Genomic DNA, 288,358 nt, shown 5'->3' with positions numbered 1-288,358 from the left:
TCCGCTTACTCCCAGTGAAAGAAAAAAAAAAAAAAAAAATCAGTCCATGGTCATGTGATGAACATACAGGCACACCCGGAAAGTGGACAGCCCTTTTAAGTAATGAGATAGGACTGCATGCCCTACCCAGTCACTGTCATTTTAACCGTTTATGCTGTATTGTGTTATTCATGGTTTGTGGCGCTGTAGATTCTGACACACACCCTGCCAAATTAAAGTGTGTACAAATTATCAACAGACTTTGCACAAATCAACAATACAGTGGATATATATGGTAAGTAACATTATTTATGGCCATCATATGATGTTTATTCTGCATTTTAGTAGATTTCCCTACTGCAAATTTTTTATAGAATTTTCAGTGCCCCCTGTACTTTTGGGTGGAGAATAGGTGCTATTAAGTCTGCCATAGACAACACTCGGTCTTATGGAGCAGATTATCTTCTTCTATATCTCACACTTAAAAGCAGCACCAGAAACATATAGAAGTATAAAGAAGTTGTGTGGCCAGTATTGATGAGAATATAGCACTTGTGGGGAGATTTATTAACCCCTTCCCGCCGATGGCATTTTTTGATTTTCATTTTTGACTCCCCTCCTTCTAAACCCCATAACTTTTTTATTTCTCCACTCCCAGAGTCATATGAGGTCTTAATTTTTGCGGGACAATTTTTTCTTCATGATGCCACCATTAATTATTCTATATAATGTACTGGGAAGCAGGAAAAAAATTCAGAATGGGGTGGATTTGAAGAAAAAATGCATTTCTGCGACTTTCTTACGGGCTTTGGTTTTACGGCGTTCACTGTGCAGCCAAAATGACATGTCCCCTGTATTCTGTGTTTCGGTACGGTTCCAGGGATACCAAATTTATATGGTTTTATTCACATTTTGACCCCTAAAAAAATTCCAAAACGGTGTTAAAAAATTTTTTTTCTAAAAGTCGCCATATTCCGACGGCCGTAACTTTTTTATACATAGGTGTACGGGGATGCATAGGGCGTCTTTTTTTGCGGGGCCGGGTGTACTTTTTAGTTCTACCATTTTCGGGAAATGTTATTGCTTTGATCACTTTTTATTCAAATTTTTATCAGAATTAAAACAGTGAAAAAACGGCGGTTTGGCACTTTTGACTATTTTTCCTGCTACGGCGTTTACCGAACAGGAAAATTTTTTTATAGATTTGTAGAGCGGGCGATTTCGGACGCGGGGATACCTAACATGTATATGTTTCACAGTTTTTAACTACTTTTATATGTGTTCTAGGGAAAGGGGGGTGATTTGAACTTTTAATACTTTTTATATTTTTTTTTACTTTTTTTTTTATTTTTTTTTTGCATTTATTAGACCCCCTAGGGGTGTTGAACCCCAGGGGGTCTGATCACTAATGCAATGCATTACAATGCTAATGCATTGCAATGCATTGCAAAAAATCATCATCTCTTTTGCAGGCTGTATACACCAGCCTGCAAAAGAGAGAATTTGCAGACTGGCTGGGAGCCCTTAACAAGGCTCCCGGCTGTCATGGCAACGGCGATCCTTGCCAAAATGGCGGCGCCCATGCGCCGCCGGGAAGATGGCGCCTCCGGCGCCTTTGACAGCAGCGCCGGAGGGGTTAATGCCTCCGATCGGTCCGGGGACCGATCGGAGGCATTAGAGCCGGTTGTCTACTGCTTAAAGCAGTAGACACCCGGCGGCTATGACGGCCGCCCGGCTCCCGGGCGGTCGCCATGGTTACAGACCCGACACGCGCCGTACTATTACGGCGCATGTCGGGAAGGGGTTAAACAAAACAAAAAACATACAATTATCTGAGCAGTCTCCGTTTATTTCTCTCCTCTATCACTCAGCTCCTTCTCAATCCTCTGCCCAACGCACTCTCTAAAGATCTCTATTATAAGGGTTACTAGAATGCCTCTATGACCTACCGTCCTAGTTCTATCAAGGCAGAGTTCAGCAGATATTTCAGCGTGAATGTAGTTTATAGGAGGGGGGTGGCTGGAATATTTTACAAAGTTTAAAGGCAGAAGAGACGGGACCAGAGGGCGTCGCTCCAAGAAGAAAGAAGAGGTAGGCGTGCCTGAAGAGGACGCGGCATCGTGCATCACCGCCCCCAGTGCACGTTCGGTAAGATTTGCATATATGTTTTTATGCTTTTATTTAAAAACTGTAAATATAACAGTCCGTGGAGTCTCATCTTCCTCTTGTTTGGTGACAGCTGGACACGTATTGGGCAGCGATCTCCACAGTGGTCTCCTCCTCTCCCAGTAGAATGTAGAGTTTCCTCTTCTCGTCTGCAGATATGAAGTCTGGGATGTGGGCAGAGAGTCTTTGGTAGTAGACGGCCCTCACAGCTGAGTATTTGGTGCAGTGTAGCAGGAAGTGGGTCTCGTCTTCTAGGGCCCCCTGGTCACAGTGCTAGCACAGTCTGTTCTCCCATGGCTTGTACGTCTGCCTGTATCGCCCCGTCTCTATCTCTAGGTTGTGGGCGCTCAGTCTGTACCGGCTCAGGGTCTGTCTGTGATTGGGGTGGTGTATTCTCTCCAGGTAGGTGGCCATGGTGTAGTCCCTTTGTAGGGATTGGTACACGGTGAGTTTCTTGGAGTTATTTATTTCGTTTCTCCATTCTTCAATGTACTGCTCTTTGTTTGCCTCTGTGGTCGCCTTTATTTCAGCCTTGGTTATCATCTGTTGTTGTTTTTGGTTTGGTGGTTGTCTGTTTGGTTGGTGAGTGTCTGGTTTGCTCAGGTGGCTTAGCCATGCTTGGTGGTGGTAGGAGTCGATCCACTATTTTGTTCTCATGGAGAATATCCTGACAGAGGTGTCTGGCAGTGGCTTCCTCCCTGCCCCATTGAATATGCATATACCTTTTGCATGCAGGTGTATGGAGGAACAGAGCGAGATAACAGTCAGCCAATCAATTGCTCCACTAATAGCTATGTTAGGTGTACGGCCTACATAAATTTTCCCTTTCAATGCACTACATAATGATCTGGAGATAAAAGTCATTGATTAGTCTTTCCCTAATTAGCAGACAGTTTAGTAATTAGTGCAGTCATAGTCTTCAATGAGGCATCACATTAACTAGTATTACAAATGTTAGGGCTGTCAGAGGATTAGGATTTGCAAAGTAACATCTAGAAAGTGCATAGTCATTCTGAAACACAATAGATGGAGTAACATGCTTGAGAAGCTGCAGGTAACCGTCTTCCATCTCATTGAATTGGGACTTGAAAGTGCTGAAGCATTCGTCTCTAATGTGTAACAGGAAAATGGGTCAATGACATTGCAGAGGTTTTTCATGACTGCTATTCGATATCAAATGTCATTGCTATTAACAAGCTGTACAAAACAACTCTCCTGGGCATGCCAAGTGCCAGTCCACCCTAAGGGTGTTGTGACTGCTGCTGGACCTTGAGTCGGATTCCAAGAAAACCAACAAATCCAGTCACTGTACTAATTGACTTCATGCACAAAACTCAGAAATCTTTTTCTTATTTCTTGTAAAAGATTATTTAGCGATTGATAATGGATCAGTTTTATAGATTTGGGAAATCTGATATGTATAATTTATTTAATTTCTTAGCTAATTGTGCGAATATTTTAGATTTTATATGTTTAATTTATATGTTTGGAAAATAACCCATAGCAACATTAGTGCAAATGTGGACATAAGATTTGCTTATGCGGATGCTCAGCTATTCTTAATTGTTTCTTCCACGGTAGATACAGTGTGTACATGCTTGGACTTTTCTATAGAAATATCTGGATGGAGATGTGGTAAAAACATGTAGAGACTCACAGCTTAGCATGCAAATTTCAATAGCCTGTAACTTTTGTAGGCCCATATAATTAGATAATATCTCACTGTTTGTTAAGGAAAAACATAGAATTCGTAAAAGCTGGGGTGTACCAGTGCTCCTTACGTTTGTGGACCTTTTATGGTTGGGGCACAGGCAGTACTGTGCCCCAACCATAAAAGGTTTCAGCGCACTGTCGGCTTTCCCGTTCTGTGCCCCGGTGAAGAGCTAGCGGTCCCAGTACTGTAGCTTTTCACAGTCAGAAGGGCGTTTCTGACACTCTGTCAGGAACGTCCTTTTGTACAAGCAGTGCCAATAGCGCTGTGCTCTGAGACCGGGGAGGAACGCCCTCTCCCCTCCTGATAATACTTGTCTATGGACGAGTACTGTGAGCAGACGGAGGGGGCGTTCCTCCCCGGTCTCAGAGCACAGTGCTATTGGCGCTGCTTGTACAGTAGGACATTCCTGACAGAGTGTCAGAAACGCCCTTCTGACTGTGAAAAGCTACAGTACCGGGACCGCTAGCTCTTCACCCAGGGCACAGATCGGAAAAGCCGACAGTGCACTGAATTCATCATCAAGTCTGCTTTCAAGCAGTATATAAAACTGCCTGTGCCCCAAACCATGAAAGGTCCTCTTTAAGATCACTGGCTGCCTATTCACTTGGCAAATGCCTTTCATTCTAGTACAGGACAAGTCCTAAATATTTTATCTCAGACGGAAATTTCTGCACAGAGAGTACTGCCATATGACCTACACAATCCAATGATTGCAACGGTTCCTTATCTCTCCATTACAAGACTATAGTAGTCTATTCTGTAAGGCTTATGGGAATGAGCTACAGTGGGGCAAAAAAGTATTTAGTCAGTCACCAATAGTGCAAGTTCCACCACTTAAAAAGATGAGAGGCGTCTGTAATTTACATCATAGGTAGACATCAACTATGAGAGACAAAATGAGAAAACAAATCCAGAAAATCACATTGTCTGATTTTGTAAGAATTTATTTGCAAATTATGGTGGAAAATAAGTATTTGGTCACCTACAAACAATCAAGATTTCTGGCTCTCACAGACCTGTAACTTCTTCTTTAAGAGTCTCCTCTTTCCTCCACTCATTACCTGTAGTAATGGCACCTGTTTAAACTTGTTATCAGTATAAAAAGACACCTGTGCACACCCTCAAACAGTCAGACTCCAAACTCCACTATGTTGAAGACCAAAGAGCTGTCAAAGGACACCAGAAACAAAATTGTAGCCCTGCACCAGGCTGGGAAGACTGAATCTGCAATAGGCAACCAGCTCGGATTGAAGAAATCAACTGTGGGAGCAATAATTAGAAAATGGAAGACATACAAGACCACTGATAATCTCCCTCGATCTGGGGCTCCATGCAAAATCTCACCCCGTGGGGTCAAAATGATCACAAGAACGGTGAGCAAAAATCCCAGAACCACGTGGGGGGACCTAGTGAATGAACTGCAGAGAGCTGGGACCAATGTTACAAAGCCTACCATCAGTAACACACTACACCGCCAGGGACTCAGATCCTGCAGTGCCAGACGTGTCCCACTGCTTAAGCCAGTACATTTGGATGATCCAGAAGAGTATTGGGAGAATGTCCTATGGTCTGATGAAACCAAACTGGAACTGTTTGGTAGAAACACAACTTTTCGTGTTTGGAGGAAAAAGAATACTGAGTTGCATCCATCAAACACCTTACCTACTGTAAAGCATGGGGGTGGAAACATCATGCTTTGGGGCTGTTTCTCTGCAAAGGGGCCAGGACGACTGATCCGGGTACATGAAAGAATGAATGGGGCCATGTATCGTGAGATTTTGAGTGCAAACCTCCTTCCATCAGCAAGGGCATTGAAGATGAAACGTGGCTGGGTCTTTCAACATGACAATGATCCAAAGCACACCGCCAGGGCAACGAAGGAGTGGCTTTGTAAGAAGCATTTCAAGGTCCTGGAGTGGCCTAGCCAGTCTCCAGCTCTCAACCCTATAAAAAACCTTTGGAGGGAGTTGAAAGTCCGTGTTGCCAAGCGACAGCCCCAAAACATCACTGCTCTAGAAGAGATCTGCATGGAGGAATGGGCCAACATACCAACAACAGTGTGTGCCAACCTTGTGAAGACTTACAGAAAACGTTTGACCTCTGTCATTGCCAACAAAGGATATATAACAAAGTATTGAGATGAAATTTTGTTACTGACCAAATACTTATTTTCCACCATAATTTGCAAATTCTTACAAAATCAGACAATGTGATTTTCGGGATTTGTTTTCTCATTTTGTCTCTCATAGTTGAGGTCTACCTATGAGGTAAATTACAGACGCCTCTCATCTTTTTAAGTGGTAGAACTTGCACTATTGGTGACTGACTAAATACTTTTTTGCCCCACTGTATATTGGGCTTACAAAACAAACCAAAAAAAACCCCACTACATCATACAGAATGCAGTTCTGAAAACGCAATAGGAATTCTAGCAATAGTTAGAGCGAATTGTACTCACACTATGTTTAGTACTCTGAGTATCACCGTATTGAAGTCCAAATTAGCAGAATTGGCATATGAGCAGGCTCAGAAAACACACACACACACACACACACACACACACACACACCGCGAGTATAGTGGGTACTGTTTAATAGAGGGGGAAGTTAAGGTTTAAATACAATGTAGGTGTGGTTATACATTGTATAGACAAAAGAGAAGGTGTATATTATTAGGATAATTAACATAGCATGATTAGCTATAAAGTTGTACATAATTATGGCACATAACTATTGGATAAGACACAGAAGGAACCGCATCCTACAAGTTGCAAATCTGTGCTGCTAATTACACAGACCGGTTAACCCATTCAGTGCCAATAATCTGTTTTGTCTGTCTTTTGTGCAATTGAGAAGTTTCATCTAAGTTTCATCTAACAGCAAAGTGCTGATTCCACCTACACAAAGCTGAAAAAAATAACTCCCAATATACAGTCTAGCCTGCAGTAACGCTAAAATAAATAAATACTCTGATGCTGAAACAGTTGTAGTATAATACTCACTGGCTAGGTGACCCTTTTAGTGGCAGAATTTTTGCCTAATCACAAAGAAGTGTACAGGAAAATGACTGGGAAAAAAAAAAAAAAAAAAAAAAAGGGCACATACAAAGGGAGAAGGAGGAAAGAACACTTGTGCAACTACTACTGCTAAATAATATATTCATTTATTCATTTGATTATCTGTTTACACAAATTCTTATCTGTTTAGTCCTCTGACGTGGTTTGTGCTTAATGTTGGCTAATTAGATCTGCCCTGCTGAATGAACTTTTAATATTGTCTAATAAATATTATTCTATTTTATTACCCTGTGCTCATCTTTGTTTTGGCCATTTGTCTTTTTGGAAAGTTAAGCTGCAGTAGTTACACCTGGCATGCGGCCACAACATCCAAAACACTTAACTGGGGTAGATCTAAGACAAGCTCACGGGTGCCGGTGGAACCCATCTACCTCCTCCAGTTCCTACACACTGGACCATTTCCCACCACCCCAACTTCATCAGGGCATACCATGCATTAGTTTGAGCAGCAGCATATGATTACTGTATTCAGCCAATGACACAATGATCACTTTTGGAAGATAAAATTTCAACAGAAATTTGGGGCGCACTGTCAATTATCACTCTGCCATCACAATGTTGATGTGGCATTTGCTCCCATATAGGGATAACTAGAATCCTTTCCATTTCTGAAGATATCCGGGGGGTTTCAGCTGGTAGGGCAGATACGTCTCCATTTATCATCATCATCTTTCATCTACTATCCTGTTGCTGCTGGCTGCTACTCCTAAACAGCTACCACCACTCAGGCAGACCTTCCTGCAGTCTGGTCCCTCACATTTCAGTATACCACATGGTTAGTATTAAAAAAAAAAAAAAAAAAAGATTTCACTTTTCCCAAAGGATAATGTTTGGTAGTTTTTTTTTTTGTTTGTTTGTTTTTTTTAAAAGTTGAAATGCATACAAGCAAGTGTCAGTGCAGTGTATGCTTAAAGTCAGAGTTTTTGTATCCCCTGCTTACCATCCGGTTTTCCATAGACAATCATTTCACTTTGACATACAGTATCTTTGGCTGTTTGCTCCTCTGAGAGCTATAAATTTGATAGTGTACAAGACTTCGAGCTCTGAGGAACTTATGTTTAAGGCCAATTTAAGGTGTGGTTCGTACCAAACCTGTCCAACCCGAAACAAATCTTGGTCCCCGAGCCACCCAAAACAAAACAAATCTTGGAGAGATTCGCCCATCTCTAATCTCAACCATAATGGCAAGAAAAGCGTTGCAGTATTATTAAGGTCCACATACATAAGGAAACTAAATATGTGTAGCTGCTGTGGTGAATGGTTTCTGCATTGTTGAGGGCCTCTATATTGTACAGTACAAGCCATGTTGTAGGTAGAGACAACTTGAAGCTTCAACAAATTCTTTGGACGTGCAAGTACTATATATAACATTAGTGAATTGATGTATTTATTAGGGATGAAGCTTATAAGGGAGATACCTCTCTACAAATCACAGCTCTTACTTCACATTTATTAATATGCAATATTCACTGACATAACCAACTGATTGATCCAAGTTCCAGATGTGAAACATGAGCCAGCACCTCCACTGCTCTTCTCTAAATGGTCTTCAATGAAATACATTCTTTAAATCCTCAGCCGCACTTAGCAACCACTTGGCAACATTTACAGGAATGGTGATATAGCTTAATCACAGAAACACACAGTACTCAATTTCACAGAAGGAAGAAGAAAAAAAAAAAAAATCAGAATGTAGAGATCGCATGTTTTTCCATATACATTCAATTCACGTACACTATATGGACACAATACAACTACAGGAGCTGTTAGAATATCCCATTGTAAAACCAAGCACATCATCATCGAGATGGCCCCCCTTCAGTTTATCCAGAACAGCATTTGTGAGGTCAGATACTGATATTGGACAAGAGGGCTTAGTTCACAATCTCTCCGCTATTCATCTGTTCTACATGTTGTAGCCTCTCGGCCAAGGATCCATTGGAGAGTCTCTGATCATTGGCTAATGCACTCATGACAGGCAGAAGATAAGCGATCAATGGCCCAGTGAGTCCATTTGAACAGAGCGCTCAGTTGCAGGCCAAAGGTCAGGAAAACTGATCGGACATGTCAACAGATAGGGATTGTTATCTAATTACCAGGGAGCAAAATTCAATACAAAATATTGTTGTAAGCATTTAAAGAAGCATTTTGGGCCCCAGCCCATTTTTTTTTGTCAATAATCTTTCCTCATGATAGGAAAGCAGTATCTGATCCGTGCGAGTCAGACACCCAATCCCTCCACCATCAGCTGTTCCAGAAGCTATATGGAAGATGGTGTCAAAAGCAGAAGCCCCCCATTAGCAGTCATGCCAAGGTACTACCCAGCGGCACCCAGGCTGCTAACCCCTATGTAACTACTTGCAATGCTAGATGTTAAGAAGTGAAATGATAACGGTTTATTGGTTAATATTAGGGTTGAGCGATCGTGTTCGGAAAAGATCGGATTCCGAACGGCGATCGAGAAAATTTCACGATCGCCATCGGAATTCCGTACACGATCTTTTTATGTGGGATCGAGATCGGTGATTTTTCCCACAATGCATTGCTTAGCCTTCACACTGAGTATACGATGTATATTCAGTGTGAAGGCTCCGCTGCAGTTCCATAGGAATGAATGGAAACAGCCGACACACAGCCTTAACCCCCTGCGCGCCGGCTGCTTTCATTCATTCGACTGGAAGGCTAAACTAAATCTCTAGCAGCTACTTACCTCTAGAGATGGCTGCTCCGGTGCCTTCCTTCTTCTTGCCTCGCTGCCCCGCCTCCCAGGTTAGTGTTTAAAGCGCTAGGTAGGCGGGGCATGTGTCTTAGTGTGGGCGGGGGCGGGGAGATGTGACGTGTCCCCACCCAGTACCCGCCCACACTCTCCTAACCTGGCAGGGAGGGGGCAGAGAAGAGCAGCGTGGAGCAGCAGTGAGGCGAAGAATGAAGGCACGGGGCACAGGACCAGCCATCTCTGGAGGTAAGTGGACACCAGGGGGTAGGATTGCTTTTAAAATCCGATCTCCGATTAATAAAAAAATCCCATTGACTTGCATTGGGATCGAGATCTGGTTCGAATGAAAAATGATCGGAAATCGGATTTTAAAATCGATCCTGAAAAGTCAAGATCGGCTCAACCCTAGTTAATATCCAAGAGTGCCAGATCTACTTTTTTGCTGTACAAGGCACTGCAGTTTTGCTTCCATTCACTTCAACAAACTCAATCCCCTCAACATACTTGTGTTCTCAAAAGCAGCTGGGTTTTGGTTGGAACTGCAGCAGCGCCAGTAAAATGAGCAATATATAAAAGGCTTCCTCCTTCCAAACCTTGACTGTGCAGCAGCACCACTGGCTTTTCCCCCTACATCACTTGGAGTCACTAGTAGATTCTTAGTAGATTATAAAACCTTTCCAAAGTGAATAGTACACGTAGCTATAATAAACGTTGTAATACATCTTATTAAAGAAAAAAAAAGTTTCTGTCTCCATTTATCAGGGCGATTTCCTATGTCCTTCCTTAACTCAGTCTGTTATTGCTAACAAAGCCCATATCCACAGAACAGATACAATCGGTCAGCCTCAAATATAGAAGTCTATGGAGAAGAGAATTGCTGCTGAAGACTGGCAAAAATATTTGGTTGACAGAGATATAGTTCTGTACGGGTTCCATTTGCAGCGTTCTTTGCAGTGTGTGAAACCGGCTTTATACAATGTCAGAAACTGGAGTTGTTCAAGTAAATCTGTTTTCACAAAAAAAGGCAGATTCATTGTCATTTAGGAATTCTACAAAGAAGTTGTGAACCAAAAAAAGTACAAACCTGCAGAGCAACTTATGCGGTGACATCACTTTATACAAACAAGAAGAATGCAGTGTCACATCATAGTGAAACATATTCTAAGTACGGTTATGTGCTACTTTTATACTAGCAGGCATTATATATACGTGGTATAAAACTAACCAGGGACAAAAAGAAGAGCTGATGTTCCCCTTACGTCTGTAATACTTTTAATAAATGAGGTCCTGTAGTGTATTGTCCCTTATTGGATGTATCTACCAAAGTTGAGGTCATTATATGTCACAATGGGAATGAACATGTAAAAAGATACTATCACCAAGGTTACTGATTATTAGAATACAGGGGTTACCTGTTATGGATTTCAATGTTAAATCGAAAATGTGCTTGTAAGGGTGAATTCACATCCAACAGAGTTGTTGCAGAATTTTCTATTATTTTCCCATTCATCTTACTGGGGCTTGCAGAAATCCATGTGCTTGCCACCATAATAATCACAGTGGGGCCGACTTTCAAGCATAAACATTTTGGCAACAAATTTGATGGAAGAGACTATATCCGTGATGGCGAACCTATGGCATGGGTGCCAGAGGTGGCATTCAGAGTCCTCTCTGTGGGCACCCATCTGTGGAACAGATTATACTGTGTTGGGGCCACTGTAGAGCAAATTATACTGTGTGGGGGCCACTGTGAAGCAGAGTGGACGGTGCGGGGGACACTGTGGAGCAAATTGGACTGAGTAGAGGCCTCTTCACTATTTATATCACACAGTATCTGTTTAACGTGATATTATTACAGGTCATAGTAACATTGCACGGTCACTATAAAACAGATCAGTGCGATGTAAATAGTGAACATTAATTGTTCAAAATTATACCAAATGAGGTACAAAGTTGTTTGTATCACTGAAAGGTCTGTAAAGCCCCATTCACACGACCGTATTTTGCGGGTCAAATCAAATCAAATCGGCTTTATTGGCACATCTGAATAGATATTTGGCATTGCCAAAGCTAGTAAAGTGGTGGTGGTGGTGGGGGGAGTATGGGGGGTTGGAGTCGAGGCGGAGAGTAGGGGGGGGGGTGTGTGTGGCTGATTTGGGGTATAACAGTCCGTGGAGTCTTGTCTTCCTCTTAGTTGGTCCTCTAATTGTCCATATTTGTGGATCTGGGCAGTATTAAGGTTAAATTGTTGTTGCACTTTGTGATGAATGAGTGTGTTTTGGGTTGTAGTTTGGGCACTCTGTCTCTAAAAGGTTCACCATCATTGGACTATATCCTAAGGTGACATGCACACAAACAGGTCTGTGGAAAAACGGTATGACTGACCCACGGATGATATCCACATGCTGCCCGTAGTTCCACAGGCCCATATACAAAACAGACAGGTATAGGACCTGTCCTGTGTGCACAAGCCTGTGATAATACTCAGGTGTGTGTGGGGCCATAGAAAATCATGGGTCAGTGTGCTAGCTGTGAAAAATATAGCTAGGATGCAGAGCAAGCACACACAGTCGAGCTTAAGGCCGGGTTCACACGGAGTATTCTGGTTCGTCATTTGGTCAATTGGTAAATAAATTAATAACTCGGTAAAAGGGGCATAGATTTTCATGGATCCATAGAACTGCGTAATGCTTTACCCTGGTGACAGACTCCCTTGTCTTGATAGTTCACACGTGGAAAACAATCTTTCTCACTGTAGAATGATGGATTTGGAAATTGCCTTATAAATCTGCCTAGGCTGATGAGTAGCAACAATTGGTTCTCTAAAATTTTTGCTGAAGTCTTTCTTCCTTGGCATTGTATTAATATGACTGAAAGTTCCAGACCAGCACACTGCCAAAACTTCTGGTTTTCTGGATTTTACGATCTAACTCATGTTTTTTTAAGCTTTTTTTCAAAAATGTACACAATTGTAAAGTGGAACGAAATTTATTGGATATTTTAAACTTTAACAACTAGAAAACTGAAAAGTGGGGTGTACAAAATTATTCGGCCCCTTTACTTTCAGTGCAGCAAACTCACTCCGTTCAGTTCAGTGAGGATCTCTGAATGATCCAATGTTGTCCTAAATGACTGATGATGATAAATAGAATTCGCCTGTGTGTAACCAAGTCTCAAACATCCCAAGGAGCACTGTGCAAGCAATCATATTGAAATGGAAGGAGTATCAGACCACTGCAAATCTACCAAGACCCGGCCGTCCCTCTAAACTTTCATCTCAAACAAGGAGAAGACTGATCAGAGATGCAGCCAAGATGCCCATGATCACTCTGGATGAACTGCAGAGATCTACAGCGGAGGTGGGAGAGTCTGTCCATAGGACAACAATCAGTCGTACACTGCACAAATCTGGCCTGTATGGAAGAGTGGCAAGAAGAAAGCCATTTCTCAAAGATATCCATAAAAAGTCTCGTTTAAAGTTTGCCACAAGCCACCTGGGAGACACCAAACATAAGGAAGAAGGTGCTCTGGTCAGATGAAACCAAAATCCAACTTTTTGGCCACAATGCAAAACGATATGTTTGGCATAAAAGCAACACAACTCATCACCCTGAACACACCATCCCCACTGTCAGTCATGCTGGGGCCCTGCTTTTCTTCAACAGGAACAAGGAAGATGGTCAAAATTGATGGGAAGATGGATGGATGGAGCCAAATACAGGAGCATTCTGGAAAAAAATCTGTTGGAGTCTGCAAAAGACCTGAGACTGGGACACAGATTTATCTTCCAACAAGACAATGATCCAAAAGGAAGAATGGACAAGAATTTCAGTCTCTTGATGTGCAAAACTAATAGAGACAAACCCCAAGCGACGTGCAGCTGTAATCACAGCAAAAGGTGGCGCTACAAGGTATTAACACAAGGGGGGCAAATAATTTTGCACGCCCCACTTTTCAGTTTTTGTTAAAAAAAATTTTTAAATATCCAATAAATTTTGTTCCACTCCACATTGTGTCCCACTTGTTGTTGATTCTTCCCCCCAAAATAAAATTTGATATCTTTATGTTTGAAGCCTGAAACGTAGCAAGAGGTTGAAAAGCTCAAGGGGGCAAAATACTTTCACAGGGCATTGTATATACAACATTTATAGCTTACATCTTTGTTATTTCTGCAACATGGGAAACCCATTGATGAATAGAATATGGATCTTTGGGCTGGCTCTACATTTCCAAGCCACAGCGATGTGTACAGATCAGATAGCAGACTATGGAGAGTTGTGAGTCCCCTATTAACATGCACAGTCCACTTGTATTTGTAGGGCTTCTATAGTGATTGACGCTCAGTTCGGTAAAACTGCGTGGAGCAATCTGCACAAAGAAACACAAGACTAATATGATCCTAAGTATTTTAATAGGTGAATAATAGTGTATCTGTGATGGAAGGCACTGACATATCCCACTATATAAGGATACAATTCTATACATCACTGACAGGCTTCTATTAAAGAAACATACGCACTACTGTATATACAACCCGTGACAGTATCTAGTCCAGATGTGATCACAGCATTGTTCTTTGTAGAAGTGCATGCACAGAGACACCTAGCCTGTGTGTGTGTGTATATATATATATATATATATATATATATATATACACATACATACACACACAAATATACACACACAGCCTAGGACTATGACATGTCTCTGTGCATGTATATATATATATATATATATATATATATATATATATATATATATATATATATATAGTGTGTGTACCTAGAATACAGCTGTAGGTGCTGTACACAGGACTCAGACACTATGCCCCTTACCGTGTATACGTTCTGACATTAGACATATCTGGACAGTGAATGCTGGTGCCAGGGCTGCGGGCAGACAGCGGGTCTGGTGCTGGGATGCCCCTGTTGGCCGGGAGCCGCCATTGCAGCCTCCTCCGTTGTTTCCAGGCTCCGGCACCTCATCAGCACTTTTTTTTCCATGTGAAACAGAAAGGGAGAGGGAGCTGAGCCGGAAAGTCCTTAAATGGCGCAGGAAGGAACCCCGCCGGAACCGTGCCTTACATGGTCAGCGCCTTACATGGACTCGCCGGCCGGGATTTCCGGAAGGTGGCGGGGGAGGCGGGGAGGAGGTGGTGCCCGTGTACCCGCTGCAGGGTTCCGCTACCGGCTAACCGGGAGGCCCCATGCCCGTTCCCCTATAGCCTGTAGGGTGCTCTGAGCGGGGGTCTCCCCGGGACGGGATTGCCTATAGCTGCCAGCTATTCCATAGGAATACACGGAGTTCCATCCTCAGTCTTCCCCCTTCCTAGTCGACGTCACGGGTCCTCCAGCTTCCCTCCAAATAAGGGCTTCCTGCACTCCATATATGGCCATGTACGTCACGGAGTGGGCGGGCACAGGCAGCTACGAACCCTTTATATAGGAGCGGATCCCGGGGAGCCGCGAGAGATTCCAGCAGGCAGGACTGGGGGAGCCGTGCGGGGGCAGCGACTGCAGAACCGGCGACAACCCCAGCAGCAGCCGCCAGCAACTAAGAGCACAACAACAACAACAATACTCACTATTAGCAGCAGCAGCATTACACACAGTGCACACAGCCCCAGAGCCGGGGAGAGACAAGCTGTCCTCCCCCAGTGTGCATGCACAAGCAGCTTCTCTAGGGATCCCCGAGGACCTCATGGCAGCTGCCAAAGCAGAGATGCTCATCTCACCTCTGCAGATCTCTGACCCGTTCGGTTCATTCCCTCACTCTCCCACCATGGATAACTACCCTAAACTGGAAGAGATGATGCTGCTCAACTCAGGGGGATCCCAGTTCCTGGGCGCTACAGTCCCTGAGGGCAGCGGATTCAACTCCCCCGGGGACGGGGCCGAGAATTTCGATCACCTAGCAGCAGGTAAGCATGGCATGGCCACCTGTCAGAGCACATCTGCATAGAGCTGCACATCTGTATTCTGCGCACAGCCCTGGCTGCTGCCTCTGTGTAGTCTGTGCATGGATTATGGGTAGGGGTCGGGGGATGATGTCTTCTGCATGTGATGCTAGAGCAGGGAATGGCTCCGAATACTAAGCAAGGAGCAGGGAATTCTGTTTGCGTCAGATCATGCAGAGCTTTGTGCCCAGGGCCTTCCAGGAACATTGCAGTGTGGCTGTCAGTGATGAGCTATGCCTAGAACTGTCAGGCTTGTGCACAGTGTGAACAGCACACATCATGGCTGGTCAGATCTAATCAGTGCTCTTGTTTACTTGTCTATTACAGATGCCTTCTCTGAAATGTCTCTGAACGCTGAGAAATCTGCCATCGAGACCAGCTATGCCAACCAGACCACCAGGCTGCCATCTCTGACATACACTGGTCGCTTCTCTCTGGAGCCTGCTCCTAACAGCAGTAACACCTTATGGCCAGAGCCTCTCTTCAGCCTTGTCAGTGGACTGGTGGGGATGGCCAATCCACCCACCACCTCAACACCTTCATCTTCACCGTCCTCCTCAGCATCTTCTTCTTCTTCCCAGAGTCCTCCTCTCAGCTGCTCAGTACAGTCAAGTGACAGCAGCCCAATTTATTCTGCAGCACCAACATTTCCTAACTCAAGCACAGACATCTTCCCTGACCAGTCATCTCAGTCTTTTCAGAATGCTTCTACTTCTTCAATACAGTATCCACCTCCTGCATATCCTGTCACAAAGACCAGTTTCCAGGTGCCAATGATCCCAGACTACCTGTTTCCACAGCAACAGGGAGATGTCAGCCTGGTAACTCCAGAGCAGAAACCTTTCCAAGCAATTGAGAGCAGACCCCATCAGCCTTCTCTTACGCCCCTTTCTACCATCAAGGCCTTTGCTACCCAGACTGTTTCACAAGAACTCAAGAGTATCAGTAACAACAGTACTTATCAATCTCAGCTCATCAAGCCAAGCAGAATGAGGAAATACCCCAATCGCCCCAGTAAGACCCCTCCTCACGAGAGACCTTATGCTTGCCCTGTTGAGTCTTGTGACAGAAGGTTCTCCAGATCTGATGAACTGACAAGGCACATCCGAATTCACACTGGGCAAAAGCCCTTCCAGTGTCGTATCTGCATGCGGAATTTCAGCAGGAGTGACCATTTAACAACTCATATCCGTACACATACAGGGGAGAAGCCATTTGCCTGTGACATTTGTGGTAGGAAATTTGCAAGAAGTGATGAAAGAAAGAGGCACACTAAAATTCACTTGAGGCAAAAGGACAAAAAGACTGATAAAGCAACACCAGTATCTGTTGCTTCTCCCATTTCTTCCTTCTCCCCATCCGCTTCAACTTCTTACCCATCTCCAGTGCCAACATCTTACTCCTCCCCAGTGTCTTCTTCCTACCCATCACCAGTCCACAGTTCTTTCCCATCTCCTTCCACAGCAGTTACATACCCATCTGTTACCACAACCTTCCAGGTTCAAGGTATTACTAGCTTCCCGTCTTCAGTAGTCACCAATTCCTTCAGTTCACCTGTGTCCTCAGCACTTTCTGATATGTCAGTAACATATTCTCCCAGGACAATTGAAATCTGTTGAGAATATGATAGGACATGTGCAAAAGATGAATAGGCACAAACTGAAGACTTCCAAAGCTTGGTCTTGGAGTGGGAAGTTATTGATGACAGACTGTCTATTACAAAGAAAGGCCATCGTAAACCGATAAGCTTCAAATGCCTAAGAAACTGCCATTTTAATTTCCCATTGTTTTCAAAGACTTAATTTGCATGACTAATTGAAATTATTTCAACATGATCCTTTTAAAGATCAACTTTTATTTGCATAAAGGGATTTTTACTATATACATAATGTATATTGTATACGTGCAAAGTTTTTGTTTACGTTTTTTATGCTTTTAGTTTGTTTTTTTGGTACTCTTGATGTGATTTTTTTTCCCCCCTTTGCATATTCACGTGGTATTATTTGAAATGAATAGGGACGCCGTTTGTAAATGGTATCTTAGTGATAATGCTACCATGGCTTCAACTTATTTGAGGATCAGCACTTATGTATTCGAGCATGTGTAAAAGTAACGTTTTGTTTATCCTTATTACGTTCTTTTGTTTGGTTTTTGTAAATATCATCAGATGGTACTCTCACATATGTCAAAAAAAAAAGTTTTATCTAGTTTCCAGTAACTTGGTGCCTTTTTGTGAAGCCTTGCTGATGTCTTGACACGTGCATTTGCGTGTATTGATGCATTGCATCTAGCCTTAAGGTGAAAGGGAATTCTTAAAAGAATGTAAAAAAAAAAAAAAAAAAAAAGACCTGAAAAGGTACAGAGAGGAAACTGAAGCACAGCTTCATTTATGTAGAATGTAAGCAAAAACTCAAAGTCTATTTTTGTAATTCAAATGTAAATTTATAAATATATATTCAAGAGATGGAATGTTGTAGTTACCTACTGAGTAGGCATGGATTTTGTATGTTATAAACATGCAGTTCATTATTTTGTGGTTTTTATTTTTACTTTATATTTGTGTTTGTTTAAACAAAGTGACTGTTTGGCTTAAAACACATTGAATGCGCTTTACTGCCAATGGGATATTTGGTGTACAACATATCCTCAGAAAAAATAAAATATTGAAAATATTTTATTCCTTTAGTCAATGCGTTTTATTGTATTAAGTTTTTACTCCTGGTGGATCGGGGACTCTTAATGCCACCCGGTAACCTTTTCCCAGGCAAATGGGAGATGACAACATACAGGGGTTCATACAAAGTTAGCACGTGTATGTATGATGTGTGGTTATAACTAGCTTCCTAAGCAGAGGGATTGCACTGGTGGGGTCCATAGTCTGTATACTGGTGTTGTATTCTGATCAGATAGACTAAATCCTAGGCCTTAGGATGTTACTGCAGCTTGTCAATTCCAAGCTGTACTAACTTCACTGCAAATATTTCAAAAATATAGACATTGAATATGGACGGATTTTGCATTATATTTGATATTACCCACTATACTATATGACAAGCACTAACTTACACAACTATTACATATGCCACGCAAAATGAGCCAATTCACACATGTAAATGTGCCTTCCCTTTAAGTCTTTCCTACTCCTTTACAGTTTCCAAATAATGTGCCCCAGCCAGGTTATAATCTAAACTAGAGCACAAATATTACGTATTGGATGAGACTGGTCATCGCAAATATTTCACTACATAAAATTTTATTAGCTCTCCATTTATTGCAGCCTCCTAGCAGGAAGGAAAATAAGTCACCCCCTCAAGAAAGCGCAGCAACTACTTATTAGCTCTTACATTAACATATGTGTGCAATAAGTACAACAGACGACCGTGTCCCTCAAGCCATACGCTGCCACAAGTTCACTACTGACGATCGTCAGAACTGTATTAGTTTTTGTCTATTCCGATGCTTAGAGACCTTGCACTATGATGCTTTCTATCCTGCAATATAGTGCCGTATATTAATAATAATTCTATCCACTTGATAGGTAGCAAGTCAATCTTCTGCTCTCTGTTATCAGCCAAGTTAGTCTGCAGAGAGGATGATTCTTGTTTTATCACTTACAGCATCTCTAGCAGGGAGAGTCTCTAGAAACTTTTACATATATTGCATTTTATCTTGGTGGTCCTGCAAGCATTGTCACTAGTCATGGCAGCCTTTTGAGAACGCACACACGTACACATTTTATATCATTGTGAATTCTTCCTAATGCCTCATCAGAAGATTATAAAATAGACAATAATAACCATAATTATATGTTAAATTATGTAGACGCTTCCCTAAAGTGAAATAGTATGGAAGTGTGATTATCCAAAAATTAGAGGAGGGCTACAGGTATTAAAAGGGAGTCTGTCATCAATAAATTTATTACAAAGCTAATCCCAGTACCTTGTAGAGGGGATTCTACAGATTCCAACTAGGTCTCTGTTATTCAGCTTTGAGCTTTTTCATACAAATCCCTGTCTATATACAAATGCAGAGAAAGTGCTTTGGAGGTGTCCTAGTCTGATTCCTTGGGTATGCCACTCCCTCATCTGCGTATGAATAAAACAACAACTTGCATGAAAATAAGGCTCCTACTGTAGAATCACCTCTACATGGTACTGTGATGAGGCATGGAACCATTTTACTGCTGACAGACTCCTTTTTATATAGTGTTCAGTACATCAAAAACAGTACAAAACATAACATTGCAGTGGACTTTAACAGCCCTGGACCAAAAACAAAGCAAATTATGAAACTATTTAAAAAGTAATGAAGAATATATGATAAAATCATAGACCACTTCAAGTTTATCTGACACATTCACACATATTCATGATGTATAAGACAATATGGAAGATTTACTAAATATTAGGCAGCATGAACTTAGACCAGACAGTAGAAGTACCAAACTTATCACAATGGCACTGAGCAATAGATGGTTGGTGCACTGTGCGAGATCAGGGGTCAGCAACCTTTGGTACTCCAGCTGCTGTGAAACTATAACTCCCAACATGCTCCATTCACTTCCATGGGAGTTCCAAGAACAGCAGAGCAAGTATGCATGCTGGGAGTTGTAGTTTTACAACAGCTGGAGTGCCGAAGGTTGCCTATCCCTGTGCTAGATGTTAGACACATTTTTTTCCTGCCTTTTGCTTAATGCTGGCTTACTTTATAACACTAACTCCCAAAAAACTAGTGGATACCCTTATTGAATATTTTATGACATCAACTAACCGCTCTCATTTTGTTGAGGCACATCTAAAACCATTAATATACTGTATGAGGCAAATGAAATTCGTAATTTAGTAAATAATAGTAAATCTGCTCTAATATTTTCAATAAAAACTCAACATGTATAAAAAAAAAAATACTGCTGCTGGCTGCATAATGTAAAATAATACTTTTGCAATGTTTTCTATGTACTGGATCATTGGGTCTCTTGCCACATAGGAATTTTAGGCATCTCCTGTGCGCGAAGAGACATTGGACTGGCACCGGGATAGGTGAGAACACCCATTGTGAGCAACACTAAATATACCGTATTTTTCGGACTATAAGACGCACCTAGGTTTTAGAGGAGGAAAATAGGGAAAAAATTTTTTGAAGCAAAAACAAGTAAAATATTTAATATATGGGAGTTGTAGTTTTGCAACAGCTGCAAGGCCACATTGACAGGTGACCCTGCAGCTGTACGGGGATGCATAGAGTGTTTTTTTTTGCGGGGCCAGATGTACTTTTTAGTTATACCATTTTGGGGAATGTCTATTTCTTAGATCACCTTGTATTGAAAAAAAACAGGAGGTGATTTAGAACTTTTATTTATTTCATATTTTTAAAGCTTTTTTTTTTTTTTTTTTTTACTATTTTATTCCCCCCCGGGGGCTTGAACCTGCGGTCACTTGATTGCAAGTCCCATAGACGGCAATACAACTGTATTGCCGTCTATGGGACATTCTGTATATTAGTATTACGGCTGGTCATAGAGACCAGCGGCAATACTAATATATAGCAGTGACAGGCCTGGGAGCCTCATTAGGCTCCCGGCTCTCACCCGAACAGGTCGGCTCCTGCGATATCGCCGCGCAGGAGCCGGCCTGCAACTTCACAGGTACGGGGCCGGTGGGGACCGGCCCCGGGGGAGAAGGGGCCACTGATACTGACCCGGCATCCGCTGTACTAGAGAGGGATAGACGCTGGCACAGGTGCCGGGGCCTGAGACATCGCTGCGCTCCTCTGCCCTGCCTGAAGCCAGCGGCGGGGGGACGGAGGAGCGGAATAGCATCACTCCTGCTGCTGCTGGCTTCATGCAGGGCAGAGGAGCGCAGCGATGTCTCAGGCCCCGGCGTCTATCACTTGCCTCTCTATTACAGCGGATGCCAGGCGCCACATTCAGACTATAAGACGCACCCTTCTTTTCCCCCCAAATTTTATAGTCCGAAAAATACGGTATTTTAATTCCTTGGAAAACCCTTTTTTTTTTTTATTTCTCAATGTTTATATAATATATAAGTATAAAACACACACATACTTATACATATATATATATATATATATATATATATCTCATTATATCAAGTAGAAACATGTTTACAGCTCAGGGCTCGTTCACATCTGCGCCCGGTCTCCGTTCTGCAGGTTTCCGCTTCCTGCACAAAACAGGGTCAGAAGACAGAAACCTGCCGGCATGTTTCAAGCCCATTCAAATGAAAAGTCTCTGGCTGTGTGCGCCAGTAAGCGTTTTATGCTCTCCGCGGCGAAACCGTTTTTTTAAAATCAGACACAGAGTTGGACATGCAGTACTCTGTGTCTGGTTTAAAAATAAAAACAGTTTAGCCACACAGTGCATAAAACGCTTACCGGCGCTCACGGCCAGACTCTGCATGACAGGTTTCCGTCTTCTGCATGCAGAAGACGGAAACCTGAAAACGGAGATCGAACGCTGGTGTGAACCCAGCGTCAAGTTGTTTTTATGAACTGCAGCCCTACATAAAACAGATATAGAAGCAATATAGAAAAGAAAGCCTTTTTTTTTTTTCAAACAGTTGCCAATGGCTAGTGACTCCGTTACATTATAGATACTTTACCATTTAACCCCCCCCCCCCCAGTCTGGACCTTTTCTGTAGCTAAGAAACTAATGAGCAAATCACTTCTATTCTGCATCATCTGCCAGTACGTGTGCTTTAATGTAGTGTAATCTACAGTACAATTTGGGGTAGAACGGCTCTTTAGGTAATTCATGCCATTAATGAATCAAGCACAATTTATTTCATATTATCAAATGGTTTCATGGTTCCCGTTATACTAATAGCAATGTCATTATATATTAAAATCCTAATTAGATATCATTTTATAAGCAGTTATGCCAGGCAAATGATTTCCATACTCTATGACTCACCTGTGCTCAACACAGATGACCTTAACTCCTATCTAGATCTATCTGTACAAGGGTAAGATCACACAGTCGGGTTTTGTTTAGGCAATTTATGAAGCCAAAACCAGGGGTGGATTGAACAAAAACGAGAAGTACCATCAGACCTTTATGATCCGCACCTAGTCTCGGCTTCAAAATTTGCATGAACAAAACCTTTACCCTCAACCTCCCGCTCACCCTCTGTAGCCAGTAGCTGACAATGGCCATACGCTTGTAGTGCAACGTCCCCTACAACAGTATGCAGCGACTGCTCACCGCCATAGTGGTGGATGCAGAGATGGCCATGCCATGTTTGCTCTCATCAGAATGACTGGATGGTTGTTGTCTATTTATTAACAGCACAATTCAGACTAGTTTAAGCAAGACATCAATCCGTTTGGATGGAAATCTATAAAGCACTACAGGGCGGCTTACATGAGCTGAAGTGGATTCTGGAGTGTGTAATGTTTCTATAATGACACTTTGTTTTAGTTAATATTTTCCATTTATTTAGAATAAAAAGCTCCATTTTCCTTTACAAGATTGTTTTTGAAGTCTGTGTCCCATTTTAGTATTAATTTAACCAATTATAGGACTGGAGTGGTCCCAGAAATAAGGTTTCCTACGGTAACAATTGTAAATGGGAACACAGACCAAATGGGTTCATTTTTTGGGAATCACGGAGCTGAGTTCACACGGAGATTTTTGGACCGGATTTTGATGTGGAAGCCACCTCAGAATCCAGCTTCAAAAAATGCCTCCTGTGACTAGCCGCGACTGGATGCCGGTGCAGTGCACCAGTCGCGGCATTCCACTCCGGGTTAGGCCCAAATAAATAGTCCTAGTTGGGAGGGAGTCTCGCACCACGGACATCGTGGCAGGTTCAGCCGTGGAATCCGCGTCAAGATAGGACAGCTTGCTTCTGCGAGTGGGAAAAAAAATGCTGGAGGAAAAAAGAAGTGAATGGCTCCCACTGAAGTCAATGAGAGGCATTTTTGAGGCAGATTCCGGGTCAAAATCCGGTCCAAAAAGCTCCGTGTGAACTGACGTCTAAGTGTATGTTCATACTGAGGAAATTGGAGCTGATTTTGAGGCAGATGCAGTCTCAAAATTAGCTCCAAATTTTGCCTAAAATCACCTTTGTATTCATTTCAGATATTTTTTCAGCTAGCATAGAAAAAAAAATGAGCATACTGCTCGGTTCTGCCTGAAAATCCCATTGAAATGAGAGGGAGGCAGATTTGAGAGCATTTTCCAGAAACTGCATCAAAATCAGCTTCATATTGTTGAAGCAGATACTTTCAGCTTGACCAAATTTCTCCATGTGAACATACCTTTAAACATCCTAAACAAGATAACACACAATATTCTGTGTATTGGAGATAAAAATTCAGTGGCCTTTGACCTGACTGGACAGAAGAAAGCCCTGATAACTGAGAACTTACAGAGAACTCTATTGGGGGGGCTTTTTTTGGAGGCTGATTTTGAGGCGGATTCCGGTGTGAACTCAGCTTAAGCATAGAAAGAGAAAGTTTATACTCTATAAATATTTCCTCAATCTGTTCAGCTCCTCTTGCTCTATAACATGCCACCTGTAACTTAGAAGTTCATTGTAAAAAGTTTCCTCTGAAGTTAGGCAGGAAGATCAAAGCAAGTGTTATCTCTAGTGCAATGAGCACGAATTTCTGGAGTTAGAAGTAAATGCTTAGTGTTTCTCATTCACATGCTAGTGACTCATCTAAAATAAATAAAAAAAACAGATTTATGTTAACTAACGGCTTTAAAAGATTATGTATTTTTAAGCATTTTCGACATCTGCTATTTTCATTAGTGATGAGTAATTTGTGTTATTTCACAAAAAGAGTAGTGGATCTAAAGCATAGGGTTCCAGTAAAAGCCAAGAGAGAATTAAAAGTAATGTCTCTTTCTTAAAGGAAAACGTATCCTATGTCATATCTTAACCCCTTCCCAACACCTGTCATAACAGTTATGGTGGATGTCGGGTATTTAAAGGGGTGGTACAGGCAAAACTTTTAAAGTTTAAAATAAATATATACATACTCCGCTGTCCCTGTTGCTCCAGTGTTGTCCCACATCTCCTACTTCATCTGCTCTGCTGGCGTTGTGCTGAAGCCGCGGATTGGCCTCAGTGGACATGTGACTGCTGAGGCCAATCAGTGGCCTAAGGAAAAGGACCCGTGATGTCACATGTAGTGACATTCAGGCCCTTTGCTGATTGGTCTTAGCGGTCACGTGGCTTCAGCACAATGCTGGAAGATGCTGCTGGAGCAGATTAAGCGGGAGGCACAGAAGGGCACTGGAGCATCGGGGACAGGTATGTTTTTTTTTCCCTCACTGCCCCTCACTAGAGACCAATCTCATGATTGCAGGCCACCAAGATCTGATGAAGGGGTGCATCCTTTTTGTACGCTATCATACCCCAAAATGCCCACCTAATATTACAGAGCCAAAATAGCACATCAGGCACCAAAACTAACAGCACTTATTGCTCAGGAATGGTGGGATCAAGAGAAAAAAATAATATCACAACTGTGCTGGAATCGTCCAGCAGTGACTATTAACAGATGCTTAAAACTGGTGGAGGTGGTAAAAGGCCCTCTTTTATGTCCCTTCTGGGAACCATTATTCACCAGAGTCCAGTGGGCAGGGAAGTGTCAGGCTCTTGACTGACCACTGTATTGTGACACAGGGGACTGCTAGGGCCATCATTCAAAATGAGAGGAGAGGGCAGTCTGCATTACGGCGAGTGAGCAATTATAACTTCATTTTTTAGCCATGCATTGAGTATTTTTGGCAACATAGGAATCAATGTTCTCTAGATTTCATATCTATTGGTGTTAGTGCTTTGGGGTGTGGGTCGAAATCAGTTACATTTCATTTATGAATGACCTGAAGATAGATTGATCCAGGTGACCTTAACGCAATGGAGTTTTTCCTTGTGAACTGGCGCCTCCGTTTTCAAGATATTGTTGATTTTGTCATTCTGCGGATGAGCTCTTTGGAGCATTGAGGGCATTGTTGTTGCCCCAAGGAGGTAAGCAGCTATGTCGTCATTGCTCCAAAGACTTCATCTGCATGTTGACAAAACTCATCACTTTTCCCCCAAGGGTAGGTTCACATGTGACCAATGGGACTATACTATAGTCCTAATAAGCTATGGCAGGCTCCTAGGTACTTGACATGCTGGGACATTTAGTCCGAAAAGACAGGCTTCAGCCCACTGATATAGAAAAACCAAATATGATATTTTTTTTTCTGTTCAGACATTCTGTAATAATTACAGATGAAACAGATTTCATGAATAGTTGTGCCCATCATCTTTTATATGCTGGATACACCATTTGTATCATGGTGCCACGTTGGGTCTAGCTGTAACCTTGCCATGAAGATACTGTCAGTGTTGTCCTATTATGGAGAATGCAGATGTTCTACATTATTTTCTGTGAGCCAGATTGATGCGTCTCCCATAAAGAATGCATCTTTAGCCAATACTATGATCTGGATCCTAAACAGCACTGGCTGAACCCATCCTGGGAATCATATTTTAACATATTTAATTATATATCTTATCTCTTATTTATCCATGCAGTGGTTTTCCGGTTTTGCATTCGGGAAACTTTTTACAGTGCCATATGTTTGTTCTTGTAAGTAGATTGTGTGAAGGATTTTTTTTTTCGTTTCATAAACATACTCATCAAGTAAGCATTGTTAGAACAAACCCTTTCCATGCCGTGTTATTGTATGGGGTGGATTCATCACGCTGTGTTATTATAGACAAGTGATGAATCAGTCCCCTAGAGGAACATGTAAGTAAATCAAGGCTCTGCAAGTCAATACAAAAATAGACACATCTGCATCTCGGATTGCCCATCCAAAAAAATTTTCACAATTTACATATTCCAAAAGACAGACAAAAATAGAAAAATATATAGATTAAAATCTCTTCAAATCTGTGAAGATTTTCCATGCAAACTCCTGTTAATGCTAACGCCCCACATAGCGGGCCACAGGCAAAAAGCAATGAGGGATAAACCACAGTGGAAATGCATTGCGCTTTTTCCCACACCGCTTTTCACAGAGAGTCCACAGAGCTCTTCCTCTGCAGACATTCTGCTTCCATTACATCTATAGGGAAAACGCCAGCGTTTCCGTAGGTATAATTGACATGCTGGAATTTACAACGGTTTTTTGAAATCGCAACATTCCCGCTTCAGATATTTTTCTGCAGTGCGTGGAAGGGATTGGGCAGAATCCCATCCACTTTGTGGTTACTGTAAAATGCTGTGGTTTTTGTCGCAGTGTTTCCGCCGCTGCAAAATTGTGGCATTTACGCTATGTGGGGCCCCAGCATAAGGCTGCTTTCACACTGTGCTTTTTTTTTTTTATTGAATAAACTATACCAGAAAGGCTAAAGCCCCACGTGACGTTCAAGAGCAAAAACGCACTGTGAGAAAAACTGTGGAAGCAACAAAGTTCTTTCTGTTTCAAATATACCTATGGGGAAACCAAAGGCGTTTCCGTAGGTATAATGGACTATATATAATATAATAATGTATATATAACTGTTCCGGTTTTGGAAATTGCAGCGTGTGTGCAGAGTGGTTTTTACCACAAAGTGGGCATGGGATTCAATAGAACACCATCCATTTTCCTCTGATTGTAAAACGGTGCAATTTTTTCTGCAGTGTTTATGTCACGTGGGGCCCCAGCTTAAGGCCCCACGGGCCGGAAACTCGGCACTAGAGCGCTGTGGGAACAACCGTGGCGTGAACGCATTGTGGTTTTTCCCACATCGCTTAGAACAGAAAGTTCACTGAGTTTTCCTCCGTAGACTTTCTGTTACAATTCCATCAATGGAAAGTTGCTGGCATTTCTGTAGATATAATTGACATGCTGCGTTTTTCAAAACCGCAACGCTGCAATTTTTTCAGCAAAGTGGGCATAGGATTCCAATGAATCCTATCCACTTTGCAAGTACTGTAAAGCGTTGTGATTTTTCCCAACGCTGCAAATCACAGCGTTTCCGGCCCGTGGGGCCCCGGCCTAAAAGAGGTTTTCAATTGCCATTGAAATATAGATCAACATGCTAGGGATAATAAAATAAGCATATGGAAGGTGGACATAGCACAGTAATGTTCCTGACATTGCAATAAAAAACAAAAAAACATCAAAATTCTAAAATCAGGGCAATTGGCCCTTTTGAGTGGGTAAAATAGGAAAATAAATAAACATTGTGAATTTTTACTACTTTATCTTACCTGTGACCTGTCAGAGCTTCTAATTGTATTTTAAAATCCGCAGGTCTGAAAACTTTGGGGCATACTTCTGAAAAGCGGTGGAGTTTTCAACTTGTGACATAACCAGTTTCCTCCCTGTCAGAGGCAGGTTGGCTAAAATCAGCAATAAATTGTTAGGTCAAACCAAACCAATGTATCTCAACCCATAGGTCCGTTGTGTTTGTGATATGGTGAGGAAGAGGGATACTGGTGTTAACCACAGCCACACCCGGATTTTCAGGTTTTTAACCTGTAACCTCATTCTGATTGCACCATAAGTGGTTAATGAGAACAAGGAAAGCATCCTGCCAGGGAATCAAAGCATCCGGCTGGGTACATAATAGTGAGTGAGCACTTCAAAACAGAATCCCATTGAATTCAATGGGTTCCGTCTTAAGCGCGCTACACATTGAAATCAATGGGAGACTTTTTAACCCATTGATTTCAACGTGTTACGTGCTTTAAACAGAACCTATTGAAGTCAATGGGATTCTGTTTTGAAGCGCTCACTCTGACACATGTTTATGTGTAAGAATGAGCTCAGCAGGGGCCACACGGTGGCTCAGTGGTTAGCACTGCAGCGTTGTAGTCCTGGTGTTCAAATCCCGCCAAGGGCAGAAAAACCATCTGCAAGGAGTTTGTATGTTCTCCCCGTGTTTGCATAGATTTCCATCCCATATTCCAAATGGGCTCACAATCTACATAAAAAAAAAAAAAAAAAAAAAAAAAGTGAGCTCAGCGTTACTCCGTGGGAACGGGCCCTAATAGCCACTGTGTAAGGTCCTGTTCTGACGTTGGAAAATGAAGCGGTATTTGAGGCTATCCACCTTAGATTCTTCTTCATTTTCCACTTCTGCAGCAGAATGCTGACGCAGTGCTTTTTGCCACTTATATGGCTCAGACGAATGGTTCTGATTAGTGGGTTGTCTTGAGCCACAGATTCCACAGCAAGGTTGAGCAAGACACTTACTTTTTCACAGTCCTACTGTGATTTCTGTCTCCTATTGAAAACAAATGGAGGTAGAATCTGCTGCTGTTTTTGGGAAGGAATCCGATACAAAATCAGTGTCAGATTCCACAGTTTGAACAGGGCCTTATGCTTCATTTCCACTGTGGTATCACTGCTAGGAAACTGAGCACTTATAATAAAAATAATGCTAATTTCTATGAGTCTGTTGTTGAGGAATCCTTCTATTAAATATGAATTATTATATGAGTGGAAAACCCATTATGGCCAGGGATACACACTGCATACTTACAATCGGTTAGCCACTGCAAAATCCTATCCAAACCCACAGCACAGGTTTCAAACATGCACAATGTCAATTATTTCTGTGTGTTCACACATGGCTTTCAACATTTACAATGCAAAGGTTAAAAGCTGGGGCCTGCCGCCTGGGAATGGTGGCTGTCCCCATTGGGATGTGGGATGTGTTCTCTACTGATTTTCGGTTGCAGAAATATCAGCAGTGGATTTGGTTGAATTTTGGCACAGAAAAATAAATGCCCAAAATGAGGTAGAGTAGTCACTGTGTGTATGCCACTATTTAACCCTTTACATTGAAAAAGTGGAAAGCTGTTGTGAAAAACCTGCAGAATATACTGACTCTGCCTAATATTAGAAATGAGAATTCATGGATTTCCCCTCAGCACTTAAAGGGGTTGTGCAGTTACACAGAAGAAGAGATAAGTGTCACATTCCTGGGGATCTAACCACTGAGTCCCCAACGGTCAGGAGAATGGGGGACTACAAGTCCTCCTGCATAATTTCTGTGAATGATACACCAGTGCACTTGTGTGACCGGTGTTCTATTCACTTCATAGGAACTAAGGCCGGGTTCACATCTGCATTCGATATTCCATTTGGGGGTCCCCAAGCGGACTCCCCAAATGGAATACCGAACGCATTAAAAAGTGGTGAGCAATGAAAGAACATGGACCCCATAGACTATACTGAGGTCCATGTGTTTTCCGCATAAATCATATGGAGAGAAAAGTGCTGCTTGCAGTATTTTTCTCGCCACGTTTTGTGTGGAAACCACACGAATCCCATTATAGTCTATGGGCTCCATGTGGTTTCTTAATTAACCGCTTTTTAAAGGGATCCATTGCCTCCATCTTCGTCAGCAGCGTCCTTTTCATCTTCTTCTTCCGGCACAGGTTTCAGACTTCTAGGCCTTGGGCAGAGCAGACTGAGCATGTCCACAGGCCACAAGAAAATGGCCACTTACACAGTTGTAAGCGGCCATTTTTTTGTGGCCTGTGGGCATGCGCAGTCTGCTCTGCCCGAAGCCTAGAAGTCTGAAACCAGTGCCGAAAGAAGAGGATGCTGCTTACGAAGATGGAGGCGGCGCTGGAGAGAGTTCTCTTGCAGCATTGGGGACGCCCCCAGTGCTGTGAGAGAACTCATTTGCACACCGACAAACACCGGCATGCCTATGGAAAGGCGGCGCGGAGAAGACAACGAAAGGTAGGAGAAGAATAGCCTTTCTTAAGGTTACTCAGGAAAAAAAAAAGTGTTTGAAAGATAGGATCCCTTTAATGCAGTCGGTATTCCGCTCGGGGGGGGGGGGGGGGGTTCTCAAGCGGACTCCCTGAACGGAATACCGAACACAGAAGTGAATCGGCACTAAAGAGAATGAATGACAGCAAGCAGAGATCTAGCAAGGCCTGAGGAATGGATACAGAAAGTATATTGGAACGTGGTATCACTTTTTATTAAATAAGCAATTATATATGTCTCTTAAGATTGCTATTAAAATGGACAACCCCTTTAACGCTAGGTTCACACTAGCATTTGGGTCCATATGGGGACCCGAAAGATGGAGACTCTGCTTAAACAGCAGTTAATGGGGTCCACCAGTTTTATAGGGAAACCGGCAGAGGGAAACGTCCTCCTTGCAGGACTTTTCTCTCTGCTGATTTAAGGCAAAGTCTGTGGTGGGGTCTGCTACGGAGATGCACATGTGAATCCAACCTAAGACTGTAGAAAGTAGGCATGGGAAGAGTTGTAACCAAATTCCTGCATGAGCCAATCTAATTGCAATCAATCAGACAGTGTTTTACCTTCTTATAAGACCACAACAGTGCTGTGATTGGTCGCCCTGAGCCAATCTAATTGCAATCAATCAGTGTTTTACCTTCTTATAAGACTAGAGCAGTGCTGTGATTGGTCGCTGCCAGTGCCTGCACCAGTCTATAGGGCAGCAGGACACACAGACAGGCAGACACTGCTCCCCGAGCTGTCAGCACTGGCTCTATAGATATGCTGCAGCCTGCCAGTGTAAAAATAATTACTGTCATCTGATCCCGCTCACCCAGAGCCAAGAGCCAGCGGAAATGTCACTCCCTCATTCCAGACAGGAACCGCCAGCCCCGCTCCATATTGGGCGCTTCCTGGCCGCCATGGTCGGAACTTCCGCTGCCCATACATGGCGCTCGCTTCCCGCACACTTGGCTCTCAGTGCAGAGGTTACATACGGCGGCTCACACTCAGGACACGTCCCTGTACAGTGCTGAGCGGCAGCCAATTCCAGTGTGTGCAGTGTGAGGGAGCCGCACATTACAGCCCGTCATAATAATAATAATAGGAAACTTCCTCACAGCCCCGAGCTCAGGAGTCTCCTACTGGACTATACACAGGCGAGCTCCTATACATAGCCAGACATTTACCTATACACGGGCGAGCTCCTATACATAGCCAGACATATACCTGTACACAGGCGAGCTCCTATACATAGCCAGACATATACCTATACACGGGCGAGCTCCTATACATAGCCAGACATATACCTATACACGGGCGAGCTCCTATACATAGCCAGACATATACCTATACACGGGCGAGCTCCTATACATAGCCAGACATATACCTATACACGGGCGAGCTCCTATAGCTAACTAGACATATACCTATACACAGGCGAGCTCCTATACATAGCCAGACATTTACCTATACACGGGCGAGCTCCTATACATAGCCAGACATATACCTATACACAGGCGAGCTCCTATACATAGCCAGACATATACCTATACACAGGCGAGCTCCTATACATAGCCAGACATATACCTATACACAGGCGAGCTCCTATAGCTAACTAGACATATACCTATACACAGGCGAGCTCCTATACATAGCCAGACATTTACCTATACACGGGCGAGCTCCTATACATAGCCAGACATATACCTATACACAGGCGAGCTCCTATACATAGCCAGACATATACCTATACACGGGCGAGCTCCTATAGCTAACTAGAAATATACCTATACACGGGCGAGCTCCTATACATAGCCAGACATTTACCTATACACGGGCGAGCTCCTATACATAGCCAGACATATACCTATACACAGGCGAGCTCCTATACATAGCCAGACATATACCTATACACGGGCGAGCTCCTATACATAGCCAGACATTTACCTATACACGGGCGAGCTCCTATACATAGCCAGACATATACCTATACACAGGCGAGCTCCTATACATAGCCAGACATATACCTATACACAGGCGAGCTCCTATAGCTAACTAGACATATACCTATACACAGGCGAGCTCCTATACATAGCCAGACATTTACCTATACACGGGCGAGCTCCTATACATAGCCAGACATTTACCTATACACGGGCGAGCTCCTATACATAGCCAGACATATACCTATACACAGGCGAGCTCCTATAGCTAACTAGACATATACCTATACACAGGCGAGCTCCTATACATAGCCAGACATATACCTGTGCACAGGCGAGCTCCTATACATAGCCAGACATTTACCTATACACGGGCGAGCTCCTATACATAGCCAGACATATACCTATACACGGGCGAGCTCCTATACATAGCCAGACATATACCTATACACGGGCGAGCTCCTATACATAGCCAGACATATACCTATACACGGGCGAGCTCCTATACATAGCCAGACATATACCTATACACGGGCGAGCTCCTATACATAGCCAGACATATACCTATACACGGGCGAGCTCCTATACATAGCCAGACATATACCTATACACGGGCGAGCTCCTATACATAGCCAGACATATACCTATACACGGGCGAGCTCCTATACATAGCCAGACATTTACCTATACACGGGCGAGCTCCTATACATAGCCAGACATATACCTATACACGGGCGAGCTCCTATACATAGCCAGACATTTACCTATACACGGGCGAGCTCCTATACATAGCCAGACATATACCTATACACGGGCGAGCTCCTATACATAGCCAGACATATACCTATACACGGGCGAGCTCCTATACATAGCCAGACATATACCTATACACGGGCGAGCTCCTATACATAGCCAGACATTTACCTATACACGGGCGAGCTCCTATACATAGCCAGACATATACCTATACACGGGCGAGCTCCTATACATAGCCAGACATTTACCTATACACGGGCGAGCTCCTATACATAGCCAGACATATACCTATACACGGGCGAGCTCCTATACATAGCCAGACATATACCTATACACGGGCGAGCTCCTATACATAGCCAGACATATACCTATACACGGGCGAGCTCCTATACATAGCCAGACATATACCTGTACACAGGCGAGCTCCTATACATAGCTAGACATATACCTATACACGGGCAAGCTCCTATACATAGCCAGACATATACCTATACACGGGCGAGCTCCTATACATAGCCAGACATATACCTATACACGGGCGAGCTCCTATACATAGCCAGACATATACCTGTACATGGGCGAGCTCCTATACATAGCCAGACATATACCTATACACAGGGAGCTCCTATACATAGCCAGACATATACCTGTACATGTGCGAGCTCCTATACATAGCCAGACATATACCTATACACGGGCGAGCTCCTATACATAGCCAGACATATACCTGTACACAGGCGAGCTCCTATACATAGCCAGACATATACCTATACATGGGCGAGCTCCTATACATAGCCAGACATATACCTATACACGGGCGAGCTCCTATACATAGCCAGACATATACCTGTACACAGGCGAGCTCCTATACATAGCCAGACATATACCTATACACGGGCGAGCTCCTATACATAGCCAGACATATACCTGTACACGGGCGAGCTCCTATACATAGCCAGACATATACCTGTACACAGGCGAGCTCCTATACATAGCCAGACATATACCTATACACGGGCAAGCTCCTATACATAGCCAGACATATACCTATACACGGGCGAGCTCCTATACATAGCCAGACATATACCTATACACAGGCGAGCTCCTATACATAGCCAGACATATACCTATACACAGGCGAGCTCCTATACATAGCCAGACATTTACCTATACACGGGCGAGCTCCTATACATAGCCAGACATATACCTATACACGGGCGAGCTCCTATACATAGCCAGACATATACCTATACACGGGCGAGCTCCTATACATAGCCAGACATATACCTGTACACAGGCGAGCTCCTATACATAGCCAGACATATACCTGTACACGGGCGAGCTCCTATACATAGCCAGACATATACCTATACACGGGCGAGCTCCTATACATAGCCAGACATATACCTGTACACGGGCGAGCTCCTATACATAGCCAGACATACACTAAATGTGTACTGCGCTGTGGAATATGTTAGTGCTATATAAGAGAGCTGTGCACACCCTCATGTGAGAATAGGTTAATAATGCCAAGAATATGTTCACAGACAGAAAACTTGTTGCAGAATTTTTGCAACTGGCTAATTCATATGAATGAGATTTACAGAAACTGAAGCACATTATCCAGAAACCACCACATTAAGGCAATGTTCACATTTGTTTTGGGAGACTGTCACAGCGTCCGCCTTAATTGGTGGATGGAAAGATCACGAATGCAAGATTTTTTCGTCTGCCACTTTTATCTCGGTCGGGCTCTATATGTAACCATTATTTAGGAGGTCCACCTGTTGAGTTCAGCTGTGAACTATGCATGGAACACATTTTCAGCTGTAAAGGGTGAATTTAGCCCAAAAGCAGAGGTAGTGCAGCGGTCGGGCCCTAGAACTTCAGGGGGCCCAGAGGGCTATACAAAGTAACAAGGCAATAGACATACCTCCCAACTGTCCCAGATTGATTGGGACTGTCCTGGATTTCAGGTGCTGTCTTGCTGTCCCTGGTGCATGCCCTGACATTAAGGCAGGAAAAATTGCGGCGTTTTACAGTAAGTGCAAAGTGGAGGGGATTCATGCGACTCCCATGCCCACTTTGCATTTGAAACCACGGCACGGCCACGCTGCGATTTCCAAGGTTTTGGAAATCGCAGCATCTCAATTATATCTACGGAAACGCCAGTGGCTTCCCCGTAGATATAATTGTAATAAAAAGTCCATAGAAGAGAACTTTCTGTTCTGTGGTTTTTCCTGCAGCGCTTTAGCTCTGCGTATCCTCCCATGGGGTCTTAGCCTAACTCTGTCTTATACTTGCCAACGTTTGCCTGACAGCCCATGGGCATGACTAAATCCCCTTTCATGTGAGGTCTGTACCAAATGTGCAGGCCATGCCTCTTTAGCGCAGAAAATGTCCAAGTCACAAAGACTGCTACCCTGGTGGCCATGGAGATTTACCTGGTCTTATGGGAGGTCACCCGTTTTTTGGGTGGGAGAGCTTCCAGGAGAGCTGACAAGTATGTACATCTGTATCTTAAGGATTTAGATAGCGGTGAATACAATGGTGAAGTAGAGAGCACAGAAGTTGTGTGATGTAAATGTCAATGTATCTCTATGGTGTTGTATTGCTACATGCAATAACATGTGACCGCATTGCAACAGTTGCAGAATATCGAAACCTGTTGGATTTAATTTGCAGGATGGAAGTTCAATGAGACTTTTTAGCATAGACTTTAATGGAAGTTTCATGTGAGTCTGATGCGCCATGTCTGTAGGTTGACTGTTAGTCACATCACAGCTCTAAAAAAGTTGTGTGACTTTTTGTCACTGTGTAGCCCTATCCTTACTAGACAAATGGTGTATGGAATATTACATATATATGTATATCTGCTGGACAGATCATTTCATGGCAAATGATACAGTATATTATGTAAGACAACGGCATTACATGGGCTTGTAAATCTTCTGTTTGCATCAGGAAAGTCAAATATTAGTTCACCGTCATGTAACTGTATCCTGAAAACATGCACATTGGGGAGCATCTACCAAGTCTGGTGCACTAGTTAGTGTGAATGGTGTGCTAGTCTCTGAACATAGTGCAGGATGAGCCATACTCTGTAACATGGGGATCGCATCCGCCTGGCAATGTGTTAGGGCACTTCTCTAATGAGAAAAGTGACAGAAAAATGTAGTAAATCTGTTGTACAGAGCAGAGTCGCAAAGTTCTGTCCAGGTTTGTGGTTAGATGTCAGGATGTCGTATTTGGGATGATAACCATTTTTTCCACTGCATTTATACCAGAAAAAATGATAATGTGATCAATATATATATATATATATATATATATATATATATATATATTTCTGTCCAATCACCTCTCCACCACTATTTGTACCTTCACTACTATCTGTCCTCTAGCAAATAGTCCTTATCATAGTCCAATGTTCATTACATGATCCTTGAGATTATCTTGCATGGCTCCTTTTTCTGTATTTCTGCTCTTCTGCTTCCGTTTGGCTTCGCCCACAAAAAACAACTTGGATAGAGAATAAGACTCCTCGTGCAGGAACTGTGCTTTGTCAGCGTGGTAGCCATATATTTACTAGCCTTGTATTATCACGGGTCAGGGGGAAAACTTCAGGACAGGTGCTATTCCTGTCTGTTTTGCAGTTCAGGCTCACTACATGAAATAAATGGGTCAGTGAATGGTCTAGATCAGGGGTGCCCAAAACGTCGATCGCACAGGACGTATGGGTTGATTGCGTGACATTTTTTATTTATTTATTTTTTACTTTTTTTGTTTGAACCAGTGCAGGAAAGCTGCCGCTCTCCTTGCGCTGGTTCAGACGTCTATGTTTCAGCATAGGTGGCGTCATTACGCCGCCTATGCTGATACGCAGACATCTGCCAGGAGAAAAGGATGCAGCAGCGGGAGCAGCAGCAGCATCGAGGTCGGTAAGTATGAGAACTTTATGTTTGTTTGTTTTATAATAGGCTGCTACCTGCTGGAGTATTACTGTCCTATTTACCAACCTCCTCGGATCTGTTCACTGCCACTCCCGCTTCCCCTTGTATTATAGGCCGCAGTCCCACTACCGCTATTATTATATTCGGGGGTCTTTTCAGACCCCCGAGTATAATAATTGGAGCCCCAGGGGAGGTGAGGGAACATAATAAATAGAGATGAGCGAGTACTGTTCGGATCAGCCGATCCAAACAGCATGCTCCATAGAAATTAATGGATGCACCTGGTACTTCCGCTTTGACGGCGGCCGGCCGCTTAACCCCCAGCGTGCCGGCTACGTCCATTCATTTCTATGCGAGCGTGCTGTTCGGATCGGCTGATCCGAACAGTACTCGCTCATCTCTAATAATAAACAATGTTACTTACCTCTCCAGGATCCGATGTCAATCTGACAATGCTGCTGCCCAGGCCCCGCCCACAGGCCCCACCCACAAGAAGTGGGTAGTAGATCTTTTGACTTGGTCATTTTATAAGTAGCTCACATGCTGAAAAAGTGTGAGCACCGCTGATCTAGTTATAACACATGAATATTATCCATGTGCTGTCTGAGCCATGAGCTCTCGGAGCCGCAAATTCATATGTTTGTGTGCATGTAGCCGAAGTTTATAGGGAACAAGTTGCAGATTGGTGTGGTTCCAACCTCTGAGACTCTCACTGATCAAAAGGATAAATTGAAAAGCAGTTGCACAGGTATAGTGTCGTTCCTTTCTTTCTTCTTTGGAATGACTTTGTGTCCGGCTAAAAAAAAATGGTTTCACCGTGAACAGGCAGAAGACACAAAAGGGGCGGTCACTTTGCAAACCCATTCAAGTGAATGGGTTTGAAAACTGACCATCGGGTTTCCGTTCCCTGTCCTGTTTCTCGGGGCAGAAGATGGAAACCCACTGGATTGGCTAAAGTGGAGATCGGGCGCAGATGTGAACCCACCCTTACAGGGTCTTTGTACCTGGCATGGGCCCAGAATGGTTGTGTTATTATTCTTCAATTTTTCCCATCAACAAATTGAATGACAGCCCAGGCTCTGGCTCATCTAGCAGCCATGGAACAGCGCAATGACGCTCAGCTGTATTAAAGTGCAAGTTATGGAAGTTCACTTTTCACCTCTGCATAACACAGGGTATAAATTTGTACCCAGGGATTGTCAAAAACATGAATATAATGACTGTTTTCATAAGACACTTGACAGTGAACAACATTTCTGACTTTTTACAGTGGATAACGTAAAGCTTGTTGGATTCTGTATACCAGTGGTGAAGGATGCCAGTATATGTGCTATCACCTCACATCTTTAGATGGGTTTGTATCATTCAGACCTCCGCTGATCAGACATTTACGGCATATAAACCAATACTTCCAGTAATGTACCCAGAATTGCAGTTCTGGAGACATATACATTGTATTAGTGGTCCGTGAGACAAGGAAATGTGAGCAGTGCTTGAGCAGGAGAGCCCTGTCATCTTTCTTTTTATATGCAGAATGTGAGCCTTATATAGGGCTCACAATGTACATTTTTCCTGTCAGTATGTCTTTGGAGTATGGGAGCAAAGACACACAAATGTACAAATGGGAGAACATACAAACATTGTATTTGGCAGGATTTGAACCCAGGCTAAGCACTGAGCCTCCGTGTTGCCCCCAGTTGTATCAGAACTCTGTGTGGTCTTCCACGCTGTGAGAAGTGGGTACCCAGATATGTTCTCACAGCTGAGCATCTGCTTTTATCATTTGGGATTATAAAACTGGGTGTTTTAGGCTGGGTTCACATCTGCGCCCGTTTACTGTTCAGGGAGTCTGTTCCCCATTCTTCTTGAAAAATGCAGAAACACAAATCCTGCATGCAGGACTTTTCTCTCTACATTTTTGGCGGAAACCCGAATGCTAGTGTCAACCTATCTTAACATTTTAGATGCTGCAGTTAATTATGACCACACCATTTAACTGACTTTGGAGGGAGAAGGCTCCCTCCACTAGACATTGGCACCCCTGCAAATGTGATTGCACTGTAGGAATGTCTGCGCCTTCAGTAAATCCATGTTAGGCCAGGTTCACATGGGGTTTTTTGGACTGAAATCTGAAGCGGAGGCCGCCTCAGGCTCTGGTCCAAAATACGGGTAGCTGCAACTCTCCGCTCTGGATTAGGCCCAATGAATGGGCCTAGTTGGGAATGTCTTCAGGTGGAATCGCGAGGTGACTCCCCCTGAAGAATGAGCATGTCAGTTCTTTTTTCCGTGAGCCGGAACAAATCACTCCCAAAAAAGAAAACTGACCAGCTCCCATTGATTTCAAAGGGAGCCATCTTTTTGGTCAGGATTTTGAGGCGGATACGGCCTCAAAATCCTGACCAAAAAATTCTGTGTGAACTCAGCCTTAGGCAGTGCAAACTATATAATCCTTTGCACTTGATAGTACAATAGATCAGAGTTCAAGTGTTATAAAAAAAAACAAAAAAAACCCCACAAGATAAATCTTAGGGGGTGTTCACACTTGCACCTGTTTCCATCATCAGCTCCAGCGAAAATGGATAGGGGACGGCTTTCCAACGGCGGGCTTTAAAACCCATTCATTTGAGCAAACCACCAGTGTCCGCCTGCGTCCTCTCCGCGGGGAAACTGTATTTTTTGGCCACACACAAAGTCGGACATGCAGGACTTTGTGTCTGGCCAAGAAAAAACAGTTTCCCCGTGGACAGTCAGCAGGCGGACACTGGTGGTTTGCTCAAATGAATGGGGTTTTAAAGCCCACCGTCAGAATGCCGTCCCCTATCCAGTTTCGATGGGGCTGAGGACAGAAACCTAGTGGAATGACACAGGGCGGATATGGGCACAAGTGCGAATGCCCCCTTACTAAAACATTAAACCCCCCAACCTTAAATATTTAGTTATTAATATAAAAAAATAAATAAAATAAAATATATTTATAAAATAATATAATTAAAATAGAAAAAGGTGTTACCCAACAATACATCTGCATGGCTTCCTGCAAAAAAACAAGTTATAGGCCTTGGAAAGGGACAATACAAAAAAAAATAAAAATAAACAAAAAATAAATAAATATTGCTAAAAGAATTTTTACTTCGTAAAATCAGTAAAACTTAAAAACCCAACAAATATCAGTGTAATTGTATTAACCCAGTGAATAAATTTATCGGGTTATTTAAGCCACAAGGTGAATGTCGGAAAATTTATAGCATAAAACGGAAATGGCAAAATTGCAGTTTTTTTCCCCTATTTTCTCCCAGAAATAGTTAATCCAAGTTAATCAATGAGATACAATGGAGAGGAACGCTTCAGCTCTAGTAACTAATAAAATAAATGAATAAAATCTGTTGTCAGACAGAAATAGCTTGTCCTTCTAAGACATCTGTCATCCAATTTCAATCAAAAAATTTGGCATATATTTTTTTTCTTTCTTGGTAATTGATACAATTACCTTTCAATCTTTGTCACTATAGCGACAGGGAGCATTGGCGCCACCTACTGTTAAGCAGAAGTAATGCAAGGATTAATTAAGACAGGCTAAAATCACATAGGTAGAGCGTGTAAAGCCCGCAGAGGTTATTGGTCTCCGAAATGAACATTTGCCCCTAATACAGAGGTCACGGACATCATAATAGGAAGTGAATGGAAAAGGATCTGTCACTGAGATCACTGAACACGCACAAAGCTTTCTTCCCGGCATCAATGATGTTTAGTAGAAAAGTTTTCCAGGCTGCGTTCACAGCAATGCCAATGTAAGTCTCAGCACCAGGTAATGCCGTGCAAAGAGGCTTTTTATTTCGCTTTATTGCTTCTGCTGGTTGGGTGTAGTTACGTCCAACCAAGTACAGACCAAGTCCAACTCATAAGCCTGAAGTGACAATGTGTCATATTTGGCAGAATGACATTTACCTGCGGTTGTCATGTGGAGCTCTTTTATTATAAAATTCAGCTCGAATCAGCTTGCCATTTATTTATATTACTGATCTTTTGTGATTGCGGAGATTACATTTGTTGCCATGGCAACTTAACTCTAGTACTGTACATAAAGCCGTGGAAGAACTGACTCCCCCACCCTGCATGGAGCAACGAAATAACCTACATGGAACGTAATGTATATAAATAGGAGAGAAAATACAATGTAGCAAGAAAGTCGCAGGAGCGGGTCTTGTGCTGCATGGAGACAATATCGTGCCATTGATTCCAGTACATGTACTCCGTGTCCCACATTGGGCCACTATTCTGGCATTCTCTGCTGCAATATGTTGCACTTGGTTTCTGATAGATTTATAAACATATGTGTCTAGAGAAGCGGGTGCAGATTAGTGGGATAAAACACAACATTGTACACCACACTGCGAATAGGGGTGACAAAGATTAGGCACAAACTAAGCCAATCTACAGGTAGTGTAAAGTTATTAAAAAAAGTGTCCATCAGACATATTTTACAGCACAAGCAACTGTGATTATTTTGGTGCACGTCTGTTCTATCTTTAGAGCTGATACCATGAAAGCGATGTCGCGCTGACATAATGTATATCTACCTATTGGATCACTTCTAGCCATGTGTAAGGTCTGTCCTTTCTATCTTCTGATCTGTCCTGTACCTCTGCTTCCCTTGCATGACCAAGTAGTTTACATGTTTTACTGTCTACTTTAGTGTTCCATATTACAAAAACAGTATCCTGACATAAAGGAGGCCAATAAGACATCAGCTGAATGAACCCCTATGCATATATTTGGGGTTTAGAGCTTTTCCCAGTGTACAGTGAGGGAAAAAAAAGTATTTAGTCCGCCACCAATTCTGCAAGTTCTCCCACTTAAAAAGATGAGAGGCGTCTGTAATTTACATCATAGGTAGGCCTCAACTATGAGAAACAAAATGAGAAAACAAATCCAGAAAATCACATTGTCTGATTTGGAAAGAATTTATTTGCAAATTATGGTGGAAAATAAGTATTTGGTCACCTACAAACAAGCAAGATTTCTGGCTCTCACAGACCTGTAACTTCTTCTTTAAAGGGATCCTATCATTAAAATGCTATTTTTTCTGACTATCACGTAGGAATAGCCTTAAGAAAGGCTATTCTTCTACCTTTAGATGTCTTCTCCGCTGTTCGGTAGAAATCCCGGTTTTATTCGGTATGCAAATGAGTTCTCTTGCAGCACTGGGGGCGTCCCCAATGCTGCGAGAGAGATCTCCAGCGCCGCCTCCATCTTCACCTGGAATGGCCTCTCCCTGCGTCTTCTTCCGGTGATGGGGGTCAAACTTCTACACATGCGCAGTAGGCTCTGCCATCGGGCAGAGCCGACTCCATGTGCCAGCGGCCATTTTTTTTGTGGCTGCTTACGCTCTGTACTCTGTTGTACTACAGGAGTGTACTGGCTTGCGTAAGCGGCCACAAAAAAAATGGTCGTGGGCATGTACATTTGGCTCTGCCCAAGGCCCGATGGCAGAGCCGACTGCACATGTGTATAAGATTGACACCAACGTCGGAAGAAGACGCAGGGAGAGGCCGTTCCAGATGAAGATGGAGTTTTCTCTTGCAGCATTGGGGATGCCCCCAGTGCTGTGAGAGAACTAAATTTGCATACCAAAGAAAACCGGGATTTCTACCAAACGGCGGCGCGGAGACATCTAAAGGTAGGAGAATAATAGCCTTTGGCTATTCCGACGTCTTAGGCAGAAAAAATAGCATTTTAATGATAGGATCCGTTTAAGAGGCTCCTCTGTCCTCCACCTGTAGTAATGGCACCTATTTGAACTTGTTATCACTATAAGACACTTGTCCACAATCTCAACAGTCACACTCCAAACTCCACTATGGTGAAGACCAAAGAGCTGTTGAAGAACACCAGAAACAAAATTGTAGCTCTGCACCAGGCTGGGAAGACTGAATCTGCAATAGGTAAGCCGCTTACCAAGCTATAAGCTAACTATATGTGATATGAACAGAATAACCATGTTTTATACTGTCCAACCTTGTAAGACCAGGCTCACAAATTGAGCTTTGTGTTTTCTACGAAGCAGAGGTTTGACAGCAAGAACTAGGTTTGTATTTCTGGTGACCATTGTCACGTAATAACTTGCAGAACCACATTTACTTTCATTGGTTGTGCGTCCCTGTGTGGCTTAAATGCTCTAAATGTGTCATTTTTCTCTTCAATAACTTTCAATAACTGTTTGTGTTGTTGCAAATGGAGAAATGTATATAGCTATGTCTACGTTTCGTCATGCTATAAGCAGCCCTCTAATATAATGTAACTACTATACACATTGTGAACATATACACCGTTACACAAGAACTGACAGACAAAAAGGAAGATACACAAACACAATGATTTTTTTCTTACTAATATTTTATTTCAAAATTCATATTTTACAAAAGTATGTAAGATTTGCATAGAAAATGTTTCCCTTGCCAAATATTGAACTCTTATTAGAAATGGAAATAAAACATTCAGCATTATTAAGAGCACAGACCCATGGCATCTCAGAGAGATCACTAGCCATGTTGTGTATCAATACACGCACTGAAAACATTTCATTTAACAACATGAAGGTGCTTAACACATTGAGGGTCATGTATAAAAAGCTGTCAAATATGGGAAATAAAATAATGGCAGAGATCTGTTTCATGTGACACAAGGAACATTGTGGGCCAATGATCTTAATAGGCTTTTCCCACCAATAACACTTATTCCTTCCACTAGATAAGGATAAGGGTTTGAGCACTGGGAGTCTACTGGGGCCCCCACCGATCACAAGAATGGAGGTCTGTGAATACTCATGTGTATGAAGATTGCATCTATTAATACGGGACCAATAGAGATCGCATCAGTCAATAACATAGAAGCAAAAAAATGTTATTCTCCAGATGCAGGGCCATTCTTGTCCATGGGCTGAATCTAATAATTTCATTCACTGATATTCAGATAAAGGAATCTGCATCACAATGCCAAATACAGCCTAACACACAAAAGTGGTGCAGTAGCAGAGAACAAGAAATAAAAAGACTGGGGCAGATTCTACATTCACATCTGTGGTGTTATATCCATTCAGTCATAGAAACAGAAGGATGTCAATGTCAATTCCTCTAATCATAGCCACCAGGGGATCACAAGGGACCCCATTGATTACAATGGGTCCGTCAGGAAACTTAAAATCCAGCATATAGTTTGACTCAAATGCAGATATGAATGCAGCCTTATTAATACCTAAAGTACACTGTCGTATATTGCACCAGACTTATCACTCTGTGTAAGGCTGAATGATAAATCTGGAGTATGTTTAGACTAGGCTAAGGCGTCATTCACATCTGAGTTGGTATTATGTTCCACATGGGGACCCTCCCCGAACGGAAAACCAAACGCATTTGCAAGCGCTGTGCAGTAAAAGCACACAGACCCCATAGATTATAATGGGGTCCATGTGCTTGCTGCAAGATCTCTGCAGGGAACACGTGGAGAGGTAAGTGCTTCACAATCTACTTTCCTTTCTGCACGAGTCGCACAGAGATCTCGCTGCAAGCACACGGACCCCATTATAATCTATGGGGTCTGTGTGCTTTTACTGCACAGCCCTTGCAAATGCGTTTGGTAGTTCATTCAGGGTGTCCCCATGCAGACTGACTCCCTGAATAGATTACCAAACGCAGATGTGAACGAAGGGTAACTTTACATCATCTACTAGTTTGCTTAGATTTTGAAGAAAAAAAAAAGCTCCGAAATTGGTGCACTGTGTCACATTTTATTCCTTTGCAACAAGCCATGGCCACTTGTTGAGAAAGGTGCATAAACTTAATAAATGTGGTGAAAGCATGTATGCCAGTTTTATGTTGCCAACTACACCATAAATCTGGCACACTTTCATTAGCATGTCTGCCCTATTTTTTTTTAATTCCAAATACCTCTTTAAACCTGCCACCTTTGTGAAAAGGAGTCATCACAAATTCGTATTTCCTTCAATAAATGTACTAAATTTGTATTGTTCATTTACCCCTACACTTTTTATAAATGACCCCCAAATCATTTCATCCTATCTTAGCACCAGGCAGACTGCTGGAAGATTTACTTAAAGACATAAACATGTCTGAAATAAGGCAAATATCTGTAATTATATACAAAAAAACCCAAAACATACAAACGGAAGATTTCCAAGTCCTCGGAGACAGCGGGAAAAATGAACATATTGATGATGTCGGATTATTTGGTATTCAGCATGGCACCTTCCAATGTTATGCAATCATTTTCTGATTACATCCAGCCCTAAACAATGGCGACAAATCAAAGACTAAAAGCAGAATTGTCTGGCACAATTGGCAGCAGTACTGCATGTTGTGTATGCAGCCGCAAATCAATCACACAGCTCAAGTGATGTTTGCTGGAACGGAAGATGCTTATTAGCACCAAGCATGTATGTATAGAAAAATAAAGTCTGAACAAGTGCAGCTGGAAGGGTTAATACAGTGCAGGCATTTAGAAGAACACCACACATGGTTCTACAAATAACTAAGGCTCTGTTCACATCCGCATTGTTTTGTTCAGTTTCAGAAGTAGAACAATGACCGTCATGTTGTCCATCATTTTACTGGACAATAAGCAGGCCATGCTGCGCTATTTTCTCCCCTGTCCAATTTTTTACACATCTGCAATGGAGCTCAGCTCTGGACAAAGCCTAACCTGCCATTCTCATGACCAAGTTTCACCTGTGTGTATGGCAGATTTACTGACCTATAGATTATGTCGGGTCAGGGACTCCTAGTATAAAAGCAATCTACAATGCTAGGAGTCTCTGCCTCGCAGCGACATACTGTCCCGTAGTGATTACAGTATAGGACAGTATGACACTGGGAGACTCCTCACATCATAAATAATGATCATGATCTTCAGGCCAGTGAAATGCAGAACATGGGCATGTTTACATGGTGGAATCTGGTGCGGATTTTATAGTTGCTTTCACCACAAAATCAGCAGTAGATTCTGCCAGCCATTGCTATCAACAGGACACTGAAAAAATAAGCATCTTGCTGCAGAGTCCATGGCTGATTCAGTAGAAGAGTCCATGGCACAATACACTGCGCTGATCATAATCATTCACTAAACATAATGAGGAAAGGAATTGCCGCTACAGGGAGCCATAAAATGAAAATAAATTGATGTAGATTTCCACCTTAAATTCCTCTTCATTTTGGCCATGTGATCAGTCCCTAAAGTCAAGCATTGCCTTTCGCTGTAAACATTTTTTACCTTTATTACTCTTCCCAGTCAAACAAAAACACAAATAAAATGCAATCTCTGACCTTAGCTATATACAGCAGATAACCAGCACATCCTAGAACAACCTACACTACTTTACACATGTACTACTGGAACTTATCTTGTTCTACAGTCCAGATAACAAATACCTTGTATAGACTGACAGCCCTAGCACCGTAGACAGCATCATTCTCATTAACAGGAAAAGTCATTGGGATAAATACAGCTACAGGATATTAGAAACATTAAGAGCATTATTATATAAACCTGTACTTGGTAGCACTAGTCATATTACTACCTATCCTGTACAGTAACACTGCAAACACCTAGTCAGTGACTATAATGTACCTGTCATTGACAGAAAAACACACAATCACAGCCCAGATGTATGCGAGATGTCCAGCAGCCAAAATGTTTGGGTTTAAACATCGTATTTTAGTTCTTTCTCCATTGCTTTGGTATGAGTGCCTATGTGATTTTTCCTTGCATGCGTTTTGAGCAGGCAGTTTCTTTCTAGTATGATGCTTGCCCTTACTTTGTTGTAGTTTTCTACAACTTAAGGCTCGTTCACCTCTACGCCCGGGACTCCATTCTGTAGGTTTCCGTTTCCTGCACAAAACTGAGGCAGGAGACGGAAACCTGCAGGACTCTTTCATACCCATTCATTTGAATGGGTTTGAAAGATGTCCGGCCGTGAGCGCCGGTGAGCGTTTTATGCTCTCCGTCGCAAAACCGTTTTTAAAAATCGGACACAGAGTCGGACATGCAGTACTCTGTGTCCGGTTTAAAAAAAACGGTTTTGCGGCGGAGAGCATAAAACACTCACCGGCGCACACGGCCAGACAGGTCTGACAGCTTTCCGTCTTCTGCATGCAAAAGACGGAAAGCTCAGAACGGACTCCGGCTGCTAGTGAACCTAGCGTTATTCCGTGATGCCTCCACTATAATATCCAGGACACATGATCAGATTTTGTGATCTGATGATGTGCTTTAGAGCATGTTTAGAGCCTATGCTGAAGGTATATGTCAGGAGGATTCTTCTAATCCGCAATGAAAGGTTTCAACATATCCCACCATATAGGCATACAGTGGCAAAAAGTCACAGAAAGACAAACATTATACTTATCTTGTCCTGATATAATATGTCATAGGAATCAGTCATCTGTAGACAATAGTCAGATACAAAAGCATTAAATACTAGTAAATCCACTATCCATTTCTGTATGATGGAACCGATTAATTCAATTGCTGTTTTTTGTAAATGACAGACACATGGATATTCTTCAATATAACATTGTAAAGAATCTGAGCATCTCACAGAATCCGTCTGCGTGCCTCGTATATACTGCAGTTATACTGTAAACCTCCCCTTGTTCCGGATAATAGCTACATTCTGGAATGATATTTGGATTTATCCTCGAACTTAGCATTCAGTGCAAAAAAAGGCAAAATTATATATTGCTGCAGTCTTGTCCCCAGAGAATAATTCACAGTATAAGTAATAAATGTGTATCGAAAATATTCACATGCAAAGAAGAGAAGTATTAAGCAGTAAACATAGAGCAATGGCTACTTGTGAAGTTGTACGCTGCGTGTTGGCGCTGCTCTGCGGGCGCAGTCACTTTAAGATACCTTACAGTACAGTAGAGTGATGACAGCAGAAGGTAAAGAGTGTGATTAAAAGGCATTCACTTCAATGTTACTCTGCCCCTCCTACCGCCAAGTGGCAATTAAAAAAACACAGCGTGGCGTATTTGAGAGCGCTGCTAAGCTGAGATGTGTACAAGATCCCTGTTGGTTTGCTCTCAGTTTGCATCCTGTTCTACAAGGTAGATTATCAAAAGAGCCTAATGGAACAGCATATTTAACGCACGCAGTGTCATTGTCACTCTACCAGCTGAAGCACATACAGAATTCCAAGATTGTCAATGGTTACAAAAGTTCTAAAAGAAGAACATGGATATATTGACTTCAAGTTTGTGCCATTTGTGTAGAAAGTCTGTTTGCAGGTTCCAGTGTCCACATCCCACCACTGTGAAAAAAAAGACTTTATAAGTGAAAGCTTTCCAGCTGCTCTGTTGATACAATATTGCCTATTAAAGCAATACGAAGATACAATGCAACGAATATACGAGTCACACTGAGGTCTTTGCTAGCCATCATTATCTAGAAACCTCATTGCTGTGTCAACACCTTCATATATACTACTCTGATCCAGATATTACATGTATGACAATTTATGCTACTGCCTTTAACTGCACTTGGATAGACTAATGCATCTGTATGCAATTGAAGTAGTGGTCACAATTTTGTCCCTAAAGCATAAGGGGGCATTCACACGGAGTAAAGTGGTGCTGATTCTGGCATGATACCTCACAGCAGAATCAGCGTTGAAAAAAAGCCTCCCATTGATTTCAATGTGTTCTGCGCGGAAGATGGAACTCATTGAACTCAATGGGAGGCTTTTTATCAGTGTTGATTCTGCCGCGAGTTATCGTGCCAGAATTCGTGCGACTTTACTCCGTGTGAATGCCCCCTTAATACCAGCACAGTATGTCCCTATTACAGCCACAAAACCTGGCTTGACCAGGCTGGCAGTGTAAGTTCAGGTCTTAAGGCTTGTGATAGGCCCGGACTTCAGACTGCAATAATATAGGTGTACAAACGCATCTGTATTGTACGAATGTAAAACTACCGTCACAGTCTGATTTAACAAGTACAGAGAAAGAAGAGAAATCTCCCACCCCCTGGTTGTTAAAGTACTAAGAAAGTGTATTTCATATACTAGACGGAAGCAACAAAGGTTCATATTAAATGACAGCCAGCAGAGATGTTGAAAAGTGAGGAAATGATACAGAATATGTCAGAAAATTGTATAGAGTTTCAATATATAATGAATAAAACCATAACCCCCCTTAAATGCTAGGAAGGACTCACAGTCAGGAAGTCCATATATTACAGGTTATTGCTCAGCCCCCACAAGAGGCACTTTAGAAGGCTATTGAGAAGGTACAATTAGTCCAGAATTAATAGAATATCTATGATGTGCCATAATGTAAAGCTGGATGTTCTGCTGATAGATTTCCTATAAGGGTGAAAGAACTCAAGTGCTTTCTATACTAGCATTTTTTCGGCTCAAAAAGAGTCCAGCAGCTACAAAAAAGCTATATTTAAAGCACTTATTCTTATATTCCATCATTTCCTCTCAGTTTGGTATAGGTAGCTATACCCAAAGTACATAATCCCCTTTATATTATAGTAGATTTTCTGTACATGCCGGTGCATTATAAACAGGAAACATGAATCAATGGGCTCCAATTTCTAACAAGCTTACTTTGACATGGGCTCCGGAAGTTACTAATAGTTTACTGTCGGGCGCAAAGTGAATATCTGTCACCCAGCCGTCAATTTTATTCCCAGACGTCTCATGGCATTGTCTGAGAAGTTCTCCACTCTGCACATTCCAAATCTGCCACAGAAAGGAAAAGATCATTCTTAACAACACGCCTGGATATGACAATATACAAATACAAGTAGTCCAGTTTAGCCAGAAGGTTAGATTGAGTTTAATAGGGTGAAAGAAGAGACGCAAGTGTAGTGTACTCTACAAATGGATTTCCAGTCCCCGAGTCATTTTCAGGTTTCCACCCAGTCACCTTTCACCCAGGTTTTTTGTTTAGTTTTTTTTTTTTTTTTTTTTTTTTTTATAACCCAGATTCCCTACAGGTAAACAGGTGTATACAGTATAATGTACCTGCTCAGTGGCCTCTATCAGAACCACAGATCCCACGCTAACATACCATTATTTCACCGTTGTCATCTCCAGTTGCTAAATAGCGGTTATCAGATGAAAAGTTGCAGCATCGCACACAGCTCTGATGACCTCTCAGCTCATGTAGAAGCAACGAACCAGCAAAACTCCAGATCTATAGCACAAAACAACACATATTAACATCTATTCCTAAGAATTCTTCCAACATCTTTAGATACATACAGTTTGTTATTATTTTTGAGAAGTAGCAGACTTAAAGAAATGCTTGGAAGGAGTTACTAATACATTTTACATTACAATTTGTGATCTGCTAACAGAAATTCATCAGGTTATTTTGTAATTGTCATGGTCACGTCCCATTGTCTGCTATAATGTATCCACATTCACATGTCACAATGTAGCCCTCACCTAAGGTCTAAAGTAATAAAGGCATTACAGGAAAAATATATCTTTGTACCGTATTAGCCAGTGGCTATGAAATATAAAGATTGAGTCTTCAGTAGTTGATACCTTTTTAATGGCTAACAAAAATGATGATGTATTTAATAATATGTAACAAATGTACAGGGGGGTCTTTATGTAGGAAAGATGGGACAGACACTCAGGATGTGGATGAATTCACACCACCACACGATTACAGAGCAGAGAATGGACCTCCCTGTGCCAAAACATTTCTGCAATCAAAATCATAATATCATCAATGACATAAAGATTATGGGAAGAGTATGGGAGGATAAACTCATGATGACCTTTGACACATTCCAGAGGGGGTTAAATCTGTCCCATGGTTTTATGTCATTTTACAACAACTAGACATCACATCAATCAAAGGGACCATAAACGCAGAGTGCCGTCCTGTGAACTGATCATTTGTTTTTTATCTTATTTATTTGTGTGTATACTGGTTTCCAACAGCCCTTGCCCTTTTTGTGTATAGGTTTGCTTGCCTTATGAAATTGCGCCATACCATGCCTGATGAAGAGACCTAGTTGTCTTGAAAGCTTGTAATCTGTCATTATTTTTGTTATCCATTGAAAAGGTATCAACTACTGAAGACTCAGACATTACAGGGGTATAAATAAGGGATACCGATACAACACTAGCTTTGACATTACAGCTTCCCCTTCTTGGCTCTAGACCCGTGCCTGAACGCTACAAGAAAACATCTATTACTATTATCTACTTTCTTTGATTCAAAGTAAAGGATTTGCAATACTCACTTTTTCCACTAGTTTTATCTCTAGTAAAAACAAATTCCTGAGACAACTAAAAGAACATTGTTATCCATTATTATCTCTTCCATGAATACCCCATTAACACTGCATAGAGTGAAAACACAGCTCCATTGTAATACGGTAGTCATTGAGATGGAGAGCAGGAAGACTGTACACCAAGTCCAGATGGACAGTCCTTGGAATGGTTCAGCAATCCCTGGCCCTGTCTTATAGACCCTGCTTTATTTGATGTTCCTGATGTATAGCTAGAAAAAACAACTCCCAAAAATACTCCAAAAGGTGTCAAAGTCTATCCATTAAACAGGTTGTCCTGGCTAAAAATGTATTTATTTTTTTAAATTAAGCCGAGGAGGGTAAAAAAAATAAATATTCACCTGTCTGTGAGGATCTTCCATCAACTCCAACCCTTCCTGCCCTCCCCCCTGATATGCTGCTGTTTTTTTTTTTTATTTCCGTCGCAGTGTTTATTAATTTGGGGTTGGTCTCCCAGCTAACGCTACATGGACTTTTCATTGATTTAATGGAGATGAACTGATTTTTTATTGGCTTTATGGACATTGAACTAGTTTTACTATAATATGTATTATTATTAATAGTCATTTATTGGTTACCTTAATAAATACTGGGGCCAATTTCACCAATGTGTTTATTTATTGGTTTTAGTTAATGGTTGTCATTTATGGTTTTAATGGTCACTTGTGCTATTATGAGGAAATACAGTAAATCCATTACTAGCTTTCAGCGTCTCCCCCTCCTCTCTTTTCTCCCATATACTTGATATGGATAAGGCTGCTATTAATGGTAAGACCCTGAGTTAAGGGCAGGAGAAATAATAAGTGTAGAAGGAAACATTTTTTAATAAGATATGTTACAAAGTTTCTTATATTCACTTGTACTATTTATTTCTGAAATGATAAAGGAATGTCGTGATAGATTTTGTGACGACTTAAAGGAATATCCTGCACAAGCAGGATGTGGGAGGGGGTCTAAGTGGCAAGAACAGTGCTCACAGAGTTGAAGGCCCACCTTCAGTATTGAAAGCTCAAAGCCTTGTCTGGCATTAATTTGTACTGCAAGCCGCTCTATGCAGCCTGTAATACAAATGCCAGTAGTTTACAATGTGTAAAGGGGTGTACTAAATACAGAAAAATATATACTTTTATTTATTTTTTACTTAATTTAATTAAAAATTCAAATTCCCTCATTTCCCTAGAACACATATAAAAGTACTTAAATACTGTGAAACGCATACACATTAGGCAACCCTGTGTCCGAAAATCCCCAGTCTACAAACTTTTCAAAAGATTTTTCTCATACGGTAAACACCGTATTGGGATTAAAACTGAAAGAGCCGAACCTTCGTTTTTTAGCTGTTTTGCCTCCGATAAAAATTTTAATAAAACGACACCAAAGTGTTAGATACTACCCATAATGGTATAATTAAAATGTAGACCTGATCCCATAAAAGACACCTTCTGCTTCCTTGTACAGGGAAATATAAACAAGTTATGGGTGTCAGAATATGATGACTCCAATTAAATTTTTTTTTTTCAAAGTTTTAGATTTTTATTAAGGGGCTAAACGTCAATAAAAACAATATAAATTTGGTATCCTCAGAATTATAACGACCCATACAATACAAGTGACATGTCAATTTGGCTGCAAAGTGAACGCTGTAAAAACTAAGCCCATAAGAAAGTTGCAAAAGTTTTTCTTCAATTCCACCCTATTTAGAATATTCTTGCTGCTTCCCATTGCACTGTAGACCCATCTGTCACAGAAACCTGCTAATGATTTTGAACAAAATTTAAAGGGGTTGTCCCATAACAAGGATCCTATCTATACTGCTAGTTTATGTGGATATAAGACTTTTCCTAAATACATTGGTTTATCAAAACTGCTTTGTTTGGCCGCTATCTTAATTTATTCACTTCATTGTTGACACTGGCCCTTGGGATTATCTGCTGATTTGTCAATTGAGGTAGCTGCCTGCTCTCAGGGGGGGAGGGAGGGTCTGACAAGCAACAGAGCTCCTCATATAGGGGAGGGGGAGGTGAGAGCTCCGAGATTACTGTGCTGTCTATCTTCAGCTTTTCCACTTATCAGCCAGTTTAATTGAATTTGGCTGATAAGGGCTGACATATGGAGTCCGTTACCTCTGTATGTAATGCAAGCTGACTCAAATCCAGCTCTGCTACATCAGTTTCCACATCAACGTCATACTGTGGATCATAGCAGATAGAGCAAGTGAAACCCTGCCCACCAATGTGCGAGAAATCCAGGAAGTGAAGAGAGTACAGAGCCTTCAGGCTGCAGAACAAGAGTTATGGGAATACCCCTTTAACAGTTAAAGGAGTTGAGCATTTATGGACACTTATCCCCTATCCACAGGACATGATTATATGCCCTATTCTCAGTGCGAAGAATAAGTGTCCAATTGCTGGGGGCTACCAGGTACTGTACCCTCAGTCAGTGCCCACAGCCCCATAGAAGTGAATGGAATACCAGTCATTGAAAAGCACTGGAGCTCCATTAACAGAGTGGCTTTAGGGAAGTTTTGGTCCCACATCCTCCTGATCACTGGAGGACCTAACGTTCAGGCCCAAGCCAGTGGACACTTCTCCGCGTCCTGTGATAGGGCATATAATAATGGCATAACCCCTTTGAAATCTACACGAAATACTGAACGCCCTCGTAAATACTTCCATTTCTACTGGTATTGTCACTATGTCTATTAATGTCATTCATGTCTTAAGCCGATTCCTGTAACCAAGGAGCTGTGCATTATGGAAGCTCACAGTCAAAACTAAGCTGTTAGATCACAGCTGACAGCAGGGAAGAGGGAAGCAACTGTCTGTTTCCAAGGAAACCGGTGGAAATTTAACAGCAGATATTCAACTTTTTATATAAATGTAAACTGAGAAATGCTGTTGAAAGTGAAATTACATGTAAAGGTATACATCAGGCGTAATGTGTCGCCTTCCTGCGGAGGACTGACAACGGCCGCAGTACATACAATGTCAGCCTTCTGTAGTCAGGTTCTTTGTGTAATCATCTTGTACTCTGATACTTCGCAATCTGAATAGTATCTTAACTGTGTGCAGTACCAACGTCTGTGGAATTACCACATCCAATACTATGGACATTCTGCAACCAGGCTCAGTATTACACCATATCCTGAGGTGTAACTTGAGGCTCCTTGGCCCCGATTCCTGTAATGGGGCATCCATTTACCATGTGCTCTCTATAGCAGTGGTGTTGTCTCATGTTGTAGAGAGACTTCATGGCAGCCCTTACAACTAGGCCCTGCCTGACCCTCAGCACTGTGACGCACACACGCACACACATACCGTCTATTACTCCATACTGTACCTTTGCGGTCTTATCAACTGAAGTAGATGAAAATTTCAATAAATCAGATGAAACATCACAGGACAGAACACCATCATTGTGACACTGAAATTCAGTTACTTTGTGTCCATTCTGAAGGTCCCATACCTGAAAGATTTAATAACTATATTGTTGCATATAAATCCAGAGGAGATAGAACAAAACTTGAAGGAGCAAGACAGCATATGCCACCGGGTGATATAATCCTACAGCATGTGGCTAGAAAAACTATTACATAATGTTCTGAAGCAGTAGGATATGGAAGAACTGCTGACAGCCCCACAGAGATGGATAGTGCTGTGTTCACATCTCTGTCAGGATTGATGTTCCCGGTTCCATTATAAGAGGATCGTGATGGACCTTATTGACTATAATAAGGTCCATCAAGCTTTTTTAGCAATGACGTGAGAGAATCTGTGACTGAGACACCTAACAAAATTTTTGACACATATGGGAACATAGCCTACAGTGGTGCACGGTTGACTTGTTCCATTCATATGGGAGTCATGGAACTCTTTCTCCTAATTGGTGGGAGTCCCAATGGTCAGTCCACCACCGATCTGACACTTCTGACAACTTCATTAATAGAGGAAGAAGTGTTAAGCTATTTCCTACTGGCAACAATGCTGTAAATCTGCACTTGAGTGGCCAGGCAACTGGAAGGTGCATATTCTCTCATTATGGTGTGCTCTTGGAATGGTTTACTGTATGTAAAAAAGGCTAAATTAAGATCGATGGAGACCTCTGAGCAAAAGAATAGGTATGTCCCCTCCGCCTTTCAGGTTATATAAAATAAGGATAATAAGGACCTAACAACATTCCCATTATGCCCTGGTATCTGCTATGGAGTGAATAAAGCTTTGATGTGTTGGACTTTAACATGTTGATTCATTCTTCTGCTAGAAGACAATCATTGACTTGCGTGTCTTGCAGCGGTTTTACCTCCTCTCCCTATGGCACAGAACATGCACATGCCCCAAAAAAAGTCCAAACAACAACTTTTCAGGGCAATGGGGCCCTTTTTATTTGGACCTAATTGAATATACTAGCCAATTTGAACAAATCAGACCAACAATATAATGTAAGATGTTTTTCTATCCAATATAATGAAGCTGCCAAAACAAAAAAACAAAACAAAAAAAACCCACTCCTCCAGCTGCCCTTTAGTTCAATAATATAATGAAACACGTTTAAGACATACTGTAGGCAATATGGAAGGGGAAAAAGCCAGGAAGTGTCTGCATATTGTATCTCCTGATCAGTATGAAGAGTTAAACTTTTCTTACCCTTACAGTCCCATCAAATGACCAGGAAAGGAGCTTTAAATTCTCAAGAATCCTGAAGCACCTCACAGCTTCTTTGTGCCCTTGTAGTGAAAAGCTACTTCCAGACATCCAGTCCCAGACCTGATTTAAAGTACATTATTTGGTCATTCATAAAATGCACAGTACTTCCTACCTGTATATATAATATTCAGCTTAGCGGGATACATATTACTTATGTTACATATTACAACCATATCACTTAAAGTGTAACTAAAATGTCAAACTTGTGATTTTCTGGCAGTATTTGTATCATTAATATATTTTATAATATATTTTATTGAAGCGTAATTAAAAGAGGACCTTTCATAACCTCATGAAAATGCAGTTTTATATACTGCTAGAAAGCCAATAGTGCGCTGAATTCCGCGCACTGTTGGTTTCCCCAGTATGTGCCCCGGTGGTGGAAATATCGGTGCCGTTAGTTTCGGCACCAATATCTCCCCACTGTCAGAAGGATGTTCCTCATAGCTTAGCGTCATCAGTGGGCTGTAAGGAATGCTCTACCTGATTGTACTCTAACATAGCCTTGTACTGTCACCACCTAGCGATGACCCTGAGCTGTGAGGAATGCCCCTGAGTACAAGTCTATGGACAAGTACTGTCAAGGGGAGTTCCTTATAGCACAGAGATGACACCAGGCGGTAAGGAACTCCTTTCTGACAGTGGGGAAATATTGCTTCCAAAACTAATGGCACCGCTATCTCCACCCTCAGGGCACACAGCTACCAGTACGACACATGCTAGGAATGTAGTACTGTAGTACTACAGGAGTGTACTGTGCATGTACAGGATTTCAGCACTGCACTCACTGACATCAAGGCTGACAACGCTGTTCATACACTGCCCAATGGGAGCAAACAAGAGGCCTGGATGAGTTTATTGATGACATGGCTGTGCTCGGGGACTGAAGGCTATACCCCTGTACCCCCTGAATCTAATTTGCATATCAGTTAAAAGGGTTTTTAGGCTGGTCTTACATGACAATAAGTTTAGTCCGCAATTGTGGGTTCTCGATTGCGGACCATTTGCAGACACATTGTATTCAGTGCAGCCTCTTACACCACTGGGTATTTTATCCGTGGTGTGCCGTGACCGAGGTCCGCACTGAATACTGCAGGCCCGCCAAGCACTTCTGTCTAGCCCCGCAGACAACGCCGGCAGGCGTGCATTTATAATGAAGCTCCTGGGGAGCTCGGGCCAGGCCATGGAGCGCACTTCACTTTACCTATTGGAGGGCACCGCTCCAGATGTCTGTGCGACCTGCTCTGGCTCCGGCCCACTGTTTAAAAAGTTTGAGGACCCCTGCTTTAGCCCATTAGAAGCCGAACTTCAGCTTTCTGTTGTAGGTTTGCATGTATGATTAACCTCATATACAATGGGGCTGATCACACGTGAGGCCCTGCGCCGTGGTCTCTGCAATGATTTAGCTGCAGAAATCACAGCAACGGTCGAGCAGGATGCTTCTTTTAAACATGCTGGAAAAAATAACTTTTAAAAAAAGTAGCAAAAAGCACAAGGGCTTGAAAAAAATCCTTCAAAATCTCCTGCGTGGAAAATGCCCTAATAAATAATGTAATATTCACCTTTTACATTTCACAACATCTCTACTCAAACAGAAAGCATTATACTTTGCACATAATTTTACATGAAGCAAACAGATATAATCTGGGGATTACTATTTTCTGACACGATAGGGAATGTAACATGTTGAAATCTGTAATGATATGGTGCTATTGCAGGGAGAGAACATACAATAACCATGCCATTTCTAATGGGTTTCTGTTCTGCTGGGAGGCAAAATAAATGGATAATAACTTATCTGTGTTATATAAAATGTACAGTAGTGCTATGTAAAATGAGGAATAAAGTACTCACCCTGATTGTCGAGTCATCAGAACTTGATACAAGCCATTTCCCATCGGGCGTGAACTGGCAATGCTGGACAGTTTTACTGTGACCTTTTAAGTGCTTCAGAAATGTGCCATTGACCAAATCAAAGACCTAAACCCAAAAAATAATTTGCAATGGAAGGCTTTAATTGTGTTTTTGTCTCATTAAGGAACACCCTTTATGTTATATAGTGTGGCAAAGCTGACATTGCATTGAATTCAGTGAACTATAAGATTTGCATGTATATGTCACATTTTCAGAGATATCAAAGCCATTATTTCAGCGGTAGGAGCGCCCTGGATGGTAAAATTTCTATAGACGTACTATAGCCGGTCATTGATGAGGCTGAGCTGTGAGGCCTGCCCCTCTAACAGTGCACTGATTTCAGCAGCCAACACTAACAGTACCAATATCTGTGGAAGTGTGGCAAGTACTTGCAAAACTGAAAGTGCACTGAATATTGAGCACGGTCGGCTTTACAGTAATATATAACATGCCTCATCTTAGAGGACATGACTGGCTCTGTTTAAGATTATGGTTTATAGCTAAATCCAGCCAGAATTTACACTTATTAAAAATTACCTATAATCCCTAGATATTCCAGGAATAATGTTAAATTAGCACCACTTGCTGCTTTTATGAATATCCTTTACTGTATTCAATTCAGCAAACGCAGCAATATAAACATATATGCTCAGCTTTGCCTCTCTGTCTGATCCTACAGCTATGCAAGAGACCCCCTTTGTGTGGTGGGTGCCTCTTCCCTGCTTACCAGAGTAGATGCTGAGCAAGTACTGAGCATTACTGCCATTGGATTTGCTCAGCATCTCCTGTGACAAGCAGAGAAGATGCCGCAGCTTCTGAGGCAGCTAGCTTACTACGCCAGGATCCCTGGAGTAAAGTGAGAAGCAAGACTGAGCATGTGTGTCCACCTTGCCACATTTAGAGAGGGTGGACACAGTAAAAGCTATTTATAGAAACAGCAGGTGGTGCTATTCTAACATTTTACTGGAATATACTGGGCTATATACTGGGCTTTAAGGACTAAAACTAAAGTGAACCTGTCAGGTGGTTTGGGACAGTAAACCAACAGCATGCCATTACGTAGCTGGAGTCCCAAACCAATCGCCTGTCCAAGGACTGTGAAGAAAATGAAGTTAGAAATCAGAAGTAGATATGGCCATTAAATTGAGGCGAGTACACCTTGCTTTACGTCACATGCCCTGTGCTGTTGTTTGGAACCCTAAAGCGCAGCCATGTAACTGCATGTACGTGTTTTAGACATCCCAAACCACATGACCGATTCCCTTTAACTGTAAACAATATTCTTTTTCATCTTATTTAACCCTTTAAATACTTTAGGAGAAAGTGGTGCATGGGTCACATATTTTAGGAGAATGAGTTCTAAAGGTAATAAATGAACTACATTATACAGTCCAGTATTTACTACTAAGTGTTTAGCATAGAAAGCTAACGAGACCTATACAATTAACAAATATGTAAAAGTATTCAGTGAAGTAATATGGTGGTCAGGGGTTAATGAGATAAAACAGCATTAGAGGAAGGGCTTAAGAAAAAGAGTTTAATCTTCCCAAGATTGTGACATTCACATTCATCTACCTTGTTTTCCTGTTTCCTAGAAATAGCTCTGCACCTATTTCAGTAACATTATCCTTTAAATACACATTCTATTATTCAAGCAGAAAGAACAAATTGGTTATTGAAAATGGAAGATTATGGCAGGAGAAATGCCCCCATGCCGAGTTATAAAAACCAGGGCTTTAAAGGGAATTAAAACCACTGCAAGAAAAAGAGCGTTTATTTGCAATGCGGGGGCCTATTGTCCTGTCTCCAGTTTCCATTCCACTGACATTATTTAAATTTTACCAGATGTTTAGGAATAAAATGAAGCCGTGTGACTCTGTGACACCTGCTTGGTAGAGACAATGGATTCCAGCAGAATTGATTCTGTACAGTTGGAGAAAGTCTTTGTCTTCTAATTGGGATGAACATGGAACACAGCGGCGGGCAGGCAGCGGCAGACCTTTCCGCCAGCATGGCTCTGAAGTGGTGTCACCAATAAGCGTGCGCACAATTACACAAGCTTTACAACTACCAAGTGCTGGTCTGTAATGGTCCCAAGGTTATGTGTGATATAAGGACTATATACTGTACAGGAACCAAAATATATCTTTACATCAGTGTTTTATGTAGACATATGCCTATGTTCTGTCTTTTCCACTGGTTAAAGCAGCGGCCTTCATTCTGTAACCTGTATCTGAAGTTAAAACGTTATATCCATAGTCAGCTATTTTGGAAGCTTCTGTCACAGAACTACATACAAGTATATAGACACATCCCTGCTTATCCTCTGCATGCCTCTGAATCTTGTATACTGGTTTTCCCTTGACAACTTCCCTGTAATTTGCTTGCTGTTTGGTCTTCTTAAAGGGGTTTTCAAAGCTAAATAATTGATGGCCTATACCTATAATGGGCCATCAAAGATCGGCAGGGGTCTGACACTCTGGTCCTTGGATAATAAACTATGAAGAAGTTGCAATATTTTGGTAAGCGCCGCAGCCTCCTCAGTACTTACCAAGCCTGTCTGTGCTTGGTATCGCAGCTCAGCCCATTCACTTGAGTTTTATTAAGCTGCAATCCGGCCATGTGACCAATAGACATGACGTCACATGGCCTGTGAAGTGGAGGAGACACGTCAAACAGCTCCAAAGATCTTAAATGGATGACTTATTCTATGTAGGTCACCAATTTAAAAGTCCTGGAAAACCCAAAATTTTGTTTAAGACTGTCAGTGTCATCTACCCTATGACTGTGGGATAGGATGCTCACTATCAGCCCCAGGAAGCCCACTGCAAGCCCCCCTTTCACCACAGGGCCTGCTATACCACAGGTATAGCAGGCACATTGCTGGTTTGATGTATGAAAAGTGCATATATTGGCTATTGACATCCAAGTAGAACATCAGAATGATAATCTAGTCTAGTCATAACTGGATGCTATGGAGATCACTACCTAGTTGTACTAGCTTTAGTTCACCAGACTCAGAAAGTTCATGCTTTCCACTGCTGGTGCAAGGTACATACTGTATAGCTGGCATCATCTCTCAACCTTATGTGGTCACATTTTATTTGTAGGTTAATCTACATAGTGCATGTCAATGATCTGTTTGTAAAAGATCTGAAGCAGTTATATAGATGAGTCAGCGCTTGCTTATAAAGTTGACAGAAAGGACAATGTACTTATAAAACCAACAGGCCTATGTACTCAAATAGATGCCTCTGATTTCACATACTATAAATGTCTCCCCAAACCAGGCTACAGACATATTGTAAAAGTGAATCATGTGCTTGAGCACACTAAGAAATGCTTTTCCTTGTGGAAACTGCTCTTCCTTTCAACCATTCTACAAATAGCAGTCCTTTCATCTCTTACCTTTCTCATCAAGACTAAAATCATACCTCCATAAAAAGCGAAGTTGTAGGGAAAATATCCCTCCCCCCCAAAAAAAAAAAACCAAAAAAAAAAAAAACCCAACAACCCCAAGGCGGGAGACCGGTAGCCAGGCTTCTGTATAGAATTGAAAAGTTTTCCTATGTTTAGTGAGTTCTCAGCCGAGAAGGATTTTGTTTTGTTTATTTTGTGCCTCTAAAAAGGCAGTGTATGCGCTACAAGTGAATAAAGCCTGAACTTGTGTGCAATCCAGTGTCTGTGTCCCTGTTTCCTGCACTGCTACAAGCATCTACCTACTTTATAATAAGGGTTTCACTAATCCTTGCTGTATGGAACAGGAATAATACCCCTCCATCTTTCAATGGCTGTGCTACCCTGGCATCAGGTTGACCAATTTAGACTGATTTAGTTATCCCTATGTAAAACAGGGTCACAGCTACTTTTGATGTAAATGGTGGGAAAAACAGCAAAACATAAAACGGCAATAAAAATGATGCCACTATAATGCCTAGTGCAGATCTGCATACACGTACCTGGACACTTCCATCTTCTCCACCAACAGCCGCCAAGTGTTGATCAGGACGCAGGCAGCAGCATGTTAATGGAAAGTCCTGTCTGCTGCTCTGACAAATGGTATCTCCAGTCTTTCCATTAAGAAACTGACAAAAGAAGATAAGATGCAATTAGCAAAAAACTCATTATGGTATGTGATATATTTGTTAATCCATGTGACTAGTCACTTAAACCCATGGAGTTCACTGGCGAAGGATGAATGTGCTGCCACCAATCTAGTGTATGGATGACAACTTCATTGTTCTAAGGACTGGGGTCTCAGCCACCAGAACTGATCTGATGCTTATGTTATAATAGATGTTGTAAAGCATGTGTAAATGTCAAAAAACTTGTGGGGTCAAAGGCCTTTCATCCTTTTGACAGTTACAACCCACATTCAAATGACATAAGTGTTACAACACCAAGGGTCCGAACTCTTGGACTCCCAGTGTACATGAGAAGGGGTCCCTACATCCCCTGTGTGAATGGAATGGTAACGTACATCTATGAGAACAGAGTAGTGGTCAAAAAAGGAGACATTGGTCCCAATTCTCAAGAATGCTGGGGGTCTCAATGTTAACTCTAGAGATCAGAAACGTCTCACCTGTCCTGTGGAATTGGGTCACGTTATTAGTGGAAAAACACACAAATAAGGTCTTGTTCACATCTGCCTTGGTATTCCGTTCAGGGAGACCACATGGGGGCCCCCCCTGAACAGAATACCAAACGCATTTGCAAGTGGTGTGAGGACCCCAAAGATTATAATGGGGTCCGTGTGCTTGCCGCGAGATCTCCGCGGGGAATATACAGACAGGAAAGTACTTCACAATGTACTTTCCTGTCCGCATGACTCGTGCGGAGATTTTGTGGCAAGCACACAGAAACCATTATAGTCTATGTGGTGTGTGCGTTTTTAATGCACAGCACTTGCAAATGCATTTGGTAGTCCATTCAGGGGTCCCCATGCAGGCACATGACAGGTAAGCCCTCATGTGCCTACATAGACAGAAAAATAAAGTTATGAATTTTGGAAGGCATGGATGGAAAAGGTCACTGATCCTTATCAACCAAATTACCCCATACCCTTAAGGGGTTAAAGACATTTATACTGTAGTTTAGCTTTATATAGTTATTTATTCGAATTCCACATATTTTTTAACTCAATATACTGACAAAACATATACAGAACAACAAAATACAATAAAAGTATTTATATTACAAATGTATGCAACATCACCATACAGTGTAAGCAGATGAATCTTACTGCATGCAGGTTGATGGCATTACAAATCTGTAAAATTAAGACATCTCCTAAGAAACCCACAATAACATACTAGTGAGAAAGTCCTGGAGGGCGTGACTATCAAATAAGGTCAAAGGAGACATTCGCCAGGGCCCCCATAAAACTATAACAATTACTCGGGGCACAATTCCACAAACTTTAATGAAACTGCAATTGAATTCATGATAGACTAAAGAAGGAGTGTAGTGGTGTCCTAGACATGACCTGTAAAGGTGAAAAAAGGGCCAAGTGATATTTTTCTGTGTCCCTCTAAAGCCTTAGACGGCATATACTCTCCGCTATAATTGATATCATTTCTAGAACTCTCAGATTAATTAGGATAATTACACAGATGTATCCTGGACCACGTACATTAATATAATTACAAGCATCCAGGGAGAAAAAAAAAAAATCACATTTATTTTTCTCTTAGAAATAAATGCTCCTTCAGTGCTGAAAATATTATGCCAATAATAACAAACAAAACTACAATAATTAAAAGTAAATTATTTATTATTACATAATGAAATGGTACACAATTTTTTTACGGTTTAATTTCTGCTTGCTGTCAGATAATGAAAACAATCTGCATCTTCAAAGATTAAAGGCCTACACTTGGAAGAGGTCCCTCAGGGACATTAGATCATGTGGTTAAAGGGGTTATCTGGTTTCTAACATTGATGGCCTCTCCGTACATCGGATATGCCATCAATGTTAATATACAGATAACCCCTTTAAATCTACTACTTTCAAAAGGAATTATCTCTAGGATATTTATAATGGTGTCTTTCTAAAAATCTTGAGGAGCTCCTTGAATCAATTAGAGTGTGATGTAAGCAACATGTAAGTGCACTACCTATTGAAGAATAGTCAATGCCTCAGATACTGCAAGCAGTTATAAAAGCCAGAGGTGGTGCAACAAAGTCCTAGTGATGGTTTGGAGTGTTATTTTGTTTGTTTGTTTTTCATGATTCCATAATTTTTTCCTCAGAATTGAGTGAGTCCATAATTTATTCCCTGTGCTTGTTCTAAAAATCTAACTGTTACTTGTTACCACGATTATTTTTTTTAATTTCATTTAGTGTTTCTTAAAGCCAGAAAGTTGCCATATGAAATGCCTTTAGTTTTTTTCCTCATGACTGTGATCTGCTTTTATTCTACAAAATTAAACAACTCAAGGAACATCCTCAGGGACTGGTGATTCCATAATTTTTGCCAGGGGTTGTATATCCTTGCTACCTGTGGTCACGTGACCCCTGCTACCTGTTTGTTGATTCTTGATGCCGTTCTGCTTTTAATTTATATACCGGTCTGTTCCGTTTTTAGCCTTGTTCTGTTTCTGTGGTGCTACCTGGTCAGCTGCTACCAAACTGGGACAAACTCAGGAGGTGGCAGCCTGAGAGACTCCCTAAAGCAAAGACCTGATTCCTGTATGGGGCTCAAAAGGTGAAGACCAGCGAGTCTGCTGGGATAATGCCTTTAAAGGTGAACCCAACCCAAACCAGTTGGTAACACAAACGGAGTCACAATCCAGTGCCAACTGGGCTGAGAGGAGACACTAATTGACCCATATTTGCTGAAGATGCAGGACAACTCAAAAACATGCTCTGGTCTTGCAAATATATTTTTGGATTTTGCAGGGAGGCGGACAAATTAAGCAGTGTTATTAGTTATGCATATATCCTATCATGTTATATTTAGAAAATTTGTTCATTGTAAGACCTGGTTCACATCTGCATTCGGGGAGACCGCATGGGGACCCTCCGAACTAAATACCGCACACATTGGCAAGCGGTGAGCTTATGAAAGCACACGGACCCCATAGACTATAATGGGGGTCAGTGTGCTTTCTGCGTGGTGTCCACACGGAACATGCGGACAGAAAAGTACTTCATGATCTAATTTCCTGTCCCCATGATTTGTGCGGACACCGCGCAGAAAGCACATGGACCCCATTATAGTCTATGGGGTCCGTATGATTTCACTGCTCACCGCTTGCCAAATTGTTTGGTATTCCGTTTGGGGGGTCCCCAAGCGTATTCCTCAAACGCAGATGTGAACCGGGGCTAAGAAGTTGCCTTGTTGTAAGCATGACTATGTCTTATGTATGGGTTATTTCAGGTCCCACAATACATTCCAGGATGCAGGTAGCTAGTTGGGGCCAGGGTGTAAATTTAGTTGTTTACAAGCTAAGACTGGGTTCACTGATTCCAAAACTTTTGAAGAACCTTGTTGCATCGCACTGCCCCAACCTTTTCTAGATAGGTAGAATTCATTCTGTTAAGCTGTTCACCCTAACCTGCATTCTATATTATTTGTGCACCCTTTCAAACCCGGTGATCTCCGCTTCTTTAGCTACCCTACAGAAGAAGGTCTTTAATTTTATAAGGGCATATAAGCAATAGCGTGATTCGCAGGCACATCATATACCTCCATAAGAGATCTTAGACCTGGACTAGCTACAATGGGTTGCACTAGAATCCCTGTTGTGGACCCTCAAATTCTCACTTTCAGCAGATGCAAAAGTGACTGATGATATGTTACAACTGAGGCAGAGGGTCCGTATTTCCTACCGATTACAAAGTCCAATTTCACCAATAATACAGTTGTTCATCAGTCCGCTCTTTCCTCCGGGACTATCTCCAGAGGAGTTTGTCTGGTGGAGACACGTTTGGTTTCACTATATCGCTGATTTCCTCTGTGACCGGTGGTGTTCAACAGAGAATACTTTCTCAACATGTATAACTTATAGCTTATTGGACAGCACAGGTCTTTCACTTCCTCCGTTCCCTTGCCCCACTCAACCCGAAAATTTCCCCCTTTTTTGAAAGACTGCCTGTTCAGAGCGGCTAATAGAGTCTCCCTTGTTTATATATTGTGTACTGAACGCCCACCCCCATGACTCCAAACTATACTTCAAAGGGAACTTGATTCCCTTCTCACTCCATCTCAGTGGATTTACTGCTGCACAGCTACAGCTGTATTAGTAAAAGCAGTTGGCAGGTCACCCTTATGGAACCTTCTTTGAAAATTCTTCATAGGACATACTTGGTCCCTCATTGCCTTCATAGCTTTTATCCTATAGTCCCGTCACTCTGTTTTAGAGGTTGTGACACCCTGGGCACTGCACCCCATATCTGGTGGTCCTGCCTCCATACCCATCACCTTTGGGTGGCTATTCATAGAATGGCGCAACAACTTTTTGAACAGTCATTCCCTTTATCCTTTCTTCTTAGTCTTAAGCCCAATACATCCAGGAAAACGTCAAAAGCATATGTCATAATTCATGTTTTATAACAATCTGCGTACAGGAATAAAGTTAGGAACACAGGTGCTTCTCTGAGACTAAATGCCTGGACTGATAACCTTCAGAACCAGCTAAACTTACGTATTGACTGCAAGGATTGCCATTTCACATTTATTTAGCATCGCTTGACACGAATATCATTCCAATATGAAGTACCCATACAGAACTATGCCATATTATAAATATAAGTCATATCACTGTGGACTTGTTGCATCTAACTTAGTCACGAGTGGGAAGTAACTTTATTACCTTTGGTATGCCAGTGTACTGGCACAGTATACTGTGTGATAATAGAGGGCATAGGAGTAAATGGCCTTGGTACATTAGTGTCTCATCTACCGAAAGTGGCAGATGGTGACTGCTATTTGTATGGAGGTTGGGGGTGCCTCTCTCCTTTGTAGCCTAGTGTGATAAGTGAATATGGATGTGAGTATGGACAGAGAGTCCCCCTTTTTAAGATCACATCCAGGGTTATGTGATTGTGTAGTTCAGATCCCTGAAAATAAGGTATCAGGGATTTCAATGTCTAGCCTTTTATGTAGGAAATATACTGAGGGAAGGTATGGTGTGCATCGGGCATGTTCTGAAACCTATATTATGCTCAAAAGGTGGTTTGTAGATATTGGCTACAGGTAAATCTATCAGAAATTTCAAAGGTAATGAAATATCTCAACTATTTTGGTGGAAAAAGATTTTTTAAAGAAGCAAAATAAATTTGAGAAACGACAAGGAAAATAGGTTGTCCAGGATTGGCACCAGAGGCTGGTTACTGCCCCAGCGTCTAGATATAACAAGTATAGCAATAATAAAAATATGTCCAAGCTACCGGTTTTTAAAAATGGTTTACTTTGGTAAATGTAGCAGAATCTAATAGGATTGTGATGCAAATAAGTCCAATGCAGTGCAGGCATGGTTATGTAGAAGAAAAGGATTTATTTTTTCTTGGTTTTCAAAATTGTAATGTATGATACTTATCCAGGTATCCAGGTAATGTATAATACTTATCCAGGTATCATAGAATAAAAGAGGTCAGATTTAAGAGAAAGAAATTGAAAACTTGTCCAGATTATGGTTGTGGCTTTATCATTCACTGATAACAAAAGAGATCTTGAGAATAAAGAATGAAAGCAAAAGAACATTTAAGAATTTTGAGAATATTTAGGTATATTTCATTACACTGTAGAATCCCTTTAGTTGACTATAGTAGCTAAAAAGATATATATTGTAATGTATTATTAACACTCTACTCACCAATAACCGATCTTCCTTGTCGGGTGCTAACACAGTCACTTCATCTCCAGTGAACACCACATCAAATTCACGCTTCAGGATGGTGCCTGAGGGCTTGCACACTTTGCTTGTTTCCCAAAGCTATTTTTATAAGATAAAAAAATGAAATGTATTCTGGAGTATATTTCATAGACATGACCTAATTACAAGCCATTTACTTGCCAGCAGATTTTATACAAATGTATTTATTTTATTCAGAGCCTCATGAAAGCATTAAGGGCCTACAGAATTACCTTCAAGAAACTGGTAGTATTCTTATTATTGAAGACTATGCAATTCCTAATCCAGAGAATCCATTGATAGTCTTAATTTAACACAGTAAAAACTAGATCTTACCCCACAAGTAAAGCCAATAACATACTAAGAGAAATGCACCATGACATATTTTATTTATTTATTTTGCTTGCTTATATAGTGCCAACATATTCTGCAGCACTTTACAGATATTGTTATTAAAGAGGACCTTTCACCTCCTGGAGCACATGCGGTTTTATATACTGCTAGAAAGTCAGTCAGGAACGCCCTTCCTCACAGCAGTGTCTATTGCGCTTTACTGTGAGAGGGGACGTTCCTTACCGTCCAGTGATGACACTGAGCGGTGAGGAACACCCCCCCAGTACTTGTCTATGGATGTGCACTATCAGGAGGAGGGGGCATTCCTCACCGCTCTCACAGTACAGCGCTATAGGTGCTACTATGAGGAAGGGCGTTCCTAACTGACTGTCAGAAACACCCTTCTGACAGTGAAGAGCTACGGTACCGGCACCGATAGCTCTTCACTGGGGGCACAGAACATGAAAGCCAATGCTGAATTCAGCACACTGTTGGCTTTCTAGCAGTGTATTATACCGCATGTGCCCCAGGTGGTGAAAGATCATCTTTAATCACTGTCCTAAGGAGAGCTCATAATATTAATTCCCTATTAGTAAGTCCTCGAAGTGCAGGAGGAAACCAGAGTACCCGGAGGAAATCCATGCAAACACATGGAAAACATACTCATGCCATTCAGCTGGATTCGACCCAATGGTGCTAACCACTAAGCCACTACAGTTATACAAGTCTTTGCATTGGCTCTTCATTCACATTAATGGATGAGGGTTAGAAGTAAGGCCATATCACTGGACACCATGTGCTATAATAGAAGTTGGACAGGTACACTGACACAGGACATTGCTTACACAAGATATGTTTGGAACATTTATACAGTTTTTACAATAGTTGGGACAGAATCTACAGTTTTAGGGTGCATTCACACGGAGTAACGTGCCGCGTGACCTGGCACGTATACGCAGTGTGAGATTTTGAGCGCCGTATACGCTCCCATTGATTTCAATGGGAGTTAGTCTCGTATACGTCGCGTTATTTTGCGGCTGTGATTTTGCAGCCACAAAATCATGGCCGCAAGATAACGCGACGTATACGATCCAGGCTCCCATGGAAATCAATGGGAGCGTATACGACGCTCAAAATCTCACACGGCGTATACATGCCAGGTCACGCTGCACGTTACTCTGTGTGAATGCACCCTTATACTAGTTTTTATAATCCATATGAGGAGCAACTCTAGATGAATACAGGCAATAGAGAGCTAGTGTTGTGTTACCTCACCAACATTAGCAATAGAAAGAGATACAGAGAATACAACCAAAAACAGTTGTTAAACATCATTTTTAGAAAACATTCACACAATGTTTTTATCCACAGCCATTTGGTCTCCGCCTGGGACCTGTTTTCACGGATCCATCATAGACTATTGAGACAGTAGACTATTGCAGTCTATTGAGGCATCTGTAAAAATTGGACAAGATGGGACGTATTCTATTTCTGAGGAAACAGACCATCCAAAAAGGGACATGTGAATAGCCACATGGAAATAATTTTTGACCTGTGTGTGAATATAACCTAAAAGTAAATCACACTACGTCCTATTAGAAATAAATGTGTAATCAGATACAGATTTAGAGTTCTTATGGTCCCATGGTGGCATGTCTATAGGGAGCAATGTACAAACAGCAATTGTCCTGACCAACTCCAACACTAAAAAGGACAATGCAAGACAGACAAAATCTTAATTTACAGGCCTTTGAGAATAAGGAGTAGAGATGAGCGAACAGTGTTCTATCGAACACATGTTCGATCGGATATCAGGGTGTTCGCCATGTTCGAATCGAATCGAACAACACGTGGTAAAGTGCGCCAAAATTCGATTCCCCTCCCACCTTCCCTGGCGCCTTTTTTGCACCAATAACAGCGCAGGGGAGGTGGGACAGGAACTACGACACCGGGGGCATTGAAAAAAATTGGAAAAAGTAATTGGCTGCCGAAATCAGGTGACCTCCATTTTAGACGAATAGTGGATTTCAAATCCGGGTCATATGAGAATGTGAACTTTGTGACTATGAGACAGGGATAGCTGTACAGGCAGGGATAGCTAGGGATAACCTTTATTTAGGGGGGAATGTTATTAAAAATAACTTTTTGGGGCTCTATCGGGTGTGTAATTGTGATTTTTGTGAGATAAACTTTTTCCCATAGGGATGCATTGGCCAGTGCTGATTGGCCAGAGTACGGAACTCGACCAATCAGCGCTGGCTCTGCTGGAGGAGGCGGAGTCTAAGATCGCTCCACACCAGTCTCCATTCTGAGCCGAGGGTGCGCTTGAACCCTTGTGCACACTCTGCTTCATCAAGCTAATAGAATGCATTGGCCAGCGCTGATTGAAGCAGAGCTGAATCTGTGTGCTTAGCTCAACTACTCCACCGGTGTAGTTGAGCTAAACACACACATTCAGCACTGCTTCATCACGCCAATAGAATGCATTGGCCAGCACTGATTGGCCAGAGTACGGAATTCATCCAATCAGCGCTGGCTCTGCTGGAGGAGGCGGAGTCTAAGGTCGGACCAGAATGGAGACTGGTGTGGAGCGATCTTAGACTTCGCCTCCTCCAGCAGAGCCAGCGCTGATTGGTCGAGTTCCGTACTCTGGCCAATCAGCGCTGGCCAATGCATTCTATTAGCCCGATGAAGTAGAGCTGAATGTGTGTGCTTAGCACACACATTCAGCTCTACTTCATCGGGCTAATAGAATGCATTGGCCAATCAGCGCTGGCCAATGCATTCTATTAGCGTGAACTGAGTTTGCACAGGGGTTCTAGTGCACCCTCGGCTCTGCTACATCAGATTGCTACATCTGATGTAGCAGTGCCGAGTGTGCATCAGATGTGTAGTTGAGCAGAACTGGCTCAGCACTGCTAAGTCTCTGCATTCGCATAGGAATGCATTGGCCAGCCTTCGGCCAATCAGCGCTGGCTCTGCCGGAGGAGGCGGAGTCTAAGGTCGGACCTGAATGGAGACTGGTGTGGAGCGATCTTAGACTCCGCCTCCTCCAGCAGAGCCAGCGCTGATTGGTCGAGTTCCGTACTCTGGCCAATCAGCACTGGCCAATGCATTTCTATGGGGAAAAGTTAGCTTGCGAAAATCGCAAACTGACAGGGATTTCCATGAAATAAAGTGACTTTTATGCCCCCAGACATGCTTCCCCTGCTGTCCCAGTGTCATTCCAGGGTGTTGGTATCATTTCCTGGGGTGTCATAGTGGACTTGGTGACCCTCCAGACACGGATTTGGGTTTCCCCCTTAACGAGTATATGTTCCCCATAGACTATAATGGGGTTCGAAACCCGTTCGAACACTCGAACAGTGAGTGGCGAATTTCGAACCTCGAACATTTTAGTGTTCGCTCATCTCTAATAAGGAGGTATGTATGGATTCTGGCTGCAACAATCCAAATCCATATTCTTGGCATTTTCATATACATACTCAAAACTACTTACACTAAGAAAGAACCGGTATTTACAGACCGGACAAAGGTTCACATAATCTCATTTGTTGTATGTTTCCAATATTGCTATACACGACCTTGACTTCTAAGTTCCATGTTTATTTCTCATTTCCAATGGCTATTAACTTCATTGTGCTTTCACTACTCACTACAATCTCTCTGTTCTTGGCCTTCGGTAGTATTGCTGAAGTGTATGTGTTACATTTCTTTCTCAGTTAAAGTGTCCCTCCAGGCATACTCTCCCACCCGATCTGACACTGAACATAGATGTATGTTGGGTGGTAGAGTTATCAAGGCAACCCTATAACACCCAGTGAATATCATGTACAGGTCCTATTAGAATAGCCATGGACATCACACAGCTCCATAGTCATCTGTAAGGATCAGTGTCCTCAGACCTCGCACAAGAATATGAGAGGAGGGAGCACTTATTTACTTTCTGTGCAAGAGAAAACATTATAGGTCTTCAGTTTATGTTATATACATTGTTGATTTGTCCTGGGTCTCCTGTGACTCTACCCATTTTCCAGTATTGTATACTTTTTTAAAAAAAATCTGATAATTTTTATTAACAAATTTTTCTTTACATAAAATCAAACAATCGACAAAACAACAGCAACACAACAACAATTCAAAGTAAATATGGAGACACAATCCGACATATAAAGAGGGAGGGGGGGGGAGTCCATTAGGACCCCCCACTAAATCTCCCGAACCTCCTTTGATTTCCATGTAAAGAATAGCACTCAGGGGATCAAGGAAACAGAGAAATTTGAAGTGAGAGATCTGTTCCTAATCAGAGACGGGGAGGGAAGGCCAGGTGTGTCCAACCATGCTCCCCAAATTTTTTCAAATTTAGTTTGGTCCTTTCTCTGTATATATATATATGCCCCTCTCCAGCCTAATAGTATTATTAACTCTAGATATCAATTCCACTAGAGAAGGAGGACTCGGGTCCAACCAATGATAAGCAATCAATTTTCTTGCCTGGTATAATACCCTAGACAACCCTATAAAATCCGGGCTTTCCATGTCCACACCCTCCCCCAAATGATCTAGGAGGCAAACTAATGGTGAGCGCAGAAGTGCAATAGCAGTATTGTATACTTGTTATTGTACTGTAAAGGACTGTTCACACATCCGCCTCAGATTCCTCTTCATTTTCCGAGTCACTGACTTGCCCACATAGACAGGGGATATATGTTAGATCAGAGGGGTCACAGGGGTTAAGTGAGTAAGTGTTCTTGCATCTCTCATAGATACATGATAAAACATATAGAATAGCTTTTGTCCATGGCCATCCACAGGGTAATACATTTTTATTGATCGCTACAGATTTCCCCAATGTATTACTCTTTTAAGCTAAGGCCCCATGTTGCAGATTTGCAGATGTTGCAGCTTTTTGAGCCAAAGCCAAGAATAGCTACAAAAGGAATGGGAAATATATAGGAAGCTCTCATATTTCTACCTTCTGCTCAGTCCACTCCTGGCATTTGCTCAAAAAATCTCAACAAAATCTGCAACAAAAAAAACTGCATTTGTGCAAAGACCTTAACCTCAAACAACTTCTTACACATCCCAATAATACCATATTTGTTGCTAATTTTAAAGTGTGTTTATACGTAAAACTGTAGAAACACACATTGCCAACCATTTCAACGAGAACAGTTTCTCAAACATACCTTTACTGTCTGGTCATCTGAAGATGTCAAGAATGAAGACCCCTCTGGAGAGAATTTGACACAGTGCACCCAACTTAAATGTGCATTGAAGTCCGCTACTTTTGTACTGGAGTCTATATCCCATAGCTAGAAAACAATTGGCACACCAAAAAAAAGTGTTTTCAGCAGTAATGGATCTCTAAGAATGACATTCAAGGATAAGATAAGTGGAATATTGTTTTGGGTTACAAAACATTGTAGAAGATGAAGGCAGACAGTCATAAAATCTCTCGGATGCCCATATACATTTAATAGCTGTTACTGACAGAACAGATAAATGCCCAGAGAATCTAGACAAGAAGGTATCCCATCAATTTCACATAAAAAGTACACAAAGGCTATTAATATTGGTTTTAAGGTAACTTTGTATCACTGTTATTTACATGCAGTAAATCTATGGACAAACTACATGCAAACAAAACCTCACAGCAGCATGTGATCTCAGACTTGGGAGTGACTTATTACTTGTAATGTCATTGCAAGAGAGACTGGAGAAGGGAGTGGTACTTGGAGAGTGAGAGTAGGCAGAGGAATCATGGGAAATGTAGTTTGTCCACAGAGTAACTGCACGTAAATAACAGTGATACAAGGAGCAGCAAAGAAAATAAAGCCAAGCAAAGGGTGCTTAAGGAAACAGTGAGTATTTAGCACTGCTGTGGGTGTATTTTCAGATTCTTTGGAAGCTAGATAACCCCTTTAATGGTTAGCTGAATAAACTATTTCTGCAGATTTATAGTCTGATCACACAACTGAGAATCCCACTGCAGACAGAATGGCACCATCTGTACTCTTAAGATTTAGGCACAATGGGAAAAATTTAAGAAGAGTGGCAGTGAGGGTGCATCTACTTTATGACTAGGTGCATCCTCCGCCAGGCAGATTTCCAGTGCAAATAATAATAAATCTGCACCCCCTGCCATGACCTTTTTTGTGAAAGTGATGAGGGCAGTGCAGAAAACAGAAAGTTGTATACAAGGCATAATAAATCTGCCCCAATAGATTTATGTGCATAATGATGTCGTTTTAGCAAGTATAAACATTTAATGTCTTCTATGAACAAAGAGTTCTTAAAGGGATTCTATGATTAAAAAACTTTTTTCTGTGGCTAACACGTTGGAATAGCCTTTAGAAAGGCTATTCGTCTCTTACCTTTAGATGGGATCTCTGCCGCGCCGTTCCTTAGTAATACCGTTTTTTACCGGTATGTAAATTAGTTCTCTGGCAGCGATGGGGGCGTCCCCACCGCTGCCTGAGAACAGGATCCTGCGCCTCCTCTATCTTCTGCTGGATCCTCCCCTTCTTTCTTCGGCTTTCTACTGACACCTGCGCAGTTGGCTCTGCCACTGAGACACTAGTAGAGCCGACTGCGCATGTGCGCAATTCCGGCCTCGGAACTATGGCCGTGCATGCGTAGTCGGCTCTACTAGTGTCAGAGCTGACAGAGGTGAAGCCGCCAAAGAAAGCTGAAGAAAGAAGGGGAGGATGCAGCAGAAGATGGAGGCAGCGCAGGATCCTGTTCTCAGGCAGCGGTGGGGACGCCCTCATCCTATTTTCAGAGCTGGGGCCCGCCCCCATCACTGCCAAAGAACTAATTTACATACCGGTAAAAACCGGTATTACTAAGGAACGGTGCGGCAGAGATTCCATCTAAAGGTAGGAGACGAATAGCCTTTCTAAAGGCTATTCCGACGTGTTAGCCACAGAAAAAAGGGTTTTAATGGTAGAATCCCTTTAAGGCACATTTAATACTATGTAGAAAGATATTTGCAGAAATACTATACATGAATGAGCATATAAACAATGAGCTACATTACCTGGACAGCATAATGTGACAGCGCCATTGCTACAATCTGATTGGTCCTGCAGAAGTCGCAATACAATATAGTGCTCTGTTCATCTGCTTCAAGCTCAGACACCAGGTTGCTGCTTTCCATATCAAAAATCTGTGTTGAAAATACATTGGTTATTTAAGTATGATACATTTTTTTCATAAAAACATACCGGAGGTCATTTATCATCAGTGCAATTTTTCACCTTTTTTTGGGGTGTGCTTTTTTTTTTTTTTTTTTTTTTATCTCTTTGTATTCCACATGTCTACTTTACTAAAAAGGCATCATAAATTTTGTACAAAATTCACCTTGTGATTCAAATGCTGTCAGGTATGTTGTGGTTTTTTTTTTTTTTTTGCTCTACTCTTTTGAAAGAAGAAGCTTTACGTAACTTTTACTCCAGATAAACTACTTTCCTCAACAAAGAAGCAAACCTTGTGTTTTTGTGCATAAGACTTCAAAACAGACCCAAACACATGATAAACCATGCACACACAGCATAAAACTAGGAGGGAGTGTGTCAGCAAGAAAATCCCCATTAAACTTCTTTTCACAAAATTCAAGCCACCCTTCTTCAAACCAATTACAGATCGTGCTAATGGCACTGAGCACTACAAGGTACTATGGCTGGTTTAATGGGGATGTTACTCCTGACAGACTCCCTTTTTAAACATATAATAAAACAATAAATTAAAAATGAAAGGGCTGTCCTCCTTGGAAAATCAATTTTTGTTAGAAAGGTCAAAATATCCATCTGGTTTTGCTGCAATGTGTTGGAAAAGCTGCTAAGTGTTCAATTTCCCTGCAGCACCACCACAGGAAAAACAAACATTATATGCCTTCTGAAACTATCACATAAGAGGACAAGCAGAATAGATATAGGAATAAACAGGAGTGTTGTATTTTAAAAGTCACGTTCACACATTGCTGAATTTTTCCACATGCACATTTACCATTTATATTAATAGCAAAGTCTGCATTGATATCTTCCCCCGAATTAACACTTGTCACCTCTCCAAAAACAGGGAGTCCAACCAATGCGACACCCAATGATCACAGGAACTGGGTTGTTTCCTTTGAATGGAATGGTGGCTCAGCATATACACTGCCTCTCCGTTCATAGCCTATGGGTCAAATTGTGGTAGCTGTATTTGTCTTTTTTTTTAATTTATCCCAAGGACATTGAATGCATATCATAGTCATGCTCCATTCCATTCCCTATTCTTTGATCACAGGGTTCCCCACCACTGGAGCCCTACTGATCCCTACCCCTTTAAGATTTCAATTACCATAGTATGTGAATGAAGTATTGTAAAACTTGCTTTAAAGGTCTCATAACAACCATGTAAAATATAGGCTGCTGCATGTGAAGAAGGCCTCATAAACAATACTGTGATCGGTGTGGATCCATATAACCTGTCATACATTGTTTAACCGTGTGTCATTGACACTCACATAGAGGTGATTACGTGCAGTCACCATAATTCTGGAACAGTCATTGGACCAAGAACAGCATTTCAGCAGAAATTGGGATTCATCATTTTTTTGGAAGGAGACTGCAACATCAATGGTCTTGTACTCATTAGCAGACGATACATCCCAGAGCTATAAAGGGAGAAAGAACACCGGGAGAATTTGAGGTTTAGTTTTATCAATACAATCTTCAGCATTTCAAATGTCCTGCCATACATCAGGTCGAAGTATGGTCTGAATTACTATCTGCTTATTTAAAGCAGCCCTACACTTAGGTCTGAGAAATTATTACCTAAATGAAAATTGCAATTTAATGGGAATTTTACTTTGACTATTATTTTGGCTATTCCCCCTTTTCAAAGCCACACATTCAGCGGTCTTGTGACGTCCTTTTCAGGCCCTGACATCATTCAAAAAACTGGAAGAGGATGAAGACCCGTGACGGAGCCCAGGAGAGGCGAGTAACACTATTTTTATGTTTGCTCACATCCCCTAAGCCTCTGATCATTATTTTATGGGGTCTTAAGAGACCTCAGAGTATAATAATAGCAGTTCCAGTTCAGAGGTCTTTGGTCCAAACAAAACTGCAAGTAGAAGCTTGAAATACAGCAACCAAACCAAAATAACCGGTATGCACTAAATGACATTGGTTAACCAGATTGACAGTCAGTGATTTTTCAATTCATTACCCAGCCATATTTTCTGGCAGCATTTGTGACATTAATAATATTTGTAATATTCTTTATAAGCACTTTTATTTTTTTTGCTCATTTCCGTGACATCTTGTGCTGAAATCCACTTTCTGTCCCTTCTGTATTCTTTCCCTGTTCTCTGTTGCCAACTGAGATCTGTCAAAATGCTTTTCACTAGGAGTAAAAGTGAGCAGGATGCCGGGTGTTTAACTATGGCGGCCACCCGGGAGTCGGGCAGCCAACATAGCCGCCTGGTGTCTGCTGGTGTCAGCAGACATCCAGCGCTAATGCCTCCGGTCGGTGCCCACACATGCTCCCATAGAAATGAATGGAAGCGCCCGGCACGCCGATTAACCCCCCGCTTGCCGGCTACTTCCATTCATTTCTATTCACTACGTCTTACTTTCGGGGGAGCGCCTTATATTAGGCAAGGCAGCAAAATGTCTGCTATGCCTTACTTTCGGGGTACGTCCTATTTTCGGGGAAACACGGTATAATGCAGGAGGGAAGCTGAGGCTGGGGGAAGGAAAGGAAGGAGGAGGAGGAGGGGGGGGTTCACCTCAAACAGTTATATCTCAGCATTATAAAATCCACCCAATCCCAACTGTCTTTTATAATGTGCAAGAGATAGCTGAGTGCTAAACTTGGCTCCCATAAATAATGAATAGAGAGGTTCGGTCTGCGCTTCACTAGAACAAAAGAACAGGGGCTCCGTTCTTGGAATTACTAGGGGTGGTAGCTGTCTGACCCCCACCCAGCATAAAGTTATCCTCTATCTTATCAACAGGAGATAAAGTCAAAACTTTAACACTGACATTCGCTGTTTTTTTATTAATTGCAAAATGTTTCTGGTTGTCTATAGTCCCTATACTATAATATAGTAAGTAACAATAGACCATCAATGGCGGTGCAAAAATGTTTTTGAAGCCAAAACCAGGTGTGGATCATATATCGTGACAGCCTAAAAAGGACAGGTGGTACTCCTCTTTTTTTAAATCCACTCTTGGATTGTCTTCAAAAATGGTATAAAAAAACAGAATTTGTGTCCATAGACTCACAAGGTTACAGTATGTATCTTATATAAGTCTTGGAGTAGTGAACATAACATAGACAGCATAAAAGTGATAAAAAGCAACAGAATTAAGGAATGGCCCCAATAATCCCCAAATTAACAATGCAGCACGTCAACTGCAGTGCTAAGTAATAAGAATGCAAAGTAAGGACTTCATAAAACCAGCTAAGACTTACCTTTAGTGTGCCATCCATAGAACAGCTGGCCAAATACTTATCATCTGGCGAAAACCGGCAATGGTTGACATAGTCTTCATGACCAAAAAGAGTGTTCTTACAATGCTTCTTATCAATGTCCCACAGCTGCAGTAGGCATACAATGGAAGTGATGTATAAAATGTCATAAAATTAATATACCGTAAATAATACATTATATGACTGTGCACCTTCAGACAGTTTTAGCCTATTACTGCTCGAGTTCATAGAGGACGGCCACCAGAAATCTTGTCATCAATCATGTAGTACATATTTTTACTGTTTAATAGTTGTGTTAAAGCATAACCTTATTATAAAAACCCCTGATATACATGTACAACTATATTTTGTATATCCTTATAGGGATTTTTCCATGAAGGGCTGTTAAAGTGCATTAAACAGACCACTAATAAAATCCCAAGAATGGGAATTTCTGATCCCCAATAATAGTTCTAAAGTAACAGCAATAACACATTCAGGTGTTAAATCTGATCATGGGGCGGACATCTGGCCCCCACACCAACCAGCTGTCCAGGAATACTGTCGGACCCGATGCTATACAGTGTACAGAGCCAACAGTAAACTGCTCTGTATATTGTATAATTGCGCTATCACAGCTTAGTTCTCAGTCATTTTAATGGGTGCAGCACTGCAATAAAAGCTGACAGCCACTATGCAGTATATGCACCATCTGCTTCCAGGCCTGTATACTATAAAGTACCAGGCCTAAAAGCAGTCTTAAACAGCTGATTGTGTGGGTGCTAACTGTCTGTCCCCACTATTCACATGTTGGTGACCAATCCTAAGAAAAATCCCAGAAAATCCCTTTTTTTCTAAAGTCAATAGGAAATACAGCTTTAAAGGGGTGTTCAGTTTCAGGAAATAAATGCTATTGTTTGTATGATGAAAAGTCATACAATAAGTCATACAATTTTCCAATATACCGTACTTTCTGTATCAGTTCCTCACTTTTCTAGATCTCTGCTTGTTGTCATTTGTTGTTTGCTTGTAGTTGAGAAAAATCAGTCCATGGTCATATGATATACAGTCCATGGTCATGTGATGTACAGTCCATGGTCATGTGATTGACAAACAGGTGCACAGCTCACTATAGTCACTGTACAGTAATCAGACATCTGCCTGGTAACGAGCTGTGCACCTGTGTATCCGTCACATGACTATGGACTGTACATCACATGACCATGGACTAATATCTATCCACTGGTAGTAAACAATGAATGACAGAAAGCAGAGATCTAGAAAACCATGAATAATTTATACAGAATGTATAAACAATACCATTTATTTGTTGACAGTGGACAACCCCTTTAATAATCTATCTACAGAGCCCTGTTAAATATGCATATTTATAGAAGCAACACTGACTACGTGTTAGACTTTGTGTGACAGCGATTATATATGGTACATGAAAGAATAAATAACTTCATTGAAATGCCATAGCTTTGTGTAGATGACATTTGTACAGTCTTTGCTCTACTGTACAAGTTGCTCTTTTCTTACAGTTTAGGAATTTCTATTGCTCAGAATACATAAGCATTCCTAACACACTGTTATTGCTATGAATGGTCCTTTGCTTTGAACGTTGCGCCAGATTCCCATTTCCAGCACTATTTTTTACAATCTGAGTAGATCAGGCACTGAGTAATGTATATATTTATAGTGATCAGATGGATGGCAACAAATCTGGATCATCTTTCCATGTTGTGTTTTTTCTCTGTAATTACTCCTGGATAATATATATGTATAGGCTTCTCAACAGGCATATGGCGATAAAGTGTTGGGTTGCCACCATATCCCAATTCTTAAAGTAATTCTGTGACCAGCACTCCATTCACTGCTATGGAGCTGCCAGGACTGCAATCTCTGACAGTCCTATAGCAGTGAATGGAGCTCTGATCACCCAAGTGCACTGGTGCTCCATTCACCAACAGGAGACATGGGGGACTTTAGGTCCTCCATTCTGTAGCAAATCTGCCATGAGGTATCTGTACTGCAAATACGTGCCAATTCCTAATACGTGCCAAGCACAGCCTAAAGTGAACGGAGATCTGCATGCTAATGGATTTCTCAATACAGATTACCGAAAAATAGCAGCTTTTCTACAATAACCAGATTCCAGCCTACTGAAGATGAAACAAGCAATCCGATTGGTTGTTGTGAGCGATTACCAAATTTCTTTTTTTTACTGTTCGGGCTAAATAAAAATAGCTGTATATTTAAAAAGGAATTCTATCTTCATTATTTTATCAAATTTTCCCTTTTAGCAAGTAGGAATAATACATTTATTACTGTAATTAATTTCCCTTAATTTGGATTTAATGCTAGTTTAGTACTGGTTAGCATTAAAACACCTGTACACCAGAAAGCTCCATTCGACTTAACAAGTGATATTTACTGCTGAAAATCCTTTGATATTTCAAGATCAAGGCGACTAATAGTAATTATTTCTGCTTTGCCTTACAGACAGCATAAGTGTATAGTAATTACAGCACCATTACTTTCTGCCCCAATGAGCCAGCATAGTAATTACTGGAAAAACAAGCGAAAATGTGCCTGTCCAAAATGGCAGTGCTATTCTTTCCGCCTGGCTAAAAATAAAAACGGCAAACAAAAACTGTAGTAATAATAATTACAACGTTAAATATAACAAAACGCTTGACATACTTTGAGCAAGCAGTCATGGGAACAAGTGGCAAGAAGAGAAGGAGAGCCTCCATTGGTGAACTGGCAGCAGCTGACCGGCTCTGAATGCTCATCATAATCCCGTACCAGCGACCCGGTTACCGCGTTCCACACCTAAGCAGAATGAACCGAAAATCAGATACCTAAAATTCTTTTCACTATACGCAAAGTAAGGGCTCATTCACACTACGTAAATGCCACCTTATTCTGAACGTAAAACACGTTCAGAATCAGCGGCGTATAAAGCAGTTCCATTCATTTCTATGGGAGCCGGCATAGGAGCGCTCTCCATAGAAATGAATGGGCTGCTTTTTTCACTACGAGCACTCCCACTGAAGTGAATGGGAAATGCCCGCGTGTACGGCTAGCTCTGCTCATGCCAAGCCGTACATGCCGGCACTCCCCATTCACTTCAATGGGACTGCTCGCAGTGAAAAAAGCAGCCCATTCATTTCTATGGGGAGCGCTCGTATGCCGGCTCCCATAGAAATGAATGGAACTGCTTTATACGCCGCTAAAACACGTTCAGAATAAGCTGGCGTTTACGTAGTGTGAATGAGCCCTAAGAGTCTCAAATATCACGATCCAAGACAAATATACACTTACACACTTACTGTAATATAGTATGCTAGAATATGAACATTTTTAACATAAAATTCTTTTATGACATGTAAATAAGGATCCGTTCACACTAGCGTTCAGAAACTCCATCCCCCATTCCGCTTAAAATAGGTGCGAGAAAAGTCCTACAGGTGGAAACACAGCGGACCTCATTATAGTCTATGGTGTCTGCGGGTTTACAGGGGTAACTGATTTTTAAGCAGATAGAGCAGGGATAGGGAACGTACGGCTCTCCAGCTGTTGTAAAACTACAACTCCCAGCATGCATACTTGCTCTGCTGTACTTGGAACTCCCATGGAAGTGAATGGAGCATGCTGGTAGTTGTAGTTTCACAGCAGCTGGAGGGCCAAGGTTCCCTACCCCTAAGATAGAGTTTTCATCTTTCAGGTCCCCAAGCAGACCTGAAGAAGGGAAACCCAACTGCTAGTGTGAACCTAGCATCAGATGTATTTCAACAATGAGAATTGTAATAATTTTTTTTCCCATATATACCTTTAATTTTTGTCACACTGCCCATCCCCCATAAGACCTTGTGACTTAGGCTAAAGCACCCACATTGCGGAAACACAGCTTTTTTTTGCTGCAGATTTTGTTGCGTTTTTTTGAGTCAAGCCCAGGAGTGGATTGAGCAGAAGGTAGAAGTATGAGAACATCCTGTATATTTCCCATTCCTTTTGTAGCCATTCTTGGCTTTGGCTTAAAAAACTGCAACAAAAAAAGCTGCGTTTCTGCAACGTGGGACCTTAGCCTTAAAGAGTTTTCTCATGAACATAACCATATTTCATTGGGAGAAAATTAAAAAGTTAAACATTTTTGCAAATATAAATTCTTAAAACATTTGATTTTTGATGACAGTCTTTTCACTTGATAGGTTGCCAATGGATAAGACCAATGAATACAGGATCTTTCAGGGTCTGTCAATCAGGCAAAATGTCTAGGAGTGCGTAGTAGAAGCATGTCTAGCTGTCAACAATCTCTCACCGAGACGTACACTGCCCATAAGTAGCCTTTAAAGGGATCCTATCATTCAGACACGATTTTTTCTAAGTACCACATCGGAATAGCCTTAAGAAATTTGTCTCCTACCTTTCGTTGGCTTCTCCGCGCCGCCTATAATCCCGATTTTACTTGGTATGCAAATTAGCTCTCTAGCAGCACTGGGGGCATCCCCAATTGCTGGGAGAGAACTCTCTTCAGCGCCGCCTCCATCTTAGTCAGCAGCGTCCTCTTCAGCCTCTTCTTCCGGCGGTGGCTTGTAACTTCTAGGCCTCAGGCAGAGCAGACAGCGCATGCCCACAGGCCACGGGAAAATGGCCGCTTGCACAGTATTGTAAGCGGCCATTTTCTCGTGGCCTGTGGACATGCGCAGTCTGCTCTGCCCAAGGCCCGAGGCCTAGAAGTTTCAAGCCACCGCCGGAAGCAAAGGCTGAAGAGGACGCTCGCAGCATTGAGGACTCCCCTAGTGCTGTTTGAGCGCTGGGGCCCGCCCTCAGTGCTGCGAGAGAGCTAATTTGCATACCGAGAAAAAATGGGATTGTAGGCGAACGGCAGTGCAGAGAAGGCAACGAAAAAAGGGAGACAAATAGCCTTTCTTAAGGCTATTCCAACGTGGTACTTAGAAAAATTGTGTCTGAGTGATAGAATCCCTTTAAGAGCCTTCGGTGTGGGAAGCTCTTTTACACCCTCTTGTGGCATGAGAAGTGTCTAAGCAGACCTACATGTAATATCTACCTGAGAAATAACTACATGCCAAGTTCTCAGCAATCTGACATTTCTATATGGGTCTGCTATTTTTTCATCATTGGATGTGCATATAGCGACAACACATTCAGTAGTGCTGTACCAGGTGTTTCAAAGATGCAAGCAAAAGATAAACCACTCTAAAATGGAGTTTATTGCAAACTAACTGACTCAAATCCATCTTTGCTACATCAGATTCATATTGTGAATCTTCCAGTGATACTGTGTTAATTTATTTACAACCAATCCCTCATTACTGACTGCAAGCATTCTGCTATGAAGAGAGATAGCAGAGCTTTGCCTGGGAGACAGCAAGTGAAACCCCGCCCACCAATGTACTGAGAAAACCAGGAAGTGAACAGAGCACACAGCATGCTGAACAAACCAGTTGGGAATACCCCTTTAAGAGTTTTGAACACTCATAACACAGTATGTTATACTGTTAGCCGCTGCAGATAATAGAAAATGTAGTCAGATTTTATACATTATACATGAGTGAGCTGATCCCCATTACTCTGTACATAGGATGCAAAAGATATAAAGTGAAACAAGTGAAAATAGTACTGAAAAAAATAGCAATTAGCCAGTAAGACTTATATAGTAAGGAAGATCTTACCTTCACTTTTTTATCGGCTGAACAGGTTGCTACATATCTGTCATCAGCAGAGAAGGCGCAGCACAGAACTTCATCATCATGAGCTTCTATACTAAGTAGATTTTCACCAGTCTCACTTTTAAAGATCTAGAAAGGAGCAGAACATAGAAGTCTGGTTAAACTATCCTAGATTTTGCATAAAATATGCCTTGTATGGTACAGTATGTATAAATAACCACAGCATGGGTCAGCATATACATTTATTGTACTTGTAGGCCTAGATACACATCTGGGGTATATATTTCATAGGCTCTGACTATAATAGGGTCAGTTGGGTTTCTGTTTTGGTGGCCATCATTTTACTGGATGAAAAATGGAGTTTGCTAGACGTTTTTGTCTGGGATTTTAGAAGGAATCTGTGCCAGAGCTTGTGAAGGAACCAGACATTGTGCTCCAAATGCTCAACCGATTTAATGATTCTATGAAAATGCATCCCTACCATATTGCAATCATGCCAAAAACATACAACCTCCATGCAAATGTTCCCCTTTGTTGGAGCTGGACCCAGGATTTCAGTACTACAAGGCAACAGTACTAACCACTGAGCCACCATGCTACCAACAATCACAAAAGTAGGTCTTAAGAAAATATTGAAGTCACTGTGATAGATATTTTAAATAGTCAAAATCTAGAGAAAGGAGAGAACGGAAAACCAAAAATATCTGTTCATATTTGTAAGTGTTCTGTTCCATCAGGTTTCAGAAAATTGTAGCATGCTGTGCTATTTTATTCAGTGCAAGAAAAAATTGGAAACCTGACAGATACATTTTGAGTCAATGAGGGGGAAATAAAATAACCTTTTTAGCGCCGTCAAATAGATCTGCCATATTCATCATTGATCCTGTAAAAATGGCCATGAAACCAGCGTGAATAGAGAATTAAAGGTTTGGTTTTCTTCCAGTAAGTTATCCCCAATTCATTGGAAAAGGGAGAAGTGATAGATCAGTGGGGGACAAACCAGTGGGATCTCTAGCGATGACATGAGACCTTCTCTCTCTTCTAAATAGAGTGGTGGGTGCAGTGGAGTAAACAGCAAAAACTGGGGCCCCAAGCAAACGATTTACTTCAACCCCCAACCCCCCCCCCCCCACCACCTACATAGTGGACCTTTTCCTGGCCATCGAACAGTATAATGCTCCATTTATACACACTATAACGTCCCAAAGTGGCCTTCAGACATTATAATGTCTCATAGCGGCCCCTCCAAACAGTATAATGCCCTACCGTGGCCCCTGCTCACACACAATTATGCCCCACAGTGGCCCCTGCACACAGTATTATGCCCCAGAGTGGCCCTTGCACACAGTATTATTCCCCTCAGTGGCCCCTGCACACAGTATTATGTCCCACAGTGCCCCTGCACACAGTATTATGTCCCACAGTGGCCCACCCATGAACAATTATGATCGGAGACCCAGGGGAGGATACAAACAAAAAAAAACACTGTTATTTACCTCTCCTAAGCTCCGATGCACTCCCTGCTGCTTTCAGATTTCTTCAATGTTGGCATCAGTCGGGCCAGCATCGTAATGCATAATGATCCCGGCCTGGCTCATGTGACGTCTGGGACATCAACAAATATGCCCAAAGACTACCAGAGTGCAGGAGAGGTAAGTAACAGTGTTTTACATGTTCCCTCACCTCCCCTGGGCTTCCGAACATTATACTTTGGGGTCTGAAAAGACAGCACAGTATAATGATATCAATGTTTGTTGGGGGTTTGCGGGCCCGCGGCCTCACTTACTGATTCCTGCTTCCGTGAGCAATAGCGGGTATCGGTAAGTAAATAGGGCCTGTTACCTGCTGGAGTTACTCCAGCAGGTAATGGCCTATTAAAAAATAAATAAATAAATAACATGGGGGCCCTGTGGCAGCCACTGCCGAGGCACCCCAGTATTTACTTCACTGTGTGGGTACACATTGATCTCTATGCAACTGCCCAAAATATGTTGTGTACAAGCACTCTACTATCACCAGCAGTCCCACACTGTTGAATGAAGCAATTGTGTACATGTCTGTCCTCCAATTCATTCAAACAGATCAAATGCGGATCCGCATTCTCGCAACTCCTAGTAGTCTGTCTTCTGGGTCCCCCATCGGTCTAGTAGTTATTGTTATATACATAGTGCTAACATATTCCACAGCACTTTACAAATAAGACTTTTTAGGAACAAAACAATATTAGGCATTACAATGCAACAGAATAGTTAACATATCAAACAATAGGAGTAAGAGGACTTGTTTGGTACAATGGTTCAGCCAACTTTTAATAAATAAGGTCATAAATATAAATCTGTATCAGCTGGTTACCAGCTGGTATCTGTAAACATACAGACAGTAAGTGCATAGAGTGCAGGATAACCTATGGATGGAGGGGTTGGGTTCTTAGAAAACTTCTATAAAGTTTAGGTATTAATTTGATACTCCAGGATAAAACATACAAGAGCACCAGTGAAGCTTGAGAAAAGAGTATACAAGTCTAAGGTTATTGGAAGAACAGAATGGATGGGTACAATGGAAAACAGAAGGAGGAGATGTTGGGAGGTGCAGCACTGTGAAGGGCCTTGTGGGTAAGTGTAAAAAGTTTAAACTGTATTTTGTGGTGAATGGGGACCAGTGCAGCGACTAGCACAAGGTAGATGCATCTCCATAATGGTTGTACAGAAAGAGGACCTGGCTGCTGCATTCAGGTCAGATTGTAGAGGGAAGTGTTTAGTAAGAAGACAACCGATTAATAGAGAATCGCAATAGTCAAGACAAGAATGTATCAGAGTGACAATGGCCATCTTTAGGTTGATTATACTTTTGTGATTGTTTACAATGTTTTTTTTATTAAAACATATCGATAATGACAGATGAGACAATGGATCTCATTTATTTCTATGACACTTCAACTGACCAAAAATGTCAATTTGCATCCATCTCCATCATGACAATTTTCATACCTTTAGTGAGAAAAAGTTGCAAAGTAGAAGGATACAAGACACAAATAAAGGAATAAGATGAAATGACTGTGCTCTTTATTTTGTGGCATTACCTGTAAAGTTTTATCAGCTCCACAGGAGGCAATCCTCTGTCCATCACGAGAAAAGCAGGCATGGAACACTGCATCTGTGTGAGGACGCACGGATAGGCTCGCCAGGTTCTTCATGCTTTGCTTGTTTCTACAAGTCAATTATCAATCAATTATATTATTAAAAAAAAATCACTTTTGTTGAAATCACTATGCTGCAAGTTTCTAAGTATATTTTGTTTTCTTGGCTACATCAGAATTGTACATTGAGAAGTATATGTCAGAGGAGTATTCCCACAGATCTTCGGATACATGCCACTTTAAACAATGGTGTATATTGGCTCTTTTATGCAGGCAGATTTTGACGAGGAATCCGCCTCAAAATCCACCTGCAAAAAAGGCTCCCATTAATTTCAATGGGAGCTGCTCGCTTCTTTTTCCTGTTAGTGATTTTTTTCAGCTAGCGGGAAAAAGAAACAACATGCTCTATCATCCCGTGGATTCCATGGCTGAGACAGCCGCGGCGTGAGACTCACTGCCCATTAGGTCCATTCAATCGGACCCTAATCAGGAGTGGGATGCCGCTGCAGTGCCTCGGCATCCTGTTGCGACTAGCCACGCTGAGAGTTCGCTGACCGAAAAAGGTTTCCGCTGTGTGAACATACCCTAAATGTGCCCCTCGGTACAGAAAGCAGTAGCAGACTACACCTTTCTATATGGTAGGGAAAAGTAAGTTAAATCATACCATTCAGTATATGCCAAAAAAGATACTCTTTGCATATGCCGCTTGTATGGACACTCCTGACACAGGCCAAATGTGTGTGAAAAGCAAGATGTGGAGTGAGCCTAATTTTGCTCCTGGTGAGTTTACTACTTACATCCAGTTGACGTAAAGCTCTCCTTGCTGAAGTTGTTCTTTGGCATGTTTAATAGCATGCTTATACACTGCAGACTCATTTGGCTGAGATAGTCCCAACTGGACCAGGTTTATGTGAGAATTCTGCCCTAGGAGATGACCGTTCACAGACAAAAACTCTTGAAAATCTTCACGTGCTTTGCTGTCCTAAAGTGTTTACATAAAAATAGTGAGAATCTATGTCATCACCAGCTTCAGCTGTCTTATTCATGCAGATTCCCCATGCCTTGACTCCACATAGATGGATATTGTATAAGATTCTGACTATGGCAAAATTTGTTCTATTCCAGAGATGAAAAACCAATGTTTCTCCGCCCATTTCTGTCTTGATTGAGATGACCAATGCTACTTTTGTTTATGAAAGAATAATAGCTTTAGGCAACCACTCCTATCGCTCAATTGTACAAATTTAGATTTGCATAGGTCCAACAACTGACACCCTTATCATCTGTTCTCATAGGCCACCTGTCATGGAAATATATAGTGGTATCAGATAGCAGCAGGCAGTTCTGTACATTTTTTTTTTAATGTACATTTTTTCTTTCCTATCAGTATGTCTTTGGAGTATGGGAGGAAATCCACTCAAACAGGGGGAGAACATACTAACTCCTTGCAGATGTTGTTCCTGACGGGAATCGAACCCAGGACTCCAGCCCTGCATGCTGCAGTGCTAACCACTGAGCCACCATGTTGCCCCTCGGTTCTGTAAATTGTGCAGTAGACGTTCCTGATTACTGTAGCTCTTCTCCCAATTAGGTGAATGGGAGTTGAGCTGCAGCAACCCACACTGCCACTACACAGTGGACGGAGCTGTCTGCTTCTGGCACTGTCCACTGAATACTTTCAGTGCCTGCTGAGAACAGCTGATCGTTGGGGCTGCCAGGTTTCGGATCCACACCAATCTGATATTGATGGACTCTCCTGAGTGGCATTTATCTGTCATCATTAAGTTAGGTTCACACTGAAGTTGAGCTCTCTGCCGTTCGGGTCCAAACAATGGAGAGCCACACTGCTGTTTCAGTGGTTACATAAGGAGCCCTGCGGACCCCATTGACTATAATGGGGTCCACCAGGTGTTTACCATTTTAAACCTGAAACTGGCAGAAAGAAAAGTTCTCCGTACAGAAATTTTCTCTCTGCTGATTTTCAGTGGTTTCTACCACAGAGGCTCCAACAAACGCTTCGATGCAGATGTGAACCCAACCTTATAAGGGTTATTCTATTTACGATCATCTCAGGATGGTACAGAAAACTACAATTTGGTAATGTATCAAAATTGCTACATGTATTCCAAAATAGTAGCAAACAACAAAAAGAAAACTAAGAAGTCTCCCCAAAGGAATTACCTGCTTATCGAGTATCTCTCGGTAATGCACAAACTCATGAATGAGATGCGCAGGCCCAAATAATCTTGTTTTTGATTTTAACCAATCAAACGAAAAAAGAAGAGAACAAAGTTCCTGCAGAATAATGATAAAAGCAATTACCACATAAAAAGCAAAATATGCAAAAGAGAAATATCTGCTTTTTGAACTTATAAACCAAGAAATTTTATGAATGAAAAAAAGGCTAATCTAATCTAAACCAGTATAAAAAAAGACTGAATGGGAAAAATCTTGATGTTTGTTTCCCAAGATGACAAGAGCTGCCAGAGTTTGACAAAGAATATGCAAATCTGTCTCCCAAGATGTAAATAGGGAGACAGTGCCTCTGTTATGCTGCCCTCTATAGGAAGCACCCTGAACAACATGCCCGACTTTCCCAGAAGCCTTTACTGCATAATGTGGGATTTTTACCAAGTTAGTTTCTCAGCTATGGACGGCCGTTTCGACTTCTACCAAGTCAGTTCCCTCTACGCTGCGCTGACGAGGTCCAACCAGACCGAAACGGCTGTCCGTAGCTGAGAAACTTTTGCATGTAAATTGCCTCAGGGGTTTTTGAATAAGTCCGTTTTTACTCATATGCTAATTAGACTCGGTGAACCATCGTGCACTCCTCTTTGCTATTGTTTTCTATGGGTGTATACAGCACAGTCTGCTGCTGCTGATGATGACTTCCTGCTTGCACACACAGATAGGAGATAATAGCAGGGAGGCGGCTGCTGGGAACTTCCTGTGCTGGAAGCTCATTAGCATATGAATAAAAATGGACTTATTCAAAAACCACTGAGGCAATTTACATACTAAAGGTAAGTGTGGAGTAGCCTTTCTAAAGGCTATGCAAGGATGTGCTTAGTTAAAAATGACTTTTCCCAATGATAGAACCCCTTTAAAATAAGACAACCTCTTTAACTCAGTAAACTTTAGATATAACATTCAATACATTTTGCTTTGCATCTAAGTGAAGAATACAGCACCTACAGGTCTGCACTGAAGACCCCACAGTCGGTGCACATTATTATGCATAAGGTCTTTTGGTTATTTGGCCATAGGGGGATCATATACATGTGAGCTAAAGAGCTTTTCCAGGCTTTAAATAATCATGACCTATACTTATGATGTCATCAATATCAGATCTGTCAGGGTCTAAATGTCAAGCGAATGGGACCTGTGCCGCAGTAACCCAGTCCATCTTCAAACCTAGTAATATCAGCTGATCAGTGGGCGTGCTAAGTGTCGGACCCCACCAGTCCGATACTGATAACTTATCCTTAGAGAGGACATACCTCTGGTCATGTCTCTTGGGGTGGTGTTCTGTTTACTGTAAGTCATGCAGTGTCAACATCCACTCAACTAATAGACCCTATTTTGCATAAAAACTAAGGGGGCTTATATCTTTGTAATGGGTAAATGGATTTGGATTACATAGAGCATGTATCAGATGTGTTATGTCAAAGGAACCAATATCTTAATCTCAGAAAATCTCTCTAATATAGTAATAATGTGCAAGATTTCAGTAAATCTGAAACAAAAAGAAGTCCCCAGTATGCACATTTGTTCAGTCAACAAGTTAGCTTATATAAATCTACTTACTTGCTGCATATTGGCCTGTGCCATGTGGTATGCTAGATAATGGTACCAGTATGTATAATCCTCTTGGTCCACAGTAGGTAGAGTTTGTGAATAGTGCTTGTGATACTGACTGACAAGCTTAGCATGAAGGGCCTGAAATAGTAATACAAACAGTTAGACATTGTCTTAAGTGACTATATACTTTCACATACTGTACACACTTGTGAGTTCATACAGGTAACTGAGCGCGATTCCTCTCAGTGAGAAAATCCAGCTGGAGATCATGCAGATAATACAGAAACGACTTTCCATGGCGATCACAGTACAACAGAGACTTGTTAACAAATTCCTGAAGCATATCCTCCACATCCTCGCACTCCATGTCCCACATGATACACAGGACCTGCAAGTAAGGTATGGTAGGTTAAAAATTGCCATTCATAATCATGGATACTGCAATAAGACATAAGGGGATATTCCTGCATGAATGTAGCCAGCAGATAAATGTAACCAGATAAAACTGGTATTCCCACATTACATGATGGCATATCGCCAAGATGCCCCCCAGATCTAAGAATGAAGGGGCACAGTGCCCTTATGTTTTAAAATGGTCCTGTAACAGAATTACTATGTTGAATGACAAGTGTAAGTGATAGTCAACCCCTGACGGTAAATATATGCAGTTATTTCTAGGTTTCTGGAGTCACCTGTGTTGGTACTTTCACATCCTTTTCTATAACCGAGAAATCATTGTAGTATTCTTTTACGTTGTCTTTTAGCCTATCAACACTCATGGACATGGCTTCATCCAGTGCTTCATAATCGTACGATGAGGATTTTCTTATTCTTTTGAACTGTTTACTCTTCAGTTGCTTGAGGTAGAAAGCCCAGCGGCTCGGAAATTCACGTAACAGGGCGCCAATCAATGACACTACAAGAGGTGAGCCTGAAAAAACAAAAACAAAGACACCTATAATTCATACTTTAAATTTTCAGACAACTTTTCTCTTTGCATTTTAAAGGGATCCTATCAGACACATTTTTTTCTAACTACCACGTCGGAATAGCTTTAAGAAAGGCTATTCGTTTCCTACGTTTAGATGTCTTCTCCGTGCCACCGTTCGCCTACAATCCAATTCTTGTCGGTATGCAAATGAGCTTTCTAGCAGCACTGGAGGCGTCCCCAATGCTGCAAGGAGAACTCTATCCAGGGCCGCCTCCTCTACTTCAGCAGCGTCATCTTCAGCCTCTTCTTCTGGTGGTGGCTTGTAACTTCTAGGCCTCTGTCCTTGGGCAGAGCAGACTGCGAACACCCACAGGCCACGTGAAAATGGCCCCTTTCACAGTATTGTAAGAGGCCATTTTCTTGTGGCCTGTGGGTATGCGCAGTCGGCTCTGCCCAAGGCCCGAGGACTAGACGTTGCAAGCCACCGCCGGAAGAAGAGGCTGAAGATGATGCTGCTGAAGAAGAGGAAGAGGCGCTGGAGAGTCTTCTCTTGCAGCATTGAGGACGCTCCAGTGCTGTCTGAGCGCTGAGGCCCGCCCCCAGTGCTGCGACAGAGCTCATTTGCATACTGACAAGAACCGGGATTGTAGGCGAACGGCGGCTCGGAGAAGACGACGAATGGTAGGAGAAGAATAGCCTTTCTTAAGGCTATTCCGGTGTGGTACCTAGAAAAAATTGTGTCTGACTGATAGGATCCCTTTAAGCGCTTGTGTGAACCCAGCTTTAGAGTATAGTTTTGATCTTCTACTTTGCACTGGCACTTCAATTGGCTGGAAATGGGGCAAATTCTTCTGTGATACTTTTGCGGATTGGTCATTCACATAAAACTATACAAGATAGGACTTTACCTTTTGACTCTCGTATGATATGATGGGCCTCTTCTGGCAGCTCTTTCACGTTCTGGTCAACATAAAGAGAAAGAATTTCTAGGCCTTTCTGGTGCTCCAGTTCGCTGTCCACATGGACAAACAGTTTGATCCCTTTGCAAAGAAAGGTAGATTTTGCTATTACATTGAAAAATACAGTAAGGCAAAAATCTATTTTCATTCTGTATAATTCATTTTCTAATGATATAATAGAGGATGTTAACCTAGTATACTCTAATACTATTACAAAAAGCTTTTCTCTTTATGTCAGCAGACACTGGTCCTAGCTCTGTATCAGTTATTCAATGGCTTTATTGTTGTGTACATTTTATATACAGTGGGGTAAAAAAGTATTTAGTCAGTCACCAATAGTGCAAGTTCCACCACTTAAAAAGATGAGAGGCGTCTGTAATTTACATCATAGGTAGACCTCAACTATGAGAGACAAAATGAGAAAACAAATCCAGAAAATCACATTGTCAGATTTTGTAAGAATTTATTTGCAAATTATGGTGGAAAATAAGTATTTGGTCAGTAACAAAATTTCATCTCAATACTTTGTTATATATCCTTTGTTGGCAATGACAGATGTCAAACGTTTTCTGTAAGTCTTCACAAGGTTGGCACACACTGTTGTTGGTATGTTGGCCCATTCCTCCATGCAGATCTCCTCTAGAGCAGTGATGTTTTGGGGCTGTCGCTTGGCAACACGGACTTTCAACTCCCTCCAAAGGTTTTCTATAGGGTTGAGATCTGGAGACTGGCTAGGCCACTCCAGGACCTTGAAATGCTTCTTACAAAGCCACTCCTTCGTTGCCCTGGCGGTGTGCTTTGGATCATTGTCATGTTGAAAGACCCAGCCACGTTTCATCTTCAATGCCCTTGCTGATGGAAGGAGGTTTGCACTCAAAATCTCATGATACATGGCCCCATTCATTCTTTCATGTACCCGGATCAGTCGTCCTGGCCCCTTTGCAGAGAAACAGCCCCAAAGCATGATGTTTCCACCCCATGCTTTACAGTAGGTATGGTGTTTGATGGATGCAACTCAGTATTCTTTTTCCTCCAAACACGAAAAGTTGTGTTTCTACCAAACAGTTCCAGTTTGGTTTCATCAGACCATAGGACATTCTCCCAATACTCTTCTGGATCATCCAAATGCTCTCTAGCAAACTTCAGACGGGCCCGGACATGTACTGGCTTAAGCAGTGGGACACGTCTGGCACTGCAGGATCTGAGTCCCTGGCGGAGTAGTGTGTTACTGATGGTAGGCTTTGTAACATTGGTCCCAGCTCTCTGCAGTTCATTCACTAGGTCCCCCCGCGTGGTTCTGGGATTTTTGCTCACCGTTCTTGTGATCATTTTGACCCCACAGGGTGAGATTTTGCGTGGAGCCCCAGATCGAGGGAGATTATCAGTGGTCTTGTATGTCTTCCATTTTCTAATTATTGCTCCCACAGTTGATTTCTTCAATCCAAGCTGGTTGCCTATTGCAGATTCAGTCTTCCCAGCCTGGTGCAGGGCTACAATTTTGTTTCTGGTGTCCTTTGACAGCTCTTTGGTCTTCCCCATAATGGAGTTTGGAGTCTGACTGTTTGAGGGTGTGCACAGGTGTCTTTTTATACTGATAAGTTTAAACAGGTGCCATTACTACAGGTAATGAGTGGAGGAAAGAGGAGACTCTTAAAGAAGAAGTTACAGGTCTGTGAGAGCCAGAAATCTTGATTGTTTGTAGGTGACCAAATACTTATTTTCCACCATAATTTGCAAATAAATTCTTACAAAATCAGACAATGTGATTTTCTGGATTTGTTTTCTCATTTTGTCTCTCATAGTTGAGGTCTACCTATGATGTAAATTACAGACGCCTCTCATCTTTTTAAGTGGTGGAACTTGCACTATTGGTGACTGACTAAGGGCTAGTTCACACGTGAACTGCCCGCGCGGGTTTTGACACAGAGAGAGACGCGGCGAGCCGCGTCTCTCTCTTGTCAAAACCCGCCCGCCGCGACCATCGCGGTCACGGCTTTCACCTCCGCTGTCGGCTCAAATGAATGAGCCAACATGGAGGGTGCTGCAGCCGGGCGGAAGCCGTGCGGCGCAGCCCGCGCGGCTTCCGCCTGAAGAAAGAGCATGTCGCTTCTTTTCTCCGCTAGCAGCAGCCCGCCGCTAGCGGAGAAAAGAAGCCCGGCGGTCTCCATAGACCACCATTATAAGGGGAGGTTTTGGACGCGAAATCCGCTGTCAAAAACCTCCCCTTATACTCACGTGTGAACTAGCCCTAAATACTTTTTTGCCCCACTGTACATACTGATAGGGAATGAAGATTGTGAGCCCTATATGGGACAGTGACTGACAATATCTGTAAAGCGCTGCGGAATATGATGACGATATAAAAGTAAACATAATAAATAATATAAAAAATAAATGAAAGTGTATGTACTACATATAGAGAATAAACTATACTGTGGATAGGTCATCAGTATGAAAATCTATTTGGTCCTGAATAACTACTTTAAAGGGGATCTATATGTCAAATTGAAGAGTTCAGTTACTATTCTATTTAGCTTACTTGGCTTTATTCACACTACATCACATATTTTAAAAACCATATTGAAGTATTCATATGTCAGTCTTTGTTTCCACAGTCTGTCAGAAACAATGGACATGTTCTGTGTCAATGGGTCAGTTTTTAAAACCTTTCACTCTCATGACAATTTGTTTTGATAGCAGATACATCTATTTTAATAGCAATCAATGCAGAAATTCAGATATTTCGGAAAGGTTCACTTACTTTGTCTTACAACTGTATTTAATTGCATTTTTGAGGTAACTTTTTTAGGGCACTATTAGTGTGACTCTATGTACATAAATCCAGAAATGCCATAATTTAAATTTGCAGACCAAAGACACAGAAGGAATGTAACAAAATAGGAAGCTAAAATGCACATTTATGTAGGAGACATGTACCTGATACTGTGTCAATCACACTTCTGTCTCTGCTTGTAATGAGAACACGGCACTGGATGTCAAAGGCCTTCAACACCCAGGAATCCCAAATATCATCCAATATTAGGAGACACCTAAGATAATAAATATAACTCATTAAAATAACAATAATAAAATGTATAGAAACCTTTCATACAAGTTCCTGAAGACAGTCCAGTACAATCTGGATTCAAGGATATCATATATGTATATATGTAAAAGACTGACGTATGTTATATACAGCCGAATGTTATATATTGTACATGGCCAGTATTAGCAATGAGCATCACATGGTAGGTCCTGGCTTAAGTATTCAAATTATCACAGTGCTAAGCAGCAGTACCCAATAACCCAATACCAAAGTCATTTTAGTGACTCCAGTGACTCAGGCTGTTCTGATTTACCATTTTCTGACTCAAAGATCTACAATAGGTAGAAGAAATATATAAACCTATCCACAACACAGGTGATAAATGTCTGAATGCTGGCAGGGAAAGAACATGGGTCTCCTGGGCCTTGTCTGAATGGAGTGGAGCGGGCACTATATAAAGAATAGTGGAAAACTGTATAGCTTTTCATTATACAAACAATAATATCTTATCTCTTAATATCTGACTGAAACAACCCCTTCAAATGTGACTTCATGCTTTGGGTTTGCATTGCTCTCATTTTGCAGAAAGTCTGGGTTTATAATAATAATAATAATAATAATAATAATAATAGTAACTATACCGTAATACATGGTGAACATAATGTAATTTCTAGAGAAGCAATAGAAATTGTGGAGGCCCCATCCACATCAATATTTATAACGTGTCCAAGGAAAAACTGGTGTCTGTAGTACTGTGATCTTGCAGCTAGCTAATAGACATTGCACCCAATTATCAATTAAAGGGGTTGTCCATGATAAAATTAAATCCCTACACTAATCTCAACACCCTCCCCCCACCTACTGTCTAAATAACTTAATTTATCAAAAATGTATATTTACCCATATCCCTGGGGCAGTCATGTGACCGCCCCAGGGACATTAGCTGGTTATCTGGTGATAACCCATTTCCCCGTTTCCATAAACGAAACATCACTACTACTCCCCCCCATCCACTCCTTCATACTTACTTCTCCTCCTTCCAGGCTTCTTCCTGCGGGGCGGCTCCTCCCTGTTCTCTGACTGCCAGCACTGCTCTGTGCAGCCTATAATCCACCTCTACTGAACAGGCATGGGAGCAGCATCAGAAATATGCACAGTAGAGGTGGACAGAGCAGCGCTGGGTCTATAGCACGCGCTGACAGTCAGAAAAGAAGGATGGGCCGTCCCACAGGAAGTAGACTGGAAGCAAGAGAGGTAAGTATATAATGGGGTTGGGAGTTGAGCTAAGTGGGTAGGGAAGGGCTAGTAGTTGTGAGTAGGATAGCTAGAAAGACAGGGAGGGGTTGTATGGGAAGGGGGGAGAGAGGATGGAGGGAGAGGGGAAGGGGGGAGTGAGGTGAGAGGTAGCTAGCGTGGAAGTTTCATAGCAGGAAGTTGAACCTTGTAAACAAATACAGAAGATACCAGGAGCTCCCAGAGACACCCAGAAATCACTCAAAACATGGCTAAAGGTAAATGAGTGCATGTATTAACCCATTAATAGCACTAACAGAGCTTTTAAAAAACAAAAACAAAACATTTTTTTGCCTGGAAAACCCCTTTGAGGAGCTGGTATAAGACTGGAAAACATGGCTGCTGTCTTTCAGCAACCATGCCTCTCTAGTCTGTGGATTTTGTACTACTATACCTTTAAACTCTGAAATCCCATCTATAGCAATACCCCTCTGTGAGTGACATACAGATATAAAGGTGACAAAAGTAAAAGAGGAAACAGAAGATTTTACAGACTACTTGTTCAGTGTTGTAAAAAACAAAAGCAGCTATCTGGCTACCTGGGATATGAATGCACTATAAGCTGACGCAGTCTATCTCTTGCTTCCTCAATGTTCAGTGGAGGCCTCTGTGAATACTTGCAGTCCTGATCCAGACGAGTGCACATATTCTGCAATTTCATCAGCAGACCTGCTTTGTCCTGCTTCCCAACAGAAAGCCAGTGCACTCCTCCAGGAAAACAATCTGAGGAGAAGAACAACCAAGAATCACTGAGAATACGGAGTTAATATTAAAGGTCTTATGTGGAGAGAGGAAAGTTGAAATAGTGTATTTGTAGTGTGGATAAACATTCTTATATAGATGAGGGTGCCTTGATATCCCAATTATTAGCTTTGTAGAGCACAGCAGGTGTTTCCTCTGCTGCTGCTCTGACTCTCTGTGCAGCCATTGAGACCAGATGCATTTACATAGTAGAATATAGCGGAGTTGGTCATGTGACTGAGAACTAGAGTGTAAGCAGGAGAGGCAAAGGAACAAGACCTCCAAGTGGTGAGTGCAGGGTAAAGCAAAGAGAAACTGAATATTTTTGCATAAAAACATTTGACCTTTTCTGCTTTCTGCCATGTTTGAGACTTTTCTGTAAAATAGGCAAGAATTTGTTGGAAGGGCCTAACAAATTTACTGTCACAAACTGGCACCAATAATAGCTGAAATCTACTCAATTCCCTTGCAAAGTATAAATTTCACTTTCTGGCATGCAAAGGGCAGGGCACATGTCAACCCAGTACACAGGTGATCAAGACTGACATGTTGACTGACAGTTGTGTGAGACTCAGATATTGCTCATTCCGTCCATTACGGTATTATTTGGTGGTTCTCACTGCATACAAATATGTGATAAATGTCCAAAAAAGTAGAAAAAAGCAGGGCACTCACCAGAGCAATTCATATAAAACCGATAATCCTTTATTGCATTCTTCTAATATCTTCAATACATCAAGATAAAGAAGGTAACATTGTCAAGCTTGCTTTTCTCTCCTTTTTTGGACATTTATTGCAGTTTTTGCTGTGGTTTTTTAAACCAAAGCCAAAAGTGGCTACAAAAGAAATGAGAAATATGCAGGAAGCTTCTTATACTTCTACCTTCTGCTCAATCCACTCCTGGCTTTGGCTCAAAAAACCACAGCAAAATCTGCAACAAAAAAAGCTACGTTTTCGAATTGTGGGGCCTCAGCCTTAGCATATATTCTGATCATCCATCCCAAAACCAGAAGAACAGATTAGATAGTAATAATGGTTCGTCTAATGATGGGCAACAACAGATTCTGATGGACTCCATTGCCTATAATGGAGTCCTCTGGATGTCAATTGCTTTCTCACTGACAACGGCAAGCGAAAAATTTGGACCTGCGAGACATTTTTAGATGGACTCTGGACGGATATATCCTTATTGCTATCCTGAGAATTATACATAGTATGTATATAAACACACATACTATATACAACAGCTGAATAGTAAAACACAAATAAATATATAATTTGCACACAATAAGTGGTTAAGGAAGCAAAACTGTTGTAAGGAACCACAATATTTTGGTTTCCACTCCATTTTGGCTGGTGTAATAGATGAATAAGACCTATACTATTACCTTTAAGAATTCTGTGATCCCTGAGGGCTTCAGCAGCTAATACTGATTTTCCACAGCCTGCCATGCCATACACTATCACCCAGCCGGACTCATTCATCAGACGGTACAAGCTGTCCTGGATGTCCTGTATCAGCTTTTTCCGAGAGACAAACACAACTGGTCTCTGTGGCACCCCACCTTCACACAAGGCTGTTTTCACTAAAATCAGATAAGATCAGATACAATGTAATTCATCCCGTTCAAGAGAAATTTAATTTATTAAAATCAAAAGATGTGTGAAGTCTTACTAAACTGTTATACTTAGGAGGGGTTTGGAGTTTCAGGTTTGGCATATATACTGAACATAGAGGAAAACTAATGTTATATTTTATATTCTTATCTTAATGTATATAAAAATCAATAAATATGTAGTAAATCTTTGAGTAGTAAAAGCTATAAACACTATAAAACACTACTTCAGAAGCAATGATTTCTTCACCTCTAGAAACATTACACCTCAGAAAGAAAAGCAGGAATGTATACAGTACTATATACCCTTAAAGAGGACCTTTCATCACTTGGGGCACATGCGGTTTTATATACTGCTAGAAAGCTGACAGTGGACTGAATTCAGCGCACTGTCGGCTTTCACGATCTGTGCCCCGGTGAAGAGCTATCGGTGTCAGTACTGTAGCTCTTCACTGTCAGAAGGGCGTTCCTGACAGTCAGTCAAGAACGCCCTTCCTCACAGCAGTGCCTATAGCACTGTACTGAGTGGGGAGGAACGCCTCCCTCCCCTCCTGATAGTACTTGTCCATAGACGAATACTGGGGGAGGCGTTCCTCCCCGCTCTCACAGTACAGCGCTATAGGCACTGCTGTGAGGAAGGGCGTTCCTGACTGACTGTCAGGAACGCCCTTCTGACACTGAAGAGCTACAGTACTGGCACCGATAGCTCTTCACCGGGGCACAGATCGTGAAAGCCGACAGTTCGCTGAATTCAGCACACTGTCGGCTTTCTAGCGGTATATAAAACCACATGTGCCCCAAGTGATGAAAGGTCCTCTTTAAACAATTCAGATTGACCTTCAAATTTCAACCATAAAGCTCAACCAACTCACCATATGAAGTAATACCAGTGGATGAAACTTTGCCACTTCCAAATAAATCAATGGAGGACACCTCTTTCAGACGAGCAGCCAAATCTTTGTATCCCTCATGTAGTAGAGCATTGTAAAAGGAAACAAAAGCCCGGTTGTCTTTGCTGAGAATGATCTTGATAAGCTGATTTGCTCGATCAACTTGAGTAGCCTTTTTTATATGGAAGATGAAATGATTTCAGTTGGGAAACATTTGATACAGTTATAGATTCTGACTGACGCTACATTATCCCATAGCTCCAGTCATACAACTTTATATTAATGACTAGTACAGGCAAATGTTAGAAACTTTGTTATATAAGTCAATGAAAAAATACAGATGTAGCCGAGTTACCAATGTAGTCAGTGGACCTTGTTTTTTTAAATGGCTTTTCAATATCACATTGGAGGAAGTCCAACATCCAGCATCCCCGCTGATCAGCTGTATGAAGAGGCCAGAGCATTCAGGCAAGCACTGCAGCCTCTCCGCTACTTACCAAGCACACCACTGCACATTGTTTAACAGCTATGCTTGGCATTGCAGCTCACTTCACTTAAATGGGACCTGCAAACAGGCCTTGTGACTGATGAACACAACATAAGATAAACTCAAGCACTGTAAATGAAGCATTGTAAATGAATGGTAAATACCTTATTTTTCACCGTTTCCTCCTCATGTGGTGTAATAACTCCATCACTTATCATATGGTCCATGATGTATGTGGACCTAATGTCCTTTTCTAGTGCTGATCGATTCTGAAGAAGTAAGCTTCTGGCCCTTTCATCCATCTTCTCATTTATTTTATAGGATTTCTAATAACATGCAGAAACTTTGAAATTTACTTCCATTCAACAATGGACATGAGTACCAAAACCCGACACCTGTCCAAAAAACAAGTATATAGAAGATAAATCAAATGGACACCACATAGCTAAGGGAGTTTAACATGCAAACTGGAAAACCTAGGGGACTGGGGGTTTAGGCACTTCACTTCTGGCCCAGCCAGCGCCTGCATGGTGCATGGGATGGAAAAGGATATCTGACGAGAAGAAAAGAGGAATGGCTGGTAGTTGAGTATCTCGTCTTTATTAAAAATAGATTTTAATATGCCTGGGATAAACATATCTATGCTCATATCAAATTAAAAAAAACAAACATATGGGCAGAACAGATAGACCATGTAGTATTTTTCTGCTGATAGTCTTGTAAGTATTAGGATAAAGAGAAATCACTGTATACATATTAAATGTATACAATTCTAATATAGTTTGTGTTTTTCACTATTTGGGTAAATTCACACTACTGTTATTTAATGTTCATTACTATTATCCGTCACAGAAAGAAAGCAACAGACACTAAATGATAGATACAGAGGGAGCCTGTCTGCATTCACCCCAATAATAATGGTAGCATGAACATAGGCTTAGTTTGCAGGACACGTGTATACACGTAATCCTACTCTAAGATGAGAAGTACATCTGATGAATACACCATTGTTAATGTCCGTTGCTGCTTTCCATGTATGCAGCACTTTATCTTCCGCTACAAAGGTAAACACACATGACAGAAGCTAGGTCCCGCCATGTTGTTTACATTAGTTTCAATGGAAACAAACACAGAATCAGTCTGTGTCCATTCTCTGCAGCAGTTTAATGTCCGTTACGGTCATCCTATGATGGAAGACAACAACGGACATTAACAATGGTAGTGTGGACGCACCCTTATTTGTCCAGTGATATAATGTCTTGTGACATTAATTACCTGTCAAAGTCACGTGACAACTATGGATAACACTTCAACACACCAGGAAGAAAATACCAGGAAGTCTAGTTCTCTGTTTAAAGGGGTTTTCCAGTATTTCGATACTGACAACTTATCTCTAGGACAGATCATCATATCAGATCACTAGAGATCTGACACCCAGCCCCCCACTGATCAGCTAACATCAGGGGTATGTGCCAATAGCTGGAAATCCACCAGTCTGATACTGAGGACTAGTCCTAAGGTGAAGTTATCAAGGTATTCTGATCATGTGAGATCTGCTTTCAGGGTTGGCGACTGAATATCTTTGTTTCATTTTCACATACCTTTCCATGAACTTTTGTCTTGTTAGATCTTTTTACGGCTGTGTCTGTTCTCTATCTATGTATGTATATAAAACCCATATGTGATATCAGAGATCAGAGCGGGGGCAGGTAAGGGGTCACAGACAGATATGATCCCCCTCTATCCTGTGGATATCTGATATCTGTTTAGTGGGATATAATAATAATAATACATTTTATTTATATAGTGCCAACATATTCCGCAGCGCTGTACAATTTATATTTCCCTGACACCTAGCACTCAGCTCCTCCAGCCCCTCTCCATATGGTACTATTAGACGATACTCCTGTCACTTCTGGACACATATGACATGATTTCCTATTCTCTGCATTGTACAGTGACACAATAGCTGAGCCCTCAGAGTGTGACAACTCCCCACAACACACTGACAACCTTATAGGAGACATGGCCTGTTCTGTCCTCCCTGCTTCTGAGGAACTACTGCCCAGCAACACCACAGGGATCCAGCCCCAGCCGCAGAATACAATGTCCTACCCGGCCCCGCACACCTAGCACAGCCTCACCTTCCACTACAGCTTCTTATTCACATTCTGTCGCAAGCACGAGATACGGACTACAACTCCCGGCGTGCCCCGGTATCATGACGTTGTCACTTCTCTGATAACCTCTTCATTACCGGCGGCACAGCAGAGACTGCTACGGAAAGACGTGTTGTGGGATCTACGCGGAAGGGAAAGAGTTAATAATGGGCCGCCCAAGTCACTTCCTGGAGACGCGGCTTCTTCTTTACTGGCTGCAGCCGAGGAGCTGAAAGCGGCGGGAATGGACGGAGGACACCGGCAGTGTGAGGAGACGTGAGGGCCGGGCCGACTCTCTAGTCACGTCTTGTAGTGACAGGGTAACCGGGGTTATAGGTGCTGACTGCTGAGGAGAAGTCTCGTGGTCACGGGTTAGGTCCTGGCACGTCTCCAGGAGTGAGGACATGGCAGGACAAGTCTGGAGCCTGTGCTGATAAACAACCAGTAATGTATAGGCTGCCTGGTGTCCTGATGTGCTCTGTGCTGCTGTGGTGTACAGTTATGTATTAATGTATAGTGGGGTTTCAGAGCCTTCACGTCATTTGTTCTTATATCTAGTGATCTAAAGGTTGTGTCTGCTGGTCCCCCATTAGTGACCTGTCTAGGACAGTAATGGATCTCACCCAGTGATATAGTCTACAGCCATAGCCAAAAGGCTTTGGAGACTTATACAATTCTTACAGAACTTGCTGATTGAGGCCAAGACCTCATGTAGCGGAAACACCGTGGAAAAAAGCCCCACATTGCAGAAACCTAGCCTTTTTTTGCTGCAGTTTTTTGAGCCAAAGTCAGGAGTGGATTGAGCAGAGGAGAGAAGTATAACAGCTTTCTAGATATTTCCATTCCTTCTGTAGCCACTCCTGGGTTTGGCTTAAAAAAATGCAGCAAAATCTGCGTTTCTGCACTGTGGGGCCTCAGCCTGGTCTTACACGACCGTAGTTTAAGTCCGCAATTGAGGGTTTTCAATTGTGGACCATTTGCGGACACATTATACTCAATGCGGCCTCTTACACCACCGGATATTTTATCCATGGTGTGCCGGGCCGCAACCGAGGTCAGCACTTTTTAGAACATGTCCATAATGGCCACAATTCACGGCACTGCACGGACTCGCCCATAGAACTCTATGGATGAGTGCGGCAGGTCACGGACATCTGCGGAGTGTAAGTTGCTGATCAACAACTTGCGGACCGTAAAAGCATTACGGTCGTTTAAGACCAGCCTTACAGTCCCTGCATAGTGGATGGGATTCTAAGCAGCGGACATGCTTTATCTTCCAAAACCGTTGTAGTTTTGGAAACTCCAGCATGTCAAATATATCTACAGAAACGCTAGCGGTTTCCATATAGGTGTAATAGAGGCAGTAGGACAGAGGAAATCTTTGTGGACTTACTGTGAAAAGCGCTGTGGGGAAAAAAATGTGATGCATTGCCATTTTGGTTTTTCCTCGCAGATCTGCGCCTTAGCGTTTTGTTTTTTTTTTGGGGGGGTGGTTGGGTTTTTTTCTCATGCAAATGGCCACAAGACGACTGTGGGGGCTATGTCTTAATCTGTCATTTAATGTACTTTGCTCTCATCCTTCAATGGATGAGAACAATGGACAGAAAATAAGTCATGTAAACCTACTTTTACCTTGTATCTTGGTGCTCCATCATCCTGGAAAAAAAACCCCATTGTTCAGCACTAAATTACTCCTGGTTGGCTGGGAGAAGTTGTTCTTGGAGGATGTTTGGCTATTATTCCTTATTCATCGGGTCCATTCATACGGAGTAAACGTGCGCTCATTTTGGCAAAATACACGTGTAAATATAAGACTCCCATTGACTTTAATGACTTTTTTTTTTTTTTTTACACATGTTAAAAAACGGCAAAATACACGGCAAAATTAGAGATGAGCTAGTACTTTTCGAAATGGCAGTTTCAAATAGCACGCACCCATAGGAATGAATGGACGCAGGGGGTTAAGCGGCAGGACGCCGGCCCCGTCTTTGTGCTGGCTCCATTCATTGCTATGGGTGCGTGCTATTCAAAACTGCCGCTTCGAATAGTACTTGCTCATCTCTAGTCATAATACACGTGTATTTTTCTACACCTGTAGAAAAGCAGGGCCAAACCATGATGCTGCCACCACCATGTCTGACAGTGGGGATGGTGTGTTCAGGGTGATGAGTTGTGTTGCTTTTACGCCAAAGATATTGTTTTGCATAGTGGCCAAAAAGTTGGCTTTTGGTTTCATCTGACCAGAGCACCTTCTTCTACATGTTTGGTGTCTCCCAGGGGGCTTGTGGCAGACTTTAAATGAGACTTTTTATGGATATCTTTGAGAAATGGCTTTCTTCTTGCCACTCTTCCATAAAGGTCATATTTGTGCAGTGTACGACTGATTGTTGTCCTATGGACAGACTCTCCCACCTCCGCTGTAGATCTCTGCAGTTCATCCAGAGTGACCATGGGCTTCTTGGCTGCATCTCTGATCAGTCTTCTCCTTGTTTGAGATGAAATTTTAGAGCAGGGGTGGGCAATTAATTTTTCCATGAGGCCGCATAAGAAATTGAAACTATGCTAGAGGGCCGCGCCACGGCAAATTTAGCTCCACCCACTTCTACGTTGACTCCGCCCATTCCCAATCATCTTTCCAAGTTCCCCCACAAAGTATTATCCTCCTATAGTCACCCGTACATTATATGTCCCCACACTATAATGTTCCCTTCCAACGGCCCCACAGTATTAGGCCAATCTCCTGCTGCCCCAGTATAAACTAGTGGAAACTAGAGGGGACACAAAACTGGAGCAGCTGGAGGGGGACATTAAACAGTGGGGGTAGTTTGAGGAGGGCAATAAATTGACAGCTGGAGCGGGACATGAAACTGGGGGCAACTAGAGGGGGACATTAAAATCGGGAACCTGGAAGCAGACATTAAACCGTAGGGGTAGCTGGACGGTGACATTAAACTGGGGGCAACTAGAAGCAGACAGGTCCCCCTACAGCTACCTCCACGGTTTAATGTCCCCCCAGTTTAAGTGCCCTCTTCATCTACCCCCAGTTTCATGTCCCCCCTCCATTTCATATCCTCCTTTATTTGCCCCATTTCATGTCCCCCCTCCATCTGCCATCTCTGCCCTAGTATAACATTCCCCTTCCATCTCTGCCCCTAGGTTACTGAGACACACATATATATACACACACTCTCACCCCTGCATCTCACCTTACATCTCAGTACCTTATGACACTCTCCACATGTCTCCATCTTCTGCCGACAGTAAGACACGCCCCCTAGACACGCCTCCCTAGTCAAGCAGTGCGGGGCGGACTGAATCAGTCAGAGGGCCGGACTTTGCCCAGGTCTGGTTTAGAGGGACGGCCGGGTCTTGGTAGATTTGCAGTGGTCTGATACTCCTTCCATTTCAATATGATTGCTTGCACAGCGCTCCTTGGCATGTTTAAAGCTTAGGAAATATATTTGTATCCAAATCCAGCTTTATACTTCTTCTCCACAACAGTATCTCGGACCTGCCTGGTGTGTTTCTTGGTCTTCATGATGCTCTCTGCGCTTTAAACAGAACCCTGAGACTATCACAGAGCAGGTGCATTTGTACGGAGACTTGGTTACACACAGGCGGATTCTATTTATTATCATCAGTCATTTAGGACAACATTGGATCATTCAGAGATCTGAACTGAATGGAGTGAGTTTGCTGCACTGAAAGTAAAGGGGCTGAATAATTATGCACACCCCACTTTTTAGTTGTTAAAAAAGTTTAAAATATCCAATAAATTTCGTTCCACTTCTCAATTGTGTCCCACTTATTGTTGATTCTTCCCCAAAACATTAAAATTTGATATCTTTATGTTTGAAGCCGGGCAAAAGGTTGAAAAGTTCAAGGGGGCCGAATACTTTAGCAAGGCACTGAACGTAGGTTATTAGTGTGCTGATAAATCGTGTATCCATCGCCCAGATACAAAGCATCAGATATATGACACTGTACAGTCTACAGTTTTAGGGCTATTTTGCATGAATGATTTTTCTGTCTGAGTGCGATCTGTGAAAATAAAGGATATAAACCACTGACCCATTCTAGTTAATGAAGCATTTCACATGTCCATTTTTTCACAAATTGTGAGACACTGAGAAAAAAAAAAAGTTCACTCATGTTTTATTTTTTCCTTTCTCGGTCATACAAGTTTATGGGTCAATGGAAAAAAATTGACAGCACATGGACATAATCTGTGTTTCGTCGTCTGTGTCCGTGTTTCATCTGCTTCTCACATTCATTTCTCAGTGATGCTGAAAAATAAAGAAAACTGCATCCAACTTTTTTTTTGTGGAAACAAAAAAAACATGACACACGTGGGTCAGACAAAAATTGGAAACACACTGCAATGTACAACAGCCTTTTTTATTGCCCTCAATACAGATAGCACAGGATACTGTATTATATCCATTTCTTGACCCGTCCCATTTGTTCTTTGCCTCTGGCATATCTGTAGCAGACGTCCTGCAAAAGACCCAGCCATGGCAAAAACCAACTGAAGTATTTAGATTTGTATTATTAACATTACTTTTTCAGAACAAGTACTTTCAATATGTACCAATTAAGCAACATATATGTTAATATTTATGAATTGACATTGGAGGGAGGGAGCTTTTATCAACTTTTGTTTTTTTATAAAATAAAATCTGTTTTTACTTAAAATCTATTTTTGTTTAATTTCTAGTAAACTCTATATACAGCCCTAGCCAGGATATTCCACATCTCTCAGATCAGAAGCCAGTAGTGTTGTTGTATAAGTATAGGACACGTCATGATATTTCTTGAACACGACCTGCTCATCCTTCACTCACTGAAATCAATGGGAGACTTTTTTACCTATTGCTTTCAATGTGATATGCGCGTATCACATTGAAAGCATTGGGTAAAAAAGCCTCCCACTGATTTCATTGGGTAGTGCGCGTATGCTGGCACCCATTGAAGTCAATGGGATCTGTTTTTTACGCCGTTCACTCTGAACGAGTTTACGTTCAGAATGAGTGGAGTGTAAACTCCATGTGAAGGCTGCCTTATAATAACTTAGCTGTCTTGTAATGCTACAACTTATTGCCACAGATGTCGGGTCTCCAGAGAACTCAGATCCTTCCAATCGCAGCTCTGGGACATGAGATTATATTAAATGAGATCAAGGGCTCTTGGAATGTGTCTTGGTTAGCCTTTCTTAGGTCTCATGCACACAACCATACTTCGTATCTGCAATCGCTAAAAAGACTCATTTGGCCTGTATGGTTAGATGAAAACCACTGATAAGAGATCCCAATCTGTGTGACATCCATGCCGTTTTTACTGACCCATGGATTACACATGGTCGTGCGCATATAGCCTTAAAGGTGTTGTCCCATCACAAGGATCCTATCTATACTGCTAGTTTATGGGGATTTAAGACTTTTCCTAAGTGCATTGCTTTATCGAAACTTCTTTGTTTGGCCGCTATCTTAATTTATTCAATTCATTGTTTACACTCTGTTTCTATGGCCCTTGTGATTATCTGCTCATTTGTGAAGTGATGTAGCTGCCTGCTCTCAGGGGGAGGAGGGAGGGGCTGGGAGCAGCTCTAAGCGGTTTGTGTCTTTTAAGTAGCGAAGCTCCTCAGAGAGCTTCAGGATTTCTGAGCTCTTATCAGTCGGTTTAATTGAATTTGGCTGATAAGGGCTGAGATAGGGAGTCCGTTACCTCTGTATGTAATGCAAACTGACTCAAATCCAGCTCTGCTACATCAGCTTCACACTGTGGTAATTCATTCACAATCCTGTGCAAGTGAAACCCCGCCCACCTATGTGCTGAGGAAAGCAGGAAGTGAAGAGAGCACAACAGCCTGCAGGTTAGTGAACAAGCGTCATGGGAATACCCCTTTAACGGTTTGTCTCATCATAGGCAACTCTTGTAATCTGAGACCTGTGATCAGCAGATAGTTACAGCTCAGTCTCCTGAGACCCTTGACAGTAGAGGTTATATTTTTGAGGGAGAATTTGCAGCCCCGTTCTCTTCCCATCCCCCCCAATAGTGCCCACTGTAGAGGAAATGTAGTAATACATGGGTCAGATTACTAGCAGTCCATGTAATAGTACATGGATAGCATCCAAATGCCCTACTATGTATATAGTAGGAACTTACTATAACAGTAAAGTTGTAACTCATGGTCAATGACTTTATCACTTTGTCAGTAATCAAAAGCGCTTAATAAAACCCTTGCAGAAGAAACCAGCATTAGACAACTTCCTTCCTCCCACTACTTACCATGATTCTTAATACCTAGCATTTATATCTGCATATGTTATTGCTATATCCAACCAGAATATTTCTGCCTTGTCTCTGCGTTCACAGTGCACTTACATGCCTGATGCTTCACTCACTGCTATGTGTCTCCAGCAGGGCTATAGAAGTGTATGGAGCGCCAGTCATACAAGCACACCGTGCTTCATTCTCTTGATCGTGATGTCAAACTTGTGTCCTAACCTGTGGACAAGGGATAAGCGTCTGTAATGGGACTGCCCTTGTAAACATATACATGGCAGCAAAATCCTCTGATTTCAGGAGCGCTGGGTGACCATCTAATGTGAATGTGAAGCCCTCCATTTCCGCACACCAGGCACTCTTATTTTAGTGCTGTCTGACAAGCTTTCTCTCTTAACACATTGCAAAACACATTCACGTGCATCTCAGCAGAGATGGATGTCAGCAAAGCGGGTTATGTCTTGTATGGCCATAGAGAAGTAAGACCTGTGAAGATCAGGGGCCCAAATAGAATGGCAGGTCAGGAATAGAAGAAAGGACTACTGAATCTTCCCCATAAAGATAAGGCGTGGCTAGTCCTTCTTGTAGAACGACAGAGGGGATAGCGGAGTTTTAGAGATGACTGACCATACCCTCTGGTCAGATCACGTTCCCTCTGTCGTGCGGGATGGCTTATACAATGAGAGCCTGGGTGCTTTGGGCTCCCTTCTTTCTACCATGCCAAGCAGTGATGACTTTTCTGAATACATATATTTATTTGGGTGAAGGCAATGACTGGGATCCCAGCCGACACATTGCTGCTGAGTGACATTCTTGGAGGAGCTAATAGCAAGCAGAAAAGAAACAATTAGTGTATACTTTATCCATTAACACTCTTAATGTTGGAGCTAAACCCTTAGGATTTGTCACAAATAGCAGCTGACAGGTTCAATACAACCCCCTTAACTGTTTCCATAAGAGCTAGCGGTACATATGGCTTAAACCCTGCAAGGCACCGTGTCACCATGACAACAGAGCAAGGAAAAACATACTGATCTTTTCTGAAGCTATTTTTAAGCCGTCAGTACTAAAATTTTTACCTGTGAAATCTCCGCCATGTAATTGGCCCTTGTCCTAGAGGGGCTTAGAAATGACCACGGCTACTAAAGTAAAGGAGAAAGGTCTATGAATGGGATTAAATATAAAATATAGGGAAAAAAATGAATGAGTTGTTTTAACTTAACACTTTTTTAAGCTAGTTTTTTCACTTTGGGCATTGTAGATCAAACTGTACCACAAAATCGGCATCCGTACATCAGGGAATATGGGACTGCCTACATGTAGAGAGCCTCGACCTGCTCTAAAGGCAACCATGTAATATACTGCAGATCTCCACCATATGGATTGTATATTATTAAAGAGGACCTTTCACCACTTTTGGGCACATGCAGTGTTATATACTGCCAGAAAGCCGACAGTGCGCTGAATTCAGCGCACTGTCGGCTTTCCCGATCTGTGCCCGGTGTAAAGCGCTTACGGTACCGGCACCGTAAGCTCTGTACACCGGGCACAGATCGGGAAAGCCGATAGTGCGCTGAATTCAGCGCACTGTCGGCTTTCTGGCAGTATATAACACTGCATGTGCCCAAAAGTGGTGAAAGGTCCTCTTTAATGAGTTGTACAATCTATACTCTTACATGGAAATGGAACATACTACATTGGCTAGTAAAGTGAAAAATACTCTACAACATTTCCAGTTGCACCTTTTAGGAGTATTTTGATGGGTCTGCGTCTTGTCTAAATTCCCCCTTGAACCACTGCCATCTACGAGCAGCTGCCACTAAACTGGGAATATGGTGTGTCCGGTGTATATAAACATATACAGACATGCCGTACAATAACGTCATCACAACAAATGCTTACCTAGATCATTGAGAGAAATCAGATTGTTCTGCCGTGTAGAGTTAAAGGACAATATTCTCTTAGGGATTTCACCATTGTAGCTTGGACACTAAATTTATTTAAAATAATAATTGTCTTTTGTACACAGATTTCTCATTTTACCATTTGGGAAGAGGGGGGTCTGCTACATACATTTATATTTTCCTTGGCACTGTCTACATTATGGCTGTAGCAAGTACACTTTGGACTGTATGTCACATGATCATGGAGTGATTTATATCCACTGGAAATAAGCAGAATGAATGACAGCAAGCAGAGAGCTAGAAAACCGTGAAGAATTGATACAGAAAGTATATTATAAATTGTATAACTGTTCAGTAGACAAGTACTTTCCTGGAACTGGACAATCCCTTTAATATTCTTAGGTGTGCATATTTAGTTGCATTTCCTTTTCATTTGGTAATTGGTTCAAAAGTACAAGCATCTTCCAAGTATATGTTTTCAGCTGACCTTAGGCGCTTGAGTTGTTTTGTGTAACAGATAAGAAGTTGTCCTGTGGTATCATGACATGACTATACATGGCTAAGCTATTGCGTAATACATGTTATTGCAGTCAGGGGAAGGATGTGTGTTTCATTCTTACATTCAGCTCTTCATGGTATACAAGCTGGGTTGTTCAGTCTGCTAAAAAGATGAAGTACATACTACATGGCTCTCGTGGTTGGTTTATTTCTTCTTGGTTTATTGCTTCAGCATCAACTGTTCCCTGTTGAGTCTATCGGTTGGGGGTCCCTCCCTCCGTGTGTGTATATGCTGATTGGGGCCTGCGTGTCCCGCTTCTGGTTTTCCTTTTTTTTGCTTGTGTTCTTTATTATAAAAATTTTCAATAAACTCCGATTATACATAAAAAGATGAAGTATTGTTTTTGTGTGCAATATACAAAAGACTTATTTTCATTGTGACTATGATAGCCTGTTCTGCCCTACAGTCACATGACCAGATAGGGTCATGCAGCACGATGTCCTGTCTTCCGATCATCTCTCTTCTGGTTTGCCCCATCTCCTGAGGGTTTCAGTGCAGGTGCACAGTATATAGCTCTGCACTGTTTCTACCCCAACCTGTCAATAACTATTGTGCTCGTTCTAAGGGGCAGACAAGTAGGAGATTTCCTCATAGACTGCAAACTGAAGTGAGCAGGGTCCTTACTTATTGTTTGATTCACGACATTCACAGCTATGTTGGACTTCCATTTCTCTGCACCTTTGTAAGGCTTGGTTCAGATCTGCGCACGGGGTCCGCTAGGAGAAGTATGTTCACTATCGCCCTACAACAACATGTAAGTGGTTTAGAAGCAATTTTGTATCCCTTAGAAAATTGGCGCTCTTTTTCACCTGGCGTCATTGCCATTGCTCATAGCGCATATTCATCCTGATTCCAAAACTTTTACCTATCACACAGCGGACCCTGTACGGAAACAGACGGAGAGTCTGAAGAAGGTATTGTTATACTGAAAAACGTTTAACTCTACTTCTATCATCACTGCTTGAATAAAAATATAAGAAATTTCCCAGCACTCCAAGTGTGGCGTTCTTTCTTCCAAGCTTAGAAAATAGTCGAGGTACCATGACAATTGTTCTGGATTTACTCTCAGCATGTTACTGTACACATACATGTTTGTCTTTAAGAATCGTTTATTTACACATGTGTATTTACAGCAATCCCATGTGTTTCTCACTCATTTTAAGGAGGATCTGTCACCGCATCGTATAAGATAGCAACATACACTCGGAGCTGCTGCTTCACTGATGACAATGGTCACTGTTTGTTTACTTGTTGGCTCCCCTGTTCAGCGATTAGGAATAGTGGCTAAAGCACTAGGGAACGCCCACTTGGCTAATTACTGCTATCAGTCCGGGAGAGCTAATGGCACAAATAATAGCTGAATGCGGAAGCCTACAAGTAAATGAAAACCACTGTGGCATCAGTGAAGCAGCAGCTGTGATTGTATTCCACTAGCCTTACTGATGTGAGGTGGTGATAGGTTCTCTATACTTTTATACATATTTGTATTAAAAGGGTTTTCCAGACTAAAATAATTAGTTCACTAGTATAGGATGAGTGAGGGTCTGACCCCAGCACCCCCATTAATTAGCTGTTCTCAGCAGCTGATACACAGAGCATGGAGCAGGACATAAACAGCACTGTTCTCTGTGTAGTGGTGGAACTGAGGTACTGCAGCTTAGAACTGAGTCAGTGTCGGGGGCAACTTGATATTCTGGGGGCAACCTGAGTTGGACACATTGGTGTAGGGGAAATTATACTGTGTGTGTAACTTGGGGGGGGGGGGGGAGGCTGACATGGTGGGGGCAGCTAGGGGAGTGGGGGGACATGAATCTGTAGGGTGAAACCTGGAGGGAGACATTATAAGAGGAATATTGTATGGGGCCACTAGGGAGCCATTATACTGTGTAAAAGCCACTAAGGTGGGGGCCATTGATGAATCATTATAATATGTGCAGGTCTAGTAATTTTAGGTGGTCATGATGGGGGGCAGGGGTGCACTGCTACTGAGGCGAGGTGAGGCGGCACTTTCAGAGGGAAGGCAATTTTATCTTTTTTTTTTTTTCTAAACTAGCCCAAGACAGGCTGCTCTAAAAACAAAACTGAGCGGACCTGTTCTGGCTTAGTCCTCTTCGTCTCAGCGCAGGCAGTGATGATAAGATGTCATCACGCCTCCTGCGCTGAGACACAGATGTATTATGTGCAACCGGGTGAAGAAGAAGAGGTGGCAGCAGCGGCAACTCCATCTCGGGATCGCAGGTAGGTGAGGATACCTTTTTTTTTGTTCTTTTTTAATAGGTCTATTTCCCTACCTATCCCCAGTCCTGCTAATGGCTGCTCCCCGCTTCCCCTTTTGCTATAGGATGCAAAAGAAGGAAGCAGAAGTGGCTGTGAGCAGATCCGCGAACCTCAACAACTACCTCTATTATTATACTCAGGGTTTTTTTTCAGACCCCTGAGTATAATAATCGGAGCCCCAGGGAAGGTGAAGAAACATAAAAAACAATGTTACTCACCTCTCCTGGATCCGATGTTACTCCTAGCAGGCTTTAAGCCTTTATGGTAACGTCCCAGACGTCATGTGGACGGTCCATGTGACGTCTGGGATATTATCATAAAGGCCCGAAGCCTGTGCTAGGAGTAACACTGGATCCAGGAGAGGTGAGTTAGTAACAGTGTTTATTATGTTTGTACACCTTCCCCGAGTCTCTGATTATTATACTACGGGATCTGAAAAGACCCTGGAGTATAAAAATAGTTCATGGGTGGGCTACTATGGGGCATAGTAGAGGTTGGGTGGGCCACTGTGGGGCATAATAGACGTTGCAGCGGCCACTGTGGCCCCTACAATCTACTATGTCCCACAGAAGCCCACCCAACCTCTATTATGCCCCACAGTGGCCCCCTGCAAAGTTTATTATACCCCACAGTCTATTGTGCCACAGTGGAGCAAAATAGAGGCTGCAGGGGCCGCTGTGGAGCATAATAGAGGTTGGGTGGACCACTGTGGGGCATAATGGAGGCTGGGTGGGCCGCTGTGGGGCATAATGGAAGCTGGGTGGGCCGCTGTGGGGCATAATGGAGGCTGGGTGGGCCGCTGTGGGGCATAATGGAAGCTGGGTGGGCCGCTGTGGGGCATAATGGAGGCTGGATGGGCCGCTGTGGGGCATAATGGAGGCTGGGTGGGCCGCTGTGGGGCAAAATTCCACATGCAAGGGACATTTATAAAAGAGATCATTAGGCCACATTATGAATAGAAGGGGCATCATATATGTGGGTCAGGTGCGTGGAGAAGTAAGGAGTCAAAAATGTCTGTGTTGCAAACTTTACAGAGACAAGTCACAGCTGCAAGAAATGGTCATGCCGGACCAAAGGGAAGAGACAGGAAATGTGAGCAATTAGTCAGAGACTTCTCCTGTAAGTCACAAAATGTTACTGCCCTGGATTCACTGTAAGGGCCCCTTCACATGGAGTTTACGCTCTGTGTATTCTGTCTACACGCTGTGTATTCTGTACATTTTACACGTGTAAAATGTAGTTAGCCATTGAGTTCAATGGCTTTTTCGTATAACGCGCGTTATACGAACATGCCATTGAACTCAATGGCTAACTACATTTTACACATGTATTTTTACATGTACAGAATACACGGAGCGTAAACTCCATGTGAAGGGGCCCTAATGTTACCAGGAGGGAAGGTGTCTTTTGTTCGTACACCTCATGTAGCACAGAGGCTAGGTTCACTACTGTGGGGGGCCCACCAATGTGTTAAATAGCCCTGCTGGTGAGCTATCGTTAGGGTAGGTCATCAATGTTTTTAGCCCGGAAAACCTCTGTACATGCCTCAGTTAATAGCTTCAAGTTTTACTAAGCAATTTTCTTTTTTAAGATTGATTTTGCGTCGTTCTTGCTGCAGCCAATAGAGCATTTCTGTTTTGTCCCATTTCATTTTGTCAGCATACGGCCTGCCCTGTAGTAGAAAAAAACAAAACAAAATATGAGTGAAAAAGGTATTACTAAACACAGAACCACAAGATCTTTCTCAATGGTACATGGTCACAGTGAAACTATGAAAAATGGTGACTACACTTGAATTACCTTAGAAAACCCGCGGAACCCATAGACTATAATGGGGTCTATATGGTTTCTGCACGAAAAATGCTGCTTGCATTGCTTTTCTCTCCACAAGGAGAAGGGAACAGAATCCCTGAATGCAGATGTGAACTGAGCCTAAGGATTTCTAATACATTAATGTACTGGTGTGTCTGATAACATAATGAGCTCTGGAAGATGTGATGAATCTCCTAATAGGGAATACATGCATGCCACAGGTCAGAAATATGAGAGAAAGAAAACTTTGATAAATCCTTCCTATCCACAGAACAGGAGACAAATGAATAATGAGAACGGGAACCCTTAGGCTAAGGCCCCACAGAATGAAAGCGCTGCGCGAAAAGCTGCTGCGGGAACAAATCGTGGTTCTTCCCGCAGCGTTTTAAACAGAAAGTTCACAGAGTTTTCCTCCGCAGACTTTCTGTTACCATTATATATACGAGGAAGCTGATGGCGTTTCCGTAGATATAATTGACATGCTGCAATTTCCAAAACCACGCTGGTTTTGGAAATTGCAGCGTGTCCACACTGCAATTTTTACCGCAAACTGGGCATGGAATTCGCAAGAATCCTATCCACTTTACAGTTACTGTATAATGCGTTTCCACTGCGGCAAAATCGCGTTTCCGGCCCATGGGGGCCCACCTTAAAGTGCCTCACAAGAATGGAGCAGAGGTGCGCATGCTCGACTGCCACTCCAGTCATTTCTGTAAGACTGATGGAGATAGCTGTCCTGAAAGTCTCGGAAGTAAATGACGCCCTGAATGAGCATGTCCATCACTACTCTGGTCACATGGAGTTCCCCATTCTCTATGGTAATAGCTGAAGGTCCTTTACCATAGTTATGCTGGTATAAAACAGATTACTATTAGAATAGACATTTTAGTTGATCAAATTTTGTCAAACGCTATAATATAATATCTGTATGTATCTTTGACTCCAGGCTTAAAGTGGACCTTTCATGTTCTCAGGCACATGCGGTTTTATATACCACTAGAAAGCTGACAGTGCGGTGAATTCAGCACACTGTCAGCTTTCCCGTTATGTGCCCCTGGGCTGGAGATATTGGTGCCATTATAACAGCACTGATCTCTGCCCACTGTCAGAAGGTCGTTTCTGACAGTCTAGCTGGATTGTGAAGAACGCTCCTCCTAACTGTACTTTTCCATAGACTAGTACTAGTGCATTCTTCACAGCTTAGCATCATCTCTGGGCAGTAAGGAACCCCCCCTCATTCAACACTCATTCTAAAAAAATCTGCTAGTGTAGCTCAACCTTAAGGCTGTTGCAGATTTTGCAGTTTATTTTTAACCAAACCCAGGAGTGGCTACAAAAGGAATGCAAAATATTAAGGAAGCTCCTATACTTCTCCATTCTGGTCCATCTGCTCCTGGGTTTCTCTAAAAAAAAAAAAAAAAAAAAGCAGCACAATCTGCAACAGAAAAGCAGATTTTTCACAACGTGGGGCCTCACCCTAAGAGTGTCCTGAGAGATACAACCTACACAATCCAAGCAATTTGGCTCCACCTTAGATTATACAGTAGACTGTCACCATTATGCTGAGCACCATCATATTCTTATATAGTCCAATAGACACCCCATTGGTCAAGTGCAATGGGCTGTGCCAGAGCCTAAAAACTAAATACACAGCCCGTGGAGGATGTGGTACACTTGAGCCACATTTGTACCATATTTATACGAATATTTTTTTAAGGAAATTATGCATCTGTTGGACTATCTAAACACATGATGGTGCTCAGCACAATGTCCCCTGCTATGCACTGTGGCTGGTTTGATATGGAAAAACCTGGATAGCACACAGACCAGATGCCAACCACTGAGATCAGTTACCCCTGTGCTGTAAAACTGGCAGCACCCATGGAACAGCAGGATTATCTTGAGTTTGACTGATAAATGCCACTTGATGGTTAACACCCATAAAAGACTGTTAGTATGGTTTAGCAATACTTGTATAGACTCACCTTATAGCTGACTGTGTCATTACATTTCTTCTTTATAGTATGTAACACTTTATGTATTTCAGGTTCTATTTCTGCCATTTGTTTGTGTAACTTTTTCCTTTTTCTAGACTCTTCCATCCTTGCCATTGACGTTCCTTCATACCCTAAACAGGTAACAATACTGTTTTACAGATATATTCATAATATTATTAGAAATATCTATGCAGGCCCCCCCACAGCCCCAGCGTTTACTGTCGCAGAGCGCAGCAGTCTTGTTTCTCTGCCTCGCCTACTGACGCTCCAGGTCATATGACAGACTCCACTCTAAACTATGGGCCAGCAGAAGAAGTTCTAATTCATTCCCCGCTGGGCATACAACTCGCTATAGTTACCAAGAGACTCCAGCCTCTGAGTAATTCTAGCGCATGTAGATGGCCTAGTATAGATTTATGGTATAACTCAAGTCACTTTCCTATAGTATAGAACATATGTTGGATTGGGCCATCCCCAGCCCATTCCGATTCATGCCCCGCTCCGTCCACTGTGTAAGCGGGCTGCAGAAAAGGGATGCAATGCAATACCCCAAAAATGCGCCAACACATGGAAACCCAATAGTAAATGAGGGCAATAATATAAAAAGAGGGTTTCCGAAATAAACAATTCTGTCAAAATACATTAGTCAGCAATGTGTAACTAAGATAATGAAAATGGAATTGGTTCTTCTACCAGTGCTGGAAGGAACCGTATGTTTTCCTGACATCTATTGTTCCTGACTTACTGAGGCTCCGCTCGCTCACCACCCTGAGCCTCCACAAGGGTTTCTGTCAGGTTAAGTCAGTTATGAGGGCAAGAATAGCGCAGCATGCATTGCCAATTTTGCCTGTCAAAACATCAGAAACCTTGTCAGAACTCCTGCAGACCCCTTTATAAATCATGAACAGGTCATGAACAATAGTTATGACACCAATGTGAACATAGCCTGACAACACGTACATACTGTATTATTATATATTTGATTAACAGTAACCACTCATAGCAAATTCTATATAAACTGTTAAAAAAAGATCACTTTGGGATGGTAGGTTTACTAAATATGAGTATAGTAGAAACATTTTGTTATGTGACACGAAGCTTACCTCTATGGAAGAATCTGTTAGGATCAGATGCTGCCGTCTCCACCATCTCCAGCTCAGCTAAGAGCTTCTCTCTTCTTTTGATAAGTGTGGCTGCTTTTTCCCACATCTTTATAGCCTGTATAATAGTGGAAGCTTTTACAATTATGTTCATTTGTAAGGTTTACACTAAAAAATGTTAGTATTTATGGATCCTCCAATTCCCAATTCTCCTAACGAATATATACAGTATTTCCTATAGAATGTGATAAATGTCTAATATCCAAATACACGGCAATACGGTGGCTCAGTGATTAGCACTACAGCCTTGCAGCGCTGGAGTCCTGGGTTCGAATACCACCAGGAACAACATCTTCAAGGAGTTTGTATGTTCTCCCTGTGTTTGCATGGATTTCCTCCCATTCTATGAAGACATACCGATAGGAAAAAGTGTACGTTGTGATCCCTATATGGGGCTCACAATCTTCATTAAAAAAAAAAATCCAAATACCCCTTTAAATCAATGGATAGTTATTCAAGTTTCAGTGTCCCATTAATATGTAATAAGATGTCCTCAGCTTTCATAGCTGATCTTGGGCTCCTAGCAGTAGAATCCTTTGTTATATGATTCCCTTCTACGGATATATGCAGGTTAGGGATCTTATTTCAGTACGGCATTATTGCATGTGACACTAAGCTGCACCCCGCTGTTATTATGTTACAACTTTACAATATATACACGTTACCTCTTTTAGTAGGTCTTGGTATTCATTGGAACTATATTTAATTGCCATATCTAGTCTCTGGCTTTCTGGGACATGAAGTACAGTCCATATGGCATTTATCTTTTTCTGTACATCTTCAGCGCAAGGTGTTGTCTCCGCCTGTACATATAACACATACAAATAAAATGTAATGTTAAAGAGTTTTTCTCATGAACATAATTTTTGCTGAATTTTAAAGATTTTCTCTAATAATCCTAGAAGTGGCAGCCTTTTGCCTCAATAGGTTCCCTAAAGTGTGACGACAAATGTAGGAACTCTGCACAAAAAGCTATCCCAGCCGTAATAAGGAAATCATGGCTGCATTTATGATCATTTCACTGACAACCAATAAAAACAAATGACCGTCACCACTAGAAAAAATCTTTAAAGCTAAGGCCCCATGGCCCAGAAACGTAGTGCTAAAACGCTGCGGGAAGAACCGCAGTGTGAACGCATTGCGGTTCTTCCTGCAGCGCTTTGAAGAGAAAGTTCACCGAGTTTTCCTCCACGGACTTTCTGTAACCTTTATATATATTGGAAAGCCGCCGGCGTTTTCGTAGATATAATTGATATGCTGCGATTTTCAAAACCGCAATGGTTTTGGAAATCGCAGCGTGTCTGCGCTGCGATTTTTTTCCGCAAAGTGGGGATGGAATTCGCATGAATCCCATCCACTTTGCAAGTACTGTAAAACGCCCCGATTTTTCCTGTGGTGTTTCAGCAGCGGGCACATTGAGGCGTTTCCGGCCCATGGGGCCCCAGCCTTAAACATTGCAAAATTTTAATTTCCCTTATCCAATTATATTTAAAAACATTTTTTACTTTTAATCATTTGAATAAAGTTATGTTCATAGGAAAATCCCTTTAAACTTGTAGTTAGAAATTATTCAGCCTTATATTATTATATGGCCTTTATTAATTGCAGCATAGCATTGGTAGTCCATCAAAAAGCAACACAATTTATACTTAAAGCGAACCTGTCAGGTCATTTCTGACACTTTGTCTGAGAACAGCATATCATAGAAGAAGAGAAGCCGAGTTCTGTGATCTATAGGTTCATATGATTTGGAGCAGGGGTAAAAAAAACTGAATAAATCCTGACAGGACTCCTATGAGAGTCCTGCTACACACAGTGATTGACAGTTTTCTGTGTACAAACAGGAACAACTGTCAATCACTGTGTGTAGGCGGGGTAAGCAGCCCTGTTAGGATTTACTGCAAAAATGAGAAAACTTTTTTCAATGTTTTGTACTCATGGGCATACTGGTATTACCTCATTCGAAATATCTATTGACTCCTTCATTTCACATTCCACATCTGCAAATATAAAAAAACAAAAGACACTCTGAATATTGAAGAATATGGAAAACAATAACATCACCATATAATATTGATGTTAGGAATAATACATTCATTTATTTAATAGAAGCAATTATACAAAAAAAAAGACTAGTTCAGGATCTGCAAACCACGCATGTCCCTAATCCTGGCATGTTTCCAATTACAGTTGTACATACAGGATTGCTAAAGGCTTCTTATCAGTGTGGATAATGTTCAGTGTATCGACTTGACAGCGGTATTGGGAAACTGTCATACACATGAGATGATTGAAAGCCAAATGATCATCTGGCCAACAGCTGACTTGCCCAGCTCACCTATATATACACGGCTACAGGACAAGATAGATTTTGTAACAGAAAATTGTGCAACTGAAAATCCGTTCCAATTTGACAATTCCTTTTTGTTACTGTTACACAAGGGAGCCTAGCAGTGCAACAACCTGTGATCAACCATAATGGAAAAATAGAGCAATACACAGTTCTCATAGAAATCAATACACTGCCTTTGTAATGCTTAGGATGCTTGGTATTCCAGAGCTAGAGACAATCTTTGTAGTGACACTGGCTTAATAGGGGACTAGCCAAGGAATCCTCCTCTACCGTAGGGGTATCACAATAACGTTACATATATCCCATCCACAGATTAGGAAATACATGAATGCTGTCTGACTGCTGGGACCCCCAGCAATCATAAGAACTGGGATCTCCAAGTTCCTAATGTAAAATGAGTTGTGACAACTACTCCTCTCCACTTATGGGACTGACAGAAAACAGTATGTACAGCAAGAACTTGAGTATCCCGATTCTTGTGATCCTGATGTCTAGAAGTTATGTATCATTAGTGGGAAAATACCTTTAACATAGAATTCCCAGATAGGGTATAGGCTTTCTGACCCAGACAATGCCTGTATGTAAGTAACGTAATACAATGGTAGTTTGTGGTTACCCTGTAAAGGTGGTTCTGATCCGAGACCCCCAAGCATAACGCTGTTCACATTCCACATGCCAGGAATGTAGCATCGCTTCTGTTCTCTGAGATCAGCAATCATTTTGTCCCGTCGCCTGCATAAAATACATTAAATATTTGTTATTAGCACCAAGCACACAATGATTTTACTATGAATAAAATAAATGCAGCCCTGTTATGAACCCCCACCGTATCTTGCAAATTAATTTGGCAAAGGCAATGCAGCAGAGAAAACAATAAGAATGCTACAATCTAAAAGCTTTCCCTCGTTCCACAGGGGTTTTTAATTAACGCAAAGTACAAATGTTCTGAACAATCTCAGCCCCGTGGATGTATTAAAAAATAAAAACCTTTCAGCCGCTGCTGATAAAGTGTTCCCATCTGATTAGTAAAGACGCGGTGGGATAAATAATATTACTCCAGCAGGATAAATCAATCTGCCTTTCACAGCTAAGCATTACAAATCACAATCCCAGTAGTCAACAATCAGCGACTTGACTAGAGTCTGTAAAAGACAAGGTATGAGGGAGAATATTATCCATAGTCCATTCATATAGATATTTCTGGATTCCCCTCAGAGACAGGAAATCCTAAGGTGAGTTGTAATAATAATCCGATAATGCGGATGCCACTTCACTCCATCAGATACTGACACTTATTCCTTTATCTGTTTCTATTTTCTGATTATAGATTTTCTATACTGTGTACATGTTTATTGAAGTGGCCATCTTGCCCAAGCTGCTAGCCTGCTTAATATACAGTGGATTTATAGCAGCCACATGGACCATAGTAAACTGTAGTAGGGACATGGAGTGAAGTGTGGACTTGCATCACATGGACTGTAGGCCCCTGACAAGCCTCATCAAATATCTTTTAGGCTAAGGCCGCATGTAGCCAAACTAAGCAAAAAATGCTGTGGAAAAAGTGCATGTATTTCTGCCACATTTTTTCCACAGCATTTTTTGTGTTTTTCAATGCATTTTGCAGAGTTTTCTTCTGCGGACTTTCTGTCCCTATCACACCTATATGTAAATTGTCAGCGTTTCCACAGGTATAATTACTATGCTGCAATTTTCAAAAGCATGGGTGTTTTTGAAAATGTAGTTTTTCCACTGAAATTTTTTTTCTGCAGTGTGTGGATGAGATTAGCCAGAATCCTATCCACGTCACAGGTACTGTAAAATGCATTTTGTTGCTGCTGCATTTCCACTGCTGCAAAAACTCTGCATTTTCACAACGTGGGGCCCCATCCTCGAAGACAGTCTATCACCAGGATGAAACATATTAAACCAGCCACATAGATAAATGTAACATCTTTTTACCCATCAAAATTCATGCCCTCATTGCCAAGAAATTGATTATTTCACAATATACAAATTATCAGTCTGGAGCTCCGAGGGCAGCTCCATTGCTTCAAACTGCTATGCCCCATATTTCTCTCATAACACAGGGCAAGGTGAGTTTCCAGCTTAGTTCCATGGCTCTGTCCCTCTTGAGCTGGGTTCACATGAGGGTTTTTTGTACGGGATTTTAACACAGAGGCCACCTCAGAATTTGGTCCAAAAAATGGCTAGCCGCAACTGGATGCCAATGCAGTGCACCGGCATCCAGTCGCAGCATTCCGCTCCGGTTAGGCCCAAATGATAGGGCCCAGTCCGGAGGGAGGTGTTGTGTCGCAGAATCCGCCTCAAGAAAGGGCATGTCACTTCTTTTTTTTTTTTCGACAAGTGGAAAAAGGAACCCATTGAATTCAATGGGAGGCATTTTTGAGCCAGATTTTGACGCACATTCTGGGAGGAGGGCATATTAGTAAAGTGGGGCATAGTTTGGTGCAACGGTAAATATCATAGCAACAGAGGCATGATTTTTCATGGGAAAAGAGGTGTTAAATTCAGGTAGTCCTGACCTGTCTACCGTAGCTGTGTTGCTGGTTTATTATGCTTCACCCTGGTGATAAACTCCCTTTCCAGTCAGTGTGATTTCATAATATGTGAAAACATCACAATGATATTTTTTTTTCACTGCCATTACTAACAAGTGACACTTAAAAATTTCACACCTTTTCTGTTCTTCCCTCTTTAGTTTTGCGGCAATATTTGCCTGTTCTTCATCCTCAGAATCACTATTGTACAGATGGTATATTACCTTCAGGTAATCCAGATCCTGCAAAAGGAACACAAAAGTTCATTCATACAGTACATGAGTGGATCATCTATCCACAAGGTAGTGTTCTTCTGACACTGAACATTCCTTTAAATGTGAATTCCATGCACACTGCTATATTACACACCATATAACACCATAATAGGGATTCTATAGTGTTGCATGAGTCCTATAGTTTACCTCTATTTTATACAGGGGAAATTTATCGGGATGGGAATTCTGGGGTTATTTTTGCTGCAAAATGTTTACTAAATTTGGCACAACTTTAAGACCAACACTTCCAAACTAAAGTTGTTACTTCCTTTGCCCCCCTGCTACTGGAGTGAGATTGTGACCATTTATAAAAAGTTGCTTTTGATAAATCTGCCACATAAAAACACTAGTCTTGATAAATCTCCCCCACAAACTATAAAGGAGTTTGTATGTACAACGCTACACGCAGCTATAAAACTCACATGCTGCATTTAATTATATGATGTTTTGTTCTCTATTCACACAGAATATTAATATTCAAAACTCTCCTGGATATCTGTTACCAGACAGCAATGCATTGTGGGAGCTCAGGAGACAGCGGAGGCTTGTGCATACTGAAAAATGATCTGAACTATTATTATTATATAAACCAATGAAGTCAAAACTGTGGTGTGAACATTTCGTATATGTTAACATTGTGAATAGACTACAGATTTTCAGTCTGGTTTTGCAGATAGAACAATGAAGTGCTTTATAGTAGCAGTAAAGTAAATGAGATTTCTCCAAATCTCATCTACGTGGTGCGACAAATAAAAATCTGTGTGGATTTTACATTGGCACCATATCAATTCGTTGCATTGAATTTCATACCAGATTTCAGTGCATAGGATGAAATCTATGGCAAATCGGTGCTCAAATCCACATGTGATGTATATTCACAACAGAATCATGCTGTAGTTTTCACTCAAGCTTGTAGAAATTGCAGCAAAACCTGAATACTAGTCCTTAAAACCTTTGACAGTACCTGGGTGGATATATATTTCATGTAGTCATCTGTGTTAACAATAGACTTCCACCAAACAAGCCAGGAGTTACAAATTCTGGAAGCATCTTTGTCAGTAGGAATGTGCTGGATCACACTTTGTACCAAAAGAGAAGGAAAAATATTAGACAAAACTGCTACTCATATCATTCTTGGAATTAAAGGAGTTCTTCAGCAAGTGTTTCAATACTTATTTCTCTTGGGGTTCTGGTTCTGACCCTAGGTCACATAATTGGAACCAGCTTCAAAACCCAATTTGCTCCACCTCCTCACCAGTGTTCATTGCTAGCCCTCACTGTACAGGTAGCTAGCAGGGAATATGGGAGAGGAGGGAAGAGGATAAACGGCTTGGGAGCCAGAGCCAGTTCCAATCACATGACCCAGGGTTGGAAACCACTTATAAAACTGTGGGTCCTGTGCTATAGAATCTGGGAGTACTGAAACCCTGTCTTGAGAACCCCTTTTAGTTTGAGCACAGACCAACCATTTAATGCAAAGATTCATCTCTGCTCAATATACAGTTACATATATTATTGATAAAATAATTTGAGCTGCAAGTCGTACCCTATTAATCCACGGCTGAATTCACTAATGCAGAGTGCTGAGCTCATCTCTCTCAGCAGACTCTGCTTGTTCAGACAGGGTATATTGGTCAGGATTTTGATGCGGAATCTGTGTCAAAATCCTGACCAAAAAAATGCCTCCCATTGAAATCAATGGGAGCCAGTCATTTCCTTTTTCCTTTTTTGATCCCACTCGCAGAAAAAAGAAGTGAGCTGCCCTTTTTTCAGGTGGATTCAGCGGCTTATTAAGTCGCAGACATTCGCCTCCCGACACCTCCCTCCCGACTAGGCCATCCATTTGGGCCTAATGCAGAGCGGAAAGCCGCGACTGGATGCAGGTGCACTGCGCTGGCATCCAGGTGCGGCTAGCCGTTTTTGGTACAGAATCTGAGACGGCCTCCGTGTCAAATTCCGGACCAAAAAACTCACGTGTGAACTTAGCCTATGGTCTCCTTTACATGACCACATTCAGTGAATGAGACTGGTATCAGTGTGTCATCTATGCTTTTTACTAACCCATACATATGACATGTCTGAAACGTAGCCATGCCAGTACAATCTGGTGTATAGATAAATACATGTCTCACAATGCAGTGCTCCTCAGCTTCTTGGATTGTGTGTGCCGACAACCAATCATTTGGTCCCAGTGTTGACCATCAGAAATATGAAGGCATATAATACATTTTACTGATTCTGAAGTATAGAATGTAAGTAATGCAATATTACTTATCCTCAGGTAACAGTAATAAAGGCTGCATCAGACATCCCGTAACTTTATGCTTTACAAAGATTGTAAAAGGAACCTGTCATACTAACCATGCAGTCCAATATGCCAGTATTATGCTATAGAGGAGGATAAGCTGAACAGATTGATATATAGTTTTGTAGTAAAAGGTTTGGTAGGTTTAGTCATTTATTGATTGGATTTCCTGCTATTTACATCCTTTGGAGTCCAGTAGGCGATCCTAATAACTGCTTGAAAGTTATGCATGACTGAACAGGGAAGGCTGCCAACCATGAAACCGCTCACTGGACACCCAGGCATTAAAAGAGAAGGAAGTTCGGGCAATAAGAACAAGTTTTACTAAATCGTTTCCCATTAAACTATGTATCTGCTCAGCTCCTCCTGCTCTATAACATACTGCTGCAGATTATACTGCATTTTCCAAGTGGAAGGTTCTCATTAGGATATGTCTTATAAATATAATAAGATAAAGGCATTGTATAGATATTATAGAAATATATTCTGCTTTCTGAATAACAAAAGAAAGCTCGCAAGCAAGATTTTACCTGTCACATATATCACTGGAACCAATGCAGTCCAGTTCCTTGTTAATAACACGCTCACCCGTCTTCTTTGTCAGCGTTGAGGAAGCTGCACATAAGGAGAGATCCACTTTTGTTGCAAATGGTTCAAAGTCTAAATCCTTAAATGTGAAATGTAGAACATGTCAAGCTGGCATGGCGCTGAGACAGCAAACTAGAGATGGAGGGAGGCCGATTTGGCAATTCCTCTCAAAAGATGTTTATTAACCTTGTTAGAGAAATAACATTAAATGTTGATATCTAAACCATGGGAAAGAAAGCCATTTTACAGTTACTTGTGTGCACCCGGCCTTGAAACAAATATAACAGTAAAACCTCTTCAAAAGACTACTTCTTTAAGAGGACTACCTCCTTATCCAGAAATGGTTGACAAAAGAAGAGGATCTTAGAGAAATGTACAGAAGGGGAATGGTCACGCTGTTCAGAAGTGGGCATAGCAAGGGCACATATTAAAATGTCTCTATTTTAGAGTTAAACCTTAAGAATTTTGGAGAAAAGAGATTTCTCATGTTTTTGCAGTCAGAGAAAGGAAAGAGAATAAAATACCTGGTCAAACCTAAGATGATCTGCCGACATATTCTTAATGAGCTCTGTATAGACTTCTTCAAGTTCTTTTCCAACATACAGGTTTCTGTCCAACCTCTCCACACTTGCGGCCTCAATCTGTAGCAGAAATGCTTAGTTTTGACCCTTCACAAATACAAATCTAAATCTATGGTTCTTGTTTGATGATCATAGTATATGACTCTCTTCTCACGAGCACATAGCACTGCAATGTTACTTCTTGTAAGGAAAATTACTATGTAGATCATCAACTGGGGCAATTTCATCTTTCCTACCAGCTGTAATCCACAATATACTAATATATCCCGCATAGGTAAGAAGGATGGGACTGTATGCCCACAGTACGAAGTATTTTGTGATCTTCCACTGGCTTAAGTATTTACAGTTTACCTCTTGCGATCATCTTGGACCATCATTTTACAGTTTACAGAAAACTGGTGTGAGTTATAATAAATAAGTCAGGTAGGGGACAGGCTCGCCACTCTGCACACATTCACACAATGTGGTGAGCGAGGTGCAGAGTGGAGGTCATGGCAGATTTGGTGCAAGAATGGGTACCGCGCTAAATGTGCATCACCATATTATCTCTCTCTGCCAGAAAACTGGATTGATAAAGTCCCCTCATTGAGTGTATTTCTCAGTGCATTTTTGAGGCACAATCACATTGAAAAGAGACTGTGACAAGTGGAGAATATAGAACATGTCTGGCCATAAGGTATTACAGGCAGCAATTCAGAAACAGTACCAAGCAAGTAATGAAATTCTTGTATACAGTCACTTAACTTTTCAATTTATCTTATATTATATCTATATATCTTATAAGCCATAAAATGTTGTTCTAACTCCACAGAAAATGTAAATAGATTATTAGAGGTAAAATATATCAAAAATTACTTAGTGTTAGCCCAGTTAAGATATTGGTTATAGGTAGAGATGAGCGAACACCATTTGATCGAATAGGTATTCGATCGAATATCAGGCCGTTTGATGTATTCGTTCCCAATCGAATACGACGCGGCATACGCAGTAAAAATTTGTATCCCCTACCACCTTCCCTGGTGCGTTTTTTGCACCAATAACTTGCTCAACCATTAGCTTGAGATAGGCAGGGAAAACCGAAGAACAACAATAGCTCTTCTCAGAGCTATACACTGCAGGGAGAGGAGTCCAGCTTTCCCCGGATGGTGGAAAACAGGAATACAGAACAGCTACTTCTTGCTATATACGTGCAAACTAGCTTTTGTTAGGGGTGTCTCCTTCACAAATTTGCAGGAATACAGAGCAGTTACCTCCTGCTATATACGTGCAAACCAGCTTTTCTTTGGGGTGTCCCCCCACAAATTTGCAGGAATACAGAGCAGTTACCTCCTGCTATATACGTGCAAACCAGCTTTTATTAGGGGTATATAGACCATAAAAAGGGCATTACTATACATCAAAAAATGCGTAAGGCTAGCGCAAGGGGACGGGGACGAAGACGGGGGCGTGGAAATGCAGATGTGGAGCAAGGTTGCACTCAACCAACAGCGTCTACTGTGCCTACTGCTCTGCGGCAGCAAGCATTATGCTTCCCCACAGTCTCCGGCTTGATGGCCACATTAAGTAGGGTGCAGGGTACAACCCTAACCAGGCCCGATCACCAGGAAGAGGTGTTACATTGGATGGCGGACAATGCTTCCAGCACATTCTTCACCATCCAGTCAGCCTCTACCTCAACTCCTCCTCCTACCCAACAGTCTGGTCCTCCTTCCTCACAACATGCCCAATCTTCCCAGCAAACTAATCCCACCTTTCCCACCTCCCAGGAGCTGATTTCGGGTCCATTCACTGTGCCTCTCTCTCTGTCCCACCATGTCCTGAATCACCGGAGGTAACAGATGAGTTGCTGTGACCTGATGCACAACCACTGTAGCATCCGTTATCTCCTGATGTTGTTGTTGACCAGCAATCGGCCCTCAGTGACAACGATGACAAGACACAGTTGCCATCAGGTCAGCCTGTTGCCATCGTCGGTGTGCAAGAGGAGGAGGAATTGGAAGAGGAGGTGGTGGACGAAGAGGACACTGACCCAACCTGGACAGGGGGAATGTCAAGCAGGGAGAGCAGTTAAGATGTGTAGTGAAGTGCAGCACAAAGTATCGAATATTTTACTGTTCGCTCATCTCTAGTTATAGGTACTGGATAATTCTTAACAGGCTACAATCTTTGCTGACAATTGATATAGATGGATATATATGCATCTACACAGGAGCTGTAAACACAAAACTGAAGGAGGCTTTAGGCCGGGGCCCCACGGGACGTAAACGCCGTGCTTTGCCCGCAGCGGAGACGCTGCGGGAAAAATCGCAGCGTTTTACAGTGCAAGCAAAGAGGATGGGATTGATGCGAATCTCATGCCCACTTTGCGGAAAAAAACGCAGTGCAGACAAGATGCAACTTGCAAAGCCGTTGCGGCTTTGCAAATCGCAAATGTCAATTATATCTATGGAAACGCTGGCGGATTTCCCGTAGATATAATGTTAAGAGAAAGTCCACGGAGGAAAACTCTGTGAACTTTCTCTTAAAAGCGCTGCGGAAAGAACCGCAATGCGTTCACGCAGCGGTTCTTTCCACAGCGCTTTAGCGCTGCGATTACGGCCCGTGGGGCCTTAGCCTGAAAGGGCTTTGTCTGGGTTTTATGTAAAAAGTGGCCACAGGTAGAGGATCTGTTAAACAACCCCCCCCCCCCCCCCCCCCAAGAAAAAAGAAAAACCAAACAAACAAAAAACAATAGAGCAGAGGAGGGGTATTCGGAAGATAAGTAACTCTCGGTTTGTCTTTGATAGAACATTTTCTTCCTATCATACTATTTCTACCCTTTCATACCATTTTGCTTGAGTTTGTGATTTAGATACACAATGGTTACAATGGCATACTTAGCATTTAAGGAAATCTGTTTCTTATGAGATAGTTAGAGACATAAATATACTGTGAAACCTCTCCAAAAGACCATTTTTTTGAGAATACCACCCTCAGACCACATTTTCAGATTCTCATATTAACCAACTGCGTTGAGAACTCCTCCAAGGACCACTTCTTTTGTAATTGTGGTTGGTTGTCTCAATGAGGTTTGAGTGTAGCTGATAAGATTTTGCAGACTGCTCTTATGGTCAATATTAGTTCTCATTGAGCCTCATTTACAATCGGAAGTTAATTCACTCTAAATATTTAGTGTCTTACTACTGCCACCTACAGGTACATGTAAGAACTGCAATTGTAAATATTCTATCTAGTACAAATCTACTTAGAAAATGATTGTGCAATAAATATATATTTACAATAAATAACTAAAATTAGAATTTGTAAAACATAAGGATCTAGAGTGGTGTACCATTTGGTGAGATTGAATACTGCACCACTGTAGCAAACAAAAGAAATAAATAAAAAATACCCAAAAGTCACAGCACTTTTTAAAACTCAAAATATTTCTAGGGAAGATTGTTTTTTTCAATGGAACATACAATTTTTGTTTATTTTTGTACAGAATTTGATAAACTTCATGTAAGATTGCAGGCATACAGTATAACTACATGCACCGCTATGGATTCCATACTACATCTCCACACGTAATGAAGCTGTAAAACGGCTGAGAGCCTGCAGCCTGGGCTTCAGTTGCATTAATAGGGTTGTCCAGTTTCAGACCACTATCGAGATACAATTATTATTGTTGTTTGTATAATGAAAAGTTCTACAATTTCCCAATATGCTTTCTGTATCCGTTCCTAACGATTTTCTAGATCTCTGCTTACTGTCATGTATTCTGCTTACTTCCATTGGATAAAAATCAGCGCATCATGTAATATACAGTCCATGGTCATGTGATCAATACACAGGTCATTATAGTCAAAGCTACAGCACATTAATCATACATTTACATAGTAATGAGCTGCACCTGTGTGCCCATCACATGACCATGGACTGGTTTTTATCAACTGGAAGCAAACTGATTGAATGATAGCAAGCAGAGATCTAGAAAGCCGTGAGGAATTGATACAGAAAGTATATTGGGAAATTGTTCAACTTTTCATAATGCAAATATTAACTTATTAAAAATGATATGATCTATCTTATGTTAAATCCTATATTAAAAAACTTATATTAAAACAATTACTGGTTTATATGAAATATCTTAATATTGGTCTGAAAACATTTTAACATTTTTATTTTAGATCTAGAGACTTAAACTAGCAGGTGTCTACTCATTTTTCACACAACATGCTACCTGCTATAGAGTACTTACCTCTGATGTAAATTCATTGTATAATGGGGGATATTTTGGAATTTCGGTGAAGTCTATATATACTCTATCAGAGGCTTGAACATCTGCTTTTCTAACAAGTGGCCTGTTAGGTATCTGCACATCAATTGTGAAAGGCTGAGGATGGACATACTTTTCTGTCTGTATCTCTTTATCTTGTTCTGGGACTTTGTCTAAATCCTAGTGTGAAGACAAAAACACAGGTTTTAATCCAGAAAGAAATACATTATTTACAGTATTATGAGGGCGGTCCCCTGCATGTGGCCACATTACAATTGTATATCTAGAGAGGATCTTACTCTAGAAAAAACTTCTTGAACCCATAGGACTTGATCATGTAAGGAAAATATCACTTATGGTGTTTTTGTGCCATTTTGCCACTAAGTGAATTGTACCAGTAAAATTTGCAATGTTTGCAACTCAGAATGCACATGTACTGTGAAGAAAACAATTCTGCCACATCTGCACTCATACTAATATGGCCATGTACATTGGTCCATACAGGGTGTGTCAAGCTGCTATATTACCTCAGGATAGGTCATCAATAGCAGACTGCTGGGGGCCCATTCATGGCACGCACACTACCACTATAGTGTGTGCAAGCCGGCTGGGTGTATAGGCCAGCTGGATATTGAGCGGCCGTTGTGACCTATGCCCTTCCCCTCAAGGGGAGTTTTTTTTTCCCATTCATTGGTGGCCCGGGGAGGGGGGCGGGGCCTCCCACAGGAGTATCCAGGGCAGCTCTGGGCGGGGAACTTCCTTTTGGATTCTGGCCAGAGCTGACAAAGCAACCCCCCACCCACCCACACCTAAACCGAGCCGCTAAGTCATTTTCTTTTCATTTATGATTGTACCCCTCTTTCCTTGGATGCCTTTTTCTTGAAGAGTAAAATATAACAGGTTAAGGATTCTAGAATTTTAAGGACACGTTGATCCAGGGTTTTCATACTGACTGCCAGATTTGGAGTCGGGAAGGAATTTTCCTCCTGAAATAGGGCAAATTGGCATGAGCCTCATGGGGTTTTTTGCCTTCCTCTGGATCAACACTGTAGCGTTTGTAGGGAATAATGTCCTTATCCAACCTCATTGACTATGTAACTATGTACCGTGCAGAAAAAGTTTTGTTTGTTTCTTCTTTCTGTTAGCAAATGATATGCTGTAAATATATATTTGCATTAAATTGTTGTCACAGCAGGCATAGTAGCAGGACCTTGGCCCCCTTTCTCAGCGATAGAGTACCAGCGACGTGCCCCACCGGGAGGCACACACCAAAACGTTCGCTGAGGAGGAGGGGAACAGGGGTTACTGCTTATGTCAGATAATATATATTTAATAAAGCTGTGGCCGACCCCACCCATTCAAAGGTAACTTGGTCCGTATTTATGTGAAGATCACACACACAAGGGGTTTAGTAGAGGGGAAGGGGGTTTTTGGTTTGGTCTCGATAAAGGCTCAAATACGGCCGGTCTAAGCAATCGCTGCAGCCTCTGCATTGTGATGTCTTGTCCACCACATGTTTCTTCTGCAGCTTAGTAATGGCAGGCACAACAGCTATAAAATTTATGGAATACAGAGAACAAGCAAGCAAGCACTACGGCCCGTCATTCAGCCAATAGGCAAGGGGGAGGGCCTCAGAGGACATTCATAAATATTGTAGCGAGCCCCTTTCTTCTCAGTTTTACTTCTAGTTTCATGTATTCTCTATTATTACTCCACTTGTGCTCTGTCTATGCTAAACACATGCCTGTTTGTAGGCTCCTCTTCTGCTGATCCTTATCTTAACTTCATGCTGTAAGGATTCCTAATAATAAATAGCATTTTTTTAAACTATGATCCACATTGCCATAGACATATACAGTGCTATGCCAGCTGTATGCAGGGGCCCCACGACACTATACACTGTAGGTAGGGGTGAAATACAGAGGGACATTTTCAACTGGGAACTAGGCCGTACTTTCTGTTACAGAAAAGTCAGAGGGTTTGGTTTTTGCTCACATAATGTAAAATTAAAATACATGCTTCTTATATATGACCTTTCATGTCCTCCTGCACATGCGCTTTTATATACCACTATAGAGCAGACAGTGCACAGAATTCAGTGCATTTTTTGGAGCTAGAGATATTGGTGCTGCTAGTTTTGGCACCAATCTCTGCCCAATGTCAAAAGGGTGTTACTCACAGCTCAGCGTCATCGCTGGGCAGTAAGGAACGCCCTCTCTGAAAGTACAAGGCTATGGATGAATACTGTCAGGAGGAGAGGGGGCATTCCTCACAGCCCAGCGATAACGCTAGACTGTCAGGAGCAGAGGTCGGTGTCAAAACTAACAGCAGCGATATCTCCAGCCCCAGGGCACATAATGGGAAAGCCGAAAGTGAGCTGAAGTCAGCGCATTGTCGGCTTTCTATCGGTATATAAACCTGCAAGTGCCTGAGTACATGAAAGGTCCTCTTTAGGAAAATAGGAGTAAAAATGTATAAATCCACCTGTAATAAAGCTTCCATTTTCTGCCGTTTAGCAGCACTTGTATTTCCTGGAGCTGGAGCTCTTATTAAAGGAGGAATCTCATCTTCCGTATATGGGCTTTCTCCTTGGTAAGAAGTCTGCAACACGCAGTCGTTCATTAACCTTTAAGACATAAATATCAGCAGTATTATTAGAATTCTTCCCCATTAAGGCAGTCATGAAATAAACACACTGGCCCAGGTTTACTACTGTGGTTACAACTAGATACTGGCGTAAATGTGGCACATCTATTTTGAAAAAAAAATTCAACTTGCTAGAAATGTAGGTGTAGATCCTCAGAGTAAGGGGTGTGGCTTAAATGTACCATAAAGTGCCAACAGTGTGTGCTCAAGGTAAACCAATTAAAAGGTGGTATAAACATAGACTAGACAGACTACAGATATACCAGATATATCATCTAGCATCAGCCCACTGTGATGAACTTGGCATATTTTCAGTCCACACTAGTTTTGATCTCTCCGTCCGCTAAAAAAGCAGTTACCAACGGAAACCCGCAGACCTCATATACTATAATGGGGTCCACTGAGTTTCCGTTGCTTTTATACTTCTAACCGAGACTCCAACACAGATATGAGTCAATTCTAAGTTTAGGCTATCTAATTAGTATATCTGGGCCATTAGATTCTGGACAGCCATCATATGGATGATGAGATTGACCATAGCACCTAGCATAGCTGTATTATTTTGGCAGCCGTTTCTGGTATATTCATGGCCAATCGATGTCCAAAGTCAGCCATTTTGGTTGACAAAAATTTGATGTGTATTATCAGCTTGAGACATTTATGGCATATCTAGTGGATATCTAAAATGAAAATACCCCTTCAGGGTATATCAATGCTGTTCTGTGACTATGTGCTGTGTTTTTCCTAATATGTTCAAACTATGGTAATCCAAGATCAGTTCATTGAACCTGTGGTGTGTCCAAGTCCACAATAGGAATACAAAAATGAGAATCTATTATAGACATCTAAAGCCAACCTCAGGCCGAGACCTCACGTTGTGGAAAGCTCCTTTTTTTTTTTTTGCTAATTTACAAGATTGGCATTTTTACTACTGGCACATGGGTCTTAATGAATGAAGCGCTTGTTTGGTTCTCTGTGTGTCAGAAAGTAAAATCTACATCATTTTTGGGCCTTCAGTTACAAAAGTTTCTGCCATAAATTATATTAAATTTGACAGGAGTCCACATGCCTCCCAATAAGTCAGACTCACTATTTAACAAAGCTCTTTTGGAAGTAGTAAGAAATGAGAAATGGATCCTAATTAAGGGTGCATTCACACTACGGAACGCCAGCGTGTATCACAGCCGTACACGCCGGCGTTACAGCAGGGCTGCCGGACACTTCCCATTAATTTCTATGGGAGCCGGCATGCGAGCGCTCCCCATAGAAATGAATGGAAAAAAGCAGTCCATTCATTTCTATGGGGAGCGCTCGCATGCCGGCTCCCATAGAAATGAATGGGAAGTGTCCGGCAGCCCTGCTGTAACGCCGGCGTGTACGGCTGTGATACACGCTGGCGTTCCGTAGTGTGAATGCACCCTAACACAAACAATAAAACTCTTCATAGAACATCACTAATGTAAAAAATAATACCTTCTGAGATCGTCTTGTATTGGATTGCCATTGACTTCCACTGCTTTAGTTGCAATAATCTCTGGACATTCGGCTGCACGCTGGTAGAAGGTTAACCCCAATTCATCAGCTAGGAGGTCACCACTCCTCAGATTAGGGCAGGACACTGACTTCTATATTGATACAGAGTTTTATAGTGTAACATTTGCATTTAACTGTGAAAGAAAATGCTTCTGCAACCATACTGAGGATCAGTGCAGTCTCCAAGTACCAACCCATAATATAACAGATATTGAAGTCTATCTCCATATCTCACTGTCTTCATATGGAGGCACATGAGTAATGCTCAGACTCATGTGCCATGCATTGATACAAGGATTGGCTCTGTACTTCTGTACAGGCTTTATGTACTCACTGTTGACTTATATAGAAAGCCTTAAAGGGTTACTTTCATCTCAGCAAATCACTTTTGAAAAGGGCATAACTGCAGCCAAGTCCCGACCCAAAGTTTAGACTTATGGGAACAGCCTAGAAATGCTTCTCTACTCTGTTCTTGTAGCTCCCATAAAGGAGAATGTGAGCTATGGAAACAGCATAGCACAACTCAGTTACACTGTTACAGAAACAGTGTAGCTAAATGTGCCACACTGTTTCCACCATTCCCATTCATCTCTATGAGTGTTATGGGAACTGAGTACAGAAGCACCGCTTGTCCTGTTTCAGCAAGTCCTGCCTTATGGGTTGAAACTTCGGTGAAGTTATTCCTATCTCGGCAGCAATTTCACATTGGAATAACCCATTAATTTAAAAGGGCCAGTCCAAAAATCCAAAAATCTGTTAGATATGCAATGCATTTTCAAAAGATTGCTTTGCTCACAAGCATTTCACACACATATGATATACAACATAGGGGAACAAACTAGACAAAAAAGTAGAACAACCTTCAAACTTGGGTGTCTTGCATCACTGTTGCTGTGTTTTTTACCGTGGTCTACTTCATGTAGGAATGGACAAGGGGTGGTCACCGCTTCACCTATGTGGATATAAGCAGACACGGTGTTGTTACTTCCCACTTCCCCATAATTCAGATTTTCCCCCCTGTACAATGAGGTTTCATCAGTTGATAGTCGACACAGCTCCAGTGAGGTTATAATAGAATCATTATTATGTATGACCATCTTATTTAGTGGATTAAGGTCAGACTAAAGAAATAAAAGGGAATCTGTTAAACAAAGAATATTAATAGTACTCACACTGGATATTTTTAATAAGAGGGTAGTCTTCTTGTCTGGGAATCAGCATATGCACTTGTTCTAAGTCCAGTTGTTTTATGTTTGTAAGCTGCAAGGATTGTAACATATTTCAATACACCTTTCAATGTAACTGGAAATTTCCAATCAAAATGTTATATTGTTTTTATATATAAATCAGATGTGGGAGACGCAGCCGTCATTTAGGGATTAGGATTGATTTGCTCACAGACACGTAGACATTTTGTTATATTGACAACATAAGTGCTGCCGTATTGATTTGTTGCTTTGGAATCAGTTGCTTAGACAGTTTACCATCAATTTGTGGGAAGCCAATTCGGAGGTCACAACCAACGTGACTGCACTTCCTGTTACTTACTTCTGTAAGTTTGGTTTCTTCACCCCAAAATAAGACACAAACTTGCTGTATTTGTACTATAGGTATAGGTATAGAACAGTGCTGTGCACTCAACTGTTTCAATAGACCCATTAAGGTTTATGGGATATTGTGCTGCCCTTTAGTACAATGGTTAGCAGGAATGTAGCTATAGGGGGTGTAGAGGTAGCATCAGTGGCGTAACTCCCGGGGTAGCAGGGGTAGTGGCTGCCACAGGGCCCAGGACATTAGGGGCCTGGCGACAGCCGCTAGTGCTGCGTTTTTTTTCTTTTCTTAATAGGCCGTTACTCCAGCCACAGGCCCCACAAATATCATTATTATACGCAGGGATATTTTCAGAACCCCCAAGTATAATGATTGGAGGTCCAGGGGAGGTAAGGTAACTGTAAAAAACTGTGTTACTTACCTCTCCGGGCAGGCTTTGGGCCTACTTCTGTGACTCTTCCTGACGTCACATGACCGGGGCCTGCAAACCCGGGTCATGTGATGTCCCAGACGTCATTGAAGATGACTGACGCCACCGAGGACTGCAGCAGAGCCGGGGATAGGTAAGTAATATTGTTTTTTATGTTGGTATCCCCTCTCGGTCTCCGATTATTATACTCTGGGGTCTGAAAAGACCCCAGAGTATAATAATTGTTCATGGGTGTCCACAGTGGGGCATAATACTGTGTGCAGGGGCCACCATGGGTCATAATACTGTGTACAGGGGCCACTATGGGGCATAATAGAGAGAGCAGGAATTTTTTTGGGGGGGGTCTGTTGGGGTCTTCGGCGGGCATCTGTGTGTGAGTGGGGGGGGAGCATGTCAAAAGTTCGCCACAGAGGGGCCACACGGTTGCTAAGTGGTTAGCATTGCCGTCTTGCAGCGCTGGAGTCCTGGTGTTCAAATCCTGCCAAGGGCAAAAAAACATCTGCAAGGAGTTTGTATGTTCTCCCTGTATTTGCATGGATTTCCATCCCATATTCCAAAAAAAAAAAACCCCATACTGATAGGGAAAAATGTACATTGTGAGCTCTATGTGGGGCTCACAATCTACATTTAAAAAAAGAAGAAAAAAAAAGTTTGCTAATCCTTAAATAGTCCCACAGTGGGGAAATTTCAGTATGTTACAGCAGCATAGTAATACAGATACAGGATAATACACAGTAATATATTACAGAAGTAGACACACATATGCTGAGAAGAGAAGATATACTAGGTGTACATAGCAGCTAAGGAAGAGAAGAAGAAAGAAGGAAGACTTCATAGTCATAATCATTAGTTTTCTGTACGGAGTGATCTTCGCTTGGTCTGATAGATAGGTAGAGGGATAGATAAATACCTCTTTATATTTGTGTTACCTGCATCAGGTCTGTGTCTCTTTTCTCTATATGCACTGTAGTCTCAGGTCTACCCAGTCTTATAAAATATTCCATGGTAAAATTCGAGCTGCACTTTTTATATTGCTCTTTCCTCGTATTTGTATGTTCAGAAACAAAGAAAGCTTTATTGGTGTCAGCATCCAAAAACTGTTTCTCTTCTAGTGCCTTTATCTCAGGAATTAGGTGATGTTTCACTGAAAACACATTCATACTAAAAAATAAAATAAAAAACTTGTGTAAAAATGTTATTGGGCACTTAAAGCAACAACTACTAAACTATTAACCTTACCAGCCCATAGATGGCGCTGTATTACTGAGCATTTCTGATCACGACAACATTACAAGTGTGCATATGTGTGGAAATAAATGTATGTGGTTATCTACGAGAACTCTAAACCTGCTCAGTATAGAAATGCGATCATCAGAACCTGGCTTTACTGTCGAAATGGGAAACGTATACTAAAGAGCATTTTCTCTACATAGGTGGACAGATGCCAAATCATGCATGGAACAGATGAAGTGAGGATGTAAGATGCTGAAAAAATTCTCCCAAAAAATGTAAATGTATTTATTTATAATTTTAATTCATTAATATCATTATGCAGTGTGATTTTTTTCTCTTGGCTGAAGTGAAGCGCTGAAACGCCGCACTACACAAAGTTGGGTATATCAGTTCTATATTTTTAGAGGGGCAATTTATAAACCTTACTTTTACATATTGTGAGTAGGTGACAGGCAGAGTGCTGGAGTCCAGATATATCAGCATATGTGTGGTCCAGGGCGGATCTGGAGTAGGCCTCAGCCCAGGTGTAGATCCTGGGATCATTACTGAGACAGAAAAAGGCTGCAGCTCTGACATTGCAGTGCAGTTACACAAGGTGAAGGAGGTATATGGTTCTGTCCTGTATCCCTGAGTCCAGTGAGACTATATTGTACCTGTTTTGTTCTTGTGGCTGGAAGCAAGCCACATGTATAGTTAGGTTATCAGTTCTGTTTAGTTAGTTGCTCAGACGAGCAGGTTTTTATTTTGTTTATGCCTGAAGTTAAGGCTGTATTTTGTTTTGCTCATTTTGTGCCTGAAGTCAAGGTGTATTTATTTACCTGTTTTTTTCTAAATAAACCAGATTCCTGCATATTTTGTGTCCCTGTCTTGATTGTTTGGGGCTGCATCGCTGTTTCTAGCGAGCTAACTTCCCCACAAAATCCAATAATTCTATTACAGATAGGAAAGAGAATATTAAGCTGCTTATATATGTTAGATTAATGTAAGACAAACTCATCATTTTCAGGACTGAGTGACCATATAGCATGCATGAGGTTCTCCTAACTCTCCCCAGATGCAGATGTTGGGAGAATTATTCTCACCTTTGATTCAGTTTCCATGAGTCCACAACAAAGTCTACTCATAGAGAATTTCTTCCTCAACCCCTATAGGGAGAGGAAACAGAGAGGACTTAAAAAGACTACCCCACCACCACAAATGGCCTCCAAATAACTACATAACAAGTATTTCTTAAAACCAAACGCAAAAAATTACAAATAATGAAAGGGATGGATATATAAGGACTCTCATGATGGCGCTCATGGAAATTGAAATAATGGTGGGAATAATTCTCTTATTCCACGGGATTCCCCATGAATGCCACATCTGGAGAATTCTCAGATTAGCAGCATAGGGTGTTGCAGGCAATATTAACTACTGCCCGCAACACCTTGTGTCCAGAGGCATGATCACTAGCAGACTGCAAATCCACCCTACGGTGTTTAATAAGGTGCTAATGCTCAACCATGGCATATTACCATATATCTTGTTCAAAGAAGGCCCCCTCTTTCTGCTCATGTTAAGCTTTAGCATGAGTATAGTTAGTTCTCAATTTATTTGAAAAATGGAGAAATTACTGTTATCCTATGTAGTTATTTGGAAGCCTCTGGTGGTGGTAATATGGATGGGCTTTTCAAGTGCTTTTTGTTTCCTGTCCCTAAGGGCCCGTTCTCACAAAGTAACATAGCGCTCATTCTGACACGTAAACACGTGTCAGAGTGAGCGCTTCAAAACAGAATCCCATTGACTTCAATGGGTGCCATCTTACGCGCGCTACACATTGAAATCAATGGGAGGATTTTTAACAAATTGATTTCAATGTGTAGCGCGTGTAACACGGCACCCATTGAAGTCAATGGGATTCTGTTTTGAAGCACTCACTCTGACACGTGTTTAGGTGTCAGAATGAGTGTCACGTTACTTCCTGAGAACGGGCCCTAAAGAAGACTTGAGAGAAAACTTCCAGGTGTGGCTGTCATGAAAAAAGGGTTGGACAAGCTGAATTTCAACATTCCAGATGCTTTTCTTCTCAGCGGAAATAAGCTACTGCCAAAGGTGAATAATAGAAGCTTACTCTACTTTACCCATTCAGAACACATGCACACTTACCTGTGGTACACTTTTTTTCACTAGCCCCTGTATAGGGATTTTCCTATACAGCGAAAAAAGGATACCAATGCACCAAGGGGGCCTAAAGGACAATCTTTTGTCCTCAGTCTTGTGAATAGAGCCCTATGGATACTTTTAATATATATGATGGGTGCCTTAGCTTAAATCTATATACAGTATATACTCTATGGACCATCAATATAGATAACCAGCTATCTATACTAAATTCTTTAGATACATGATTCAATGATATTCATATAATTTTTCATTGGGAGATAGCGTATTATTGGGACTTACAATTTGGAACAGTCGAGTAAAAGTTGTGCTTTAAAGCGTGTAAGATTGGCGTCTTCAGAAAACACAGAATGTGATTTGTTCTCTATTTTGTGCGAATAGTACAAGAACAGCTGCTCAGAGACAATCATGATATGGGAGATAAGACGCTTGTGAAGTCGCCGCTTCTCGCTTTGTGTTAAAAATCCGATGCACAGAACATCTGGTATGTTGGCCCAGGCAACTTTTACCTCATTCAGAATGATATTCTCCTATACCAAAGAGAAAAGTGCAGAGAGTTAATACTGGACACAGAAATACACAATAAAATACAGGCTGATTTCTATTAGTGTGTTGAGAAATACAGTTGTATTATCTGCATTATACCACTCTCACAAGAAATAAGCTCACCAGACAAAAAATTAGTTACCCTAGTGTGCAAGCACAGAGAAATCATTAAAGCTGTACAAATGGGGCAGCGGTTGAATCATGTGCACAACTGCGCACGCACTGCCTCTACGTGATCATAAGGCAGTAGTGGTCAGTTAAACAGTTTGTTTCAAGCAGTAATTGTACGTAAACATGTGTAACTGTAAGGATGTGACAGAGTGACAGAAAGGGACAATCGTGTTTGGCTGTGCTCATGGCCATACGGTGAGTGAAGTTGTTGGATTTGTTGATGTTTAGCAGCAGAATGTTCAATATGTCTACAAGCAGTGGCATAATACATGTGGCCACGAAACACAACGTCAGAATTGTGGTCGGAAAAGGATCCTAACTGAGAGGGACTGGAGATTAATTTCACGGTTTGTGGATCAAAATCGCTTCCAAACCTGACAGGAATTGAAGGGGAACATCATAATGTGGGGGCATAAAAGGTTAGGGTGACTAGGAGCATTATACTGTGTGGGGGCACAAAGAGAAATGAATGGGAATGGCTGGAGTCAGTGTAGAAGTGGGTGGAGCTAAATTTCCAGCAGCACGCTATGCGCGCTGCACATTCTGTTCCTCTTTCTATCCTTTGAAAGTTGGGAGGTATGTATTAGATTTTGGGCCCCATAGCAGCTGTTATGTCTGCTAACCTAGTACTTACACCCATGTCCTTGATCCAAACCTACATTCATGCACACTCAGTTTTACTAGGTGCACAATAAGTAGCAACACCTTTAAAAGATATAACATTCATTACTTTTAACACCTTAAAAACTAGTATCCAGACATAACCCTAACAGACATGTTAAATTGTTGTAAAGGATTCTATTGTAATAGAATCCTATGGGTCCTGTATAGTATATGATGGAACAAAATCCAATTGTCAAACCTGTCATTATGAAATGAGAAGACAATGGGCAGATTTATGCAGACAGGTATTTTCAACGACACTCTTCATATTCTCTGCACCAGCAATGCAGACTTATTTATAGCTGTGCAGATTTCAGTGACCCTTATGACGGTAAATTTATCATAAATATGTTGGAGATGGTGACCCCTTCCACAGTACACCCCTCACTATGCTCCCATCCAGGAAGGTGGTGAGGCCAGCACATAAGGTTAAAAAGTTGGAAATTTATGTGCAAAACATTGATTTTATTTCCATTATAAATCGCCCCTAATGGGTATTCTTGTTGGTAATTTAAACTTTTTTGAGAACTAGTTTACAGAACACATTTACAGAACTAGTACAGCATGCAATACACAACTCATATAATCCTTCTTTGTAACCATGGTACAAAACTATACATACAAAAATCTGCTGAATGTCTGTGGAAACAACGTTCGATGTTGAGATCTGATGTAATCGCCTTCTAATAATTTCGCACAGAATATCTGCAGAGACAGCACACACGTCCTTCATGAATGGAGCAACTGAAGGTCTGTATACCTCATCTGCAGAAAAAAGGAGTAGTTTGTTAATTATGTGACAACATTTAGACACTTTACAAAAACAGTGAGGCTAAGGCCCTACGGGACGATCCACAGCTCTAAAGAGCTGCGTGAAAAACCACGGCGGGAACAACGCATCCCGTTTCTTCCCACAGAGCTTTAAACAGAGCGTTCGCAGAGTTTTCCTCTGCGGACTTTCTGTTACCATTATATCTACGGGGAGACTATAGTAATTTGATGTTTATTAAATTGGTAAATGAAGAATGTTTTTGTTCACTAACATTGGGTAATAAACCCCAGTTTCCCTGGTATGGTATTTATTAACAGATGTGATAACTTACCATTAATAACATTATGTGCAACATTTTCCTTCAGGTTAATTTTCTGTTCTATTACCGAAAGATGATTCTTCTCCTGACTGGCATCTGTAAGAAGAATACAGATCATTTAATTTATATAACCATTTATACAAAATCACACCTATAAGTATAACATATTTCACAGCAAGTATAGTAATTCTGAAATAATTTCCTGACTTTTGCTACCCATCAGCCTAATGTATCCTAGATCAATAGAAAAAGGATTGTGCAATTTTGATATCCTGGATTTTTGCCAATTTTTTTTCATTTAGTAGTGATTGACTTGAACACGGGGCTAGATACTAGACTGCTTCTCCTGAATTCAGACATAGGCAAAGGGTTTTCCAGCAGCATCTACTAGGGAGAGCTCACTGCAAAGAGACTATAGGGCTCCTATTAAAGGGGTATTCCCACGTCGCATACTCGCTAGTCTTCGCTGCTGTAAATTCTTCTGTCTTCCGGCTTTGTTGCATCATTGGTGGGCGGGGTTACATATGCAAAGCCAGCGGCGAGAAGTCGTCGCTTTTATGCCGCTGGCCCTGCGTTTGCGCTCCCGATGCTTAGGCATCGGACGTACAGCCTTCACAATGTAATACAGACCCGGCATCCGCTGTAATAGAGAGGCGGATGCCGGGGAGTGTAGATGCCGGCACAGGTGCCTGCAACATCGCTACGCTCCTGTCCTGCATGAAGCCAGCAGCGGCAGGAGCGATGCTGCTATTCCACTCCTCCGCCCCCCCCTCCCCTCCGGAATATATTAAATATGAGCGTAGCGATGTTGAAGGCACCTGTGCCGGCGTCTACACTCCCCGGCATCCGCCTTTCTATTACAGCGGATGCCAGGTCTGTATTGGCGGCCCCTCCCCCCCCCAAAGTATAAACTACCCCCCCCCCCCCCCCTCCAGGCTCGCTCCCATGCACTTAGCCCCTCCTCCCTCCCCCCTGGCAGCAGGCAGATACATTACTTGACTTATGACCAGATAAGTCAAGGGATGTGTCAACAGAGAAATGAATAAAGTAATATAGTGGACAAACAAAGCAGTTTTGCTGAAGCAGTGTATTTAGGAAAAGTCTTACATCCACATTAACCAGCAGTATAGATAGGATCCTTGTGATGGGACAATCCCTTTAACCCCTTCCCGCCGATGGCATTTTTTGATTTTCGTTTTTCGCTTTTGACTCCCCTCCTTCTAAACCCCATAACTTTTTTATTTCTCCGCTCCCAGAGCCATATGAGGTCTTAATTTTTGAGGGACAAATTTTTCTTCATGATGCCATTAATTATTCTATATTATGTACTGGGAAGCAGGAAAAAAAATTCAGAATGGGGTGGATTTGAAAAAAAAAATGCATTTCTGCGACATTCTTACGGGCTTTGGTTTTACGGTGTTCACTGTGCAGCCAAAATGACATGTCCCCTATATTCTGTGTTTCGGTACGGTTCCAGGGATACCAAATTTATATGGTTTTATTTACATTTTGACCCCTAAAAAAAATTCCAAAACTGTGTTAAAAAATTTTTTTTCTAAAAGTCGCCATATTCCGACGGCCGTAACTTTTTTATACGTAAGTGTACGGGGATGCATAGGGCGTCTTTTTTTGCAGGGTCGGGTGTACTTTTTAGTTCTACCATTTTCGGGAAATGTTATTGCTTAGATCACTTTTTATTCAAATTTTTATCAGAATCAAAACAGTGAAAAAATGGCGGTTTGGCACTTTCGACTATTTTTCCCGCTACGGCGTTTACCGAACAGGAAAAATATTTTTATAGATTTGTAGAGCGGGCGATTTCGGACACAGGGATACCTAATATGTATATGTTTCACAGTTTTTAACTACTTTTATATGTGTTCTAGGGAAAGGGGGGTGATTTGAACTTTTAATTCTTTTTATATTTTTTTATATTTTTTTCAACTTTTTTTTTTATTTTTTTTTGCATTTATTAGACCCCCTAGGGGTGTTGAACCCCAGGGGGTCTGATCACTAATGCAATGCATTACAATGCTAATGCATTGCAAAAAATCATCCTTTCTTTTGCAGGCTGCATAGACCAGCCGGCAAAAGAGAGGCTTTGCAGACAAGCCTGGGAGCCTGTACAAGGCTCCCGGCTGTCATGGCAACGGGACGTCAGCCCTGGAGCATGCTCCAGGAGCCGGCGATCCCGGCCAAAATGGCGGCGCCCATGCACCGCCGGGAAAATGGCACCTCCGGCGCCTTTGACCGCGGCGCCAGAGGGGTTAATGCCTCCGATCGGTCCGGGGACCGATCGGAGGCATTAGAGCCGGTTGTCTACTGCTTAAAGCAGTAGACACCCGGCGGCTATGGCGGCTGCCCGGCTCCCGGGCGGTCGCCATAGTTACAGACCCGACATGCGCCGTACTATTACGGCGCATGTCGGGAAGGGGTTAATATCTAGAGCAGCTATAAAAATTAATATGCACTGAGCTCCCCCTAGTGGTAACTGCATGCAGATAGAATTTTATAATTTACAGCATAGGTGTAAAACTCTTGACACAAGTTGCCGTGTCACTCAGGACCCACAAGCGCTCGCTCCTCTTCTGACATTCATTAGTGACCACATGTAGTGGCATAACTAGGAATGGCTGGGTTTCAAGGCAAACATTTGACATGCCACACAGTATAATGCCCCACAGTGGCCCTTGCACACAGTATTATACCTGATAGTGGCCGCTGTGCACCGTGTTATGTTCCATTGTGGTCCTCCAATGAACAATTACTATGCTTTGGGGTCGTTTCACACCCCCAAGTATAATTATTAGAGACCCAAAGGAGGATACAAACATAAAAAACAATATTACTTACTTCTCCTGGGCTCCGGCGCAATCCCCGCTGATCTCAGCCACCTTCAATGATAGACCACACGTCACGAGAGCCAGCCCTGCATCACTACACATAACGAAGCAGGTCTGGCCCATGTGACGTCTGGGACATAACCAAATAGGTCCAAAGCCTTCTGGAACGCAGGAGAGGTAAGTAACAGTGTTTTTATGTTCCCTCACATTCGCTGGGCCTCCGATCATTATACTCAGGGACCTGAAAAGACCCCCAAGTATAATGATAGCAGTGTTTGTGGGGTTCATGGGTCCGTGGCCTCACTTACTGATCCCTTCTCCTGATCACAACCTCCTCCACAGAATGGGAAGCACTGGCATCCGTGAGCCAAAGTGAGGATTGGTAAATAAATAGGGCCCGTTACCTGATGTCCCAGGCCCTGTGGCAGCTGCTACCACTGCTACCCCGGTAGTTACGCCTATGATCTCATGTCAGACATCACATCGGGCCACCCCTCCCAAAAATGGCCGAAAGAAAGACGCAAAACAGAAGTTTTCTAGAAAAGTGGGATGCAGAATATGTATTCTCAAATGTAAAAGACTTACCTGTTTGTCTTTACGCAGATTTCTACCACCGTATTGCCAAAGGCACAGTTTGCCAAAAAACTTAGAATACTTAGCGCCGATTTTACACGTCGATTTACTGACTTTGATGTCCAAAAATGAGGTTTGAACTGCTTAGTAATGTGTTTGCAGTTGACATGGAAAGTGCACCAACTAACCCCCAAATGGAGCTGATTGCACTCCAGTGTAATGCCACGCTGATGTCAAAGTATAATGCTGTGGGTGCCGCACAGTTTACACGTTATAAGACTGGCACAATGCCCCAGCTCCATTCCTAAGCTGCTCATATACTCTCTATGTTCGCTAGCACATATCTTTGTGTGCCACTATTCTCCTTCATGAAAATGGGAAAACATCACACAGGAGTCATCTCACTGATGAACACTTTCACTCAAACATTAGACATTAAAGGGATCCTATCATTAAAACTTCATTTTTTCTTGCTAACACATAGGAAAGGCTATTCTTCTCCTACCTTTAGATGTTTTCTCTGCGCCGCCGTTCCGTAGAAATCCCAGTTTTCGTCGGTATGCAAATGAGTTCTCTCACAGCACTGGGGGCATCCCCAATGCAGCAAGAGAACTCTCCAGTGACAGCCTCTTCTTCCTTTGGAACACCCTAATTTACAATAATAATAATAGGGCTTATATTTGTGGAACAGCTGAATGGATTTGAATAACCAAAACATGAGCATTTTCAGAGTGACAGTAACTATATAATAGGTATCTATCAGATGATATACATTGTTATGCTTTTCAGATCTTGTGACAGGACCTATTTAAAGAGACCCTATCACTCACACACAATTTTTTTTTATAGGTACCATGTTGGAATAGCCTTAAGAAAGGCTATTCTTCTCCTACCTTTCGTCGTCTTCTCCGTGCCGCCGTTCGCCTACTGTCCCAGTTTTTTTCGGTATGCAACTGAGCTCTTCCGCAGCACTGGGGGGGGGGGGTGGGGGGGCAGCGCTCAAACAGCACTGGGGCGTCCTCAATGCTGCGAGAGAACTCTCTCCAGCGCTGCCTCCATCTTCGTCAGCAGCATCCTCTTCTTCAGGCGGTGGCTTGTAACTTCTAGGCCTCGGGAAGAGCAGACTGCACATGCCCATAGGCCACAAGAAAATAGCCGCTTACACAGCATTGTAAGCAGCCACTTTCTTGTGGCCTGTGGGCATACGTAGTCTGCTCTGCCCAAGGCCCGAGGCCTAGAAGTTACAAGCCACCGCCTGAAGAAGAGGATGAAGAGGATGCTACTGACGAAGATGGAGGCAGCGCTGGAGAGAGTTCTCTCACAGCATTGAGAATACCCCAGTGCTGTTTGAGCGCTGGGGCCCGCCCTCAGTGCTGCAAGAGAGCTAATTTGCATACCAAGAGAAACCGGGATTGTAGGTGAACGGCAGTGTGTAGAAGACGACGAAAGGTAGGAGAAGAATAGCCTTTCTTAAGGCTATTCCAACGTGGTACCTAGAAAAAATTGTGTGAGTGATAGGATCCCTTTAAGAGCTAGGGTATCCCTTTGGTGCTTTGCACCAATGTCTCTGACCTGCCTGGTCAGATGTCAGCTACACCAGGGCTACTCCTAGAGGTAGTGACTTGTTGGATTCCTGTAGCAAAGTGTAGATGGCTAAATGGTGAAAACTAGGGACCCACGTAGACTCCCTCGAGAGTAACCAAACTGGTTAGGTGGCGCTGTGGGACCAAGCCTGCTGGTTGTTGTTGTGCGCTCTTGAATTCCACATATACATTTAGTTTAGCAGAAATTAACTTATATAACGGGTTGTAAGACTTAGGACAATACAAACCTTTCTTCTTAGATACAGTCTGACTGGAGAAAAGGCTGAGAGGCTGCAGGACGTCATTGTATAGCTGATACAGTTTCTTGGAGTCCAAAGTCTCATTTGTGGCTGAGCTGTGCTTTTGCTTAGTCCATAGAGATCTGACATCTCCAGCATCTTTAACCATGTTACAGATCTAGTAGAACACAAGATCATTCTAAATAAAACAAATGCTAAGAAATAATTGTGCATTATCATTGATAAATTTACAATCTATACACATATTTGAAATACAGTATATCATACTGAAAGGGGCTTTCCCGCAAACAAACACTTATCACCTTTTGGGCAGGGGAGAACTAGAGTTTGGGGACTCTGTCCCTCATTCCTCAGGACTTTTCTCTCCACCGATTTCAGTATATGATCAGTCCATTATAGTCTATGGGGTTAACGGGTTTCCACAGGTAACCGTTTTTCAAGTAGATAGGGTTTCCATTTTACAGATCCCCAAACGGACCCGAAGAATGGAAACCTGAGAAGTAGTATGAACCTGCATTAGTCAGAGGATTATATATATATATATATATATATATATATCAGATGGTCAGCCGATTCTGAAGAGAGTCTTGGCCTACTGTACATATATGTACAGTAATCTGTATGATCAGTTTAGACCATCCAAGCACCTCTGGTAATAGCTCCTGAGGGAACACAGAATTGGGCATGGTATAATGCAATATGCCTTATCCTTAAGTGTTGGAGGAGAAATGAGTGGTCCCCATGCACATATGAAAATGATGAGTCCTGCCAAACTGCTAAGGTTTGGCAACTTTTGTCTTATGCATATGTCCTTTGATACCGTAATAAATCCCGTTGATGGCTTATACTTAGGATAGACCATTGATTAATTTTATATGTTCAAAGATTCAACACGTGGGACCCCTGCAGATCAGCCTGTACATACACATAGCATGGCTCCCGGTATTATTTACATTCCAGGAACTGCTATACTCACTCAATCTACAAACTGTAGTGCAAGTCCTGTGTCATACCAAAAGGAAAGCATCCTGAGACCAGTTATGTGTGGGACTACCTTTTATCCAAGGGAGTGGGTCACTCACTATCATGAATAAAGAATGGTATCTAAGGATCCGCCAAGAAAATCTTCTCCCACACAATCAGGAGCAACTTGATGATGACCAATGCTTTTTCCAGTCTGATGGAGCACCAAGTCACAAGGGAAAAGTGATAGCCAAGTGGCATGGTGAACAAAACATTGATTTTTTGGATCTATGGGCAGGAACTACGTCCCCTTTTTGCACCACATGTTTTTTGCAAAAAATTGTAACTTTATTTTGTGCCTTGTACACCAGGAAACTGGCATATCAGCCATAATAAATCTGGACCATTGATTCTTTGCATACACTTCATGTATCTGCCAATAAGAGTGTAAGAACCTATGGAAATCTTATAATTGCACTTCAGTAACCAGAAAAGATATTTTTCTATGCACTGAAACAGAAAACCTGCGAAAACTGAAATTTGGCGTCAGTCTTTGAACTTTTGCTGCCAAATCTGTAGCCAATAAATACAGGCTTTCTTTTTAACACTTCTTGTGCTGTCACTTTCTCATAGACCTTCAGGAATAAATGCTACAATTTCTAATTGGAAACTTTTCTATAGAAGTTTATTTCGTTTTGAGTAAGGGTCCATTCACACGGAGTAAACGCACGCTGATTTTGGGAAAATACACGTGTAAAAATAAGACTCCCATTGACTTCAATGACATTTTACACGTGTATTTTGATGGGTTTTTTTTTTTTTTACACGTTTAAAAATGTCATTGAAGTCAATGGGAGTCTTATTTTTACACGTGCATTTTGCCAAAATGAGCGTGCGTTTACTCCGTGTGCACGGACCCTTAAAAAAAGGTAAACTTGCAAAAAGTAACAGATGCTCTGAAGGGTGTGAACAGCGACTTTCCAGTCCAATGACAACATTTATCTATTTGTACTGTATTTTGACACGATGGTGATTTTTTTTTTAATGTTTACTTGACTCCTCACCATCTGTGGTGCTTCATGAGGGACTGGCACACATACGGTCACTGGCATTTATGGGGCAGTCTCGGGGGCACTCTGAAATGGAAACAATGTGCCATGTTGTCTACAGATACTTCTCAGACCTCTGGGGCGGCTTCTGCCCACAATGTGTAGATCCAGTGTCTACCTTTCATGTCAGACATCTTTACAGGTGCACATCCAAGGTTTGCCAAACTGCAGCTTTGCCAATGAAGTGCAAACCTTGCAAAAAGCAGGAACTGCCCCTAAAGATTAGCACTGGAGAAGTCCCTACAGATTACTCCCATAAGTGTCCAGTCAGTCAGTGACCCCACCGCTACAGCCACTCACACACGTACCTGCTGTGTTGTGCGGGAAGCCCCGTCTACGCTGCCCGGCTGTGAGACGGAGCTGTGGCCGAGACTTGTTGCCAAGCGACGCCTAACACAGCGCGGAGAGAGGGCGAGTCCTCAGTGCAGACACGAGCGCAGGGTGACTGTAACTGACTCCATAGCGCGACATTGTAGCCGGAAAGCGCGCTGTGCCGGGGTGTATAAGGGGAAGGGGCTCATGGGGGACGCCGGGACAATTCACCACCCGTGACCACATAACCCAGTCACATTCTTGTCGCCGGTATATACGTCTGTAAACTGCAGAGATTCTTTACATCAAGGGAAATGGAGTCATACGTGGAGAAATCCCGCCCAAAGATGTGGACTCTGTTAGCAGTGTAGTTACATATTATATATACATAGTATACAGCATATAGCCTGAAGGCTACTCAGAAGGCCGCTTTTCACCTACATTTTGCATATAAGCCCCCCTCCCTATATAAACCTAAGAGTGTGAGTCCAGCGTTCGCTGTTGGGAAATTTCCTGGCACATTTGCTGAACATATAGGACAGACTTAGGCCAGGTTCACACAGGGTGTTTTGGACCGGATTTGACGCGGAGGCTGCCTCAGGTTCTCGTCCAAAATACGGGTAGCTGTGACTGGATGACGGTACAGTATACCGGTTTCCAGTCACAGACTCCGGTCCGGATTAGGCCCAAATGAATGGGCCGAGGAGGAAGTGTCTTCTAATCCGCTTTAAGAATGAGCATGTCGCTTCTTTTTCCGGGAGCTGTTTTTTCTGGCTCCCGGAAAAAGAAGCGACATGCTCATTCTTCAGGTGGATTAGAAGACACTCCCTCTTCGGCCCATTCATTTGGGCCTAAAGAACTGACCGGCTCACATTGATTTCAATGGGAGCCGTTTTTTTGGTCAGAATTTTGAGGCGGATTCGGCCTCAAAATCCTGACCAAAATACCCCATGTAAACTCAGCCTTAGGCTAGGTTCACAGCTGCATAGGAGTTTGACTCCGCCGCAGACACCACCAAAAATTGTCCAAAAGAAGTCCTATACAGGAGGACTTTTCTCTATGCCAGTTTTGGTATAAAAATAGTGGAAACCAGGCAGGCTCCATTATAGTCTATGGGTTACCGCTGTTGTACCAAATGGGCTCTCCATCCCATCCACTAAAAGAGTACAGCGCCAAGTGTGAAACTAGCCTGAGACTGAGGCCCCACGAAAAACAGCTTTTTTTTGTTGCAGAATTTGCTGCGCGTTTTTAGAATCAAGGTCAATAGTGGATACAGAAGGAACGGGAAATATATAGGAAGTTCTTATACTTCTACCTACTGCTTAACCCATTCCTGGTTTTGGTACAAAAAAAAAAAAAAAGCTGCTTTTCTGCTCAAAGAAAATGCAGCGTTTTTGGCTGCTGTGGGCATAGTGAATCAGATTCTGGCCAATCCTATCCATACATTGCAGAAAAAACAGCTGCAGAAAAGCTGCATTACACCTGTGGAGTTAACAAGGGAAGAAAAAATGCAGAGAAAAACGCAACACATTTTTGCTGCGTTATTCTGCATTGTTTTTTCAGCTGCGGTTCGCTATATGGGGCCTTAGCCTAATAGCTAGTGTAAACTTCCAAGAGTGTCTTAGTCTTAGGCATCAGAGACTGTCGCAATGTCTGCCTGTAAAAGTCCTGCACACACAACTTTTTTGTCAACTGCCCATTTTAAAAAGATGGGCATCCAACAGACCCCATTATAGCAAAGGGGTCCTTCAGGCTCCATATGTAACTACTATTTCAGTGGTCCACCTATCCAATGTTTTGGTTCTCTGACAGATCAGAAGAAAGGAGACCCATCGATAATGTGAATCAATACGAGTGTACTGCGGAGTACGCTCTTGTAAGGGACAAAAGAAAAATGGCCAACGTTGCATGCACAGTTGGCTCTGCCCAAACCGGAGTGGCAAGGCCAACAGCGCATGCACGTTGCAAAGCAAAGAGCAGAAGCTGCAGAAAGCCTGTAGAAGCAACACTGGAGGCAGTCTTGCAGGCAGGGGCGTAACTACCGCCATAGCAGCAGAGGCAGCTGCCACAGGGCCCGGGACATTAGGGGGCCCGGTGACAGCTGCTACCACTCCGTTTTTTTTTTTTTTGTTTTTTTTTAATAGGCCGTTACCGGCTGAAGTTACTCCAGCCAGTAACAGGCCCTATTTACAGTACTTACCGATCCTGGCTAGGCCGGGATCGGTAAGTGACGCCGCGGGCCCCACAAAGACTATTATTATACTCTGAGGTCTTTTCAGACCCCCCCCCCCCCCCCCCCGAGTATAATGATCGGAGGCCCGGGAGAGGTAAGAAACATAAAAAAAACACTGTTACTTACCTCTCCACGATCCGGGCAGGCCTCAGGCCTAGTTGTCTGGCGTCACATGAACCCGGCCTGCGTCCCGGGTCATGTGACGTTCCACCTCATTGAAGAAGGCCGACAGCATCAGCGCCGGGGACAGGTAAGCAACAGTGGGTTTATGTTTTTTATTCCCCTGGGTCTCCGATTATTATACTCTGGGGTCTGAAAAGACCCCAGAGTATAATAATTGTTTATGGGTGTCCACAGTGGAGCATAATAGTGTGTGCAGGGGCCACTAAAGGACATAATACTGTGTGCAGGGGCCACTGAGGGGCATAATACTGTGTGCAGGGGCCACTGAGGGGCATAATACTGTGTGCAGGGGCCACTGAGGGGCATAATACTGTGTGCAGGGGCCACTGAGGGGCATAATACTGTGTGCAGGGGCCACTATGGGGCATAATACTGTGTGCAGGGGCCACTATGGGGCATAATACTGTGTGCAGGGGCCACTATGGGGCATAATACTGTGTGCAGGGGCCACTATGGGGCATAATACTGTGTGCAGGGGCCACTATGGGGCATAATACTGTGTGCAGGGGCCACTATGGGGCATAATACTGTGTGCAGGGGCCACTATGGGGCATAATACTGTGTGCAGGGGCCACTATGGGGCATAATACTGTGTGCAGGGGCCACTATGGGGCACAATACTGTGTGCAGGGGCCACTATGGGGCACAATACTGTGTGCAGGGGCCACTATGGGGCACAATACTGTGTGCAGGGGCCACTATGGGGCACAATACTGTGTGCAGGGGCCACTATGGGGCACAATACTGTGTGCAGGGGCCACTAAGGGGCACAATACTGTGTGCAGGGGCCACTAAGGGGCACAATACTGTGTGCAGGGGCCACTAAGGGGCATAATACTGTGTGCAGGGGCCACTAAGGGGCATAATACTGTGTGCAGGGGCCACTAAGGGGCATAATACTGTGTGCAGGGGCCACTAAGGGGCATAATACTGTGTGCAGGGGCCACTATGGGGCATAATACTGTGTGCAGGGGCCACTAAGGGGCATAATACTGTGTGCAGGGGCCACTATGGGGCATAATACTGTGTGCAGGGGCCACTATGGGGCATAATACTGTGTGCAGGGGCCACTATGGGGCATAATACTGTGTGCAGGGGCCACTATGGGGCATAATACTGTGTGCAGGGGCCACTATGGGGCATAATACTGTGTGCAGGGGCCACTATGGGGCATAATACTGTGTGCAGGGGCCACTAAGGGGCATAATACTGTGTGCAGGGGCTACTATGGCGCATAATACTGTGTGCAGGGGCCACTGTGGGGCATAATACTGTGTGCAGGGGCCACTAAGGGACATAATAGAGCACGCAGGAATGCGGAGGATGGAGTCGGTCGAGGTCGTCGGGGAGGAGCATGTCAAAAGTTCACCACGGGGCCCCGCCATTCCTAGTTACGCCACTGCTTGCAGGAATTATGATGGTGTGCTCGTAGCACAGGGGGAACATAAGCATATGTGAATAAACTGCTTTTTTGGACAAACTGCGGCAAGGAGAAGTAAATACAGGAGTAGAATAGCCTTTATAACCGCTATTCCAACATGGCTTCAGTTAAAAAACAAGTTTCCCCAATGATAGACTCCCTTTAAGAGTTAGTGACCTCTGCAATAAAAGATTATACTCACCTTAAGCATGTTACACATCTGATAAGACATATCCCACCTCTGGGATCTTGTGACCCTTTTTCCTGATGCCACAACTCCCTTAAGCATTTGGTGGAGGTGTTTGTATTCAGACCACTCTATTGAAGCCTATGGGGGTTACAGAAGGAGTACAGATTTTCCGGTTTCTTTTGTTTTGCAGCATTGACATTACTAGTGAAATTTGTTAATCCAACTAAAACACAATATGTTGCTAAACAACTATTTGTCACTGTACACAGTCCAAAAAAATGTCAATCCCGTGTAAAAGTCAATATATAACATTTTATTGCATCATTATTTCTAAATATACAAACATTGTATAAAATGTGGTAACAATACATGAACAAATGGAAGGAAACTAGATTTAATTCTTTCCTTGTATCAAAAGCACCATAAGATTTGACTTCAATAAAAATCACTTATATAATGTTCAATTCCAGTCTTGTTTTAACTTGAAGAACATAGAAATGTGTCTGGAATCTGGTTATCAGGTTTACTGTATTAAAATTAATGTAACAAATTATTACAAGCCAGCCACAGTGTATTGTAGAGGACATTATAAGCACCATCACATATCTTTACATAGTCCAGAGCCAGGGCCTCGCTATCTCAGATCTGAATACAGAGCCCTTGGAGGTCCTGGCACTTTCCATTACACTCCAGACTCATTTGGATGTTTATAAACAGCTTTTACATGGAAATGATGTATCTGTTGGACTATCTAAAGGTCCCCCGCAATGTACTGTGGCTTCTGGTACGATATCAAGTTTTCTGGCAACTGCCTCTCTTTGGGTCTGGATATTATCAGGCAAAGTAGTAACCATTATCTTCAGACCCACAGCCATGAACTCATATGAAAAGGGACTCTTGGTTTTCTGTAAATAATGACTGTGTAAGGTTATATTCATATCTGCTCCCGACTGCAAAAATAGCAGACACGAACAGAGCCCGATGCACCCAATTGATTATAATGGGGTTCACCTCCTGTCCGTTTTTTAAAATCAACTAACTTTTGGGCGAGAAGTTGTGTTTGCGCCACTTTCTCACCCAGCGATTTATTACAGGTCTGGACAGACAGACACTGGGGCACAGATATGAATCTATCCATGAAAAAAGCTTGTACATCTGTGTAACATACTTGGGTTTTACTTCCTCACCATTGCCATCATAATATTTATAACCAGAAGCTGAAAACGAGCACAGATCTAACCTGGCTTTCCACTGACAAGTGATTAGAATTGTATCCAGTCTGGACTCGGCTTTGTGAGCCCAATACAACACAAGTCTCTCTAAATTTGCAACAATGTATCATTGTTGATGAAATGTATCTACCTTCAGTACATTCTGTCAAGATCATAGAGATTACCATTGTATCCAGCTATCAGCTTCAAAACACAACTAGGTTAGTATATAGATAAATGTGAATAAGAATGATGTAATATACCGACAGCAAACAGAGATCGTGAAATTGGTGCAAAACTGAGCCATAGTACGAGGGTCCCTATAAGTCTGTATAAAACCAGAAGCCTCCAAAAAAGGATAGTATGAGCATCATAATACAACCACATAATGTTATTTTATTTGTCACTGACTTACAATGTATCTTCATCTGTATTTAATGTGTTCTTGTCATTGTAGGAACAGAAGAACAGATTAAACAAAGACAGGACAGTCTAATTATGGACAACAACAGATCACCGGAAACCAGATGAAAAAATTAGCCTTGTAAGACTTTTCTGTGATATCTGATGGACTCAGTACCAGTTAGACTTTGATGCAGATGTGATCTTAGTCTAAGCTATATACAAAAAAGCCCTTTTAAGCAACCTGTTTAACAATAAATGCATAATACATAGTAAAAAGGTGCAGTTCCACAAATGCCAAGCCCCCCCTCTTCATTCCTGTAAAATGACTCCCAGCTTCTCAGACTACTTGATGCATATAGCAGCAGATTCATCAAACCCTACACCAATTTTGTGGCATAAAAAGAATTTGGGTTTGTAAGTTTTTAGACTGTACTTGTTATAAATCAGATAAATCTTCCACCAGTGAAGGGATCTTCGAGACCGGTGTAAAACACACCAGGTTTGACAAATCCCTTGGTTCATCTAAGACTGGGGGAAGTGTCTCAGACTACCAAAGCACAGTGTGTAGAGTAGCCTGAGAAGCTTGCGGCCATTTTACAGAACGGAGATGGGGACTAGAAATCTAATGAACTGCAGCAGAATAATTAAAAAGGTATTATAACTAAGCACAATGCATTTATTGGGACATTTTTACAGGATCCCTGAGGGTGGCATTAGGGTAACAGGGAGAAGCGTAACCAGCACCTATCATTGGTTAGAAACTGTGGTCAGTGACTTATGTCAAGGAGACCGTTCAAGCACTTTATTCATACGACAGTTGTAAAACAATGGCTGTGAAGAACAGATGAAATGGACAGGGTTTTTTTTCAGAACAATTTTGCATCCACGTGGAATCCGTTTTACTCAGATCCCTCACAGACTTGAGTCTATGTGTGATCCATTAAAACCAGCCAGAAATAGGGCATGTTCTATCTTTTAATGAACCATTCACACAGTGCATATATCTAATCATGGCTGGTGTAAGTTTCAGGCATCCTGTACTCCAGAAAACTGGTATATGATGAGGATTCTAGCATGCCTGATGTCTCTGTCCACAGCAAACCCTTGCCTACCCAAAGTCAGTTTTGTCTCAAGTGTTGCTAAAAAATGTTGCAAATCCAAGGCTTGCCTTTTTTTGCGCCAGAGGCATAGAGACTTAGTAACTGTGCTCCACTATGTATGGCCAGTGAAAAGTAAAACAACATTACAAGTGGTACAGTCCTGACATTCTGGTTTATATAGACTATAGGTAAGGAGTATGAACATAAAACAATGTATTATGAAGATTTTTTTATTTTTTTTTTATAAAAGATTACATTACTAGTTGTTATCCAAGCCCAGCTAATTTTCACATCAACCATTATAGCTGATGAATGGATAGTGTATTGTATGTTCCCACAATAGTATAGAAAACAGCCAAACCAAGCCAAATGATAATAACACATGCATAAAAAAAACAGTGCACAATCTCACATGCATGCTACTCTATGCAGTGTCTAAACTTGTCAGATTACACATGAAGCCATATATAGTTGTTCAATGCCAACAATGTTTAAATGTAAACCTCAGTCTGAGAAACCGGGTAGAGGGAAAATGTGAGGAAAAAAAAACAAGGAAAACCAAGTGAAGGACTATAAAACCATTACAGCAGGCGCAGCTTCACTGCATGGTCACAGCATAAACGTATTGTACAATGAAAGTTCACTACCTGGGCAGAGGAAAGCGATGGCAGCTACTCTAGCAAGATTAATAGGACTTTTATACCAAGCTACTTGTAGAAACCAAATCACCCACATCACTAATATATAAATGAAAATGAAGCATAGCGGCAGTGCTCTAGGGATGCGGGAATATATGCGTATACTATAGGTCATCATGGTAAATGTTTGCTGGCTGAAAATCATGTTGGCAAACATAGCTATATAGAAGAAGAAGAAAAAAAAAAAAAAAAAATCAGTAATACTTTGTATGTATATGATGAGATCAGAAATATGCAGAGGTGACAATGTCAGCTAATCTATGTAGTGGACCGGTACTTGAGGTCACATTATAACAGAAAAGGAAACAACATAGTTTTGCATGTTTATGCGCCAAAAGCATGAAGTGTCACTTGCATATACAGTCCTATGAAAAAGTTTGGGCACCCCTATTAATCTTAATCATTTTTAGTTCTAAATATTTTGGTATTTGCAACAGCCATTTCAGTTTGATATATCTAATAACTGATGGACACAGTAATATTTCAGGATTGAAATGAGGTTTATTGTACTAACAGAAAATGTGCAATATGCATTAAACCAAAATTTGACCGGTGCAAAAGTATGGGCACCTCAACAGAAAAGTGACATTAATATTTAGTAGATCCTCCTTTTGCAAAGATAACAGCCTCTAGTCGCTTCCTGTAGCTTTTAATCAGTTCCTGGATCCTGGATAAAGGTATTTTGGACAAACAATTCAAGTTCAGTTAAGTTAGATGGTCGCCGAGCATGGACAGCCCGCTTCAAATCATCCCACAGATGTTCAATGATATTCAGGTCTGGGGACTGGGATGGCCATTCCAGAACATTGTAATTGTTCCTCTGCATGAATGCCTGAGGATTTGGAGCGGTGTTTTGGATCATTGTCTTGCTGAAATATCCATCCCCGGCGTAACTTCAACTTCGTCACTGATTCTTGAACATTATTCTCAAGAATCTGCTGATACTGAGTGGAATCCATGCGACCCTCAACTTTAACAAGATTCCCGATGCCGGCATTGGCCACACAGCCCCAAAGCATGATGGAACCTCCACCAAATTTTACAGTGGGTAGCATGTGTTTTTCTTGGAATGCTGTTTCTTTTTGGACGCCATGCATAACGCCTTTTTTTATAACCAAACAACTCAATTTTTGTTTCCAAAATGAAGCTGCCTTGTCCAAATGTGCATTTGCATACCTCAGGCAACTCTATTTGTGGCGTACGTGCAGAAACGGCTTCTTTCTCATCACTCTCCCATACAGCTTCTCCTTGTGCAAAGTGCGCTGTATAGTTGACTGATGCACAGTGACACCATCTGCAGCAAGATGATGCTGCAGCTCTTTGGAGGTGGTCTGTGGATTGTCCTTGACTGTTCTCACCATTCTTCTTCTCTGCCTTTCTGATATTTTTCTTGGCCTGCCACTTCTGGGCTTAACAAGAACTGTCCCTGTGGTCTTCCATTTCCTTACTATGTTCCTCACAGTGGAAACTGACAGGTTAAATCTCTGAGACAACTTTTTGTATCCTTCCCCTGAACAACTATGTTGAACAATCTTTGTTTTCAGATCATTTGAGAGCGGGCTGTCCATGTTCGGCGACCATCAAACTTAACTGAACTTGAATTGTTTTGTAGAAAGAAATGGTCCAAAATACCTTCATCCAGGATCCAGGAACTGATTAAAAGCTACAGGAAGCGACTAGAGGCTGTTATCTTTGCAAAAGGAGGATCTACTAAATATTAATGTCACTTTTCTGTTGAGGTGCCCATACTTTTGCACCGGTCAAATTTTGGTTTAATGCATATTGCACATTTTCTGTTAGTACAATAAACCTAATTTCAATCCTGAAATATTACTGTGTCCATCAGTTATTAGATATATCAAACTGAAATGGCTGCTGCAAACACCAAAATATTTAGAACTAAAAATGATTAAGATTAATAGGGGTGCCCAAACTTTGTCATAGGACTGTATTTTAACTGGATTGCAAAGACATATTAAAATAATAAAAGCAAGACATTCTAACAGAGTGAACTTAGGTGTTGGTAAATGTATTTGTTTAAATGACTGCCGTTCACTATGTTGCTGTGCTGGACAGGTCATTGTCATACCCGCTGAAGGGGCCTCTCCGCACTGTAACACAGCATTCATCCCCATGCCAGAAGTAGGTACAAATATGGCACCATAATGCCTTTATCTACATCCAAGCTCACTCTGTCTACTCTCTGACTACTTTAATGACTCGTGAAGTTGAAATCTGTGTGTAGGATGCCAGTAAAGTGAATCTAAAATAAAAAATCATGAAATTATAGATTTCAACCATTGTAGGACATGTGACATAAAAGTGTGTGCTGAGTACATGAATGACAGGTCACATATCGTTTACCCATTAGAAGCTCAGCAATATATCTGTATAAGGCCTGTGCCCAGCTCCAAATGTAAAGCCATGAAGAACCAAGAAATGTACAATAACCATTTCCTTCCTAATATAACTTCATGTCATTCCATAATATATATTTTTTTCTCATCTATCTTCAATCATAATTTTTTTGTCTAAAAATACTGGCATTGCTTTTCTTAAAAACATAAAACTTTCGTTTTCAGTAGGTTCTACTGAGTAATTCTTTATAAAAGCATCTTTTATCTTCATTGCAAAGACTTTCTATTAAAGAGACCATTATTTACATAAGGGGAGTGCAATGATTTATTGGCATCCTGCCTAAGTCTGTGCCTCTGCTTTATCTGCTTGTGGTTGACTGAATAGCAACTTGCGGAAGATATTGGCATAGTAAGGTCCATAAACCTGCTTGTTGAAATTGACAATGTTTGAATAGTGAAATCCAATGAACTCCATCTCCTTACGGACAGGTGTAAGACCTCCAGGAATTATAGGAACATGCTTGTATGGGTAAGGAAGACAAAGGAATGTGGTCAAGTACTCTTGGATCCGTTTTTCTAGAAAATAAAATAGAAAAAAAAAAAATGTGATGAGACTCAATTGAAATAATAATGAAGCAAGTCTTACACCACTGCTTATAGGCAGCATGTTCTTCTCAAATGCACCAAGGGATACTTAGTGATTAAAAGGATGAAATTCACTTTAAGGTGTTGTACGGGATTAGAACAACATGGCTGCTTTCTTTAAGGGTCCATTGAGGAAAATGGTGAGGAATTTGGTGTGGAATTTTCCAAGCTGAAAAAAGCCTCCCATTGATTTCGATGGGTTCTGCTAACTTTTTTTCCTTTAAAAGGGAACCCACTGAAGTCAATTGGAGGCTTTTTTTCAGCATGAAATTCCACACCCAATTCCTCACCATTTTCCTCCATGTGAATGGACCCTTAATGCCCCTCCAGTACCACGTCTGCTTTATACTGCATGTCATTAACGTTCTAAACATTTCCCTATATGTATTATTACTTGCTGCACTAAGAGCTTTATCACCAAGTTCTGTATCTATAGCATATAATCTAAGTGGTGCCAGTTGGCTGAAAAGTCACAGTAGCTAGTCCCTAATGTATCTCCTTCTGGTAAGATTCATAACCTCCGAGGCTTAGATTTGTCATCATAATAAACCAGCTCTAACATGTGCACAGATGAAGCCAGGGCAGCAAATGATCACCTTCCTGCCTGTGTTGATAGGCCATCACCTTCTAACTCTCACATGGTTCCCGAGATGCCTTTAAATATTTCAGACAATGTTTATAGTATGTCTTTGCTGGGTCTCACACCCAGGACATCTGGGATGCAAAGCTAAACCATCATCAGGTGACCCATACACTCATCACTAACTAAAGGATGGATTTTCTCTAGCAATAAGCCTTAGTAGCAATATTCTACTTTATAGGCACAAACTGAGACTGTATATACTCTATATACTATACTATACACTTTGTGCTCAGAAGGAGAACATTCCCTTCTGTATTGAGAAAGAAAATTATGTCAGAAATGTGTTTAGATTAAAAACTCCCTAGTTTGGAAACAATTCTCTTCCACATGACAACCCCTTTAACTGTGAGTATTGCTGTTAATAAGCCCTGTATATACTGCTATACAACGCTGAAGATGGCTAATGTTCAGATATGTATAACACTGTGCCATACATACCAATTAGGTTGTAGATAGGCTGACTTTTCTCAGTCAGGCTGCAGATCTGTCCTTCCAGGACACTCTGAGCCTCAGTGCTCAGTGGAGATAATCCTCTTTCTGTCAGTGATTTGTTCATCTCAAAGGATATTTTGGTACTCAGGTCTGTGAGAGCCTCCTTTAAGTTGAATGTTCTGGAAACAACGGTAAATGGTAAATTTATAACATTTGCATGAAACCGTTAAATGCATAGAAATAAGAGAATTAGTATAATGGTCTCAGCATTAAAATATGACTTACTTGTTTAGGCCTTGAAGAAGAATGGCTGTGATTTCTTTGACATGTTCAGTAAATCCAGTAGTGCTTACAGGGCCCATGGCATTCTGGGTAAGAAGACATACACATGCCACAAGTTTAACCTGCTGCAGCTTGTACTTTAAGTCTACAATACGCAGGTCATCTGTGAAGAGAGTCTGGAAAGGAGACAACATGCAAGCACTAGTCAGTATTTTCATACACACAGCAGGACTATATAAGTCAGCCGGTGGTGCTTCAAGCAGGATCGGCTTACCTCCGGCACAATGCTATTGTAGTCCATATCCAGAAGTTTTACAAAGCCACTGTTTAGCACCAGTGTAGGGCTCAGGTTGTCCACAGATACTCCATTTGCACCAGATGTGCTCTCTTGAGATTTTGCCTCAATTGCATCTTTAAGAGACTGCTCAATCCATTTGGTGGTTTGATTCAGTGCATCTACATTAAGATAAAACACAAGAAGCTTAAGGTGTGGGAGACCTTCCTCAACAGATGTCTATTAAGCCTTCACATCTACATAATTTAAATCAAATCCAGGACATAGTAGGATTCCCAGATCAATCCCGGGTCCTTTCTCCTCCTTCTGGTGCCACTGCTGCACATTGCCAAGATTTAGTTTGTAAGGGCACCCAGAAGTGGAGAATACCCGGAGTAAGTGGCATACTTAAAGAGGACCTTTCACCACATACAGTTTTTAGAATCTGTTAATATATGCTGCTGATTCCAGCGCCGCTGAAATTTTTTCTCTAAATTCCACCATTCCTGAGCAAACAGAGTTAGTCTTGGTGCATGGAACAGTGTCAGAGATCAGAATTAGAGATGAGCGAATACTATTCGGAACAGCCGTTCCGAATAGCACGCTCCCATAGAAATGAATGGACGTAGCCGGCCGCTTTCATTCATTTCTATGGGAGCGTGCTATTCGGAACGGCTGTTCCGAATAGTGTTCGCTCATCTCTAATCAGAATCACACCCCTTGTCTGCTCCTGTCTGACACCGCCCTCCTGATAGTACAGAGCCTAAATAGCACATCAGGCACCAAAAATAACAGCACTGATTGCTCAGGAATGGTGGGGACTAGACAGAAAATTTCAACTGTGTCAAAAATCAGTGGGCAGCATCTATTAAATGATGTAAAGAACTGGACTTGGAAAGGTGGTGAAAAGTCCTCCTTAAATACCACATTTTGGACTGAATTCTTTCTTTAGGGGGGATGTTAGGGTGCAGAAATTATTTAACTGAGGTCTAATTTACTAAGGGACTTGAGAAATAAGCAAACCAATGTTGGGCCATAAAATGAAATAGAGATCATACATACCAGGTGATTTTTCAAGTATTTCCTGGAACTTTGCTCTTTCATATTCTGCTAACTGTCGTTGAAGCTGTGGTCGAATATTATGGATAGTGTAATTCACCATATCCATCTTCATGAGGTCCAGAACATGGAAGACATCCCTGATGTGAAAGAGGGTAAGAAATGCAATAATTATATAAAGCAAAAACAATAAGTACAACCTTCAGGGACTAGGCAAGACCTTCATGTGCGTGATTTCATGACTAGTATGGAAAGCCAGGTACACTCCATACTGCCATCTACCACAAAGATTATAACAACACAAGATGCATTTGATTGAGAAGTTCGATGCTTAGTAAATCTAGTATCCCTCTACTTATATTGTATCCTAATGCTTTAGTAAAAGCCTATAAAGCATTCTGTCTTTGATAGTCTGTACAAATATTTTCTGACCCTTCAGTTCTTAGTATGACAACATGTAGAGTTTCTAGCTGCTGCTTTGTCAGGATTGAAATGCTCAAGACTGTAGTGACAACAGCACAATATGCCATGCCCCATTATTTTCTATAGAGAGTGGACATGTTTTTGTCCAAGAACAAAGAGTTAGGGTCCCTTATTTTCAGTAGTTGTGGGAGGGGGGTTAAGAGAAGACGGGGTCCTAGTTATAATCTAGCACCCCTAAACTACTGGCTGTGTCACAATGATCTGTACAGTTGCTCATGGTCCTTCCATGGTCTAGGGTTTATAGGGCGCTAGATGGGGATGGTCGCTTCTTATTACCAATGGGACACTTTCTCCCCCGCTCCATCTTCTTCACAGGTGCTGGACCTGTTTAGCTACTGTTCAGTGCCTACAGCTGGGGACAGCGGAGAAAGGGGTCAAAGGTAAATCATGCAACCACCGCTATCTTGCTTCGTATAGATGCTGGGTCAAAGGCTCTGCATGGTTATATAGCTTACAGATGGGAATCTAGGAACCATTAACCAACATGGTATGAGCATCTAGATTCTAGACTGTATTCTGCTTATAGACATTGCTGCTGTATGATCACAGATCATACCCAAGTATGTACTAATATATCAGGGAATAGTAAATATTATATTATATAATAAGTGTACTTTTCATGGCTACCTTTGTATCTTTTCAGGCAAAGGCATTTCTGTTCTGTTCTCACATGACAAACTATAGGGGATTTAATTCTCACTGCTACACTACATATGGGATCAACCCTACTCAAAATAGAAGAGTATTAAAGAATTGGTATCCGGCTACAAATTCAGACTGAATTATAGCAGTAAACAACAACTATCTTCATCCCTTTAATTTGGTTGGTGGGTTGTAAAAGATAAATGTTTTTAATACTAGTCAAATATAGAGAGAGAAACATGGAGACTGAACTTGCTTCACACAGGACAGAAATACACTTGCAGCCCTTCTGGCGCTCCTTTTATAAACTGATGAGTACAACGCTATTAATAACTCTGCGCTTAGGTGTCCAGATGCGACCTTCAGGCTGTCGGAAAGTCCAGCTTGTACACTTATGGGTCACTAACCTAGCAGCAAACTTACTTTCCCTGTACCAGTACAGCAATGGGAATCACAACATACTTTGTTTCTATATTGTAAATGATATTATATTTATTGTCACAGGATATTGTCAGGATTATATTGTTGCCTAAGCAACTTCTAACACTAGCTATGTGATATGCATGTGTGATCATTGCTGCACTTTTTACTCTCTCAAGACTTTGCGGTTTTGTCATCATTTTTATAATTAAACTAAGAACTGCAAGCACAAAAGCCACACAGATCATGATTACATCCCTAAGACAGCTGCTAGTACTTGTCAACACAGACTGCAGATACAATTCAGTAGTGGTCAAAACGGTATAAGAACTGTGTACAACACAACTACTTGTTTGGTTGCTATTATGTGCAAGTCAGCTGCTCCAACTAGACAACTCCTTCCCGAACTGAAGACAAGATCGCAACAGGCCCGACACATAAAGCTCTCGGCAACCAACTACTATTATCAAGGGAATCTGCAGTTACATGGTGTTACATGATACACATCCACATTACTTGTTACACATTCACATGGAGTCCAGACAACATAACAGAGGATATACAGAAGGATGTTGTCCTGATAAGACAGATCATGTGAATTGATAATAGCATGGACTAAAAAAGTGCCCAGTCTACGAAGTATAATTTATCCTGGGTTTTCCAGGACTATTTTTTTTTTTCTATGACACCTCATTAAAGATGATCCATCATTATCTGATCATTGGGAGGACAACACCTAGCCCCAGCACAACTAGCTGTTTGGGACTACTGCTGCGATCTGTATTATAGAGTGTATAGAGCTGGATGCCGATGACTCTGAGCACTGTATAACGCTTGTGCAACATAACTGCAATTCTGAATTCTGCTGTACACTGTATAGCACCAGGCCTTACAGCAGTCCTGAATAGAGATGAGCGAGTACTGTTCGGATCAGCCGATCCGAACAGCATGCACGCATTGAAATGAATGGATGCACCTGGTACTTCCGCTTAACCCCCCGTGTGCCGGCTACGTCCATTCATTTCAATGCATGCATGCTGTTCAGATCGGCTGATCCGAACAGTACTCGCTCATCTCTAGTCCTGAACAGTTATCGATGTAGAGGCCAGGTGTCAGATATTGATGGCCCAGCCTAACAATCATTAAAAAAAAAAAAAAAAAAAAGAAAAAATAATGAAAAACCCCTTTATAGGCTGGGACTCGTGTTGCAGAAACACAGCTTTTTTTCGTTGCAGATTTTGCTGCAGTTTTATGAGCCACAGCCAATGATGTCTAATGGGAAATATAAATGAAGCATGTATACTTTTACCTTCTGCTTAATCCATTCCTGGATTTGGCTCAAAAACCTGCAGTAAGATCTGCAACAAAAATTGCATTTCTGCCACTTGGGCCATCAGCCTTAAACTGCTATGGTATCATCTAACTTTCAACTAAACTAACCTCCAGTTATGCTATGTCACCACTCAAAGTGGTTTTCATCTTTGGGCCATTAAATACATTTTTATCAATGAGTTGTCACAGTAGTGCAGGACAAGACAGGTCCTCTGGAGCAGGAGACACTTTATTGCTGCTCTCCTGCTTCAAAAAGATGAGAATTCTAACACTGAACAACTTTCTATAACTTCCTCAGGATTCCCTAACAGGGTATATGAAAAGGAAGTTTCTAAATTTGCCAACTCCATTATTGTGTATAATGCAAGAGCAAACTGGAGCACTTCTCTATAACAACCCACCAGATATGAACCTTCTAAAGAGTTAAACCAAAGGGCAATTGACCATCATAGACAACACCATGAATGCCAGGCAGACAGTAGTCAGGTCTGTAAAATTTACCATTTTCAATTTTCTGCAATGTTAAAATAGAAGTGTGCACTAACCTCAGCATCTGAACAATGTCTCCACTGGCTTTGAGCTTCTTAACATCATCATCTCTAACAGGAGCACATAACTTTGACATTATACTGATGATGTAACTGCCGAGCTTTGGAAGATCTACTGCATTATGTTCAGCTTGTTGTCTTATTAGATCCACGTCTAGAACTTCACAGATTTGGGTCCGAAGTCGATTTGTACCAGGAGTTAAGAAGGAAAGTAGAATCTGCAATACATGAGATGAAAGGAAAACAGCATTTAATGTAAAGTGTTGTAGTGAAATTGTAAAAACATATACACTGTCTACCAATAAGTATTTGGACACCCATGTAAATGAAGATATCTGCGGTCATGATGTACATCACGCCTTGGTCCCAAGTGCATGGTAAACTCAATGCCGACGCCTATTGCACTATTTTAGTGTGCTTTCTACATTATGGCGGTTCTATGGGTCAGACCAATGTTACTTCCAGAATGACAATGCCCGCTGTCATGTAGCGAGGTCTACCATAGCTTAGTACAGTGACAATCAGGTTAACAGACTGGACTGGCCTGTCCAGAGCCCAGACTTGAACTCTATCAAGGTGGTTCGCTGAACTAAGCGGTGCAGCAGCTGTCCAAAAATCGGTGAAAGAACTTATCTGTCTTCTCTAAGCCGAATGGAATAAAATACTACTAGCCTTCATACAAGGACTTGTGGAAAGCATGCCCCGGAGGGTTGAGGCCGTAACTGCCGCTCGTGGAGGCTCTGCCCACTATTGAATATGCATAAATGTTTTTCTATTCTACCACAGGTGTCCAAATACTTATTACATAGTTACATAGTAGATGAGGTTGGATAAAGACATTAGTCCATCAAGTCCAACCTATAACCCTACAATCCCTACAATGTTGATCCAGGGGAAGGCAAAAAACCCCATGAGGCTCATGCCAATTGCCCTATTTCAGGGGAAAAAATTCCCTCCCGACTCCAAATCTGGTAGTCAGTATAAAACCCTGGATCAACGTGTCCTTAAAATCTAGAGTCCATAACCCATAATATTGTTCTTTTCAAGAAAGGCATCCAGGCCCTCTTTGAACTTGTTTAATGACTCCACCATCACCACTTCCTGGGTATTGGTAAACAGTGTATCTTCATACAGACAAATCTAAGACCAGACCCACAAAACAAAGAGAATCAGCTTGAACATAATTACCTCTTTTATCTCGTCAAACAGCTTGATGGCATGTTCATACTCTGGGGGATCCTCCTTAAGATCGGATTCCAAACGATCCCAGAACGCTTTGTGAACAATTTGCTTTACTTGTCCTTCCAAACTGTGAAATATAATATGAACATTGCAGATCAGAGAGGGTGCCAATTCAACTATTTGATACTGATGACTTATCCTAAGGATAGGTGATTGATGCTGTGACACTGAGGCCATAGATTGTGGAAGAATTGAGTATCTGTTGCTGATTTTGAGGTATTTTTTTGAGCCATAGCCCAGAATGGATTTAGTAGAAGGGAGACGTGTAAGTGCTTCTTATGTTTTACATTCCTTTTGAAGCCACTCTTTGCTTTGGCCCAAAGAACTGCAGCATAATGTAAAATAAAAAGCACGTTTTTTGCTCAACGTGTGGCTTTTGCATAACTGTGTACTGAAAAATTGCAAATTTCCATGCTTATTTTTTTCCAAGAGCTCTTAAATTACTACAAGCCAACATACTGTGAGGAACTGACACATAAAGTATATTAGAACTACAAGGCTCCATTAAACTTCACATGCTTCAATCCACTTCTAGGTCTTCAATAAGCAGGCTGGACTCTGGTATATGTACAGCTATTCAAAAATGTCACCTGTAAATCATGGTATAGAAGCTGTCCCCATAAATCGAAAGATTGGCATCCTATCTATCAGAGGTCTGTTCACAAGCAGAACTAGTAATACATATGGTAGTTCAAAATGACAAAACTTGTGTGACTTGCTAGGAAAGGCGAATACTATTTACATCGGCATTGCCAGGGAAACATCAGGAAGAGTAAGGGGTTAAATAGAGGACTGTGAATAGCCCCACTATAAATCTACCAGATCCATATTATGAGAGACTGTATACTATCTCTTGCATTCAGCTGAAAGGGACATGTAAAAGAGGTGCTGACTAAGTTTGGCTGTTCTCATGCAATTATTATTGCTAGGGGAATAGTTAGCAGCTGAAAAACAGGGCTTTAAGTTTCCAATACTGAAAACTCTGGTTCTGAAATGTGTATAGTGGAGTTCTCAGCACCTAATAGGTTCAATCATTATGGAAATACTAACGAAAGAGAAAGGGTTAAACTATATACACTATGTACTATGTATAAACTATGTCTGGCACTCAGGTAAGCAGGTCATCTGGAAGTGGTAGTGTGAGCTGTAGTCTTTCACTCAGCCAACGACAATGTCTTCGGGGTCTCAGCAATGCTTACGGTGTCTCCTCGAAGACAGGTAAGCAATGGACATTGATACGGTTCTTACTTTTAGTCTAGCACATGACAAAGTGAAACTAGGATTAGTTTAGTAAGTCATTTAAAAGGCCAATCCGAGAGTTTAAGAAATTAAATAAGTTGCAGAAAATGTTATGAATAAACCACCTTTACTCACCTGTTACATCGAATGCCGCTCCAGCACGGTTTTTCCAATGGGCCTGCCAATATTTACTTTTCTGAAGCAATGATGTGTTATACCAGTACAATTACTGTGGCCAATCACTGGCCTAGGTAGTCATGTGCTGTACATGTTAGCCTTAGTGGGGCTTGTGGTCATCAGGGGCCATTCACACGAAGGAAAATGGTGAGGAATGTCAGCACCGAAAATAAAGCCTCCCATTGACTTCAATGGGTTCCTTTTTCTGCTAGGTGTGAATGGACCCTCACTCTAGAAAAATAAAGACTAACAGGGACCATCCAAGCACTGGAGCTGTGGTCAAGGATTTAATAGGCAAGTAATATTTTAGAATATTTCCTGCACCTAGTTTAATTTCTTAAACTCTTGTACACGCCCTTTAAGTCAAAGCCTGCATGCAAAACAAAGCACATACAATAAAACCAACAAGATATACCTACCTGTTTTTAGGAGGATCTATTGTATTGAGATGGAAGTTTTCATTGGAAACAATTTCGTGGGCTAAATATAAATTGGACAAGTTCCTTGTGGTTGCCATAACTTCATCCAAGGTTGTTGTTCTTGGTGGACTTGCTAGTAAAAAAAATATAAAGCAAATAATGTAAGTAATAAGGTGCAAAATAGAGAATGGTAGCCATATCTGAATGTCTGGAGGGTCATTAAATACCACTGAATTGTTTAAAGTTAGTGTTTTCTTGCATGCGAGAACTTAAAAATGGCCAGACATCAGGTTTACATCTCTGGCCTTCTTGACAGTGATATTACCTTTAACTTCTATATGATATGTGAAAGGAATTCTTCATAGTGATTGTTGGGGCTGTTACTAAAGTCCCATATACACACAGGGGTATAACTATAACAGGAGCAGCAGTAGCAGTCGCTACCGGGCCCTGGAACTGAGGGGGCCCCAAAGGTCTCTCTGCCACATACAATATATCACTATTCTAAATAACACAATGGAATGGAGGCCCCACCACAGATTTTGCATTTGGACCTATGAGCTTCCAGTTATGAAAGTATGGCTCTGCATACACAAGGAAAATGTTGATTAATCCACCATTTTAGCAGAATTGACGGACTATTTCATGTGTATATGAGCATCATGACTGATGATATTGGAGGAAGGAAGGATCAGGCATGTGGAATTTCAGCACCTAACTCTCTGGTTCTTAGGGAATATAAGCCACTACCAGCAGGGTCTTATACCTGATTACTTTCCTCTTACCATTGACAAAACAGGCATGCCCAGCAGAACCCAGTGTGAATTTGCATGGGGAATTAAGAAGACATTGAAGGAATATGGGCATTTTGATGAAGCACTGCGGCAAAATATTGTTTGTTCCCTCCATTTGAAAATGAGCCTGTGTGTAATGTAATGTAACTTAACAACTCTGGTAGTTTTATTGTGGTTATATGCTCCCCTCTGGAGTACCGACTTCCTCTTTGCAACCTGATCAGAGCCTCAGTCTGGCTCCATAGAACTGTACACTGTTTATTCTTCAGTTCATACAGGAAACACTGTGTGCACGAGCAAGTTATTCAATAACATTACAAACAGAAGGGACAAAAATGATTTTACTGCAGTGCTTCTTTAGGCTGAGGCTCCACGTTGCAGAAAGGCAGCTTTTTACAATATGAATGGGAAATATAAATGAAATACTTCTATATCTACCTTCTGCTCAATCCACTCCTGGCTTTGGGGCAAAAAAAATGCAGCAAAACCTGCAAAAAAACCCCGTTTCCGTAACATGGGGGCATTAAGCCTCAAAGGGGGATTTTTTTTTTTTTTGCTGGCCTATCCTCATGATAGACAAATAAAGGGGTTGTCTAGTTCTTTTCTTTTTTTATTCATGATCTATCCTCAGAATAGGTCACGAATTAAAGATTCTTGAGATATTGACACATGAGATCCTTGCTAGAGATGAGCGAGTACTGTTCGGATCAGCCGATCCGAACAGCACGCACCAGAGAAATGAATGGATGCACCTGGTACTTCCGCTTTGACGGCAGCTGGCCGCTTAACCCCCCGCGTGCCGGCTATGTCCATTCATTTCTATGCAAGCGTGCTGTTCGGATCGGCTGATCCGAACAGTACTCGCTCATCTCTAATCCTTGCAGATCAGCTGTTAAAGGGACAGCAGTGCTTGTGAGTACTGTGGCCCTTTTACTAGTTATATTGCACATAGTTTGCTTCATAAGTGGCTGTGGATGCAATTACAGGCTCCCGTAGAAGTGAATGGGACAAGGCTGCAATTACATTACACAGCCACTTTGGAACAAATAATGTCCAATGTAAACAGTGAAGGGGTCAATAAAAAAAGGTGATCAATAAAAAAACAAACAAAAAAAAATAAAAAATGGACAACTCCTTTAATAGCTGTTTGGTGCAAGGGCTGAGTGTTGGCCCCTCCACCAATCAGCTGTTCAGGACTGCTGCCAGGCAAGATACTATACAGTGTACTAAGCCAGAGGCAGGGCTCTGTACATTGTATAAAATAGACCATCGAAAAAATGGCTATTAAAAAAATCTTGGAAAAGCACTTTAAGTCATCATATGGACACATCTTGAGGTCAGCTTCCAAATATTTGTCGGATCTGTCTGCAATGTGAGCACTGTTCATTGCTAAGTGACTTTAGATAATTATGGTCTTCTGGACAAGTCCAGTCAGCCATGTAGTGCTATATAATAATACGACTGCCACATGTTTAAACACTATGACAACATGTGCACATTCCTTTCAGCAAGCCTCTATGATTACCAATAGCTGTATAATAAATAAGATAGAACCAAACTATATAAATATAATCTTATTTGTCATGGTGAATATCATTATCATCAGCAGCAGCTATGGCCGACTTACACACAGGAGAAGCATGTTTGCTGGACGAATCGCTGGTAAAACTTTCCCGTGGAGACTCGCTGTCACTGGATGAGCAAGCCATACTTTCCGACAGCCGTGATCCATCAGAATCGCTAAGCTGGTCTTCATTTCCAAAGTGTTTCTCATCACTGAATGGCATTTTTGTATCTACAGACAGTATATATACCTGTGCCAATAATCACACAATGTTAACAGGGTTGTCTGATGAATAAAGTGCCAAGAATGTATTACGACTCAAGTGAGATGATCCGCGATGCTGTAACTTCTTCATTCCTGTGGCTAGAGTTATTAACAACTGTTATAAGTGGTAAATAATATATACCTAGCACTTGAAAAAAAAAAAACACACACTAAAAATCCCAATAATCACAGATATTTATTATCAGGGACATCAACAAAAGGCTTTGTTACAGTCTGCGAAATTGTGGACCTGCTGCAATGCAAAGTACAAATCTGCAGCAGAAATTCAAGGTTCAGCATTGAATTTCAATGTAGTTACCTTGTAACCCTAACCTAAGGGGGTATGAAAGATTCAGCTATCAAAGGCGTGTGCTGAACTGCAGCCCAGGATCAACTAAAACACAGGATGCGTTGTGTGAACATACACTAAAATATATATGAAAGCTGTCAGAATAGTCTGTAGTGGGCAAATAAGCTGCTGGTATATTATGGCAACAGTTCATCGCACTCAGAAGGAAGAGGCCATCCTTCTGTGGTAACATAAGAAGTTCTGTCTGTGTACTCAGGAAGGGTGGTGTCAAAAAAAGCTCACAGTGTCCTGGCTTAGCATCATTTACACCAGTGAGAGTAACTATAGCCCTCAAACACGTCTACTCCACTAAAACCTTAGGATTTGAGAACATGAAAGCACAGACCCTGAAGAAAATGTAAAGATCATATATAGGTCAGATCTATAGTGCTATATATAAGGTGTCTACCTTGGAGAGTGGTCATTCAGCACCATAAAGCCTATGTTCACATGTGTTGGATCTGCCATAGACAAACCTGATCTTGGTTCTTTGTAAAACTAAATATCAAATATCTGCTACAGATGTGCGAGTGGATCGGAGCATGAACTAGCCCCATTGTAAATAAATGGGGCTAACCTATAGCTTTTTCTGCTGCATGTGAATGGTGCTGAGTAATGTTGACGGATTTAGAAGAACAGCTATTGGCAAAAATAATTCTGAATAACCCTTTCATGAATGACAAATGGTAACAGTTTTAGCAGAGTTTGCTTTAACAATATATTCGCCAACATAACAATACTGAAGGGAGACTTCGTTTTAGGGATAGTTACTCTTATCTGCTATGCCCGTGAGAAAACTTTCCACATGTATTTTGTCTAACCACAGGTTAAAATAGAACCACGCTTTTTCACACTTAAACTTGCCCATAAACATTAAGCAATTCCACCGATACCACCAGCTATCCTGCTTTGTCTACCTATATATTAATGGACCATACGAATTGTCCAAAAATATATTAAGACCTGACTGCTGGGCGTCCTTGGCACAGAACCAAACATGGATTTCCACCAGATGGTTATGTGTAAACATGAGAAAAGTCCTCCAAAGTCTCTGATTTTGGTTGGACTGGTTGACTCTCTAATGTGTATGAGGACATTCCGATTATCTCGAGACATCAGGATAATATTTTTTTTGTTCAGGTTATTCAAATAATTTTTGTGTCTTTTTTCAGTGATACAAGGAGTTTTATTTTTTAATATTGAATGTTTTTTTTTATATCGGGGAAAAAAAAAACCCATTGTTTTGGAAATCTTTCATGTTTTCATGCTACTAAAAAAAATTAAAAGTAGTTTTTAATCTCAGTTATGGTAATTTATTTGTAGGTGACACATTACTTTACACAAGACTTTTATACAGTAGATCCTGTAGTTCCCAATTCCGGTGGATCACATGGCCACTGGGCCAGAAGGGGAGCCTCATCATGGCAGCTGCCATAGCGGTGTATACAGTGATGTGAAAGACAAGTATGGTAAAATATTTCTGGTAAGTCTAACAGCTGGATCCTTTCTTATGCAGCTGGTGATATCTTCAAGGATGTACAGATACGTCTGTGCATAAATATCAATTGCCTGAATATAGTGAATTGGAATCTTTCTAAGGGGTTTGTACTTGGTTAAGAAAAACATGCCTGTTTTCTCATAGAAATAGCACGCCAACTATCCATAGGTTAAGTCTGTCTCAGTAGAACTGAGCTGCCAAACCCATGGGTCCAACAACCCAAGCAGACATGTTCTTATCATCCTTGTATGAACCCTTTCAAGAGGACTTTGACACTTCCACCTCCTTTGCAAACTTCAATAGATGCTGCTACACTGATTCTGGCACAATTGTAACTATTCTCTAGCTCCCACCATTCCTGAGCAAACAGTGCTGTTTCTTTCGGTTCTCAATATGTTAATAATCTCTACTGCCAAGTGGGCGGTCCTGGGCTGGGGAAGACAGCTGGGAACCACTTGGGTGGGGATCATATTGAGCGCTGAAAATAATGGCACTGGTTTCTGAGGTAGGTTGGGGGCTAAAGAAAAAATTCCAACTGCTCAGAATAAATGGTGCGGCCCCTACTGAGAAACACAAAGAGCTGGTGAAGGTGATAAAAGATTCGCTTTAAGTGAAGCTTTATACAGGCCAGATGGATAGGTTTACATGCTGATTTTCACGGGATCCCTGGAAATCTTATCTGATGCCTAGCCTTTGGGGGCAGCTAGATAATGTACTGATAGGTTGGCTGTATACCCCTGGAGGAGGACAGCAGTGTCTGAAGTGTCTGGCAGACTCTTATCTCTTTACTTTGAGTTTCCCCCAGTTTAGTTCTCTATTCTCTAGGGTAAGATCTAGACAATGCATTAGAAACAATGGATCCCAGAATAGTTCCAAGCCATAAAGCTGGAATCCTACACTGGCTTGATTGTGACCATTCACCTTGGATGGAAAGTGATAGGAAGCAGCTGGCAGGCTGATCGTATGCAGTGCTGACCTTACAAGGCAAAGCTCTCCATGTTGTGGTCGGCTGGCATGTAGAGACATGACTAGAAGTCAGCTGGGACTTGTAGTCTCCGCAGTGGCCACCTACCTGTCACTGTGCAGAGCAGATATAACACAGTGTTATAGCAGAGGTCAGTGTGTTGTCACTGCTCAGGCGCTGGACATGGTGCAGTAACAGATCAGCTGTCTGGTGCGATGGTCAGGTCCAGGACATACGTGGAAGATCAGCCAGAAGTGAGTGCAGAGTCTCGGCCGGAGTGTAGCGCCCCCTGCGGTGACTGTTAGTCTCGCCCTTACTGTACCTCAGGTAGTGAGCACTCGCCCTGACCGCAGCATATACAGGTTGGCTCCTAGCAGACCTGATGTTTTTGTTCAGCTCACAGCTGATCGTTGGGGGAGGTGTGGAACGTGCCAAACAAAGCACATGGACGACTGTCAATGTGTAACGGCTTCTTATTGCTCTCATTGACCAGCGTCACACGGAAACGTATCTCTCCACATTTACTGGCAGTTATAGATGGAGGTGTTACTGCTTAAACACGTGAACTAGCTGAAAAGTCATCGAAAAGTGAGAGAATGTATAATGGTACGGTCTGGTGATGACGTCACTTATTTACGGAAGTATTCAGCCACTGACGAAACGGCCCGCCCCCTCTGAGCGGTTGCTAGGGCAATGTTTTGCTGTTCTTTAAACTTAGACACGCCCCCTTGAGCGTTAACTCCATACGCCTGCAGATTAGAAACTGCACACATGTGGGGGCGGGGATTGTGGCTGTGCCGTTGTACAGTGATAATAGAGGCCGTGACCTGGGGCAGAGGGGGAGACTGCGCGCACTAAATACCCGCCACTGCCCGCCTGTCCTTCTCCATAGAGGTCTATGGGTGAGGCTGGACTTTATGTAAACAAGTAGTGAGACTGAAGATAAGGAGAACAGAGAAGGAAACATATCTCCTTAGATAAGTTCTCCTGGGTTAGAGACTCCACTGCAGAAACCACTGAAAATCAGAGCAGAGAAAAGTCCTACACAGAGGACTCTCAGTATAGAAACATGGACACCCGCCTTACCCCATTATAGTCTCCAGGTTCTGTGGGTAACCACTGTTTTAGCAGTACGGGTCTCTGTTGTTCAACTTCCTCGGCAGAACTGAGTGACGGAGACCCATGTGCAGATGTGAATTTAACGCTAGATTCACAATACTCTTGGGGTGCACTTAGGGACCCAAAAAATGAAAACCCAATCCGTTTAAAAAGCAGTTACCTGCAGAAACCCGTGGACACCATAGAGGGGCTCGCCTGGTTTCCTCCAATTTAATACAGAAATCAATGGAGGGAAAAGTCAGCACTTTTCTCTCCACCTATTTTGAGCGGAATGAGAGACGCGAGTCCCCCGAACGCTAGTGTGAACGACCTTTAAAGGGGTTGTCCCATCACAAGGATCTTATCTATACTGCTTGTTAATGTGAATGTAAGACTTTTCCTAAATACACTGCTTCAGCAAAACTGCTTTGTTTGTCCACTATCTTACTTTATTCTTTTTTTTTTTTTTGACACATCCTTGACTTATCTGCTCATAAGTCAAGTGATGTATCTGCCTGCTGCCAGGAGTAGGGGCTAAGTGCACGGGAGCGAGCCTGGAGGGGGGTAGTTTACACTTTGGGGGGAGGGAAGGGGCCACCAATACAGACCCAGCATCCGCTGTAATAGAGGGTTACATATGCAAAGCCAGCGGCGAGAAGTCGTCGCTTCTATGCCGCTAGCCCTGCCGATGCACTAGGCATCGGACGTACAGCCTTCACAATGTAATATAGACCCGGCATCTGCTATAATAGAGAGGCGGATCCCGGGGAGTGTAGATGCCGGCACAGGTGAAGCCAGCAGCGGCAGGAGCGATGCTGCTATTCCGCTCCTCCGCCCTCCCCTCCAGAATAGCAGCATCGCTCCTGCCGCTGCTGGCTTCACCTGTGCCGGCATCTACACTCCCCGGGATCCGCCTCTCTATTATAGCAGATGCCGGGTCTATATTACATTGTGAAGGCTGTACGTCCGATGCCTAGTGCATCGGCAGGGCTAGCGGCATAGAAGCGACGACTTCTCGCCGCTGGCTTTGCATATGTAACCCCGCCCACCAATGATGCAACAAAGCCGGAAGACAGAAGATTTTACTGCAGCGAAGACTAGCGAGTATGCGACGTGGGAATACCCCTTTAAGCTATATTACAAAGTTTCTTACATTCAAATGCACTATTCATTTATGAAGAGTTGTTTCTAGCTAGAACTTTAACTGTTTCCATCCAGGGGTTTTGTTACCTACCGCACAACCCATGCAATTGTGCGGGGGCTCCAGAGATCAGAGAGACCTCCATACCCACTAATTTTACCAGCAGTATCCTGATTTATGAAAGCCAGCCACAGGATTATTGTTTGTGTACTATCCTGGCAAAACTGGGTGGTGTGTTTTTTTTCTGTAATCAGCCACTACCTATAGGATTATTCTAATAGGTAATGGCTGATATTATACTCGTCATTTCGCAACAGGCCTCTGTCCTATTCATGCAGCTCCAATCAACACTGCACATTACGTATGGATGTCACATCTTGACACTCAATTGTGTGGGGCCATAGGGGGACAATATACTATGTTGGGGACATGAGAGGAATTGTAAACTATACTTGTCTATATAAATAAAATGTTTGATTGCAGTCTGTAAGATAACCCATGTGCCTTCCTAGCCTTCGGGCTAGTTCACACGTGAACAAAGGGGCGGATTCTGACAGCGGATTTCGCTTCAAAATCCGCCCCTTTACAATGGTGGTCTATGTAGACCACCGAGCTTTTTTTCCCCGCTAGCGGCGGGCTGCCGCTAGCGGAGAAAAGAAAGGACATGCCCTTTCTTCAGGCGGAAGCCGCGCGGCAGCTCCCTCCTATGTCGGCTCATTCATTTGAGCCGACAGCGGAGGGGAAAGCCGCGACCGCGATGGTCGCAGCAGGCGGGTTTTGACAAGAGAGAGACGCGGCTCACCGCGTCTCTCTCCGTGTCAAAACCCGCGCGGGCAGTTCACGTGTGAACTGACCCTTCCTCTTGGTTGATCTGTGCGTAAACACAAAACAGCAAAGTTAGCTGAACCTGCCAATCTCAGCAAGAGCTGCCAGCTATTTTATACCTATGAGAGCCTCACAACTTCACTTGCTACTTCCCCAGCTGGTGTCAGTGGAAAGAAATCTACCTAATTCTTTGAGATAGGCATTGCCTTTGGTGGCAGCCTTATTCCTCCCTCATTAATAAGAGCAGATATATCCTCAGCGGAAATATCAAACATAGCAACTCACCTTGATGGAATGATTTGATTTTCAACTTCCCTCACTCAGTGTTAACTATTGTACACTCATTAACCAGAAAATAACACATCAAGGAGTTGTTGGAATCAATTGAACCTTTCTATGTGTGAGTGTAATGATGATAAGTGTAAGTTATATCAATATTAAAGAGAAAGGAGAAGTTTTAATGGAGAAAACTGTACAATTGAGAGTAGACTTTAGTACCCTGTTGTACCCTTGAAATACCGTTTTTTACCGGTATGCAAATGAGTTCTCCCGCAGCGATGGGGGCGGGCCCCAGCGCTCAAACAGCGATGAGGGCGTCCCCACCGCTGCCAGAGAAGTGTCTCCTAGCACCGCCTCCTTCTTCGTCCACCGCGACATGTTCAATGTCTTTTTCCGGCACAGGCTCGTAACAGAGCAGAGCAGACTGCGCAGGCGCACAGGCCACGGGAAAATGGCTGCTAACAATACTGTACATCATTTTACCGTGACCTGTGCAGTCTGCTCTGCTAGAAGTTACGAGCCTGCGCCAGAAGGCATTGAAGATGACGCGGCGGACGAAGAAGGTGGCAGCGCTTGGAGACACTTCTTTGGCAGCGGTGGGGACGCCCTCATCGCTGTTTGAGCGCTGGGGCCCGCCCCCATCGCTGCGGGAGAACTAATTTGCATACCGGTAAAAAACGGTATTTCAAGGAACGGTGCAGCAGAGACCACGTCTAAAGGTAAGAGACAAATAGCCTTTCTAAAGGCTATTCCGACGTCTTATCCACAAAAAACAAGGTTTTAATGGTAGAATCCCTTTAACCTCAATTCAAGATGAGCATGGCATGGACATAGGTTCCATAAGGTATCCTACAACAAATTTGACCATGGATATCGTAGCTAGTCCTGTAGATCCTAAACAGCCGTAGATTTCTGAATATGGTGTTCTATCTGGTCCCATAAATACTCAATTGGTGATAAATCTGGAGACCAGACAGATTAAGTAAGTGCTGCAATCTGAGAGAGACAGTGGTGTAAGTACCACCGTAGCGGCTGCCACAGGACCTGGAGTGTCGCTGGGGCGCGCTGGAGGGAAGAAAGGAAAGTGGAGGCAGACCGGTGAGTATACCAGTATACACTCAGTGGCCTAATAATAGTGCCTGCTGGAGTACATCATTAACAGTGTCATGTTGCCCCATAATAGAGATATCCAATACTGGGTTTGGCTATAACACAATCCACACTATCTCATGTTTTGCTTTTTTGTGTTTTTTTTTAGTATGCTACCTACTGGATTAGTCCAACAGCTAGCAGCCAGTGCTTCACTCACCCATCCCAGTTCCTGTCCAGGCCCCTTGCTGCTTTGGCCACCAGGGGACACTACATAATAGGTTCTGATACTAAAGAACCTCAGGAAGTGATATCCAGATGTTCACCAACATCAGGGCAATATGTGCAGCGCACCACTGTGACTAGACTACACCAATCACAGACTAGAGAAGATTCCTCAAGACAGTTTTCTGGTCTGGGTTGTAGTAAATTTGTTGGGCCAAAATGTCTGCAACCCAGCCCGCTATGATGTTCACCTTCTTCTACCCAATTTTGGTGAGTTATGTGTAGAAACAACAATGTAGCATACTTTGGAGCAAAAAGGTATGTGCACCACAGATGCATCACATGTACAAAAGAACACTGATGGAGATGGAATCATATATCCCCGCCATAGTGCTTTTTTGGTACATTTTCTTTTCAAAAGGGAGGAAACATCAATCTTCTGTTTGGATCTACTTCTGCCCCCTTGTGGTCCAAGTAATAAATCAACATTTCCCATTACTTGCCATTCAACAAGAGAAATTTTTTCAAATCCATACAGATTAGATACTTCTGTGCATATGTCATTAGTATGAAAATTCTATTTAGGTCCAGAAAATTCTTTAAGGGCAATTTCAGACACAGCAGAACAATTTGGCTATATGTCACAAATCTGTGACAAACTCACATTGCAGAATGAACATGCTGTGCATCTGAAAATGTTTTCTTTGAGGACTTTTTTCATAGTGAAGCTGTGCCACCACCAGTTAACATAAACTTAAAGGGCTTGGCATGATAATAATGATGACAGTCAATTTACGAATTAATACTTTATCATACTTGATACTGTTTACAATATTTCTAATGTTGCCACAGCCCTATCTTGTTCAGATGGCAATCCCATCCATGCAATGGTGGCAGATGGAGGGGTAATTCACTATATATGGCAGCCTCATCCATAGTATCACGCTACGCACAGGAAACAAGTGCAGGTGTAGTTGAGCAGGGGGAGTGTCAAGTGGAGCTGAAGTGACATCAGAAACATTAAGGCCCTACGTAGCGGGCTGCAGTATAAAAAGAGCTGCGGGCAAAACTGCAGCAGATCACACATTGACCCACATTGCTTTCTGTGGACAGAAAGTACACAGAGTTTTTTCCGGTAAATTCAAGCCCTCATATCGGTGCTTCCATTGCAGTGATGTTTTGTCAACAAAGGTATTGCCACTTACCTGTTGGGAGCAACACCAACGCCCTTGTTGCTCCAAAGAGAACATCTGCTTATTGGCAAAAATGGCAACAGAGGCACCGGTTCACAAAGGGAAAATGCCATGTGTGGGGCTGGGCTGATATTCTGGTGACAGACTTCCTTTAAGAAACCCTGTTCTGGGACATGAGCAATCTTGTCTACCTCTTTCAGAAAGCCTCCATGGCCACATTTTTCTGTTTCATGTATGTCATTAAGGCCCCAGGTTGCAGTTAAAACAGCTTCTTTGGTTGTAGATTTTGTTGCGATTCTTTGAGCCAGAAGTGGATTGAGTGGAAGGGAGAAGTACACTGTCTGCCAATAAGTATTTGGACACCTGTGGTAGCATAGAAAAACAACATTTATTCATATTAAATAGTAGGTAGAGCCTCCACAAGTGGAAATTACAGCCTCAACCCTCCGGGGCATGCTTTCCACAAATCCTTGTATGACGGCTAGTGGTATTTTATTCCATTCGGCTTGGAGAAGACAGGTAAGTTCTTTCACTGATTTTGGGCAGCTGCTGCACCCCTTAGTTCAGCGATCCAACTTGACAGAGTTCAAGTCTGGGCTCTGGGCAGTTTAGTCCAGTTCCTTAACCTGATTGTCACTGTACTAAGCTATGGTAGACCTCGCTACATGACAGCTGATGTTGTCATCCTGGAAGTAACATTGGTCTGACCCATAGAACCGCGATAATGTAGGAAGCACACTGTTATCTAAAATAGCGCAATAGGCATCTGTGTTGAGTTTACCATGCATTGGGACCAAGGCATGACGTACATCACAACCGCAGATATCTTCATTTGCATGAGTGTCCAAATACTTATTGGTAGACAGTGTATAAGAACTTATGTAATTCCCATTCTTTTTCTAGCTATTCACGTCTTTGACTCAAAAAACCGCAACAAAAAAAAAAATCTGTGTTTCCGCGACGTGGGGCCTCACCCTAACTTTCACAATGGGAGTCTGTCACCAGGATTAAGCATATAAAAACAGCAACACAATTACATAGGTGAAGCTCACCTAAATGCAACGTTTCTCTTAAAAATGCTGGATCTCCGTTGAGCAATCCGCAGCAATGATGGTGGCTCCATTGCTCCACACATAAGAAGCAGAAGCCGTAGTTCCAATCGTGTTGTTTCCTACTGTAGTGTGACACAATTGGCGCACTACACCAGCTCTGGGAACCTCAGAGCCCAATTAGGCTGAATAAATGCAAATGGAATCTTTAATAAGAGAAATATATATTATGTTATTAACTGCCCCTATCACTTCTGGGGCATCTTTTCATAAAGGGGTTGTACAGGTAAAAATTGGACAACCTTTTTAACTTTTAAACCAGCTGGGGGCATTGAGAAAAAAAAAATTATACTCCCCTGTCCCCGATGCTCCGGTGTCCTCCCGATTCTTCTGCTTTGGCGGCCTTTCCCAGGTCTCTTCCACAGTTCCGCTGATTGACCACTGAGGCCAATCAGCGGCTTCAGCGGAACTCCAAAATGGGCCATTTTTGTCTGGAGAACTTTAAAGCCTTGTACTGTTTGTGTTTTTTTCCTTAAATGTAAATTAATAAAATGACAGTTGAGTCTTAATAGATGAGGGGTGACTCCCTAAACTCTCTAATATTGTCCAAGCATTACTGACAGTGTCAGATTGGATGGGAACACACCCCTAAGAAAAGAGCAACAGTAGCACCCTATTTATACATTTCCAAGAGGAATAATATAGGAATGTCTCCCTATAGAGTTCCAAGAACAGATACCCTAAAAATGCTATTTCAGGGGAATGCAGGCATTTACTCAAATAGTCATGTTAAGAGAGGTGCCAGTTTCTAGGTACAGTCTATCCATATTAAAGTAGCCATGTCCAGACATTGCAGAAAAAAAGCTGCATGTTTTCCCCCTAAAGGTCAGTGCACATGGAGTTTATAAACTCTATTGGGAGGCTTTTTTTAGAGACTGATTTTGAGGCAGATTCAGCGTAAAAAAAACCGCAGACAACATTATTTTCTATGCATTTGGGGGCAGAATCTGCCCCAAAATCAGTTTCTAATTCAACCTTCATTCTGCATCCCATTGATTTCAATGGGAGGTAGAGAATGCAGCAGGACACTGAAAAATTAGGCTGTGGAGTTTACAATGCTCTGCATCGAATAAAACAAACATGGAAACGAGGTACAACAACGTGTTAAAGTAGCATATGGTACCCCTTAGATTTTGTCTATCACCTTTTAATTGTGTCGTTATTTATGTATATATTTATTTATTTAATAAATTTTGATATTTATCCATATAACTTGAGCATTGTCAATTCATTTTTCTGTATACTAATGCTCTGCATCGGCATTCCACCTTAAGGAGCCAGAAAATGAAGAGGAATTCAAGATGGATGTCTGCCTCAAATTCCTCTTCATTTTTCAACATGTGAACTGAGCCTTAGAAGATTTGAGCTCAGGTAGTGCAGCTCATCTAGGATGGCACATCAATGCGAGCTGTGGCAAGAAGGTTTACTATGTCTGTCAGCAAAGTGTCCAGAGGCTGGAGGAGCTACCAGGAGACAGGCCAATACACCAGGAGATGTGGAGGGGGCTGAAGGAGGGCAACAACCCAGCAGCAGGACCGCTACTTCCGCCTTTGTGCAAGGAGGAACAGGAGAAGCGCTGCCAGAGCCCTGCAAAATGACCTCCAGCAGGCCACAAATGTGCATGTGTCTGCACAGTTAGAAACCGACTCCATGAGGATGGTATGAGGACCTAACGTCAACATATGGGGGTTGTGCTCACAGCCCAATACTTTGCAGGACGCTTGGCATTTGCCACAGAACACCAGGATTGGAAACTTCGCCACTAGTGCCCTGTACTCTTCACAGATGAAAGCAAGTTCACACTGAGCAGATGTGACTGGGTCTGGAGACGCCGTGGAGAGCGATCTGCTGCCTGCAACATCCATCAGCATGACCGGTTTGACAGTTGGTCAGTAATGATGTTGGGTGGCATTTCTGTGGAGGATCGCACAGCCCTCCATGTGCTTGCCAGAGGTAGCCTGATGGCCATTAGGTACCGAGATGAGATTCTCAGACCCCTTTGTGAGACCATATGCTGGTGCGGTTGGCCCTGGGTTCGTCCTAATGCAGGACAATGCCAGACCTCATGTGGCTGGAGTGTGTCAGTAGTTCCTGAAAGCTGAGGGCATTGAAGCTATGGACTGGCCTGCCCGTTCCCCAGACCTGAGCACATCTGAGACATCATGTCTCACTCCATCCATCAGACTGTTGAGGAGTTGGCAGATGCTTTAGTCCAGGTCTGAGAGGAGATCATCTGCAACCTCATCAGGAGGATGCCCAGGCGTTGTAGGGAGGTCATACAGGCATTTGGAGGCCACACACACTACTGAGCCTCATTTTGACATGTTTTAAGGACATTACATCAAAGTTGGATCAGCCTGTAGTGTGCTTTTACACTTTAATTTTGGGGGCGACTCCAAATCCAGGCCTCCATTGGTTAATAAATTTGATTTCCATTGATGATTTTTTTTGTCATCACATCCAACTTTATACAGAACAAAGTATTCAATGAGAATATTTCATTCATTCATATGTAGGATGTGTTATTTCAGTGTTCCCTTTATTTTTTGAGCAGTGTACATCATACAGTCATATGTAGAAGCTTCCCGTTCTGTGCTGTGCTGCCCCCTGAGGGTACAGACACGGCACTGCAGATTATAGAGGGACCCTATGAATGAAATGATGTCTTCAATCCATCCTACTCCGTTATGAGGCGCTTGTGACCCTGTAAAGTTCTGCAAAGGAACTACTGAAGGCAAGTGGAGAAGGTGCACACAGAATGCGCGCTGTATGTGAGGACGAGCACACACTGCCCTGTGTAGCCGGGTGATACAATTAGTCACTCCCATTTTGTGTGTTGCCGCCCGATGCTTTACGGCACACTCGCACAGTGAAACAAGCTTCCAGACTATCTATACGCCAGGAGGTGAAGGCAGTCCTCCCAGTTCCCACAATGCAGCGGGGAGAGCGGCGCAAGGCTCGTACGGCTCACGTCACACAATTCCCGGATGATCCCTATACTGTGTGCGGGGTTTCAAGACCCGGGATGACCACCTTGGTGTTAGATAACGGGGCCTACACCGCAAAGATCGGTTACAGCAACGGGGAAGTGAGGTGCGCTCTGAATGGAGAGAAGGCGCCGGCGGGCTACTTACCATAGAGTCCACATAGAGGGGCAGCCTCTAGTACTCTCTATCCTGCTTGTCGTCTCACTGACCGACTCTTGGAGGACTAGCTGTGCACTAGTGTCTGTGTGATGTATAAATGATGTATAGAGCAGGGCTAGCTGTGCACCAGTGTCTATATGATGTATAGAGCAGGGCTAGCTGTGCACTAGTGGCTATATGATGTATAGAGCAGGGCTAGCTGTGCACTAGTGGCTATATGATGTATAGAGCAGGGCTAGCTGTGCACTAGTGTCTGTATGATGTATAGAGAAGGGCTAGCTGTGCACTAGTGTATATATGATGTCTAGAGATGGACCATCTGTGCACTAGTGTCTGTACGATCTCTAGAGATGGACCATCTGTGCACTAGTGTCTGTACGATCTCTAGAGATGGACCATCTGTGCACTAGTGTCTGTATGATGTATAGAGATGGATCATCTGTGCACTAGTGTCTGTATGATGTATAGAGATGGACCATCTGTGCACTAGTGTCTGTATGATGTATAGAGATGGATCATCTGTGCACTAGTGTCTGTATGATGTCTAGAGATGGACCATCTGTGCACTAGTGTCTGTACGATCTCTAGAGATGGACCATCTGTGCACTAGTGTCTGTATGATGTATAGAGATGGATCATCTGTGCACTAGTGTCTGTATGATGTATAGAGATGGACCATCTGTGCACTAGTGTCTGTATGATGTCTAGAGATGGACCATCTGTGCACTAGTGTCTGTACGATCTCTAGAGATGGACCATCTGTGCACTAGTGTCTGTATGATGTATAGAGATGGATCATCTGTGCACTAGTGTCTGTATGATGTATAGAGATGGACCATCTGTGCACTAGTGTCTGTATGATCTCTAGAGATGGACCATCTGTGCACTAGTGTCTGTATGATGTATAGAGATGGACCATCTGTGCACTAGTGTCTGTATGATGTATAGAGATGGATCATCTGTGCACTAGTGTCTGTATGATGTCTAGAGATGGACCATCTGTGCACTAGTGTCTGTACGATCTCTAGAGATGGACCATCTGTGCACTAGTGTCTGTATGATGTATAGAGATGGATCATCTGTGCACTAGTGTCTGTATGATGTCTAGAGATGGACCATCTGTGCACTAGTGTCTGTACGATCTCTAGAGATGGACCATCTGTGCACTAGTGTCTGTATGATGTATAGAGATGGATCATCTGTGCACTAGTGTCTGTATGATGTATAGAGATGGACCATCTGTGCACTAGTGTCTGTATGATCTCTAGAGATGGACCATCTGTGCACTAGTGTCTGTATGATGTATAGAGATGGACCATCTGTGCACTAGTGTCTGTATGATGTATAGAGATGGATCATCTGTGCACTAGTGTCTGTATGATGTATAGAGATGGACCATCTGTGCACTAGTGTCTGTATGATGTATAGAGATGGATCATCTGTGCACTAGTGTCTGTATGATGTCTAGAGATGGACCATCTGTGCACTAGTGTCTGTACGATCTCTAGAGATGGACCATCTGTGCACTAGTGTCTGTATGATGTATAGAGATGGATCATCTGTGCACTAGTGTCTGTATGATGTATAGAGATGGACCATCTGTGCACTAGTGTCTGTATGATGTCTAGAGATGGACCATCTGTGCACTAGTGTCTGTACGATCTCTAGAGATGGACCATCTGTGCACTAGTGTCTGTATGATGTATAGAGATGGATCATCTGTGCACTAGTGTCTGTATGATGTATAGAGATGGACCATCTGTGCACTAGTGTCTGTATGATCTCTAGAGATGGACCATCTGTGCACTAGTGTCTGTATGATGTATAGAGATGGACCATCTGTGCACTAGTGTCTGTATGATGTATAGAGATGGACCATCTGTGCACTAGTGTCTGTATGATGTATAGAGATGGATCATCTGTGCACTAGTGTCTGTATGATGTCTAGAGATGGACCATCTGTGCACTAGTGTCTGTACGATCTCTAGAGATGGACCATCTGTGCACTAGTGTCTGTATGATGTATAGAGATGGATCATCTGTGCACTAGTGTCTGTATGATGTATAGAGATGGACCATCTGTGCACTAGTGTCTGTATGATGTCTAGAGATGGACCATCTGTGCACTAGTGTCTGTACGATCTCTAGAGATGGACCATCTGTGCACTAGTGTCTGTATGATGTATAGAGATGGATCATCTGTGCACTAGTGTCTGTATGATGTATAGAGATGGACCATCTGTGCACTAGTGTCTGTATGATGTATAGAGATGGACCATCTGTGCACTAGTGTCTGTATGATGTATAGAGATGGACCATCTGTGCACTAGTGTCTGTATGATGTATAGAGATGGACCATCTGTGCACTAGTGTCTGTATGATGTATAGAGATGGATCATCTGTGCACTAGTGTCTGTATGATGTCTAGAGATGGACCATCTGTGCACTAGTGTCTGTACGATCTCTAGAGATGGACCATCTGTGCACTAGTGTCTGTATGATGTATAGAGATGGATCATCTGTGCACTAGTGTCTGTATGATGTCTAGAGATGGACCATCTGTGCACTAGTGTCTGTACGATCTCTAGAGATGGACCATCTGTGCACTAGTGTCTGTATGATGTATAGAGATGGATCATCTGTGCACTAGTGTCTGTATGATGTATAGAGATGGACCATCTGTGCACTAGTGTCTGTATGATCTCTAGAGATGGACCATCTGTGCACTAGTGTCTGTATGATGTATAGAGATGGACCATCTGTGCACTAGTGTCTGTATGATGTATAGAGATGGATCATCTGTGCACTAGTGTCTGTATGATGTATAGAGATGGATCATCTGTGCACTAGTGTCTGTATGATGTATAGAGATGGATCATCTGTGCACTAGTGTCTGTATGATGTATAGAGATGGATCATCTGTGCACTAGTGTCTGTATGATGAATTATTGTCAAGGAATTTCATCAGGAAAAACTACCTGAAATTAGGTATACTTGTTGGAGTTCACCTACAGGTCTACTATAGCCTTTAACTTTTGAATTCCAAATAAACTTTAAGGGGCTCTATCAGCAAAATTCTGCTAATAGAGCCCCACATATGCGTGAATAGCCTTTAAAAAGGCTATTCAGGCACCGTAAATGTTATATTAAATCCCGGTCCCGTTTTTAAATAAAAGCATTAAAACATATATGCAAATCTTACCAAACGTGCACCATGGGCGGGGATAAACGATGCGACATCAGCTTCGGGCACACCTGCCTCTTCTGTCTTCTTGGAGTAACGCCCTCTGGTTCCGTGTCTTCCGGCTTCTTCTCTTCAAATCCCGTGCCTGCGTAGTAGCGCTTCCCTCCGAAGCGCTACTGCGCAGGCTCACTCACCATTTTACTTAATGGCAGTTCGCAAGTGAGCCTGCGCAGTAGCGCTTCGGAGGGAAGCAGGTGCAGGATTTGAAAAGAAGAAGCCGGAAGAAGACACGGAACTAGAGGGCATACTGCTCCTCACTCGCCACAGTCTGTGACAGTGGACGAGGCAGAGAGCATGGCAGTGGGCTCCTTGACCCACAAAATTTTGTTAGAACTCAAGCCCGTAAAATGATGTCAGTTATGCATGAGATCTGTCGCAGAGACTTCCATTCTGGCGTATGGCCGGGCACCTAACTTACTAAAAGACCAGAGGCTCTAGGCCCAATTTGCACCGGTCAAGGCTTTTATTATGACAGTCAAAGGAAATTCCAGTCTTAATAAATTGTCTCCATTGTGAAACTGTTGTATTAACTTTCTCTGAAGTTACTATTGCTGTACTGAAATGAATACTTTTTTTTGTTGTTGTTGTTTTTTTCCAGTGTTATTCCAAACTGTCAATTCAGGTCAAAAACTGCTCGCCTAAAGACATTTACAGCAAATCAGATTGATGAAGTGAAAGATCCGTCCGGGCTTTTTTATATACTTCCATTTCAGAAGGTAACTAGTGTTAGAAAGTACATGATTCAGTAAGTAATAAATTATTTTACAATCTTTTCTTATCTATATCTGTTTCTGAGAAAACTAATTGAAAAGGAACTTGATCACCATGAGAACTTCCTCTTGGGTTTGCTCCTCAGCCTTTTGAGTCCTCAAAGATAAATCTGTCTAGTTATCCATTGATACATCCCTGGCGTCAGTGACATTAAAGGGATCCTATCTTTTAAACACATTTTTTTTCTCCCTAGCATTTCGGAATAGCCTTAAGAAAGGCTATTCGTCTCCTACCTTTCCTTTTCTTCTCCGCGCCGCTGTTCGCCTCCAATCCCGTTTTATCTCGTTATGTAAATGAGCTCTCTCGCAGCACTTGGGGTGGGCCCCAGCACTCAAACAGCACTGGGGGCGTCCCCAATGCTGCCAGAGAGCTCTCCAGCACCGCCTCCATCTTCTTCTGCGACGAGGTCTTCACCGTGCCTTCTTCCGGCGGCGTCTTCTTACTTCTAGGGCAAGCTGATTGCGCATGCCCACCGGCCATGAGAAAATGTCTGCTTACAATACTGTGGAAGCAGCCATTTTTCTTGTGTCCATGGGCATTCGCAGTCGGCTTGCCCAAGGCCTAGAAGTAAGAAGACGCCGCCGGAAGAAGACACGGTGAAGACCTCGTCGCAGAAGAAGATGGAGGTGGCGCTGGAGAGCTCTCTGGCAGCATTGGGGACCGCCCCCAGTGCTGCGAGAGAGCTCATTTGCATACCGAGAAAAAACAGGATTGCAGGCGACGGTGGTGCGGAAAAGGAGAGGTAGGAGACGAATAGCTTTTCTTAAGGCTATTCTGACATGTTAGGGAGAAAAAATTGTGTTTAAAAGATAGGATCCCTTTAAATAACCAGATAGATGTGATGTTCAGTACCAGGGAAGGCTGTGAGGCAAACTAGAGTAAAATTGCTTGCCTATTGGTCAGGCAACTTTCCAGGAACAAGTATAGCTAAGAAAAGGCTGAAATACATCTTAAACAGTGTAAGGACTTTTTTTTTTTTTGTAATAAAAATACCCTACTTGCCAGTGAATATGACAATGACGCAAATTCAGTGAGGGAAAAAAAAGGATGTGGGAGATAATATGAACATTGCAAAAATCCTATGCAATGAAAAATATTTTGCGATGGTTGCAAGTAATCCCATAACCTTTACTGCAACGTTAGTCAGTCTGATCGACAGAGGCTGCCTAGTCCTATTCTAAATAATTTCTATGAGTGTTTGCAAGTAATAAGCATAGACCATTTAGGAAAGATTCTGTCTAATCCATCTTTCTCTGAGAGATTGTTCAGCATCATAGTGCTAGCTGGTAAAGAGGCATGCACAGATGTTTTAAATGTTGGAAATGATCTGAAATGTAGCATTCTTACAGCTAAAACTTGCAGACTTCGCTTTTATATCCATCTCCCTTCTAGTACTGATAGGTCTAGATTGAGTTACATTTATTATTTGAATTCTCTTTATATTAACTAATGTATTCTTCTATTAACAGGGTTACTTAGTCAACTGGGATGTCCAAAGACAAGTATGGGATTACCTTTTTGGAAAGGAAATGTTTCAGGTATTGCACTGCTAGTAATAACAGTAATAACAAGTGATACAGAGTTCTGTTTTCATTATGTTATGACCGGATGTGACAAGTAATGTGATGATTTCTGATACAGATTAGCAGCAAATCACATTGCACTGTAAATTCTAGTGGATTTGCAGTACAGAACCTATATAGTGATATATGATTAACAAAGTGAAAAGTTCACAGTGAAAAGTCATGATCTGCCAAGTTTTCTGTCTCTCTTATACTATTTGGCGGCCTGGTTTAGTGTGTCCCTTGTCATAGCTGGGAGGGATTATAACCTGTATACCAGCAGCAGGTTTCTGACTTCCCTCTCTTTCCTTTTGATTCAGGTCTTCTCCCCAGTGAACAGTGGCTACAGGGGAAGGGCAAAAATATCAGTTACTACTTCTGCAGACAGATATATAACTGCAAGACCATGCCTTAGTAGTAACTGTGCTGTGAACAATATAATAATGTTATCCTAGGAATAGCTCACTTATACATGGGAAAAATATATATCCTTGTACCGTGTTAGCCAGTGGATATGAAATGAAAGAAATTTTTTGAGAGAAGTCCTCAGTAGTTGATACCTTTTTTAATGGCTAACTCAAAAAGTTTTTTGATGACATATCAAGCTTTCGAGACTCTATAGAGGTCTCTTCATCAGGATGGTATAACACAATTTCTGAAGGTAGGCATATATATACACAGAGAAATGGAGTGTTAGATGCAAAATAGATGGAGAACAGAACACAATGTAAATAAACATATATATCAGTTCAGAAATTGTGTTATACCATCCTGATGAAGAGACCTCTATAGAGTCTCGAAAGCTTGATATGTCATCAAAAAACTTTTTGCGTTAGCCATTAAAAAAGGTATCAACTACTGAGGACTTCTCTCAAAAAATTTCTTTCATTTTATACATGGGAATGATTCTGACAAGCGCAAAGGGCTACAACCCCATACCTGGCTATGCAGGAGTTATCAGTAGGACACGCATTGCTTATATAGCTTGTATTTTATGAATGGAGCTCTTAGAAAACCCTTAAGAATTAACCCAAGCTGTTCGTTCTGACCACTTGATGTAAAATTTGCTTCATTAAATTGCATGAAAATTGCACTTAGTTTGCATTTCTTTTCTTTTTAAGGTGGATTTTATGGAATCCAACATAATAATCACAGAACCCTATTTTAACTTCAGCTCAATTCAAGAGTCCATGAATGAGATTCTGTTTGAAGAATATCAGTTCCAGGCAGCACTACGAGTGAACCGTATGTATTTATTGCATTCAGTTTTGAGGTAACATCCTAAGCGATGTAGAGATGTTGTACAACTTAAATTACTATTGTATTTTATCTTATTTTGGAAGCTGGGGCCCTGAGCGCACACAGATACTTTCATGACAACCCTTCAGAGCTGTGCTGCGTCATTGTAGACACAGGCTATTCCTTCACACACATTGTGCCCTACTGTCGAAGTAAGAAAAAGCAAGAAGGAATAATAAGGTAAGGGCTTTCCAGGAAAACTGACCTGAGTCCGTTGAGAGGTTGGCAGCTTGCTACTCTCTGGGTGTTCTTGGAACTTATAAGAGTCTCCTATTAGTCCTGAATATTTATTTGCACCTTTTTGTATCATTTATTCTTTCAGAATTAATGTTGGGGGAAAGTTGTTAACCAATCATCTGAAAGAGATCATATCATACAGGTAAGCACGTAAACAGTGAACAGCATGTAAACTAGATGTCCTCATACACAGGCAGACAGGATTGTTTCCCAGGTACAAAGTCAGCTTGAAAATGGTAGTCACTTGGGGAAAAAAATCTGATAATTTTATTATAGACATGGATTAAAATTCAAGTTGCCTGCATGTTTTAAGCATGAATTTTGCTGTTATTCAGGCATGCGACTTTGCGAGTTTATTGTTATATCTTACAGATAGATTTGACTATTTTCCATATGTTATTGTCCATTCTGTAGCTTAAATGTATACATGGACCAAACATTAATAACTGTACAGTGTACCGAAGTGGAAGCTAGCTGCTCTGTACACTGTGTAGTGGCAGTACCACACTGTTACAGCTCAGCTCCCATTCAGCTTTGTCTTTTTTCAGTTCCATACATATAAGCTGATCAGTGGCGGTGCTGCGTGCCAAACCCCTAAGTCTTGGCAATTCTTTTTAATGTGAATTTGTGGACCTCTTATGTTACTGACGTGGGCTTGGCGTCAATATTTTCCCCACAACATTACCCTTTATGTCCATGAAATATGTCCCTCAAAGTTGTGAAGACATACCGCAGGTAATGGGAAGTAACTCTCATGGCAATGCTACCTGGAAGCCAACACAAAATTTACTTACAATGACAGTGTATCATTTGCAAGCCAGGTCGTCAGGGCCAGAAAGTCTCTACAGTGCGTCTACAGTAGCCCGCCATGCATTTTAACATAGTCTTATTTGTAATTTCCCTCCAGGCAATTGCATGTCATGGATGAGACTCATGTAATCAATCAAGTAAAAGAAGATGTGTGCTATGTAGCTGCAGATTTCTATAAAGACGTAGAAGTGGCCAAGTACGTATTCTGAAATAGCTATTATATTTACAATGAAAATCCATGTTATAATGCTAATAAATATTTCCTTTAGATTAAAAGGGGAGGACAATTCTCTGATGGTTGACTATGTTCTGCCGGACTTTAGCACTATCAAGAAAGGCTTTGTTAAGGTATGTTTTACTTAGAAACATCAGATGTAGTGGTGACAATAAAAATCCAGTATGTGTAGTTTTGCTAGCCTTCCTGTTCCTTGGCCAATGTTGGTGAAGGGGCAGAAGGGTAAGGCTGGATTCACACCAGTGCTCGCTCTACGTTCGGAGATTCCGTCCACGAATCTGCTGGAAAAATGTGGAGAGAAGTCATACAAGCACGACTTTTCTCTCCACATTTTTCGGCCAGTAACCCAGCGGACCCCATTATAGTCTCCAAGCAGACATGCAGAATGGAAACCCAAGAAGCTAGTGTGAACCTGGAGTAAGATTGAGATGTGTATATCTACATTAAAATTTTCTGGATTTCAACAGATCTCTTTTTGGGGACATATAATACAAAACGGTCGTGGAAGAACACTAAATTTAAAGGGAACGTCTTGTTAGAAAGTAACCTTTTTAACTTTCATCCACTATCCATATTTAAAATCTAGAAGTTTTCACACTGGTCACTAAACCTTATGAAAGGCTGACTTTTATTTTGTAGATATCGCCATTCATTAGTTATTTCATTATCACAATAAAATGTATTACAATGAAAGATAACTCTGACATATAGATAATACAGAATCCATTAGTCACAACTGATTGTCCCAACTTACCACCTACACTGCACATTGGGCTGTTCACAGGCAACAGAGCATGCCTAAAATCTCTCCCATAGAAGCCAATGAACTTCTTCAGACTACAAGCCCCTATGATGTATGTGGCCGTGGTAAGGCATGTCTCTTGTGTTCCCCGAGAGCAGTTTAGGAAATATGGCTGCCCCAAAATCTATGACTAGAGAGAAAAATTGATTAGAAAAAATATGCTTCATCTGGATTAGTTAAATATAGGAAAAATTTCCTTTAATAAGTGTATATACACTGTAATGGTTGTGCTTATAAATAAATACTGTGGCCAGATATCTGATACTCCAGAACTTGGCATCAATATATAAAAGAGACCAAAATCTTCCAAAATGTTGGTCATTTGCGTATCTTTACCTGCACATATTATTTTGACCAGAACCTTTATCAGCTCGTCATAAATGTTAGGGAAAGGTCCAGTGGTTGAAATATCTGAACATTAGCTCTACCCATTCCTTATTACTAGAAGGTTCCTTTCTAAAACCACACTGCCTTAAAAGAATCCTGTCCTCATGGATGAGTCTGGTTTTCATTGCTCTGTTTTAATGTGTATTATTCTTTCATATACTATAGGTATATGGGGGACACTAAACCACGGGTGTGTGAAGACATGCTGGTGGTTTAGTGCCCCAGTCCTCTTAAAGGTTCCCTTTAAAACTGCTAATATACGGTAGTTAAATTGGAGGCATAGAGTGAAATGTTTTGTGTATACGGTAAATCCCTGACTATATATCGACTGTAGCTATCAAGAATGATTTTGGTGCTACATTAATTCTGTCACTTGTGTTTGCAATTTCCAACAGCCAAGGGAAGAGATGGTGTTTAGTGGAAAGACGACCGCTGGCGAGCAGATTCTTCGATTGACTAATGAACGGTTTGCGGTCCCTGAAATACTGTTCCATCCTTCAGACATAGGAATTCAAGAAATGGGTATTCCAGAAGCTATAGTACATTCCATTAACAATCTCCCTGAAGGTAAGCAAGCTAAGAATCTGCCCTTTTTATAAATGGATCTGAACATGGATTGGAAGGAAAGAAAATGTTTCTAATGTTTGTTTGTTTTTTAATTAATGATATACATTATATTATACATTAGCTATACATTATAAAATAATGAGTCTAATGCGGTGGCTTAGTATAAAGGAAATTAGTATGTTATTACTCTACCTTTTCATGTATGTAACTGGGGTGGAGTGTGACCCCTTACCTTGTGCCAGGTTTGCTGACTTGGCTCAGTGGTTAGCACTGTTACCTTGCTGTCCAACCAAGGGCAACATCTGTATGGAGTTTGTATGTTCTCCCTGTGTTTGTGTGGGTGCTGGGTTGAGCGCCTATGTGGCAGCCACTTAACTCCAATGCACCCTGCACTTTGAGTCTCCAAGGAAAAATGCATTATAAATGTGTCTTCGCCATTGACTTTTCTCTTTGTATTCCTTTTTAGAAATGCAACCTCATTTCTTCAAGAACATCATTCTTACTGGAGGAAATGCGCTATTTCCAGGATTCAAAGAGCGTGTGTATTCTGAGGTGCGGAAACTCACTCCAACAGACTATGACGTGTCTGTCGTATTGCCTCAAAAGTAAGTTTAGTCAACTGCAATTGACCAACATAGGATCTTCCATATACATAAATATTCCCATAATCCATTATACATGGGTCCATTAAGGTGCTGAATTGTCTGACATACCACTGCCTGCTAATGTATGCACAGACACCTGTATACCAATTCTATAGTCTGAAGGTCATTACAATGACATTGATATTGTAATCCCTAGGCTTTCAGCAATGTTACAACATGGAGTTTTGGGTCCTAAACAATGAACTCTTGCTATTAGTGCTGGACTACAGTTTCCTTCTAATCCAATTTATATATGGTTGGCTTTAGATTATGCAGAAATTTTACTTACCTTTTACACAGGCCTCATGTTGAGAATTGTCTTTTTTTTTTTTTCAGCCCAATTACCTACTCTTGGGAAGGTGGAAAGTTAATATCAGAAAATGATGATTTTGAAGACATGGTGGTGACCAGAGAGGACTATGAAGAAAATGGCCATGTAATTTGTGAAGAGAAATTTGATATTTAGTTTGTTTATGCTGCTTTGTAAATATATTTTTACCCTATTTTTTTTAGTTATGTAAATCTACAAACTTGTCATAAATATTTATTAGATATGTGTGTTTTCTGTCATTATTCCTCCACCGATCTCTTATTGACCTGTCCTAAAATAGGATATCAATAAGCAGTTTTGGACAAGCGCTGTATAGACCTTTGGTGTTCACATGAAATTATGTTTATTGTTTTTACCTAACAAAAATACACATTTAGGTGTTCAATAGTATATAGTATTTACACTTTGTTCACCTGTACTGGGTGTGCATTCTTGTCTATTGCAAGATCAGAAGAACTGACAAATGGACTACAAAAATAGTGAACACCAACAGGGCAACTGTTTTTCACTTGCGAACTTTTCTTCCATATGCACTGGGTGACAGCTATATAAGAGAATGAGGGCTTCTACAGATCCAGAGCACTGAACAGCTAATTTGTATATAGGATAAAATTATAATTTCTCAGCACCTGACGGTATGTGCACTATGGTTGTAACCAGCCCTACGACAGTATGTAAGTGGTTTAGAAGTTATTTTGGTGGTGCAAGACTTCCTTTAACTATTCATACTGTCTGATATTGCTAATGGAACTTTTATCCATAGAGAAGGTGGAACGATTAGGAAACTGATTTAGTTTTACATACCCATATTCGTTTAAGGAGAGGAGAGGGGGAAAAGTTTCTGAGAGGGACAGGTATAATGATATCAGACCTATTGTTTGTCACCAGATTAGTCCCAATAGAGGTATAAGCACAGTCAGAAAGAAGGGGTTCTCGTTAATAAAATAATTTTTCCTGCATCCTGATTAATTTCTCTGTTGATGAGAAACTAGCTTTTTTCTTGATATGTGAATGAGCCTTTTGGTGCAACTACTGCGTCACTGTACGGTGGGAGTGGGGCTCAGAAATGAAAGTGTGGAATTTGGCAGATTTTGCTGGAATAGTTTTCAGGTGCCAAGTTACATTGCTAGAGTACCAGTACAATGGACCCCCCCCAAAAAAGTGACCCCCAATTGGTAACCTACATCCCTCAATGAATTTATCTCAGTTAGCATTTTGACCCCACAGCAGTTTCACAAATTTTATTAACATTGGGAAGTGAAAGTTGTTTTTTTTCTGTTGTTTTAGCCACGTTTATTTTCACTGGGGGTTAGACACAATATACCCCACTATTTTCAATATAGTTTCTTCTAATTATAGAAATGCCCCACATGCAGATGAAAATTGCTGTGAGGTGAGGAGCGCATTAGGCTTTTGGAGGGGAAGATCATTTTCGGGTGTAAGTGTTGGGGATTAGGGCATGTACTGCAGCTGCTAACTCCCATACTTCACAATGCTAAATGTACTTTTAGCCACTTCTGTAAGAAAAGCACATTACAAATGATTGCCATTACCATGGATGCAGAGTCTTTGTAGTCAAATATACCAGGCCAGGATGGATCAAAGGCCTGCCGGTTCTTCATGGAAAAGAAAGGAGCTAAAGGGGTTGTGCCGTTATTCCCTGTGAACAGGGAATAAGTATCCTGATCGCAGGGTCCCATTATAATGTTGGTAGCCCCATAGAAGCAAATGGATTAACAGTCACTTTGGCGCTCCATTCACAAGGAAGACTTAGGGTTTTTTTTTTAGTCTCATGTCCTCCAGACTATACTGCTATATAATACAAGGCAGCATTATTAATACTGCTTTATCAAAGGCTCACCCCAATATACCGTAATTGTGCCTAAACCTGTAATGATCTTTCATTTAGTTCAGTACCCAATGCTTTTTATTAATGTAGAATGTGTCTATACACTACTGAATAAACAAGGTGACAATTATCTCAAAGCCTGTTTATTATAGAGTGAAAGGCTGCTAAATAGAAAAATGAACATAACCAAAGCATTAGATATTCAGGACCTTTTATTCTCAAGTCTAAAATACAGGATCATTTTGTAAATAACATTAAGACATACCATTCTGGTTTTCTCCAAATTACAGCTCTTTAAAACATTACACAGTTAACTTTGATCATCCGTTTCATGGATGAAAATGGATGGCACTTTGTTTACATAGTGAATGTTAAAGTTTAGCACTGACTATGTAACCCAGGGATAGGGAACCTTCGGCTCTCCAGCTGCTGTGAAACTACAACTCCCAGCATGCTGCATTCACTTCCATGGGAGTTCCCAGAACAGCAGAGCCAGTATGCCTGCTGGGAGTTGTAGTTTTGCAACAGCTGGAGAGCCGTACGTTCCCTACCCCTGATGTAACCTATGGCCATCCATTTTTTGAACACATGAAAGATCCGTTAAAAGGATGATCAAAATATGATGTGAACAGCCCCTCATCATTACAGTTGTAGATACTAACAGTTTTAGTATAGTGCATCAGAAACATCTATATTACCATGATCCTGATATTAAATATCTCAAAAAGCATATGTGTACAAATTAGGGTGCTTTAGTCTGATTATTACAGATATTAGGGCTAAACACCTACAAACGTGCAGTTACAGGTTTGCGGAAAAACAACACGGATGGCACTGGGATGATATTAGAGTGCCGTCTGTGCCTCCATGGACCCACTGATTTCCTGCAGTGAGAACCAGGCTACAAAATTCATAGGGCAAAACTCAGGACAGGTCCTTTCCCTAAGCTCACAGCCCCCTAAAGAATACACAGGTTTGACATGCTGCAGATTTCAGGTCAGATTTTGCCAAAATTGTTATTTTTCCCTTCCTAAATTTGTGTGTCATCCTTGCACAGAGGCCATGTGTCTCTGTATTGTTCCATTTTATTTATTATTATTATTATTATTATTATTATTAAGTATGTGTGTTGCAAGAGGAGGTGTGTTGCATCTATTTTTGTTCAATGTTCCTGAGCAGAAATTCTGCAGCATTTCAGTCATGTGGGAACCTGCCCTAAGGCTAAGACTACACACAGTGAAAACATAAAATCAGACAGTTTTTCCTTTGTCTCACCTTCAGGTTTCTCCCGCAGCTTTCAGCCTTTGCATACTGGTAATACCTGACGGAGCAGTTAACATGCTATGGGTTTATTTTTTTCATACAAAACATGGATGGGATTAGTTTACATTGCATTCATTATGCTGCAACTAAGTCACTACAGGTTATTGATTTCACCCAGTGAGCTCCATGCTTTAGGCTGAGGCCCCACATTGCAAAACATAGCATTTTTCATTGAATTTTCACGGAGTTTCTCTACTGACTTTCAGACCTTATTATACCTATAGGGAAAACGTCAGTGTTTCTGCAGGTATAACTGACATGCTGCGATTTTATAAAAACTTGCATGTTATTGATAACGCCGCTTTTCCACAGTTGATTTTTTTTTTTCTACAATGTGTAGATGGGTTTAGCCAGAAACCCAATCATTTTGGAGTTACTGTAAAGCACAATATTTTGCGGCAAAAATGTTGTGTTTTTCGCAACGTGGAGCTTCAGCCTGGAAAGGGATTTGTTCAGCTCCTAAAGCGCCAGGTAACAGGAAGAGCTAATGTTGTCACTGGAGGCTTCAATGGGCTGCTGGTTCTGATACAGACACAGACTCAATTCACCAGAGAGAAAACCACCAATTGATCGTTCTCTGCTCTGGCTCAGATAAGGACACTCTCCCCCAAAGAATCCATATGCCCCTGATCAATTTAGTATCACACAATATTATGCTTAAACTTTTGAGCAGGAATGTACCACATCTATCCAAAATGTATCATATGACATTAAAAAAGGACATTTATACAGTTACATTACATTTCCTATTCTAAACATCTTTCTACAAATCAGCAGTACAAGCAAATACAAGAAGCTTTGCAAGAAACCTTATTAGAGATTGAGACATTTTTTCTGTAACATATATTACACTTTTACTATTGACGTATAGAAAGTGGTTTATACTTGATGGTACACTGTACATTACTATACACAGAATTAATTGCACGTATCCCATTAAAATTAATTGCTACATAAGATTATTAGATTTTAGCTAAAATAAATTAAAACAAGGTTAAAGTGTCATTCCACCTATGAATATATGATAAATGCAGAGAAACTGGTAAGCATCAGAGCAGTCAACACAGAGCACCGCTGTGTAAATGCTAAACAGATGTACAGAATTTTATTTTATTTATTTATTTTTTTTTAAAAAGCACCCTTTTTCCAAAATCAGCACCACACCTGCTATTTCAGTTTAACCCCATTTACTTTAATTGGGGTGAGCTATATTAAAAGGTCACAAAATGTGTAGTACACTTTCTGGAAGAAGGTAGGTTAGGTTCACCTTGGCTTCAGAGTCTCTGCAGCAGAAATTGCCAAAAATAGATAAAGAGAAAAGTCCTGCAGGAAGGACTTTTCTCTCTGCTGGTTTTAGTATAAAAACAGCGGACATTCAACATTTCAGCAGTCCTGTGAGGGAACCGAATGACAGAGACCTGTGTGCAGATGTGAACCGAGCCATAGACCGGTCAATCTAATCTTAACCCTTAAGTACTATCATGGTGTCTATCATACAAATATCATTATGCTATACACCATGATAGTACTTAAGGGTTAAATAACATTCTTTCTGCAATTACAATATACACTGAAGATACAGTATCAAGTCATATACCTCCCTTACCCAAAGTGAAGACACCCTGTAGACTTATCACGTCAGCCTATTAGCTGTTGACATAATTAAGATCAAAGTACTCAGTGAGGTCTCTGATTTCTAGTAAATGGATAAGCTGGATTTTGTAAGTCTTTGTGTACACTACTTTGGTGAATGTACCCATACAGCCTGTTCCCCCAATAGCAGCTGAAGGACTGGCCTTCTGGAGTCTGCTGAGGTGCATTGTCTAGCTTACTGTTATTTACAACAGTACAGGAAAGCACAGCAGTGTAAACAGCCTAAATCTGCCTCCATTGTTTAAAATTCCACAAAAAAAAAATTATATTCCAGCACTTAAATTCCCTTATTTTCTTCCAGTCCTTTGATCCTATTTTGTCTCATACTGCAGTTAAAAAGAAATTCCACTGTGTATTTCTAAGTGTATCCCAGGACATCAGCCATGCCAACCCTCCTTCTCCCTACTGTCCTGTGTCTGGTTGTGAAAGGACTGGCTGCTTTATAATGTCTACAAGACCAGAATCTTCAGATAAATCTGCAGACTGACGCTAGGTTCACACTAGCATTTGAGTCTCAGTACGAGACTCTGTCCTACTCCACTTAATTTCGGCGGAAATCTATGGACCCTATTACAGTCTACTAGTTTCCACATGTAACCACTTTTCAGTTTTTCGGGTCCCCAAGCGGACCCAAAGGACGGAAACGCTAGAGTGAACCTACCATGACAAAACAGTGGGGTCAAGATCATCTGCTGGCTAGCAATGGGCATCCTGTAAAGTGTAGTATTGTTACTTTGTACACGCAGTCTCCGTTCGGATCCCCTGTGGTTATATAGGTCTGTCTTGCCAATTCACGCACGCTCTATGGAGAGGTGGTAAGTCAGTCTATGTATGTAAGCTGATAGTATGAGTGACTTTCTGTCTTCCTAAAATAAAACATACATGAATTGGAAAGTTAATCTGACAATCACATGACTGAATTGAGACTGTACAAGTGCTCTGTGAGCAAAGCAACAGTATTACAGTGCCCATTACTAACAAGCAGAAGATACAGAAAAAAATAGGAGTCTTTTCATTACTTCTTTCAGTCGTTCCTAGGCTTAGTGTTCATTTACAAGTCAGTAGTTACACACTATACAAAGTGACAAAACATTTCAGAACAGGGAACAAAGTTCTATGTATAAAAATACATAAACCGTAGTACTTACTATATTACAGACAATGTTCGTTGTTGTACCGTGTTAGCCAGTGGGTTGGAAATATAAAAAGGTATCAACTACTGAAGATTATCAAGTTTTCTTGTTTTTTATATTACAGACACTCCAAGTAAACGGAAAGTGCTCACTTCTAATCTTCTTCTAGTCCAAGTCTATTCCAAGTAGGACACACAAATGCATTAACATCTAAAAACAGTAGTAATTCCTGGCACAGTGCCCACAATAGACGTGCCCTGCATACAAACCATGTCAAACAGGCCCGAATACATCTTAACAACTTAATATTTTTGTGCATTAGTGGAAGGCCTAACCGGACAAGTGGGCGCATACCCAGCTACTAGTAGTGCAAATGGCTATGTCATCTGAGCAGATCGGTTGAAACTTAGGTGCTGGATGCTGAAGGGTGATACTTCTGAAATTCTTTCATTAATTTCTTCTTTTTCTTCTCAGGAATAGTAAAACTCGCGCCCACCATCTTTATTAACTCCTGCATTTCCCTTTTTGTGCAAGTATACCTCTGGGTTTCATACTCTTCAATGGTTAACCGCTGACAAAACGTAAACCCTGTCAGAAGGGAGTATATTGGGAGATATTTTAGTATATCCACACCTAAATAAAATCACAAATCGCTCCATAGACAGCTGTATAGTTCTCCTAGCATCTGCATATCTGGAACATCTTTCAATGAGATCTTTGCCTTTCCTTAAGAGCTATGTTAACATCTGTATTGAAGGCTTTGTTAGGGGTCTTCACTGCATATTTGACAAGAAAGAAATACAGTTCTATTGTTCCTGTAAAAAAAACCGACCCCGACCATGGTACCCAGCCCACCCTATCATAAGTCTTTAAGATCCATCAAACTCTTATAGAGTACATCATGTGATGGATTTGGCATTGCTTTCTACCTCCTGACTGTATACTTATGGTGTCTTAGCTTATTTAGGAGAATATAGCATGGTGGATTATTATAGTATTTTTTGAGTGGCAGAGACAGTTCTGGCTTTAGCTGTCCATGTAATTCTGTACTAAGGCATCATGGGATTGAAAGCACAGCTTTAAAGATGCCAGGGAGAATTGCTTCATTAATAAAGTCACTTTATCCTTTAATACCTCCACAAGTAGCTAATGAACAAATACCTGAAAGGTCATCCGGGTCTTCTCCATTCTGCAGACTCCTTAACTTTGTGCTAACAAGGTCGAGTAGCTCCATGGGCGTCTGTGTAATAACAAACCACACATTTTCACTGGAATGAAATTGAAATTCTGCACAATTTAGTCTCTTAAGCGTCCTATCCGAAGAGATGCTTATGTTCACTAAGACATAACTGCTTAAAGTTACAGGCCCAAATCCAGAAAAAAAATTCCAATGGCAACTTTTCTTGTTCCAATTTTGGTCAAATACAGATGTCATGAAGGCCTTATATGGATCCATATCACCAAATATTCCTGCATAGAGACCTATTTTACCAGGTAGGGTGTTTTTGGAGATTAGGATCCACTAAAAGTCTCTATGATAAGTTAGCATATTTACAGATAAGAACAAGACCTCATACTAGGCCTGTATGCTTCATGCCAAAAACTGGATCTGATATTGTTAGGACACAGCATTGAGCCTTTTCCAAATGATATTAATTTAAAAAAGTGGAATTTCCATTACAAGCATTTATAAGATGAACATTAAAAACTGGAATAATGTGTCCTGCAGTCCTAGTGAGAAGAGTATGCTGAGGATGGTTCACTAGGAAAGCCCTGTTAGTAGATGCCTTTGTTTATTGCTGCCATGTGAATTCTATGAACCATAATTAATAGTTAGACAATCTGAAAATGTACCCAATTCATCACAGTCGCTGAAGCTGAATTATAAATCTGGTGTAATCTTCAACGTTTAGCCTACAGGCACATCACCTAGTAGGTGACTTTCTTTAGAATTTTATGACAAGTTTTGTAGTATTTAAGCCACACCCAGGTGTCAAGCTAGTCCAAAAAAAAAAATCTGGAACTTTATGTACCAAGAAGCTTTGCATTTTACGCAAGGGTTGACTTGTAAAGTAAAACATCCTCATATCTTAATATAAAACTCATTTCTGGCTAAACCACACAATCCAGAACTCCCTCCATTCAGACTTACCTTGAAGAGGTCATATGAATGATCCAATAGAAACACTGTAAATTGTTCACTTTGTCCTCTTGATACTGTGGGGTTGTGAACGATGACTTTTGTAAATGTTTTTAACACAATCACTTTGTTATCGAACTGGAAAACAAAACAAAACAAAAACACTGACAATAAAGAGAACATTTTTATCACACACTTGGTAAAGAAGAAAATGTTTGGCAATCCAATATAATAGAAAATGCCACTTTTACCCAAAGACAATGCATCCACGCCAGCTCCAAAATCACACTAAGGGGATATTCACACAACCATGTTCAGTTCTTGGCCATATACCCCATATACCACAGATGTATCAGTCTATCTTTCACCGCTTGATTTGCACTAGTGCGGTATTGGTTTTTCACTGATCTCATACTTGACTATTAATGGTCTGTGAAAAACTGATTTAGCATTCTTTGTAGGTCAGCTTTTTGGCATACAAGGGATGAACTAGTTGCAATATTTGCATAACAAGGGATACTGTGCAAAGTCCTAACTTTTTTGTTTTTTACACCACCCACTTCTATCGCACTTTCCTGATAGGACTTGCCATGTGGATGGTGTTTCCAGGCATAAGTGATGCTGGAAATAATTTTCTGTACATTTCCACTTTGCTACATACTTTCTAGCTTAGTTACTTGACAATATGCTGCATCCTAAACACTGTTTTATGAATGATCAGCAATGTGTACATAAAATAATTTAATATTTTTGTCACTATAATCTTATAGAATGAAGACATGCCAGATGCTTTCATCTGTTGCGGTAAGGTTGAGTGCTTTACTATTTTAGCTCTGATTGAAATTTTCCATCTCTTGGAGGAGCCAAAAAACAGCAAAGTGGCTTAGTGTCTGTATGTAAAACAGTAACAATGAGAAAGTTATCAGAAAGGCTCGAATGTTCTCCATACCTGCTTCTGCAGCTTGTAGGCATCAGGTTCAGAAGCTGACGCCATGAAAATGATTAAACGACGAAACTCCTCTCTTGCTTGCGGAATGAGCAATCTCAAGAAAAGCTGGACAGATTCCAGTGCTTGGCTTTGCTTTCCATTTTCTTTAAACAAAAACACTCAATTAGCTCCTATTAAAGGACTGATAGCGGTTACAGTAAATAGGCAATTCCACCGGTTAGGATCATGATGAGATATTATTACTAAACACACTGACTTTCAAATTTTGAGCTTCAATATAACAGGTCACCGTTGGCGCCAGTTCCTCTTTTAATACATTCATGGTACCAAAATGAACAATTGATGGCTCTTACCCAAAAGTTCAACAATTCCCAATAGAATCTGAACCATTCGGCAATCCAAAAAGGGATCTCTTTCCTGAGAGTAATATTTTGTAATAACATCAAAAAGCATTTTCTTGTACAAGTCCAGATTTTCACCATTTCCATTACTCTGCGATAACTGCTGGCTCAGCGTAACAATCTGTTCATCAGGAAAATACTCCAAACACTCGACCGCAGCAGCAAGCCACCTGTCCAATCTGAAAATAGAAACTGTATTGCTAAATACTGTTATTATGACAGCCTGCTGCTCTGCGGGCAGGATACAGCCTGTTATATGTTGCACTTTCTATATTGCTTACTAATTACAGAGCAATGGCAGGGAATCGGAACTTGCTGATGTCCTGACATTCTATTATTGCATTGGTAAAGCTGGTAAAATACGCACATTATAGAGGTTATTGCCAAAAATCAAACTTATTCCCTATGTATAGGAGAGGGGATTAGTAACTGATCACTAGGGGTCTGACAGCAGGGACCCAGCCTCATTACATGACTGTAGGTTTTGAGGTCCACATTATGTTTGCACTGCTGCTTCCTTCAATTCTATGGAACTACAGGAGATAGCTGGATGCTGTACTCAGTTTCTTTTTGGCAGTTCTATAGAGGTGAATGGAGCGGAAATTTAAAGGGATTCTACCACTAAGTGAACATTTTTTCTATTTACCACGTCGCAATAGCCTTAAGAAAGGCTATTCGTCTCTTACCTTTAGACGTGGTCTTCGCGGCGCCGTTCCTTAGAATACTGGTTTTAACCGGTATGCAAATGAGTTTTCCGCAGCAATGAAGGCGGGCCCCAGCGTTCAAATGGCGATGGGGGCATCCCCACTGCTGCCCGAGAGCTCACTCCAGCGACGCCTCCATCTTTAGCTGCAACCCTGCCTCTTCTGTCAGTACAACTTCCGACACCTGCGCAGTATGCTCCTGTATTGAACTACCATTTTTGGGAGGCCGCTCTTGCTCTTGTAGTTCAATACAGGAGCGTACTGCGCAGGCATCGGAAGTTGGACTGAGACGGAAGACAAGAGACGGGGTTGCAGCTGAAGATGGAGGCGTCGCTGGAAAGAGCTCTCGAACAGCAGTGGGGACGCCCCCATCGCTGTTTGAGTGCTGGGGCCCGCCCTCATTGCTGCGCAGAACTCATTTGCCTACCGGTTAAAACCGGTATTTCTAAGGAACGGTGCCGTTGGTTTAGTGTTAGAATCCCTTTAAAGGTATCCTATCAATGGATACCTTTTTTTCTGACTAACACATATTCTTCTCCTACCTTTAGATGTCTTCACCGTGCCGCCGTTCGGTGGAAATCCGGGTTTTCTTCGGTATGCAAATGAGTCCTCTCACAGCATTGAGGGTGGTCCCCAGCGCTCAAACAGCGCTGGGGCGTCCCCAATGCTGCGAGAGAAATCTCCAGCGACACCTCCATCTTCTTCTGGAACGCCCTCTCCCTGTGTCTTCATTACAAGGAAAAAGGCCGCTTACACAGTAAGCTGGTGTAAGCGGCCATTTTCTTCTGGCCCAGACATGCGCAGTCGGCTCTGCCTGAGGCCTAGAAGACTGAAAGCCAGAAGACAAAGGTAGAGGGCGTTCCAGAAGAAGATAAAAGTTGTCGCGAGAGAGTTCTCTGGCAGCATTGTGGCCCCCTCCAGTCTTATTTGAGCGTTTGACCATCCGCAATACTGTGAGAGAACTCATTTGATGAGTCCCTTTAAATGTGTGGTCAGCACTCCAGCTGATCTACTAAATTTAAAGGTAAAACACAATTGGATATTGTAAACTACTTACTTGGGTAAATTTAAAGTCTGTAGAATTTCTCTGTCCAGAAATGTGTTCGAAACAATGAAATCGGCAAAATGCTTCTTGTACTCTGCCTTAACTGGGGACTCCAAGACGCCTTCCAACACAGGAATGTGAACTAGTTGAAGAAGTCGAACCATCACCTGCTGTTTCCACACATTTTCAACATCTTCAGAGACAGAAACAAAGAAAGCACTTGTTTATGATGAGATATGGAAATACACATGTCACATGCCAGCAAGAAGCCAGATAAAACACTTTACCTTTAGCAGAGAGGGATCTGGGCGGTTTACTGAAGTCTTGGTTTAGATGTGCATTAGGAATGTCACAAAAACAGTGAAGGAGTTGGTTTAATTTCTCATTTGCAGTGTCTAGGGCTGATGGATTACAGATTGTAACAACCTGTCCAGTCCTATATTAGTAACATAAAAAACAAAGTGCAATGTATCTAATACTGCAAGCATTCAATCCACAAGCATGCAATTTAAAGAGGGACCCGAAGTTAAAGAATATGTTAAATGAGATAAAAAAGGTCTAGCCTTTTTAACAGATTTTGTATAAATTAATAGTACAGGACATGATGAGCAACTCTCTGAATTTCTCAGGTGTCCCACTCTGTAGGCTAGATCTCCCTGAGCTGGTCTCCCATACAATACCCACAGAAAGTAGAGTAGAATGTGAATAATGGACTTGGGATGAGATAGAAACTTCCTATTTGGCTCCAGAAACCTCTGTCTACGAGTCTCCTCTTTCTTGGCTACTGCTCACTCTTCCCATCACTATAGATTTTAATATAGTTTTAATCTGATACCTCTGTGGGCTGCAGTCCGTCTTGCTCTAGCAAGAAGGATTCAGCAATAAATTTCAGGGTGCACGTTGATTTAGTAGGAGAGAGGAAAAGAGCCAGATAAGTGGAGAAATACGCAATCATGTTTTTAACAACTTGGTACTGTAAAACGCAGCTTTTTCTGAGCTGTGTTTTCACAGAAGCTAAAAACACTACATTTCTGCAAAGTGTGGCTTTAGGCTAGGTTCTGTGCATGGGACTCAATTGTTCTGGTTCGCTGGGAAATTCGAATGACAGAATGCCACACTGCTAAAAGAGTGGTTATCAGCGGAATCACTTCCAGTTCCCATAGACTATAATGGGGTCCACCAGGTGTTTTTAGGCTGAAACCACCACATAGGACTTTTCTTTCTGCCAATTTCTTTGGTGGAGTCTCTGGTGCAGATGTGAACTTAGCCTATGCCTAAAGGGGTTTTTCAGGCAAATTATATTGATGACCTATACTTAGAATAGGTCATCCACATTAGATCAGGTATGATACCCCTGCCAATCAGCTGCTATATGGAGAACAGAACTCTTCTCTATGTAGTGATTGAGTTGAAATACTGCAGCTCAGCTGCTGTTCACTTGTATAGGATCTGAGCTAAAGTAACTCAACTCAGGCAGTACACAGAGAGCAGAACTTTCTCTTTCCTTTTACATATAGTAGTCCCTAAAAGTTGTTGGACAGGGGTTCTGAGTGTCGGACCCCAACCAACCTGATGTTGATGATCTATCCTATGGATAAGTCATTAACATAATTTCCCAGAAAATCCCCTTTCATGTACTGTAGGCAGCTAAGACGTTAGGTGGAAAGAATCAATATAACACCAGGATGCACCATAACAAGTATGTAACAGCAATGTACAATTTACTACTTGATGTAACAGAAATGTCCAAACATAAAAAATGTGAAAATATTAAAACGGCAGCTCTAATAGGAAATATTAAAAGGAGTTAGAAATAAATGCAAACCTCGAGCGCCGCTTCTCTTTACTAAAGCTCTTCTCGCTTGGGGAACATTCAGCAGCATCTCTGGATTGTAAAAACCTATAGAATTGACTATTACTATCTTCAAAGGCAAGCTCAGTTTCAGTCTTAAAAAGTTTTACACCAACAGGTTCAAAGACTTTGTGGTCCATGAGAGCCTGGCACAGCTGCACTCCTTTAGTACGGGAGATATCATAGCTGCTTAAATACATATTTTGCATCAAATGGCAAAGGACAACATCTACAGCATCTGAGCCTGTAAAGCAGCTGGGGTAAGTTCGTAGGTGCTGACGTCTGTTCTTCACCTCTACTTGACTTTTCAGTGTATGGATAATACTATTCCACAAGTGTGTTGCCTGGAAGGGCTTGTAGCCTGCAATATGATAATAGGAGAAGCAAGAATAAAAATTACCACACTAACATATTTACATCCTATATAATAATAATAATAATAATAATGTCACAAACTGAGGCCTGATTCACATCTGCTTTCGGGAAGTTCACTTGGGAACCCTCCGAACAGAATACCGAACGCATTAGAAAAGAGCAAAAAAACCATACAGACGCCATAGACTATAATGGGGTCCATGTCTTTTTTGGCACGGTGTCCAGATGAATCATGCGGAGAGAAAAGTAATGCAAGAAGTATTTTTCGCTCCGCATGATTCGTGAGATACCACCACGTCGCAAACACACGGACCCCATCATAGTCTATGGGGTTCATGTGGTTTCTTTGCTAGCCACTTTTTAATTCATTTGGAATTTCATTTGGGGGGTCCCCAAGCAGATTCCCCAAACGGAATACCGAACGCAGATGTGAACCAGGCCTAAGAAAGATCATTAATGATACTAAACATGTCACCTGGTCGTAAACATCAGTCTCTAACATGGTGCAGCTTGTCATCAACCAAGACACATACACATCGCTTACACTTCCAGCTCCAGTTCTGCCTATACACCTTAAATTGTAAGCTCATATGGGCAGGGGTCTCTCCTCGCCTGCCATAGACTTAAATGGGACAACCACTGTAGTACTGACTATGACCACTATCAAACATACGGTGAACATGCACTGCAGCTTGTGCAGGCATAGGGAAGCTCATCGGCAGGGGTCCTGGCAGTTAGACTCCTGCTGATCTAAAATTGATGATTTCCTGACTGTAGTCAGGTTATCTTCTCATGCATGTAGAGCCCTGTCTGATAACCTGTCCACAGTAAGGAAATCATGGCTGGGTATTTAGTTCCAGATCATAGAAAGTTCCTGTATTCATAGTTATATCCTTCAGTCTATCAAGACAACAGATTGTCACAGACTGCTTTGCCTATGTAACAAATAAATAAAAACACAGCATACCTGCAACAAAAAAAAACTTTTCTGCAATGTATTTAATTTCCCCTCGGCACGTGACTGTTGTGAGATGCTGATTGTGAAGAGGTCACCGCTGAGACCGGTTATTGGCTGCAGTGGTCACCTGTCACAAACAGCCAGCAGTCCTGTATACAGACCATTGGCGCTGCTGGTGCTGGAAAGCAAGGCCTGGAGAGCGGTGAGTAATAGTCTGTCATGTGTAAGGCCCCTCAGCAGAATTATTCTATAATAAAATCCCTGTTATAAATCCAGCAACACAGAATGTCCCCCAATGACACACACAGAGCCTAGGGAATGCTTTCTTTGTTGTGCTGATATAACACACAGGACTACATATAATAAGGGGCTGAGCTGAGGTGCCGGTACACTGTGCACTGCCTCCTTCTTTACCTCTCCTCCGCGGTCTGAGCTCTCCCATACTACGGATCCTGCGGAACCTGGGAGTCAAATCTGCCGCCATGCCACCTGCTGAGGTCACCTGCCGCCAGGTCCTATCACGTGACAGAAGCTGTCCAAGCAGAGTCCTCGATGGGGCGTGGCATGAGTTAGCGTGACGTAGCTCTAAGCTGTTCCACCGCAGCCATCTTTAGTTCTGGCACGGAGCACATAAGTTGGCTCCTGTCGCCAGGCTGTCAAGCTTTCTACTTCCTAACGTAGCAGTGTTTGCTTCTTCATCGATTACCAGGCTGACAGGTTGTACTATGAATTGTTTTTCCTGAAATATGAAAAGCTTTGATAAGTGCAACTGTGCAGACAAGGACCGTCAATATTCTCCACATTAGACCAGATGAGAGTAACAATAACTATAATTCTATATTATCAGACTGACACATTATTCCTCGTTATACGTCATTGTCGTAAGAATGGCTTGTTTGTTCATCGGACACCTTTCAGTTTTACTAGAGCACAACGTGTATTAGGTGACGGCTCGTAGTGTGGTAGCCATGTTGTTGTAGCCTCTGGGATGGTGAGGTAGCTTTATGACATTCAGCAAGATGGCGGCTCGGTCAGGTACAGTTGTGGACACTATTGTTGCGCTCTAGTGACCGGAGTAAGGTGGTCAGCTGACGGCAGATGTGGAGCCACCTGAACGAGGAAAGAAGTGGAGCGGCCTGACGGGAGGAGCACGTAGCCGTATGTCCTGAGCGCAGCCCGCCGCCTCCTGGGGACAGGTATGGGGCCACATCCATGTCACTGTACGGAGAGGAGAGCCATGGGGTCATAATATTACCTATAGGTGGGGGTATTCATACTGACATCGATGGAGTCAGCTCATATGCTGGTTGTGTCTGGAGCTGTGTGGGGTGTAGCTGAAAGTCATCAGGTGGTTGGCAGATCTGTTACCAAAGGGTTAAGGAAATGAAGCCAAACTTGGCAGTAGATGTCAGACAGTCTGTGCCAGGGCTAGTGGGCATACAAGTCACCCAGCACAAGTGTCACCCACAGCCTGCTCTCATTGTGTGACCCACTGTTACCCCCAGACACTGCTGCCGGGTGCTCTATGTGCCCCTACACCGCTCGTCTATTGCCCCTCACTGTGATGCCCCTCCGTCACTTCCCGATCCGTTTTCTTGGACTCAGGTTTTGGTAAACCTACTGATGGGTCCTCAGGACCTGTCAACCGATATTGGACAATGTCTTAGGCTTCAAGTAGAGGTTTCCCCTTCACATCATATATAGATCGCCATATAGTGCTCCACCCCCTTGACCAACTGTAATAGCTTCTTCTGCCGATCTGTCGCATAATATAATGTTATAGAGCTGTAATGGATCATAGACTAAGGACATTGTGGTAGATCGCATGTTGTAACAGGACTTATGTACTGTATACATGAGTGTGTGCAGAACCCCTTAAAAAGAAGACACTTTATTAGAAGGCACCTGCCCCAAGGAACCGCTGTCCAGTCTCCAGGCAGTGAGTTACACAGCAGAAGGAGCGGGGCAGATGGATGAATAGGTTTGTATGAAAAGATTCAGTATAACTTGTTGCTTATCTATTACAACCTCTACATTTTCCTGCTTGAGAAGTTATGTAGGCGGTCGCATTAGTTATTGACAGCTACAGTATTTTTGTATATACATAGAGAGGGGGCTGTCAGTCACTGATGGGAACGCCTCCTTGACTTCCAAACTAGAGCATATTATAATGAATCTTTATCACTATAACGTGCTTCCTAGAGATTGACCATTATATTCCATGTGACAGGTTCCCTTTAAGGGTGTGTTTACATAAATGAGACATTAAAGGGGTTGTCTGGGCTTAAGCTTTTTATGACTTATCCCCAGGATAGGCCATAAATACCTGATCGCTGGAGGGCCGACATCCAGCCCCTGGTCCAGACACCTGTACAGAGCCACTTATGATGCCCATCCTATACAGTGTTTAGGGCTAGAAGTAGAAGGATCCATTATCTATATAGTGTCTGGGAGGCATCAGTGCAGCCTAACTCCCAATGACTTCAATAGGAGCTGAGCTGCTGTGATGGCACCCAGTCTGCTATACAGAGGATGGAGCTTTCTGGAAGTGGCTTCATGAAGCTGTCACCCGCACCGATCAGGTATTTATGGAGGATAGGCCATATGAAGCTTAAGTCCGGGCAACCCATTTAAAATGGACCTGTCAGCTCTTTAGGTTAGATGTGCCTGTCTTAGCAAATACTCATATTATCCTTAGAAGAGCAATACATTATACATTTCCAGGAGCAATAACAGAGGAACTCCACAACACAACGTTATATGATACAAGTTATTTCATGACTTCATGGAGAACACAATTACTTAGTAAAACAGACATGTCAGGAGCGGTGACAGGTATTCTTAAACTTCCTATAGTGGCATGAACATTAGGATCAGCGTGCTGCTGTTAGGAGGGTGAAAGGGACCTCAGACTCTCTGCAGCCGCATCCATACGAGGGTCTTTTAGGACAGAGAACCTTTGCTAGCAAGCAATGTAAGGTGGAGTAGAGTGGTTGTCCTGAAAAGGCATTCCCAAGTACGGTAGATCATGTGGACATCACAGGTAAAGGGCAGCTGTTTCTCATGGTCCTAACCTTGCTATATAGTCTGAGTTGGTAGCAGTTTTGGGTGGAATCAGAAAAAAAGTTGTTGACTCTTGGCTTCAAAATATAATCAATCATTATGTGAAATATTATACAATTATTGATATTATATAATGAATTAGATGCATAGCTTGTTGCATATTTACTTTCATACGTGGTAGTAAGGTCCCCTCAACTGGCATGAGGCACAGCTATCAGGGGATTCTGGTTCTGGTCTCTTAATAAATAAGACTCACCCCTGTGTGACAGCATGAAATTGGCCTGAGTTATAATAAATATGGAGGATTGAGATGTCATAGGCTCGCCCCAGTCTGGCTGTATGTGCAAAAAGTGGAGATCAAGATGCCGGATGGGGATGTGCCGCATCTTTGGTTCAAGAAGGGACAATGCACCAAAAAACTGATAATTTCTTCTCAATGGCTTTGTGTTATATGCAGGCCTATATTTTCCAAGATTTGAGTTTGTTCCAAAGCGTATCTTATGAGTATTTGACTTTCTTGCTCTGCAAGTGTCCTATAAATGTTTGATGGTGTTGAGGTCAAATGACTGAAGGGAAGCCTGTGATAGGCAGGACATGTCTTTTCTTGAATTCTACTTGGATGCTTCGAAGTACAGTGCACGGAGCCCCATAGATACTCTAAGGACTTGTTTGTAGCCACCACTCCATTCCATCTTGGTTACAAAGGACCCCTAATTCTCCTGATTGTTGGGAGTTCCAGCACTCGCACTCCCATTGATCAGATGCTTGTTTTGGATGTTATCCTGTTTAATTAATCTATCTCCATAATAGGGGAAGTCACATGTAGCAGATTTCTTGCATTTATTTTAGTTATTGAAAACGTATTCTGTTCATCTGAATGGGTAAATTTGAGTAAAACTACATCTCTTTGGACACAACAACCAGTTGCCAGTTGACAAGAAAAGTCACTAATGTGCGGAACGTCAAAGTTTGCCGTTTATTTGCCTCTTAAAAAAATAGCTTAAACTGCTTAGTAAATGTGGGCCATGGTGTTATTTTTCTTTTGTTCATCTCCTTACATAGCCTGTTACTGCCAGATACATCATTCTCGGATTTACAAGGAAGTCGCACTTCTTTGGTGATCGGCGATGAAATGCTGTAATGTTGTGAGAAGTGGTTTACAGCTCTGCTTCTCGAATTGTTCGGTGCTCCCATTCTTATATGGGACTTAGCCCGTAGTATCATGTGGATGGTGAGGCCCAGGCATTGCTATGTTTTGGCTGGTGTAAGCCTCCTTAGTTTATAGTCTATTTCTTCTTTGAAATAACTACTAGCAAGACTTCTTTTGGCAATATTCTTCTGTAACATGCACTGTATGGGAGGAAATCCACACAAACACTGGGAGAACATACAAACTCCTTGCAGATGTTATCAGATGTTATTCCTGGCGGGAATCGAGCCCAGGACTCCAGCGCTGCAAGGCTGCAGTGCTAACTAGAGATGAGCGAGTAGTATTCGATCGAATACTCGTATTGGTTGAATACCACACGAGAAAATTCCATTGAATTCAATGCGAAAACCTCCTCGTGCTCCTCGTCCTGCTACTTCCGGAACCTGGAGGATCCAAGGTGTCGAACTTTGGTATTCGATATTCGATTGAATACTACTCTACTCGCTCATCTCTAGTGCTAACCATTGAGCCACCGTGTTGCCCCCTCAGTGTGATTTCTTGTCCTTGGGGGTAGGAGACCTGTAAAGAGCAAGAACTGAACTGAAGATGATCTTACGCTAGGTTCACACCTGCGTTCTGGTCTCCGTTCTGTGCTTTCCGTCTTCTGCATGCAAGAAGACGGAAAGCACAGACCGGGTCCAGCCGTGAGCGGCGGTGAGCGTTTTATGCTCTCCGCCGCGAAACCGTTTTTTTAAATCCGGACACAGAGTACTGCATGTCCGACTCTGTGTCCGGATTAAAAAAAACCCGGTTTCGCGGCGGAGAGCCTAAAACGCTCACCGCCGCTCATGGCCGGACAGCTTTCTCACCCATTCAAATGAATGGGTGAGAGAGACTCCTGCAGGTTTCCGTTTCCTGCTTTGTTTTATGCAGGAAACGGAAACCTGAAGTACGGAGACCGGGCGCAGATGTGAACGAGCCCTATAAGAGGTTGTCCGGGTAAAAAAGTTATTTTTTTAATAAGCCGGGGAGGTTGGGGGAAAAAAAAAATCATACTATGTTGTCCACCATGTTCCGCTGTCCTCCAGCGCGGTCCAGTCCTGTTGCTTCAGTGTCTTCAGGAAGTGATATTCCTGATTGGCCTCAGCGGTCACATGTGGTAGAGAATCCCACCGGAGACAACAGTGGACAGGCCGTGCTGGGAGGCACTGGAGTACTGGGGAAAGGGGAGGATAATACTTTTTTTAAATTTTTTTCACCTCCCCCAGTCTATTTAAAAAATAAAATTTTGCCCTTACAACCCCTTTAAGAACCACTGTCTCAGTCTTCTCAGAAATAGTTGAGACATTTTTTTTTTTTTTTAGTCGCTTTGATAAAGCTACAGTAAGTTCACACAACAGAATATAGATAGGAATTTGAGACAGTCTTCTGCCTCAGATTCCTCTCCAAATTCTGACACTGTGGCTTGTGTCTGACATAATGGGGCTAACCATCACGTTTCCCACGCCGTAGATTCCCTAGCAGTGTTAGGCTAATGTCAGAAGAACCCAATGAGTTTGGTGGCATGGGTCAACCATCTAACGCTAGGTTCACAATAGCCTTCAGGTTTCCGTCCTTCAGGTCTGCATGGGGACCTGAGAGATGGAAACCATGGCAACTTAAAAAGCGGTTACGCTTGGAAACTCGCAGACTTCATAGACTGTAATGGGATCCGATTGGTTTCTGACGATACCTTGCAGGACTTTTCTCTCTGCCAATTTTATATGGATTCAGCGGCTGAGTCCTCTGAAGGCTAGTGAGATCCTAGCTTATTATGTACAACAAAAGAAGATTGTAAGGAAGAGAAAGTTTGGACAGTTGGAATGAAACACTTGTCCAGGGAGTTTAAATTGACTTACGTGGTCTGGTGGACGCTGATGGATCTGGCAACGTCACAACCCAGGGGTCACATGATTGGAAGTATTGCTCCTTCCCCCCCCCCAACTCATGACGGTGCTAGAACCCCCAGGTTCATCACCACCATCTGACCAGGTAGTTAAAGTTAAACACTGTACAACCCCTTTAAACACGCTGAATGCTTATGTTTTACAGGATGATAAGTCTCCACCAGATGTGTCTGGCAGCAGCTTTCTCCCTTATCTTCATTCAGAACACAGGCACAATTGGCCGAGCTAAGCGTGCATCTGTATGGTGGTTGGAAGGAATAACTATTGCCCAAACGCCTAAGTGTATGGCTAGCTGTAGCACAAAGTGTATTTCTCAATATTTGGAGCACTTTGCAAAATTTATGATATGTAAACGGTATCCACAAGCCTCTGGCAGCCTTTACACATGTCGGCAGAGCCGTGGTTACTGCATACAGATTCCTATTCATTGTCATCCTACACCTGTACTTGTAACTTGCAAACCACAACAAGTACACTTGCGGCATGGTAGTAGGCATGTGGTTATCATGGTTTGGCTACAACACGTGTGAATACCCTTAAACAAACCTCTGAGTAAAGAAAATGCACCTTAGGCTGAGGCCTCACATTTTAGATTTTGCTGCAGTTTTTCGAGTCAAACGCAGGAGTGGATCCAGCAGAAGGTAAGGTATTCCTTCCAAGTTCTTCTTTTATATTTCTCATTCCTTCTGTAGTTATTCTTGGGTTTGGCTCAAAAAACCACTGCAAAATCTGCAACTAAAAAGCTGCGTTTCCACAACATGGGGCTTCAGTCTTATAGTCTCCTGAAAGTGCCTAAGGCCGAGGACACCCCTTGTGGAAACACTGCAGGAAAAATGCTGTGGTTTACAATCCCAGCAAAGTGAATGAGATTTCACTGAATCTCATCGACATCATTTCAAGAAACACAGCATGTTACTTTTGTCTTCGAAAACACTATGACAGGGGTCGGCAACCTTCAGCACTCCAGCTGTTGTAAAACTACAACTCCCAGCATGCATACTTGCTCTGCTGTTCTTGGAACTCCCATGGACGTGAATGGAGCATGTTGGGAGTTGTAGTTTCACAGCAGCTGGAGTGATGAAGGTTGCTGACCCCTGCACTATTATTTCCCCATAGACTTATATGGTGGGAGTCAAAAAATGCAAAATATAGCAGAAAAACAGTGAAAAATGCAAGTGTTTTGGGGATTGCCTTTTCTGCTGTGCTTTTTTTCACAGTCTTTTTAGATTCATTTTGCTTTATGTGACCTTAGTCTAAGTGGATGAAGTAAGATGCTAGAACCCTCCATGCTTTCTTTCGCTATGGGTATGTAGTATCTCGCAGCCAGGGCCCTCTACCCCACTGTGCCAGTCGGTCATTGTTAGTATTATATCTATCTGTATATTCTGTGTACTGTATGTAACCCCCAAATGTAAAGCACCATGGAATTAATGGTGCTAAACAATAATAATAGTAATATAGACGATATATCCTTGAGGTCTTCTTCTCACAGATATGTTTGATGGTAAATTCCATCTAAAATATATAAGTATAAATTTCTATTGGGCAGCCTACACATTTTATTTCCGATGTTTAGTAGTCGTAGATGGCACTGATGTGGATGTATGATAGCTTCTGTATTATATTAGCAATTTTTATGGAATTACCACCATTCTCCTGAATCCAATGTAGATCTCTCTAGAACAGTACTGATGGATGTGCTCCTTGTGTTTCTCAAATGAGGTAGCGACCACAGCCATGCTTGGGCATCAGTCCTGGGTAGGGGGATTTGCCTGAAGTACATCATGTAATATAGACCAGTGGTTCTTAACCCGTGGCACATAGCCCCCCAGGGACTGCAGGCCATACCCCTGGGGTTCACATACAGCAGGCTTTGAACGGTCTATTCTGCAAATAAAACATACACCATAAGCAGACTAACAATTTACTGCTGGGAATTTGACGAGTGGTTTGCAGGTCAGTCCCGCTGCTAAAAGAAGCTATTACAGTTCATTTACATGTTGCAGTTTTTGCGATGTTTTAACAACATGTTGCATTTTATGTCTTTAGGTTTATTGTGTGCTTTTTTTTGTTTTTTTGTACTGGATCATAACAGGATTGACTGATACAAATGCAGTACAAGCACAAATCTATGGGGGACAGGCAATAGTGTATCCTCCACTGGATATACCAGTTATTATTTTGTAATCCCTACTTGAAAGGATAAGGGAAAAATATTCCAGTGTTTTCCTCTTGGGCTGTGCAGTTGGAGTTTAGGATGCATTTTGGCTGGAATCGGAGGAAGTTTACCAGCTCTGGCTTCAAAATAAAATGATTACCGTATATACTCGAGTATAAGCCGACCCAAATATAAGCCGAGGCCCCTAATTTTACCACAAAAAACTGGGAAAACTTATTGACTTGAGTATAAGCCTGGGGGGAAATGCAGCAGCTACTGGAAAATTAAAAAAAAATGAAAATGGTCGGAGTTTTGGGGTGCAGTAGGTGCTGGGGAAGGTGAGGGGGTGTTTTGGTTGTCTGTCTGCCCCTTCCCTGAGCTTGAGGACTGGGTTTTTCCCCCCACTTGGAATTCAGCCTGGCTGAATATAGGGTATCTGATGAAACAGAAAATTGTTGTGTCCTTAAGAGGTTAAAGTCTGTGCGAGTGGTATACATTTTCATTACCATATACCATTTTCCATTTCTTTTATTGTTTTCCATGCATGAGGATGTTTTGTCTGAGACGTTTACATAGTTTTAGACAAATGAAATTTTCTTTACAAGTGTTTTGACATGTATTTTTATTTCCTGTCCTTACTTTGACTTTCAACGCTTGCAAGTTCCTGTTTGCACTTTGTAATATATTCATTGTTAACTATAAACATGTGAGAAACCGACAGCCTTGTACACATACTTGAGAAAATAATTTCTTTCCATTCTTATCTAATGTCCTCCTAACATTGTAATGCACTGAAATGCTACTTTTTTCATTTTCTAATTTGTACAAGGTCAAGCAAAGAAAACCAAAATGGAGTCCATGTTAAACAAGCTAAAAAGTACAGTCACGAAGGTGACCGCAGATGTTACAAGTGCTGTAATGGGAAACCCAGTCACAAGGGAATTTGATGTAGGAAAACATATAGCCAGTGGTGGCAATGGACTTGCCTGGAAAATCTTCAATGGGACAAAAAAATCGACCAAACAGGTAGGTACTTGGTATTTCTTAATAGCCACTGCTTGACAAGTCTCTGGAGCCGGGTATTCCGAAATGTCATGTTTTCAGCAGCACTTTCTTTACAAGACAATGCAGTGTGTTGATAATCCATATACCCATTGTTAGCCCATAAACGCCTTCAGTACAATAAGGGAGTCATGCTAGGCAGCTTCTGTTAAAGGGGTTACCCAGTTTCCGTAGGCTAGGCCATCGATTGGCGCTGCTCATTTGCTGTGGCATTGATCGTAAGTACTGCAGTGTTGTCCCATTGAAGTCTGTAGCACAGCACTGCAGTACCTAGACTTGGCAAGTGAGCAGCACAACTCACGCTATATAAATGTTACAGGGAGCCACGCTGGCTCATTATAGGTGATCCGTAGGGCTCCCAGGTGTCGGACCCTTGCAGACCTAATATTAATGCCTTATCCTAAGGGTAGGCCATAAATAGTAGAGACTGAATAACCCCTTAAACCATTGTAGACAGACACAGCTAATGTTTCATAAGACATTCACTCTCTTTCCTGGAAATCTGGTATGCATGCTGTTTCTGATTTCCGCAGTTCTTCTGATCATTTGGGCATTGATGTAAGACATTGTTCCACTTCAGTCAATGGACAGTGTTTGCTCTTACCTCACTACACAAACACTATACATTACTAGGCCAGCAATATGACACTTTCTCTTATTAATGCATCTAAGTACATAGTCCACGTGTACTGTTCTTCTAGCCATCTGAAGAAAGATGGGTATACTGCAGGCTTATAAACAATTTCGGAATTTTGGCTCAAGTTTTGGGGAGATGCTGCAGATTTGATGGAAGTATTGACATGCGGTGAACAGCCATTTCTACATTGTGCTAGTGATGCTGTATAGAATTATAATATGGGGATTGTGAAGGCTGGGGAAGCAATAGAAACTTTATGTTCTTGAGATCAATCTATCAGGATATGACGTTTGTGATATGATGCATTGCCCTCCTGTGTTAGATTAAACAACTGCTATGAGGTGGGTGAACTTGGTGGGCCGTGGTGCTTAGGGAAGTCCTACCTCTGAAACATCCATCCACAGGTTTTAGAAAACCCTACTTGTACCAAGAAAACATTTCTTACACCATTAGGAAGCCTTCACACGATGTAACGCTGCACTCATTCTGATCATAAAAACACTTTCAGAATGAGCGCGTAAAAAGCAGATCCCATTGACTTGAATGGGAGCCGGCATACGTGCGCTCCCCATTAAAATCAATGGGAGGCTTTTTTCCCCTATTGCTTTCAATGTATTACGTGCGTAATGCTATATGTATGCTTTTCTCCTCTGACCTCATGTTCACAGAATCCCCTTTCACTGGATGTTTTACCCCAAATGCATAGTTTTTGGTATAGGATTGACACTATTGTACTAGAAGACCCCACAAACTTGACAGTTTTTGAAATACTGGCCCCTGGCTACTCTAGCACCAATGACCAGGTCACGTTCGAAATTGCTCAGATGGATCTATGGATCTCATTGTAAAGTGAATTCGCACTGAAATTGATTCGCAGAAAACTTGTCACTTGTATAATCTCTATAAAGGGAAGCTTTAGTCATGAAAGGGCAGGTGTCTCTATGAAGGCAGCCATTCATTGTATCTAAGTATTTCTGGTTTAGAGAGAATCCTTGGAAGTATCTGCTGCCACGGAGAATCGGAGACCGTTTCTGGAGCATTTTTAGGTTCTGAAGATTTTTGGCTATGACAATGATGCCACCATTTACATTGGTGCTGTCATTTCTAACAGTCTTTGAGTAACGGATGTTGTAATGACTGATGTTTTTCATGTTGTAACAGGAAGTTGCTGTTTTTGTATTTGATAAAAAGTTGATTGACAAATATCAGAAGTATGAGAAGGATCAAATTATAGATTCCCTGAAGCGGGGCGTTCAGCAGTTAACAAGACTCCGACATCCACGGTTACTTACTGTACAGCATCCACTTGAAGAATCCAGGTAAGGCATCCATCATACATAATGAAGTGTAAGGGATGGATCTGGCAGCGGCCATGGCTTGCATTATAAATGGCTTGAGGGAATGGCCACACACTCTGGCAACACTGTGGATTTATACACTGCATGACTTTACCTATAACACTGAGCCATTACTTCTGCTGCTATTGGCTGGGATTCATCTACAAGTGGTGGCCGGGCCTGTCTCTTATGCAGTACAATATAAAGAATAAAATGTATTCTTAAAACTGTTTGCCAATGAGATGCTTAGAATTACAGATGATACAAAAAAGTACAGATGAGTTGATGCAAAAATTACAGTTAATATCTTCTGCTTTTGCTTCATATAGGGATTGTCTTGCCTTTTGCACAGAGCCTGTCTTTGCCAGCTTAGCTAATGTTCTAGGAAGTTGGGACAATCTCCCATCTCCGCTCCCTGCAGATATTAAGGATCATAAATTGTATGATGTAGAGACAAAATATGGCCTGCTTCAGGTAAGAAATGCTTTTGATCTGTGGTTATAAAACGTCTTCATTATTAGCTAAAGTTTTCACATTTTTATTACTGAAGGTAAGAGAAATAGAGATCTGTGTATAGGAAAGTCACATATCAAGTCATACAGTGCTCTACCTGCTGTCTGTTCAATCTCTGCCTCCACTGTGGCACATTGGGGCAGGTTTACGTTGCCTGAGTTTGGCATATTTCAGTTTCAAAATGATCTACTTTTAGGTGATTTTTTTTTTCTCGGCAATCTTGGTATTGGATTAAAACGAAAGAAAATAGGGCTTTTATAGGGATTTAGTGCAACATATGGCAACCGATAGGTGGTGTAAACTTCTTACATGTCATACAACCTGATTTATTATACAGTACAGTCTGGCCCACTGTTTCTCTGGCACTGCCTATTTCCTGACTACTAGTAAATTTGGGCTAGTGACTGTAGTGTTGAGTTCTATAGGACAAATACTCTTGTGTTTAGGTGTAAACGGGTTTTATTAAGTTTTCAAAAATCGTAAACGCAAACAAACAAAGGCACGCCATACGATGTAAAATAAGAAAGTAGGCACAAGATAATCCAATATATCGGCTCGTACACAAAACACCGAAAAAACAGGCAAACTAAAACCAAACAGAGCAAAAGGACCCTGAGGCCGTGGAGGCCCAGGAGAGCCAAATAAGACAACTAAAAACACACAAGGGACAAGGACATGACAAAGACAAGACACGAGAGGACACAATGAGGACATAGGCAGGGTCAGGGGAAGAGAGGGTGCCAGAAGCCCCAGCGGGCATACTCTTGTGTTTAGTTGTACCATTGGGAAGAATTATGAAAATTGGCGTCGTCAACACCAGAACACCAATCTTCATAGCCCCTGCATAGGTGGAGGGTGCACCTTGTTGTAAATCGGCACACGTCCTGCTGGATTGTGGATCTGCAGTGAAATCTACGCCAGTTTGTTGCTGGTTTAAGATTTTGGTTAATATGATGTAAAGTATCATAAATACTGCAGGGTGTTTGCCACACAACCCTCCAGATAAGTGGTGAGGGAAGAAGTGCACTTTTTTTTAATTCCACCCCCCCCCCTTCCCAATTTGCACAAAAATGTGTGACCTTTTTATGCGTTGTGTCCCAGAAAGGCATGATAAACCTCCCGCAATGTAAATTGTATATTTTTGGTGTAAATTGACGCTGTAAATCTACGCCACTTTGTAGCTGATGTAAGATTTTGGGGTAGCCTAGTACATGTCGGATATATACATTGAGAAAATTTCACTGCGTATATACCGTATGTGTTGACACCAACTTGCTTATGTCTGAATCTACCTTTTCTATGGCTGTCTTGGCCTTTCTCTGTCTTACTGTGATATTGTCACTAACCACTTATCATGTTTTGTCTTTTAGTATGCTAAAGAAAGGATTACTTGACATTGTAACCACTAGTTTGATAATAGCAATTTGTGTCTCTTTGTAGGTTTCTGAAGGTTTGTCATTTTTACATAGCAGCGTGAAGATGATTCATTCAAACCTCACACCAGAAAATATTATTTTAAACAAAAGTGGCGCTTGGAAAATTATGGGTTTTGACTTCTGCAATCCATCAGTAAATCCATCAGAACAGGAGGTAACTTGTGAAGAGGGTAGCATTTTGTGTCTTTCTATTTGTATTCTTTTTGTCTTAAATGACATGTCTAATGAATACTGTCCTCGCTCTTACAATATACACAAGCTCTGTACTTTGGCAGTACCTGTTTTTTTTAAAGGGATTTTGCTTTTATTTATTCCCTAACTATAGGATAGGATTTAAAGGTCTGATCACTGGGGGCTGATCACTTTTGCCTCAATAATCATAAAAATGGGTGCTGAAATGTGCCCCACATAAGTAGAGCGAAGTAAGGCTTAGATTAAGCAGAGGTCACACTACATACAGAGTCAAGTCACATTATCATGTCCGCCAGTTATTATCTATTGTAATCTCCACATGCAGCATGGACAGCAGCTAGATAGGCTGAGAGTGAGTCAGTAAGGTGCTGGGAGGTTGTGTCAAGTATCTGGAGCCATGTTGTCTGCTGGAGGGTACATAGGGGAGGATCCATAGAGCGAACATGATGATCGAGGTGGTCTGACAGATGCTTAGTTGGGTTGAAGTCTGAGGAATAGGTGGGGCCAGGGAAATACATGGAAATTTGAGTTGTGATTTTATTCCAACCAGTATCAGACATTTCAAGTCATGACATTTTGCATTGTCTTGCTGGAAAATTCCATCTTCCTAGCAAATGCAAACAGTATGCATGAAGGTGCGTGTTCTACAAGGATGGATTAATACCCAAATTGGTTCAGAGTGCCTTCCATATGGATGAGTGGGCCCAGAGAATTCCACAGGCTATAACGCTGCATCCACCATTTTGTATTCTTCCAACATTGGTTGCAGGATGTTTGTTTTGCTGATGTTTCTCGTCTGACGCACCAATGTTTATCTGTTCAATAAGTCAGAAAATGTGACTTATTGGGGAAGGTGACCCTTTGTCGATCAGCGGTGACCCAATTCCAATACTGTGCATTTTTCCATGCAAATTGAAGCCTTTTTTCTGATGAACCTTTGTTAGCATGGTTGTCCTCGTAGTGACAATCTGTCTGCTTTGGAGCCCCATATACAGTTTTTTGGTTGGCCCATGTGCATCTTCGTAATTGACATTCAGTGTATGATCCGTGGTCTATTGAACTATGCTCTATATCTGAGAGCAGGTTATGATTAATGGCTAAGGCTCTGTTATATACGGGATTATATGACACATTAAACACTGACTGGGATCCTCTCTCTGTCTCTTGTAGTCCTGTTTAACCTGCTCACACATAGGGATTGCCAGCTTTCTCTGTCATACAGGGAGGATTGTGGATTGCTGTATGTGGGTGGGGTGTTTGGGACTCTCACTGTTTGTCCTAAGAAGCCAAACAAGATTTAGCTGTTATACTGGAGATTATATGGTTTACAATAGAATATTTCTCTATTTGCCTCTTTAATTCCTGTTCTCAGATAGGGCAGCATATGTCACAGATTCTCTTTAGTGAAAAGTAAAATGACATACATAAGATTCCCTTTAAATTGGTCAGCATAACATTACATTTTATTTAGGACCCTCCTCTACATTATCTGCATTGTTAACGGACTCTGATAACATCTTGTCTTCTTTCTGCAGGTTAAGTATGTATGTAAAGAATGGGATCCTAATTTACCATCACTATGTCTGCCTAATCCAGAATACCTGGCGCCAGAATATATATTGTCAGTAAGCTGTGACCCTGCCAGTGACATGTACTCGCTTGGGGTTCTCGTACATGCAGTGTATAACAAAGGAAAGACCATCTTTGAAGTCAACAAACAGGACATTTACAAAAGCTTTAGCAGGCAACTGGACCAGGTATGGTCTGCTATCTTTTAATATCAAGAGTTTGATATCTCTTCTCGTTCTGAAATTATGGGAGGGGTCAGAATGGCTACCATTTGGGATAGAAGACTGTACGTGTGTTAAGAGTAAATCCACTAAGCATCATGTCATGTTCCATGTTCTCTATAAGAGCTCTACAAGGAAAACTCAGCGTTTGCATATTTCAATGGAAAGTCAACCTGCAGTTTAAGAAGTGTTTGCCCTTTAAATGGATTGTACCGTTAAAATCAAATTTTTTTGTAGATCAAACGTAGGAATAGCCTTAAGAAAGGCTATTCTTCTCCTACCTTTAGATGTCTTCTCCTCGCCACCGTTTGGTAGAAATTTTTACAGATGAAAGTTCCCCAATGCTGCGAGAGAACTCTCCAGCGCCTCCTCCATCTTCTTCAGGAACAGCCTCTCTCCGCGTCTTCTTTCGGAGCTGGGTTCAAACTTCTAGGCCTCAGGCAGAGCCGACTGCGCATGCCCACAGGCCACAAGAAAATGGCCGCCTACTTACTGTGTAAGCGGCCATTTCTCTTCTGGCCGGCAGAAGAACTACTATGTGTAGTTACATGATAGAGGATGATGGGAGCTTAGTGTCTGGGCACAATGTGCCACTGCTGCCAAATATAGAACTACAAATATGAGACTTTTCTATCTAAAGATGGTCTGGCAGAAGATTATTGGCAACTGGTACACATTGATTGATATTTAAGCCAAGAATGGGGGGTAATGTCTTATGGTCAGCTTACACTTTCAATCTCTCCATGATTTGTAGATTTCTCTTTTTTTTTTTTTTCTTTTTTGTACAGAATATCCTTGGCACATTCTGTCTATATCCATCGTTATTCACTGTAATGTAAAACTAAGATGGAATCTTTCTTCTAGTCCTGCATGCGTAGCATCTCTCTTCTGTTCTCTTAGTTCTGTTTTCCACCTTTTGCAGCTAAGTCATTTAAATCCAAGTATCCTTGTAAACCTGCCAGAAGAAGTCCGAGAGCACGTGAAACTACTTCTCAATGTTACTCCAGCAGTCAGACCAGACGCAGATCAAATGACAAAGGTAAGAACAGCTTATGTAAACTGTGTGTATACTTATGTCATATACTTGCCTGCTATAGTTAAAGACTGGTTTGCAGGATCTGGTATATTTAACCCCACTTATCCCTAAAATGTACCTTCTTGCCTCTAGTGTCTCTAAGATAATGACCCTTTTGGGTGTAGTTAAAAATAAAAAAAAATATATATATATATATATTTATTACTATTATTATTATTATTATTATTATTATTATTATTATTTATTTTTATTTTTTTTCAACACAGTATATGTCCATGAACCAAGGATGTTTCACAATAATAAAATCATTTATACAGCCATAGTATTCAGAAGCCTATCAGCATCAAACAGTGAGACCAAAGAGACAAGTCTGCCTGTATAAGCTTGCAGGTTACAGGCGATAATAGGGGTTACTTACAATGTACTTATTGTATTGAGGAGAACAGAGAATTGTACTGACAGTGGAGAGGATGGAAATTAGGCTACATGAGGCAGGCATTCAGCTGGCTAAGTGTAATAAGGCCAACAAGTTAAAGGGGTATTCCCATGGATATAACCATATTTATATTTGTGGACAATTAAAATAATTAAAATTGTTTCAGAATTCTTAAGATTTTCTGTAACCATCTTAGTGGTGACAGTCTTTATAATATACTGTGTGTGTATGTATATATATATATATATATATATATATATATATATATATATATATATATATAGCAAATTTTTCTACCAGAAGCTTAGAAATCACATCTTGTTCCTTACTTTGCAGATACCATTTTTTGATGATGTTGGGGCGGTGACACTTCAATATTTTGATTCTCTTTTTCAACGAGACAATCTCCAGAAATCCCAGTTTTTCAAAGGTTTACCAAAAGTCCTTCCTAAACTGCCAAAGGTTTGTATCCTAGACTCCTGAGGGACTCCACCGATATTCATTTTTATGTAACTGGGGCTGTATGTGAACAAGTTAGTTTTAAGAAGATATTTATACTTTAGATGATCAGTGAAATATATTTTTATTCAATACATGAAAAGACTCTATAGGAATAGAACAGGGGGTGGCAATCCCTGCCATGCGTGCTAAGAGTGGCACGCGGTGGAGATGGGGCTTGGAGGAAACAGGCAGCAGTAACACTATCCAAAGTAAATTCCATTGTGAACGGACAGAAAGGGAGTCAGCGGGCCCAGTAGGCATTTGAGGAGCATGTCTTTATTCTAGCTCTTGTGTCTGGTTAGGGAATGAGCTAACCAATTAATAAATCATCCCTGATCTGACCCCAGCACTAGCATCAGGACATTCTCAGTGGTGCTGAACCATGTTGGTGTTACTACTGCCTGCTTCCTCTAGACCCAAACTCTGCTAATGTTATCTTCACCTCCTACTTGTATGCAGCTTCTGTAGGCCAGGCCTGAGGTAATAGGCTTGGAGTTTAATCATTGGTATGGACGGATGTTTTCCCTAGTGGCCACTCAGGTCTGCTGCTTCTCCATTCATCATTTACAGTCATGTGTAAATTACACAGGAAGAGGCTCCAGTCCTGTGTGAAGTATGGAGGGACAGGCAGCAGTCCTGTGTAAGGAAATAAGGGGTCATGACTCCCGGCTGCAGCACAGCTGTAATACTGACATTTTGTACACTACATATTATATATTCACCACTCAGTACAACAAAGGTTGCCTACCTCTGTACTAGAACAACACACTGCAAATAGAGTTGAGCGAGTACTGTTCGGATCAGCCGATCCGAACAGCACGCACGCATTGAAATCAATGCACGCAGCCGGCACGCGGGGGGTTAAGCGTCCGGCTGCCGTCAAACCGGAAGCACCAGGTGCTTCCATTCATTTCAATGCGTGCGTGCTGTTCGGATCGGCTGATCCGAACAGTACTCGCTCAACTCTAACTGCAAAGTACAATGATCAATCTTTAGATTGGGTAGAAAAAATGTGGTTGCAGCTGTACTGAACAGATTTTAGTTCAGTAAACTATCCATGCCAAGTCAGTAAAATTGTGTTTTTTATTTTTCTAGCGCGTTGTTGTACAACGTATATTACCAGCACTGACTTCAGAATTTGTTAATCCCGACATGGTGCCATTTGTATTACCCAATGTTTTGCTGATCGCAGAAGAGTGCACCAAGGAGGAGTATACAAAGCTCATCCTGCCAGATCTCGGGCCTGTTTTTCGGCAACAGGAACCTATTCAGGTTTGTTGTTATGGTTTTGCTTTTTGTTTTCATTATTTTTGTGCTGGGATTATTGTGTGTGTTGTGTATATAGGGCTAACAGATAACTGGTATTTATTGGTATTGGTACTGATAATTGGTATCTACATTATGTTGCTTAAGGTGCGGACGTGTGTGTAAAAGTTTACAGGGAATTCCATATGTACAGTGCCAAAGGTTGGAATTAGGAGAGCGTACAGTGTTCAGTATATACCTGAATCTCTCCCTTTGCGCTAAAATAGGAATAGGGTGCCACTGAGTAAGAACATCACCATGTCTTGTCCTGTAAGTGGTCTCCTGTGTGCAGAAAAGCTGGTTTTGTAGGTGCCTCTGTCCAAGAAGTATTTTTGGTAACTAACCATGGATAAGGCATACAATGTCATGGAAATGAATCTGACAATGATATTATTGATATCTTTTATTGTTATTTAGCTTTTATTTCTGATACTTATTCCAATTGTCTTCCATTTTTCATGCCATCAGGCTAGCAACATGGTGAGTGACTGTGTTTAGCTGTAATACCAGTCTTTCTTAAAGCTTTTTTTTTTCTAAGCAAAGTTGAATCTGCCTAATGATTTTTCTTTTTACTTTACTTGTAGATACTTTTAATATTTCTGCAAAAAATGGATCTTCTTCTGACTAAGACCCCTCCAGATGAAATAAAGAACAGTGTATTACCCATGGTGTACAGGGCGCTGGAGGCACCGTCTATACAGATTCAGGTAGCTGTTCTGTTATACTGCTTTCATGTCACTAAATCATTTAGTCATGTGTAACTAGTTAAATGATTGTTTGGCAAACGTAAGAATTTACATTGCCTGGAGGAAATTTTGCTTTATGTGTTTCTTAGGGTTTCTGACTAGCAATTGATCTAGGTAAAAGGCTATGTCCTTTCAGTGAGATGAAAACCCAGATGTTTAATGTATTTAAAGGGGTTATTCACCTTTTAATATTGATGGCCTATCTTTAGGATAGGCCATGAATATTAGATCTGCAAGTGTCCAACATTAGCACTGTAGTACTACAGTTTGCGCTGCCGGTGAGCAGTGTGGCTCCTAACATGATAACATCACCCTGACCCAATGGTCCTTGGCATCATACCATTGCAGATCTAATACTGATGACCTATCCTAAGTACTAAAAGTGGTTATCCCCTTTAAATGTTACTGATAAAGTGAATTACATGTCACATTGAAACTACCAGAAACACAAGCCATGTATTGTTGCTAAATTTGTTCCATGATTGCATCCAAAAAGGGCAGTAGTGATCCCTAGTGGTCAGAGTGAATATTACACATAGAAATCTTACCACAGCTGGTATTTTCACACAAAGTTCTTGGATATGGATGTTGCTTAGTTATTATTACGTTGTTTTAGTAACTTTCTTATAACTTCCATCATGTGGGCTGGAAGTAAAGGTAGCAAAACGGCTTACGTTTTATTGTGAATTACCTTGATTTTTGAGTGAATTATTTTTACAGGTGAAGCCTGACCTGGGCACACTACCTGCTCATGATCTAACCCAGTGGTTCTTAACCAGGGTTCGATCGAACCCTAGGCCATATGCAAGGTTCATTTTGTGTACCAGTAAAAAAACATATACCTATGTCTTGAATTTGGAAAAAAATCATATTTGATTCATCACTAAAGAAGGGTTCAGTGAATGTGCATATGAAACTGGTGGGTTCGGTACCTCAAACAAGGTTAAGAACCACTGATCTAAACATATCCAGCCCTTTTCAGCCCTTTAATCTATTTCTATCAAAGAAAGATACATTATGTAAAACAGTTTGTATATTTGATTATATATCTGTTATTGTGATACATATATATTTTTCTTCCTCTATAGGAGCTGTGCTTAAATATAATCCCTACATTTGCAAACCTAATAGATTACCCATCCATGAAAAATTCTTTGATACCAAGAATTAAATCCGCTTGTTTACAGACATCATCACTTGCCGTGAGTATACAGAATAGCTGTTCTCTATATCCTATTCATTTCTGTTTTCTTCTCAGCTGGAATAGATTCTGCATAAGGAACAAAATGCTCTTTCATACGACTTATCTTATGGAGCCTTGATCAAATTGTGGCAGTGCTGTGACTCGTGTGCAGTCAGCTTTTTTTGTGATGGGCTGCTCCTATCTTTTATCCTATCTATTTCCAGTAGGGAAACATCGAAGTGGTACATGAGTCACGGTAATCCTGTGACATTACTAAGATTGGTGTGTCATTGGTGTCTTAGCTTTACAACTGGATTGCAGCCGTTAAATTGAAGAACCATTCCTAGCATTTGTTCCACGTGGAAGACTAAAATGCTAGCAATAAGACATCGCACCTCGTGAAACACTCACTCATATTTTTGGTGGACATTAGTGGCAACTCGTACAAGTTAAAATGAACTGAAATCACTTTTTTTTTTTTTTATTATTATTATAGGTAAGGGTTAATTCCTTGGTGTGCCTAGGAAAAATTTTGGAATACTTGGATAAGTGGTACGTTCTGGATGAAATCCTCCCTTTTTTGCAACAAATTCCATCCAGAGAGCCGGCAGTTCTTATGGGGATTTTAGGTAATGACATTTTATACAGATATTTTTAATAATCAGTATAATTTCCCTATCTATCTATCATTTTTGTTGATACAATATTTTGCTTATACAGGCATATACAAATGTACCTTTACACACAAGAAGCTTGGTGTCACCAAAGAGCAGCTGGCTTCAAAAGTGTTACCTCATTTAATTCCTCTTAGCATTGACAATAACCTAAATCTCAACCAGGTAAGGGTCCCGTAGCGTCAAATTGTAAGTACTGTATGTAAAATATGGTAAGCTGGATTTGTCAGCCTCTTTTGAGATGTGAAATGCTATTGCTAAAGCATAAATGATGGAATAAGAAAAAAACACCTCAAACTGCTGTAAATCTTTGTTAGTCCCATAGAGAATGAATGGAGTGGCAGCGTACATACAGGACCATTGTGTCATTCAAACAAAAGTAACCTCTTCTGCCGGGTTCCTTGGTGTCCCCAGTGATGAAATGCTTATCGCCTATCCACAACCCCTTTAAAGGACCACTCCAGAGACTATTTTTAATGTTCAACCCTTTAGTACAAGGCTGATTGATGTGTTATTACTGGTGAGCTCACTTACCCAACGTATGCTTCACTGTATCCAGCTGCCGAATGGGTCCCCGGCTGGTCATAAGATCATCAGAGCTGTCTTATAGAATTTCTTATATATCCTCATAGAACACATGGACGACTGCTGTGTGAATTGTTAGTGTGCCAGTCACGTGACCAGCCAGGGGACTTGTTCAGCATCTGGATACAGTGAGGAATCTGTCAGATGAGAGAACTCATGATTACTTACATTTCAATACACCCTGTATTAAAAGTGCTGATCTTTAAAAATATTTTCTAGAGTGACGCTTTAAAGAGGACCTTTCATGTCCTCGGCACATGTGGTTTTGTATACTGCTAGAAAACTGACAGTGCGCTGAGTTCAGGTCACTGTACGCTTTCCCGTTATGGGCGCCGGGTGAAGAGATATCGGTACCGTTATCGACAGCCCTTCAGTGTCAGATGGGTGTTTCTGACAGTTTGTAAGGACGCCCCTCCTGACAGTAGAGTCCATAGCACTGTACTGCCAGAGGGGGACGTTCCTTACCGCCCAGCCATGACGCTGAGCGGTGAGGAATGCCCTCCCCTTCCCCAGTACTAGTTTATAGACGAGTACTGCCATGAGGGGGAGGGGGTGTTCCTCACCGCTCAGCGTCATCACTGGGTGGTAAGGAACGCCCCCTCTGTCAGTATAGCGCAAAGAACTGGACTTGAGGGAGGTGATGTAAGGTCTTCTTTAGCAAGTCCCTTTTGTTTGCCCGAGTAAGGGGAAGGTTCCCTTTTTACTTTGGTGAACCCAGCTCACCCATATATTACCTGGTCACCCATTGATTTGAATGACCTTTCAACCTGGACTGCTCGAACAAGTTTTATCTTTTATGAGGCACTGTGTGGATTTGACCAGCCTATTCCCTTAAACTCCCTTTAAGTGTGACTGTGGGGCATGTGGACATTGATAACACTAGGGCTCTTTGGGGTCATGAATAGAGATGAGCGAACACTGTTCAGATTAGCCGATCCGAACAGCACGCTCACATAGAAATGAATGGAAGCGTGCCAGCCGCTTCTATTCATTTCTATGGGAGCGTGCTGTTCGGAACGGCTGTTCCGAACAGTGTTCGCTCATCTCTAGTCATGATCTCCGTCTTGTGTGCTGTAAGGATTGACAGGGCTACGTTTTCCTTTTTTTCATTTAGTTTAATTCATTCATGGCTGTGATTAAAGAAATGTTGAACAAATTGGAGGCAGAACATAAAACCAAGCTCGAACAGCTGCATGTTATGCAAGAGCAGCAGAGGTAAGTGGGCTTTATCTCTTATATTCTTTGCACAGTGTAAAAAAAATGTCATATTGTAAAAACACTGAAATACAACACAGTGCAAAATACACTGTCACTATTTCCACCTTAAATGGAGCTCAAAAAATAGCAGAATAATCTTTTATGTGTACAGCAGATTAATATCTTCATCCTTTGCAGAACTGAGACCCTCTTCCCAATTTTTTTTAGGTCATTGGATATAACAAACCAGCTGAACATATCTGCAGACCAACAAGTTGGTAAAGCAAACAATCAGGTAACACAACATTACTTGTAAAAGGCTGTAGCTTTATATTGATGTTGTCATTGAAACTTTGTGCTCCCCCTTTATTATGTAATAGCTTTGTTGGGTTTGGGAGAAAGGAAGGATTTTAACAACTTGTATAAGAGTTAAAGGGGTGTCCAGTTTAGTGGTGGTCTGACACCTAGAACCCATAGCATTCTGTATGAAGAAGCCATGGCACGACACTGGTAAGCTTTATACCTTTCCAGATAACCCCTTTTAAACTTTCATGAATGTCTCCCCTGGAAGAAACAGTACTTTGCAGATGGCCACAATTGTCACTCCCCAATCCAGACCAGTTCTGTACTTGGTTACTCTATACTGATGGAGTCACCCTGAACCAGTGGTCTACAGGGAGCGTTTGGTTTGAGTACATGTTAGAAGTGTCCTAAGATCTGCTTAAGGGGGTCAGGCATTGACTTATAGGATTGCTACCTTCCAACAGGTGGCGCTAGCAGCACAGCCTTTTTTATTTTTATATTTTATTTTTGTCAAAGAGCTTAGTTGGACATTCAAGCCCCTTAAGTTATATCATGGAAATTTGTGTTGTCAATTTCAACTTTTTTTTTTTTCTCTGCAGACAGATAAAGTATTTGACCAAGATTTTCTGACAGGTTCAATTGAGAAACAAGAAAATGGACATGTGCCAAAGCAACAAGGCAAGGTGGGATGCCTAAGTTTATTTGCGTTTATAGATCATATAGTTTTAAGGCACATCAGAGTACAGGTCGATTCAGTCTTAGTAAGATGAACTCCGGATAGTTTTCTGAAATGTTACGCTTGAAAAAATTGATATTTATCCTTCCAATGAGTTCAAGGATTTTCCTCACAATTGCTAGGAAATGCCTTAACTTGCTGATCACCTCTGAGGCATCTGCAGTTCACTAGAACACCAAAAATAAAATGGAACATGTCAGAGTACTTTGACTTCTTACCTAAATACCCTTGGTAAGGTGTAGTAGCTTGTTTTGCCTGTATGGGTATGACTGTAGTAAAAAATATAACACCAGCACAGTCCTGTGTGAGAAACCTGTCCTAGAATGAAATTATCTTGCACATTGCCTAATTGGGAGCATTGCTATGGAGTTATTGATGGCATTGCAGATGTGAATGGTCACCGCTAAAAGGGTTGTCCGTTTATGGACAAGTATCCCCTAGCCACAGGAGCAATAGATAAATGTTGATCGTACATCGAAGTGAATGGAGTCCGGTTATGGCGCTAAATTCTCAAGTCCCAGTTATTCGGTGCTATATCACATAACTAAACAGCAGTGCGATACAGTGGGGTGGTTGTAGATTGTTTTTAACTTTCCTAGGCAGCTTGGTATGAGTGTCACTGACTGGTAATGAGGAAAAACAGAAGCATGATATAACCCAGAGTTCATTTCATGGAGAATACTGGCATTTACTACTTATTTATAGACTTATTAGGAAAGGTGACCGGTCCTCTTTACAGCCAAACCAGGCAACTGACAGACACTACTTGCTTAGAATCTATTGATGATATGTTTTTGTGTGTTGTGGATGCCAAGCAAGTTACTTTGGTTCTTGTTCAAAGACATTTTTGTCTCTTGGGATATTACGGGTGGTTAGTAATATACTACAAATGTACTGATGCATTGGTGTTCATTGGTACATTTTGATTACCGTATATACTTGAGTATAAGCCGACCCGAATATAAGCCCGAGGCCCCTAATTTTACCACAAAAAATTGGGAAAACTTATTGACTCGAGTATAAGCCGAGGGGGGGAAATGCAGCAGCTACTGGAGAATTTCAAAAATTAAAATGGTTGTAGTTTTTGGGTGCAGTAGTTGCTGGGAAAGGGGAGGGGGTGTTTTGGTTGTCTTATCTGCCCCTTCCCTGAGCTTGAGGACTGGGTTTTTCTTCCCCCACTTGGATTTCAGCCTGGCTGAATATAGTGTATCTGCAGTGCTCCTATTAACTCCTTCCCAACGGAACAGGAGCACTGCAGACCCCTATATTCAGCAGGCCGGGCACTTTCAGACACAGGGAGACCTAATGTGTTTGTTTCACAGTCATTTCCTACTTTTATATGTATTCTAGGGAAAGGAGGGATTTAGAACTTTTCTTTATTTTAATTTTTATTATATTTTTTTAAAGCTTCTTTTTTTTTTTCACTATTTTATGGGAGATTCTATACATTACTATTGCATCTGGTCATGGTCCCCCCCCCCCCCCCCCAAAAAAAAAAAAAAAAAAAAAAAAAAAAATACAATAAATAAAAAAAAAACGAAAACTGTGCTGAAAAACTCAAGTATATACGGTATATTGATATAGGTAGTCAAAAGTGTACCTCTGTGTTTTCCTTGTATATATTCAGTTGTGTATTGTCCTATTATGATATACAATAGAACGTCATAAGTGCACCGGAGTGTTTTTGTACAATTTTTGTTCAATTGTGTATGATCTTATTATGATATGACTTCCTACTGTATATAATAAGTAGACTTGTGTGTTTTTTGTATGTGTTCACCTCTGTATTATCCTGTTATGATATATTTACTTTTAATTTGTTTTGTTTTTTAGAAGATGTCGCTAACACTTGAAGAAAAGCAAAGACTTGCAAAAGAACAGGAACAAGTACAAAAGATGAAAAGTCAGCAGCCGCTAACACCTAGCTCAGTGACTCCTGCAGGACCTGTGAAACAGGTAAGGGCTTATATAGAACTTGCTGACATCTTCCCTGAGAGAGAAAAAAAACCAAGTCGGATTCTATGATAGAATAATAAGTATGTTCAGATTGTTACTTAAAATTTACATGGCCCCTGAGTTTATTATATCTTTTATCAAGTATCATCGTATAGCAATGTAGTACACAGCAAGATTGATAACACTATACAGTAAAGTATATGAACTGGTGTTTTTATCTGCATGAGTTATTTATAGTAAGTTTCTTCTAGAAGTTGACTTTATGTTTTTGCAAAGGCTGCTGGTATTGATTTTGTCTTCTTGCATTTCCAGCCTGGCTTTAGGGGTCCAGTGTGAAGTCCCACTCAGTTAGTGACAGTCGTCTTCCAATGTGCATACAGTAATAGCTGTCAGTCACCGAGTCGGGCTGTCTTCTAGACTTCTTAGCTCAAAATGTATTGAATCTATTTATTCCCATAAAATTACATCTCAAACTGTAGATCGCCATTTTCTATGTGATATGATCAATGTAACACCATTATACTCATTTGTCAAGGATTGAATGTATGATATACCAAGTATATGATATGTCATTTTTTTATTCTTACAGACGAAGGATCTGACAATGACACTCATGGAAAATATGTCCTCTCTGAACAGTTTCTCAAATGCTGCTCCCAAACCAGCAGTGGCAGGGTTTTCTCCAGTCACAAGCATGCCAGGAAGCCTTGGATTCCCAGCATCAGTTGACAACATGGCTTTAAACAGAAATCTACAAAATGGGCTTAACTCGAATACAGGGTTTCAACCTTCTAGCTTCAATATGGGACCAGTGAATCCCAACCACAATTTCTTTAGTGCAGCAGCCCCCATAGGAATGAACAAAATGCCATCATTACCATCTCCTGCTGCCATGCAGAACTTCAATACTCTAAGTAGCCCTCCTGCAATGCTGCAGCAGAACTCCTTCAGTAAGCCCACCTCAGATATGACATCTTTAGACAATTTGTTTGGTCCACAGAAACCCAAAGTGAGTATGAACCAAATGTCGCAGCAGAAACAAAATCCTTGGCTCAACCAGTTTGCAACTCCACAAGCTTCTCAGACCATGAGTGGCAACGTAACTCAAACCGGCATGGCAGGGCAGTCCACCTTTGGAGTTCAGTCCAACCCGTTTTTCAATCCACCAAACCTCACACAGCCTGCAAACACAATGAAGAATAGCAGTTCTGCAAGCAATGACTTAAAAGACCTTTTTGGCTAAGAGCGCTTTTCTTAAAGATTGTTTTCTATTCATGCTTAGCCTGCTTTGATCTCTTAGTTCTGTGCTGCCATTCTGATATTACAAGGTTTCTGAAGAGTATGTTCTGTTGCTCTCTGCTTCCCTCCACTTTGTGACGATCGTGTGGTTCTATGTGATGAGTTGCTTTCAGCATACGTCCCATTCATTATGGTGTCCATAAGTTATTGCATAGATTTATAATGAAGATAAGCAAAAACTGATCCGTGTGTGACCTTATAACTCACCTCATCCATGAACCATGACCATGTACAATGGGTTTGCTGTTCCATTGAAAATATATAGTTTTTGGGTTTTTTTAAATTGAGATTTCAGATTACTGCAATGTGATGTTTTAAGGGTATGTTCATATCTGTTCTGGAGGCTCTGGCTATTAAAGATCCCATCTAAAATGTCAGAAAAATGGCAAAATAATGGGTAGCTTAACAGTACCCACTATGGTCAGTGAGATCTGATCGACTCCGTTGGTGCCCATCATTAGACAGGTAAGTCGTAACATTTTTCTAAGAGAACACAAGAACCGAAAGACTGAAGCAGATGTGAACTTACCCTTAACTAAGTACAGTGTGTGGATATTGAGTTACTGGTAAATCTTGCTTTGGTCACTATTTCTTTGCTTCTTCCTCAGGGTAAATACATTTTATTCTATATTCACTTTAATTTTGAACTACTGAAAAACCGTACAGATAAAATAAACTGTTACGTAGCACTTTGTCCAGCCTTAAGCCAGTCCGTTAATAAAGGACTCCACCAAATAGAATAACTAGTAAGTAATACATTCCTATTTTTTGTGTGCACCTCTCCCCCCAATATAAGAAAGTGGATGAGATTTTATATTTTAATGTCCTCACTTGATATGTGATAAACACTTTTTCTTTATTCTTTTTAATTTATGTAAAAATACTATGATTTTCAGTTGAATGTATACGTTTTTAGTTTTATTTTATTTTGCATTTGGCACTTTTACCTAAATGCTTTAAGGAATAGGATTTCACAAGCGATAAACTAGACCATGTAAGCAAAAGTAACCTTGATAGATACAATTAAAAATTCTGAAATCTGTAGAAAAGAAACACGCAGTATACATTATGAGATTAAAGTGTAACTCCCCTTTTTATTTGCTATTGAGTTGGGGGCATTTCGGTGAACGTTTCTGTGATATAATTTATTATCCTAGTTAACTTCCTTTCTAATAGAAAGCCGGCTGTAACTTTCTCTTTAGCAACCCTGTATCCGAGCTGTTACTAAGGAAAGTCCGTACACATTTGTATTGCGAATATGCAGTGCTGAAGTATTTACTGGAGGGGGAGGGGGGTCACTCTATCTTTGGTTTTTTACAACCTGGAAAAATGCTTCTTATATTGCTAAGGTTGGATTACTAGCTATAAAAGAGTTGGCTATATCGCTAGTTAAAAACACAGAACTAATGAAGTTAAAATTCCGACTGTTTTTAACTGGCGATACCTGGCGGTTCTATTATAGCTAGTACTTCAATCTCGACAGCATGTCAAAGCAGAGACTCTTCACTTTCTTGTGCTACTATTTTTCTAGATATACAGCATTTTGAAGTGACCATTTTGGCTCTTTGCGCTACATTGAGTACATGTGTACAGAGAGTCTCCCTGGCATTGCTTAGAGCAGGGATCAGCAACCTTCGGCACTCCAGCTGCTGTGCAACTACAACTCCCATCATGCTCATTGACTTCCATGGGAGTTCCACGAACAGTAGAGCAAGTATGCATGCTGGGAGTTGTAGTTTTACAACAGCTGGCGTGCCAAAGGTTGCCTACCCCTGGCTTAGAGTATTACTAATTGGAACTTTACAGCCTGTTTTCTATTAAAAGGAAGTTTGATAGGTTATAATATTTTAGTTTGTATTACAAAAATGTTACCCCCCTTCCGATAAAATAAGTTACACTTTTAAACATATTTTCTTCACTTGTGGCTTGATGACATATTCATGTCAGTAGACAAAGACAAGGCAATTTCATATAGAGACTGTAACCTCTTCTGACCTGTCAGTTTCAGTAAATCATTGTAATCCCTATATTATTCTGCACAATCTTTTTTTATTATTTATTTATATACACCATTAATTCCATGGTGCTTTACATTTGGGCTTTACATAGAGTACACAAAATATACAGACGAATATAATACTAACAATGACCGAGTGGCACAGTGGGATAGAGGGCCCTGCCTGCGAGGGCTTACAATCTATGAGGGAAGGGGGATAGAGACAGAAGGCGAGGGGGAGACAGTTCTCTTAGAACTATATTTTGTGTTATTCCCCTGTTATTCCTATATAAATAAATTGACAGCTAGGTGTTACCTTGCCTTACCAGCACAATTCAGAACAGTTGCTCAAAAATTATTTCATTAGCAATGAAAGATCTTACTAAAACAAGCTTGTAATGGGAGCTGACAGGTCCTTTTTTATATATATTTTACAGTTTCTGTTTCCATGGAATTGTTGCCTGTATCCACCAGGAAGAATCTGCTTTGTACAGTTTTCTTTGTGTTCAGCCATATACATTAGAGGACCTTTCACCACCTCTATCAGCGCCAGCTTTGTGCATCATGTAATAGTCGCTGCTCCACTGATTCTGGCACAGTTGTCATTTTTTCTCTGAGCAGTAAGTGCTGTTAGTAAGAGCGCCTGATGTGCTTTTGCAGAGCCTAACCATATGAAGCTCCAAAACTAACAGCACTGATTGCTCAGGAACAGCGGGGGCTAAAGGAAAAATTCCAACTGCACCAGAATCAGTGGAGAGTGGCGTCTGTTAAGTAAGGCAAAGAGCTGGACTTGAGGGATGTGGTGAAAGATCCTCTTCAAGCTCCACCTAGTGGTGGCTATAATCATCTAGAAGGTTATTGTTTTATTGGCTGTGTGATCTAAAGCAGAGCTATGGGGCTATATAACAGAAAATGGAGCTCTGAGCACAATAAGGATATATTGGAAAATTAATGAGAAACGGAAACAGATTATGAAGTTTCCTGCCTCAACCATTATGGATTTTCTGAAAGGGGTTGTCAAGTCCTTAGTTCTCTTCATTGATGGCCTATACTGAGGATAGGTCATCAATAAAAGACCAGTTGGGGTCAACTTTTTGATGGGGCTGCGTGGCCTGTTTGAGCACTGTGAACCCTTCACTGTTTACAGGCTGTCTGTTTCATAGCTGGCTGTGTAATGTAATTACAGCCTCGTCCCATAGAAGTCAATAGTCTCTAGGAAACACTCTGTGCAGTGTAAGCATAGAAGGTATCACGGCGCTCACACGACTGCTGTGAGGATAGGTCATCAATTAAAAAATAAAAGTGGACAACCCCTTTAAGGCTTCATTCAGAGTTCAGTACTGAATCGCTATGTTTCATCAGTTTGTTTTACAGTCTCTGTATCCAAACCAGTTTACAATACTAGGTTATCTGCACAGCACCTGCATATCTGAATATACTGTACATCTTGGTGTTGGTCTCCAAATGGATCTTAGGAGAGATGGTATTTTCCTAACTACATTTTCCTTTGTACATTACTTTCATGTGTAATCTGCAATAAATCCTTCTCTTGCGTATATTCTGTAGGTTTCATATTTTCTCTCTATATACATTGTAGTTAGGTATGTTTTGCTTGTATCCCTCAAAAATCCAGCCTATCATATTGTATACCTTTATTACACATATCCATCCTGAGGCTTTCTGTATTTCTTTGAAGTGTCCAGTAAATAAAGTTCTCATATGTCGTTCACGTGCTATACAGTCTGCTGCTGTAAAGGGATTAGATATATCAGCACCAGTAAAGATTGCTGCAGGCAGAATAGTCTGTCAACATGAGGATAATGCTTTGTATTGTCACTTTCTGTAACCGAATCATTGGATATTTCTATTGATTGATCTTCCCAGCGTTCATAGTGTTTGGAGAAAGAGACAAGAGCCATGGATGCACCTCTATGTGAGGACTTCATGAGTCCAAAATCTGCGGTTACAGATCCTAGGTCACCACCTGCTACTAAGGCTGCTTGAAGAGTTCCTTTTAAGGTTGCATTTCGGGTTAAAGATGCCTGAGATGGGTTCAAATTGTTCCCAGCAATCTGGAGAGTCCATAACCCAAAGCATTTCTCTGTTTATCCCTGGACTTGGCAAATACAGATCAGATTGACTTGTGACTTTCCTAACTTGTACCTCTGTCAGTCACTTGCTTAGTTTCCATGGACTATGCTCATCCTATTGATTTTGAAGACCACGGGGCCTTACGGTGTAAATGGATTTGTTACATAAGAATATTGAAAGACTTGAACACGTACCTTAATTTGTACAGAACTGTGAATCATTGTTTAATATGCTCTTGAAGGGTTGTGCGTCTTGTTATACTTCTTGTTGAACCTGTGTTGTTGGTATTTACATTTTGAAGAAATTGTTTGTAAGGAAACATTAATAAATGAAGCCTGGGTAAGATAATACACTGGGAAGGAGAATTGTGTTTCCCTTTATTAAGAATGCATGTGGTTTCTTTCAGGAGTTTGCAGATTTCAGAATTGCATGGAAGACATTGATATCAATTGGTCTAAGCCAAGGAAAATTGTATTCTCTTTACCTGCGGAGCTGGCATTTGAGTTTTACTCATGGTACCTATGAAGTCCCAGTGATGAAATATCAGATCAATGTAAGCGGAGCACGGTGGGGAGAATTTATTAGAACTGGCGTTTTCTATACCAGTCTTAATTCATTTCCCAGCTGGCGCAAGATGTGCCACAATTGTTAAAGGGAATCTTTATAGACCAGATCCTTATAGACTAGGGCTTTAGTGTCCCACATCAACCTGTTGTAAAGCAATCTGTAGCCACATTTAACATTAAAAAAGCTTTAAACTTGCCTGTTTGACGTGCAGGTAAGTGCGCAAGCGTCGAATCTATGGCACGTGCAGAGAAGCCAGAGTATACATCGCCTGCTTCATAGAAGAACAGCGCAGGTTCCAGGACCATCAGAGAGGAGTTCAATGAGATTCATCAGACTCATCTTTAGGTAAATATTAAAGGGATTCTACCATTAAAACCTTTTTTTTGTGGCTAAGACGTTGGAATAACCTTTAGAAAGGCTATTCATCTCTTAGCTTTAGATGTGGTCTCCGCTGCGCCGTTCCTTAGAAATACCGGTTTTTACCAGTATGCAAATGTTCTCCCGCAACGATGGGGGTGGGCCCCAGCGCTCAAACAGCGATGGGGGCGTCCCCACGGCTGCCAGAGAAGTGTCTCCAAGCACCGCCTCCTTCTTCGTCCGCAGCGTCATCTTCAATGTCTTCTTCCGGCGCAGGCTTTTAACTTCTAGGCCTTGGGCAGAGCAGACTGCGCAGGCGCACAGGTCATGGGAAAATGGCCGCTTGCACAGTATTGTTAGTGGTCATTTTCCTGTGGCCTGCGCAGTCTGCTCTGCTCTGCTAGAAGTTACGAGCCTGCACCGGAAGAAGACATTGAAGATGACGCGGCGGACGAAGAAGGAGGCGGCGCTTGGAGACACTTTTCTGGCAGCGGAGGGGACGCCCTCATCACTGTTTAAGCGCTGGTGCCCGCTTCCATCGCTGCAGGAGAACTCATTTGCATATCGGTAAAAAACGGTATTTCTAAGGAACGGCGCAGCGGAGACCACATCTAAAGCTAAGAGATGAATAGCCTTTCTAAAGGCTTTTCTGACGTCTTATCCACAAAAAAAAAAAAAAAGGTTTTAATGGTAGAATCCCTTTTAAAGCTTTTTTTTAAATCTTTTTAACATGGCCGTGGATTGCTCTATAACAGGGAAATATGGACTTGGGGGGGGGGGGGGGGTTAGCGTCCTAAACCACCCTGACGGGTCCCTTTAAGAGATTGGAGACTGTTGCATCTCAGCAGGTCTTGTATGCCAGAATTGAAATCTGTGTCAGTCAGTCTCTCTCCATGAATAACAGCTTTTCCTGTATTCATGATCATACAAAGATGTCAGTCAATCATGGAAAGAGACCCTCTACCATCACAAGAATTAGAGAAAAACTTATTTCCATAGTTGAAGGTCATTGCTGATTACAGACGCCGCAATACTGGACGATTTGGTATATTAGTACCAATGCTAAATTCATACATGTTAAGTATTATTTACATTGGGTCTGATTTACTAATGTATGTGTGCCTAAAGCTTTGGCGTAAATGCAGCAAAAGTTTTCACTTTTTGAGTGCTATTTCAAGCATCTAGTTTTGGACACATCGATAAAGCAAATGCACCAAAAAGAATGATCCGCTGCTCTTAGCTCAACAAGGACTTGTGGCTTAAACTGCATAGATGGTGATATAAATAACAGTCTAGTCTAGACTGCACCAGGTTTATTGTCCAGCATTTGCCTCTGTGATAAATCTGGCGCGGTTTATGAGAGTCTAGTTTAACTTTACATCGTATATTAGACAGGAATATAAGGAAAAATATCTTTGTACCGTGTTAGCCAGTGGATATGAAATATAAGAAAATGAGAGTCTTCAGTAGTTGATACCTTTTGTTAATATTAACTCTATGCCTGAGGAAGGGGCCTAGAGCCTCGAAAGCTTGCGATCTGTCGTCATTTTAGCCATTAGAAAAGGTAAAAGGAAAATGTTTGTTTTGGTACCGTGTTAGCCAGTGGTTATAAAATATAAAAAAACAAAAAAAACTTTGCAAGTCTTCAGTAGGTGATACCTTTTTTAATGGCTAACTCATAATGATGACAGAATATGACGTTTCGAAGCTTTCCTCTGAGCTTCTTCTTCAGATATAACTAAAAAACACTCTGTAGAGGCTGCATATTTATAACTGGACACGGGGCTAGAATTACAGGAGGGAGGGGGGGAAGAGGCTAGTTACTATATACTTATAACAACAAACAATCAATTGCCAGATCCCCCAGTTCTTATCTTAATGGCTGTCTTAATGATGTGTATAAAAAGACATAAACCCACGTGAGATGTTCATCCCATTGTCCAACGTCTGGAATAGGGTCATGGCCTTGTACTCATAAATCAGTCGCTGTTTCCTTGATTTAAAGTTCCCTTTTAAGATCAAGATTTTCATGTCATTGATGATGCTGTGGTGTTCCTGGCAAAAATGATTTGGCACGGGAAGATCAGTTCTCTGTTGTTTGATTGTATGGCGATGTGAATTTATTCTCATTCTGAGTTTCTGACCACACCACAGCATCATCAATGACATGAAAATCTTGATCTTAAAAGGGAACTTTAAATCAAGGAAACAGCGACTGATTTATGAGTACAAGGCCATGACCCTATTCCAGACGTTGGACAATGGGATGAACATCTCACGTGGGTTTATGTCTTTTTATACACATCATTAAGACAGCCATTAAGATAAGAACTGGGGGATCTGGCAATTGATTGTTTGTTGTTTATAAGTATATAGTAACTAGCCTCTTCCCCCCCCCCTCCCTCCTGTAATTCTAGCCCTGTGTCCAGTTATAAATATGCAGCCTCTACAGAGTGTTTTTTAGTTATATCTGAAGAAGAAGCTCAGAGGAAAGCTTCGAAACGTCATATTCTGTCATCATTATGAGTTAGCCATTAAAAAAGGTATCACCTACTGAAGACTTGCAAAGTTTTTTTTGTTTTTTATATTAGAAAAGGTATCAACTACTGAAGATTCTCAATTTTATATATTAGATAGGAATAGTAAATCTTCAGCTTTATGTCAAGTGAACATACTGGGAAGGATCCTGCATATACGGTAAGAGCAGCATTGGACCCTCATTCGCACAAGAGACAAATCTAGGATCCTTTTGGCCATCGCAGTTGTATGTGTCTGTATAATTTTTGTGTAGGAAAACAGCAGTGAGATAAATGTCAATGTATAGACACAGTGTGACGTGGACTAGCCAAATATATCACAAGATTTTTAGCCACAAAATTTATAAACTGTGCTTTGTATGTAAAAACAATGTTCTGACCACCTGTAATTCTGGCAATGTTTCCCTGTGATATGCAGTAGGTATGACATTGTTAGTAATAACTGAGCAAGGTTGTAAAGCTACTGGAAGTCTGAATTTCCATATCCGAAATTGAGCCAGTATTTTCCGCCATATGAATGCAGCTAATCCAGGGCGATCGCGGCACAATGGGCTGGGGGATAATTAGGCTCTTCTTGTTGACATATGATTGTATTCTCCTCTAGCGCTGCTTTCATCCTACTTTGCCTTTAACCCTAACATAATGGAACAGATGTTTCCTTTGCCAATTATTATGAGGTATTCAGTATATTCTACTAATATTTAACTGTTTCTCTGGTCTTCTTGTCCCTACACCCAATATGGTACCAAGAAAATGTGAATATAAACAATTTCCCATTCTATTCCTTCTCCATTTCACTCCGTTGTCACTGTAATATGGGCACAAGATATCTTTCTGATGTAACCACACTGGAATTCATATTGTGGACTTATCATACATAGCATATATAGTATTACTGTATATCTATCCTAGAACATGATTGCTTTCAGAAACAAAATTTAATGGTCAGGATTAACCCTTCTACTGACATAGGTTTGGGCCTAATTGTCATGCAGATGTTTTTGGTATTTTCCATAGTCAAATTTAATATAACTCAAAACAAGAATTATTCTCTTTCCATCTTTGCATTTACGGCTAAATCCCATATATATTGGCTATATTTTTTACTAGACGGTCCCTTGGAAAGTGGTATCTTTTAAGAAAATGCTGCCATAAAGTGGCAGAGTTGGAGAGGAGAATAGAAATTGGACTTCTGATTCCGCCGAAAAATCTGACAGTCATAAAATTAAATCTGATCACCCAACAAACAAATGTTAACTCTTTTGTCGGATGGTTGGTGCCCTAGTGGGGAACGCTGCTGTGAACGCTCATGTGCCCAATCATTGACCCCTGTAAAAGAGTCTTAGGTATTGAGCTCATGCAAATTTATGCTCAATAATCTCTACTAAAAGCAACATTACCTGCAGGAAGACCATTACTATTTGTTTTGTACAGCCTCTTAATGCCAAGAGGGAAGGGCAGTCCATCAGCCATGGCGCCCCAGAGGTTTCCTCCATAGGGGGTTTTCCTCTCCTGAGTGCTGGTTCATGACTCTTTGTGAGTTAGAGGTTGGAATATTACTGGTCCTTTTTATTCAAATATTTAGCTTTACAATTATTACAAATAAATAATTTTATTAAAAAAATGTGTAATCTTTATCAATATCACTTCAGAACACCTTCAGCAATGAGATTATCACTAGTTTAATAATATACAGTCATGACCAAAAGTTTTGAGAATGACACAAATATTATATTTTCACATGATCTGCTGCCCTCTGGTTTTTATGTGTGTTTGTCAGATGTTTTTATCACATACAGAAATATAATTGCAATCATATTATGAGTAACAAAAGCTTATATTGACAGTTAGAATGAGTTAATGCAGCAAGTCAATATTTGCAGTGTTGACGCTTCTTCTTCAGGACCTCTGCAATTCTCCCTGGCATGCTCTCAATCAACTTCTGGACCAAATCCTGACTGATAGTGTGAAGGTAAACCCATATATTCCTGTTTTTATATATCTCTTATACTGCTTAAGAAATTATAATTTATAATTATTATTATTTATTATTATTATTTACAAATTATATTTTTCTCTATGCAAGCTTATTATACCTTATACACATTAAGATGGCGCCTGTATCCAGTACCACACCCAGATGCTGACGCACTCGATCGTCATGTGGTTTACAAGAAAGACAGTATCATTTTCCTGGGAATCGAAACTTAAGGAGATGTTGAAAATCAAGAGCCAATGACTGATCGCCAGTGTATTCGGATACAAGACATATACGCTTACAGACTGCCGTTATCTTATCTTTCTTGCATTCCTGTATAAGATTTGTGATTTTCTCAATAAACTTCAGTACTGTGTGAGTGGGCAAACCGGCTCATTGCATGGACTGGGATTAACACTGGCATATGTGTCAGAATTCATTCTGGTCAGCGCGCACATGCATGATTGATTTGGAGCAGGTGACTGACCACTGTAAGTGACCCGTACTCTGGCGGGGGTTCTCCCTCAACAAGTGGTGCCGAAACCCAGGAATACGGTACAGGACCACCGTGGACGACCGACCTGTGCTGGACGCTGGACGACGTCTCACCGACCCGAGGCCTGATCAGTCCATTCTTGTACAATCAATGCTTGCATTTTGTCAGAATTTGTAGGTTTTTGTTTGTCCACCCGTCTCTTGATGATTGACCACAAGTTCTCAATGGGATTAAGATCTGGGGAGTTTCCAGGCCATGGACCCAAAATCTCTATGTTTTGTTCCCTGAGCCATTTAGTTATCATCTTTGCTTTATGGCAAGGTGCTCCATCATGCTGGAAAAGGCATTGTTGATCACCAAACTGCTCTTGGACGGTTGTGATAAGTTGATCTTGGAGGACATTCTAGTACCATTCATTATTCATGGCTGTGTTTTTTAGGCAAGACTGTGAGAGAGACGATTCCCTTGGCTGAGAAGCAACCCCACACATGAATGGTTTCAGGATGCTTTACAGTTGGCATGAGACAAGACTGGTGGTAGCGCTCACCTCGTCTTCTCCGAATAAGCTGTTTTCCAGATGTCCCAAACATTCGAAAAGGGGATTCATCAGAGAAAATGACTTTACCCCAGTTCTCAGCAGTCCACTCCCTGTACGTTTTGCAGAATATCAGTCTGTCCCTGATGATTTTCTGGAGAGAAGTGGCTTCTTTGCTGCCCTCCTTGAGACCAGGCCTTGCTCCAAGAGTCTCCGCCTCACAGTGCGTGCAGATGCACTCACACCTGCCTGCTGCCATTCCTGAGCAAGCTGCTGGTAGCCCGATCCCGCAGCTGAAACACTTTTAAGAGACGGTCCTGGCGCTTGCTGGTCTTTCTTGGGCGCCCTGGGGCCTTTTTGCCAACAATACAACCTCTCTCCTTGAAGTTCTTGATGATGCGATAGATTGTTAACTGAGGTGCAATCTTTCTAGCTGTGATACTCTGCCCTATTAGGCCATTTATGTGCAGTGCAATGATGACTGTACGTGTTTCTTTAGAGGTAACCATGGTTAACAGAAGAGAAACAATGATGCCAAGCACCAGCCTCCTTTTAAAGTGTCCAGTGGTGTCATTCTTACTTAATCATGACAGATTGATCTCCAGCCCTGTCCTCATCAACACCCACACCTGTGTTAATGGAGCAATCACTGAAACGATGTTAGCTGGTCCTTTTAAGGCAGGGCTGCGATGATGTTGAAATGTGTTTTGGGGGATAAAGTTCATTTTCTAGGCAAATATTGACTTTGCAAGTAATTTCTGTTAAGTTGATCACTCTTTATAACATTCTGGAGTATATGCAAATTGCCATTAGAAAAACTGAAGCAGTAGACTTTGTAAAAATTTATATTTTTATCATTCTCAAAACTTTTGGCCATGACTGTACACTGAAATACACATTGATCTATTGAACTTTGATCTGGTCATACATCAGCCTAAAATGTGTTCAAAAGAATGGAAAGAACTGGAGTCTTAGGGCAGTCAGTCTGATGGATTACATAAGAAATTGCCTTCTTCAGCTTGTATTGTAGTAAGCAACAACTCTTTGAGCCCTTCAGTGTCAAGATCCCATTGAGCAACTGCAACCTATGACCCTCCTCCTGTAGTCTAGGGCTGTTGGATAGAGATGGAATGGAGGCAAATAACTGCAAAATCCCATATGATGTTACAATAGAAACATTAGAATATGCCACCACTATATGAAATTAACATGTTTTCATTAATGAATTACACTAATGAGAGACTCACAAAAAATTTTGTTTGACCAGTCTTTTTTTATCTACTTCTATGGATTTTTATCCCATTTATTTAATAGTTGCAGTTCACTGTGACTTTATATATACATTCTTTATGGCAGATCCTCTAGACTATCCATATCTCCGTCAGCCATCGTGTTCTGGTAAAGACTAGGAATAATTTTATGCACTGGCCTTTTTGGCTCTATCAGTTGATCCCGCATAGAAATACAGCTGACTTAATGAGAGTTGTGGCTCATGAGAAAGAAGAAAAGCCTCAGTAATAATATATGTGAATTTCAGTCCATGACCACCTGCCTGCGTCATGGAGACGGGAGGAAACCCTTAAATGTTTAATAAACTTGTTCTTTGTCTCCCTTTTGTAAGGGATGCTATTAATAACTAAACTGGTAGGACCATATCGTTTCCGTTACTATAGCATCGACCAGTGTAGCATCTCTCCCCTATCATGACAGCCTAGGAGGATCATTATCACTTCTCAGAATCCTGGAACCTTGCCTGGACACAATATTACAAGTGGATTTTCTCCCTTTATTATTTTCCCAGCATAATGCATGGCTTCTTTTCATCCTTGGAGTTTCCCAAAGTCTGGTCCATAGTTTAGCTTCCTCAAACACCACTGCTCACTTCTCCTTATGGAAACAGGTTGAATGACTTTGCCTGGGTGCTATGCAGCTGTCAGCTTCCCCTCCAGATAGAAGATCATTGATGTGAGCTTCAGTAACAACTTGGATAATTATACTTGGCAAATCCTAGTTTAGCCTCAGATTTGGATCCTGTAGACAGTACTCCATTTTTAATTTTCTAAGTGAAAATAAAGGTCTACTTGACAATGGAGTTAACCCTTGCAATGATGTCATGTTGACTATTTAGCAGGGGTAGTTATATATGAAACATAAGAGGAAAAATGAGTTGTTTGCTGTAGAGTTGTGAAGATAACTACATCCTGTACAATGCCATTCCAAGCACTCAGTTCCTTCAAGGAGAAGATCTTCAACCCAGGGAAAGAAGAGGCGAAGCACACCATAGGCGATTCCCTGGGTCACCTTCAAAGGTAACAATTTCTTTTTTTCATGACTGTTTTTTATTTATTTATTTTTTTAAACTTGATTTCATGTTTTCTTAAATATGTCTCTAACCTTTCCTTATATAGGGCTTGCACTGAACTGTACAAATTCATCAATAATTCTACATTTTGTGGCGCATATACATATATATATATATATATATATATATATATATATATATATATATATATAGTTTTTAATTATTGTTTTCTGGTTTATTTAATATGATTTCATTTAGTATATATTTTTCTTTGGCAACTATGGCTGAAATTACTTTACACATATAAGACTTGTATTATTTGTATTAACAAAATAATACATCTTAACTCTTTAGTCTTATGTTAAAAAATAGCATTTAGAAAATCTGCACAAATGTAAAAATATTAGAATTTTTTGACTATTTGGAAACTTAATAAATTAAATCTAGTATTTTTAAAAGTTTATATGAATGCTATAGAAACTATTCACAAACATGATGCAGATGTAAAGCAATGGTATCAGATTTATCAGATTTTGTGGATAGAATACATTTTCTATGTTTATGGGTGACAATGTAACTGTAGCACCTTTTGGATAAATGTATTTGTATGATTGTAGTGGTATATATGATATACAGCATTACTATTATTATTACAGTATTACTACTTCTCAGTTCCGTATCAAGTCACATAATAAATACAAACCCTTTTAGTCTAGATGGGTTTACAGGAACACTAGTAATTCTAATACACATTTTCTGTTACTTTTGTATAACAAGGGGCAAATAAGAAGCTTTGATCCATTCTCAGCCCTTAATTTTATAACAATTATAGTACAAAAAGATATTATAACGTCCTGGTTATATAACAGTGTCACATTTATTTGACCTCTAATGTAGCAGTTTTATATAAAGTACACAGTATTACAAATCCATCATTTCATTAAATTACAAGTATAGACACTTTAGAAAACAGTTGGTCGACTTCTGTTATGTGGAATGAAACATGACAGTACAGATTTAGGATTAGATTTTGTCTTTTTTCATTACTATGCATTATTTGTATGTTTTTTTAGGTTTTTTTTGTATCAGCATATCAGTGTCACAGGATGTGTAATAAAGTGTAATAAGGTCTTTCACGTTTAGATTTTTAATGAAAAAGTTTGACTATGTCAATGGAATTGTTGCAATTTATATTGTGTACTATAGGTCTCTCTATGAGAATGTAATTGTATAGACATTGATGGTCAAAGCTTATGCTATGGCCAAAGCATTCATATACATTATTATAATTTATTTTATGTAACATAGGTCAGTCTATGAAAATTTCATTGTCAGTGGCAGTATTGTATAGACATCAATGGTCAAAGCTTATACTCAATCATATACATTATCAGTCCATTGTTTTCAATGATGAACCTTATAATACCAATCACATCTATATACTTCTGAGCTATTGTGTTATTGTGTTGTGCTATCCAAACTGTATGCTGTGGATAATGCTATAAATGTGCCCTGAGAAGTAACTTTGAATAGTAAATCTCACATTGAGGATAAATACTACCTGCATTTATAATTGTGACAAGTTCCACAGTCAACATATCAATATATGTCAATGTACATTACTGCCAATAAAAAAACATACATAGGGGCAATACGGGCATACATAGGGGCAATAACCAAAATAACACATGTTCTCTTCCTTCAAGGAAAATTGATGGAAGAAATGTTGAAGAGGACAACATAGAACTGAATGAAGATGGACAACCAGTACACGTGCCCACCCAGTCACCACCCAGATTTGACTGCTACTGCTGTGGGCTGCCTAAGCGTTACATCATTGCCATTATGAGTGGACTGGGATTTTGTATTTCCTTTGGAATTAGATGTAACCTTGGTGTGGCCATTGTGGAAATGGTGAATAACAGTACTGTTTATGTCGATGGAAAACCGGAGATTCAGGTGAGAATCATTGGTGTCACATTCTAACCCTTGTGGTCTATGTCAAACAATTCCTTCCCCAAAGACCATGTATTCTTGTCAATCCACTGAGATGGTTCCTTTCTGTAGTAAATTAAAAACGAAGACAGAATATTTATCATTCCAATGCTAAAAACGTTTAGGGCGTTACATTTCTTCTGCAGTTAAATGGATTAAAAATTCTTGCATTTTTCTCAATATTTGAGACCCAACCCTATGGTAGATGTATTGTTTTATAAAAGTGCCTAACACGTTTCATTCATAGTGCTCTATCTAACACCTCTTTACAGGAAGCTCAATTTAATTGGGATCCAGAAACTGTCGGCTTGATCCATGGATCATTTTTTTGGGGATATATTGTGACGCAGATACCAGGAGGATTCATTGCAAACAAGCTTGCTGCCAATAGGTAATGACATTGTATGCTTGAAGGGGATAGTCTGTCTGGGGAGCGACCTTCTAAAAGGCGGCGCTAGAGCAAGTTTTCCTATGTATATTCTGCCAGTGACGTCATCCTCCCCAGCTGCAATGCAATATATGTAAAAGTATTCTCTATCATGTAATTGGGTTTTGTTAAACATTTGCAAGCACTTATAAGCACTACAATGCAAGCTGTAGGCACAATAATCTGTCATACTAACTACCAGACTGCTATTTCTACAGCCCTTCTGACTTCTACTGAAATATCTTTTAGGGTAAGGCCTCACGTAGCGAGCTGCAGCTGAAAAACGTCGCCAAAAGACAATGCTTTTTTTTTTCCGCAACATTTTTGCAGAGAATCTACAGAGTTTTCCTCTGCTGATTTTCAGACTCTATTATATCTATACAGAAAACAGCAGCGTATAATTGGCATTGCTGTGAATTATAATAATGCAACAGTTTTTGAAATCGCAGCATGTCCGCTGTAGATGGGCTTTATATACAGTCCTATGAAAAAGTTTGGGCACCCCTATTAATCTTAATCATTTTTAGTTCTAAATATTTTGGTGTTTGCAACAGCCATTTCAGTTTGATATATCTAATAACTGATGGACACAGTAATATTTCAGGATTGAAATGAGGTTTATTGTACTAACAGAAAATGCGCAATATGCATTAAACCAAAATTTGACCGGTGCAAAAATATGGGCACCTCAACAGAAAAGTGACATTAATATTTAGTACATCCTCCTTTTGCAAAGATAACAGCCTCTAGTTGCTTCCTGTAGCTTTTAATCAGTTCCTGGATCCTGGATGAAGGTATTTTGGACCATTCCTCTTTACAAAACAATTCAAATTCAGTTTAGTTTGATGGTCGCCGAACATGGACAGCCCGCTCTCAAATGATCTGAAAACAAAGATTATTCAACATAGTTGTTCAGGGGAAGGATACAAAACGTTGTCTCAGAGATTTAACCTGTCAGTTTCCACTGTGAGGAACATAGTAAGGAAATGGAAGACCACAGGGACAGTTCTTGTTAAGCCCAGAAGTGGCAGGCCAAGAAAAATATCAGAAAGGCAGAGAAGAAGAATGGTGAGAACAGTCAAGGACAATCCACAGACCACCTCCAAAGAGCTGCAGCATCATCTTGCTGCAGATGGTGTCACTGTGCATCGGTCAGCAATACAGCGCACTTTGCACAAGGAGAAGCTGTATGGGAGAGTGATGAGAAAGAAGCAGTTTCTGCACGTACGCCACAAATAGAGTTGCCTGAGGTATGAAAAAGCACATTTGGACAAGGTAGCTTCATTTTGGAAACAAAAATTGAGTTGTTTGGTTATAAAAAAAGGCGTTATGCATGGCGTCCAAAAAGAAACAGCATTCCAAGAAAAACACATGCTACCCACTGTAAAATTTGGTGGAGGTTCCATCATGCTTTGGGGCTGTGTGGCCAATGCCGGCATCGGGAATCTTGTTAAAGTTGAGGGTCGCATGGATTCCACTCAGCATCAGCAGATTCTTGAGAATAATGTTCAAGAATCAGTGATGAAGTTGAAGTTACGCCGGGGATGGATATTTCAGCAAGACAATGATCCAAAACACCGCTCCAAATCCTCAGGCATTCATGCAGAGGAACAATTACAATGTTCTGGAATGGCCATCCCAGTCCCCAGACCTGAATATCATTGAACATCTGTGGGATGATTTGAAGCGGGCTGTCTATGCTCGGCGACCATCAAACTTAACTGAACTTGAATTGTTTGTCCAAAATACCTTTATCCAGGATCCAGGAACTGATTAAAAGCTACAGGAAGCGACTAGAGGCTGTTATCTTTGCAAAAGGAGGATGTACTAAATATTAATGTCACTTTTCTGTTGAGGTGCCCATACTTTTGCACCGGTCAAATTTTGGTTTAATGCATATTGCGCATTTTCTGTTAGTACAATAAACCTCATTTCAATCCTGAAATATTACTGTGTCCATCAGTTATTAGATATATCAAACTGAAATGGCTGTTGCAAATACCAAAATATTTAGAACTAAAAATTATTAAGATTAATAGGGGTGCCCAAACTTTTTCATAGGACTGTATATATATATATATATATATATATATATATATATATATATATATATATATATATAGGATTGTGTTGGATTGCAACAATATAACCTTTCTTTCTTTCTTTCTTTCTTTCTTTCTTTCTTTCTTTCTTTCTTTCTTTCTTTCTTTCTTTCTTTCTTTCTTTCTTTCTTTCTTTCTCCTTCTCAGACAGAGCAAAGTGTAGATCCCATGCCCACTTTGCAGTAAAAACCACAATCGCAGCATGTCAACTACACCTATGGAAACACCAGCAGTTTCCCTATACTTAGAATTGAAACAAAGAATCCACAGAGGAAACCTCTGCGATCTTTCTGTCTAAAGTGCTGAGGGAACAACCGTTTTTTTCCCTGCATTGCTTTTTATTTGCTGTGGGGCGCCATGTTGGGCCTTAGCCTAAAGAAGGAATTGGAAGTATTAAGAATTTTACCTTCTGCTCAATTTACCCCTGGCTTTTGTTGAAAAAAAGGATTATTTGATTTCTAGAGGATGACAAGCAGTGGTGTAACTACAGGCGTAGCAGTGGTAGTGGCTGCCACAGGGCTTGGGACATTAGGGGGCTCGTATGAACTTAGAGTAGGGGAGTAAATCCTACCCAAAAAGGGACAATAAAATATAACCTTTATTGGTAAAATTAATTAATTAATTAATAATTTTACCAATAAAGGTTATATTTTATTGTCCCTTTTTGGGTAGGATTTACTCCCCTACTCTAAGTTCATACGTTTAAGCTGGGTACATAACAGATAAATCGACACATTGAGTGAATTTTGACATTAGGGGGCTCGGTGACAACCGCTACCGCTGCTTTTTGGGGGGGTTTATACACCGTTACCGGAGTTAACCAGCAAGTAACAGGCCCTATTTACTTACCTATCCTGGCAGGAGCCAGGATAGGTAAGTGATGCCATGGGCCTCACAAACACTATTATTATACGTGGGGGTCTTTTCAGACCCCAAGTGTAATCATTGTAGGCCCAGGAGAGGTAACACAAAAATATTGTTACTTAGCTCTCCGGGCAGGCTTCAGGCCTACTTCTGTGATGTCACATGAGCGGGGCCTACATCCTTATGCATTGCGATGCAGGTTCCCTGGCTCACGTGATGTCCCAGACATCATTGAAGATAGCTGCCATCAGCGGGGAGTGCAGCGGAGCCAGGGATAGGTAAGTAACAGTGTTTTTTTATGATTGTATCCTTCCCTGGGTCTCCAATTCTTATACTCTGGGGTCTGAAAAGACCCCAGAGTATAATAATTGTTCATGGATGTCCACAATGGGGCATAATACTGGGTGAAGGGGCCACTATGGGATATAATACTGTGTGCAGAGCAGAGGCCACTATGGGGTATAATACTGTGTGCAGGGGCTATTATGGGGCACAATAGTGCGTGCAGAAATGTGGGGGGGAGTCAGTCGGGGTCTTCGGTGTCAGTTGGGAGGGGCCCATGTCAAAAGTTCGCTACATGGCCCTGCCGTTCCTAGTTACGCCACTGATGGCCCTCTGTGTAAGACCAATTTATAGGCCCCTAGTTCCATAAAGACCCTGTCATATGTCTTCAGTAATAACTTTGGAATTCAGTAGCTCAGCCTATTCCTTGCAATCTAGAGGATAGCAGAAAGCTGCTTCTAAGGTAACATGCGGCTCCCTTGTCTACTGAGCACGTGTACAATTCATTTCCTCTACTTTGTCATTGGAAATTGAGCGCTTACCGCCAGGTTACTGCTAAGCCCCGGGGTCTCAGGTGTAGGACGCCTACATATTGTCAGGGGAACCCTTCTGGCAAAAAGATTGTTCAAAACAGAAAACCTATATGAAGAGGCTTCCAGGATTAAAAATTAACATAACACTTTTGGCACAAAATGTGCTGACCGGTAGGCAAGGGTTTACACGACACCTTGCAGTTAAGTTGTGCAACTGAAGCTAAATGATACAACTGTTGCACAACTTATGTCATATAACTTATACTGCCCAATAGGAGCAAGTTGTACAAGAGTCGTGTGACAATGGTTTTCTCATTTACTCCTAGTAGGTGCAACAATTGCAGGGTGGCCATACACAGTAGACAGAATTACGCTGATGGCTGAACAGCCTTTAATATACAGTGGTCTCGTGAATTCTCGTCACAATGACACAACGTCATTCTAGTCTTTATTGGTTGTTCAGACTGACAACGTCCAATAACACTGAAATATGTTCTTTCACTGGGAACATTCTTTCACAGAGGAAAAAACGCACCATACAGGCTAGACTACATTTTCAATAATTTTTGAAGGTTACCTATATTGTTTGTCATTATATGCCTATAAAACATCACTTATCACATCCATCTGTTAGATAATATACCCCATGTAAATCTGGGACTGAAAGCAAAAAATGGACAAAAATAGAACATATTCTTTGTTTTACTATATGGACCTTAACAAAACATCCATTACAAATCTGGTCTTCACGTTCATGTGTAGAGATGAGCGAGTACTGTTGGGATCAGCCGATCCGAACAGCACGCTCCATAGAAATGAATGGATGCACCTGGTACTTCCGCTTTGACGGCGGCCGGCCGCTTAACCCCCTGCGTACCGGCTACGTCCATTCATTTCTATGCGAGCGTGCTGTTCGGATCGGCTGATCCGAACAGTACTCGCTCATCTCTATTTATGTGCAAGGAGCTTAATTAAAATACATTCAATAATCTTGTAAAAATGGTAAGACTGAGATACATGACATCATTCACTATTTCAGGGACTTCAAAAAATTTAAACTTGATGGGCGGCATTCCTTCCAGTGTCCCTGTACAGTTCAATGTCACCTAGCAGTGGTCTCACAGTTTAATGTCCCCCACCAGTAGCTCCGTACAGTATAATGTCCCCCCACCAATGTTACCATACAGTTTAATATCCCCCACCAGTAGCCCCGTTCAGTTTAAAAGGGTTTTCCGGGCAAAAAAACTTACTTAAATTTTTTTTTAAGAAAATGTAGTGCTATTAATGGGTTAATAATTACACCAAAATACCTTTAGCAGTGTTTTGAGTGACTTCTGTCTTTCTCTGGGACCTCCTGGTATCCTCTACATTTGTTTCCATGGTTCCCTAGCTTCCTGCTGTCTTAGCCTTCAGCTCCCATGATCCTCCTCTCACACCCCCTCTCTATTTCCCTAGCTAGTGCGTGGACTACTAGCCCTATCCATCTACCTACCTACCTACGCCCCCCCCTGCAATCATACTTACCTGTCTTCTGTGTCCTGGAGATCAGTTTCCTCAGTCCCGCTGGGATCTTCTTGTGTGGACTTCTTTTGCATGCATAATATGCGCTGTTCAGTTCTGCCAGTAAGTTTACTATACAGCTCTATTGCGCAGGCACTGGCAGAAGTGGAGGAAGTAACACTTCATACCAGAAAACTGAAAATAGGTAAGTATGATGGGGACAAGGGGGATCATTGGGGATGCCTCGTGTTTGAAAATGTGGAATCGGAATGTTACCGGGTCATCAGAAAATGTGCCTGGGGCGGTCACATGATTGTCCCTGGTATATAGGTAAATATAGTTGTTTTTTTGTTTTTTCAATAAAGTCAATTCTAAGTTAGGTTGGAGAGGGGGTTTAGTTTAGGGATTCATTTTCAGTTTATCCTGGACAACCCCTTTAACGCCCCCACCTGTTACGTAATAAGTGAACCTACAAGTTCATTTTTATAGCCATCATTTATTTTGCTATAATGTTATAATGTGTTTTATATTTGGGATTGTAGGTGGGGAAGACATTATTCTTAATCCTAACCTACTATCAGTAGCCCTGTAGAAGACTCCACTGGCAGGTTAGCCAAATCTGTAATGGCTGATAAGGGCAATGTGCAGCACTCATGTTAATATCTTGCAGCCAAATTCTACTGAAATATTAATGTACTCCTGTATTCTCTTCCGTGAATGATAAAGGTGTCTTGTGATTTACGTTACGGGTACTGATGATAGCAAAGCTTCTGGAAGGAGTCTCCAAGTACTTGCTTTGTACTGAGAAGCTGTTAGGTAAAAGTTAACCTACATTCTTTTTTTTAACATGACCAATTGATTTTAACTATTGATCTACCTTACAGCTGTAGTCCAAAGCAATACATTGAACTGTGTGCCATCTTGTGGATGCAGCTATCACTCAATAGTCAAGTGTTGCAAAAAGTGTTCTTCCTATGTCAGGCGCCAGTCTCCCTTCTCCCTCCTGCCAGTCCTGGCTACATAGCAGTCTTTGCACTGTGTGAAGGCGAGGGGGTGAAGAAAGAGTCTGTAAAGTGAGGGTCCTGATAGGTCTGTTATAGTACATACATAGTTCTCTGGCAGTTTTGAAAAATAGCCTTCCAGTAACGTCTCTGCCTTTTTGAGCCTCTGCGCCACCCTCTGCCCATACAATGCGGCACAGGAGCCGTGTTCAGTTTGATTCTTTGCGTAGAGTTTTTTGTTACTCTGTCTGAACACTGCTCTATTACCTCTCCACTGTAATTGAATTTCCACCACACCCATCTCCTGTACCTTGTTTCCCTCTGTTCACCAAATAGTTAATCTTAGCCTTTCCTGTGTGATTGACAGCCTGTCTACCAGCCAAGTCTGGGGCAGGTCCTGGACTTCCTATATACAGGTCATCAGCCCACACAGGTTTTCTGGTTATTGTGACTCTGTCCTGAGACTGTCCCTGCAAAGCTCCTCTTTCTGCTATTATTGTATTCTGAACTCTGCTAACCCTTTGACTATTCTCTTGGATTTCGAATCTGTACTGCGTTGCTCAATTGTTTCCAACCCTTTGGCTTGCTGACTCTGCTTTTGTGTTGTTTGTCTTGTTCTGTGTACACTTATTCAGAGAAGGGATCGCCATCTGATTGCTCCTGTCATTAAGACAGTTGTGGTAATTAGGTAGGGACAGGGGCTGGGTCAAGTTAAGGGCTCACTGTCTCTGTCTTCCCTTCTTCCATTGTTCTAGCAGCAGCACTAGGGAATTGCACAACTAGCAATTCCCTTACACTTCCTTTCTGTATATTGTCCATGCTGATGGTGGCGCTTACTCTTTTGAGGCTCTGCAGCACTGTACGAAGTGCAATGAGGTGGGCTCACCAGAGGTTTCTCTGGTCCTATGGTAGGCCAGTCCCATGCTGGTTAAGAGACTGCTGACAGTGTTATGTAGTACTACAGAGGTGATGTTACTTGCACAGATATATAATTAATATCAGCATGTATATTGGGGCAATAGAGGAAAAAAGGCAAGGACCTAGGAGTGAGCACTGTCAGGGTTTTTAATGTCAGATATTATATTGCAACTATTGTAATCATATTTACTTGTACTTGTTGTGGCAGAGAGAATCCTATTAGTTACTATGCGCTTGTTACAACAGGAGCTGCTCTTGAATTCTTAATTCAGGTTTTTAGGTTAAGTTACCATGGTAGAATATTGCTGAGCTATCAGTGACAGATGACTGGCTTCATGTATCTTGGAGTACTGAGAGTGCAGTGTCTACCACCTACATAGACGCCATGAGATACAGAATCTACTGGACCATCTTTTGATTTCATGACCCATCAGATAAAAGTGTTCTTGAAAATGGAGAAGCAGTTTTTATTTCATACTGTATGAAGTCTATAGTTTTATCGAGAAGGTTTATAAGTAAACAGTTTGGGCTTCCTTCATTAACCACTTCAGTACCGGGCCAATTTCTCTGGTTCAGGAACTTTTAGGTTTTTTTTTTTTTTTTTTTGGACATGTGGTTTTGAGGACTATAACATTTTTTTGATTTGGGTTATTCAACTAATTTTTGTATATTTTTTTTCAGTGAACATAGCCTTAGGGCTTTACTTTTATGTTATTTTTATTTTTGCATGTTTTTATTATTTTATATCCCGGAAAATATAAAGAAAAGAGGAGGAACAGCATGTCTGTTTTTCACATATTTAATTTTTTTTTTTATATCACAGAATGCTACTAAAAAACTTTTAAGGCTAAGGCACCACAAAGCAGGCCTCAGCAAAAAAAAGAAAAATGGCGGTAGCAATGCATCACAACGGTTTTGGAATTCACAGCTTATCTGCCAACAGTATTTTTCTGCAATGTGTGGATGAGATTCGCAAGAATCCCATACATTTTGCAGGGACTGTAAAATGCCACAGGTTTTTTCCGTAAGGCTGCAGGATTTAGCTGTCCGCTTGAAAAATCGGACATCTTTGTAAACGGACACTTAAGGACACCCACGGACACTAAAGGACACTACATGGTGTCCCATTTAAATTATGCAAATTGTAACGGACGCAGCTAGTGTCTGATGCTAATATCTTGCGCGGACATTAGCATCAGACACTAGCTGTCGGACACCGACGCTAGTGTGAACGCCACCTTACAGATTTTGCAACGGTTCTTTGACCGTAAGCCAAGAATGGGTACAAATGGACTGGAAAATATAAAGGAAACTATTATACTTCTACTTATTACTCAATCCACTGTTGGCTCGAAAAACTGTCACAAAATCTACAAAGAATTTTTGAAATCTCTGTGGACTTTCTGTGAAAAGTGCTGCGGGAAAAACCGTGATGCCACTGTGGATTTTTTCTCGCAGAGCTTTTATGCTGCAGCCCACTACATGAGGTCTTAGGCTTAGGTCTTAGGCCCCCCTGTGCTCTGAGCACTCCCGCGTCATCAGCAGGACCTGCATCACCCTGCCCCCTTCTTGATAGAAGTTGGCTCCTTCTGCTCCACTTCTTGGCTTCCTCCTCCCGTCGGCGTGAACAAAATCTCACTCAGCTGAGCATAACTTGGTCTTTTATATTGTGTTGTTTTTGGACACATTTTAGTTATTTCATGCACATTTATTCATAGAATCTTTTAATATTCTGCTGATTTCTCTTGTAAACACTAGAGATGAGCGAACAGTGTTCTATCGAACTCATGTTCGATCGGATATTAGGCTGTTCGGCATGTTCGAATCGAATCGAACACCGCGTGGTAAAGTGCGCCATTACTCGATTCCCCTCCCACCTTCCCTGGCGCCTTTTTTGCTCCAATAACAGCGCTGGGTAGGTGGGACAGGAACTACGACACCGGTGACGTTGAAAAAAGTAGGCAAAACCCATTGGCTGCCGAAAACATGTGACCTCTAATTTAAAAGAACAGCGACGCCCAGCTTCGCGTCATTCTGAGCTTGCAATTCACCGAGGACGGAGGTTTCCGTCCAGCTAGCTAGGGCTTAGATTCTGGGTAGGCAGGGACAGGCTAGGATAGGAAGGAGAAGACAACCAACAGCTCTTGTAAGAGCTAAATTCCAGGGAGAAGCTTGTCAGTGTAACGTGGCACTGACGGGCTCAATCGCCGCAACCCAGCTTTCCCAGGATCCTGAATGGAATACACTGTCAGTGTATTCCCGTATACCCGATATATACCCCGATACCCGTTCCAACGGTGTGCCCCCCCACCTTCACCCCAGAAATACCCTGCAAGTCCCCTAGCAATAGAATTGGGGCTATATACACCCACAATTTTTACTACTGGTATACAGTGCCATTGTCTGACTGGGAATTCAAAGAATATATTGGGAATACAAATACCCTCATTTCTTGCTACTGCCATATAGTGCCAGTTTCTGACTGGTAATTCAAAGAATATATTGGGGTTACGTGCACCCACAATTTTTACTACTGGTATACAGTGCCATTGTCTGACTGGGAATTCAAAGAATATATTGGGAATACAAATACCCTCATTTCTTGCTACTGCCATATAGTGCCAGTGTCTGACTGGGAATTCAAAGAATATATTGGGGTTACGTGCACCCACAATTTTTACTACTGGTATACAGTGCCATTGTCTGACTGGGAATTCAAAGAGTATATTGGGAATACAAATACCCTCATTTCTTGCTACTGCCATATAGTGCCAGTTTCTGACTGGGAATTCAAAGAATATATTGGGGTTACGTGCACCCACAATTTTTACTACTGGTATACAGTGCCATTGTCTGACTGGGAATTCAAAGAATATATTGGGGTTATAAATACCCTCATTTCTTGCTACTGCCATATAGTGCCAGTTTCTGACTGGGAATTCAAAGAATATATTGGGGTTACGTGCACCCACAATTTTTACTACTGGTATACAGTGCCATTGTCTGACTGGGAATTCAAAGAGTATATTGGGAATACAAATACCCTCATTTCTTGCTACTGCCATATAGTGCCAGTTTCTGACTGGGAATTCAAAGAATATATTGGGGTTACGTGCACCCACAATTTTTACTACTGGTATACAGTGCCATTGTCTGACTGGGAATTCAAAGAATATATTGGGGTTATAAATACCCTCATTTCTTGCTACTGCCATATAGTGCCAGTTTCTGACTGGGAATTCAAAGAATATATTGGGGTTACGTGCACCCACAATTTTTACTACTGGTATACAGTGCCATTGTCTGACTGGGAATTCAAAGAGTATATTGGGAATACAAATACCCTCATTTCTTGCTACTGCCATATAGTGCCAGTGTCTGACTGGGAATTCAAAGAATATATTGGGGTTACGTGCACCCACAATTTTTACTACTGGTATACAGTGCCATTGTCTGACTGGGAATTCAAAGAGTATATTGGGAATACAAATACCCTCATTTCTTGCTACTGCCATATAGTGCCAGTTTCTGACTGGGAATTCAAAGAATATATTGGGGTTACGTGCACCCACAATTTTTACTACTGGTATACAGTGCCATTGTCTGACTGGGAATTCAAAGAGTATATTGGGAATACAAATACCCTCATTTCTTGCTACTGCCATATAGTGCCAGTTTCTGACTGGGAATTCAAAGAATATATTGGGGTTACGTGCACCCACAATTTTTACTACTGGTATACAGTGCCATTGTCTGACTGGGAATTCAAAGAATATATTGGGGTTATAAATACCCTCATTTCTTGCTACTGCCATATAGTGCCAGTTTCTGACTGGGAATTCAAAGAATATATTGGGGTTACGTGCACCCACAATTTTTACTACTGGTATACAGTGCCATTGTCTGACTGGGAATTCAAAGAATATATTGGGGTTATAAATACCCTCATTTCTTGCTACTGCCATATAGTGCCAGTTTCTGACTGGTAATTCAAAGAATATATTGGGGTTACGTGCACCCACAATTTTTACTACTGGTATACAGTGCCATTGTCTGACTGGGAATTCAAAGAGTATATTGGGAATACAAATACCCTCATTTCTTGCTACTGCCATATAGTGCCAGTGTCTGACTGGGAATTCAAAGAATATATTGGGGTTACGTGCACCCACAATTTTTACTACTGGTATACAGTGCCATTGTCTGACTGGGAATTCAAAGAGTATATTGGGAATACAAATACCCTCATTTCTTGCTACTGCCATATAGTGCCAGTTTCTGACTGGGAATTCAAAGAATATATTGGGGTTACGTGCACCCACAATTTTTACTACTGGTATACAGTGCCATTGTCTGACTGGGAATTCAAAGAGTATATTGGGAATACAAATACCCTCATTTCTTGCTACTGCCATATAGTGCCAGTGTCTGACTGGGAATTCAAAGAATATATTGGGGTTACGTGCACCCACAATTTTTACTACTGGTATACAGTGCCAATTTCTAACTAGGAATTCAAAATGCGCAAGGCTCCCGGAAAGGGACGTGGACGAGGCCGTGGGCGAGGTCGGGGGAATGGTTCTGGGGAGCAAGGTAGCAGTGAAGCCACAGGGCGTCCCGTGCCTACTCCTGTGGGGCAGCAAGCATTGCGCCACTCCACAGTGCCAGGGTTGCTTGCCACATTAACTAAACTGCAGGGTACAAACCTTAGTAGGCCCGAGAACCAGGAACAGGTCTTGCAATGGCTGTCAGAGAACGCTTACAGCACATTGTCCAGCAGCCAGTCAGACTCTGCCTCCTCTCCTCCTATTACCCAACAGTCTTGTCTTCCTTCCTCCCAAAATTCCGAAGCTTTACAGAACAATAACCCAAACTGTCCCTGCTCCCCAGAGCTGTTCTCCGCTCCTTTCATTGTCCCTCAACCTGCCTCTCCACGTCACGATTCCACGAACCTAACAGAGGAGCATCTGTATCCAGATGCTCAAACACTAGAGTCTCCTCCATCTCCGTTCGATTTGGTGGTGGATGACCAGCAACCCACCCTCATCGACGATGATGTGACGCAGTTGCCGTCAGGGCATCCAGTTGACCGGCGCATTGTGCGGGAGGAGGAGATGAGACAGGAGTTGGAAGAGGAAGTGGTGGATGATGAGGACACTGACCCGACCTGGACAGGGGGGATGTCAAGCGGGGAAAGTAGTGTGGATGTTGAGGCAGGTGCAGCACCAAAAAGGGTAGCTAGAGGCAGAGGCAGAGGTCAGCAGCTTAGGCGAAGCCAGGCCACACCCGGAATCTCCCAAGATGTTCCAGTTCGTACCCAGCCCCGAAAAACTCCCACCTCGAGGGCACGTTTCTCGAAGGTGTGGAGTTTTTTCAAGGAATGCGCCGAGGACAGATATAGTGTTGTCTGCACAATTTGCCTCTCGAAATTGATTAGGGGCTCTGAGAAGAGCAACCTGTCCACCACTTCAATGCGCCGTCATTTGGAATCCAAGCACTGGAATCAGTGGCAGGCAGCAACGGCAGGACAAAGGCCGACTGCCGTTCACGCCACTGCCACTGCCTCTGCCTCTGCCTCTGCCACTGCCACTGCTGACTGTGCTGGCGATGCACTCCAGAGGACGAGCCAGGACACCACTTCATCTGCCTCCGCCACTTTGTTGACTTCTACCTCATCCTCCCCTGGTCCTGTCTTATCTCCTTCTCCTGCACCATCAAAGGCACCATCAGGCGTTTCTTTACAACAACCCACCATCTCTCAGACATTGGAGCGGCGGCAGAAATACACTGCTAACCACCCACACGCGCAAGCCTTGAACGCCAACATCGCTAAACTGCTGGCCCAGGAGATGTTGGCGTTCCGGCTTGTTGAAACTCCCGCCTTCCTGGACCTGATGGCAACTGCGGCACCTCGCTATGCCGTCCCTAGCCGTCACTACTTCTCCCGGTGTGCCGTCCCCGCCTTGCACCAGCACGTGTCACTCAACATCAGGCGGGCCCTTAGTTCCGCGCTTTGCACAAAGGTCCACTTGACCACCGACGCGTGGACAAGTGCATGCGGACAGGGACGCTACATTTCACTGACGGCACACTGGGTGAATGTAGTTGAGGCTGGGACTGCTTCCCAAACTGGCCCGGTGTACCTCGTCTCCCCGCCTAACATTCCTGGCAGGGACACGAGAAGAACACCCCCCTCCTCCTCCTCCTCCTCTACCGCCTCCTCCTCCGCCACCGCCTCCTCCTCCGCCACCGCCTCCTCCTCCGCTGTTAGATTGACCCCAGCTACGAGTTGGAAACGTTGCAGCACTGGCGTTGGTAGACGTCAGCAGGCTGTGCTGAAGCTGATCAGCTTGGGGGACAGACAGCACACTGCCTCCGAGGTGAGGGATGCCCTCCTCGATGAGACGGCAATATGGTTTGAGCCGCTGCACCTGGGCCCAGGCATGGTCGTTTGTGATAACGGCCGGAACCTGGTAGCAGCTCTGGAGCTTGCCGGACTCCAACATGTTCCATGCCTGGCCCACGTCTTCAACCTAGTGGTGCAACGTTTCCTAAAGAGCTACCCCAATGTTCCAGAGCTACTGGTGAAAGTGCGGCGCATGTGCGCCCACTTTCGCAAGTCGACAGTAGCCGCTGCTAGCTTAAAATCTCTCCAGCAACGCCTGCATGTGCCACAACACCGGCTTTTGTGCGACGTCCCCACACGCTGGAACTCAACGTTTCAGATGTTGAATAGAGTGGTTGAGCAGCAGAGACCTTTGATGGAATACCAGCTACAAAACCCTAGGGTGCCACAAAGTCAGCTGCCTCAGTTTCACATCCATGAGTGGCCATGGATGAGAGACCTTTGTGACATCCTACGGGTCTTTGAGGAGTCCACAAGGAGGGTGAGCTCTGAGGATGCGATGGTGAGCCTTACAATCCCGCTCTTGTGTGTTCTGAGAGAATCCCTGATTGACATCAGGGATAACTCAGATCACACAGAGGAGTTAGGGATAGCATCCGATCCGTCACAGCTGGAGAGTAGGTCCACACATCTGTCCGCTTCACTGCGTTTAATGGAGGAGGAGGAGGAGGAGGAGGAGGAAGAAGAGTTGTCCGATGATGTGATGGTGATACAGGAGGCTTCCGGGCAACTTCGAATCGTCCCATTGTTGCAGCGCGGATGGGTAGACATGGAGGATGAGGAGGAAATGGAGATTGAACTTTCCGGTGGGGCCAGAGGAGTCATGCCAACTAACACTGTGGCAGACATGGCTGAGTTCATGTTGGGGTGCTTTACAACCGACAAGCGTATTGTCAAAATCATGGAGGACAACCAGTACTGGATCTTTGCTATCCTTGACCCCCGGTATAAAAACAACATCTCGTCTTTTATTCCGGTAGAGGGGAGGGCCAATCGCATCAATGCTTGCCACAGGCAATTGGTGCAGAATATGATGGAGATGTTTCCAGCATGTGACGTTGGCGGCAGGGAGGGCAGTTCCTCCAGTAGGCAACCAAGTTCTCACCGGTCCACACAAACGAGGGGCACACTGTCTAAGGTCTGGGACACCTTGATGGCACCCCCTCGCCAAAGTGCCGCCACGGAGGGTCCTAGTGTCACCAGGCGTGAGAAGTATAGGCGCATGTTGCGGGAATACCTTTCCGACCACAGCCCTGTCCTCTCCGACCCCTCTGCGCCCTACACGTATTGGGTGTCGAAGTTGGACCTGTGGCTTGAACTTGCCCTATATGCCTTGGAGGTGCTGTCCTGTCCTGCCGCCAGCGTCCTATCTGAGAGGGTGTTCAGTGCAGCCGGTGGCATCATCACTGACAAGCGCACCCGTCTGTCAGCTGAGAGTGCCGACCGGCTCACTTTGATAAAAATGAACCACCACTGGGTAGAGCCGTCATTTTTGTGCCCACCTGTGTAAAGCACCCCAACATGAAACTCCATGTCTGTACTCAACCTCTCCAATTCCTCCGCATCCTCATACTCATCCACCATAAGCGTTGCACAATTCTGCTAATACTAGGCTCCCTCCACCCTGATTTCCCCCAACTCTGCTGGTTAGAGGCTCCCTCCACCATGAATTTGCCCAAACTGGGCTGTTTAGAGGCTCCCTCCACCATGAATTGGTCCAAACTGGGTTTTTTAGAGGCTCCCTCCACCATGAATTTGCCCAAACTGGGCTGTTTAGAGGCTCCCTCCACCATGAATTGGTCCAAACTGGGCTGGTTAGAGGCTCCCTCCACCATGAATTTCCCAAAACTTGGCTGTTTAGAGGCTCCCTCCACCATGAATTTGCCCAAACTGGGCTGTTTAGAGGCTCCCTCCACCATTAATTGGTCCAAACTGGGCTGGTTAGAGGCTCCCTCCACCATGAATTTGCCCAAACTGGGGTGGTTAGAGGCTCCCTCCACCATTAATTGGTCCAAACTGGGCTGGTTAGAGGCTCCCTCCACCATGAATTTCCCAAAACTTGGCTGTTTAGAGGCTCCCTCCACCATTAATTGGTCCAAACTGGGCTGGTTAGAGGCTCCCTCCACCATGAATTTGCCCAAACTGGGCTGTTTAGAGGCTCCCTCCACCATTAATTGGTCCAAACTGGGCTGGTTAGAGGCTCCCTCCACCATGAATTTGCCCAAACTGGGCTGTTTAGAGGCTCCCTCCACCATGAATTGGTCCAAACTGGGGTGGTTAGAGGCTCCCTCCACCATGAATTGGTCCAAACTGGGGTGGTTAGAGGCTCCCTCCACCATTAATTGGTCCAAACTGGGCTGGTTAGAGGCTCCCTCCACAATTAATTGGTTCAAACTGGGCTAATTAGAGGCTCCCTCCACCATGAATTGGTCCAAACTGGGTTTTTTAGAGGCTCCCTCCACCATGAATTTGCCCAAACTGGGCTGTTTAGAGGCTCCCTCCACCATGAATTGGTCCAAACTGGGCTGGTTAGAGGCTCCCTCCACCATGAATTGGTCCAAACTGGGGTGGTTAGAGGCTCCCTCCACCATTAATTGGTCCAAACTGGGCTGGTTAGAGGCTCCCTCCACCATTAATTGGTCCAAACTGGGCTGGTTAGAGGCTCCCTCCACCATGAATTTGCCCAAACTGGGGTGGTTAGAGGCTCCCTCCACCATTAATTGGTCCAAACTGGGCTGGTTAGAGGCTCCCTCCACAATTAATTGGTCCAAACTGGGCTAATTAGAGGCTCCCTCCACCATGAATTGGTCCAAACTGGGTTTTTTAGAGGCTCCCTCCACCATGAATTTGCCCAAACTGGGCTGTTTAGAGGCTCCCTCCACCATGAATTGGTCCAAACTGGGCTGGTTAGAGGCTCCCTCCACCATGAATTTCCCAAAACTTGGCTGTTTAGAGGCTCCCTCCACCATTAATTGGTCCAAACTGGGCTGGTTAGAGGCTCCCTCCACCATTAATTGGTCCAAACTGGGCTGGTTAGAGGCTCCCTCCACCATTAATTGGTCCAAACTGGGCTGGTTAGAGGCTCCCTCCACCATGAATTTCCCAAAACTTGGCTGTTTAGAGGCTCCCTCCACCATTAATTGGTCCAAACTGGGCTGGTTAGAGGCTCCCTCCACCATGAATTTGCCCAAACTGGGCTGTTTAGAGGCTCCCTCCACCATGAATTGGTCCAAACTGGGTTTTTTAGAGGCTCCCTCCACCATTAATTGGTCCAAACTGGGCTGGTTAGAGGCTCCCTCCACAATTAATTGGTCCAAACTGGGCTAATTAGAGGCTCCCTCCACCATGAATTGGTCCAAACTGGGTTTTTTAGAGGCTCCCTCCACCATGAATTTGCCCAAACTGGGCTGTTTAGAGGCTCCCTCCACCATGAATTGGTCCAAACTGGGCTGGTTAGAGGCTCCCTCCACCATGAATTTCCCAAAACTTGGCTGTTTAGAGGCTCCCTCCACCATGAATTTGCCCAAACTGGGCTGTTTAGAGGCTCCCTCCACCATTAATTGGTCCAAACTGGGCTGGTTAGAGGCTCCCTCCACCATGAATTTGCCCAAACTGGGGTGGTTAGAGGCTCCCTCCACCATTAATTGGTCCAAACTGGGCTGGTTAGAGGCTCCCTCCACCATGAATTTCCCAAAACTTGGCTGTTTAGAGGCTCCCTCCACCATTAATTGGTCCAAACTGGGCTGGTTAGAGGCTCCCTCCACCATGAATTTGCCCAAACTGGGCTGTTTAGAGGCTCCCTCCACCATTAATTGGTCCAAACTGGGCTGGTTAGAGGCTCCCTCCACCATGAATTTGCCCAAACTGGGCTGTTTAGAGGCTCCCTCCACCATGAATTGGTCCAAACTGGGGTGGTTAGAGGCTCCCTCCACCATGAATTGGTCCAAACTGGGGTGGTTAGAGGCTCCCTCCACCATTAATTGGTCCAAACTGGGCTGGTTAGAGGCTCCCTCCACAATTAATTGGTCCAAACTGGGCTAATTAGAGGCTCCCTCCACCATGAATTGGTCCAAACTGGGTTTTTTAGAGGCTCCCTCCACCATGAATTTGCCCAAACTGGGCTGTTTAGAGGCTCCCTCCACCATGAATTGGTCCAAACTGGGCTGGTTAGAGGCTCCCTCCACCATGAATTGGTCCAAACTGGGGTGGTTAGAGGCTCCCTCCACCATTAATTGGTCCAAACTGGGCTGGTTAGAGGCTCCCTCCACCATTAATTGGTCCAAACTGGGCTGGTTAGAGGCTCCCTCCACCATGAATTTGCCCAAACTGGGGTGGTTAGAGGCTCCCTCCACCATTAATTGGTCCAAACTGGGCTGGTTAGAGGCTCCCTCCACAATTAATTGGTCCAAACTGGGCTAATTAGAGGCTCCCTCCACCATGAATTGGTCCAAACTGGGTTTTTTAGAGGCTCCCTCCACCATGAATTTGCCCAAACTGGGCTGTTTAGAGGCTCCCTCCACCATGAATTGGTCCAAACTGGGCTGGTTAGAGGCTCCCTCCACCATGAATTTCCCAAAACTTGGCTGTTTAGAGGCTCCCTCCACCATTAATTGGTCCAAACTGGGCTGGTTAGAGGCTCCCTCCACCATTAATTGGTCCAAACTGGGCTGGTTAGAGGCTCCCTCCACCATTAATTGGTCCAAACTGGGCTGGTTAGAGGCTCCCTCCACCATGAATTTCCCAAAACTTGGCTGTTTAGAGGCTCCCTCCACCATTAATTGGTCCAAACTGGGCTGGTTAGAGGCTCCCTCCACCATGAATTTGCCCAAACTGGGCTGTTTAGAGGCTCCCTCCACCATGAATTGGTCCAAACTGGGTTTTTTAGAGGCTCCCTCCACCATTAATTGGTCCAAACTGGGCTGGTTAGAGGCTCCCTCCACAATTAATTGGTCCAAACTGGGCTAATTAGAGGCTCCCTCCACCATGAATTGGTCCAAACTGGGTTTTTTAGAGGCTCCCTCCACCATGAATTTGCCCAAACTGGGCTGTTTAGAGGCTCCCTCCACCATGAATTGGTCCAAACTGGGCTGGTTAGAGGCTCCCTCCACCATGAATTGGTCCAAACTGGGGTGGTTAGAGGCTCCCTCCACCATTAATTGGTCCAAACTGGGCTGGTTAGAGGCTCCCTCCACCATTAATTGGTCCAAACTGGGCTGGTTAGAGGCTCCCTCCACCATGAATTTGCCCAAACTGGGGTGGTTAGAGGCTCCCTCCACCATTAATTGGTCCAAACTGGGCTGGTTAGAGGCTCCCTCCACAATTAATTGGTCCAAACTGGGCTAATTAGAGGCTCCCTCCACCATGAATTGGTCCAAACTGGGTTTTTTAGAGGCTCCCTCCACCATGAATTTGCCCAAACTGGGCTGTTTAGAGGCTCCCTCCACCATGAATTGGTCCAAACTGGGCTGGTTAGAGGCTCCCTCCACCATGAATTTCCCAAAACTTGGCTGTTTAGAGGCTCCCTCCACCATGAATTTGCCCAAACTGGGCTGTTTAGAGGCTCCCTCCACTATTAATTGGTCCAAACTGGGCTGGTTAGAGGCTCCCTCCACCATGAATTTGCCCAAACTGGGGTGGTTAGAGGCTCCCTCCACCATTAATTGGTCCAAACTGGGCTGGTTAGAGGCTCCCTCCACCATGAATTTCCCAAAACTTGGCTGTTTAGAGGCTCCCTCCACCATTAATTGGTCCAAACTGGGCTGGTTAGAGGCTCCCTCCACCATGAATTTGCCCAAACTGGGCTGTTTAGAGGCTCCCTCCACCATTAATTGGTCCAAACTGGGCTGGTTAGAGGCTCCCTCCACCATGAATTTGCCCAAACTGGGCTGTTTAGAGGCTCCCTCCACCATGAATTGGTCCAAACTGGGGTGGTTAGAGGCTCCCTCCACCATGAATTGGTCCAAACTGGGGTGGTTAGAGGCTCCCTCCACCATTAATTGGTCCAAACTGGGCTGGTTAGAGGCTCCCTCCACAATTAATTGGTCCAAACTGGGCTAATTAGAGGCTCCCTCCACCATGAATTGGTCCAAACTGGGTTTTTTAGAGGCTCCCTCCACCATTAATTGGTCCAAACTGGGCTGGTTAGAGGCTCCCTCCACAATTAATTGGTCCAAACTGGGCTAATTAGAGGCTCCCTCCACCATGAATTGGTCCAAACTGGGTTTTTTAGAGGCTCCCTCCACCATGAATTTGCCCAAACTGGGCTGTTTAGAGGCTCCCTCCACCATTAATTGGTCCAAACTTGGCTGTTTAGAGGCTCCCTCCACCATGAATTTGCCCAAACTGGGCTGTTTAGAGGCTCCCTCCACCATTAATTGGTCCAAACTGGGCTGGTTAGAGGCTCCCTCCACCATGAATTTGCCCAAACTGGGGTGGTTAGAGGCTCCCTCCACCATTAATTGGTCCAAACTGGGCTGGTTAGAGGCTCCCTCCACCATTAATTGGTCCAAACTGGGCTGGTTAGAGGCTCCCTCCACCATGAATTTGCCCAAACTGGGCTGTTTAGAGGCTCCCTCCACCATGAATTGGTCCAAACTGGGCTGGTTAGAGGCTCCCTCCACCATGAATTTCCCAAAACTTGGCTGTTTAGAGGCTCCCTCCACCATTAATTGGTCCAAACTGGGCTGGTTAGAGGCTCCCTCCACCATGAATTGGTCCAAACTGGGGTTTTTAGAGGCTCCCTCCACCATGAATTGGTCCAAACTGGGGTTTTTAGAGTCTCCCTCCACCATGAATTGGTCCAAACTGGGGTTTTTAGAGTCTCCCTCCACCATGAATTGGTCCAAACTGGGGTTTTTAGAGGCTCCCTCCACCATGAATTTGCCCAAACTCTGCTGGTTAGAGGCTCAATCCACCCTGATTTTCAAAACAAATGTTGGTGCCAACCTCAACTTACTACAAGGGCCAAATTCACTGCTGGTGACAAGCTCTCCTCACTGCAAGTGCCAAATACACATGTTTCAAGGTGTTTTCCTACTGTCAGAGAGGTGGTATTGAGTGTGTAAAGTGTGTAGTTGTTAGGCTGTGATGTTGGGGTAATAGAGGGTCTTTGGTGTGTTAGATGCCCCCAGACATGCTTCCCCTGCTGTCCCAGTGTCATTCCAGAGGTGTTGGCATCATTTCCTGGGGTGTCATAGTGGACTTGGTGACCCTCCAGACACGGATTTGGGTTTCCCCCTTAACGAGTATCTGTTCCCCATAGACTATAATGGGGTTCGAAACCCGTTCGAACACACGAACATTGAGCAGCTGTTCGAATCGAATTTCGAACCTCGAACATTTTAGTGTTCGCTCATCTCTAGTAAACACACATCGGTTTATTTGATTATTTAAGTTGGTTTCAAAGTATTATTGCGTCTTCTATAATAAGATATCACAGCACATAAACATTGATACTTCTGTATCTGCTTTCTCTCCATTCTCTCATTCAATTCATTTTTCAGCCTAGCATTCTAATCCTAATGGATAAGAAGAATGGACTAAACAACAACAGCAGTGTGAACATAGCCTAACTGAATATTTTATAAACATTGGGTATTCCTATTATAAATGGTTCTTAAGCTGGTTAACCTATCCCTCTTTATTTATTTTGTAGGGTATTTGGTGCTGCTATTTTTTTAACCTCTATATTAAATATGTTGATACCATCAGCAGCAAACGTCCATTATGGATGTGTTATATCTGTCCGGGTACTACAAGGCCTTGTTGAGGTAAGTGGTAAAGATGTGATCATAGTTACATTTATATAGTTTTGAGGTTCCTTTTAAACTTTGGGTGGTAATTTTGTATATATACATATTTTTAGGGTGTGACGTATCCAGCATGCCATGGGATGTGGAGCAAATGGGCACCTCCCTTGGAGAGGAGTAGACTAGCGACCACTTCCTTTTGTGGTAATCCAACCTTTCCGTTCAGTCATTTCTTAGTTATGCTTGCCTTTATGTATTTTCTCCCGTCTCCCCATATACTTGTATTTTTTCATTTCATGGGGATAGGGTAAAAAAAATCTACAATAGAGCATTTGACCACTGGGAGTTCTGCCAACTTTAATCTCATGTGAACAACTATATTTACTATACAGTATATTTATGTATGTGTGTGCGTGTGTGTATTTCATTGCAAGAAAACCTACTTGTACATTTTGGACACACACATAAAGGGAACAAGACTTATTAAACCAACGCCTTCTTTCAGAGAGCTTATAAATACTTCTCTAGACATGCACTTACTGAAAACGCATGTTTTTCTAGGAAGACAAAGAAAAAGTTATAAAAATGCCACTCACCACCAGTCACGATGCTCTTCCCATGTCCATTCTACCTTGACTGACATTTCGCTCATTGCGTGAAGTCAGTGCTAGTTGTACCATATATATATATACAGTCACAAGTGACAAGCACCAACCATTATATGTAATGGTCACAAAATGAAATAATGTTATATAGGAGCTGAGTTCACAAGGTTTTATTTGCTCGTAAAAGTAAGTGGAAAAAAACCTAGTAAACACACAGCATATGCGAACAGCCTTAAAACTCCACGTACTTACCTCTCCTGGAGATACTTGATACAAATATTGTGGATGGAGATATTGTTCTATGTGGTCTGAAATCTCAAACCCTTGACCTGGGCACATTAATAGGAAAGCATGCAAGTAACCAGCGCGAGTGTTAAATAAATCCACACAAACATAAGCGGCACATGAATTAGGGATGTCAGCATTGATGTTGCTGATATCTCTGATAGATAGCTGCTATCTTGGGACTAACGTACCAATGTGTCACTAAAGTGGTTCCCGAATGACTGTCCAACACTAAACAACTAAAGGACCTAGTATGGGGAATTGCTTATCTACTGGGGACATCACTTAGACATCTGCTTCTACACACTAAATACTGTTTCATCTCTCTTACATTACAGGATCATATGCTGGTGCAGTCATTGCAATGCCATTGGCTGGGATACTTGTACAATACATTGGTTGGTCTTCTGTATTTTACATTTATGGTAAGGTTTTTTGCAAATCCTTAAAAAAGAAAAAAATGCTCTGGATTTTTGTTAATTAATTTAAAAATAACATGTCGCTTATTGACTTCCCATAAGGAGGACCTTTCACCACCTCCATCAGCTCCAAACATCAATAGCTTAATTCTCCTGTAGCACCTCTACAAGGTTCCCTTTGAAAACAATGGGCCATATGCTCAATGCACTCAGGCTAATCGATAAGTTCCTCAGGGCTCGGTCCTAGGCCCCCTGCTCTTTTCGCTCTACACAGCCCCCATTGGACAAACCATCACCAGATTTGGCTTCCAGTACCATCTTTATGCTGATGTCACCCAATTATACACATCTTCCTGTGACATCACCCCTGCAGTAATACAGAACACCAGTGACTGTCTTTCTGCTGTGTCAAATATCATGTCTTTGCTCTATCTGAAACAATGGGTTTAAAAGCCTCCCATTGATTTCAATGTGTAACGCGCGTAAGACCGACACACATTGAAGTCTATGGGATTCTGTTTTACAGCGGTCACTTTGACACATGTTTACGTGTCTGAATGAGCAGAGCGTAAACTCCGTGTGAAGGCAACCTAACTCCTTACTAATCGGTCTTCCCCTTACTAAACTCTCTCCTCTACAATCTATTCTGAATGCAGCGGCCAGGCTCATCTATCAGTCTAGACACTACAGCAATGCCTCTGGTCTGTGCCAGTCGTTACTTTGGCTGCCTATTCATTATAGAATAAAATATAAAGTTATCACTCTCATCCACAAGGCTCTCCATAATGCCGCACCTCCATACATTTCCTCCCTCATCTCTGTCTACTGTCCAATCCGTGCTCTCCGCTCACTCAATGACCTAACACTTACATCCTCTATTATCAGAACCTCCCACGCTCGTATACAAGACTTCTCCCGAGTTGCACCACTTCTCTGGAATGCTCTACCCTGGACATTCAGATTAACTCCCAATTTCAACAGCTTCAAGAGCGAACTAAAGACACATCTTTTCAGACAGGCCTATCACAATTCCTAATGTAAACCCTTCCTTACTATAATTAGAATCCCCAAAATTTAACCCTCCTCTGTCCCCGCTCCCACAGTACCCCACATGATATGATGCCATTTCAGCTAACTCTATATGTCCAAGTACCATCCACATGTTAAAGGACATGACTGGTGACGGCTCATAAAGTTTTATGTTTGTGTAATGACAGTAACCTCTATTACAACATTGTCTGACCTCTGTATAAGCAATGCCGCCCCTGCTACCTCTTGTATCACCCCGTCTACCTCATAGATTGTAAGCTCTTGCAAGCAGGGCCCTCAGTCCCAGTGTGTGTAATGACTTTTTTTTAATAATGTATCTTTCTGTCTGTATTAGAACCCTACAAATTGTACAGCGCTGCGGAATTTGTTGGCGCTGTATAGATAAAATGTAATATTATTATTATGTGTTCTCAATGGGTGACCCCTCTCTATTATCTCTGACTCCCACAATACAGGATTTCTAAATTGATTTTATAAATTGGACAACTCTAATGTAGAATTATTTTTTTTTTTATAGATTTATGCATTTTGGTAATTTTAGCATGCCTTGAGATAAATTCTCCAGATACTAATGCATAATCTACCTCTATATAGGAATGTTTGGAATGATTTGGTATGTATTCTGGTTACTACATGCCACAGAAAGTCCAGCCGCACACCCTACTATTACTGCCGAAGAGAAATCATACATTGAGACCAGCATTGGAGAAGGCTGTAGTTTAGTTACAACTAGTGTAAGTATATTGTTCTTATGTTATATATAGGAAAGGAATTCATTTATTTCATTGCAACAAGAATTGTCTTCCTTGACAAAAATTAAAAGGGATTTTCGGGCCTAAGGAGGGATCATCAATATTTGATTGGTTGTGGGGGCAACACTAGGTCTGCACACTCATGAACTATACATTGTGTACTAGCCAAGTGATGTTACTGCAGCTCAACTCCTATTCAGTGGGCTATGAGAAACTGGGCTATGGTAACTTCATATGGCCACAATATACAGAGCTCTCTGCTTCTGTCTCTCTACACTGTATAGTACCGGGCCTGCTAGCAGTCCCAAACAGCTGCCCCACAATACACAGAGCTCTTTGCGTCTATCTGTGTACACTGTATAGTACTAGCCCTAGCAGTGGTCCCAAACAGCTGATCCACCATATACCCCTCTGCTTCCATCTCTGTACACTATATAGTACTGGCCCTAGCAATGATCCCAAACAGCAGACCTACAATATACAGAGCCCTCTGCTTCCATCTCTGTACACTATATAGTACTGGGCCTAGCAATGATCCCAAACAGCTGATCCATAATATACAGAGCCCTCTTCTTCTGTCTCTCTACACTGTATTTTACCAGACCTACCAACAGTCCCAAACAGCTGACCCACAATATATAGAGCCCTTTATGTCCGTCTGTGTACACTGTATAGTACTGGCCCTAGCAGTGGTTCCAAACAGCTGTTCCACTATATACAGTGACCTCTGCTTCCGTCTGTATACACTGTATAGCACTGGGCCTGCCAGCAGTCCCAAACAACTGACCCACAATATACAGAGCCCTTTGCGCCCATCTCTGTACACTGTATAGTACTGGCCCTAGCAGTGGTCCCAAACAGCTGTTCCACTATATACAGAGACCTCTGCTTCCGTCTGTACACTGTATAGCACTGGGCCTGCCAGCAGTGCCAAACAACTGACCCACAATATACAGAGCCCTTTGCGCCCATCTCTGTACACTGTATAGTACTGGCCCTAGCAGTGGTCCCAAACAGCTGTTCCACTATATACAGAGACCTCTGCTTCCCTCTGTACACTGTATAGCACTGGGCCTGCCAGCAGTCTTAAACAACTGACCCACAATATACAGAGCCCTTTATGTCCGTCTGTGTATCTGCATAGTACTGGGCCTAATAGTGGTCCCAAATAGCTGCTTGGTGGCCAGCAACCCAGTAATTAAGTTTGACTAGGTGAGGTTATCTAGTTTTTTTAAAGGTATAAATCCTATATTTAGTTGTTGCAAATGATCTAGCTTTATATGACGCGACCTATATGGTAATTTTCAACTATTTGATAACCCTATTATGTGATAAATTGAGATATTCTGCATATTAGTGATATAAAACCTTTAAAATATAGAAGTTCTATAGATTCCTAAAATAAAATCTTGAATAATTAAGTATTTTGACATTTCGTGCACATTTCTGCTTGAAGTCACTGAATGTGAACCTTCATTGTAGACATAAATCTGTCCTGGTCATGTGATGGACAGACGGATTCTCGACCGCATAGTTTTTGAAGTTCATCTTTTTTAGAGCTGTACACCTATGTGTCTATCACATGGCAAGACAGATTTGTATGCCCTGGACAGAAATATTGATGGTTTCAATTAAATGGCTGCCAGCAAAATTCTTGAGATCCTAAAAATTAATATGCAAGTTATCCATATTTTCTCACTAGTTGCAGTTCACAGAATACATGGTGTATACATTTCCTGTCATTAAATATCTTCTGCTTACCTTTCCAGAAATTTAAGACACCTTGGAAGAAGTTCTTTACCTCCATGCCAGTCTATGCAATCATTGTTGCAAATTTCTGCCGCAGCTGGACATTCTATTTGCTGCTGATCAGCCAGCCCGCTTACTTCGAAGAAGTGTTTGGCTTCCCAATAAGTAAGGTACATGTCTTAATTGTAAAAGTATGCCATCCTCTAAACTAAGAAGAAGTCAGCCAACAATACGAATCCATGACCGAGTCCATAAACAAGGAAACAATATGTATCCCCCCACCCATCCATGTCCCCCGGTGTTGCATATTAGAGAGGCCTACACTTCTTTAGATATGATGTTATCTTTCAAGCATTTCTGGTTGGTCCCCTACTCTTATGAGGATTTCTGCTTTTCTAAACCTCATTACATTGATTATACTGGTGTCAGATAAATTTATTCCTCAAATAATTATAATTCAAGAACTATGTTTTATGTCTTTGTGCTGGTTCTCTTTGCATAATATTGCACTTTTTAATTGATCATATTTTTCTGTGTGAAAAATATAAAATAATAGGTATGCTAGGTCTCTTTTTAATGGCGAGCACAGTGACCCATTATTTTCTATGGTCCTATACACACTGCTGTTTCTTATCATGGGTCTGTGTAGAGGGCTGTAAGCCCGGGGCAAAAGTCAAGAAAGGACCTATTAATGGGTCTGTGGAGGCATGGACAGCACATGATATCATTTGTGTGCCGCCTGTGCCATTTTTCCCTGCTGCTACACACATTTAAGTGCATTTGGCCTAACTCAGGGCTGTTCATTTGAGACATTTCTCTGCTCCGCTAGGTTCACACCTGCTTTGGGGTTTTTGTTCTTTGGGTCTGCTTGGGGACCTGAAAAATGGAAACCAAATCCCCTTAAAATGCGGTTACCCACAAAGAACTATGCACCCAATAAACTATAATGGGGTCCACCTGGTCTCCACCCAAAAATTGCAAAATGGGTGACAGAATACCCAGATGATCATCTAACGCCAATGTGACCCTAGTGTTAGTATATAGTTCTGGAAAGCAGTACTCTAAAACAATGAGCTTACAATCTATAATAAATACTAAGGGCGGCTCACACCTGCGCCCGGACTCCACTTTTGGGTTTCCGTCTTCTGCCGAGAGAAACTGGACAGGAGAAGGAAACCCGCCGGTCAGTTTTCAAATCCATTCACTTGAATGGGTTTGCAAAGTGTCTGCCGTGAGTGTTTTGTGCATCTCCGCGGTGAGACCTTTTTTTTTAAAACCAGTCACAAAGTCCTACATATCCAGTTTCTCTCGGCAGAAGACGCAAACCTGAAAGCAGAGACCGGGCGTAGGTGTGAACCTGACCTAACCTTGTCTTCTGCTTCCTAGGTCGGTCTACTCTCTGCAGTTCCACATATGGTAATGACAATTATTGTGCCCATTGGAGGACAGCTGGCAGATTTCTTAAGAAGTCGGCAGATACTGAGCACCACAACTGTAAGAAAAATCATGAACTGCGGAGGTATTAGATTATTATATTATATTTTTCAATATGTACTTATTGCATATTTATTAATAACTCTGAAACACATCCGGTGCACGCGCAAGTAATTGTTTCACGATTGAATACTTTAAGTGACTTACAAATATTGATCATTTTCCCATATTTTTGTGCAGGGTTTGGCATGGAGGCCACTCTTCTGCTGGTGGTCGGCTACTCTCATACTAAGGTCATTGCAATTTCCTTTCTCATCCTTGCAGTAGGATTCAGTGGTTTCGCTATATCAGGTGAGAATTGCTAGTCTATATTGTGCTCATTTTCTACAGTATTAATATATTATAACATAATATACTATAGTATTAATATTGGTATGTCTTTGGTGAAAAATTACACAATCCCTGTACATGTCATTTCAGTTGTTTTAGTTGAGTTCTCTTTAAATGTTTTTTCAATCAATCCTGAACAGTCACCATCCCCCACATTGCATCCATTTTAATTATTCTATATCGCTGATGATGTAAATGATAATTTCCACAATTAGTTCTAATTAAATGTCCATCAGTTTTGTCTCCTGTATTAATTTCTCCAAACAAAGGCACAAATATCTGAGCATTGTTAGAATTAATGAATGTTGTCCTTGATACCATCTGGGTAAGCAGCCGTCTGGAGAATCTGATTCCAGAGTGTAAATAACATTGGCTTTACTGTCTTGTTTCCTTGCCAGGCCTACAATGTAATGCTGATTAGTAAATCACAGAGCAAGGATGCCGGGGGCCGACTTTATACATGAATAATCTTCCGCATTCTCATTACGGCACCTCAATACAGCATATTTTGCTATTTGCTAATATCTGTGGAAAGATCCTGTAAAACTAATAATGATATATATAACATTCTGCAGTAATTTAACCAATTGCAGAAATTTGGTTTAACTTTGATATCCCTGTATATATAATAATCTTTGTTTTACTCATTTTAATGGAACTAAGGCCCAGTTCACATCTGCATTCAGTATTTCGTTCAGGGAGTCCACATGGGGACCTCCTGAATGGAATACCGAATGCATTGACAAGTGGTAAACTTATTATAGTCTATGGACCCCATAAACTATAATGAGTCTGTGTGTCCACACGAGTCATGCGGAGAGAAACGTAGTTAATTAAGTACTTTTCTGTCTACATGACTAATGCAGAGACCGTGCTGAAAACACAGACCCCATAGACTATAATGGGGTCTGTGTGCTTTCATAAGCTCTCCACTTGTCAATGCGTTAGGTATTCTGTTTGGGGGGGGGGGTGTCTCCTTGCGAACTCCCTGAATGGAATACCAAACACAGATGTGAACCAGGCCTAACATAGTCATTGTTACATAGTTACATAGATGAGGTTGGATAAAGACATTAGTCCATCAAGTCCAACCTATAACCCTACAATCCCTACAGTTTTGATCAAGGTTACATCATCAATCTAAGTTAACCTATCACTGTGTTCTTGGAGTATGGGAGGAAATCGTAGTATCCAGAGGAAACCCACATAGAGAGAACATGTTCTGCATTGGGTAGAAACTAGGACCCCAGCCATACAAGGCAACATTACCAACCACTAAGCTACTGTTCTGCCAATGTAGATGTAAGACGTAGGAATATATTAAGATGTTTATTTTTACTGGTGTGAGGTGTGACAGAGCTACTAAGAAGTCCTTGTTTAATATATGATAGTACATAGTGAATTTATAGATAACCATGTACGTTTTGCAGGTTTTAATGTCAACCATCTGGACATTGCACCAAGATATGCCAGCATTCTCATGGGGATATCTAATGGTGTTGGAACATTATCCGGAATGGTGTGTCCGCTTATAGTTGGTGCTATGACAAAGCATAAGGTAAAACTTCAGTACAATGTCATTGTAGTCGAGTGATCAGCTGAGGTTATAGAGCAGCAGTATCAGACACTCGAATATGACACCGTGTTACTGCATATGGTGTATACATAAATCTATACACATAACTAGTACACATACATATAATAGTATATATTATAAATATATATACCGTATATATATATTTGTATATATATATATATATATATATATATATATAATATATATAATATATATATATATATATATACATACATAGATAGTACTGTATAATAATTGTTTAATCTGTAAGGATATTACAAATGACTTACCCCTTTCTCATCATTCGTTCAGTTTGTTTAAGGTTTTTATCGAATGCTGAATGTGAAGCTTGACTTTTACTGATGATATTTTTAGCATTGCTATAGTGTGATTTATTTTCTTCTTTGTTTTAACCCTTTATACCATGTAATTTGTACAACCAATATTGTGATACAGAGCTCCAAGTCTCCGACAAAGATATAGTTAAATGTTTGGGGCTTTTATGAACAAAACCATATTAAAATTTATAGACATTTAATAATTACATTTTTGCAAATATGAACATTTTTTATTGTAAGCGTAAGTTTATACTAGAACTTTGAAGAGCATTTTGGCATCACTTTTGTTTTTTTTGCTGACTTCCCCTGAGACTTTAGCCCCCATTACAGAAGGAATATAGGCTCCTAGTGTACAGTACAAGCCCCAACAGCTCCTTTAGTTGCCAGTCCGAAGGTGGATCATGTGCCAAAAGGACAGCTGCATCATTGCGGCTCCTATAGCTATATACACAGTGCTCAATGAGTAGACACTGCCATGAGGGTTTGAAATCTACAGGGGACGGGTGAGAATAGAAGATATTTATATGGTAGTTTAGTGCCATCAGGTTGGAGAGTTTTCTAAAGAGGTAAATTTTTAGCTTGCTTTTGAAGGTTTCAATGATGGCTGACAGTCTGATATGTTGAGGTGGCAAATTCCACAGTATGGAAGATGCAGGGGAGAAATATTGGAGACACTGGAACTAGGAGCAGAGAGGAAGGACTTGTTAGGTTTGGAGATTATGTGTGCAATGGCAGTGGTAGATTAGGTCATAGATGTGACAGGTTGTATCTAGAGATGAGCGAGTAGTACTCGATCGAGTAGGTATTCAATCGAATACTACGGTATTCGAAATACTCGTACTTGATCGAGTACCACTCCCTATTTGAATGGAAAAGTTTGATGCAGAACCAGCATTGATTGGCCAAATGCTATACAGTCGGCCAATCAGCGCTGGTTCTTCTCCTACCTTTAGAAGTCTTCTCCGTGCAGCTTCCCCGCAGCGTCTTCCGGCTCTGAATTCACTCTGCCAGGCATCGGGCCTGGGCAGAGCCGACTACTTGTAGTGCGGGCATGCGCAGTCGGCTCTGGCAAGGCCCGATGCCTGGCAGAGTGAATGAAGAGCCGGAAGATGCCGCGGGGATGCTGTACGGAGAAGACTTCTCAGAGGATCCAGCCCGACCCTCACTCGTGGACTTGGTAAGTATAATTTGATCGAACGTTGCTTACCCCTGAAACGAGCATTTTCCCCCCATAGACTATAATAGGATTCGATATTCGATTTGAGTAGTCGAATATTGAGGGGCTACTCAAAACGAATATCGAATCTTGAACATTTTACTGTTCGCTCATCTCTAGTTGTATCATATTTATTGACATTTGGAAATGAATTGGATAGACATTGGGTATCCAATGAAAGGAATGACAGAAAGTAAAGACAATGAAAGAGCAACATCGAGTGGTAGATTAAATAATCATTAGATTTTAAAGTGGATTAGAGTAGTCTAAAGGTCCCCATACACACTAAAGCTAAGGCCCAACATTACGGAAATGCAGTGATTTATGTTGCAGATTTTGCTTCCTTCATATTTTCCATTACTTTTCAAGTCACTCCTGACTTTGGCTCAAAAAACCACAGCAAAATCTACAACTACGCAGCATTTCCACAACTTGGGGCCTCAGCCTTAAGCGCTATTCTTTTACAAAGTTTCCCCCATTCATAGGGGAAAGAAAGATTGGACATGTTGAATTTCAACTCTTGTACCTTTTGTTCCCCTGAAAGTTAACCAAGCACATGTATATGTGAGAGGCCTCAGAAGAGGATGTTGCAGTAGTCTAGATGAGAGGTGATGGGGGCATTTGTATTTACAAGTATTTTTGTTCACAGATGAAGAGAGAGTGTACGTGGATATTGTATGATGAAAGTCTGGTTGCTATTACATCAGTATTATTGAGATTCATATATATATATATATATATATATATATATATATATATATATATATATATATTTGTGTTTCCATGGTTAATTCTGGTTGCTATTACATCAGTATTATTGATATATATATATATATATATATATATATATATATATATATATATAGTTGCCCTAATTTTTCATGATATTGCTTTCAATTTCTTTCTAGACTCGTGAAGAATGGCAGAATGTATTTCTTATTGCTGCCATAGTCCACTACAGTGGCGTTATCTTTTATGGTATTTTTGCTTCTGGAGATAAACAGGAATGGGCCGACCCTGAGAGTCTTAGTGAGGATAAATGTGGCATTATAGACAATGATGAACTAGCAGAAGAAACTGAACTGAATAATGAATCATTCTCCAGTCCAAGTAAAAAGACCAGTTATGGTGCTACCATTCAAAGCAATGAAGTCCGAAAGGCTGGCTGGAGGAAACAGAAGGGCATGACCCAGGACTTTGATGATCAAACATCCTACCAATATGAGAATGGGAATTTTCAGGACTCCTAATTCTACAAGCGCACTAGCTATGTTCAAGTGAAGTATTGTTAACAAGATCTCCATTAAGTATTATGAAACTAGTTTGATTGGTTGGTTGTTTCTAAATATTAATGAGGTGAAGAATGTCGCTGTTTACCCACTGAACATATTCATTTCCTATACCATCCCATGGTATAGTGCACTTTGATAGTAGTCTGACTTCTCATGCTATGCAACATTGATCTGCATGACTGTGATAATAGTTCCTATGTCTCTTTTTCACTATTTTTATGTCTAAAGTCTATAAACACCTTTGGGGGCTTTTTTTGCTGAATTTTCAAGCATTTGTCTTCCACTGCCCACATGTATTCTCTAACATTGCAGGCTGCTCTGTCCTGTTCAGGCTAAAATTTGTCATGTAAGTTCTCTGATGGCTCAGTCCGCAACCTCTATCTTTGCTCTACTGAGATGATCATATAGCTGGCACCTTTTAATTTTGGTTTATGTGGCTGTAAAGATGTCAGCTAAAATCTGGGAGATCAGAGAGTACGGCTATAGACCCTTCAGAGAACTTAGCGAATGGGTTTCATACTGGACTGAGTGGTCTCTAATGCCTCCTTTATACATAGGCTACAGAATGCAAATTGTTGAAAATTTGTAATAAGGCCCAGTTACAAAATGACTTGTAGCCAAAAAATACACACACTTAAAAAAAATGCCCCTAAAGGTGTCAATAGCCTTTAAGAATGAGGTTCCTTTAAGAGCTAATTCTCTCTCTCTTAATTTGATATTCACCCCAGCTCCTTGATGTGTGGATGTTTTATTTTAATATTTAAAGATACAGTACATAAATAATTCAGCGCCTATTTCCATACTAATAGAGTAGCATCTACAAATAGATGGAGCTGCCTATATGTCTTTATGTATTAAGGGCAACTTTGTGTCCATATATCACAGATTCCTATTTTTGTATGTAATATAAAATAGGTATTACTTAAGGCAACTCATTAAACATGTCCTGTTTCAGCATTTTTCGTTTGACTGTATTTTATTTCTATATGACTTATATTGC

The 288,358-nt window shown here is 41.8% G+C and overlaps 8 protein-coding genes across 10 annotated transcripts; 4 read left to right on the top strand and 4 right to left on the bottom strand.

Annotated features, from left to right (window-relative positions):
• The first annotated feature begins 15,132 nt into the window (after positions 1 to 15,132).
• EGR1 (early growth response 1) lies at positions 15,133 to 18,284 on the top strand. The gene is made up of 2 exons (XM_075274585.1): positions 15,133 to 15,571; positions 15,935 to 18,284. The coding sequence occupies exons 1-2, from the start codon at positions 15,352 to 15,354 to the stop codon at positions 17,224 to 17,226; spliced, it is 1,512 nt and encodes a 503-aa protein (XP_075130686.1). The 5' UTR covers positions 15,133 to 15,351; the 3' UTR covers positions 17,227 to 18,284.
• Positions 18,285 to 47,222: 28,938 nt separating this feature from the next.
• APAF1 (apoptotic peptidase activating factor 1) lies at positions 47,223 to 103,754 on the bottom strand. Its single transcript, XM_075274614.1, has 27 exons — positions 103,337 to 103,754; positions 101,357 to 101,587; positions 100,688 to 100,877; positions 99,588 to 99,785; positions 97,998 to 98,181; positions 96,057 to 96,169; positions 93,069 to 93,200; positions 91,922 to 92,160; positions 91,450 to 91,617; positions 91,236 to 91,367; positions 89,610 to 89,723; positions 88,226 to 88,410; positions 87,372 to 87,498; positions 84,296 to 84,421; positions 81,300 to 81,431; positions 78,597 to 78,722; positions 76,639 to 76,788; positions 75,169 to 75,297; positions 73,316 to 73,441; positions 67,755 to 67,874; positions 61,896 to 62,021; positions 57,877 to 58,002; positions 55,963 to 56,082; positions 54,659 to 54,784; positions 50,080 to 50,205; positions 49,614 to 49,748; positions 47,223 to 48,311 (listed from the first exon to the last, which is right to left on the bottom strand). The coding sequence occupies exons 2-27, from the start codon at positions 101,492 to 101,494 to the stop codon at positions 48,165 to 48,167; spliced, it is 3,735 nt and encodes a 1,244-aa protein (XP_075130715.1). The 5' UTR covers positions 101,495 to 101,587; positions 103,337 to 103,754; the 3' UTR covers positions 47,223 to 48,164.
• A 12,082-nt stretch (positions 103,755 to 115,836) lies between these two features.
• Positions 115,837 to 156,001, bottom strand: CCDC87 (coiled-coil domain containing 87). The gene is made up of 21 exons (XM_075275884.1): positions 155,972 to 156,001; positions 149,538 to 149,706; positions 144,303 to 144,386; positions 143,822 to 143,964; positions 142,102 to 142,349; positions 139,353 to 139,584; positions 137,615 to 137,702; positions 137,303 to 137,394; positions 136,383 to 136,534; positions 134,748 to 134,889; positions 132,246 to 132,443; positions 127,949 to 128,065; positions 127,367 to 127,503; positions 125,496 to 125,610; positions 124,395 to 124,498; positions 122,315 to 122,430; positions 121,302 to 121,345; positions 120,011 to 120,148; positions 119,289 to 119,403; positions 118,174 to 118,316; positions 115,837 to 116,048 (listed from the first exon to the last, which is right to left on the bottom strand). Exons 1-21 carry the CDS (start codon positions 155,999 to 156,001, stop codon positions 115,923 to 115,925), a joined length of 2,733 nt encoding a protein of 910 aa, XP_075131985.1. The 3' UTR covers positions 115,837 to 115,922.
• A 6,036-nt stretch (positions 156,002 to 162,037) lies between these two features.
• On the bottom strand, positions 162,038 to 177,426 carry TCP11L2 (t-complex 11 like 2). 2 transcript variants are annotated; one of them, XM_075274583.1, is made up of 10 exons: positions 177,109 to 177,426; positions 173,989 to 174,175; positions 171,568 to 171,700; positions 169,679 to 169,799; positions 168,488 to 168,708; positions 165,069 to 165,205; positions 164,007 to 164,188; positions 163,736 to 163,908; positions 163,457 to 163,629; positions 162,038 to 162,306 (listed from the first exon to the last, which is right to left on the bottom strand). In XM_075274583.1, exons 2-10 carry the CDS (start codon positions 174,146 to 174,148, stop codon positions 162,071 to 162,073), a joined length of 1,536 nt encoding a protein of 511 aa, XP_075130684.1. In that variant the 5' UTR covers positions 174,149 to 174,175; positions 177,109 to 177,426; the 3' UTR covers positions 162,038 to 162,070. The 2 variants fall into 2 exon arrangements, with proteins under 2 accessions (XP_075130684.1, XP_075130685.1); XM_075274584.1 differs by lacking the exon at positions 177,109 to 177,426 and having other exon boundaries at positions 173,989 to 177,066.
• A 9,459-nt stretch (positions 177,427 to 186,885) lies between these two features.
• ACTR6 (actin related protein 6) lies at positions 186,886 to 198,211 on the top strand. The gene is made up of 11 exons (XM_075276351.1): positions 186,886 to 187,052; positions 190,948 to 191,065; positions 192,590 to 192,658; positions 193,804 to 193,927; positions 194,026 to 194,161; positions 194,304 to 194,360; positions 195,126 to 195,224; positions 195,298 to 195,376; positions 196,848 to 197,019; positions 197,486 to 197,624; positions 198,000 to 198,211. The coding sequence occupies exons 1-11, from the start codon at positions 186,892 to 186,894 to the stop codon at positions 198,127 to 198,129; spliced, it is 1,284 nt and encodes a 427-aa protein (XP_075132452.1). The 5' UTR covers positions 186,886 to 186,891; the 3' UTR covers positions 198,130 to 198,211.
• Positions 198,212 to 204,218: 6,007 nt separating this feature from the next.
• Positions 204,219 to 212,905, bottom strand: DEPDC4 (DEP domain containing 4). The gene is made up of 9 exons (XM_075276349.1): positions 212,791 to 212,905; positions 211,017 to 211,404; positions 209,479 to 209,627; positions 209,204 to 209,384; positions 207,395 to 207,621; positions 207,042 to 207,184; positions 206,105 to 206,230; positions 205,114 to 205,192; positions 204,219 to 204,540 (listed from the first exon to the last, which is right to left on the bottom strand). Exons 1-9 carry the CDS (start codon positions 212,858 to 212,860, stop codon positions 204,359 to 204,361), a joined length of 1,545 nt encoding a protein of 514 aa, XP_075132450.1. The 5' UTR covers positions 212,861 to 212,905; the 3' UTR covers positions 204,219 to 204,358.
• A 462-nt stretch (positions 212,906 to 213,367) lies between these two features.
• SCYL2 (SCY1 like pseudokinase 2) lies at positions 213,368 to 244,040 on the top strand. Of its 2 annotated transcripts, XM_075274581.1 has the most exons (19): positions 213,368 to 213,572; positions 221,523 to 221,719; positions 223,554 to 223,711; positions 224,059 to 224,203; positions 225,683 to 225,832; positions 227,406 to 227,627; positions 228,583 to 228,699; positions 229,469 to 229,594; positions 230,729 to 230,905; positions 231,407 to 231,418; positions 231,523 to 231,645; positions 232,773 to 232,886; positions 233,364 to 233,496; positions 233,588 to 233,706; positions 235,241 to 235,341; positions 235,552 to 235,618; positions 236,226 to 236,309; positions 238,196 to 238,318; positions 238,908 to 244,040. In XM_075274581.1, the coding sequence occupies exons 2-19, from the start codon at positions 221,543 to 221,545 to the stop codon at positions 239,559 to 239,561; spliced, it is 2,802 nt and encodes a 933-aa protein (XP_075130682.1). In that variant the 5' UTR covers positions 213,368 to 213,572; positions 221,523 to 221,542; the 3' UTR covers positions 239,562 to 244,040. The 2 variants fall into 2 exon arrangements, with proteins under 2 accessions (XP_075130682.1, XP_075130683.1); XM_075274582.1 differs by lacking the exon at positions 231,407 to 231,418.
• An 8,043-nt stretch (positions 244,041 to 252,083) lies between these two features.
• SLC17A8 (solute carrier family 17 member 8) lies at positions 252,084 to 287,590 on the top strand. Its single transcript, XM_075274619.1, has 12 exons — positions 252,084 to 252,483; positions 254,183 to 254,435; positions 254,744 to 254,862; positions 276,159 to 276,273; positions 276,369 to 276,456; positions 277,481 to 277,567; positions 279,206 to 279,345; positions 281,133 to 281,282; positions 282,499 to 282,631; positions 282,787 to 282,897; positions 284,367 to 284,494; positions 286,975 to 287,590. Exons 1-12 carry the CDS (start codon positions 252,383 to 252,385, stop codon positions 287,314 to 287,316), a joined length of 1,767 nt encoding a protein of 588 aa, XP_075130720.1. The 5' UTR covers positions 252,084 to 252,382; the 3' UTR covers positions 287,317 to 287,590.
• The last annotated feature ends 768 nt before the right edge of the window (positions 287,591 to 288,358 follow it).

This window comes from Leptodactylus fuscus, chromosome 5 (assembly GCF_031893055.1).
Source record: "Leptodactylus fuscus isolate aLepFus1 chromosome 5, aLepFus1.hap2, whole genome shotgun sequence".
Classification (NCBI taxonomy): Eukaryota; Metazoa; Chordata; class Amphibia; order Anura; family Leptodactylidae; genus Leptodactylus; species Leptodactylus fuscus.
This window is presented reverse-complemented; position numbering and strand designations above follow the sequence as displayed.

Excerpts from the sequence above, each read along its gene's own strand:
- EGR1 (XM_075274585.1), top strand. The coding sequence starts at position 15,352 with ATGGCAGCTGCCAAAGCAGAGATGCTCATCTCACCTCTGCAGATCTCT. Across the intron at positions 15,572-15,934 it reads TTTCGATCACCTAGCAGCAG|ATGCCTTCTCTGAAATGTCT; the intron begins GTAAGCATGGCA and ends TGTCTATTACAG.
- APAF1 (XM_075274614.1), bottom strand. The coding sequence starts at position 101,494 with ATGGATGAAAGGGCCAGAAGCTTACTTCTTCAGAATCGATCAGCACTA. Across the intron at positions 88,411-89,609 it reads GAGAGATACTCGATAAGCAG|GACAGCAAAGCACGTGAAGA; the intron begins GTAATTCCTTTG and ends TAAACACTTTAG. Across the intron at positions 54,785-55,962 it reads CATTTGATGGGACTGTAAGG|GTATGGGACCTTCAGAATGG; the intron begins GTAAGAAAAGTT and ends TAAATCTTTCAG.
- CCDC87 (XM_075275884.1), bottom strand. The coding sequence starts at position 156,001 with ATGTCTTATCAGATGTGTAACATGCTTAAG. Across the intron at positions 122,431-124,394 it reads AAGAGGGAAGAACAGAAAAG|GCGACGGGACAAAATGATTG; the intron begins GTGTGAAATTTT and ends TATTTTATGCAG. Across the intron at positions 120,149-121,301 it reads CAATAGATATTTCGAATGAG|GCGGAGACAACACCTTGCGC; the intron begins GTAATACCAGTA and ends TTATATGTACAG.
- TCP11L2 (XM_075274583.1), bottom strand. The coding sequence starts at position 174,148 with ATGCCATTCAGTGATGAGAAACACTTTGGAAATGAAGACCAGCTTAGC. Across the intron at positions 163,909-164,006 it reads ACAATAGCATTGTGCCGGAG|ACTCTCTTCACAGATGACCT; the intron begins GTAAGCCGATCC and ends TCTCCTTTCCAG. Across the intron at positions 163,630-163,735 it reads CTTCTTCAAGGCCTAAACAA|AACATTCAACTTAAAGGAGG; the intron begins GTAAGTCATATT and ends CGTTGTTTCCAG.
- ACTR6 (XM_075276351.1), top strand. The coding sequence starts at position 186,892 with ATGCAGCGGGGAGAGCGGCGCAAGGCTCGTACGGCTCACGTCACACAA. Across the intron at positions 195,225-195,297 it reads AAAGACGTAGAAGTGGCCAA|ATTAAAAGGGGAGGACAATT; the intron begins GTACGTATTCTG and ends TATTTCCTTTAG. Across the intron at positions 197,020-197,485 it reads CATTAACAATCTCCCTGAAG|AAATGCAACCTCATTTCTTC; the intron begins GTAAGCAAGCTA and ends ATTCCTTTTTAG.
- DEPDC4 (XM_075276349.1), bottom strand. The coding sequence starts at position 212,860 with ATGGCGGCAGATTTGACTCCCAGGTTCCGCAGGATCCGTAGTATGGGA. Across the intron at positions 207,622-209,203 it reads CAGACTTTAAATTTACCCAA|ATTGGACAGGTGGCTTGCTG; the intron begins GTAAGTAGTTTA and ends TTCTATTTTCAG. Across the intron at positions 206,231-207,041 it reads CCTACAAGCTGCAGAAGCAG|TTCGATAACAAAGTGATTGT; the intron begins GTATGGAGAACA and ends TTTGTTTTCCAG.
- SCYL2 (XM_075274581.1), top strand. The coding sequence starts at position 221,543 with ATGGAGTCCATGTTAAACAAGCTAAAAAGTACAGTCACGAAGGTGACC. Across the intron at positions 221,720-223,553 it reads CAAAAAAATCGACCAAACAG|GAAGTTGCTGTTTTTGTATT; the intron begins GTAGGTACTTGG and ends ATGTTGTAACAG. Across the intron at positions 233,707-235,240 it reads ATAACCTAAATCTCAACCAG|TTTAATTCATTCATGGCTGT; the intron begins GTAAGGGTCCCG and ends TTTTTCATTTAG.
- SLC17A8 (XM_075274619.1), top strand. The coding sequence starts at position 252,383 with ATGCCATTCCAAGCACTCAGTTCCTTCAAGGAGAAGATCTTCAACCCA. Across the intron at positions 276,457-277,480 it reads AGCGACCACTTCCTTTTGTG|GATCATATGCTGGTGCAGTC; the intron begins GTAATCCAACCT and ends CTTACATTACAG. Across the intron at positions 277,568-279,205 it reads TTCTGTATTTTACATTTATG|GAATGTTTGGAATGATTTGG; the intron begins GTAAGGTTTTTT and ends ACCTCTATATAG.